General features: G+C 43.8%; 4 protein-coding genes across 7 annotated transcripts in view; 1 reads left to right on the top strand and 3 right to left on the bottom strand.

The window, feature by feature from the left end:
• Window positions 1-3138: 3138 nt before the first annotated feature.
• GP1BB (glycoprotein Ib platelet subunit beta) lies at window positions 3139-18381 on the bottom strand. Its single transcript, XM_033956440.1, has 2 exons — window positions 18256-18381; window positions 3139-4614 (listed from the first exon to the last, which is right to left on the bottom strand). The coding sequence occupies exon 2, from the start codon at window positions 4604-4606 to the stop codon at window positions 3986-3988; it is 621 nt and encodes a 206-aa protein (XP_033812331.1). The 5' UTR covers window positions 4607-4614; window positions 18256-18381; the 3' UTR covers window positions 3139-3985.
• Window positions 18382-30036: 11655 nt separating this feature from the next.
• Window positions 30037-113271, bottom strand: SEPTIN5 (septin 5). 3 transcript variants are annotated; one of them, XM_033956938.1, is made up of 13 exons: window positions 113155-113271; window positions 112986-112996; window positions 81019-81099; window positions 53000-53096; window positions 51188-51274; window positions 47863-47986; window positions 47453-47587; window positions 46128-46245; window positions 45594-45695; window positions 45409-45505; window positions 41042-41177; window positions 35295-35397; window positions 30037-31597 (listed from the first exon to the last, which is right to left on the bottom strand). In XM_033956938.1, the coding sequence occupies exons 1-13, from the start codon at window positions 113195-113197 to the stop codon at window positions 31541-31543; spliced, it is 1191 nt and encodes a 396-aa protein (XP_033812829.1). In that variant the 5' UTR covers window positions 113198-113271; the 3' UTR covers window positions 30037-31540. The 3 variants fall into 3 exon arrangements, with proteins under 3 accessions (XP_033812829.1, XP_033812831.1, XP_033812830.1); XM_033956940.1 differs by lacking the exons at window positions 81019-81099; window positions 112986-112996; window positions 113155-113271 and adding an exon at window positions 59077-59224; XM_033956939.1 differs by lacking the exons at window positions 81019-81099; window positions 112986-112996; window positions 113155-113271 and adding an exon at window positions 59074-59206.
• A 35046-nt stretch (window positions 113272-148317) lies between these two features.
• Window positions 148318-265853, bottom strand: LOC117365401 (septin-2A). 2 transcript variants are annotated; one of them, XM_033955800.1, is made up of 13 exons: window positions 265682-265853; window positions 250152-250203; window positions 249729-249828; window positions 242920-243006; window positions 241836-241959; window positions 213075-213209; window positions 207511-207628; window positions 199481-199582; window positions 188369-188514; window positions 179252-179335; window positions 177906-177963; window positions 161016-161112; window positions 148318-149473 (listed from the first exon to the last, which is right to left on the bottom strand). In XM_033955800.1, exons 2-12 carry the CDS (start codon window positions 250176-250178, stop codon window positions 161041-161043), a joined length of 1053 nt encoding a protein of 350 aa, XP_033811691.1. In that variant the 5' UTR covers window positions 250179-250203; window positions 265682-265853; the 3' UTR covers window positions 148318-149473; window positions 161016-161040. The 2 variants fall into 2 exon arrangements, with proteins under 2 accessions (XP_033811691.1, XP_033811692.1); XM_033955801.1 differs by lacking the exon at window positions 265682-265853 and adding an exon at window positions 255952-255971.
• A 21776-nt stretch (window positions 265854-287629) lies between these two features.
• CLDN5 (claudin 5) overlaps window positions 287630-288358 on the top strand; it is a 759-nt gene continuing 30 nt past the window's right edge. The window contains exon 1 of the mRNA XM_033956506.1: window positions 287630-288358. This exon is cut by the window's right edge and continues 30 nt beyond it. Coding sequence (XP_033812397.1) covers window positions 287741-288358 — 618 coding nt within the window. The 5' untranslated portion in view covers window positions 287630-287740.

Raw genomic sequence — 288358 nt, 5'->3', positions numbered from 1 at the left:
TCAGAGAGAGCCGATACCGATGCGGGCAGCAAGTTCGTGATACTGCTCACGCTGGGAAAATAAAAGGGGTATGAGGGAAGGGAAAGGGTGCATGCGCATGGTAGGAGGGGTGGGAAGGAGCGGGGGGGGGCGGAGGGGAGGAAGGGTTACAGTGCCCCCACCAAGATGGCACCCTGGGACATCAAAAACGAATGACCCGACCCTGGTTTTCTTGCAAATTGACTTTTTATTGACAAGAAAGTGAATAACAACCAGAGATTTCTATCAGTTGTCAGAATAAACTACAATATGTAAGACGCTGAGTGCTACAGCCTCGGTCAATGAGTTTTCCAAAGCTTTAGTCAAAAATGAGAGAAATGAAAAGAAAGAAACATAAACAGAAATCAACCTGAGCAGAAAGAAAAAGCCAAATGCTGCAGCTCTGCGGTCAATGCAGGCTAAATTTATGGATCATTCCTCAGTGCCTCTGGCTTTCTCACACTATCCCTTGCAGATCTTAGTTACTCATGAAGATCTGGAGGAAGGAGATAAAGTTTTCCGTCTTGCTGTTATCGCCATGCTGACACCTGATCTGGTGTCCTTATTTAAGCCCTCAGCACTTTCGGTGGTTAAAACATCACTGCTCTCTCGTATGAAGATAAAAAAGGTCCTCACAGTGGTGAGGGAGGCGGGGGGGTCCGCCCCAGGCACCATCTTGGTGAGGGCACAGGCCCCCATCCTCCTCTCTGCCCTTCCATTGCCACTTCCTTTGATGTCACTTCCTGGATCCGTGCCTAGGAGGTGACGTCAGATGAAGAGCTGGCGCAACAGCAGGATTGGAGGTTTGCTGCTCACGCCAGGAACGTTACAGAAGTATGGGGGAAGGGAAGCTACGCGTACATGTGGCAGGAGAGGGCAGGGAAGGAGTGTATGGATGGGTCCTCAAGTACCAAGAAAGCAGACTGAGGCCAGCCTTGGGTGCTGTCCTCAAATCAGCAGTATTTGCAGATAATTAGTTCAGACACAGATTAGTTTACATGAAATCTTCATGGGTCACTTCCTGGTACTTGTGATCTGGCTTGGTCACTGTTGGAATGCAGGATATTGAGCTGGATGGACCTTTAGCCTGACCCAGTATAACAGTTCATTATGTTCCTATGCATATTTTTTTTTTCCTAAAAAGCAAACCTGTTTGCTGCCCTTAATCCAGTGTATCGCAAACTGTGTGTCGCAGCACACTAGTGTGCCTCCTGAGATTTCAGGTATTCCACAAGACGCTGGGGAGGAGGAGGGGCACCGGTGCCAGCTGACTGCCTACAGGACGTACCTCTCGCAGCAAGAGGCACATCCTGTAGGCAATCAGCCGGTGCCAGCACCTCTCCTTCTCTCCACGTGACTTCCCTGCCGACACCCCCCACTGGCGGCTCAGGGCCTGTCTGGAGGGCCTTCGCGCATGCATGGACATCAATGTGATGACATCAAGCATGTGAGTGACATCCACGCACTTCCAGATGCCTCGAGCCGTGGCCACTACGTTTAGGCCCAGGCACCTAAGGCCCCTCCTATGGGAGAGGCACCTGGGCCAGTCAAAACCTTAGGCCCCTCCCCGGTGCATCCCAGGATGCACCAGAAAGGGGAAGGTCTGCCATTTTGAAGAGGCAAGCCTGCTGGCTGAAGGGAGTAGGCATCCCTCTTGCCGGCCTTCGTCTTATAGATACAGGGGGCAGGGGCTGTCTGGGGGGTTGTCAGGGGGTGTGGGGCCCTGGCAGCAGGAGGAAGTGGACATCCCTTTTGCTGGCTTTTATCTTAAAGGTGCAGGAGAGCAGGGGACCTATTGGGGGGTTGTTAGGAGGCTGTTCGGGGGGTTGATGGGGGACAGGGGATCCCAGCGGCAGGAGGAAGTAGTCATCCCTCATGACGATCTTGTACAGGGAGTGGGGGAGGCAGCGGCAGACAAGGGTAGGTGTCAGTGGGAGGGGGAACATTTCCCTCTGCTGCTTTCTCTGTTGGTCAATCAGCTGAGCTGGCAGGACTCGGGGAGACCTGCATTTCAGTTGATCGGGACAGGGAAAGCAGCCTTGACAGGAGGGAGAAGCTGTACCTAGCAATTACTCTTCCAAGTAAGAACTAGACAACTGTTCCTCCCCCCCCCCCCCAATTTACTGATGATTCTCTTCACAAATAGCATGAATATAATTTGCATGCTAATATACTGAGAATCGTCCATAAAAGTCAAATCGCTCCCACTACGGTCACTACATTGACTCGCCAGATTTTACTGGTGAGTTTTGAGAATCTGACCCTGAGTCCTTGCTAGCCATGGAGGTAAAAGTAGGTCTGAATCAGCCAGACCCCAAAAAACTGGAGCCTGTTGGTATCCCTAATACTGGAACAGGAGATCTCAATCCACTCCTCATTCAGAATATCCACAATGAATATGCATGAGATACGTTTGTAGGCATTGGCTGCATTATATGGCAATATGATGAAACCTTCCGCCCAATGTGCAGCGGCAGCCAAAAAAGCAAACAGGATGCTGGGAATTATTTAAAAAGGAATGGTTAATAAGACTAAGAATGTCATAATGCCCCTGTATCGCTCCATGTTGCGACCTTATCTGGAGTATTGCATTCAATTCTGGTCTCCTTATCTCAAGAAAGATATAGTGGTGTTATAAAAGGTTCAAAGATGGTAAAGGGGATGGAACTCCTCTCGTATGAGGAAAGACTAAAAGGGTTAAGGCTCTTCAGCTTGGAAAAGAGACGGCTGAGGGGAGATATGACTGAAGTCTACAAAATCCTGAATGGAATAGAATGGGTACAAGTGGATCGATTTTTCACTCCGTCAAAAATTACAAAGACTAGGGGACACTTGATGAAGTTACAGGAAAATACTTTTAAAACCAATAGGAGGAAATTTTTTTCACTCAGAGAATAGTTAAGCTCTGGAACGCATTCCAAGAGGATATTGTAAGAGCGGATAGCGTAGCTGGTTTTAAGAAAGGTTTGGACAAGTTCCTGGAGAAAAAGTCCATAGTCTGTTATTAAGAAAGACACGGGGGAAACCACTGCTTGCCCTGTATCGGTAGCATGGAATATTGCTACTCCTTGGGTTTTGGCCAGGTATTAGTGACCTGGATTGGCCACCGTGAGAACAGGTTATGGGCTTGATGGACCATTGGTCTGACCCAGTAAGGCTATTCTTATGTTCTTACCCAGTCCTCAGGACACACCCAGTCAGTCAGACATTTTGGGGATATCTACAATGAATATGCATGAGGTAAATTTGCATGTTTTGTCTTTATTATATGTATATTTCTTTCATGCATATTTATTGTGGATATCCTGAAAATCAGACTGAAAAACACTTTACTAGAATAATAATGGCACTCGAGAACAGGTACACAAGTTTAAGCCTACAATCAGTGGCGTAGTGAGGGTAGGAGGTACCCAGGATGATGGCACTCCCCTGTGCTCTCCACTCCATCCCCCCTCTCCTTCAGTGCCTACCTCGCTCTTTCCGCACCCCACACAACACACTCTCACCCTCCCTTACTACCCCCAATATCTCTTTAAATTTTCACCAGCTCAAGCATCTTCTCTGGCCTGCTGCTCGTGCCGGTGTTGGCTTTCCCTCTGATGTCACTTCCTGACCACGCGACCCAGAAGTGATTTCAGAGGGAGCCAGGCTGGCGTGAGCAGCAGGCCAGAGTAATTGCTCGTGCTGGCGAATTTTTAAAGAAATACAAGGAAAAGGGAGGGCACGAGCATGGTGTGGGGGTGGGTGCAGATAGTTGCTGGTGCCCCCACCAAGACGGCACCTGGGGTGGTCTGTCCCCCCTGCCCCCTCTTTAATACCCAACTGTTTATAACATCACTAACAGACCAGGATTTCAGGATATTCCTAATGAATATGCATAAGATAGATTTGTATACAGGCTCTCCTAAAACCCTGACCTGTTTGCACACTCCTGCTATAGGCAGCTTGGAGGCACACAGAGAGCAGGCTAGTTCCTGTTGTAGCGGGAGAGTGAATAACCATCGTATGTGTAGGGATCTGTGTTTTGGTAGATCTCCTTGGTCGAATTCCGAGCTTCCTTAGAGATCTTTTGAAAACGACGTAGGAAGATTATAACAAGGAGAAGTAGAATGGCCTGTAAGATGATGAAGATAAAGAGGCAGAGCTGGCAGATGAGGGCTAGGTTGCAATGCCAGTACTGGCAGGTGGCGAGCACTTCATCCTCGGTCAGGTACATGATAAGCCTCCCTCTCAAAGTGGGCGGGGAGGAGCATACCACATCTCGGTACAGCTTCCGATTCTGTTGCTTCTGGAGCCAGGAGCGCAGGTATAGGATGTTACAGTCACAGGTCCAGGGGTTATGTTGTAGGTAGACCTCCCGCAGGTCCAGCAGACCATCAAAGATCCCATTGGGAAGCGCTTTAAGGACGTTGTGGCTCAGGTGTATGACGTCAGTGGAAGGAGGGAAGGCAACTGGTAGGCTTTCCTCAGTGAGCTCCATATTGTTGCAGTAAACTGTGTTGAAGTTGCAGTGGCAGGGGGAGGGGCAGCTGCACACCACAAGTGACAGGAAACCAAAGAGAGGAAGAAGTAGAATCCAGCATTTCATCTTCAGCCCTGGAACAGAAGAAGCCATAGGACAAAGAGTTAGTTATTGGTCTCAGGCTGTTGAAAAGCTCTAGGCCAGTGGTTCTCAATCCTGTCCTGGGGGACCTCCAGACAGTCAGGTTTTCAAGATATCCCTAATGAATATGCATGAAAGAGATTTGCATATAATGGAAGTGACAGGCATGCAAATCTTTCTCATGCATATTCATTAGGGATATCTTGAAAACCCGACTGGCTGGAGGTCCCCCAGGACAGGGTTGAGAACCATTGCTCTAGGCTACTAAGAGACCAAATTAATCAGGCCTGGCTGTGTTCCAATGCTTTTATAACCTTCTAGCTCTTGAGAACAGAACCGTATACGTCATGAGGGTGAGTATAGGGTTACCAGATGTCCAGATTTACCCAGACATGACCTCTTTTTAGAGGACTGTCCAGGCGTCCAGACGGCTTTTCAAAACCCCGCACTTTGGGTTTTCAAAAGTGTTGAGATCGGGGGCCACATCTGGACGGCACCTGTGCATGTGCAGATGCAACATGGTGGCATCTGTGACCTCATTACGTCGCATCTGTGCATGCGCGGATGACCTCCAGACACAGCCCCAAAGAGATGAGGTTTGTATGAGGCCAGGGTTGGGGGGGCGGAACGAGGCAGGACTGTGGGTGGAAAGGGGTGGGGCCTGGGGCAGGGCCACACGCCCTCTTTTTTTCCTGCAAAAATCTGGTAACCAACCGAGCCTTTCTTGTATAATCTTGGTGGCAACCCTATTGCATTGACAAAGGCAGTGGGTACAGCCTGGAAAGGTCAGCACAATTTAAAGTGAATGTGTGAGAATGATGTGTTATGCGTTAGGTACATCCGGTTTTATAGACTTGGGTTTCTGCTCCAAACCCAGATACTTCGTCTACCTGACATCTTGCTTGTCTATAAGAAGAGCTGCTGGTAGGCTTAGAAACAGAGAGCATTAGGGAAATATAAAGACCATCTAGTTTCACGCATGGTGCACTGTCACTGACCCCAGCTGAGGTCTGGTTTCCTGCTAATATTCAGGGCTATTTGATTGGCCAGAAATGGCACTGGCCAATTAAATAGCACTTAACCGATTAAATATGAATATTCGGCATGAGATAACCAGTTATCTCTACTGAATATTTGCAGTTAGCGGCAAAAACATAACGGGCTATATTGCGCGATAACCAGCAATTTTCAACACTGAGCGGCTAAGTTTAGCAGCCAAATTGGACCACATAAATTGCAGTCCTATAAATTTAACCAGTCAATATTGACATAGCTAGTTAACCTTTTAGTGGCCACAAAATCATAATGATGGATATTCAATGCTGGTCACTGGAAATGGCCCAGCATTGAATATCCACAGTCAGCGCTTCCCACGGGACTTATCTGGCCTGCCTCCCACAACATGCCTCTTTGTGTTTATCCCACAGATATGCATTTGGGGGGGCATAAAACCAGGGTTTTCCAGGCCTATATTTCTGACGCCTCCCTTTGATGTGAATTGCGCCTCTATAAGTGCTTTAGGCCGCCTAAAGTCACTTCCAGCGTTAACCACACCTACAGTGGCGTTAAGCGGCCTAAAGCACCTACGGAGGTGCGATTCTGGCACTGACCTTTTAGGCGCCTTGGAACTCAATTAAAAAACGTTTCAACAATGGTTTTTTTTTTTTACTGAGGGCGTCTTCTGGCACCTAAAAAAATTAGTGCCGGTTAGAGAATCCAGGCCTTAGCAGCTAGCTACTAATTGTGGATATTCAGTGGGAGATAGCCATCCTGTTCCTGGCCGGTTAAATAATTTTGAATATCAGGGGGCAGGTGTGACATTTCCAGAGTAGGAAAAAAAACCTGAGGATGATTATATCAGATGATGAAAGCACATTTTGATAAGGCAGTAGCAGGAGGTGAACAGCATTAGGAGCAGTGGCATCTCCAGCAAAAATGTTTAGGGTGGCGATTGAGGGAGCTTGCAGCTCTACTAGGACTGGCCGTAGTATCTGCCTGCAGCTATCATAGAGAAAGATATGTACTTTTTCATGCAGGTATCTGGGGTTGTGGGAGGGGGTGTCAGTAACCACTGGGGAAGTGTGTGGGGGCCATATTTTCATCTCTCCACTGGTTATCTGGTCAGTTTGGGTACCTTTTTGGCCTTTATTCATTATAAAAACAGGTCTAGCCCAAAACGTCTAAATTCTGCCCTGGACATTTTATAAAATGTTGGATTATCGCTGTAAAACTTCCAAGTGCTAAGCCCGCCCTAATCCCACTCAAAACATGCCTCTAACATGCCCCCCTTAAGATGTAGATGCACTAGAGATAAAACAACCAGAAAGACATCTAAAAGTAGGTTTGAAAATACCTACCTGGACATTTTCACTAGTAAGTCATCCAGTCTTCTGGATGTCTATATTTTTTGAAAATGAGCCCCCGTGTCTCTTGATTCAAACTTGATCAGACAAAAGTCTGCTGTAAGACAATCACCTGAACATATATCATATCCTGCAAAATGTTCAAAAACCCCCATCTGATATTATAACATTAATATAATTTTAGTTTATTTTGATGTAATCTTAGTAAGGCCAACAGCAAAACGCTATTCACAAACTTGTGCAAAAATACACTCAGAACCTTACTATATCCTAACAGCACTATCTCCCAGGACTCAAAAAAGAACAGACTTATTCATGAAAAGGCAGCACTATAAATATTATACCAGGCCCTAAAACACCAATACACTATCTAGCGAAAAATAAAAACCCCACAAAGCAAACGGGACTGCCACAAGATCTCTACATAGACTCTACATTTTACACCTTGGTCACAAGCACAAACAGAGGTTTTGAGTATTGGCCGGGAGAAACAGTTGTTGGAATTTCCCTCTGGAATAGTTCTGGACAAAGTGGTGGTGTCTGTACTTCAGCAGTGTAGCTATTTGGGTGTCATTCTGGACTCAGCATTATCATTTAAGCCACAAATAAAATTGGTGGTGTCGCATGCATTCTTCAAGATAAGACAGCTGAGCAGATTGAGAGATTTTCTGTCTGTAGATAATTTCAGAACTACTATTGTGATGATGTTGACTCCAGTATTTCATTACTGCAATGCTTTGTATTTAGGGTTACCTAAGTATGTTGTAAAGGCTTTACAATTTGCGCAGAATGCAGCTGCGAGCGTTATTGTACACGTTTTGAGATCTGAGCATATCATCCCAGTCCCGAGCAAATTACATTGGCTACCTATCCAACTGTGTATTGAATTTCAGGTTCTCTGTGTAATTTTCAAGCTGTTGAATGATAATTGCCCTATGGTGTTGCGATCATTGTTACATTTTTATAAGCCAAGGAGGAACCTGCCATCTGTGGATAAGCTGTGCTTGGATGTGCCTCCTTTGAATGTAATGAGGTTGTCTGGGTTTCGTAAAGCTATGTTATCAGTACAGTGGCCAATTTGTTAGAGCACATTACTGTTGGGTTTAAGGCAAGCTTAAAGTGTGTTATAGTTCAAGAAGCGGTTAAAAACTATAATCTATATATGTATATATTTAGTTACCTCTATGTTCAGTTTCTAGTAGAAGATTTAAAATATTCATGATTTTTTAGGTAGCTCGGTGTCATTTTTTGCTTTTGTATGTTTTTAGTGATTGTGGTGCGTTATTTGGGAAAGAGAATGTTGCTATTGGCTCTAGTGAATTTGATGTCAATGTTTTGTTGTATTGATTTGTTTATTGTATGTTTTATGGTTTTTCTGATTTTATTTTGTGTGTTATGGATATGCAGACTATAAATTTTTAAATAAATAAAGCACAGACCCTCAACAAATATGAAAAAAAGACACCACAGATCTGTAACAGAGACATGAAAGTAAAAAGTTGAACTGGAATCCTCAAGAAGTCAGATTCTGCAAATAAAACAAACAAGAGAAGTAGAAAGTAAAATGCCAAGATATCTATAGATGTGTATTTCCAAAACATGGTAGATAGTGTCCCAAGCTTATACAAATTTTTTATATACAGATGTATCAAAATATGGGTGTTCAGGAAGGAAAGATGACCTCAGTGGGTCCCACCACACTGTCTTTGTTTTATTGTCATTAACAATGTGTTCAGTGCCTTTTCTAATGAGGCCATTTTGTAATTTTGTAATTGCTTGGTTTTAATTATTTTGAAGTATAGGTTTAAGAACATAAGAATTTGCCACTGCTGGGTCAGACCAGTGGTCCATCGTGCCCAGCAGTCCGCTCCTGCAGTGGCCCCCAAGTCAAAGACCAGCCCTACTTGCTTACATTCTAGTTCAACAGGAACCCATCCAACTTTGTCTTAAATGCCTGGAGGGTGTTTTCCCCTATAACAGCCTCCGGAAGAGCGTTCCAGTTTTCAATCACTCTCTGGATGAAGAAGAACTTCCTTACGTTTATACGAAATCTATGCCCTTTTAACTTTAGAGAGTGCCCTCTCGTTCTCCCTACCTTGGAGAGGGTAAACAACCTGTCTCTATCTACTAAGTCTATTCCCTTCAGTATCTTGAATGTTTCGATCATGTCCCTTCTCAGTCTCCTCTTTTCAAGGGAGAAGAGGCCCAGTTTCTCTAATCTCTCACTAAGGTTGTTTACTGTATGCTGTTATTTTATAATGTTCTGTTTGTTGTTGTATGTCATGTTTTGTTTTAATTATGTATGTATTCCTCACTGGAGATCCCTTACAATTGAACATGCTGCTTTGGAGCGCCGTGATTTTGTGGACATAGATTCTCCTCAGGGAAAACTTTATTCTGGCACCCTTTGACAGACTATTGAATGGTTAATCTATATATTTACTGGACAACTGGTTGTAGCGTGAGAGATGCCTTTGTTGTATTTTGGTTTGGGGAGGGGGGAACTATAGAACTGGATATTAGTTATGATGCTACAGATGTTTTTCTTAGTAAGGTTTGCTATTGAAAATGAATAAAAAATATTTAAACATAATTATGTACGTATTGTTGTTATCCACATAGATGTCTGATATGTGGGCTATAAGTGTAATAAATAAATATTCCTGAACCCTGTCAACACTGGTCAACATTGGTCAACCCTGTTAATGACAACATAAAAAAGACAGTGTGACTGACCCACTGAGGTTGTTACTCCTTCTAGTATTTCTGGAGTGGCAACTAATATTTGGGGTGGGGGGCAATTGCCCCTCATGCCTACCCTGTAGTAACCTATGATTAGGAGGAACAAAGCTAGCAGAAAAATGGAGGTGATTATGCCATCATGGACATACCAGAAGCTGTCCAGAGAAAGGATACCCAAAGGGTCTGGGGTCTGAATCAGAAGAAACTTACAAATCTAATCAAACCTATATATTCTAGAAGAGGTGAGATAGGGAAGATATGAAAGAGATATGAGATGCCTGAAAGATAATAATAATGGACCAGAAGGAAGCTTGTTTCAAAAGAAAGATCTCGAACAGGGAGTCATGAGACGAGTAAGGGCAGCATGGAATGGACGGATTCAAACAGTGACAGAGTTTTAGAGGGCCTGGAATAAGCATAGAAGTTTCTTAGGAGAAAAGTTATCAAAGTGGGCATAACTCATGCTATTTTAGTACATTTTATACAATTAAACCTTGTTACTAATAATCTGGGTTAACAGTAAAATACCCCTTCTTAATGGTAGCCCAAATTGATAACTCCTCTCACCCACCCACTCCCACCCGCTTAGTCTGTAAAAATGGAAAATAATCTAGCAACATTGAAGCATTCATAGAACTGGACTCCCCCGATTCAATAATAGGTCTAAGGACAAAAATGTATGCCAAAGAGGCTAATGTGAAATGTTAGAAGTCCCAGTGGCAACACAGGTATGCTATCCACACAACCAGGTTGTCTGACAGGCTGCAACAAAGGAATCAATCAGCAGCTGGTTCTGTCTGGCAGGCTGTGACAAGGGAATCAATCAGCAGCTTGTAGCAACTGGTTCTGTCTGGCAGGCTGTTGGTACATTTTGGAATTATTAGTTCTAGTGGAAAGAAAAACACTCAGCCAGGTCTGTTTGGCAGATTGCACAGGGGACTTAGCAGTCTGGATATTTAGGCAATCAATGGTTAATTAATTGGAGAAAGATAGGTTCTGAGGAAACATGAGAAACTATTTCTCTGGTGAGAGGATGATGGAAGCCTGGAATAACCTACCAGCAGAAGCAGTGAAAGCTAGCACTGTGACAGGATATAAGAATACCTGAAGCAGGTTCAGAGGGCAATGGCAAGAGTAGATGTAAAACATTAGGCAAAGAAATAGTGAGGTTTCTTGAGGTTTAAATCCATTTTAGGAATAGCAGATGACAAAAGGAGAAGACAGGGCCAAAGGCTCATTCTACCTGAATTGTAGCTCAGATTGTGAGCCCTCTTAAGCAGAGAAATATATACAGAACCTGAATTCAAGCTCACTGAGCTCACATTTTGGAAAAGTGAGTGATGAAATCTAAAATAATCCTGCAATACCTTCCAGTTCGATGTGGGTAGCAAGATAAGAGAACTGTACAATAATAGTGAATTACAATATCATACCACAGCAGTAAATTATAAGATACAAAGTAGAAACGGACCATAAAATCATTCCCCTAAAAATTTACAAAACAGATAGGTTTATAACATTTATCTTTAAGTGAAAAGATCTGTTTAGAGGCAACAATTCCATTTAGCAGCATGCAGCCTGATAAGAGAGTGTTAATTCCAAATACTTTTTACATAAACAGCCTCTAACTATGCAGAAAACATAAGGGCCCACAACAAGTGAGTAGGTTGACTAAATGTGTTCAACTTGATAGCTTTGAGGTAAGGAAAGCTGCCGGACTCGCAGGAGGAAAGGGGGTAAAAAAAGGAAGAAGCTGTACATGAATGGAAGGGAAGAGAGAGGAGGGAAATGCTGCACATGGATGGAAGGGAAGGGAGAGGGAAATGTGCATGGATGAAAGGGAGAAAAGAGAAACATACATAGATGGAAAGGAAGGGGAGACTTCTGCACATGGATGGAAGGGAAAGGAGAGAGAAATGTGCATAGATGAAAGGGAGAAAAGAGAAACGTGCATAGATGGAAAGGAAGGGGAGAATTCTGCACATGGATGGAAAGGAAGGGAGAAGGAAATGTGCATGGATGAAAGGGAGAAAGGAGAAACGTACATAGATGGAAAGGAAGGGGAGAATTCTGCACATGGATGGAAGGGAAGGGGAGGGAAATGTGCATGGATGAAAGGGAGAAGGGAGAAACGTACATAGATGGAAAGGAAGGGGAAAATTCTGCACATGGATGGAAGGGAAAGGAGAGGGAAATGTGCATGAATGAAAGGGAGAAGGGAGAAACGTACATAGATGGAAAGGAAGGGGAGAATTCTACACATGGATGGAAGGGAAGGGAGAGGGAAATGTGCATGGATGAAAGGGAGAAGGGAGAAATGTACATAGATAGAAAGGAAGGGGAGAATTCTGCACATGGATGGAAGGGAAAGGAGAGGGAAATGTGCATGAATGAAAGGGAGAAAGGAGAAACGTACATAGATGGAAAGGAAGGGGAGAATTCTGCACATGGATGGAAGGGAAGGGGAGGGAAATGTGCATGGATGAAAGGGAGAAGGGAGAAACGTACATAGATGGAAAGGAAGGGGAAAATTCTGCACATGGATGGAAGGGAAAGGAGAGGGAAATGTGCATGAATGAAAGGGAGAAGGGAGAAACGTACATAGATGGAAAGGAAGGGGAGAATTCTACACATGGATGGAAGGGAAGGGAGAGGGAAATGTGCATGGATGAAAGGGAGAAGGGAGAAACATACATAGATGGAAAAGAAGGGGAGAATTCTGCACATGGATGGAAGGGAAAGGAGAGAGAAATGTGCATGGAGAAAGGGAGAAGGGAGAAATATGCATAGATGGAAAGGAAGGGGAGAATTCTGCACATGGATGGAAGGGAAAGGAGAGGAAAATGAGCATGAATAAAAGGGAGAAGGGAGAAACGTACATAGATGGAAAGGAAGGGGAGAATTCTGCACATGGATGGAAGGGAAGGGAGAGGGAAATGTGCATGGATGAAAGGGAGAAGGGAGAAATGTACATAGATGGAAAGGAAGGGGAGAATTCTGCACATGGATGGAAGGGAAGGGGAGGGAAATGTGCATGGATGAAAGGGAGAAGGGAGAAACGTACATAGATGGAAAGGAAGGGGAGAATTCTGCACATGGATGGAAGGGAAAGGAGAGGGAAATGTGCATGAATGAAAGGGAGAAGGGAGAAACGTACATAGATGGAAAGGAAGGGGAGAATTCTGCACATGGATGGAAGGGAAGGGAGAGGGATATGTGCATGGATGAAAGGGAGAAAAGAGAAACGTGCATAGATGGAAAGGAAGGGGAGAATTCTGCACATGGATGGAAGGGAAGGGATAGGGAAATGTGCATGAATGAAAGGGAGAAAGGAGAAACGTACATAGATGGAAAGGAAGGGGAGAATTCTGCACATGGATGGAAGGGAAGGGAGAGGGAAATGTGCATGGATGAAAGGGAGAAGGGAGAAATGTACATAGATGGAAAGGAAGGGGAGAATTCTGCACATGGATGGAAGGGAAGGGGAGGGAAATGTGCATGGATGAAAGGGAGAAGGGAGAAACGTACATAGATGGAAAGGAAGGGGAAAATTCTGCACATGGATGGAAGGGAAAGGAGAGGGAAATGTGCATGAATGAAAGGGAGAAGGGAGAAACGTACATAGATGGAAAGGAAGGGGAGAATTCTGCACATGGATGGAAGGGAAGGGAGAGGGAAATGTGCATGGATGAAAGGGAGAAGGGAGAAACATACATAGATGGAAAGGAAAGGGAGAATTCTGCACATGGATGGAAGGGAAAGGAGAGAGAAATGTGCATGGATGAAAGGGAGAAGGGAGAAACGTGCATAGATGGAAAGGAAGGGGAGAATTCTGCACATGGATGGAAGGGAAAGGAGAGGGAAATGTGCATGAAAGAAAGGGAGAAGGGAGAAACGTACATAGATGGAAAGGAAGGGGAGAATTCTGCACATGGATGGAAGGGAAGGGAGAGGGATATGTGCATGGATGAAAGGGAGAAAAGAGAAACGTGCATAGATGGAAAGGAAGGGGAGAATTCTGCACATGGATGAAAGGGAAGGGAGAGGGAAATGTGCATGAATGAAAGGGAGAAAGGAGAAACGTACATAGATGGAAAGGAAGGGCAGAATTCTGCACATGGATGGAAGGGAAGGGAGAGGGAAATGTGCATGGATGAAAGGGAGAAGGGAGAAACGTACATAAATGGAAAGGAAGGGGAGAATGTAGGGCAGGAACTGAAGAAGAAAGGAGAGAAAAGAAATGACAAAGGGATATAAGCAATCCCTGTAAACAGAATTAAGGGCACAAACAGGAGTGGGTACAGAACCTGAGACTTGGAACAAGATGATCAGAAAAATAAAATCATAAGGTAATAAAAATATTTTTATTTTAGTGACTGAATTATGTGAGTTTGAGAATGTACATTTGCTGGAGCTATTTTGCCGAGTACAGGAGGAAATGCATTTCTTCTTATTTCCCTTGTGTTTTCAGACCCTGGCATCTCGGATTTCAGTTAAATTTGGTCTACTTTAGTACTCCGCCTTTTAGTTTGTGGTCACTTATCTTGTATTTGAATAGGGGCTGTTCAGAATGTGTAACTGAGGCCAGGAAGGGGTGCTGTGGAAGGGTTCAGGTTTATTAAAAAGTTTGCTATACCAGTCTTGAGTAAGAACTTTCTTACACTGCCCTATATTGAATGAAGTTCATTTTCTCTACCCCTCTTTCTTTTTTAATTTTTTTCTTTTTCCAAAATTTAAAATGTAAACCACTCTGAGAGACAGCAATTAGGATAATAAAAGAGAATAATGCTGAAATATGCAGGGCTCTTTGTGTCTCTAAAGACGTTGAGTGAGAGTGAAAATGGAGTTAATATGGTCAAAGACAGGCAATAGGAGATGGGGACAAAGGGAAGAGACAAGGGAAGGAAGGAGGGTAGATGAGGGCTGAGAGGTTGAGTAGTGAGTACAAAGGATGGAAATGAGGACTAGGGCATGGGAAGAAGATAGATGGGGGATGGAAGATTGAGGAAGGAGAAAGATAGATGGGGGCAATGGGATTTGTTGGGCAAGAAATGAGAGGGAGATGAGAAAAGCCGGTTGGTAGATGAAGTAAAAAGGAGACCAGAGGATGAGAGAGAATGAGGGATAAAAATCATGTATGGGTGGATAGAGAGGCAGAGAATAGAAAAGAAAGAAAGAAAAAAAAAGAAACATGAAAAAGTATGTGTCAGGCAGAACTAGAAAAAGAAGGGAAGAAGGACAAGAAGGGAGATAAGAAATGGAAAGGCAGATTGGAAAAGAATTTAGAAGATGGATACAAAAAGTGGGACAGACTGGGACCAACCCAGTTAGGAAAAGTGTTCAGAAGACAAAAAGTGAAAATGAAAAAAAATATATATTTTTTTCATGTAATACTTTTTAAGTATTGGAAAATGTCCACTTTGAGGGGAAATGTACATCATTTCTATTTTTATATTTAGCAGAGCACAGGAGAGAATGCATTTCTGCTTCTTTTGCCAGTATTTTCACTACAGCTTGTGCCAAAAGACGTATGAGTAGAGACTGGAAGCCCTGAATATGTATACACTAGAGCAGTGGTTCCCAACCGTGTCCTGGAGGGTTTTCAGTGTAGCCCTAATGCAGTGGTTCCCAACCCTGTCCTGGAGGAACATCAGGCCAATTGGGTTTTCAGGCTAGCCCTAATGAATATGCATGAAGCAAATTTGCATGCCTATCACTTCATCATATGCAAATCTCTCTCATGCATATTCATTAGGGCTAGCCTGAAAACCCGATTGGCCTGGTGTTCCTCCAGGACAGGGTTGGGAATCACTGCCCTAATGAATATGCATGAGAGAGATTTGCATATAATGGAAGTGATAGACATGCAAATCTGCTCCATGCATATTCATTAGGGTTAGCCTGAAAACCCTATTGGCCTGGTGGTCCTCCAGGACAGGGTTGGGAACCACTGCCTAGAGCAGGGGTAGGCAATTCCGGTCCTCGAAAGCCGGAGCCAGGTCAGGTTTTCAAGATATCCACAATAAATATGCATGAGATAGATTTGCATCTCAAGGAGGCAGTGCATGCAAATCTATCTCATAAATAGTCATTGTGGATATCCTGAAAACCTGACCTGACTCCGGCTCTCGAGGACTGGAATTGCCTATCTCTGCCCTACAGGAAAGGAGGGACAGGAGAGATATGATTCAGATGTTCAAATACTTGAAGGGTATTAACATAGAACAAAACCTTTTCCAGAGAAAGGAAAATGATAAAACCAGAGGACATAATTTGAGGTTGAGGGATGGTAGATTCAAGAGCAATGTTAAGAAATTCTACTTTACGGAGAGGGTGGTGAATGCCTGGAATGCGCTCCCGAGAGAGGTGGTGGAGAGGAAAACAGTGACAGAGTTCAAAGAAGCATGGGATGAACACAGAGGATCTAGAATCAGAAAATAATAGGAAATATTGAACTAAGGCCAGTGCTGGGCAGACTTGCACGGTCTGTGTCTGTATATGGCCGTTTGGGGGAGGATGGGCTGGAGAGGGCTTCAATGACTGAGAGGGTTTAGATGGGATGGAGTAGGATTTAACAGAGATTTCGACAGTTGGAACTCAAGGACAGTACCAGGTAGAGCTTTGGATTCTTGCCCAGAAATAGCTAAGAAGAAAAAGTTTAAATTTAAAAATTTAAATTGAATCAGGTTGGGCAGACTGGATGGACCATTCGGGTCTTTATCTGCCGTCATCTACTTTGTTACTATGAGTCTGACTTTCTTCGGAGCCTCCATTTCTGTTCTTGTCTGCATGGTTTTATTGTGGTTCCCTATTCTGTATCAGGCGATCTGCATGTGCGACTGAGGCGAAGGATTCGGCTAGCGTGTAATGTTTGTGTAGGAATGTGTAACACTCCAACTTGTTCCAGTTTCCCATTAGCAGATATATTGGTGCTCTAGGATCCAGTGTCATATTTATAGCATAAGTAGGTTAGGACTGTTATCGTTTGGTATTTCCCCTTTATGGGTTTTGAATGTCTTTTGACAGCATTTTGTGTTATTCTGGCCTCTTTGAAAGCAGGTGCTGGGTCAAAATTAAAATACAGTCTAAATTTAAAAACTTTCCTGTTTAACGATGCATTCGGAACATAAATGTCCTTCTAAGGACAATTGGAGGATCCATTTCTTTTTTTTCCCCCTTCCCCATGTTTCTTCCCTTTTATGTTCTTTTCTTTTGTTTATATACGTCCAAAATTTACGGTTCTCTCATACAGTTAGCACCTAGTGCCGTCTGTATCTGTTAATCGTAGCTATAATTTATGTATTTTATTTTAACGTATAACGCCTAGAAGCCTGATTAGGCAGTATTTCAAATTTTTTATAAACTTGAGTATCTTGTAGAACCACCACACAAACACCCGTTTGATCCCTGTCAGAGGAAGGATCAAGAGCTTTTCATGAGGTGATCACCAGAATGTGAGTATTTGTTTGTATGGTGAGTTGTAAGAGGGAGAGCTCCATAGTTGGGGAAAATGGAATTTGCAGCATAGAACTGGAACTTCAGGGTTTGTGTTGGGATTTTGACCAATCTTGTGGAGAATCCATACAGAAAAATTTGCTGAATGATGGTATCAATTATAATGCTAATTTAAAAGTAGGGGAAAGAGAGGTATGATGTGTGGAAATGTCGCTTTGACATGCCACCCCCCCCTGCTGCTACTCCAAATATTTCTGTTTAGAGATGCCACTGATTGCAACACAATTAAATTCACAATAGCTATAAAGTTTGTACAGCTGTGAAAAATGATAAATGCAGTGAGCCAGGAGGGATAGCTGCAGCTAAAACAGTGGCGGTGGTCATTCATATGGTCTCACCTGGGTCAAGTTAGCAGATCAGCTGATTGGCATGATCTGTACGTTAACAAAAATTTTGTATTGAACATAGTTAAGAAACTGTTGAATTTTTAATTAATTGTATTTCGCTGATTGTCCAGCCTTCTTCAGTGTAAACCGCCTAGAAATTGTTTGATTATGGCGGTATAGAAGAATAAAGTTATGTTATGTTATGTATCTCCCAATAAAAAAGAACAAAGGAAATAAGGTAATACCTTTTTTATTGGACTAACTCAATGTATTCCCCCCCCTCCCCACACACACACCTTTTACAAAACCGTAGCATGGATTTTAGCGCCGGCCACGACCGTAACAGCTCCGACGCTCAGAGAATTCCTTTGAGTATCGGAGCTGTTGCCGCTGCGGCCAGTGTTAAAAACTGCGCTATGGTTTTGTAAAAGGTGGGGTTTATGATGAGCTTTCAGAGGTAACCCTTCTTCAAATCAGAAAAAAAGCAAATGTTGGCAAACATCACCCACCCCTCCCTCTTCCTATCCCCAAAATGCTTTCATGTTTTCCTTATATATACTGATATTTGTCACCAAACTAGATAGTTAACGAACACTACAGCTGTTTAACTCACATATATTTAAACTTGGACTAGCAGAAAAAGAGTGCAATTATATAAACATGAGAGATAGGAATCGAGAATGCTTACCGTCGTGCAGGTACTGTGTTATTCTAGGACGGAGAGCAAGGAGCACATGGATTCAGTAAAAAAGAGAATGAAGAGTACGGACTGATCGGGGCAGATTTCAGCCTCTGACACTAGCAAACACTTTTCTATGTTTGGAAGTGACGTAAGGAGCTACCAAAAGACAGAAATGCTGTTTTACAGGATAAGAGGCTGTGGTATAGAGATACCAGAACCAAGATAAACATTTTCAAGAGTTTCTTAAAGGATTTCACAATCCAAAGGAGCTCTTATAAATGTATATATACCACCTCTTCTACAAAGCCACGCTAGCTGCTGCCGCGTGGTAACGGCCCTGAAGACCTATCCTCTATAATAAAACCGTGATCCCTGCCACCGTGATGTGTGCCTCCGTGCCAAATTCCATTTGCGGCGTGTGCACCGGCTTGGGGTGCTGATTGAGCGGCAGTTTGTCTCTATAATGGCAGGAGGGTGTAGTGCGGGTGCTGTGAGGTATCCCATGCTGATAAGAAGTGGAGGGGGAGAGGGAAAGGGAAAGGGGGTGGCTTTGGGGGGAGGGGTGTGCTGGGAGCAGACAGCAATCATGCTTTGCTCTGGGAGGGGGGAACAGAAGGGGGGAATTAAAGGAGATGCCAGGGCTTGGAGCATAGGAGGAAGGTATGCCAGTCTAAGGGAAAAGGAAGGGGGAGATGTGAGAGCATGGAGGGGGAACGAAAGATGGAAGAAAAGGAAAGGAGAGAGATGCCAGAGAATCAGGGAAGGGGAGATACCAGACTATGAGGAGAGGTGTGGGAGAGGGAAGGCGAGGAGAGAGATGCCAGACCAATGGGGTGAAAGGAGAGATGGAAGGGGGAGGCATACAGTTTCTGGAAGGGGCATAGAAGGAGAGAAGATGCCATATAGGGGAAGAGAGACGGCAGACAGTGAATGGAAGGAAGAGAGTTACAAGAAGATGAGGAAAGGAGAAACCACAGAAGACAAAGGTAGAAAAAAATTTCTATTTATTTATTGCTTTAGGAGACATGTGTCACTGTTTCTGTGAAGCATTGTATGCAGAGTCCAGCTTCTTGCTGGTTCAATTTAACCTTTGTCTATGTATTTTTATTTTATCCCCCCTTTTACAAAACTGTGAAGTGTTTTTAGCACCAGCCTTGGTGGTAGCAGCTCTGATGCTCAGAATTTTATGAGCATCAGAGCTGTTACCTCCGTAGCTAAAATCCACACTACAGTTTTGTAAAAGAGGGAGGGGTTAGTTTGTGATTACATATTCCTTACTAGGCGAAGGTGTTTTCTGTGTTCTGTGTGTTCGAAAGACATGGTTTTCTGTTAGGATTGACGGTGTAGGATTGATCTGTGCTGGTCTGGCTTGTTTAGTTTTACAATGGGTGTATTGATGTACTGCTCACTGCAATATGTAAGATGCTGCCTTTTCCTAGGTACTCATGTGTGACGTGTGGTTTGTTACTAAAAATCATGTTTTTCTTACAGATGGGGGGGGGTGCCAAAAAATGATGGGCCCCGGATGTTACATATGCTAGGTACGCCACTGTATGTAAAGATACCAGAAAGCTGGCGTAGCAAAAACTTCTAAGTTTTGAGTATTTAACCCTCCCACAATCTCACGGGCACTCGTTTCAAGTTTATTGAGATTTTGATTTAAACGCAATATCAAATATTTTCAATGCGTATAACAAAAATAAATTTGGGGAAATAAATAAAACCATTTGAACCAGTGTTCCCGCTAAGCTGCGCTGGCGTGCGCTGGCGCACAAAATATTACATCGCAGCGCACACGTTTCTCGTCACAGCGCACGATCGGAAGAGGCGTACGGCAGATGGCAGGGCGGCGAGAGGAGAATCGGGCGAGTTGGCTCATAACTTGCTGGCGCCCGATATTTTTGGCTCACGGTGAAAAAAGTTTGCTCACAACACCCGCCCGCTTAGAGGGAACACTGATCAGGACATATATTATATAACATATTAGATAGTCTGTTCTTATGTTCATAGTATATAATATCTTGTTCAACATGCAAAAGTACGGAAGGTCTCAAAACATTTTCAAAATGAACAGTAACTTGTATCTCACGGACCTCAGTGGTACCAACTGCATGCCACTAAACTTTAGAACATGCAGAATCAATGGCACCCCTAATCGTCATTGGTCCCCCCCACCTGCGTAGCTAAAGATAAGTAATACGCTTTTGAAATATAAATTTAAAACAAAATTATCTCTAAAAATGATAAAAATTATAAGGGACCAATGACGATTAGGGGTGCCATTGATTCTGCATGTTCTAAAGTTTAGTGGCATGCAGTTGGTACCACTGAGGTCCGTGAGATACAAGTTACTGTTCATTTTGAAAATGTTTTGAGACCTTCCGTACTTTTGCATGTTGAACAAGATATTATAAGGGAAGGCTTTAAGAGTGTTATAGCCACAGTTGAAAATTTGTATTGACATAGTATATAATATGCAGAGGTATTTTTGATATGATGTCTAAATTTGAGCTTAGACGTTTTGCTGAAAATGTCCAAAAATCCAGTAGGGAAAATAGCCATTTTTAAAACAGAAAAATTTCTCTCTTTTTGTTTTGATAATGGCCATTTCATGGAAATGCCTGTCCTTAGTGCATCTATCTTTTTGAACCATTTTCAGAAAAAAAAAAAAAAGTCCAAATGAAAAATGCACAAAAACCAGCCATTGGGACATTCTCAATAGACTGGCCACACAGACATCCCAAAACCTTTGTGGACACAGACGTAATATATCAACTATGTCAAATGTAAACGTCCTGTTCTAAGTATGGTTGGGGACACCATTCAAACGGAAAAAAAGTGAGACTTGATAAATAATAGAAGACAAAGGGCTCCTTTTATCAAGCCACGCTAGCGGTTTAACGCGCGTAATACCATACGCTAAACCGCCGGCCGCGCTAGCCGCTAATGCCTCCCTTGAGCAGGCGGTAGTTTTTAGGCCAGCACGGGGGTTAACGCGTGATGAAACGTCGCATGCGTTAACCCCGCTAGAGCGGCTTGATAAAAGGAGCCCAAAGTGGAGAAAAACAGGCCTCAATACATTGGTTCTTGGACTCACAAGGTCCTTTTGGACCCCGAATCATCATAGGTCGTTAAAAAAACCTCCACATAACAAGAAAAATAACCTAGTTCACACTAGTTCGTCTTATCTTTTTCCTCAGTACGTATTGTTTTTTATAAGGGGTCCACCACGATAAACTTGAAAAAAATGATGGCAACAAAAATGTATAGGCATAATCTGCAAATGCCAGTTTTGAAAACTTAGGGCTCCTTTTACTAAGGTGCACTAGCGTTTTTAGCACACGCAGCAGATTAGCACATGCTAACATCCCCCCCCCCCCCCGGCTACGCGGCTAAAACTAACGCCAGCTCAATGCTGGCGTTAGCATCTAGCAAGCGTGGCATTGTAGCACGCGCTATTCCGCCCATTAAAGCCCTAACGCATTTTTGTAAAAGGAGCCCTTAGTTCCACTTTTTGGTGGTGTTATGCAGATAAAAAAGTGAAAAATTTCCCCCGAGGTAGCTCATTGAAGCAGCAAAACAGGTAGACCCCTGTCGGGAGAAGGTTTAGGTGGCCTGTCCCAACGATTTTGAAGAACACTGGAAACATTTTGTGAGCTAAGTGAACTTTGCTTTCATTTTCTGGGATAATGCCTTTATGAACTGATTTGATATTTCTGTAGCGCTAACAGCATTCACAGACATATCAATACCCTTTTCTTGCCATCATTTTTTTCAAGTTTATCGTGGTGGACCCCTTATGAAAAAGAATACATACTGAGAAAAAAGATAAGAACTAGTGTGAATGGTTCTTATTCTTATTTGGAGATTTTTTATCGACCTATGATGATACGTGGTCCATAACAAGCTTGTGAATCCATGAGCCAAAGTATTGAGGTCTGTTTTTCTCCACTTTGTCTTTTATTATTTATTAAGTCTCAATTATGTCTGTTTAAATGGAGGTCCCAATCATACTTATAACAGAACGTTTACATTTGATATAGTTCACACAGGCATCCCTGCAGAACGGCGGGGCAATCTAACAGGGGCACCACCGGGAACTTCACATAAAAGATCCAAGATACACATCTCACCATAACTCCCATACATTCAGTGGCGTAATAAGAGGGGGGAGATGGTCCACCCTGGGCGCCATCATGGTGGGAGCACCAGCATCCATACTCCTCTCCACCCTTCCGCTCCTTCCTGCCCCCCTCCCCACGCATGTTCACCTTCCCTTGTACCTCTTTAATTTTCCAGGCTCTCTGGCATCACTTCTGGGTCCCATGCTTAGGAAGTGACATCAGAGGGAGAGCCAACACAACACGGGCAGCAAGCTCGTGATGCTGCTCAGGCCAAGAATATTAAAGAGGTACGGGGGAAGGGAATGGGGGCACGCGTGTGGCAGGGCGGGTCAGGAAGGAGCGGGGAGCGGAGAAGAGAGCAGGGGAGGGACACCATTGCCCCAGGTTCCACTCACCCTTGCTATACCACTGAGGTGAGCCCTCCCAAAAATCACCCAAAACCTACTCTACCCAACTGTATGCCACCCCAATAGCCCTTATGTCTACATGGGTCTCCTACAGAATATATCAGTACAGTTGGTTTTGGGTGGGTTTTGAAGGACTCACACTTTCCACCACAAGTGTACTAGTTAGAGTGGGATATGGGCCTGAGTTCCCTTCTCTGCAGTTCACTACACTGACCACTAGGCTACTCCACAGACATTCATGCTGCTCTAAGAGGACTGGCCATAACATCTGAAGATGTCGTTTAGGCTGGTAGGAACTGTTTCATTTGCTTCTTTGGATAATGGAGGGGGGGAGGCAGTGACCACTGTGCGAGTAAGAGGGCCATGCCTTCAGTGGTCATCTGGTCAGTTTGGCCACTCTTTTAACATTTGTTATTGAAACAGATCACAATTTAAATAAAATAAAAAAGAAGAAAATTACAAATTTGAACTGGACATTATAATATGGATGTTCCTCTGCTGCCACAAAGACATCCACATCAATGAGTGTTAGAATGGGGCACTGAGCCGCCAGTGGGGGGTGGGGGGGTTCCTGGAAGGGAAGAGGTTGACTGCCTACAGCAGGGTTGTCCAACCTTTTGGCTTCCCTGGGCCGCATTGGCCTAAAAAAAATTTTCTGGGGCCGCACAAACGTGCAAATACTGCAGCAAGACAGAGGAGGGAGCCGGCAAGACGGTAAACACCTGGGGGCAGCAGAGGAAAACACTGCATCACCCTCGACCAGGGCTGCACAAAATACTTCATGGGGCCGCATGCGGCCCTCGGGCCACAGGTTGGACACCCCTGGCCTACAGGATGTGCCTCTCGCTGCGAAAGGCACGTCCTGTAGGCAGTCAGCTGGCATCGGCGCCTCTCCTCCTCCCCGGCATCTCGCGGCACACCTGGAATTTTGGGTGGCACACAATTTGCGATACACTGGTGTCGAGACTGAGCAAGAGTGAAGAGACTGCCAGAAAAAGTATGAGATCAGATCACACATCTACAAAGGTGCTTTTAGCAATCTAAGGCCGGGAAGATAGTGGTTAATTCTCAGGATTTATGCTCCTCCGCGGTGCCTCAGAACAGCAGGGCCACCGACCACCATTTTGCACTTGAATTGGTGGAACAAAAAGAAAAGGTTCATTCTTAGGCAGGTTTCTCCCTGGAGACATGGAAAAAGGGATCAGCTCGGCATAGAAGTGGTGTAGCGGCTCTCACTGGTGGTGCATCAGGCATTCTCCCAGAAATCGCAGATAACTGCAATGACTTAGCATGTCCTGTCCCATGCTGCGGCCAGCTGTTTATGAGTCAGATTAACCACATCTATACAAAGCCTACAAAACCAGCCCTATTTAAAGATCCAAGCACCATGATTTACAGAGCACGGGCTAACGAGGAGCTCTAGTCTCTTCTATTCGAGCTCCTGGGTTCCCCACTGTGGATGCTGCTATGAAAGAGTCCAAGAGAGCTATAGTTCATACATGTTTATTTTCATCATCAGTCCCTGTAGCAAACTTTAAACAGTAAGAATATTATTAATGAAATGAATATGATCTTGATGAATTCATTTTGCTCATGAGGCTCAGCAAACAAGTTGTAGGTAAGACCTTTGTACTGGACTAACTTACTGTGTAGGTCATCAGTGATTAGCTGTAGAGAGTTTTGCTCTCTTCACCTATCGCAAGGGTAGGCAATTCCGGTCCTCGAGAGCCGGAGCCAGGTCAGGTTTTCAGGATATTCACAATAAATACGCATGAGATAGATTTGCATCTCAAGGAGGCAGTGCATGCAAATCCATCTCGTACATAATCATTGTGGATATCCTGAAAGCCTGACCTGGCTCCGGCTCTCGAGGACCGGAATTGCCTACCCCTGACCTATCGCAGCAAAGTAGAGACTGTGCTTTTGCTAAGAGAAAGGGATGGGAATCAGTAGCAACCATAGTACAGACATCACACTGCAGAACAACGAGGTGGGAGGGGTGAGGGCAAGAGTGACTATTCTCACTGCCAAGCCACTTCTACCCAGCTCCTAGGGCAGGGGTGTCCAATGTCGGTCCTCGAGGGCCGCAATCCAGTCGGGTTTTCAGGATTTCCCCAATGAATATGCATGAGATCTATTAGCATACAATGAAAGCAGTGCATGCAAATAGACCTCATGTATATTCATTGGGGAAATCCTGAAAATCCGACTGGACTGCGGCCCTCGAGGACCGACATTGGACACCCCTGTCCTAGGGAGATTTCAATCCAGGCCTGAATTGCTAACTCTTGGACAGGAATTAGCTCTGGGCTTTGCTAACTCTGGGCAGGAATTAGCAAGAGCACCAAGGTTTGGGAACTGGTGCATTTGCACACACACCTTGTACACAAGCATGTTGTAGCACATCTTGCACACATACAAGATTCTCATATACAGAGTTGCCAACTGGCTGCAGATTTTCAGGAGAATTTAAAATCCAGTCCTAAGTTTCCCCTTTTGCATAGAGCAGGGGTGTCAAAGTCCCTCCTCGAGGGCCGTAATCCAGTCGGGTTTTCAGGATTCACCAATGAATATGCATGAGATCTATTAGCATACAATGAAAGCAGTGCATACAAATAGATCTCATGTATATTCATTGGGGAAATCCTGAAAACCCGACTGGACTGCGACCCTCGAGGAGGGACTTTGGCACCCCTGGCATAGAAGTACTTGTTTCGATTTCCCCACTGCAGACCTTAAAAAGGCAGGACTGCCAGTGGCGCAGCGAGGGTGAGAGGCACCTGGGACAGTGGTGCCCCTCTCTCACCCTCTTCACCATCTCCACTTCCACACATTCCTTCTTCGTCCCCTCCCACCGCACGCACATCACTTCCCCTTCCTCCGTACCTCTGTGACGTTCCTGGCGTGAGCAGCAACCCTCCAATCTGTTGTCGCGCCAGCATTGGCTCTTCCTCTGATGTCATTTCCTAGGCCGGGCCAAGGAAGAGCCAACACTGGCTTCACAACAGATTGGAGGGTTGCTGTCACGCCAAGAACGTTACAGAGGTACGGAGGAAGGGAAGCAGCACATACATGCGGTGGCGGGGGGGAGGGCAGAGAGGACGGGTGCCTGTGCCCTCATCAAGATAGTGCCCAGGGCAGACCACCCTCCCCTCCCCCCTTATTACGCCACTGAGGACTACAAGTCTTTGGATGTAGCGGGGTTAGAACAGATATGGGCAACTCCAGTCCTTGAGGGCCAGAATCCAATCGGGTTTTCAGGTTTTCCCCAATGAATATGCATTGAAAGCAGCGCATGCAAATAGATCTCATGCATATTCATTGAGGAAATCCTGAAAACCCGATTGGATTCTGGCCCTCGAGGACCAGAGTTGCTCATGCCTGGGTTAGAACCAAGAAGTTCCTGCCCGGATTTACTCTTATCCACTCCTGCGTTTTTCCTGCTCGGTTCCTGAGGAAGGGACTTTGGCCCTGAAACCCCGCTGGGTTGAGCCGTGGTGAAATAGGACTGCACTTTAACTTGGGCCTTGAACTCAAAAGGACTTGGTCTACCTTTGGTACTGTGTGACTACAGGGCTGCATATTCAGCTAAGTACCTGGAGGGACAAGTGATTGTGGTTTACATATTCTGTTTGGGGTTCAGCGGGCTCAGACATTCAGGGCATTACAGGACAGTTGAGTCCCTGCCTTTTTATTGGTATCTCACATATTTAATTATTTATTGGGCACGTGTTTGCTCTGAAAATTGCACTTATTAAGCACACAGGAGCACCTAAATCAGTGGCCTCAAACCCACGGCCCAGGGGCCACATTTGGCCCGCCAGGTACTATTTTGAGGCCCTGGGTATGTTTATCATAATCACAAAAGTAAAATAAAACAGTTTCTTGATCATATGGCTCTTTAGCTATAAATGACAATATTATTATTAAGACTCAGCCATAAGGAAAGATTTATAAACTATACAGAGATTTACTTCATGCAAAATTGTCGTTTCTTTAATAAGACATTAGCTATTTTTTTCTGAGGCCCTCCAAGTACCTACAAATCCAAAATGTGGCCCTGCAAAGGGTTTGAGTTTGAGACCACTGGCCTAAATGATGGTGTGCGGGAGGCGGGAGTGGCATTGCCTGCTCTGCTTTTTTTAAACATCAGAGCAGCTCTGTTGAGCTGCTCTTAAGAGCTTTCAAACTCATGCTGAGGGTGCTCCTTAATTTATAAATTTAAATTTAAGCTCATTCTGTTTTTTAAGTGTGGAGGCTAGGGAACCATATTTCCTGTAATGCTCTAGGGCTGGGCCGGAATCTAGTCAGATTTTCAGGATTTCCCCAATAAATATGCATGAGATCTATTTGCAAGCACTGCTTTCAATGCATATTCATTGGGGAAATCCTGAAAACCTGACTAGATTCCGGCCTTCGAGAACCAAAGTTGCCCACCCCTGCTCTAGGGCATACCCTGCTTATATTACTGCAGGGGTGTCAAAGTCCCTCCTCGAGGGCCACAATCCAGTCAGGTTTTCAGGATTTTCCCAATGAATATGCATGAGATCTATTTGCTTGCACTGCTTTCATTGTATGCTAATAGATCTCATGCATATTCATTGGGGAAATCCTGAAAACCCAACTGGATTGGGGCCTTCGAGGAGGGACTTTGACACCCCTTAAGGAACATTACTTAAAACAGCATTCCTCAAGCCAGTCCTGGAAGCACACCCAGTGGCATAGGAGGGGTGCTGTCCACCCTGGGCGCTGTCTTGGTGAGGATGCCAGCACCTGTCCTCCTCTCCGCCCCCCCCCCCCCCCAACTGCTGCGCGAGCATGCCACTTCCCTTCCCCCATACCTCTGTAACGTTCCTGGCGTGAGTAGAAACCCCCAATCTGCTGTTGCACCAACGTCAGTTCTTCCTCTGATGTCACGTCCTGCACCTGCGCCCTGGGAAGTTACGTCAGAAGAAGAGCGACGCTGGTGCGCAGCAGAAGGGGGTGAGGAAGGAGCATGTGGAGGCGGGGGGGATGGAGAAGAGGGTGGGGGAGGGTTGCACCGCCCCAGGTGCCTCTCACTCTTACTACGCCCCTGAGCACACCTAAGAAGTCTGGTTTGCCACACTGAATATGCCTGAGAGAGATTTCTACAAGCAGGTAAATAAAGTCAGAAGAAAAGTGAGAAGGCTAGTTGGATGCCTAGAGAGCAGGAGAGAGGTGCATTCATTTGAAATGTCATCTGCACATTGCTCATGATGAGTGCACACCATGGAAACACATTTACAACTCTGCCCCCAAAGCAGTCCTCCTGATATTCAGACTACGGGAGATCGCCAGAGATCTCCTGCGGTCCACAGCAAACCCGGAAGTTTAATGCCAGCACCGTATCCAGCCAACAGCATTGAATTGCCGATCTATTTATGGCTAGGCCAATACATATCTGGCTAGGCCGATATTCAGCTAAATTTCAATGGTCAAAGAGAGGCCATCCTTTTAGGTGGTTCTGTCGGGCCGATGAGCCACTGAATATTGGCAGTGACTGGCTATGTCATGCAACATAGCCAGTCACCAGCTAATCCGCTAATAGCCATCTATCTCCCACCGAATATCATGGGATGCCCATTATGTGCGATTTAGCTGGCCAGGAGGTGTTTCTGCTCAGCTAAAGAGGGCTGAATATCAACCAAAATATAAACAGAACAAAAAAAAAAAGTATAGAAACGGGAACCAAAACAAAAAATTTGGGCCTGCACAAACAAGTCTCTGTGAAACCTCATTTAGAGTACCGTATACAATTCTGGAGACTGCACTTTCCAAAAGGATATAAAGAAGATGGAGCTGGTCCAGAGGGTGGCTTCTAAAACGCTCAGTGGGCTTCATCATAAAACATATGAGGACAGACTTAAAAGCTCTCACTATGGAGTCGGGAAAGGGGAGATAATAAATAAATAAATATGGCAATGACATTTCAAGGCTTCTATAGAATAAATGCACAGGAGGTGAGCTTCTTTCAATGACGGGGTAGGATGAAGCTGAAAGGGGATAGACTCAGGAACTGTTTCTGTCCAGAAAGGGTAAAATCCTGGCCAGGGAAAATCCAGACGTCTGGTAACCCTATGTGAGAACAGCCTCCAGGCATAGCTGGTGGAGAGGAAGACTGTATCTGAATTCAAGTGTGCATGGGACAAGCACAGAGGAGAGTGATAGTTGAAACTGGGCACGTAGTTTAGATGGGCCGATTGGTCTTTTTATTGCCCACCCAAGAAGAAAATGATGTGGAGCCATGAAACTTACAAGCTATTCCACACTTTTCTTGATACTTTGTGCTTCATTTCATAATCTTTTCAGTGCCCCCCCCCCCCCCTTGTACATATCATTTCTATAGTACTGGTAGATGTACGCAGCACTGTACATCAAAACATTCAAGGGACAGTCCCTGCTCCGTAGAGCTTACAATCAAACAGATAAACAGGACAAGTATGTATCCACCATGTTCTGTTTCTATACATCCCCTGAGTAAGAAATCTCTCTCCTGCATATCCATTACAGATATCCTGAAAATCAGACTGATTGGGTGCAGCCCCACGACAGGCTTGGGAAGCACTGCCTTACATGCCAGCACTGACGTGTGCAATCATGCCCATTTGGTAGCTACCCCTTGAACAAGTTTCAGCATATAAAACCAGATCACAGGGAGCAGGTGAGAGGCTTCTTGGGTCTGGGTGTGAATAGCTGCCTGTCCTGAGGCAGGCGCATAGATCCCTGAAAGTGCAAAGGCAGGGCCGATGGGCCAGGCTGGGAGCTCTCAGGAAGCAAGGGAGGCAGAATGGTACATGCACAATGCTAGAGGGAAGCTCTTTCTGCTCCTCCATTATGACAGGGTCAGGGCTCCTGCCTGCCCTAGGGAACAAGGAGGGACCAGAGCAGTGGTTTTCAACTAGAGAATGACACAGTGACAAAATTTGTCACCATTCCTGTCCCTGCAGATAACCACGGGAAACAATCTCCATGTCATTCTTTAAGGAGAGAGGGAAGAATCAGAGTATGAATGGGCTCAACCACTGACCCTCAAGCCTTACTTTGAAGAAGTGTAGTAGGACTGAGGTTGAGATAGACACTAAAAAGAATGACAGTCTCTGGTAGCCAGAGCAGATATTGTGATGTCATAATGCCTCATTCCACCATTGCCTAAGAGCCAACCTCATCAGTGATGTCACAATAGGTTCATTATCCTATACTTGGCTCATATAGGAATCAGAGTATGAATGGGCTCAACCACTGACCCTCAAACCTTGCATTGAAGAATACTGGTGTAGAAGGACTGAGGTTGAGATAGACACTAAAGAATAACATGGGATTGTTTCCCACAGTTATCCACGGGGACGGGAACGGTGATGGATTTTGTCACCATATCATTCTCTGTTTTCAACCCAATTCTCAGGGACCATCTGACTAGTCAGGTTTTCAGGATATCTACAATGAATATGCATGAGAAAGATCTGCATACTATGAAAGCAGTGCATGCAAATTTATCTCATTGTGGATTTTCTGGCCTGGTGGTTCCTGAGGATTGAGTTGAAATCCATTAGGGCAGTTACGCCCTCTTCTGATGTTCTCAACAGCTAACATTTTATGTTATGATTTGTGATTCAGCTCATGCCTTGGGAGTTCAAAGTGAGTTTACATTCAGGTACAATATGGACTTATTTTGCCACATGCAGAAATTCCAGCTCATGAGGGATAGAGTGCCAACCCTGACTTTCCATCTCTCTCTGCTAAAAAAAAGTCTGGGATTGCCTCTGCTTTTAAGTAAATACTGCAAAGTGGACCGGGTTTAGCACAGTGTACAGGGCATTCAGAAGTTGCAAAAAGGTGTCCTTTTAATTTGTTAATTGGCATCATATGACTGAGTGGCAACCTCCTGTAATGCACCATAAGCATGTCATGAGATCCCGACCAATAGGAAGGCAGTTTTTGCAGAACCTAATGACATCATAAAGTGCGCTCGGCTCAAAGACAGCTATTTTCAGGAGAAGAGAAACAAAACATTTTCTAAAGGGTGATAACACAGCAAGGGAAGGGGGTGCGCTAAAGGAGTGGCTGAGGCCTAACCAGTCCTGGATGTATCGATGGCTAGAGATGATCTCATATCTGTAGCTAAATGGTGACAACAGAGCTTTACTTCACAAGAGGAAGGCACCTCTACTGCCCAGTTCCCCTCTATCTTGTGAAGATTCATCTTCTCTTGTAAGTCACTCCACCAACATTTGGTTTTTTAAAAAAAATCACATTAGAATTATTCTGGCTTGCAAAAAAGCCCTTGATTAACCTGCTTTCCCCTCCCCTAACCCAATATGACAAGAGCAGGGTGAAGGAGCCTGCTGCAGCAGTTTGGTCCTGTTAAGGAGGGCTGGATCCTGGCTTGAGGATCACAGGCCCAGCAGAGGGTACCAGCAAGACCATATGGGAGAATTGCGGGAGATCATTAGTGCACGAAAACAAGGATTCTCATGTCCAAAGTCAATCTGTAACAGAACTTAAATAAGTGCACAGTTAAAAAAATACAATTTCTAGCAAAACTGGAAACATGAAAAAAGGTGAAGCATGGATCTTGGCAACGACAAATGATTTCGGTAAACCATTGAACTCTCCTGTTCCCTAGGCAGAGTGTGAGAGAGGCTGCCCTGATCGGCAAGCTGTGCCCCAGCTAGGGTCAGCACAGAACCAGGAGGTGGCCTGGAGGGTGAAGATCCCCGAGGAGGATCGGCCTTCAGCCTCTTACTGCTCCTGCATCTGCTCCTTCATCTTCTGAAGCATTTCCTGCATCCGCCGCAACTGAAAAAAAGAGGTTCCACATCAACTCAGGTGTCAGAAACATGGAGCACAGATACAAAAGGGAGAGAGACTTTAGCCAAGACAGCGGAATAAAAGCAAGTGTGGTCTGACCCAGCAGCGTCAATTCTTATGTTCTTATGGGCTAGTCTCGGTTAGGGTGCTGTTCTTTGACCAGAGGGCCGCCGCATGAGCAGACTGCTGGGCATGATAGACCACTGGTCTGACCCAGCAGCGGCAATTCTTAAGTTCTTATGTTCTTACTAGTCTTTAAGCCCGTTATATTAACGGGTGCTAGAATAGATTTGTGTGTCTGTCTTTCTTTCTTTCTTTCTCTCTCTCCTTGGCCGCTGTATGTCTGTCTGTCTTTGTTTTGGTGTGTCTTTTAATCTGTCTCTGTAGCCCCCTGTCCTTCTGTTTGTGTCTTTTTTTTTCTGTTTGTCTCTCTCTCCTTGTCCAAAGTTTTTTTGGGGGTTTTTTTTTTTCTTTAAATCTGTCTTTTTAGACCCCTGTTCTTCTGTGTGGTTTTTGACTGTCACCTTCTGTCTATCTCTTTGGCTGCTGTCTGTATTTCTTACTTTTGGTCTCTCTGTCTGTGTTTGTTTTGGTGTTTGTCTCTTTGGCTGCTCTATGTGGGGGGGGGGGGTTTCTGTGTCTCCTATTATTAACCAGCATTCCCTCCCCCTCCATTTCCCTCCCCCAACACTACTTCCCTGTGCAGCAGCAGCAGCATTTCCCCTACCCTACCCCCCCTTTCCCTTCCCGCAGTCTGGCCGGCTCCCTTTCCGCCCCCTTTCCTTCCCACAGTCCCAACAAACCTACGACTCCAGCAGCATCTGCAGCACTGTACACACGCTGCTTCGGGGCCTTCTAATGCCCTGATTTGCTCTGCCGCGTCTCTGATGATGTCATCAGGGACGTGCCAGAGTAAATCAGGGCAGTAGAAGGCCCCGAAGCAGCGTGTGTACGGTGCTGCAGATGCTGCTGGAGTCGCAGGTTTGTTGGGACCGCAGGAAGGGAAGTGGGAGCGAGAAAGGACTAAGTGAGCCGGTCGGATCGCGGGAAGGGAAGGGGCGTCAAGGAAGTAAGTGAGCCGGTTGGATCGTGGGAAGGGGAAGCAAAGAAGTAAGTGAGCCGGTCGGATCGTGGGAAGGGAAGGGGCGGCAAAGAAGTGAGCCGGTTGGATCGCGGGAAGGGAAGGGGCGGCAAGGAAGTAAGTGAGCTGGTCAGATCGTGGGAAGGGAAGGGGCGGCAAGGAAGTAAGTGAGCCGGTCGGATCGCGGGAAGGGAAGGGGGGCGACAAGAGAGTAAGTGAGCCGGTCGGATCGCGGGAAGGGAAGAGGGGGTTGCAAGGGATTAAGTGAGCCTGAAGCTGCGAGTGTGGGGCCGTTTCTGCAGCCACGCAAGGTGGAGAGGTGGAGAGCAGAAGGGCTTCTCTGGCGCGCATGTGCACTCTGCCGGCCAGTACTTATAACAAACACGGCCCAGCCAAAGGGAAGGAAGATACTGGGGAACCTTAAAGAGCACATCTGGAAAGGGTGGTACAAGATGGTGCACAAGGGATGCTTGTTCAAATTCACTCTATGGGGCTCTTTTACCAAGCAACGCTAAAATCTAATCTAATCTAATTCTTAGTCTTATATACCGAATCATCTCCTAAAAATAGGCGCTCAATTCGGTTTACATAATTAGATCACATAAGAAAGATCCATTAACATTCATTGGAGCTATTGCCTAAAAAGCGATGAAACATACCCCCTCCTTTACTCCCGCATAGCGCGGGTTTTAGCGCCGGCAGCGGCAATAACTGCCTTGATGCTCATAGGAATTCTGAGCGTCGGAGCAGTTACCGTTGCTGCCGATGCTAAAACCCGCGCTACGCGGGAGTAAAGGAGGGGGGATTGTGGGTTTTAAGGTTTTGCGAAAGATCTGACGAGAGAAACACGATCTAATCTGAGGAGGTCGTCCATTCCATATCGCAGCTGGTAAGTATGGAAAGGAGTGTGAAATTTTACTAATGGACTTGATTCCTCTCAATGATGGAAATGTGGCCTGTGGTAGTTCCAACATGGGCCTTTCCTGTGTGCTGAGGCCACTTTTAGTGCTGTTGGCAAAAGGCACATTTTTTTCTTTGTCCAGTAAAGGCCATGTGTTGATTTCTCCACTACATAGAAACTGACGGCAGAAAAAGACCACGGCCCATCTAGTCTGCCCATACCAATGTCCCACCCCCTAACTCCCTCCGTGAAGAGATCCCACGTGCCAATCCCATTTTTCTTAAAATCTGGCACGCTGCAAGCCTCAATTACCTCTAGTGGAAGACTATTCCAGCGATCAACCACTCTTTCGGTGATGAAATATTTTCTGGTGTCTTCACTAACTCATGAGCCCCTCCCACCACCTATTTTGTAGGCAGTAAGGGCTCACGTGCTAACCATGTTACCCCCCCCCCCTTTTTTTTAACTAAGCTGTGGTAGAGGGTTTTAATGCGGGTCAAGAGCACTAAATGCTCCAACGCTCACAGAATTCCCGTGAGCATTGGATCATTTAGCGTTCTGGGCCACGGTAGGGGGGGGTTAAATTGATTACCATGAGGCGATATAGCTGCGCTACTACTGCGCTACCTACTCTCTGCCCGTGTCCCGCCCCCAGCGCTATAAAATAAAATTTATTTTTTAGTGTGTGCAGATCCCAGTTACCGTGGGACACCTCAGCATTTTAAGGTTTGGCCACAAGAACAGCAGTGTATATGAAAGGCACTTGGGCCTGATCCAGCCCAGCACTGGGAAAGATAAGTGTTTATCATAACAGTATTAGTAACATTATATACTGGCACACAATCCGGACGCGGTCCAATTACATTAGCGGGAAGCGATTTTATGGTCGCTCCCGACACAGCTGTTCTTTAGGAGTTTAGAGTAGGGCTCCCAGCGCATGTGGATGGAAATTTATTGAAATATTTGAAAAGTATTTATTATTGAAAAAATATTTATTACTGAAGATAGGAATACTTGGAGGAAGGGGTTTTTATGCCGATGAGGTAACTCTAATAGTAGCCTGAATGCTTATAAAATTAGCAGCAGGCACGAGTCAGACTTTTTCTCCCCCTTTACAAGATTCCTGAAGCATAGTAGTGGCTTTTTGAGTTTTAAGTCCACAGTGCGTTGTTGAGCCTTAGGAAGAGGTTTAAAATTATGCTATTGTAAAGGAGTAAAAAGTGAAATCTCTTTTTTTAAGAACAGGATTTTGCACTAAGGGTATTTGAGGTTTTTGTTAATAAAAAGGACCCCTTAGTTCTACAAACAAATAAAGCATTATTGCTTTGGAAGTTAATTACATCTATCATCTCATTTGTTTGGATTTTTTTTTTTTTTTTAACCTGTTTTCTCCTACTCCTTTGAGCTTCCAGTCCATATCAGAAGCAACCTCTAGTGGGCTCCTAATTCTTGCCCCAGCCCTGCCCCCTTTCCAGCTGCACTGGGTTATTCAAACTGTTAATCCCTTTCCATTTAATCTGGGCACCCTAGTGCCAGACTCTTGTTGAGGAGCAATAACTGGTTTTTCCTAGACCAGGACAGATGAATCCCTAAGCTAACTCAGGGGTGAAACTGTTGTGCAATAGCACAGACTTTCTCTCCCACACAGCAGCCCCTCCGTGGGGTCACTCCAAAGTATGGTGTCCTGGAACCCTGCATCTCACCTCTTCATCTTTCATCTTTATGAGCTTCTCTGTCTCTGCATCAGGAGTTGGTAAGGGCAGGATGGGAATAGGACTCTCTATCCTTTTATCCTGTGTCAGCTTACTGCGGTACAAAAATACAGACATTAATTTCATTCCTCATACATTAACATTTGCCAGTAGCTACTGCTTAGTTTACCAGTTACACATTGTACTGTATTTACCAAAGCTCTGATATTCACTAATAAAGCTTTAGTGTCTGATATGGTGGCATAAATATTGTCCTTTATGATCTAGATATACAGGCAGTCCCCAGGTTAAGAGCATCCGACTTACGTTGGACTCATACTTACGAACCAGGGTCCTGCCTCTCCCTTCCTGTGTCAATGTGCCTTCCTCTTCTTCCCTTCCTATCCAAATGCAACCCTCCTGTGTCCCAATACGCCCTTTGTCGTCTTTCCCTCTGTTCTGTGTCCCAAATTCATGCCACCCTCCCTGCAGGTGTTTACCTCCTCTGGTTGGCTCCCTCCTCCCAGCCCCACTTCTCTTCACAAAGTCATGAGCAGCGGTTCCTGCATACAGCCAACCCAAAAACCTTCCCTCTGATGTCAGAAGTAAGGCTTTCAGGTCAGCTTCTGCTGCTTCATAGCTTGAGGAAGGAAGGGAGAGAGGAGGGGTTTGTGGCTCAGGACCGCTGCTATGCTGGTGCTTTGGGGTGGGAGGGAGGGGGGTTCACGGCTCAGGACTGCTGCCGCTTCTACTGCTTCGAGGCTTGAGAAAGGGAGGGGGGATTTGCGCTCAGGACTGCCGCTGCTTCTACTGCTTTGTGGCTTGAGGGAGGGGGGAAGTCACTGTTCAGGACTGCTGCCGCTGGTGCTTCAAAGGACATTTCCCCCCCCCCCCCCGGTGATTTTTTTTGTCGGTTGGGTGAGAGTGCCGGTTAACTGAATCCCGGTTAACTGAGATGTAATAACAAGACGTTTTATAAAAACAAATCAATAATTAACACTCAGAAGGAAAGCAAGATTAGGGCTCATCAGCTTAGAGAAGCAATAGCTGAGGAGAGATATGAAAGGGGTCTATAAAATCCTGAGTGGAGTGGAACAGGTAATCACAAATTGACTGTTTACTTTTCCAAAAACTACAAAGACTAGGGGGTCACTTGATGAACTTACACAGTAGCACATTTGAAATAAACAGGAGAAAATATTTTTTCACTCAATGCATAATTAAGCTCTGAAGCACATTGCCAGAGCAAGTGGTAACACAAGAAAAAAACTCCAAAAACTGCCACCAAACCTAAACAAGAAACCCAAGCAAGTGGTAAAGCAGTGAATGTAACTGGGTTTAAAAAAAGTTTGGATAAATTTCTGAGATAAAGAAAAACACAATTCAACAATGAATGTAACTGGGTTTAAAAAAAGTTTGGACAAATTCCTGAGATAAAGAAAAACACAAATCTAAAACTAAGAAAGATCTTCCTTTTAGTGAACAACAAATCTATAATTTCCTGATGTAGCCGGATAGGAATTGCTTCCTACAAAGTTAAGCCTACAGATGAAAACTAGAGTTTTGGCTGTAGGAGACATTTTTTTCCTTAAATTCCCTTGTTAACCCCATCTTCTACAAAACCGTAGTGCAGTTTTTAGTGTCGGCCAGAGCTATGAGAGTCAGAGCCAGAGCATCAGAGCCGTGGCCAGCACTATAAACCACGCTAAATACTTTGCACTGCTCCCAACACTCACCCCCTCTTCTACTAAACCACGCTAGCGGTTTTAACATGGGGAGCCATGCTGAATGGCCCGCGCTGCTCCCGACGCTCAAAGGAACTCAATGAGCATCAGGAGCAGCGCGGGTCATTCAGCGTGGCTCCCCACGCTAAAACCACTAGCACGGTTTAGTAGAAGACGCCCTCAGAGTTCCTATGAGCATCGGAACCAGCGCAGAGCATTCAGTGCACCAGCCTGCACTAGAAACCGCTTTTGCGGTTTTGTAAAAAGGGGGATATTTTTGTGGATCCTTTCCATTTAGAATCTTTTTTCGTAGATAAACCTGTGCTTCAAGGAGAAATTATTTAATATATTTTAATTTATTTATTGGGCTCAGTTGGAGGTAGAAATGTATTTAAAAACATCATTTTCCAGTCCATTGCTTATATAATATTTTCTTTCAGTTCTATATTTCTCTTGGATGTCAGTCTTTGTCAGCTTCCAAGATGTGGACTAAATGATTGATTGATTGATTTTAAAAATTTATAAATCACTTAAATCTAAGCAATGTACAACATTTAATTTTTTATTCTTTGTGAATTTGTTCCCAATATATATTTCTTCCTACCTGATTACATTTTTTTAATGTATTTGATGGGAAATTTTGGAAATGTAAATTAATTTAAAAAGTTTGAACAAGTTCTTGGAGGAAATATCTATAAACCATATTAAGGTGGACGTGAGGAAAATCTACTGCTTACTCTCAAAATAAGCAGCATGAAATCTATTTTACCCTTTTGGGATCCTGCCAGGTACTGATAACTGAATTGGTCACTTGTGACAACAGAATACTGGGCATGATTCCTCCTCCCGTTACTGAACAAGTATAGTATAGTCTGTCCCAGTATAGTAATGCTGTTCCTGGAATATTATCAATAGAATGATAGAACTAAAGAGGGACAGCTGCTAAAGATTGTTATATTACATATTATTTAAATAGTATGTGGAGATTTTCTTTTTATAACCAATGATGAAACAAGCTCCTTCATTCCACTGAGAGGTTGAAACAATAGTTGTTGTGAGGTCTTTTCCTCCACTACACCCTCTTTTTTTTTTTATTACAATTTTAGTATTGTATTTTAGTATTGCTCTCTCTTAGGTTCTAATTTTTTTTTTTTGTACTATTTTGTTAAAACTAATAAATTTCAGATATTTGCCTTTTGGTGATCTTCCTTTGGCCACTAGATGATGCTCTTTCCACATACTAAAAGGCAGATGAAATTTAATGTGAACAAATACAAACACCCCCATTCAGCATGCCGGCCTGTGCTAAAAACTGCTATCGCGGTTTTGTACAAGAGGAACGAGCTCCCAGTGCAGGTGATCGAGGCAAACAGCATGCAAGAATTTAAGAGCAAATGGGATGCCCATGAGGGATCCCTTAGAGGGTTAAGCCAAGGGAACCTGTCACCAGGAGTGGGATCCCTAGGATAGTAGACTTGGGGGTGGGTCAGTAGAGTGGGCAGACCTGATGGGCTATGGCCTTTATCTGCCGTCATCTTCTATGTTTCTATGTTCTATGGGAATAATCATCCAAATCAAAGTTACTTGATACTAGGGTCCACCTTAGGAGTTGGCATCCAAGAAAAAGATCTAGGTGTCATTGCAGACACTACACTGAAATCTTTTGCTCAGTGTGCAGCAGCAGCAGTTAAAAAGCAAACAGGATGCTAGAAATTATTGGTGGACTGCCCTGTTCCCAATCAGGTCAGTGAACCCACCATTTACAGTCACACTGCAGACTTCAGAGCATACCCTGAAAAAAGCCACAGCATGATGGCTGAAACATCGGTTTCTTCCTGACAAAGACACAGCGAGACCCGGAAACCTGTAACAAGCACAATGCCAGCTGCAGAAACCCTGAGAGAACAAGATTACAAAATATTATAGATTGACATTGTCCATAATTAGGGCCTCTTGCAGCTGTTTAGACGATAATAAGTCTTGATCAAGCTTTTGAATTGAGGATTTTGAAGCAGTCAGATCTTCTTTTAAATTCTTAAGCTCCTTAGTATGTTGAATTAATTTACCCTCTATATACTGGAAATTGGGGCTGAGTCTTATCAAAGTTTGCCACCAAATTCCATAAAGACTCCAGGGTCACTTGAGCAGGCTTTTCCCAAATTGAAACTTTTGTTGGGTCACCCTCTGAAGAAAATTCTTAGCTTTGCTCCATCTGGCTTATTCCTCCTCCCGTTGCTGAACAAGCCCCTGATTCTCCTGCATAAACTCCCTGAACAGGGAGTTCTGCCTCCATACTCTCCGTTGTAATGCTGACTACCTCAGGAGAAAGGACTTCCTCCAACTGCGGGGTTTTCTCGCCCCTTGGAGAACTGGTGATCTGAGGCAGCGGGGATAGCGCTCGCACGTCGGGGCTGAGGGTGGTATCCGGCCCAAGAGGAGCAACTCCGGTCTCGCCAAACCCCGGCGCCCTCAACGGGCTGACCTCCGACATCAACACTGCAACTCCCTGCATCCACTGCACTAACTCCTTGATGTTGCTGAAAGTCGGCACACCGGAGCGCCGCAAGGCGCCAGCAGCACTCCTGCCTCTCCTTTTCAGCATCAGGGAAGATTTCGGGCTGCAAAAGCCACCAACAGAGATAAGGAAAAAAAACCAAGAGTAGAGCGGTTCAGGTGCATACTTCTCAGCACGTCTATGCAGCAGCCATCTTGGATCTCTCATCATCCGATTACAAAATATTATAATATCTCTGTATTGCTCCATGATGTGACCTCATCTTGAGTATTGTGTGCAATTTTGGTCACCATATCCCAAAAAAGTTCTTCCAGAATTAGAAAAGGTTCAATGGAGAGCGACCAAAATGATAAAAGGGATGAACTCCACTTGTATGAGGCGGTGATATGCCCTGCCAGAGTTACATGATAAGTCTAAATCTAATTTATTATATATTAGTTAAAATATTTAAAGAAACAATTGAAAAATGAATGAAACTACTTACTTGTTAAAATAAATTATTCATAAACACGCCAACTAGCCTATGAGGAAGTGCAGCGGCCAACAAAACCCTATACTGTTTTGTGTTTGATACACAATAGAGTGCCACTTATGATAGCTTTGGTGGTTTAAGAGAAAGAACTAGGTATTAAACAAAGAATGAGAACTGTGTTGTTCATATTTATACTTCTATAACAAAATTGTGTTTAGAAGATGATAGGATTGGTCTAACACCATTATATTAAAATTTTTTAGCTCAAAGCATTACACAACTAAGTTTCATCAGCAGGAAGCTGGGATCCAGTGCCACACTCCTAATATAATCCCACCATAAAATTTACCCCTACTATCTTGGCCCTTGTGCTTTGAATTATCTCCACGTACTTTGATAAGCTGCTATAAATTGTATAAAACCACTACCCACATTACTATTCTGAGGTCCTTAGTTCTAATAAGTGGGTGGAACCGATGCACCAGTCAAATTATCCCTGCCTTTAACTGCTTCTCTATCTTTAAAAAATAAAAAAGACTATGGAATTGATGTTCTTGATGCTAGTTTAGAGTTAAGTCCTCATAAAAGTACAAATACGTCCACTTGGGAAAACAATGCCAAACCGTTTCTCCACATGGATGTATTTGTACTTTATAAGGACTTACTCTACACTAGCATCAAGGACATCAATTCCACAGTCTTTTTTGTTTGTTTGGGACTCCAGTTTTACTGTGGAATAATTGGGTTGGTTTGTTTTTATTTCTGTCTTTAAAACACAGTCAAGCCTCTCTCTCAGGCTTCTAATAGAACTTAGGGTGGCATTTCACAAACCATCCTGAGATTGATACCTAGAAGAGCAGAGCTTTCTCTACCCTTTATACCTCAATCTTCTTGGTATTCAGATTAAGGTGGATTCTTCCCCCCCAATCTGCAATAGTAGCCATACATCTATCGAACAGGTTCACTGTTGGTCTTCCATGATGGTTTCAGTGGCAAAAAAGATCTTAGACCCTAGGTCTGTAATGTGGCTTGGACTTTGGGCTCTTACTTAGTCATCTGCTGTATGCAGTGAGCTCTGTAGTTCTCATAGTGAACATCACAGGTCACATCCTTCAAGTCATGCATGTGGGTTCGGATCAGCATGTTTCTCAGCTTCACAAAGTCGCAATGGGCCTGATTTTCCACTGTGGAGAGAAAGAGCAATAACATTAAGATAGAAATCAGAGGCTATCACAGAAACCATCACCCCTCCCATAGCAGAAGATGACCCATCAAACAATACCAACTCAATCCCAAATCCACACGATCAGAGGCTGTCATGGCACTTATCACCCCTTCCACATCAGAAAAAGACCCATCAAATAGTACTAACCCAATACAAGGTCCACAAGATAAGAGACGATCATGGCACCCATCACAACTTTCACATCAGAAAAGAAACTAACCCACCAAATGAAACTAACTTTATCTCAACTTTATTTTATTTTTATTTTATTAGGTACTTATATATTGCCTATCAGGATTATCTAAACAGTTTACAATCAGTTAACTCAAACATTTTCTCTATCTGTCCCAGTGGGCTGACCGCCTGACCCATTCCCAAATCCATAAAGTCCTACCCAATTGTCCTATCCCTCATACTACCCCATCCAATTATCCCTAACCAAATTCCAAGCCACATAACATTTCACCCAGTTAGTCCTAACCCAACCCCAAATTCACAAGATTCCCCCCATTTTCTCTAGAAGCCCCTTCAGATCCATACAGTTTTACCCATTTCCCCAAACTAAATACACTGGGTTTATCAAAATAGTCACTTATTTCTACTTGACAAGAATTCTTTCCAATCCAGCCCTCCTCCCCTGCCCTACAAAATGAAATCTAGAGAGATGAATAAGATATCCCTTTCCTATTTCACTCTAAATATTATATAATCATTCCTCTTCCAAAGAAAGATCTATTCACTCATCCACAGCTATTATCACTTCATTCATAATGAGCAGATAATTAAGCCTTCTCTCTTTCCTTAAAATAGAAAATAAGGAATTCCATACAGCTCCCTCTCCACCCCAGGCAGTAAATCCCAAGTATTCTCTACCACTATGCTATGCAAGTCTGTAAACGAGGCTGTCTCTTCCCATAACACCACTCTCTCCTCTGTTCTAAACACCCTCGCTCCCCCTACCTCACACTCTGTAAGGCGCCCAAAACCCCAGCTCTGCCTAAATTCTAAAATCCGCTACCTAAACTCCTGTGTCAGGTCTGCTGAATAGCTCCAACTCAAATCCCATACTTCATTCATTTCAAATTTCTCCTGACCTCCTTCCAATCTGCTCTCTCACTTGCCAAACTAGATTACTACACCTTTCAGACTGACCCTCGGCTCCAACCCTTGTCGCCTCTTTCCCTCACTGAACTTCTTATTCAAGGTCCCCCTCCCTCACTTTCCCCCAGACTATGGCTGAGTACTTCTATGACAAGTTTCACAAAATTAACCTTGAGTTCTCAACTGAGCCACCTCCCCCAGCCCGCTCTACCAACTCCCCCTCTGCTCTTGCCCATATCTTCCTTTCCTGAAATTACTGAAGAGGAAACTGCATATTTTCTTTCCTCCTCCAAACTCACCACCTGTTCCTCTGATCCCATCCCCAGCTATCTACTTATCACTATCTCTCCTATTGTCATCCCCTCTATCTACCATATTCTCAGCTTATCACTCTCCATCGTAACTGTGCCCAACACCTTCCAACAAGCCGTTGTTACACCACTCCTCAAAAAACCTTCGCTGGACCTTATCTGCCCTTCCAACCATCATCCTATCTCCCTCCTCCCCATCTTATCCACCATTGTTGACTTTCTTTCATCTCAAACTATCCTTGACCTGCTTCAATTGGGCTTTTACCTTATTCATTCTACAGAAACTGCCCTTACAAAGGTCTCCAATGATCTGCTCCTGGCAAATTCGAAAGGCTTCTACTCCGTCCTCATCCTTCTTGATCTATCTGCAGCTTTTTGACACAGTAAATCACCACCTACTCATCGATACGCTGTCCTTGCTTGGATTTCAGGACCCTGTTATCTCATGGCTTTCTTCCTATCTTTCCCATTGCATCTTTAGCGTATGCTGTACTGGATCCTCCTTCACCAACATCCTGCTGTTCGCCAGTGTACCTCAGGGCTCTGGGATCATTTCTTTATTCTATCTACACTTCTTCCCTTGGTGCTCAAGTTTCCTCCCATGGTTTTCAGTATCACCTCTATGCTAGAGACTTGCAGATCTATCTCTCTGCACCCGAATTGGTATTTTATGTTAATCAGGTTTTCTATTCCGCTTTTTCCTTCCCTACTTTCCATTGTGTTGAATGGGTTTGTCATGTTAGTCTTTAGTCTTGCAAGATTTAGTTTTTGTCATTTGCTATACTGTTCCCTAAATTTTGTAATTTTTAGTGATATGTACATCGCTTAGAATTCTGATTAAGAGATTAATCAAATCTTTATTAAACTTGAAACTTGATTCAATCCCGGGTTTCAACCTGCTTGTCTGACATTGCTATCTAGATGTCTCACTGCCATCTAAAATTAAACAAGATCAAGACTGAGCTCCTAATCTTTCCACCTAAACCCATCTCTCCTCTTCCTCTATTCTCTATTTCTGTGAACTATGCCCTCATCCTCCCTGTCTCATCGGCTTGCAACCTCAGGGTAATCTTTGACTTATCTCTCTCCTTCTCTTCACATATCCAAGACTGCCAAAACCTGTCATTTCCTTCTCTACAATATCACTAGAATCAGACCCTTTCTGAGCGCACTTTTAAGACCCTCATCCATACCCTCATCTCTTTTCACCCAGACTACTGCAACCTGCTTCTCACTGGCCTTTTTCTAAACCATCTCTCTCCCCTTCAATCTGTTCAGAACTCTGCTGCATGCTTCATATTCTGCCAGTGTCGCTATGCCCACATTACCCCTCTCCTCCAGTCACTTCATTGGCTCCCTATCCACTTCCGCATACAGTTCAAACTCCTTTTAATGACCTACAAGTGTATTTGCTCCACAGCTCCTCAGTATCTCTCTTCTCTCATCTATCCCTACACTTCCCCCCCCCCCAGGCACTCTGCTCATTGAGTAAGTCTCTCTTATCTGTACCCTTCTCTTCTACAGCCAACTCCAGACTCCATCCCTTCTACTTTGCCTGGAACAAACTGCCTGACTCGGTACATCAAGCTCCATCTCTTGCAGTATTCAAATCCAGACTTAAAGCCAACTCCTTTCAATTCCAAACTCCAATTGCCAAGCACCAATATCTGTCTTATCATTCCTTCTGCAATTCCCCCACCCGAGCACTCTGTATAGATGCACCTTCTTGTCTAGTTTGTCTGTCTTGACTAGAGTGTAAGCTCTTTTGAGCAGGGACTGTCTCTTCTATTTAATGTACAGCGCTGCGTATGTCTAATAATGCTATAAAAATGATGAGTAGTAATAGTAGTAGTATAATATGCTCTGCACTTCTTACTATGGGAATGCCATAGGATTGTAAAACCCTTATTGGCTGCTGCTCTGTGATGTCATCCTGCAGGATACCCAAGGAAGATCAGGGATGGAGATACTGGAGATGCAGTGCCCATCCATTCTGGGAAATCCCTTACGATGACACTTCCACTGCAGTCACGCTAATAGCTACCATACTGGCAGAAAAGGGGAGGTATCACCAGCTGGCATGGAGACATTACTTGTGAGCCCTCTTGACTCCGACATCTCTCACTGTGCTTATTGCCTGAGCAGCAGTTTGGTCTTTGAGATCTGCACAAGATCTCATCTGGTCCCTTTCGTCTAACCAGGAGATAAGATTTGCAAATCCTTGACTGGACTCAGCCTTTGTAATTATATTGCAAAGGAAATTACGTTTACAAAAGACCATTTGACATTTTGAAAATCATCAAAAACTTGGTCCTTTGGAAAGGTTTTCAGTTCACTGATTGACAACGATACTGTATTTTGGTTTCTTTTTGTTGTAATTAAATTATGAGGGTTTTTGTATGCATTTTTGTGTTATGTGGTTTTAAATGTGCCGTTTTGGAATATTTTTATGGGATAAGGATCTGACTTTCTTAATCATATTGACTGACTCTTATCTTCAATTTCAACGTACCTTAAAAACATCTTTTTACTGAATAATTTGATAATTAAGCATGCTCTGCCATTCTTCTCATCTTTTGTATGCATAATCTTTTGTGAACTGCATAGTTAGCAGTATTTGCAGTATAAAAGTGAGTTTATGTTATGTTATATTTTATCTTATGTTGCTCAGAGTTCTCTGCTGACTGTATGACCAATAAAGAAATTAGAAAGCCAAGTCGTACACTTGCATTGACATTCAGTGACTGTCTAGAGAACCTCATGAAGCGATGTGCTTACCTTCCACGATACCCCACGGGTACAAGCGACCCCGAACCCTCTGACCTTTGGCTTCCACCACTGTATTACTGCCAATGACTGCAAATGGTGCACTTTCCTGAAAGCAGAAGTGAAGTGCCCTAAATCCTGGGGAAGATCACCAGAGGTATCCATGTTGGAACAACATTAGCACAGCATCTCCTTACCTTCAGCTCCCGATCCTGCTGTTTGAACTCATCATCCTCATCAGAGTCACACTCGGGGAACTGATAGACTTTGATTCCAAACTTGTCAATTTCTTCTCTAATCTGTCCCCCAAAGGGAAAAGAAGAACAGAGCAAAATTCACAAAGTTTATTTATGTGATTCTCCTCAAGCCCAGTGATATGAAACATAGAAATAGACGGCAGATAAGGGCCACAGCCCATCTAGTCTGCCCACCCTAATGTCCCTCCCCTACCTTTGCCCTGTGAATAGATCCCATGTGCCGATCCCATTTGGCCTTAAAATCAGGCACGCTGCTGGCCTCAATCACCTGTAGTGGAAGACTATATGCTACATACTGATTTAATTTCAGGGATCTCATCAGCTCTAATCTACAAGGAATTTCATGGAGCCCTCGGAGACCTTCTTTACTATCTGTGAGGTCCTGGAAGGTCATCTGAAACCAGAGGTTCTTGGGTCTTGAGGGGTAGTATGGAGATAATGCAACAGGATTAGCAAGTCAAGGTCACATCTCACCCTCTCTTTGAGTTTGCGGATCTCATTTGGGATCAAGCAGTCAGCTTTTGCAATGAGTGGTACAATGTTCACTTTCTCGTGTGTGGCCTTCATAAATGCCACATCCACCGGCCGGAGCCTATAGGGAAGGGGGAGAAAAGCAGAATGAGAAGGTCTCAATATAACACCGCAAAGGTACTAAAATGGTTAACAGTCATTGTCATAAAGAATATGGGAACAGAAAGCACCTGCATATAATATATAAGACAACCACGTAGATGGTTTCACAGAAAGGCAGTATACCTGATCCATGACCCTTTACTTAACGATCTAAACATATATCCTGGAGGAAAGGTGAGAGAGGGGGAGCTATGACAGATAAATTTAAATATCTCCAGGATATAAATGTACATGAGGCAGGGCTCCTTCAACAGAAAAGAGGTTCTGGAATGAGGGAGTCATAGGATGAGGATGAAAAGGGATAAATTCAGGAAGTAATCAAAGGAAATATTTATTTTTAAAAAGCACGGTGAATGTGTGGAATGGCCTTCCATTGCACGTTAGAGACAAAGATGGTATCTAATTCAAGATAGCATAGGACAAGCACAAAGTATCTCTGAGGGAGAAAGGGGGATTGTAGAGTTGAGCAGTGGCTTTGGGTGGGCAGAGTGAATGGTTGTATGGTCATCTACCTTCGAGTACTGTGTGTAATGTTTCTTTGTCAACGAGGTCCCACTGCTTCCTTACATGCAGTGTTACTCACTTCAAGCGATGTCATTTCCTGGACCCATGCCTAGGAAGTGACATCAGAGGAAGAGCAAATGCAGGTGCGAGCAGCAGGCTGGGGTTGCTGCTTGCGCCCCCAAATGTTAAAGAGGTACAGGGAAGGGAAAGGGTGCGTGCACGCTTGGCAGGAGTAGAAGGAGCAGATGGGGGTGGAGGGCATAGAAGAGGGCAGGGGAGGGCCGTCACCACCCCTGGCGCCTCTCACCTTCACTACGCCACTGCACAGGATGAAGAACTGTGTAGGGCAGGGGTGTCAAAGTCCCTCCTCGAGGGCCGTAATCCAGTCGGGTTTTCAGGATTTCCCCAATGAATATGCATTGAAAGCAGTGCATGCACATAGATCTCATGCATATTCATTGGGGAAATCCTGAAAACCCGACTGGATTCCGGCCCTCGAGGACCGACTTTGACACCTGTGGTGTAGGGCAATAGCAAAAATACCCCCCATTCCTCTAAATGACAGAGGACAATCACTATCAGCAAGCCACTCACTACATCAACTGGATTAGCCAAGCCCCCGTATACTGCCATGAAAGAAAATGATCCTTAACATGCCCTACCCATGTCCAAAGGGTGAGATAAAGTACAAACAGCAGTGTACACGATTGTCCTGGATGTTCTTGCGATTCAGGCCACTCTCATCCCGGAAGTACTGCTCAAACTGCTGGTCTATATAATCTGTGATTGGTTTCCAGCTGCAAGGGAGAAACAAGGCAAAGAGGAAGTAAGGTGAGGTGTCCCCCTAAACTCCCACCCCCTTTGAGCCACAATAATCTCTTTCAGCTAGAAACAGTGGTAGCCCCCTTCCCAAGCTACATTTCAGTCCACTAAAGTCAAAAGAAGGCAATCCCTCTCCCCAATGAGGAAAGGATAACAAGTCATGCCAAATACAAAGAACACCTAATGAAGGAGCCCCTATCTCAAGATACAAGGATTCACGGCAAAAGCAGGCCCTGGAAATCCTACGTACCACTCAGTGTTATTTACAGCATCTCCAAAGCCAGGGGTGTCCACAATGGTCAGTTTCAGCTTCACCCCCTTCTCCTCAATGTCCACAGTATGTTTCACGATCTCCACAGTCTGGTTAATTCTCTCTATGATAAGAGCAATCACAGGATGAATCAGGTGGGCGAGGAAGGGTCTGTCTATGACATAGGACAGTTTGAACGGAAAGGGATGGTCAAGATATTGCAGGGCTAGCTCCAGGCTGTCCTCCCCTAATCCGGGCTGGCTTTACCATTAGGAGGTTAGGTGCTTCCTAGAATGGCAAGTTCTGGCAAACAACACTAGGCTATGACAGGCACATAACCTCAAAGAATCATCAGCTCCTCCTTTTACCTGCAGGGAGGGTGGGCAATGTTCAAACAGCTTATTTAACCAGTGAATAATTTTTGGAAAGTACCCTCATGAAGGGTAACAAGTCATCTAGCTCGGGAGGGAAAGTAGGCACTTATTTTACACCTATTTTTAAGGTGCCTATGAGTCTATAAAACTGCTACACACAATAAAGGTGATAAGTGGGACCCACTGGAACAACTCCAAAATAACAAATAGATCCCACTGTTCAAAAGCATAAGGTGTGAAAAAGGGGAGGAAAAGGATCTCAGAAACCTGTTTGGTGACAGAGAAAATAAACCTCAGCCAAGTCTGACAAGGCTCCACGTTTCATTCCTTGATCCTGAAAAACCTCCCCTTTCCTTTTTTTTTTTAATTCTATTTCTTATGATTCTTTCTTCCTTTTAATTTAAAATCTTCTCCACCGAGTCTTCTCTTAAAACTATATTCGTTTGAATTACTGTTCAATGTATCTTCAAAATTTACTTATCTTATCTCAAATGGAGAAGATTTTATATTAAAAGGAAGAAAGAATCATAAGAAATAGGAATTTTTTTTAAATAAAAAAGGAAAGGGGAGGTTTTTCAGGATCAATGAATGAAATGTGGAACCTTGTCAGACTCGGCTGAGGTTTATTTTCCCTGTCACCAAACAGATTTCCGAGATCCTTTTCCTCCCCTTTTTTACACCTTATGCTTTGAACAGTGGGATCTTTTTGTTATTTTGGTGTCTTTATAAAACTGCCTCAAGTAATCAAGCTTGATTTGACAGGATTGCAGGTTCCTGGTTTTCCCGCTCTGTTTGGGCCCAAGCGTGGAGTACAAGTATTTAGTAGAACATATGAGCATTTATATGATTATATTTTTGTTTTTATAAGGAATGTGAGTATTTTTGACATTTGCTTTTCATTCATTTTTTTGTTTTCTGGTTTCTAGTTATTACTCCTCCTGAGGAAGCCTTTGTCGACGAAACTCAGATCTGAAGTAGGGGAATTTGGAAATGTAATATGGAAGAGTATTGGAGTTATTAATTAGAGCACTTTGAAGAATCCTGCTGAGCCACATTGAATTGAAGTGGAAGAAAACACCCTGTTAGAAGAACAGATAAGTGCTGCTTTAATACTTGCGTATGCAGGTGTTATGTATGGCACAAGTTAATCTATTTAATGGGGTGAAACAAGGGACAGAAAAGTGTTATGATGGTCCCAAATTTGTTCTCTAAGCGGCTCTGTTGCAGGAGACATGGACACTGAGCACTTTTCAAAGATCACACATTTTTCACAACGGTTTTTGTATTATCATTTTTTTTTTTACATTTTATTGAGCATGAACTATGTCATTGATGATAATTTGGTCATAGGGCATAGAAATGAAGAGAAATTGATTTACTCCTTGATATATTTAGTTTATAAAACTGTCCCATAAAAGGAACCAAACTGCAACTAAAATTAAGTCACGGATTTTGGGCATACCCAGACATCCAATTTTGGGTGGGCTGAGCACATGCACCCCCTCGCTGCGCCATGCCCCCCCTCGCACTCTTCCCCATCACGAGCATTCCAACCCACGTACCTCTTCAAAATCTTCAGCAGCAGCAAGCAGCGCCTTCTAGCTGCTCCTTGCGCCAGCCTCAGCTCTCCCTCTGACATCACCTCCTGGTCTCACAACCAGGAAGTGATGTCAGAAGTAGAGCTAAGGCTGGCACAAGTAGCAACAAGAAGATGTTATTTGCTGCTGCTGCAGATTTTGAAAAGGGGAGAGGCTGGAGAGGAGGAGAGGGGTCAGTGCCCATGCAAAGACAGCGCCCGGAGCAGTCCACTCCCTTCGCCCCCCCTTGCTATACCACTGGCTGAGCATGAGAACCCTGCCCCCACCCAGCATCTTTCTCTCCTTTCCCTCAAGTGATTAGGAGTCTCTTAACTCTATTCTCCCAACCCCTGGTACCTTTTAGTTCGTTGCCAGCAGCAACTCATACCTGCTGATTGCACCGGCCTTCCTTATGATGCAACTTCCTGGTTCCACAAACAGGAAGTCGCATCAGAGAGAAAGCTCAGTGAAGCTGCATGCAGTGGGTATGAGTCGCTGCTTAGAGGACTGGGGAAGTGGAATTAAGATACCTCCAATCACCTGGGCGGGGAGAGAGATTTCAGGAGTCTTCAGATGATAAAGGTTGGCTGTGCCACTGCTGGGTGAGACTGTGTCTGCCCAGACCCACCCATGGCTATGCCACTATCATGGACATTTACACCTACTCAGGCACAGGAAGCACAACGAGCTATGTATATGGACTTCTATACCGGGGGGGAGGGGTAATTTTATAAGCAACATTTTAAACACATGTATGAAAACGCCTTTAGAAAATTACCCCATAATGTTTATATATGTAGATGAAACAGACTTTAAATATTAAAGTCTGATGTCTAAAGATGATCTTTCTGGGACAGATGGTATTAAGTGATTATGATCATTGAGTTTAGTTATCAAAATCTCAGGGGCTTTCTAGAGGTGGGGGAGGGAGAATGCAAGGTTGAAAGTTTTCTCTACCCCAGCCCTGCCCCCAGTCAGGGCAGGATTAACCAATAGGCCAAGTAGGCACGTGCCTAGGGCCCGAAATGGTCATGGGGGGCCGATGAAGGAGGGCATCAACATAGTTTTTTCCAAAAGGTGATGGGCCCCTCCAGCATCGATTGGCAATGCCCCCCCCCCCCCCCAATCGATGGAAAGTAAGACAAGCAAGCAATGTGGGTAAGAAAAGCAACAGGAACTGTAATTGTGCAAGCGGTGCTGCTTGCCCAAAGCTTCCCTCTGACACAGCTTCCTGTTTCCGCCTGGGCACATGGTGGGGTGGGGTGGGGTAGGGGGCCCAGTGTACTTGTGTGCCTTGGGGCCCTCGACGAATTAATCCTGCCCTACCCCCAGTGGTCATCATACCCTTGTTACCATCCCCAGTGCTCCACCTACCCTCAGCGTTAAGAAGTTTCCTATCTTTGTAAAGGTCTGTGAGGAAGAGACTGTTCACTAGAGTAGATTTTCCCAGACCCGATTCTCCTAAAAGATAAAACATTGAATGAAAGCATTTTTTCCAAAGTGATGAAATACAGTAGGACATTGATGATGCTTTGAGGACAAAACAGTATCTCAGGCCCTCATACTACTTCATGTGGTAGTATGTATCCATGATACCTATTTAGAAAGAAACATCCCCTAATCGTACGTTTATCTTAGTATAGAGAAATGCCAGCAAGCAAAACAGAAGAGCCCCTCATCTAGGGATATAGGCAAAAACAACAAGGAAAGACAAGGGGGATGTCTTAAACAATCAAAATAAGTCTTTATTCAAAACTGTAAATCCCTTATTCAAAACAATAAGTCCCAACAAGGATCCTAGTTTCAGTGTTTAGAAGACGCCTTCGTCAGGGGACACTATTGGAGAACAGTAACATAGAAAAGAACATATTAAAACCATAAAATCTTACATAAAAACAAAAAATGAATGGTATTAGTGGAAAATGTAATTGTACTCATAGCACCAATAAAAAGCCAAAAACAAAAGATCAAACGGAAGCATATTTCAAAATGTCTTATGCTTCCGTTTGGTTTTCAAGTTGAAGTTTATTATGGATTTGATTAATCGCTTATTCAAAATTCTAAGCGATGTACACAAACAGTAAAATTACAAGTTTCTGGGGGAAACAAACCAAATAAATACGACTAACCTGACAAGACATATAATACAAAAGGAAAAACTGGGGAAAAATCAATTTACTGTTTTGAATAAAGACTTATTTTGGTTCTTTAAGACATCCCCTTGTCTTTCGTTATAGAGAAATGCCACCCTCTCTACTGAACTCAATCCAGCAAAATGTCACCTCTACATAAAAGCTTGTGGACTCACAAGAAGGCACAGAGAGACAAGACTGGATTGGAAAGGAATAGAAAGCCATTCCCACAACCTTCCCATGAAGGGAGAACACAGGCAAAATATACAAAAATTCTCTGGTGCTCTGGGATTTTTTTGTAAATGTATTTTTATTATCGAAAATATCAACAAATAATGCATAATGCTCAATTCAGCAGGTGCAAGGGTTTCTTCAATACACCTGCCCATCACAGTTCAACAAGAACAAAACAGTGAGGACTACACCCCCCCCCCTCCCTTCCCTTCCCCACTTTAACATCAAGAGAAAGAGATCACAACAGCATATCCCCCTTATCAATTGCAGGAATGTCGCCACTCCTGAAAGCACTGCCAGGTACTAATGTAATAAAGGATCCTATAGAATGGTGCTGCCTGGCAGTTATCCTATAGATCTCATACCAAGCATCCAATTTTTCAATTACCACGTTCCAGTCAGACACACTATCCTGCTTCCACATGGATGCTAAGACTAATGTAGCAGCAGTAAAGTTTAACCTACTCCATTGGTCCCCTCCTTCATCCAAGCCTGCAACGGGCCTGTTCAATAATGCCACGCCTATCGTGGGCTCCACCCGTTTTCCCAGATTGGCTCTGGGATTTTTTAAATAAATTTCCACAGGCTGCCCTGAGGCCTTACACTATGCCAGAGTGGCCCAAACTGGAAGCCGAGACCCCAGATTGGATGACTAAAACCACATTTGGGGCATGACCTTGATGGACTCTCTTATCTCATTATTCTGTACTTCCAAGGGAAGGGGAGGTCACATAATTTTATTTGCACTTTATCATGGGGGTCATAGCCACACAGATTGACAACCACTGCTCAAACCAAAGGAAGGGCTTAAGGGTCTTACCAGCCACCATCAAGGTAAAGTCAAACCCCTTCTTGACTGATTTTCGATGCACCTGATTGGGCAGGGTAGCAAAGCCCACGTACTGCTTCTCATGATCCTGGGGACAGAAAATACGGAGAAGTGTTAGAAGACAAAAAAAAACAAAAATGTGGAAACCAACAATGTTAAAAAAAAACCTTTATTTTTCTTTTTCGAAAAGGCTTACAAACGCTATCCATAATTTGTGTTCCACGGACCCAACACGGGCCGTGTTTCAGTGAAATACCTTCCTCAGGGGTCCTAAAATAATAAACAAGTAATACACAATAAATAATAAACAAATAAACAAAGAGCAAATAAATGGTGTCAAAGAATATAAGGAGAAAGGTATAAAGGAAAACATGCATAGACAGAGAGAAAAATAGATAGATGAGAAAGACAAATAAATAGAGAATGTGCATGCCATTGAAGAAGAGGAGAATGTGGCAGAGCAGTAGTGAAAAGAAAGACATGTGTGTGTTTTTTCATGGGGTCAGTGGCAGTCCGCCCCAGGTGCTGTCTTACTAGGGGCACTGGATCCTCCCTTCTGCCCTCCTCCTCCCCTCCCCCACTACACACATGCGCTCCTTGCCTTTCCCCGTACCTTTTTTACTTCTCTAGCATGAGCAACGATGCTGTCAGCCTCGACACTCTCTCTGACATCCCACACCTAGGAAGTGACATCAAAGAGCAAGCCTACATGGACATGGGCAAGCTGCTCACGTCGGAGAAGTTAAAAAGGTACGGGGAACGAGAAGGTTTGCACGCGACAGGGGGGCAGGGAAGGGGTGCCACCGCCCCAGGGTGCCTCTCACCCTCACTATGCCACTACTTGGGGTGTATTCTCCAAATGGTTAGCTTTGCACAAACCATAACAGGAATGGGCCTCAATACTAATCCAGAGTAGTGAAGACACAGGGAGATTGCGAAGATCTGCAACGTAACGACATGGCAGATGAGGTTCAACGTGGATAAGTGCAAAGTGATGCATGTCGGGAACAAAAATCTCATGCACGAATACAGGATGTCTGGGGCGGTACTTGGAGAGACCTCCCAGGAAAGAGACTTGGGAGTTCTGATCGATAAGTCGATGAAGCTATCTGCGCAATGCGCAGCGGCGGCGAAAAGGGCAAAAAGAATGCTAGGAATGATCAAGAGAGGGTTATCATGCCTCTGTACCGGGCCATGGTGCGCCTTCACCTGGAGTACTGCGTCCAGCACTGGTCGCCGTACATGAAGAAGGACACGGTACTACTCGAAAGGGTCCAGAGAAGAGTGACTAAAATGGTTAAGGGGATGGAGGAGTTGCCATACAGTGAGAGATTGGAGAAACTGGGCCTCTTCTCCCTTGAAAAGAGAGACTGAGAGGAGACATGATCGAAACATTCAAAATACTGAAGGGAATAGATTTAGTAGAGAAAGACAGACTGTTCACCCTCTCCAAGGTAGGGAGAACGAGAGGGCACTCTCTAAAGTTGAAAGGGGATAAATTCCGTAAAAACGTAAGGAAATTCTTCTTCACCCAGAGAGTGGTGGAGAGCTGGAACGCTCTTCCGGAGTCTGTTGTAGGGGAAAACACCCTCCAGGGTTTCAAGACAAAGTTGGACAAGTTCATGCTAAACTGGTGAGACTGGACTCATTTGGAGCATTGGTCTTGACCTTGGGGCTGCCACGTGAGTGGACTGCTGGGCAGAATGGACCATTGGTCTGACCCAGCAGTGGCAATTCTTATGTTCTTATGCATGTGGAGTATGATCTCAATCATGAGGGCAACACTATGACTCCTGGCCCAAATAAAAAATAATAATAAATAAAAATTAGTGGATTTCATCACCATGGCCTCAAATGAGTCAACCATGAGGTGACAGCCCTGTGCCTTCGGGCTCCGTTTTCACCCCAGAGTATTCTGGAACTTGTGCTTATACTTTTTTTTTTTCCTATTGAACCCAGAGTGGCGCTGAACAAATGTCTCACCTACTTGTTCAATAACTGTGCTCTGGGGTAAATGCTGCTCTGCCATTTTGCATATCGAAGGCAGGAAATGAAAAAGAAAATGCGCTGAAGGAATCTCTGGGGCTGAGAGTCTGATCTTGATGCCACATAATGTATATATAAAGGCCTGCAAGAACGTGCTGGGTGCAGGCGAAAGTGATGGCACAGAAACCCCTCACCCCCATTGCTGGGATGAAGGCAACTCGAGTGAGGGCTCTGGCACACGTTCCTGCATGGAAGGGACATCTCAGCCCTATTACTGGAAGTTTCTCGGCGCACACAATTTGACTAATCATTCTCAGCTCATGAGCTCCTGCTCACAAATTCCTAGCTTGTATACCACTACAAATAGTGTTCCTCCCACACACAGGAAACTGGAACTGGAGTGACTGGGATGTGCTTACAATCAGATTTTGCACTACCAGAGATGAATAACTTTGAAGTCAGAAACCATCATATCATAGTGAGTGGGCTACAGGTCCTTCAGATTTTATCCATAAGAAGCGGAACGGAGCTCTTATCTAGGGTTACCATTTGGCTCCCGAAAAAGTAGAACGGATTGAGATATCCGAGTTTTACTTCCATTGCCTTCAATGGAAGTAAAACTTGGATGTCTCAATCCGTCCTCCTTTTTTCTGGAGCCATATGGTAATCCTATCCATACTCAGGACCCAGATGTCCCTTAAAACGGAGAAGGGGGTGGGATTTGATATACCACCTTTCTGTGGTTAGAATCAAAGCAGTTTCCATGCTATAAACAGATACTTATTTTCTACCTGGGCAATAGAGGGTTAAGTGACTTGCCCAGGGTCACAAGGAGCTGCTGTGGGAATCTGGTTCCCCAGGTTCTTGGGCTGCCACACTAACCACTAGGCTATTCCTCCACTCTAGATGCCAGCACTTGCAAAAAAGATATTCAGTGCATAGGCAGCAAAGAGTAGCAAAAGCATTAGAATTTGGCCTCATCTTTAAACCCCCCAATAACAATGTAATCATCCTCTTTTCTTGATCACTCCTCCATTAATATCCTGATTCACTCCCTAGTAATTTCAACCATAGATTACTGTAATGCCCTTTATCAAGGCATAACCCAGAAAGAAATTCGCCGTCTACAACTTTTGCAAAACACAGCTGTTAAATTAATCTATCACGCAAAAAAAATTTGACCACGTCACCCCTCTCCTCCGTAAAGCACATTGGCTACCTGTTACTCATCGTCTTTCCTATAAAATACTCCTCCTCACTTTTAAAACAGAAAACACTAACCAACCGGCGTTCATAGATAAACTTTTGATCCCTTACTCATCATCAAGGGCCCTCCGAAAGTCATAATACCGCTTTATAGAGCAATGGTCAGACCACACTTGGAATACTGTGTCCAACATTGGTCTCCCAACCTAAAGAAGGATATAAAACTGTTAGAGAGGGTGCAGAGACGAGCAACGAAGTTAATAAGAGGTATGGAGAACTTGGAATATGAGGAACGACTCAAGAAACTAGGACTGTTCTCCCTTGAGAAGAGAAGGCTGCGAGGGGACATGATCGAGACGTTCAAAATGCTGAAAGGCATCGATAAAATAGAGCAGGAAAATAAATTATTTACATTGTCCAACACGACACGGACAAGAGGACATGGTTTGAAGCTAAGGGGGGACAAGTCCAGGACAAATGTCAGGAAGTTCTGTTTTACGCAGCGAGTGGTAGACGCCTGGAATGCTCTCCCAAAGGAGGTTATCAAGGAATCCACTGTGCTGGGATTCAAAGGCAAATTAGATGCACATCTCCTTATGAGAGGCATAGAGGGATATGGGTGACTAAAACTACATCAGGTGTATACCTGACTGGGCCTCCGCGTGTGCGGATCGCCGGACTTGATGGACCATGGGTCTGATCCGGAGATGGCAGTTCTTATGTTCTTATGTTCTTATGTACTATCTATACCGTCAATACGGGAATTGTTTTACGACACTACTCGCAAATCCATCTTTTCAGTTACCGCTCCTTCTCTGTGGAATGCCCTTCCACTAGACATTCGATTAGCAAACTCACTCGGAAAATTTAAAACCAAACTTAAAACTTTCCTCTTTAAAGATGCTTTTACTCTTTAGCATCAGCCTCTGCCTTTTAATTCCTTGACTCATGTGTAGCTTTGAAACATCTAATACTTCTTTTGAAGTGATTCCCCCCCTAATGTCTTTACCACTCCTCACTTACCGTCCTTTTTTATTAATTTTACTTCGATGTATTTTAAACAACCTATCCCTCCTCTTCTTTCCTTCTGTTTCATGTATGTTAATCTGAATTTGTCCAGTATTTTTAATATTTGATAAATTATTGTTTTTATTTACTTATTTTAACTCTTTCCTATAATTTTTTTATAATGTACACCGTCTAGACATGTATTTTGATAGACGGTATATCAAAAATAAATAAACTTGATCTATTTACAGGGAAACTGCTAACAAAATACAGAGAGCCATTGCTCCAACAGTGCCTATCAATAGAAGCCAGGCCACACCCCTCAGGAGCCCCCACCCACCCTGCAAAGCCCCTCCTACTGCCATTCTCTCAACATGAATGACTCCACCCCTAGGGTTACCAGACGTCCAGATTTCCCCAGACATGTTCTCCTTTTCGAGGAAATGTCCGGGGGTTCCAGACAGCTTTTCAAAACCCGGCACTTTGTCTGGGTTTTGAAAAGCTTTCCAGGTAAGGACAACATCTGCGCATGCACGGATGCAATGCGGTGACGTCTAATCTAATCTAATATTTGTGAGTCGTTCAAACCTAAACAGGCTCTAGGCGACATCATCGCATCACACCATCACATGCGCATATGCCCTCCCGACAAGCAACCAGGTTGAGGGGGCGGGGCTGGGGCGGAGCAGGGCGTGACTTGGGCAGAATGGGGCATGGCTTACTTGGGTGGAATGGGGCGGGGCCATGGATCTAGATTTTCATTCCTGAAAATCTGGTAACCCTTCCCCCCTCTATATAGCCAGCCCCTCCCAACCTGTAAACTGTATATTATGTATAGGGGCGGGAAACTACGAGGTGACACCAGGAAATTCTTTTTCACTGAAAGAGTGGTTGATCGCTGGAATAGTCTTCCACTACAGGTGATTGAGGCCAGCAGCGTGCCTGATTTTAAGGCCAAATGGGATCGGCACATGGGATCTATTCACAGGGCAAAGGTAGGGGAGGGACATTAAGGTGGGCAGACTAGATGGGCCATGGCCCTTATCTGCCGTCTATTTCTATGTTTCTATGTTTCTTATATTGGAATTAAATCCCTACTATGTGTCGAGTTAGGATAAAAACTTGTACTGGAAAAAACTTGTACTATAACTATGGCAAATTGTAACCTGTTAACTGTATATTATATGTTAGCCTGAAACCCGTTCTGAGCTCTTTGGGGAGGACGAGATAGAAAATGAAAGAAAGAAATAAATGAATCCCTTACAGACATTCCTCTAAACCTCAGGACCAGTTAGCCAGTCTCACCCTCCCAGCCTGTGCTTCCCCCAACACACTTCCCTATGTCTAGCATGAGATCTGAGAGCTTAGCCTTAGGATGTCCTGTGGGTGTCTGGCTTACATGGTTCTGATAGACCTGTCACCGTTTACCATCAAACACTAGCCACTCACAGTGCAAAGCACTTGTTGAAACAGACTGCGATGTCAGGAAACATATTGCAATGGGGAAACATCTGTACTGGGCATAACATCATCAGGGTCATATGCTCTAAAGCCACTCAAAATCAGTCTGTGTACTGAGGACAGAAACGTCCAAGCCAAACACTGGGTTTAAACCATACGTAAAAGATACCAGAGGCAGAGACTTTACTGCCCCACTACAGCTTTTCTGGGCAGCCGAATCTGACAGCTGCTCTGAGCAGGATGGAAAGTTAAACTAGAATAGAAAGCGAGAGTCAATATTCCTGCAGAATGAACTCCTGCTTCTTTCAGATTCCATCTCGCCCTGTCTCCCAGCTCTCTCGCTTTCGCCTCCCCTTGCAGCCTCGGTGCTGCCTGGCCCTCCGCCTCTCCCCCACCTCTACCACTACCTTGATTTTGCTGGCATGGTTTCTCTGAGACAGGGTCCGGGGTGAGAGGAGCCGCTCCACTAATCGGGTCTGAATAATGATGGAATCCATGGCCAGGATGGGTAGGGGCCGTGTGCAAGGGGAACCGCCTCAAGCCAAAAAAAAAAAAAAAATGTCTGAAAGCCAATCCCTAATGTTCACGGGGCTGTGCTGAGTGAAGCCATATGTGCCGGGCCTCCCCCTCCTCCCCCCTTCTAAGGAAGGAGTTCACAGAAGGAATCATTCTAGCTGCAACTTCCTTAGGGAAGGGAAGGGAGGAACAAAGAGCAGGAACTGCTGAGCAAAGTGTCAGGGCCTCCCAGAGTTCCTTGTCTAACATCCATCCCAGTGCATTGTGGTATTTGCAGTCCTGCTTCCACTAAAGTTGGAAAAACTGTGTGAATTGACGTTTTTCCCATGAATTTGATTGCGCTCGATCAGAAAATATTTTTGTAATTTTTTTTTTAAGCCCATTCTGGGGTCCCTCAAAGCCACTGATTACATAAAGCTCAATTTTTCTTAACATTTAGTAATAGTTTTGCTCAATGGAGCAAATTTCTTGGCATTATAGCTATGGGCTCCTTTTACAAAGCCGCGCTAGCGGGTTTAACGCGTGCAACTTTTAATCAGGCATTAACCCCCCCGCGCTGGCCGAAAAACTACCGCCTGCTCAAGAGGAGGCGGTAGTGGCTATTACGCGCGTTAAACCGCCAGCGCGCCTTTGTAAAAGGAGCCCCGTAACTTGAGTTTTCACAATCAGCAATGGTTCATTGATAAAAAGACATTATATGTCAAAGTCTGTGGTATTGAAAATGAACAATAAATCGGTACAGAAATAACATGTCTCCAATATGCTTTTTATAACAAGTGGGGTCGGATTCCTTAGAAGCCACTAATACAGTTACAACCACAAAATAGGAAAACATTCTCCAGTCATCAAATGATGATAAAAAGACATTTCATGCAATAATCCCCCTCTTTTACTAAGGCGCGTTAAATCAGCTAGTGCGCCTTAGTAAAATGACCCCTAAATTTGGCGGTATTTTATTAAACGAACCTTCAATTTCTGCATTGTATTGTGGAAAATAACAGAAACTTAACTTACTTCTCCAATAGCTAAACACATACACTGTGGTGTAGTCATCTATCAATGGTGTTCCAAAAACTCAAGCATTCAATGCCTTCTTGGAACATCCCTCCTCTTCAGGATCACCGAGCTGTGGAACAGCTTCTCTGCCCATCTTCGGAGTTCGACCTCCCTCCAACACTTCAGAAAACATCTGAAAACCTGGCTTTTCTCCAAAATGTAACCACCCCCCCCACCTCCATTATTCAAAGCCCCCTCTTTCCTTCCTGTTTAGCAGCCCTTCTTCCTTCCATTGGAGTTCCTTTCTCTGTTTTAATTCCTGTAAACCGTGTCGAGCTCCACTTCCGTGGAGATGACGCGGTATATAAACTTAAGGTTTAGTTTAGTTTAGTTTAGTTCTTGAGATAGGATTAAGCCTGCGATGCTGTTTAATTCGTTGCCACAAGTTTCAGATTTCAAGTTTATTTAAAATTTGACGAATCGCTTAATCTTAGTACATAGCGATGAACAAAGCTAAAAATAATATATTACAGCGTTCGTGGAAACAGTACAAATAACACGCAGGACACACAGTACATACAGGACCACGCTGCATGAATATACCGCGTATGAGTTGAGCTACTAGCGAATTATCCCCCTCCTTTACAAAGCCACGCTAGCGTTTTTAGCGCCGGCTGTGGCAGTAGCAGCTTGGACGCTCATAGGAATTCTGTGAGCGTCGGGGTTGTTACCGCAGCGGCCAGCGCTAAAAACGCTAGTACGGCTTTGTAAAGGAGAGGTTGTGTTAAATTTCCACAATAAAGTGCAGATATCGATGGTCCATTTAATAAAATACTGCTAGATTTTTTTGCATAAAATGCCTTTTTATTATTATTTGATGGTAAGAAACATGTTTTTTTTAGTCTCCATCTGTTGAGAAAAATGAGATCCTGTTTCAATCAACATTTTGCTGTCCTTGTTCAATCAATCATTCATTCGGGGCTGGACTACTGTAATTCGGTCTATTTAAGCTTGACCAAGAAAAAGCTTTCAAAGACTTCAACTGATCCAGAATACTGCTGCTAGGCTGATCTGTGCCCCGAAGCCCATAGAAATTGAAAGGGCTTCGGGGCTGTTGCTATGCGGCTTTGTAAAACAGGCCCATAGTGGCGCTAGAAGGTAAAAGGGATGAAACTCTTCTCGTATGAGGAAAGACTAAAATGGTTAGAGCTCTTCAGCTTGTAAAAGAGACAGCTGAGGGGAGATATGATTGAAGTCTACAAAATCCTGAATGGAGTAGAATGGGTACAAGTGGATCGATTTTTCACTCCATCAAAAATTACAAAGACTAGGGGACACTCGATGAAGTTACAGGGAAATACTCTTAAAACCAATAGGAGGAAATTTTTTTTTCACTCAGAGAATAGTTAAGCTCTGGAACGCATTGTCAGAGGATGTGGTAAGAACAGATAGTGTAGCTGGTTTTAAGAAAAGTTTGGACAAGTTCCTGGAGGAAAAGTTCATAGTCTGTTATTGAGAAAGACATGGGTGAAGCCACTACTTGCCCTGTATTGGTAGCATGAAATATTGCTACTCTTTGGGTGTTGGTCAGGTACTAGTGACCTGGATTTGTCACCGTGAGAACGGGCTACTAGGCTTGATGGATCATTGGTCTGACCCAGTAAGGCTATTCTTATGTTCTTAGGATGAGCATTAGCAGTAAATATGAGAGGCTGAGCTCATACTCTGGCTTTGGAGAGAGATTCATTACTGTCTAGGTACATGCAACACTAACCCATTTGGAGACATTGCCCTGAAGAAATGGTTGAGTCAGGCCCAAGATTTATGAATGTCTCAGAGCTAAAGCAGAGAGAGAGAGAGAGGACAAAAGCCCTGGGTCTTTTATACCGTAATGACTAGACTGTATCTAGAAAAGTTGTAGCCGTTAAAGACTTTCATGCAGTGTATTTTATGTGTATATCTAAATTCATATGACTTTATATACATGTCAGTACATTCTATATAGTTCACCCTGATGGATCCATGTGCAAATTAATAATTGGCACTAACAATTAGTTCCATGAATAGGCACTTATTAGTATTAGAGGTTGTGCACAGGCTTCTCTAACAACCGTGTCCAACCGCTCTCGCTTGCATCTAAAAAGGGGGAATACTAATGAGAGATGGCATAGGCACATCAGGAGTCATCCAAGCTATGTTTAAATCCTAACCCTAACTCCCCTTTTGTCCTGTGTGTCCATCATAATTAGATTATATGCTCTTCTGAGTAGGGACCGTCTCTTACATGTACAATGTGCATCTCTGCGTGCACCTGGTAGCAATATAGAGATAATAAATTGTGCTATTGTTGAATTCAGGCCCGGTGTTAGAAAATAATGGCCATCTGTCCCACGCCCACAGTTAGGCATGACTTGTCAGCTGAGCTCCTATTCTGTAAAGGTAGAGCACCCTTTATAGAATAGGGACGTCTTTCAGTGACTAACATTTTGCGCTATATATAGAATTCCTTCTGGAAAGGCAGTAGACACATATAGAAACATAGAAAGATGACGGCAGAAAAGGGCTACAGCCCATCAAGTCTGCCTACTCTACTGACCCACTTCATTAAGTCTGAGTGCTAATGACCCAGTTCCTTAACTCGACCCTCGTAGGGATCCCACGTGAATGTCCCACTTATTCTTAAAGTCGAGCACGCTGGTGGCCTCGATCACCTGCACCGGAAGTTTGTTCCAGTGATCCACCACCCTTTCTGTGAAGAAATACTTCCTGGTGTCACCACTAAATTTCCCTCCTTTGAGTTTGAGCAGGTGCCCCCTTGTGACCGAGGGTCCCTTGGGAAAGAATATGTCGTTTTCCACCTCGACATGACCTGTGACGTACTTGAATGTCTCAATCGTGTCACCCCTTTCCCTGCGCTCCTCTAGAGAATAGAGCTGCAATTTGCCCAGTCTTTCTTCGTATGAGAGATCCTTGAGTCCGGAGACCATCCTAGTGGCCATCCGCTGGACCGACTCAGCTCAGTATACTAAATGCAATAAACAAACCATAAACTATATCTTTGACCCAACCCATACTAGCTATGGCTGATTTAACAAACAAGTCATTCATGTCACATGACTTTTTTCTAGCCCAGAACTTTCCAAGGTGAAAGGTACAGACAACAGTTATAAATATTCACCTCAACTCTGAGGAAGAATTCTCCTCATCTCCCTCAACCTTTCCTTGGTATTTGATCCAGTGGATCATAGTCAATTACTTAACAAATACAGATAGGTCCTGCCTTACACAGAGGTCGTACGTGGTCTCTTGGCAGGACACAGCTCCTTCTGCATACTCATTTACCTGTGATGTCCCTCGAGTCAATTTTGAGTCCAATCTTATTCAATACTTTCCATACCATACATTTTCTTCTATACCGCAAGTTTCGACAAGGACTCAATGCGGTTTTCAACAAGATTTCTAATCAGTGGTCATGAACAGTGAATTACAGGTTTGAAGAAGAAGAAATGTCTTTGCATTTTGAATTATAGGTTTGAAGAGAAGAGATGAGTCTTGGGCCCTTTTGGCAGTACTCCTACAAATCTTGGCTCTAGCGTCATTTATCTACACAGATGATATTCAGATTAGAGCATGAGCCGGGGACAAATTTGTTTCCATCCCTGCGGGATCTATCTCCATCCCTGTCCCATCCCCACGAGTTGTCACTGTCCTTGCACCATCCCTGCCAGCTCTGTCCTCATCTGCACAAGCCTTGAATACTTTAAGAGGCTTGGGCAGATGATGACAGAGCTGGCAAGGATGGGGCAGGATCCCAATATAAACGACTGGGTTAGGTCAAAAAAGCCTAGTTCCAAAAAACGGAATCACAAATAAACAGATAGAGGAACCAGTTCAAAAAATACTTTCCACTTTCAACGGTGCTCAGAATCCAAGATGGAATGTAAGAACTCAGAGTGGGGGATTAACCCCTACCAGAACTCTTGTGGTATCTATCATTGCACCATGACTGCTGTGAAAAGTTGTTTTGAAACATTGAATAAAATAAGTGATACTTTGTAACTTGCACACTTTCAAATTGCTTATAATGTATGAATGATTCAAAGGTTAAGTAACTTAGCTGAAGATTGCTGCTAGCGTTAGTTTGGCTGGGTCCTAACTAACGCTAGCAGCAATCTTCAGCTAAGTTACTTAACCTTTGAATCATTCATACATTATAAGCAATTTGAAAGTGTGCAAGTTACAAAGTATCACTTATTTTATTCAATGTTTCAAAACAACTTTTCACAGCAGTCATGGTGCAATGATAGATACCACAAGAGTTCTGGTAGGGGTTAATCCCCCACTCTGAGTTCTTACATTCCATCTTGGATTCTGAGCACCGTTGAAAGTGGAAAGTATTTTTTGAACTGGTTCCTCTATCTGTTTATTTGTTGTTAAGGATGGGGCAGGGACAGAACTTGTGGGGATGGGATGGCGATGGAGATAGATCCCAAGGGGACAGGGACAAATATGTCCTTGTGTCATTCTCTAACCAGAAGTTAGCACCTAAAGAGCCATTAAACCCAGATGATATTCTTGCCCTGTACTCTTATGATAACCTCAGTTACAGGATGGCTACAATCGCATAAGATGAAGTTAAATCCCAAAACTCCAAGTCTATGTTCTTCTCATGAAACTTGTTTCTTTGTTCTGTGCTTTTTACTATGTCAGGTACAGCTATTCCCTGAAACCACTTGGTCAAAATTTGTCAGTCTAGGAGTTGTCATTGATAACAGCCTGACCTTTCAATTCAATATTTGTTCAGGGGTTAAGAAATACTTTTTTAGGCTGAGGAAAATTTGTTCGATCCAGCTTCTCCTGGACATTGTGATCCTCAGAACCCTCATTCATGCTTTTGTTCATACTAATTTAGGCTACAGTAATACATTATTTCATGATCTATGGGGGTAGATATATTACAGATGCAAATAATACAGAGTACAGTTGTTAAACTCATCACTTGAGCTTGTAGGTCTGATCAAGTAATGCATTTACTCCTTAAAATTTTGGCATTAGAGCACAAAATGTATTTTTCAGGGTTTCCACTATTCTTGTTCCACATTTGCTCCCCTGTTCCCCATCCAGAACCTCCCTTAGGTCCACATAACAGTGTCTCTCAAACTGTGGTGTTCCCCAAAGAGATTCCAGGTGTGCCACAAGAGATTCCAGAATTTTACTTTTATTTTAAAAAATTCCCTTCATAAGTATACACTAGATGACATGTACATCACATATGAAAAAGTTTGTCAATGTTATGTCTGTTTGTGTAAGGATACAACCGTGACTGGTCCTTGAAAACTAAAGGCAAGTAATTTTAATTTTATGTTTTTTTATGCAGTAGTTATCCTAACTTGAGCAACAAAGCAATCAAGGTTTTTTTACTGTTTGGCTCGTCTTATCTTTGCAAACTTGAATTTTCAGCTTTGACAGAAATTAAATTGAAAAAAAAAAAAGAGAATGACTGCAGATGGTGGATGATGAAATGTGTGTTTGCTTGTCAACTATCGAGCTGCATTTTGAGTTAATTTGCACTCAAAAATAAGCACATCTATCGCATTATTAGCAATTTTATTTATATACTTTAGTTTCACCATTGTTACAATTACCTATACATATTTTTTGTTGGTTTTGCAATTTTATCATTTCAATTTTAATGTGCTGTGAAAAACATTTGCTCCGTTTAGTGGTCTGACCCAGTAAGGCTATTCTTATGTTCGTATGCGTCTCCATAGGCGCAAGACAGATGCCTTAAATGTAGACCTGTAAAAAGCTGGCCTACTTTTAAGGCATCTGTTAGAAAAAGAAAGTTGTGATTCTGTAAAGGATGCCGTTGCATGACTGACAGATCGGCGGCTGCCAAGATCAGCGGCCTTTAGAGAATCAGACTGAAAATGGTTTGTTTTTTTTATCAATAAATTAATGCAGTGTGAAAACAGAAAAGTTATAGCTATAATACCAAGAAATTTACCCCCTCCTTTACAAAGTTGCGCTAGCGTTTTTAACGCCAGCCGCGGCAGTAAAAGCGCAGATGCTCCTAGGAATTCTAGCGTGGCTTTGGAAAGGAGGGGGTTACTCCATTAAGCAAAAATAATAGGAAACTTTAAGAAAAAAAAGGAGCTGTATGTAATCAATGGCTTTGAGGATCCCAAGGATGGGCTTTAAAATAATTTTTAAAAATAATTTTCTGATCAAGGACAATCAAATTCATGGGAAAAACTTCAATTTGCACAATTTTTCCAACTTTAGGTTTTTCTGGACACCCACCAGGATTGCAGACTTGTAGTTTTGCTTTCCCATTTTAGGGCTAGATTCACTAAGCAAACCGATCATGTACCAATCGGTTTGCGACCCCTTTGGGACCCGATTTCCCTCCGACCTGATTCACTAACCTCTGTCCCGATCATCCTCCAATCCTGGGGGAATGGCATTCAAATGTAGGCAAGCAGCGATTCATTAAACAAAATGAGGGACACTGACTGGGCTGACCAATCCAAAAATAAGTAGAGAAAGAGAGATTGTTCACCCTCTCCAAGGTGGAGAGAATGAGAGGGCACTCGCTAAAGTTAAAAGGGGATAGATTCCGTAAAAACGTAAGGAAGTTCTTCTTCACCCAGAGAGTGGTAGAAATCTGGAACGCTCTTCCAGAGGCTGTCATAGGAGAAAGCACCCTTCAGGGATTCAAGAAAAGGTTAGATAAGTTCCTGCTGGACCAGAACATACATAGGTAAGGCTAGACTTAAATAAGGCACTGGTCTTGGACCCAAGGGCCGCCGCGTGAGCAGACTGCTGGGCACGATGGACCACTGGTCTGACCCAGCAGCGGCAAATCTTATGCTCTTATGACTGCTGAGGACCAGTCGCTCAGGTCCTTTCTGACTGCCCTGCCTTCTGCCGCCCTGCTCTCTGCCCTGCTTCTCTGCTCTTTGCCCCGATCTCCTGCTCTCAGCCCCCGACTTTCCAGCTCTGTCTGCCCCGATCTCCTGCTCTCAGTCCCCAACTTTCCAGCTCTGTCTGCCCCGATCGCCGCCCTACTTCTGCCCCAATTTCCTGCTCTCAGCCCCTGACTTTCTAGCTCTGTCTGCCCCAACTCTCCTGCTCTCTTCCCCCCCTCCCCCTCCCTGACTTTCCAGAGCTCTGCCCAGATCACCTTCCCCACAGTGCAAGCCTGTGGTTTTAACCCACGGGTTTAAAACGGTGTTAAAACCACGGACTCGCTGGGCTTGGAAAAGTTAGAAAAGTTAACAGTAAAAAAAAAAAAAAGGTCGCTGCTGCATTAAGCATGCGCAGACCATCTACAGATGGTCTGCGCATGTGTCAGGATTGCTACAGAGCGATCCGGGCATTTGGTTGGGGGCGTGATTCCGATCCCCCTCATTTGCATGAAGGCAATTCATGAATCAGCCCCCCCCGGACACGGATCAGATTCCTCATGGATCGGATCCAATCCATGCTCTTAGTGAATCTAGCCCTTAGTCCAGACATGAGCAATTCCGGTCCTCAAGTCCAGTCGGGTTTTCAGGATTTCCCCAATGAATATGCATGAGATCTATTTGCATGCACTGCTTTCAATGCATATTCATTGAGGAAATCCTGAAAACCCAATTGGATTCAAGCCCTCAAGGACCGGAGTTGCCCATGCCTGCCTTAGTCCCTACAGAAAGCAAGGCTACAAGTCCCTGCATGCAATGGGGGTAAAGTCAAGAATGGATGAAAATTTGGAGTCAATTAGCAACTCTGAAGGAGCTACAATTTAGCAGGATAAGAACATAAGAATCGCTATACCAGGACAGACCAAAGGATGAGGTATTAACCTCAAAAGTGAAAAAATTCACTTCCAGTCTATATATTAGCTGTCTCCTCACCCCCTCCCATCTGCTTTAGCTGATATAGAAAGTAAGTTCAATAAAGGACAACTTTCAGATGGGCCAGCCAGGCAACCCCTCTGTTTTAGCTAATACACCAAAAATGGTAGATAAATAATACCCAAGACCATAGAAAGTAATAGAGGAAGTGAGAAGTGAAGTTAAAACCAAAGGAACAAGGAGATAAGAACAGACAAGGGGGGTGGGGGGTAAGAAGGGAGGGATTTCCTGAGGCTTTTTCTTTTCACTGATGCTCACAACTCAACCTTTACTATGATAGATAGGGAACACCTCTATGTTTCAGCTGGGGGACTTGTTAAAGTGGGGTGCAGACTTCCATATTACTGCAGAGATGCCTGAGATTTTTAGGTTCTGTTATTCAGCTGAATGCAGTCTGGGGGTGGGGCACTATAAAGAACATTAAAATAAACAGGACAGGAAGATTCTGAAGAAGCTGTCCCATGACCCACAAATCCCCCTCCAAGCCACAGCACCAATGTCTGCTTCACATTCCTGCAGAGAAGAGTCTGCACTGCCCTTTTGGCTCCCAAAATACAGATTTCTGCTACTGACTAAAAATAAGTTCCCAGAAACAGGAAATAGGGGAGGGGGGTCTGAGATCCTTGTGATGCAGAGAGCGAGTCTCCACCCCTGTGGAGTGAGGCTCACTTCATTCTCCACATCTTCTAAACTGCAAAGCTTGCCGGTATTACTCCTAAAGATAACACTTACATGTGGAAATGGGTGCAAAGCACAAGTGATGTAAGCAGACACCTGATTTTGGGTGGGTCTGGTTCCAAACTGGGTGGGCACAGAATTAGGGTTACCATATGGCTCCAGAGAAAGGAGAACAGATTGAGACATCTGGGCTTTACTTCCTTTGAAAGCAATGAAAGTAAGGAGGATACAGTGAGACATCTGTGGGGATAAATGGACAATACTCGGACTGGAAGAGAGTCACCAGTGGGGTGCCTCAGGGCTCGGTGCTTGGACCCGTGCTCTTCAACATCTTTATAAATGATCTGGACATTGGTACGACGAGTGAGGTGATTAAATTTGTGGACGATACAAAGTTATTCAGAGTAGTGAAGACACAGGGGGATTGTGAAGATCTGCAACGTGACATAATCAGGTTCGAGGAATGGGCATCGACATGGCAGATGAGGTTCAACTTGAATAAGTGTAAAGTGATACATGGAGGTAACAAAAATCTCATGCACGACTACAGCATGCCCAGGAAAGAGACTTGGGAGTTCTGATCGACAAGTTGATGAAGCCGTCCATGCAATGTGCGGCGGCAGCGAAAAGGGCAAACAGAATGCTAGGAATGATAAAGGGGATCATGAACAGATCGGAAAAGGTTATCATGCCGCTGTACCGGGCTATGCTGTGCCCTCACCTGGAGTACTGCGTCCAGCACTGGTCGCCGTACATGAAGAAGCACAGGGTACTACTCAAAAAGGTCCAGAGAAGAGTGACGAAAGGGTAGTTAAAGGGCTGGAGTTGCCGTACAGCAAAAGATTAGAGAAACTGGGCTTCTTCTCCCTTGAACAGAGGAGATTGAAAGGGGACATGATCAAAACATTCAAGGTACTGAAGGGAATAGACTTAGTAGATAAGGGCAGGTTGTTCACCCTCTCCAAGGTAGGGAGAACGAGAGGGCACTCTCTAAAGTTAAAAGGGGATAGATTCCATACAAACGTAAGGAAATTCTTTTTCACCCAGAGAGTGGTAGAAAACTGGAACGCTCTTCTGGAGTCTGTCATAGGGGAGAACACCCTCCAGGGATACAAGAAAAAGTTAGACAAGTTCCTGCTGAACCAGTACGTATGCAGGTAGGGCTAGTCTGAGGGCGCTGGTCTTCGACCAGAGGGCCGCCGTGTGAGCAGACTGCTGGGCACGATGGACCACCGGTCTGACCCAGCAGCGGCAATTCTTATGTTCTTATGTTCTGTGTTTTACTTCTATCAAAAGCAATAGAAGTAAAACCCAGATGTCTCAATGCATCCTCCTTTTCCTGGAGCCACATGGTAAGGCAGCCTCTACCTCCTGCTCTCTGTCTAGTATCTCTCCTTTCCCCACCCTCTCATGCAAGCAATCCAGGCTTTCAAAACCCTCCCCCCATGTACCTTCTTCACCAGCAGAGAGCAGCGCTGCTCAGCACCAGCACACAGCCCTCCCTCTGAACACCTTCCTGTTTTTACATAGGTGGGCCTACATCAGAGGGAAGGCTGTGAGCCAGCACTGAGCAGCATACATTAGTTACTGCTCACTGCTGACGAAGAAGTGGCATTTCAAAGGTCCTCGGGGGAAGGAATGCTGGGAGTTCTCAGCTGATTGGGCTTAGGAATCCCCAGGAGCTCTTAGGTCTACAGCAATTGGGAGGGCCCAAGGTGACACCACAGGCACACAGGTTCCTTAAACATCTTTCTGCTCACATCACACTCATCCTCTCTCCTTTGAGTTCAAGTGGTGAAAGAGGCATAGGCAGCAGAATGGGATGAGCCACAAGAGCCCCGGACCACATCAATATTTTCCTCAAAGACAGCATCAGTAATGAGAGATCTGGGAACAGAATTCAGAGGTTGGTTTGTTTGGCTCCTCCAGCCAAAAACATGCTCCACTGCCTCCAGTAAGTAGAGTTTCCATCTCTCAATCAATTATGGATAAAATTGCTTCCAGTTCGAGACATCCAAAACAAAAAATAACCAAACAGGGAACCCATCAAACTCAGTGTACAGAATTGGTATACCGGGCAACAATATTAAAATAACACTAAATAAACTCACATACAAAGATTTTTTTGTAAATGCTCTTCGAATAAGGAGTTTAAATACCAAGCTAAGAGTCTGATCTAGTAGTTTCGAGAGAGGAACTATCCCGAGAGGGCTATACAGCAGGCATACTTGAGGGCATTATATGATAATCCAGGTCTCCTTCTTCAACCACAACAAAAATAACTTATGGATAAACAAATTTGTGTACTGACGTATTCAGATAAAGAATCTCAAATAGCTAAGATCATATGCAAGCTTTTGCACATATTGGCCATGCATGCAGTGTTTAGAGAAGGTCCATGTATGGTCTACGCTAAACCTAAAAATTTAGCCAATCATCTAGCAATTGCACGAGATGTTGAATCTACTGGGAGTTGTCAACAGGCTGGGGGTCATAACCCTTGCAAACAATGTACTATATGTGCAACATCTTTGAGTTGTGATAGTTTGATTCACCCTAACAACAGAATATACAGATATCATCGAACTACCTGTAAATCTTTGTGGATAGTGTATGCTATACTCTGTCCATGCAACTTAAAAATGGGTTGCACTACAAGTCAAGTGAAGACAAGATTGCTGGAATATAAGAGCAGAATACACAAAGCCGTGATTTACAGCTCCAATGGTATCATACTGCAGGGCCCATACATTTGATGACCTTAGGTGGTTCATTATTGAACAAATTCCAGAAACATATGTAGGAGACAGGAAGGCTTGAGTCCAATTAAGGGAGCAATATTGGATATTTGAGCTGAATACAGTCATTCCCAATAGTTTAAATGAAAGTACTGAATGGAATACTATAATTTAGACATTGGGTCTACATGCTGTGTGAATTAGATTTGGGGACTTGCCTTATATGTCATCTTTTGTAATTCTCAGGGTCCCTAGGTTCTCCAGTGGACGGACATTAAACTAAGAGTATGTTTTTTTCACCTGACTCCTTTTGGCTGATTGAATTTAATTACTATTGGTAAATGTTCTTTTAGGAACAAAAAAGTTTGTTGAAAATGATGTCACTGCAACGTATTTGAAGCAGTCCACGGCACCCTCTCATCTCAGGCTGCACAGCGCTAACAACTACTCCAGAACTGTGTCCTCAGGGTGAACTTATGATTGTGGAAGTCTGCTCCGACTAATTGCAACAAGGGTTCCTGAAGAAGGGAGGACAATCCCGAAACTAAGCTTCATTGAACCTTAGGAGCACTATGATAGACAAATAATGATAGTGAGAGAGTTATTCATTAGTTTGGCTGTTCGGAGTGCCGTCCACAGAGGAGCAAATTGGAAAAGCTGGAGATTAGTACACACTTTGTGCAAACTGTTTCAGCATTAGCATATTGGGAACATATAAAAATATATATTCACTGATAAGCTAATTGAATTCGCATTATATCACTATTTAAAAATAAAAAGCATATGGTATACGCCCATGATGGTGTGTAACTGAGGACTGGGATAAAGCCTCGGTAGAATCTTGACATGTAAGCCTTTGAACTCTGATTTTTCCGGCGTTCTCATAGCTTTTGTTAGCACATTTACAAAAAATTCTGTACATGTGGGGGATTACAGTATGAGACAGGCACTGGTCAGTCAGTATGCAGCTCACAGGTTTAGTGGGAAGGAAGCAGTAAGTGGAATGGGGCAATATTCCACTAGCAGGAGAAGGATATAGACTGTTTGTGACCTGTAGGCACCCATAGGGGAGAATGGAAGGAGAGGGACATAGATTCCAGATATCAACAACAACAACAATTTATTATTTCTATAGCGCTTCCAGATGCATGCAGCGCTGCACTTTGTACATGCAAAGGTGGTCCCTGCTCAGAAGAGCTTACAATCTAATTATGGCAGACACACTGGACAAAAGGGGATTCAGAACAATGCTCTTGCAGGGAATTAGAGGGGGGGCTGGAGAAGGGTATGGTTTGCTTATGATCTATTGATATCCATGGCCGTGGGGGGAGAGAATAGAAGGGGAGGGGCTTAGATCCCAGATATGTCCCAATCATGTGATGTCAGGGATGTACGATGCACTATACCCCTCAAGTCTGAAGAGTGACTTACTTACTTGAGGGAACCAGATAATGTTCATATGATTGATTGTATCATTACGCTATCTCAGATGATGCCAAGGGGTCAAAACACTGTGAGAGGTGCACACCACAGGAAGCAATAGTGGCGTGTTATTGATTGTCACTCCTTTCCACTTCAATACACTTATTGTTCTAATCATTCAGTGTACACATATTGGAACACAGAATTCACAATTGAAGACAGAATAGCCAGACAAACATTATTTCGTCATACATTCAGACTCCTGAGGTAGGCCTGCTTAGGGCCGAAACACGATCGTGTCGAGTCTTTTAATTCAATAAACGAGATTGAACACCAATCAGTCACCTTCGTTGTTTTTCTTCTGCCAAGGGGTTAAAACCCATGAACCTGTCACATCATCATGGATATATAATACCACAATTGCTACCTACACAGGTGACTTCAGATGCTACCAGGGTAACTTCAGATGCTACTGTTGCGCAAAGTGGTATGGTAGCTGTGTTAGTCCACTTTTAATGGTAATAGATAAAAATAAAACAAAACAAAGAAATGAAGAGGTTACTTTTTTATTAGACTAAATCCATTTTTTGATTAGCTTTTGTACGTAAGAAGGTATTGTCTTCAAAAACTAATCAAAAAATGTATTGTTAGTCCAATAAAAAGGTATCATATTATTTTATTTGCTTTGTTTTATTAGTATTTATTACCCTCTATAGTTCTAAGTAACATCCCAGCATATCCAGGTAGTCTTTTCTCAAAATCCTAGTAAGAAGGGAACAGAAGGTTAAGGAGTCACACTACCACACCCCACATAAACACCCCCAACTGCATCCCAACACACATGCACAACACCACACATTCCCACAGTGGTTAAAGCTACAGCCTCAGCACCCTGAGGTTGTGGGCTCAAACCCATGCTGCTCCTTGTGACCCTGGGCAAGTCACTTAATCCCCCCAATGCCCCAGGTACATTAGATAGATTGTGAGCCCACCGGGACAGGCAGGGAAAAATGTTTGAGTACCTGAATAAATTCATGCAAACCGTTCTGAGCTCCCTTGGGAGAATGGCATGGAAAATTGAATAAATAAAGTATGTCAGATTTAAAATACTTCCTTCTAGAAATTACACTGAACTGCTGGCATAAAGCGCAAACCTCATCTGAGCAAAAAATCCAGTAAACAAGGAAATATAATCAGACTGAATCATCAAGGTTCTGAACCACAAGACCAAGAGACCTAACCCTCCAGGAATGTAAAAAAAAAAAGTAAAACAGCAGCAAGTAACCTTTGTTGTTAGTTTATGGCAAATGCCCAGTACCATAAACTCCCTGCTGTCATAGTCTAGTCCCAACTGGCTCATGCCCTTTGCTGGTACCTAATTCTGCCACAAGAGGGAGCCAGTGGTGAGAACAATGGACAACTGTAAAAACTGAAAAGTACTGCACTGCTCTAACCCATGGCACTTTTAATTATATTAGGTTATAACATTCCAATCCCAAGCAATTTATAGGGCAAAAAAAATAAATGTTTCATTTCTAATGTATGAGAGCACAATCTCAAAGCCATTTACATGGTAAATTGTGATTTAGGGACATGACTTGTGGCATAAAACTACTTTCCCTCTAAAAATCTACCTGCACTAGAAGCGAGTGCAAATCTCGTATTATCTCTGTTCTTTATATAGTGAGTTAAAAAGTAGAGATGGACAATGAAAAATTAGACCCATTACTACAATGGTTCCCTGATTACCTCCTACTTTAGGGCCTCTTTTACAAAGCTGTGGTAGCGATGCTTGCTGTGGTAAATGCACCAAAGCCCACAGGAATTGAATGGGCCTCGGTACATTTACCGAGGCAGCATCGCCACTGCAGCTTTGTAAGAGTGGCCCTAAAGTAGGAGGTAATCAGGGATCCATTGTAGTAGTTGCATTGCATGCCACCAATCCAGGGAAAGCAGTGGCTTCTCCCATGTCTGTCTCAACAGCAGCTTATGGACTTTTCCTCCCGGAACTTGTCCAAACCAGCTATATTAACCGCTCTTACCACATCCTCTGGCAACGCATTCCAGAGCTTAACTATTCTCTGAGTGAAAAATATTTCCTCCTATTGATTTTAAAAGTACACTTCACCCTCCGTATTCACAGTGATTGGGAATGAACAGACCCGCGAATACGGAAAAACCGCGAATAACTTTCTCATATGTTATTCACGGTTTTATCATATTCTCGAGGGTTTTTAACAGAAAACCGCAAATAACATAGGAGAAAACCTCTGGAATCCATACAACAATGTCCAAGTTTGCACTTATACCCACAGAAATTGGCCATGGATGACCCAACTGCCCCCGAATAGAGGGAGGACCGGCGTGTGACCCTTTGCCATTCTATGCCTCAGTTGCCTCCCCGCACCCCCGTACAGGCTTAAATGGACCTCGTCCGATGGAAGGACTGAAGGTTTAGGGCACCGCTCAGCTTATGATCGATCCTTTCCCCGCCTGCTGGTGGCCACCCGTCGTCTCCCCTAGCTCCTGCATAACATGGTATGGTCGGGCGGAATGTTCTGTTCTGCCGTTTTGGGTGTTTCGAGACGTCATTGCTGAGTTCTTTGCATCCAGGCTGGTGCGAGGCTGTGGCGGCGGCAGGGCAGAATCGTTGAAGTCCAACATATGATGTGTCTTCCATTTTAACTTCAATTCAGTCTCTTCTGGATGAACCAAATCCAAATAGTCCTGCAAACAGCCAAGCAGCACAGCTGTACCAGGAAAATAAGCTTGAATATGAACAAAGCTAGAACGATTCCTAATAGATAATATAATCTGGGGGGAGGAACCAGCAAATTAAAAACTGCGAATAATCAAAATCGCGAGTGCAGATACTGCAAATACGGAGGAAGAAGTGTATCACTCTATAACTTCATCAAGTGTCCCCTGGTCTTTGTAAATCTTGATGCAGTAAAAATTGTTTAAACATAATTGCTTTTTTTTTTTTTAAGATATCTCTGTATGCTTTGTTTTTGTCTTTAAGGACAACGATCATATACATTTGATATGATGTTTGCACATTGGAGATTATGGTGCAAAAAGATTACAATAATGGAGATCTCTCTAAAATTTGGCACTGCTGTTTGACGAGTGCTTTAGTGTGATTGATTGTGTGATAGCGGCTGCTGTTGTGGCCTTTCACGGATTTGATTTTAGTGGGAAAATGAACCTTTAAAGACTTCAGTCAGGTGCCCTCTTAGCTGCTTTGGTGAATTTTTCACAATGCTGTGGTTTTTCATGTCACAGGAGTCCTTTTACTAAAGTGCAGTAATGGATTTAAAGCGAGATTCCATATTTATGTATTCGATTTTTTTAGCTCATCCTCCCAAAGGAGCTCAGAATGGGTTACAAATCAGGTAAACATGGAAACATAGAAACATAGAAATAGACGGCAGATAAGGGCCCACGGCCCATCTAGTCTGTCCACCCTAATGTCCCTCCCCTACCTTTGCCCTGTGAATAGATCCCATGTGCCAATCCCATTTGGCCTTAAAATCAGGCACGCTGCTGGCCTCAATCACCTGTAGTGGAAGACTATTCCAGCGATCAACCACTCTTTCAGTAAAAAAGAATTTCCTGGTGTCACCTCGTAGTTTCCCGCCCCTGATTTTCGACAGATGCCCTCTTGTTGTCGTGGGACCCTTGAAAAAGAAGATATCTTCCTCCGCCTCGATGCAGCCCGTAAGATACTTGAACGTCTCGATCATGTCTCCCCTCTCTCTGCGCTCCTCGAGCGAGTATAGCTGTAATTTGTCAAGCCGTTCTTCGTATGGAAGATCCTTGAGTCCCGAGACCATCCGGGTGGCCATTCTCTGCACCGACTCCAGTCTCAGCACATCCTTGCGATAATGCGGCCTCCAGAATTGCACACAGTATTCCAGGTGGGGCCTCACCATGGATCTATACAATGGCATAATGACTTCCGCCTTACGACTGACGAAACCCCTTCGTATGCAGCCCATGATTTGTCTTGCCTTGGACGAAGCCTGCTCCACTTGATTGGCAGACTTCATGTCCTCACTGACGATTACTCCCAAGTCTCGTTCTGCTACCGTTTTTGCTAGGATCTCGCCATTAAGGGTATAAGACTTGCATGGATTTTGGCTGCCCAGGTGCATAACTTTGCATTTTTTGGCATTGAAGTTGAGTTGCCATGTCCTAGACCATCGCTCCAGTAGGAGTAGGTCGTGCATCATGTTGTCGGGCATTGAATCTTCGTCTGTTGAGCATTTGCCCACTACATTACTCAGTTTGGCGTCATCGGCAAATAATGTTATTTTACCTCGAAGCCCTTCTGCCAAGTCTCTTATAAAGATGTTGAATAGGATTGGGCCCAAGACTGAGCCCTGTGGTACTCAAGCATTTTCCCTCTCTGTCCCGGTGGGCTCATAAGCTATCTAATTAGAGTCGCCAGATTTCCTCTTTAAAAAAAAAAAAGGACACCTAGCCCTGCCGCATTCCGCCCCCAGCCCCACTGTTCCACCTCCAGTTCCACCCAATTCTACCCCCAGCCCTGACCCCAGCCGAACCTCCTGTCTCCTTCCAGAGGCCTGGAGGGCCTCTGCGCATGCACGGATGTCAAAACAATGATGTCCTGTGTATGCCTGCGCAGGTAGGACATCATCACATCGACGTCCACCCACGTGCAGAGAGCCTCCAGATGCAGCCCCGAACTCGAGTACTTACAAATCCCAAACAAACTGCGGGATTTGGGAGATCTCTCTGGACACCCAGACAGTCCTCTAAAAAGAGGACATGTCCGGGTTTTTCTCGGATATCTGGTACTACTACTACTGCTAATAATAATAATCATTTCTATAGTGCTACTAGACATAACACAGCGCTATACATCAAAACTTTGAAGAGACAGTCCCTGCTCAAAAGAGCTTACAGTCTAGTCAAAACAGACAAACTAAACAAGAAGATGCATCAATACACAGTGATCAGGTGGTTCGGAATTTGGAATTGAAAGCAGCTTCAAAGAAGTGGGCTTTGAGTCTGGCTTTGAATACTGCCAGAGACAGAGTTCCGGGCATATGGAGCAACACAATAGAAGGGGCACAGTCTGGATTTGGCTGTAGAGGAGAAGGGTATAGATAAGAGAAACTTATCTGATGAGTAGCACTGATAAAAGAAAACATCGATGAACATTTTGAAAGAAACGAACTTCTGATAACCAGCCAACATGGTTTCTGCAAGGGGAGATCGTGCCTAACGAACTTATTGCACTTCTTCAAAGGAATTAACAAACGGATGGACAAAGGAGACCCCATAGACATCATATATCTAGATTTTCAAAAAGCCTTTGACAAGGTGCCCCATGAACGCCTACTTCGGAAACTGAAGAACCATGGGGTGGAAGGAGACGTACATAGATGTATCAGAAACTGGTTGGCGGGTAGGAAACAGAGGGTAGAAGGGAAGGGCCACTACTCGGACTGGAGGAGGGTCACGAGTGGGGTCCCGCAGGGCTCGGTGCTCGGGCCGCTGCTATTTAATATATTCATAAATGATCTAGAAACAGGGACGAAGTGTGAGATAATAAAATTTGCGGACGACACCAAACTATTTAGTGGAGCTCGGACTAAAGAGGACTGCGAAGAATTGCAAAGGGACTTGAACAAACTAGGGGAATGGGCGACGAGATGGCAGATGAAGATCAACATTGAGAAATGTAAAGTATTACATGTGGGAAACAGAAACCCGAGGTACAACTATACGATGGGAGGGATGTTATTAAATGAGAGTATCCAAGAAAGGGACTTGGGGGTAATGGTGGACATGACAATGAAGCCGACGGCACAGTGCGCAGCGGCCGCTAAGAGAGTGAATAGAATGCTAGGTATAATCAAGAAGGGTATTACAACTAGAACGAAAGAAATTATCCTGCCATTGTATCGGGCGATGATGCATCCGCATCTGGAGTACTGCGTCCATACCTTAAGAAGGACATGGCGTTACTCGAGAGGGTTCAGAGGAGAGCGACGCATCTGATAAAGGGGATGGAAAACCTTTCATATGCTGAGAGATTGGATAAACTGGGTATCTTTTCCCTGGAGAAGAGGAGACTTAGAGGGAATATGATAGAGACATAGAGGGGCATAGAGAGAGTAGAGAAGGAAAGATTCTTCAAACTTTCAAATAATAAAAGAATAAGAGGGCATTCAGAAAAGTTGAAAGGGGACAGATTCAAAACGAATGCTAGGAAGTTCTTCTTTATCCAACATGTGGTGGACACTTGGAATGCGCTTCCAGAGAGCGTAATAGGACAGAGTACGGTACTGGGATTCAAGAAAGGATTGGACAATTTCCTGCTGGAAAAGGGGATAGAGGGGTATAGATAGAGGATTACTGCACAGGTCCTGGACCTGTTGGGCCGCCGCGTGAGTGGATTACTGGGCACGATGGACCTCAGGTCTGACCCGGCAGAGGCATTGCTTATGTTCTTATGTGGTGGGGGGGGAGAGAGAAGTATGGAGATGAGAGAGCAGAGATACTGAGGAGCTGTGGAGTGAATACACTTGTAGGTCATTAAGAGGAGTTTGAACTGTATGCGGAAACAGATAGGGAGCCAATGAAGTGACTTGAGGAGAGGGGTAATGTGAGCATAGTGACTTTGATGGAATATGAGGAGTGCAGCAGAGTTCTGAACCAACTGAAGAGGAGAGAGATGGTTTTAACGGAAGGCCAGTGAGAAACAGTTTGCAGTAATCTAGGTAAGAGGTGATGAGGGTCTTGGCAGTGTGCTCAGAAAGGGTGGGTCCAAATTTTAGCAATATTGTAGAGAAAGAATGACAGGTTTTGGCAGTCCCATTAGATATGTGAAGAGATGGAAAGAGATGTGTCCAAAAATTACCCCAAGGTTGCAAGATAGGGAGGATAAAGGCATTGTTCACAGAAATAGAGAATGGGGGAAGAGGAGAGACAGGTGTAGTAAAGGGGGGGGCAGGGGTATGGACCGTCCCAGATGCCGGCACCTTTCCACCCCCATCACGTTCGTGCCCTCCCTTCCCCTCCCCATACCTCTTTAAATCTACACCAGCGCAAGCAACTTCCCCGGCCTGCTGCTTGCACTGGCCTGGCTCCCCCCTGAAATCACTTCCTGGTCGCGGGGCCAGGAGGAGTCGTCAGAGGGAAAACCAATGCCAGCGCAAGCAACAGGCCAGAGACGCTGCTCGCGCTGGCGATTTAAAGAGGTACAGGGAGAGGGACGGCATGAGTGTTGCTGGGGGGTGGGGAAGGAGCGGGAGGGTGGAGAGGAGGGGGCGGAGGGGGCACCACTACCCCAGATGCCTCCTTACCCTCGCTACACCACAGTTTCTATGGCAAATTAAACTATTTTAAAATTTCCAAATTCAAGCTCAAGTCCAAGAGGATTTATAATCTGAGTGAAGTACCTGATGCAGTGCAGGGTTAAGTAATTTTACCAAGGTCTCAAGGAGTGCCACTGGGAGAAGTGGGATTTCCCAGAGTACTCAACTGTAAAGAAATTGACCAATATTGGTAAACCCCAATTTTCCACATCTTTCAAAAAGATTCCAGATGTAAAGACTAATTCCTAGCTGAATGGTACAAACTGAGAGAATGTTTTTTTGGCTTAGCAATCTTCTTCCAAGGGCATCCCATGTCTAGGGTTTTGGTGAGTTTGCGGGACACTGGCCTAAATTCTGGCGCCTAAGTCCATTTTAGGTGCCTACACGGAAAACACGCCCAAGATCCGTCCTTAACCACATCCACTTTCTGATAGCTGCCTCAGGCTAGGCACCTATCTGAAATCGGAAGGTGTCTACCGAGCTAGGCGTGCACCACCCAATTAATTTTAATTTAAGCTAATTACCAAGCCAATTAGGCTTGTTATTGGTGCCATGTAAGCCTTTTAAATAATTAAGTTTGCCGCCAAAATCGGCTAGGTGCGCCAAACTAGGCGCCTAACGTCAAATGCTGTTTATAAAATCTGGGCCAATGTGTCTAACATATGTAAAGTGCAGAACTGAGAGACTGAGAACTGGGGAGGTCCATGACATACAGAATGAAGAGCAGAAGAGAAAAAGAATCTTACCATGGCTGAGGGTAGCGAAGGGGGCAGACTCTCGGAGGAGCCCAGTGAAAAGTTGCTTCGGACACTGTCATATCCCACGATCTACAAGAGAGAGAGAGTCAGACAAGTCAGTGGCAGGATGGTTACAGATTGGGCAGAGTGCCAAGGAACACTCAGCCCCTTGCTTCAAAACGTCTCTTACTTTTCAGACTCCTTAGTGCAGGGGTGTCCAATGTCGGTCCTCGAGGGCTGCAATCCAGTCGGGTTTTCAGGATTTCCCCAATGAATATGCATTGAAAGCAGTGCATGCAAATAGATCTCATGCATATTCATTGGGGAAATCCTGAAAACCCGACTGGATTGCGGCCCTCGAGGACCGACATTGGACACCCCTGCCTTAGTGGATCTTTATAAAATGATCCACCGAGTGTCCAAAATTTAAAAATAAATGGACTTTCTTGAGTACATTGGGGCAGTTAAATGTAATATTCAGAACTTAACCGGCTATGATGAACTTTATAAATACTGTACTGTGTTGTATGTGGTCATCGCAGCCGGTCAAGAGCTGACTCCGCTTCTTGGATAGGGTTACCAGATGCTGCATTTACCAGATAGGGTTACACTTTGTCCAGGTTTTGAAAAGTTTCCAGCTTGGGACGGCATCAGGAGGGCATTTGCGCATGCAACGCGCTGTCAAACCCGCATGTGCGCAGATGCACTCCCGACGTGGCTCCAAGCGCGAGAACAGATTGAGGGGGTGGGACGGAGGTGGAACAGGGTGTGGCTTGGGCAGAATGGGGTGGGGCAGAGCTGGGCTGGGTGGAACTGGGAGGTCCTGGGGGTGGGGCCAAGGGTCTGGATTTTGTAATAGCGCAATCTGGTAACCTTATTCTTGGAATGCCCACAGAGTAGCTGGTTTCAGCTTGGGTGCTAACTGGACATTTTCAACAGCACTATCTGGTAAAGTGCCTCTGAATATACCCAGTTAGCTGCAGATGAATGATCTTAAAAGCAAGGAGCTATTTCTGGCCATTTACTGCAAATTGCTTGGAATACTCCCACCACCACCACCACCCACAGTTTGTAGAGCATGTTTGATAAGAATCTCTTTCTACAAACTCAAATGTTAGGCTCTGGTAAGTAAATCTGGGTGAACCTGTTTTGTAGACACTATTTCAGCAGCTCCATCTGTTTCAAGAGTACATTTCACATGGATAGGGTTGCTAGATTTTTACATGAGTAAAATCTGGACCCCTAGGCCCACCTCCAGGCCCGCCCAGTTTCACCCATCCCAGCCCTGTTACGCCCCAGCTCTGCCCCCCAGCCCCGCTGCTTGTTTGTCGGGCAGGAAGGCACCCGCACATGCGTGGATACGACCTGATGACATCCCCGCATTGCCATAAGCGCCGCATAAGTGGATGCCCCCTCCCGACGCAATTTATTTTCAAAACCTGGACAACGTACCAGGTTTTTAAATGCCATTCAGACCCCTGGACATGTCCGGGGAAATCCAGACGTCTGGTAACCCTACACGTGGACCATTAGCAGAAGGCCCTCACATTTTCAGCTTCTTAAAGTCATTCAATATTTCTCACTGATCTCACTAGCACAACTCCTACTTATATGCCACCACCTAATTCAAAGAGAAACCAATTATGTGTTATGAGGGCACCCAAACATAAGATGATTTTCATGAGGCATTTGAAAAATATATATTGAATCTTTAACGAATGTTTATAAACATTTTGCCATTATAAGAAGCCATAGTTTGAAACCAAAAAACTTTGTACAGTTTCTATACTCCCCGTATTGAGAGAATCACATGTAAGGACACGATTGCTGTCCCCAGAAAGGGATACACTCTTTATATCAGTGTTCTTCAATGCAAGGCCCAGACTCCAGTGGTGGCCCCTGGAGACCTCTGAGGCAGCCCACATAACTTCCAGAGTGTGTGTGTGTGTGGGGGGGGGGGGGGGGTCTGATACTATCTGCCTCTGTAAGCTCACGACAGAAAGGAGGAAAGGGATGGGAGAAGAGCTGTATAGATGAAGGACAAGACATTTCTCAGTAGACAAAGGGGATTAAAAATTTGATGGATGTCATGGACACATGCTCGTCAAGTGTTGCGCCCTCACATGGGAAGATATTTGGAGGCTCTTAGTGCTGAGGCAGCAGCTCTAACCACTAGTCCATGCCCTCCTTCTAAAACCTGGCCATTAGAAGGGTGGTCCAGGGGCAGAGTCAGGGAGGAGCCAGCAGGTATGCAAGTAAGGGCAATATTCGGTGCTGGCAGACAGGACTGCACAAAAAGTGCTCCTAAATTTGCCCACTTGGCTATGTATTATGTGGGTAAAATATTGACTAGATTTCATCCCCCAGGACAAGAGGCAACCCTTCTCTGCCCCCCCCCCCCTTATTTATTTATTTATTCAATTTTCTATACTGTTCTCCCAGAGGAGCTCAGAACAGTTTTACATGAATTTATACAGGTACTCAAGCATTTTTTTTCCTGTCTAATGTAATGTACCTGGGGCAATGGGGGGATTAAGTGATTTGCCCAAGGTCACAAGGAGCAGTGTGGGTTTAAACCCACAACCTCAGGGTGTTGAGGCTGTAGCTTTAACCACTGCACCACACTCTCCCCTCCTGGGTAATAATTCCATGACAGTGCAGCTAGAGGTCACAGCAGAATTCATGATCCCACCCCATCTCGTCTAACCTTCATTTGCTCTTCTGTCTAAAACACTAATCTCACTAGCACAACAACAAATCATCAGGTCTCTCACACACGCATCTTCCAGCGCTTCTCTCACGCCAATGTATTCTGACCAATAGGCATCTCTCTCATGTATGGGCACTCTCTCACACTCACAGCTCACAAATAAGTTTTCTATGCATGCAGCTACCAGAACCACAATTTAGAGAACGACACGTGCCAAAATTCATCACCCATCCCACGGATAACCGCAGGAAATGATCCCTTGTCATTCTTTAGAGTCCATCTCAACCTCAGTCCTACACCAGCATTCTTCAATGCAAGGCTTGAGGGTCATTGGTTGTGCCCATTCATACTCTGATTCTTATGTGAGCCAAGTATAGGATAATGAACCCATTGTAACATCACTGATAAGGTTGGCTCTTCGGCATTGGTGGAATGAGGCATTATGATGTCACAATATCTGCTCTGGATACCAGAGACTGTCATTCTTTAGTGTCTATTTCAACCTCAGTCCTTCTACACCAGCATTCTTCAATGCAAGGCTTGAGGGTCAATGGTTGTGATTCTACCCTCCTTAAAGAATGACATGGAGATGGTTTCCACAGGGATGGGAATTGTGATGAATTCTGTCACTGTGTCATTCTCTACTTTAGACCATAAATCAATACATCAAACTTCTCCGTCTATCAGAGACCCAAATAGAACAAACATGTAAAGACTCTCAGTCTCTCTCCAGCTGCAGACCTCTGCATGCTAGCATCTGCCTCTGGCTTTCTCTGCCAATATGCAATTAGTTTAAGATTCAGAAACTTGCAGAACCACGGAGCTAGTAGCAGGTGTAGGCACCTGAGTTACATGCCCAGGCGGTTCAGTATGCTTTTTCTTCATGTATACTAGTCTGCCATGGACTGGGGATTAAACGGCGGTGACTCACTGTACAGGATGAGTGAAAAACTTTTATTATACATATCAAAGCAGCAAGCCCAAGGTTTCCAAAGAACATCAGGAGAAGAAACGGTGAGAACCATGCAAAGCCTATACCAGCAACTGTCAAAAATTCCCCCCTCCCCCCTCCAAAAAAAAAAGTGTTAGATCCACATAAGTCTCTTTTGCAATCAGTCAAGTGGACATGGTTAAATATTCAATTTTACATACTGAAAATTGTTTTGTGGCATGAATGCTCATCCCATCCCAATGTGACCTCAGAGTAACTGACAACCCCTCCTTCAGAACTGCTCTTCCTCCTCCCCTGGACTGGGTTTTACAGTGTCCCCCTGTGATGAGCTCCCTCTAATGGTGGGACATACTTAGTACCACTCAGAAAAAGAGAGCAAATGTTCCACATTGTGACTGCCAGGAGGCACTCTTCCCTTTAGGATGATGGCTAGAGTGGCTGCTTCTACTGCCAGAGGGGGAGGGGGCCTTTTCTCACAGCTTCAGGAGAATTATAGCACAGGGATTCATGAAGAAGAATGCTAGCTCTGGCAGGATGCTTTTAGATATGTGTCGGTGCTGTCAAATGTAATCCACATTGCCAGAAGATCTGGCTCTAACCCTGACTTCCTGACTCCCATCCTAAAGCATTCTGGGATTTGTTATTCAATGAACTCTTTACAGCCATGTAAAATCTGTAATCGTTAATATATGGTTTAGCTTCTCCCTTTCCAGTGTTAATTCAAGGGGAGTTACATTCAGATACAGTAGGTATTTCCCTTTTCTTCAGAAGGCTCACAGAATCTACATTTATGCTTACGGCAATAGAGGGTTAAGTGACTTGCCCAATATCACAAGTGGCATCAATGGGATTTGAAGCCTGGTTCTCGGACTACTGCTCTAACTCTAGGTTACTCCTCCACTGCAAGTGCGTAAGGACTGTTAGTTTGCTGTTTATAATAACAGCAGACACCTAGGGTCAGTGTGCTCACTTGCAGCAGACGTGTAAATTCTGGCTAAGAGATGCCCAAGTGTAACTTTTTTCCCAAGTACTCATGGCTAAAACTGAGCAATGGGGCAGGGCAAGATTTGTTATGGTATCAGGCAGGAAACTGGAAATATTTTGGTATGTTCCAGATTTGTGACTATTTCTAATTCCCTCATGAAGAAACAGAGCACAGAATATTCAACCTGGTTTTCTGAAGTTCACACAAATTCTCTTCTTATGACGTTAAAGCCTTAAACAAATAGAGCAGCACTTATGCTCTGCACAGGCTAAGTAGAGAGGATAGTTCTGTATTGCAGAGGTCATTGCATTAACATGCCACTGGGGACATAATTTGAGGTTGAGGGGTGGTAGATTCAAAAGCAATGATAGGAAATTCTACTTTACAGAGAGGGTGGTGGATGCCTGGAATGCGTTCCCGAAAGAGTTCAAAGAAGCGTGGGATGAACAAACACAGAGGATCTAGAATCAGAAAATAATAGTAAATATTGAAGATCTAAGGCCAGTGCTGGGCAGACTTGCATGGTCTGTGTATGTATATGGCCATTTGGTGGAGGATAGACAACGGCGCGAAAGACAAAAGTGCGCGCCGACAATTGAGCGCAGTGCGGAGGCACGCGCCGCACAAAATTACCGTTTTTAGGGGCTCTGACGGGGGGTTTTGTTGGGGAAACCCCCCCCCCAGTTTACTTAATAGACATCGTGCCGGCATTATGGGGGGTTTGGGGGGTTGCAACCCTCCACATTTTACTGTAAACTGAACATTTTCCCTATTAAGTAAAGTGGGGGGGTTCCCCCCACGCCCCCCGGTCAGAGCCCTAAAAACAGTAATTTAGAGCGGCACGCGCCTCTGCACTGCGCTCAATTGTCTGGGTGCGCCTTTGTCCCGGCGCGCTTTTGACCTGACACCCCTAGCTCAGATCAACTTGCTGCACAGTGGTTCATTGCTTGTTCAGAACTGGAACGTTGCAAGTTCAATCCTAGTTGGAAAAAAGGGCCATGAGAGTGTAGTGGACTGGAGCAAACGTGGAATTTAACAATCTAACATAAAGATTATAGCCTCTTTGGCATCTCTCAGGCCTCAGTATTGTGCTGCTGGAACACAGATGCAGGTTCTCGGCTGTCCCAAAAAGACATGCACTGCACAAATGTGTCCAATCCCCAGAGCCCAACAGAAAGAGCAAAGCATACCAGGCACCAGTACTGACATCACCCAGGCCTGGCACCATGTGAATGCCAGGAGCAGCTGGAGAGGGCTGGCCTGCAGCGAGGAACAGGGAAGGCTTTTCACATACAGTAATAACGGCCTACTAAAAATAATACAGGCAGCAAGAAAAGCTCCTCTATTGCTCTGAGTGTGAAAGTCCAGGCCAAGAAACAAAGGAGAAGAGAACAGCTTCTGGTGTCTCTCCAGGGGGTCTCAATGCACTAAACAAACAGATATTTGTAATGTTCTGCGTTCAGTCCTGTCACTAAATCTGTCATCCATGGGCTGGAATCAGCTACAGAGCTCCATTCATCCTGTCTCACCAGGTGGAGAGATGTGAGGAAATACTGAGAACATTTAACAGTACAGATGAGTTTGCCAATATATTCTCATCATGATCCTTCTTTCTCTGTTTTAGTTGGTGAGGCTGGTTAAGGAAGACAGCTACAATTAAGAGAGATGTCCTGTTAGCTCAGGCTCTGATCCTACAATCAATGGTTCTAATGAGAAACTGTGGCTGGTGCAGAGGAGCCCTCAGCTTGGTTGTACTGATGGTAGAACCAGGAGTCGGTATTACTGGAGACAGCTGAGCTTGAGGGGCAGTGAATTTAAGATCCCTGATGCTGTCACATGTGTACTGGACTCAAGAGCCTGAACTAATAGGAAGGACTTGTGTTTGAAGCACTCATGGAGCCACAGTACTGGGCAGTGGCCACCCTGCACCAGTGGAAGTTTGGATTATCCCAACAATTAAAGTAATAGTGGTTTTCTTTTAAGCTCAGTCATACTCGCTGTGATAGCTGCCTTCAAAAGGTCATCGACTATGTGTCAGGAGTTCCTGGATCTAGATATGGTATACTAGATATGGTATACTAGATATGGTATACTAGATATGGTATAAGATATGGTATACTAGATATGGTATACTTCAATTTTTAGAAATCCTTTGTCACAATTTCACATGAGCAATGGATAAATAAACAGTGCCCGTGACATGGGCCCTGAAGTGATTGACTGAGATGAGAGGGTGCTTACTCCAAGAACATAAGAATAGCCATATTGGGTCAGACCAATGGTCCATCTAGTTCAGTATGCTGCTTCCAACAGGGACCAATCTGGGTCACAAGTACCTTGCATATACCCAAATAGTAGAATATTCCATGCTACTGATCCCCCATGTCTGTCTCAATATCAGACTATGGACTGCTCCTCCAGAAAGATACTCGTATAAACAACAGATGGAGTTACTAAATTGGTCAGTAGTCTTAACATAAATCAAATGGGAACAGATTTAAAGAACTCAGGCCTAGATTCTCAAAAAAAAAAAAAAAACCGCTTTAAAAAGCGACAGTCTGATATTGCAGCCATTCTTATAGTGAATTTAAAAAAGCAAGTCATTCTCCCAAAAACGCTCATGTAAATCAGGTTGGCGGAGAGTAGAGAAGATTTGCTAAATTTGCATGTGCTCATCGCTGGTGATAGCGATGGGCACATGCGCAAAAAAAAAAAAAATCCCCCCACAACAGCAGGAGAGATGTTCAGTCTCTCCCACTGCCAACCAACAACCCCCCCCCCCCAGAAGCAGGAGAGACACGAAGTGACAGCGACCCCCCCCCCCTTGCAGCAGGAGAGATGTCGATTCTCTCCTGCCGCAAACAACCCCCCCCCTGCAGTGGGAAAGATATCCACTCTCTCCCACCACACACACATCACCTGCAACGGCAGCGACCCCCCCCCCCCCATGCAGCGGGAGAGATGCCTACTCTCTCCCGCCACCAAGCGACCCTCTGCCCCCCAGCAGCGGGAGAGATGCCAACTCTCTCCTACTGCCATACAACACCCCCCTGCCTCAGATGCCCCTTACTTCTATGTAGATGTCTGACGTGAGGGACACAGATTCCCTCCAGCTGGCCCGCCGCTTCAAAATGGGCATTCCCCTAGGGACCTAAAGCTCTGATTGGCCCGGACGTCCTATAGGAGAGGCCTTAGGCATCCAGGCCAATCAGAGCCTTCGGCCTCATGAGCAGGGCCTTAAACAACTTGGGCCAGTCAGAGCCTCAGGCCCCTCCCTAGTGTATCCAAGGAGGCCCATTTTGAAGCGGCAGGCCAGCTGGCTGGAGGGAATCTGCGTCCCTCCAGTCAGACAGCTACATGGAGGTAAGGGGGAGGATGTCAGAGGCAGGGGGGCATTGGAGGCAAAGGGTGTTGTATGGCATCTCTCCAGCTATAAGGGGGGGGTGGCGGCTGTGGTAGTTTCGCTTGGCAGCAGAAGAGAGTGGGCATCTCTCCTGCTGCTGAGGGGGGAGGGTCGCTTGGTGGTGGGAAAGAGTGGGCATCTCTCCCGCTGTAAGGATGGGTGGGCGTGCAGTGGTTTCCCTTGGCAGCGGGAGAAAGTGGGCATCTCTCCCGCTGCTGGGGGAGGAGGTCGTCATCACCGCTTTTCTAGCAGTCTCTAACACTGCAATGCTGGGGTTTAAAACAGTGCAGTCACTGTACCGGCACCCCTGGACCAGTCGCTTATTTTTGTCGCCAAAAGCCAACGCCACTTATAGAAAATGGCTCGGCAATTTTTAAGAATCCAACAGAGGGCTCATTTCAATGTTGAAGAGCCCATTTGCATGTCAGTGTCGGAGATTGCTAGAAATGTCGCAAAAGACAGAGATAGTCCATTTTGACCATCCGCAGCTAAAATGCGTGCAGGCTAAACCGTCGGAAAACAGTTTAGCGATGGCGTTAAAATTTTGAGAATCTGCACCTCAATATCTATACTTCAGTGAAAAGGCATTGTAAAGGAGATAAGACAGAGACATTCAAATACTTCTGTGGCATAAATGCACGGGACGCAAGTTTCTTTCAAATGAAGGGAATCTCTGAATGAGGGGGCACAGGAAGAAGGTAAAAGAGGCCAGACAGGGGCAATATAAGGAAACATTTCTATACAGAAACGGTGATAGGTGTGTGGAATGGCCTCCTGCTGGAGGTGGTGGAGGCAAAGATTGCTGGAGACAAGAAAGCTTGAGAGAAGCACATAAGATCTCTAAGAAAACACAGAAAAACATCACAAATGAAGGCAGATAAAGACCATATGGCCTATCTAGTCTGCCTAATCACGCCAACTACTATTCCCTCCTCTCCCTTAAAAATCCAATATATTTGTCCCGAGCTTTCTTGACTTCAGATACACTTTTGGACTCCACCAGGAGGCCATTCCAAGCTTTCCTCTCCTCATTCCAGGAAGATATAGTAGATGGCATGCTGTCACTTTCTAGGTTTCTTCCTTACCTTCCTCAACTTGTCCTTCCCTCACTCTCTTTCATATTTCAGTGATGACGTTCCATGCCCCTCAGCTTCTGATTTCCATCAGAGGCTCTTTAAACTTGTGTTAACGAGCAATGTCTTAACTTTGTGGGACATAGTTTTAGAACTCAGGCGGTAATGGATTCCTTTCACTTTTTATCCTACCATTACTTTTTAGCACCATTCACATTTATAAAACCAAATAAGGGCTGAATCAGTCCATCAGGAAGACTTCTCCCCAAATGCACCAAATGGACTCGTACTTGGGAGGTAAATGCCATTGTGACTGAAAATGACCAGAACTTGCTGAGGAATAAGTCATTTCCTGGCATCAATCGACAAAAAATACATATATAAAAAAAAAAAAAAAATCCTAATTCACCCTACCGAAACCGATTGCCTACCAACGTATGGAAACAGAATATTTGATATGTATAGTAATGTAACCTGATTTATCTTCCATTGTTATTATGTCTACACACTCTCTCTGTCATTAGTCTATACCATCAATCTGTATTCTCCAATGTCATGTACCCTCCTGGAAATGTCCAGCTCTCTTCTTATGTAATCCGCTTTGAACCGCAAGGCACAAGCGGAATAAAAATCACTAATGTAATGTAATGTAATGTAATTTCCAATAATGTACTAGGGACAAACGCTAGAAGATCCATCCAAATGCAGAGGTTTCTCTTCCTTTCTTATAGTACAAGCTAAATGAATAAGCATCAGAAGTTACAAATACAAATAAAATACCGTATTTGCCGGCGTATAAGACGACTTTTCAGTACCTTAAAATCCTCCCCAAAGTCGGGGGTCGTCTTATACGCAGGGTACTGTTTACATGCCCTTACTTTACATGCCCTAACATCTCCTTCCTTACCTCCTTACGGTGCTTACGGTACTAGTAAACCTGCCGGGACATCAGCGGGGCCATGGCGGGACATCAGTGTGACAAGGGTGCCAGCTCCTTCATCCTGCGCAGCGGGAAGCAGCGGCGCTCTGGCCCCACCCCTTTTCTCTTTACTACGTCTCTCGCACATGCGGCCGTGTGTGGAGTCTAGCCCTTAAGGAAGTTGCGGGGGCGAACAGGAGGCTTTTGAAGGCTTTTAAAGGGAAACTGTCATGCCAGCAAACTTGTAGGGACTTGCCCGGCACTTGCTCTCTCCCTCTATGTGTTATCTTCCTTCTATCATTGACAGTTTCAGTTTGGTTAACAGTTTAGAAAACAAATAGCATGGCAGCTCCCATGGGTTTATTGTTCTATTCAGCTTTAGTGAATTAATTAAAATTGTTGAAATAAATTCTGATGTTCTTTTAAGTTTTATTTGTTGTGCAGAAGGTGTGCGGAAGAAGGGGTAGTCTTATATGGCGAGTATATAACAAACTCTATATTTTAACTGTAAAAGTTGGGGGGTCGTCTTATACGCCCAGTCGTCTTATACGCCGGCAAATACGGTATATAGTTCCCTTGAATTTGAAAAAAGAAGAAAAAAAAATAGGATTCCTTTTACAAAGCTGGGGTAGAGGTTTCTACCGCGAGTCGGCGAGGTAAATGCTCCAATGTTCATAGGAGTTCTATGAGCGTCGGAGCATTTACCTCACCAGCTTGCAGTAGAAACCTCTACCCCAGCTTTGTACAAGCCAGTGATAATAATAGACGCATACCCCTCCCCCCTTTTATAAAACCATAGCGCAATTTTTAGCACCGGTCACGGCGCCAATGCTCATAGAATTTCTAAGAGCATCAGAGCTGCTACCGCATAGCAGCCACTGTATAAGGTTCTTACCATTTAAATTATGGTAATTTTATGAAAGTTTAAATAAAAACATAAGAGATTATTTGTAATTCCAAAGGCCAAGTGAAGTAAACTTTTCCAGTTCAAATAAATCCAAAAGCACTGTGCACAGTTACAACATGGAAACACACTGCTTTGTGTTCCAAATAACTACTATCTATCCACATGTGATGACAGGAATTGGTAACAAATAAAATGAATGTTACAATGCCACATCTCTTCTTGGATGTATATTTCCCAGGCCTTATCCCACAAGTAAATATTCTTCAATACAACTCATTAGTGATTTTGCCGAGTCTTCAGAAGTGTCTCCTGCCGGTCAATCCAATATTTTCCACGGCTAAGTAATGCTTTTTGGAACACACATCATCATCAAATCTGCTTATACAAAAGCGCTTCAGGTTCATAGTGATTTTTAGTGATGTTCAAATAAACTATTATAAATAAAAACCTCTAAGGGGTCCTTTTACAAAGGCGCGGTAGCGGTTTAATACACGGAATACCGCGCGTTAAAATGCCTGCCGCGCTAGTACTCAATGCCTCCATTGATGACGCGTTAGGATTTTAGGCTGCCGTGGGATGAAATGTCCGACGCGCTAACCCACGTAGCACGCCTTGATAAAAGGAGCCCTAAATTAATTAAGGGGTCCTTTTATTAAGGTGCACTGACCGATTTAGCGTACACTAAATGCTAAAGCGCCCATAGAATACAATGGATGCCTTAGCATTTAGCGCGCATTAAATCGGTTATCCCGCCTTAATAAAAAGTTTCAAGTTTCAGTTTATTTTAATTTGATGAGTCGCTTAATTTAATTTTTACTAAGCGAGTTATAACATTGAAATAAAATATAACATTTATTTTAACTTAACTTTTAAAAATTTTAAAACAATAGTTAAGACCAGCAGACTTACAGACCAACCGAGACACTAGGTAAAAAAAGGGCAGAACTACAATTCAATATTTTTATAGTGCAGGAGAGAACCATAAATGGAAAAACATTAGGGGGGGAGAGGTGTAAACCTGGAAGAAGGTAATGTAAAATTTTTGAACGAAATTTAAAGATTAAAAGCATCTTTTAAAAAAAAAACTTTTTAAGTTACTTTTAAAAAGACTCAAATTATTTTCCTCTCTCAATTGCTGAGGTAAAGTGTTCCAAAGTTGTGGAGCCATCACCGAGAACATATCTTGACCCCTAAATAACTTAGCTCTTTTTCCTATAAGCTTTTTGTCTGCGTCGGGAAGGGGCCTGTCAATTCGACATGTTTCGCCACACAAGTGGTAAATTCAAGTCGGATGGTGCATAACAAGGTTAAAGTGGGGGGGGGACTTTTCTTGAAGAAGCCGAGTGGCAAAACATGTTGACAGGTCCCTAACCGACGCAGACAAAAAGCTTGTAGGGAAAAAAAAACACCCCCCCCCCCTCCTTGACTAACTGAGCATCAGAGCAGTTACCGCCACTGCCGGCGCTAAAACCCGCATTAGTAAAGGAGGGGGTAAGTTATTTAATTAATTTAGAAGTTTTTATTTATAAAAGTTTATTTAAACATCACTAAAAATCACTCTGAATATGACGCACTGTTGCAATAAGCAGATCTGATGATGATGTGTGTGCCACATAGTATTGGTGGAAAATATTAGATTGGCTGGCAGGAGGCACTTCTGAAGACTCTGCAAAATCACTAATGAGTTATGTTGAAGAATATTTACTGTCTTTATTTGTGGGATACAATCTGAATAGACAGCATTAGATAATATTTGGCTACACTGAATATTATATTTCCCAGGTCTTGGCATCTCTGCAACCCTCAGCCCTGGTGCGCTACTGCATGTTGGGCTCTTTCAGAAATGTAATCTAGTGGCAGGGTGTGAAACTATGGATTTATATTTCAATGTACAGCATTGTGTATGTCTAGTAGTGCTATAGGAATGATTAGCAGTAGTAGAAGCACAGTATATGAACCAGTCAGTTCAAACATACCTTATCTGGCCTTTCTCTGGGAACTGAGGGCTTTATGGGTACTCACTACAGGTCTGCACGGGAACGGGGATCGCGGGAATCCCCCCTAACCCATGGGACTCCCACGGAGACCCCCCTCTGGCCCACGGGACTCCCACAGGGGATAGAAGGCTTTGGAAGCAGGGTTCGTCCATATAATATAATGGCCACATCAGCCTTGGTAAAAGACGGTGTTTATAAGTTAATTACCTGAACAGAAAACAAAAAAAGGGTTCCACCAAAGAGATTCCACAAGGAAAACAGCAGCACAAACACAAAAGAAACTGTGGAATTGATGATCCTGTCAGAAGTAATTGCTGCTTTTTATGGGGAACGGGTGGGGATGGAGGTAATTCCTTGCGGGGATGGGTAGGGACGGAGAGTATCCTGACGGGGATGGGTGGGATCAGTGGTGTACCTAGCATATGTGACACCCGGGGCCCATCATTTTTTGACACCCCCCCCCCCATCTGTATGAAAAATATGATTTTTAGTAACAATCTACATATCGCACAAGAGTGTACCTAGGAAAAGGCAGCATCTTAAACACGGCAATGAGCACTAAAACACCAACACATACATTGTAAAACTAAACAAGCCAGATCCTGCACAGTCAATTGATCCTGTACAGTCGATGCTATCAGAAAGCCATGTCCCTTTCATACACACAGACAGATACACCCTCGCCCAATATGGAATAATCACAAACTAAAAATAGAAATATGTAGACAAAAGTTAAACTGAACTGCTAAGAAACCAGACTCTGCATACAACGCAACACCACAACACCACAAAAACAGTAATACATGTCCTCTAATACTGTGCAAAATATAAAAACAGTTGATGTAAATTTGAAAAAACTGATACATAACAATCACCACTTTACAAATTAACAAATAAAAATAAAACAAATAATGAGAAATAAGAAAATACCATTTTATTGGACTAATCCCCATAAGCTCGGTCCTCATCCCCACAAACCACCTGATTCCATCCACACAAGTCCTGAATTGTTTTATATAGAACTTATTATATTAAAGTATAAAAAGAAACAATATTCTGTACAATTGTCAATTTATAAATCAGCGTCTTCTCCACACTCTCTCTTCCCCATTTCCCTTCAGCGTCCTCAGCCCACACTCTCTCCACTTTCCTTCAGCGCACGCACATAAAAACAAGCAAGTAATTTTATATCATTTTCATTCTATTCATTCATAGAAATTAAAATCTAAATAATGCCAGTCACATAACAAAACATGATTTTACAAAAATATTTTCCTGCACAGTCAAGCCTGCAAGGGTTACTAGATGTCTTTCAGCAGCTCCCCTCCCTCCCTCCCACTTACCTTCGTGGCCAAGTCAAAATGATCTACCAACAATAAAATTTTAAAAACACAAAGCACACTGTACGCAGAGAAAATGTTAATCATCATTTATATTCAGGTTTTCTTTTCAAAGAGGTCAAGACAGATGATTTTAAAATATGCAATGTCACCTCAGTAACAACTATACAAAAATAGACAAATATACTCCCTCCCTTTTTACTAAACCGCGATAGCATTTTGTAGCACAGAGAGCTGTGTGGAATGCCCCTTGCTGCTCTCGACGCTCATAGGCTCCCTGCACTATAAACCGCTATTGCGGTTTAGTAAAAGGGGGCCATAGTGCAAAATATAGACAGTATATATAAATTCTCAAAACGGACACATTTTGATCACTAAATTGAAAATAAAATCATTTTTCCTACCTTTGTTTGGTAATTTCATCAGTCTCTGGTTGCACTTTATTCTTCTGACTGTGCATCCAATATTTCTTCCCTTCTTTTAGCCTCCTGTATGCTTCCTCTCTTCCAGACCTCATTCACTCCCACAACTTTTTCTTTGTTTCATCCTGTCCCCTTCTTTCTTTCTCTCTCCATGCCCCCTTTCTTTCTTTCTTTCACCCTGCCCCCTTCTTTCTTTCTCTCTCCCCATGCCCCCTTTCTTTCTATATGTTTGTCTTTCTCTCTCTCCGTGCCCCATTTCTTTCTTTCACCCTGCCCCCTTCTTTCTCTCTCCATGCCCCCTTTCTTTCTCTGTCTGTCTTTCTCTCTTTCTCCGTGCCCCATTTCTTTCTTTCTTTCACCCTACCCCCTTCTTTCTTTCTCTCTCTCCATGCCCTCTTTCTTACTCTATATCTGTCTTTCTCTCCCCCCCATGCCACCTTTTTTTTTCTTTCACCCTGCCCCCTTTCTTTCTGGATCCCTGTCCCCCCCCTTTTCTTTCTTTATCCCTGCCCTCCCCCATGCCACCACCATTGGGAAACATGCTGCTGCTGCTACCACCGCCACCGGGGAAAGGCTGCCACTGGCCATCGGGAACAGGCTGGCGCCAAGTTTGCCCTGCTTCTCTTCCCTGCGGGCCGACCAACTCTCGCTGCCCGACGTCAATTCTAACGTCGGAGAGGACATTCCGGGCCAGCCAGGCAGCGATTGGCTGGCCCAGAACATCCTCTCCAACATCAGAATTGACGACGGAAAGCTAGAGTTGATCGGCTCGCGGGGAAGAGAAGCAGGGAGGGAGAACTCGGTGCCGGCTTGTTCCTGATGGCGGCAATGACAGCCTTTCCCCGGTGGCAGCCTATTCCCCGGTGAGTGGCCAGCTGTGCACCCCCTTGGGCCGTGCACTCATGGCGGACCGCCCCCCCCCCCCTTTGGTATGCCACTGGGTGGGATTTCTGTCCCCGCGCAACTCTCTAGTGCTCACTCCTGTGAGAAAATGGTTCAACCAGTCAAGTCTTAATCCATTACATGACAATATCTATAGTTCCAAGTTCCCTAAGGGAAACAGGGTAAAAAGCCCAAGAAATTCACAGAATAAGAGCTGCTCAGCCTGCCTATGATGAACTAAAACCTGGTATGACTAGTGATGAGTTGCTATGGCAGCCGTGCATTCATTAATGGACTCTATTCTCCACATTACAATTACTTAGGAGCCAAATTTACATATGTGCCTAACCCCCCCCCCCCCCCCTTTCACAAATTTGTAGTGCAGTTTTTAGGAATTCGAAGCTGTTACCACCATGGCTGGCGCTAAAAACCGTGCTACGCTTTTGTAAAAAGTGTGTGTATGTGTGTGTGTGGGGGGTGCATATGTTAAATTTAGAAATGTGCATTAGATTCTAAGATGATGACCACATAGAACTTCCACAGGGGCCACATGTTTGATACACCTGAACTAAGCCATCTAGCAATCCAAGACAATCCACTTAATTTTTTTTAAAAAAACAACAACATAGTAAATCTTCTAACTGCTATTTTCCAGAAATCCTCTTCATAGCATAGACCTCCAATCTAGATTTTAAAGTGAAATCAAAACTGGAGTGCCTGTTAAATCTAAATGTCTGTCATTTTCAACCGCCCGCTCCCAACGGAGAAGGAGTTCTAGAATTTGTTCCAGGGAAAATCGGAACTGCAAGTCCCTGCATGCAGTGGGGCAAAGCCAGGAGTGGATTATACCTTCCCTAATGACTTGGCATCGCCTGTAAGGCCAAGTTCTCTCCCTGAGGCAGGGTGTGTCAAGGAGGGTTCTCCTTAGAATCAGACCAGTCAGGTTGATCATGTTTAATTTTAAAAAAAGAAAACACCTGCTGCATTTAGGTGTTGAATTTGGCAAGGATGAGGCAAGAAACAAGCAGAAAACAATAGCAAAAAAAGCAGGGAGTGTGCCAAGCAGAGGTATTTTCCAGGGATCCTTTGTAAGGTAGCAAAAAAAAAATAAATAAATGATAATAATAATTCTCCAACATCTGACACCAGTCCAGAGCCACTGAGACAGAAATGGTTATTACACAAGGAAACAAGAAAATAAAGTGTCAAGAGAAAAGCAGACACAGAGGGGTCCGAGTGCCCCCTTGTACTTGTGGTTCCCCTTAATTTGAAAAATCTGTCCCTGTCTACTTTCTCTATGCCTTTCAGGATCTTGAAGGTTTCTATCATGTCTCCCCTGGAGAAGCGGAGACTTAGGGGAGACATGATAGAAACCTTCAAGATCCTGAAAGGCATAGAGAAAGTAGACAGGGACAGATTTTTCAAATTAAGGGGAACCACAAGTACAAGGGGGCACTCGGAGAAATTGAAAGGGGACAGGTTTAGAACAAACGCTAGGAAGTTCTTTTTCACCCAGAGGGTGGTGGATACATGGAATGTGCTTCCAGAGGCTGTGGTAGACAGGAGCACTGTACAGGGTTTCAAAGAAGGTTTGGATAGGTTCCTAGAGGACAAAGGGATTGAGGGGTATAGATAGGTGAAGAGATGGGTTATAGGGATAGGCGTAGAGGTAAGTTATAGGAATAGGAGTAGAGATAGGCTATAGAGCTAGTCAGGGACCACTGCTCAGGCAATGGGCCTGATGGGCCGCCGCGGGAGCGGACCGCTAAGCGAGATAGACCTCTGGTCTGCCTCAGCGGAGGCAACTTCTTATGTTCTTATGTTTTACTAAGGCGCGCTAGTGCATCTTAGTGCGCATTAAATATGAGCACGCACTAAATGCTAATGCGTCCATTATATCCTAAGGACACGTTGCCATACGTTAGCATTTAGCGCACGCTAAGACGCATTAGTGCGCCTTAGTAAAAGGACCCCAGAGTCTTACTCTTTGACCACTATTTTCCATCCATCAAGTGTGATAAAGAATCACATGTTACACTTTCTCCATCAGGCCTGCTCAGTAAAAGGGACTTTCACTCTTCAAACACAACAGAAGTAGAAATATTTAGACAGGTGTAAGCGGGGCTGGCGTTAAACATGCAGGGTCCAGGCAGAAATTTGCAAGGAGGCTCCAAATTCTGTTAGATGGCTGAGATACCTTCATTTTTAGGCAGGTTTGGAGCTCCTTCTTGGCATGGGAGCCCAGGGCAAGAACCCTGTTTGCATCCCCTTAACACCAGCCCTGGATGCAAGGCAGGACAAGGAAAGATTGGACCTACAATGTCATAAGCACATAAGACTAGCCTTACTGGGTCAGACCAATGGTCCACCAAGCCCAGTAGCCCGTTCTCACAGTGGCCAATCCAGGTCACTAGTTCCTGGCTAAAATCCAAAGAGTAGCAACATTCCATTATCTCAGAGTAAGCAAGATTCCAGAACCCCAAATAGTAGCAACATTCCATGCAGAATTCCGAAAGAGTAGCAACATTCCGTGCTACCAATCCAGGTCAAGCTGTGGCTTCTCCCATGTCTTTCTCAATAACAGACTATGGACTTTTCCTCCAGGAAATTGTCCAAACCTTTCTTAAAAACAGCTACACTATCTGCTCTTACCACAACCTCTGGCAATGAGTGAAAAAAAAAAAAAAAAAATTCCTCCTATTAGTTTTAGAAGTATTTCCCTGTAATTTCATCGAGTGTCCCCTAGTCTGTTTTCCAACAGGAGAAATTAAGGCTGTTCACTAGATAGAAGAATTATCCTGTGGTCTAGCAGCAGCTCAGCTTCCTGAAGAACAGGTGGGAGTGTGTGGTGCAATGCTACAGCCCCAGCATCCTGGGGTTGTGGGTTCAAATCCCACACTGCTCCTTTTGACCCTGGGCAAGTCACTTAATCCCCCAGTACCCCAGGTACATTAGATAGAGTGTGAGCCCACCGGGATAGAGAAAAATGCTTGAGTACCTGAATAATTTGTAATACACATAGAATTATAGGATATGCGGAATATAAATAAATAAATAAGAGCAGTCTTTACTCTACAGGGGACAGATACAGGCACCAGACCAAGGTCATGTCCCAGCATCAGCACTGGGAAATTCTTTGGTTCCTCCAATAAAAAGGATCACAGGAAATCTTGGCCAGTCTCTCTTAGTGGGCATGCTGGAGTGGGTGATCCAAGCCAGAAATAAAAGAACCTCAATAAGACTTTCAACAAACAGAGGCAGTGTGAGAATTCTCACAAGCAAACAAGCAAACAGGTTTTACATGTGCACAAGGAGACATGGCGTCTGTGCCTGGAATTTATACAAATGCTGTCAGGTTATGCCTTCCAAACAACACAAAATCTGTTTTCCCTCCCTCTCCACCTGCCTGGGTTGCTGCGAAACTCAGAAATGCCACTCCCCACATGCAAAAAGCAGCAGAGGAATCCCTGGGGAGAATCTCTGGCTTCTCCAGAGGCGGAAGAGAGAGGGTGGATCTGCCTGCCACTTCCAGCCTAACTAGCATCTCTGGCACACCCCACCCTCAGTGAGGCTGCAGGCTCCACCTCTGAGCTCTAGCCAGCATCTGCCATGAAATATTCATTCTAGCACAGCTCAGCTAAAACCACCGGTTGAGAGATGCATTCAGTATAGCACGGGCTGGAATACCACTACCACTTTTAGAATATTAAGGCAATAATTCCACAGGGAAAATAAAGCTTTGCAAGTGGAAAAGCACTCACTAAATTGTGCAGGGGTACACATGTGTACAGTATAATCTCGTTATAATGGACTCGCTTATAACGGAATATCATTTATAGCGGACAAGGTCCGCTGGTCCCGGCCGTGCGCCTTTATGAACATTCCAGAAAATCAATGCATATAGTGGATTCACATATAACGGACTTTTGCATATAATGGACAAACAGAGCCGCTTTTAGCTGTAGTTTTGTTCGGCTATAACGGACATGCAGGTTCCGCCTACAAGGCGCGTGGCGTGCCAGTGATATAGCATCAAAATGCAGCCCAGAAGGAAATTATAGATTATTTTTCTTTCCAGTACAGTACGACATAATGCTTTAGAGCATCTTCTAGTGTTCTGGTTTTGCAATCATTTCGTGCCATACCAATGTTTTGCTGAATTTTGTTATTGATGTTGCTGATATGGTTGTGCAGTGACTGTTGTTCATTGGTTGTATGTTGTTTCAAGTTGACCTAAATAAAGTTTTTAAAAAAAATGCAACTCTGGATATAATGGACTCTGGATATAGCGGACTGTTTTTCCAGGTCCCTCGAAGTACGTTATAACGAGATTATACTGTAAATCAGAGGTACCCAGAAAGAGTGCATTATTTTATGCTCCCTTGCACATTGATGTTGCCAGGTGTACAGCTTCTATGTACAATGCCCAAACACTGGTGTAGTAAGGGGGGGGGGGGTGCAGGGGACGGTTCGCCCCGGAAGTGGTATTTGTAAAGGGTGCAGGTGCTCATCCTCCTCTCCACCCCCTCCTTCCTGATTCCCCCCCCCCCCCGCCGCATGCATGCACCCCTTTCCCTTCCCTTGTACCTCTTTCATTTTTTTCCTGCGCGGGCAGCATTACGAACTTGCTGCCCGCGTCAGTGCTGCCTCTCTTGGACATCACTTCCGGGCCCCACGCCTTGGAAGTGACGTCAGAAGGATTGCCGACACAATGCGGGCAGCAAGTTCGTACTGCTGCAAGCACAGGAAAAATTAAAGAGGTACGAGGGAAGGGAAAAGGGCGTGTACGTGGCAGGGGAGGGGTTGTGAAGGAACGGGGGGTGAAGGGGCACCACTGCTCCAGGCATCACATACCCTTACTACACCACTGGGCCAAAATGCCCATTATAATCCTCTTTCTATACATAGAGAGCACAATTATCATCTGTTCAATTCCATCAGCATATTATCCCTTCAGCGCACCTACAGATCTTTCACTGCCTCTATAAATGTCCCATCTTCCATTTGTTTTCTGGAAGCTTAAATTATTGCTAGGGAGATATGGCATTAATCCATTCCAGTTTTATGGACATCCCGGACGCGGTCTTTCTCTCTGCCCCCCTCCCTCACTCCTCTACTTGCCATGCGCACGCCCGCCTTCCCCACAGTACCTTTTTTACTTCCCCAGCACGAGCTTTCTGCCCAAGTCAGCATCGGCACTCTCTCGGATGTCACTTCTGGGACCTGTGCTGGCGAAGTGACATTAATAATAATAATAATAATAACTTTATTCTTCTATACCGCCACAATCTTGTGACTTCTAGGCGGTTTACAATCAAGAGTGCTGGACATTAAGTGAAATACAATAAATAGATATTCAGAGGAAATACAGAGATCAGAGACCTCAGGAGGCAATAGTATAGAAATACAATTTGCTGAGCGAAAATGTAATATGTACATTTTAGTAGGTAATGTCCGACAGGACCTGTTGGGGATAAATAGCAACGTAAAGTTATGATAAGATGAAGATAACAGATTATATTTATAACAGTGCTGTAAGTTCAGGTGGAATAGGGAGGGGGGAGGGAGAGGGAGAGCGGGTCAATTGTTTTGGTATTTCTGGAACAGGTATGTTTTTAGGCGTTTCCTGAATTCCCCGTATGTAGTGGTCTAGGTCTTTGCCCCATAGGACTGCTTGGTGAGAGAGAAGGTGTTCGTGGTGTTTTTTCATTTTGCAGCCTCTAACTGGAGGGGAAATGAGTTTTGGGGGGGGGTGTTTCTCTTGAGTTTGTTATTGTATTGTTATCAAAGAGCGAGCCGACACCGACGTGGGCTTGCTGCTCACGCTGGAGAAATTTTAAAGGGGTGGGGAAAGGGGCACGCACATGGCGGGGGGGGGAAGAGGGCGAGGGAGGGGTGCCAACGCCCCGGGTGCTGCTCACCCTTACTGTGCCTGCCCCGAGGAGATGGTTGAAAACCACTGGTCTAGCATTCTCTTTAAATATCCATAGATCACCCTCGGTGCCATATTTTGTATCGCTTTCAGCCATTAGATAACTTCGTGGTAAGCCAAGGCATAAGCTGTTAAAATAGTCCATGAAGGGGCGAATGCATGCCTGCGCTGCCCCCTACAAATGGCTTTATTTCTCACCTTCCTAAACTTCAGGAAGGTATTGTGCATTACCAGCAAAACCTGAGAGCAAAGGTCAAAGGGCCTATCGAGAAGAACTCCTAAGAATTTCACCAGTTCAGCCTCACAGTCTATCATAACTTACACTGTTAGAGATAATTATATACCATCGTTTTACATACATACTGTAATGTACTTTATTTAAGCTTTTTGTCAATACAGCACAAAGCCTTGCAAGTCATTCAAAATGCGGCCGCAGGTTTGATGTGCGGCGGAAGTAGGTTCGAACATGTTGCACTAAGTTTGAGAAAACCCCACTGGTTGCCTATTAAATTTTGCATTGTCTTCAAGGTCGTGGTTCTGACATTCAAAGTTATTCACTGTAACGTCCCTTGACACAATTGATGAAGCTTTACCAGCCTCTTAGATCCTTAAGATCAGAGGGAATGTTTTGATTATCAGCAGAGGAGTTAGCTAAAGTACATTATGCTAATATGAGAGCATCTGTAATATCGGCTGGGGCGCATTATCATGGAATAAGTTGATGGGACAGTTGAGGCTGCTTTCTGACACTCAAAAATGTAAGAAACTGATGAGAACAACTCTGGTTGTGGAAGCATTCTCTTGACTGAATTACGATTCTGATTGTAAATGTTCAGATGTGTCTATTTATCTGTCTCCCTCCCCCTCCCCACCTTTGCAGGCCAAGGCAATACCCTGTTTCCCCGATGGTAAGACACTGTCTTATTTTTTTTGGAAGGCCAAAATATGCTCTAGGGCTTATTTTCGGGGGGATGCCTTATTTACCCATGAAGAAGACTACAGTACACAGTTATTGTTGAAAAAAAACAGAATTTTATTACCTGTATTGGATGTTCTGGCCGTGAACAAACTCCTGCAGTCTCCGTTAGGGAGGGATGAGGGAAGCTGCCTGTGTTTCCTTGCGCGGAGTCACGTGCGCGCGCTGCAGTCCTGTCACTTCCTCCTCTTCACTTCATGACGAGGCGCGGCACGCAGCCATGGAGGCAAATACGATAGACGGAGGGACCACACGGAGTCACCCACCGTACCACCTGATTCGAGTAAGCGCAGGTATCGGTGGGTGGCTTATTTGCGGGGGGGGGTGCCTTATTTTACATTTTTTTCCAAAAAGGGGGGCTGTCTTATTTGATGGCCCTGCCTTATCATCGGGGAAACACGGTAACAGCTTCGATGCTCAAAGGAGAAGATGTGGTCACAGTATTTGGCGGCAGGGATTAGGGGTTAAGCCTTGAAAAAGCGAAACATGTCGGCACTGTTCATCCCTGGCGGCATTGATATCCCTAGCAGAGACCACTTGACCATAAGCTAAGTATTGGCTTATTAATACTTTAAAGCATTGAAAGATTAGAAATAAATTGAAATTAAACGTTAAGCTCTTTATAAAGAGACAGAGTAATGACAGATCCAATGATGAAGAGACACGTAAAGCTCAGAACAATGAGAAATATTGAGTTCTGAGTGGTGGCGCTGAGGGTGTAAGGAAAATGTTTTGTAAAGGTTGCTAGATTGGCTAGAAAAAAACAATTCTAGCTAACATTGTGGGTTCAAAGGAATTCTATGAGCATTGGAGCTGTTATTACCGCGGCTGGCGCTAAAAACCACGCTACAGTTTTGTGTTAGTTACATGCCGCATACGTTTGTTTTTACATAAACCGCTTAGGTTTAAGCGGGTTGGAAATGTTTTAAATAAATAAATATTGGCATAGGGCCTGATTCTATATATCACACCTGTAAAATTGGCACCAACTAATGCAACTGTGCAATTTCGTAAAAGTTATATGCAACTTGTAGAATCACGCTTAGTGCCACTTAGGCATGGTAACTTTAAGGGGCGCCCATTCAGGTCAGCGAAAGCCAGGCCCAAATGCCTGCGCCTAAGTTGGGCGTACATTAGCGCATATTCTATAAACTTGCATTTAACTTAAAAACCATGCCCATGACCCGCAACTAACCACGCCACCTTTTCAGCATTGCGCACTTGAACCGGCACATGACTTTTACGGAACTGTGCTTGCCGAGTTATGCACGTAACTTCCCAACTGATGTCAATTAACGTCAATTATGAGGTGTTCATTTTCAATTAGGTGCACCGATTAGGCCTATTATTCAATTATGTTATGCACAAACATCAGCTACATGTGCTGATTTACAATGCACAACTTTAAGCACCATTTATAGAATTGGGGGGGATAGTAAATGAGGCAAGAAAAAAAAGTCAAATTGGCCCCTCCAGTCTACCTTGCAGCAATTCCTCCATCAGGTGCTGATCAGCAGTTCTTGTTTTCAGCTTACAGGTTGCCAGAACTTGTCACTTTAATGCTGAACTTCTCCGCTGATTTTGTAGCAGTTGATTCTTGGCTCCTGTACTCCCTGCCTGTGAAAATTCCTTGCTCGGCGCCTTGTATCCTGCCTGTCTGCAAGTCCTGCCGGCTGCTGGCATCTACAGGGCCAACCTGAGTGGAAGGCATTCCTTCCAAACAGATGCTCTCAGCATAGAAGTTGCCACACTTCTGTTTGGACGCCATGACACCTTCCATTTTGGGCAGATGAGCATATAAATTCGGTGATTGGTCAAAAGCGCGGGAGGGCAAAGGCGCGCCGACAACCAAGCACGGACAACTGAGCGCAGGGCTTAATTGCACCGAAGAAAACCCGTATTTTAAAGGGCTCTGACGGGGGGTGTGGGAGGAAACTCTACTTAATAGGGATTGCGCTGCCTCACGCTGCCATGAGGGGGGTGTGGGGGATGTAACCCCCCACATTATACTGAAAACTTAACTTTTCCCCTAAAAAACAGGGAAAAAGTTAAGTTTCCAGTATAATGAGGGGGGTTACAACCCCCCTAACCCATCACAATTCCAGCACGATCTCTATTAAGTAAAGTGGGGGGGGGGGGTTCCCTACCAACACCCCCGTCAGAGCCCTTTAAAATACGGTTTTTCTTCGGCGTGATGAAGTCCTGCGCTCAGTTTTCCGCGCTCGGTTGTCGATGCGCCTTTGTCCTCGCGCACTTTAGACTCTCATTCTAAATCCAGCACTAGCTTCCTACCCCAGTGTCTTTAACCTAAGTTGTCAGCCTCTTTCTTACCGCTGCCCCCATAACATTCCCAGACATAGCCAAACTGTGTTTGAATAATAATAATAATAATTTTATTTCTTATATCGAATACTGATCCCGACCACCTCTACAGGTAGAACATCCCAGCTTTTGTTACCTTCCTCTGTGTTGTTGGATTGTTTTGTGGGTTATTTTTTTTTTTTTACAAAATCATGGAATAGTTTATAGTTTATTCATTTGTATCCCACTTTGTACAAAGCGAGTCACAACAAATGCAGACACAATAATAAAAACACCAATACATGCACAACAGACTAAGCCAGGAGTAGGCAATTCCGGTCCTCGAGAACCACAGGCAGGTCAGGTTTTCAGGATATCCACAATAAATATGCATGAGATAGATCTGCATCTCAAGGAGGCAGTGCATGCAAATCCATCTCATACGTATTCATTGTGGATATCCTGAAAACCTGACCTGCCTGTGGCTCTCGAGGACCGGAATTGCCTACCCCTGGACTAAACACAAATTTAAAAAAAAACATATCTGCAGCCAGCGTTCAAATATACCACAGAGGGCTCAATTCTCATACTTCATCTTACAAAATAAATAGCTCTTCCATAATCTCTTAAAATTATGCAGATTTTCCTGTTGGCGTACGTATGTACATTGGAATCTCATTCCATTCTCGAGAGCCTATACAGGAAAGCATACATGTCCTAGAACTTTCAACCTCAATTGCTTGGCCAGGGAAATATGCAGATCAGCACGATTCACAGAACGCCATTTTTGAAGCGCTACATATGGCAGAATGCTATCTACTAAACACTTCGGCGCTAATCCATGCACACAGAGATAAACCATCAACAACAGTTTAATACTTTAGCAGCACTCAGGTCCACATCCTTGTCTTATTACTAAGTGTTCTAAAAATCCCCACAACCTCCAAAATGATCAAAGCAATTATGACAATAATCCAGCCTCCCTGTTCTCTTTGAAGTCTGAGGTTCAATCGAGGTCACTCCATGCAGGTCGTGTCAATGCCTTTTTGAAAGCCCGATTTCTTTGTCTCTCTTGATCTTGCTTGTACGTTGGGCTCTCATCTTTTTGAGCTGTGCGTCTTACTGTTTTTACACTTCGTTGTTGTCCTGATACTTAGCCCTTTTTTTTCTTTTCCCTGTCTATTTTGATTTTATAATATTGAATACTGCTTTAATGTGTTGAATGAAAGAGAAACAGAGTAAATAACTAAATGTTGAGGAGTGGCCTAGTGGTTACAGCAGTTCCCTCAGCACTCTGAGGTTGTGAGTTTGATCCCACTACAGCTTCTTGAGACTGTGTGGCCACATCACTTAACACTTCATTGTCCCAGGTTCAAAATAAGTACCTGTCTAAAATATGTAAACATTTTTGATTGTGCAAACCACCCAGAAAAAGTACCATAATAGTCCCAACCCCTTTGCCCTTTAAAAAGCGGTATACAAAGTGTTTAAAAAGTATCTTATTGAGGTTTTGACATTTTCCCCTGAATGTATATCACCTATAAATCGAATTTATTATGCACCATTAAAAAATGAGGTAGGAATAAACCCAGGGATGGAACCAGCTAATCCAAATGCTGATGGAGCTTTAAATGTTACAGATTCGCTCGAGACAAGAGTATCTGAGTCTTCAGAAAGAGCTACGTCGTTAATGTCTCTAGTTTTTCAACAAGATGTTAATGCTACGTTTCGATTATACTTTCGTACTTCACAAATATTATTATATGGGGAAAAAAAGTATATATGTTCCCAGATGTAACCAGACAAACGCAGGAGCGTAGAAAATTGTTTCTTGCAATGAGAACTGAAACAGTGACTTTGGGTGGTACATTTCTTTTGGCCTACCCCTGCAAATGTCTGGTCAAATATTTGGGGGTTAAATGTGGGATCCTTTTACTAAGGCGCACTAAATGCTAACGTATCCATTATATCTATGGACGCGTTAGCGTTTAACGCACGCTAAGACGGCTAGCGCGCCTTAGTAAAAGGACCCCTATGTGTTCTACTCACCCGAACAGTTGCGAGCTTTTTTTGTAGACCTGAAGAAACTAGCAATAGGGAACGTTTAGTTAGTTTTTCGAGAACAGCACTTAGAATATAAAAGCTGTAAAGCCAATTCTTGAATTATCACATGAAAATTAAGGGGGTCTTTTACTAAGGCGCGCTAGCCAAATTAGCGCGCGCTAAATCGACCAGCGTACCTTAATAAAAGGACCTCTAAGCTTCTCTTCACTCTTCGGGAATTCCTCCTCCTGAGATAGTGGTCCAAGGAGGTTAAAATGTGTTTTCTTCTTTAATATTGTACTACAATTCTTTTGTTTGTTTCCTGCTGTATTACTGGCACAAGACTTAATTCTTGTAATATAATTTGAAATTGGATAGATAAAATTTTTTAAAAAGTGGTATAACCTACAATCTAAGTCATTGAGAACAACAATGATGCAGTCCGTCAAACACTGCCAACAAAATGTCAATAAAGATGATTGAACAAAAAAAAAAAAAAAAAAGTGGTATATAAGTCCAATCCATTCCCTTTACACTGCAACCTGCCATTAAACTGCACAGAGGAAAGGGAGAGGGTTCCAGTACACACCTATATACCAGAACTCTCTTAAATGTCCAGTAAAGTCACAAATTCAAGGTATTATGACATATATACTGTATACACACCCACACTTACATGTGTGTAGGTGCCAAAGATTATTTGCAGACTCCGATTAATTTCTAATGTTGATTCGACAAAAGAGATTGAAGAGTTAATGCCTGAGATTTCAAGATCATAGATCCTCCTTCAGACGTGGCCCTATAACCTCAGGTACATTTGAGAAAGGGCCCTAAGCGGTTTGAAAATTTCCCATGCCTCAAATCTGGCTAACTCGTGTTTTGGACCAGTACAATTTTTTTTTGTTGTTGCCAGGGCCAATACAGCTGTAAGGATCTGGAGAAACATTACTGAGCTCTGCATGTGAAAATAACCAATTCAAGCCCAACCCACACAGACTCATGAAAGAGTCCTTTTCATGACTGTAAAATGACACTGGATGGGATGTCCTAAATAGCAACATTCAAAAATTATGGGTACACAAAGAAAATGCAAAAAAACAAAAAGTTATTTACCTGCTGCAGGTGGATAGGGAGCTCCTGCATTATTCTTTGGAGTGGAGTGAAGGAGTGCTCTAATGGTTAGCACAGCAGCCTGAGAACCTAGGGAATTTGGGGTCAGTTCCCACTACAGCCACTTGTGACTCTGGGCAAGTCACTTAAACATCCATTGGCCCAGGTACAAATCAAGTACCTAGATATGCAGGGTTACCATAAGGCTCCAGAAAAAGGAGGACGGATTGAGACATCCGGGTTTTACTTCCATTGAAAGCAATGAAAGTAAGCAGGACTGATGGAGACATCCGGGTTTTACTTCCAATGAGAGCAATGGAAGTAAAACCCAGATGTCTCCATCCGTCCTCTTTTTTTTTCTGGCACCATATGGTAACCCCGTATATATGTAAACCACTTTGATTATAACCAGAGAAAGGTGGCATATTAAATCCCTTTGTAACTCTTAGGGGCTACTTTCATAACAGGGCGTCTATGTGAAAAAAGCACAAAGGCATCAATTTTATCAAGTCAACACGGACACCCATATGCATTTAAAAATAGACTCCTACAATGATAGGCAGTGGCATGCAAACATGCTCTCACAAATTTAAGTCTGCACCAAAGAAGGTATGCATAAATATTTGGATGCCCCAGCGCATTTTATAAAAACATTGCAACTCTTGTCCCTGATACACACCTGAGAACACCTACAAGCAGTGTACAGTACACACAATCTTGTCAGCACCTGTCCCTATACACACACACACATTCAGCCTCACAATGTTAGAAGCTTTGCACTCAGAAGATATAATCAGTGTCACCTCAAGACAGAAATATTTGGGATGGCAACGGGGGGGGGGGGGGGAGGGAGGGAGGAGAGCAAGCCGAAGCTACATTTCTGCAAATCATATCCTCCACATCATATCCCCTTCCCTTTTCACTCCCATTTTAAAATTAGCAAAATAGGACACAGTCAGTGGCAAAGCGAGGGCGAGAGGCACCCGGGGTGATGGCACCTCTCCCAACACTCATCTCCGTCCCCGCCCCGCTTCTTCCCCAATCCCGCCTGCCAGGTGCATGCACCCCTTCCCCCATACCTCTAGTTGAAGTTGTTGCAAGTGGCAGTCAACAAACTGCTCTTCGCAGTCCTGTTGGCTCTCCCTCTGATGTCACTTCCTATGTACGGCACCTGGAAGTGACATCAGCAGGAGAGCCAATGGGGTTGCAAAGAGCACATTGCCGACTGCTGCAAACAACTTCAACTAGAGGTATGGGGGAAGGGGGGGCGCGCGCTTGGAGGGGAGGAATGGGAAGAGGCTGAGAGGAGGAAGAGTGCTGGTGCCCCCACCAACATGACGCCCAAGGTGGACCATCCCCTTCATCTCCCCCTTACTATGCCACTGGACACCATAGCCTTCCATGCATAAAGAAACTCTCCTTCCAGCTAGTTTCAGGAACCAGGTAAAACCACCATTATACAGCAATTGATAGCATTAACAGAGAAACATGGCGGTAGATAAAGGCCAAATGGTCCATCTAGTTTGCCCATCCGCAGTAACCATTATCTCTTTCTCTCTCCGAGAGATCCCACATGCCTATCCCAGGCTTTCTTGAATTCAGACACAGTCTCTGTCTGCACCACCTCTTCCGGGAGACTGTTCCAAGCATTTACCACCCTCTCTGTAAAAAAGTATTTCCTTGGATTACTCTGGAGCCTATCACCTCTTAACTTCATTCCAGAATCCTACCAGGATTTCCCATCTTCCACTCAACCCTTCCCAGTACTCCCATTGCCCCATCTCTCCCTCTCCTTCCCCAGATTCCTATCCACCCCCTCCCCTCCTTTTCACCTATTCCTTAGTCCTTCATTTCCATCCTCGGTACTCCCTCTCTCAACCCTCACCTACCCTCCACTGCTTCTCAACCCCACCAATTCAGTTCCATCCCGACTCTTTCCTTCCTTCTTCTCTCTCTTACCCTCCCCTCCACTCCATCTCCTATTGCCTCTTTCACCATCATTATAACCCCTATTTCTCCTCTCATTCAACTCCTTCAGAGATCCGCCCCCTTCATCTCATACTCCTAATGCCTTTCGTTCTCTCTCCTGACTTTCAGGTCATCCACATTACATCTCAACCTTTCCCCCCACTTCACTCATTTTCCTGACCTATCAACACACTCATATCTGCTGATTGTCAAGTCTTCCCTATCCCCTCCCCATCTTTCCCATCCATAATTCCCTACTCTTCTCTGCCTCCTCCATAAAAAAATCCTCCCACACCAGTAACAAAGCCAGACCTCAATTTTTTAGCGGGCCTGGGGGTGGACTGGGTAATCATGACCCACACATGTTCTCTCTGCCCCCTTACGATGCGTAGAACATCCCAGCTTCATCAATTACTTAGATTTTGGTTCAGTTGTGTAACATGAATAAAGCTTGCCCTTGTGAAATTCAAATCCCCTGTGGGCAACAGAAGGCAGCCTCATTAATACAAAGTGTACATGGGGCCTACTACACAGCAGGCTGCTCTACAGGAGGACCATAAGTCAGAAGTCCAGGGTTACTAGGCTGGATTCCCTTCAGAACAGGGTTATCATATGACTCCAGAAAAAGGTGGGACGGATCGAGACGTCCGCATTTTACTTCCATTGCTTTCAATCTCAATCTGTCCTCCTCAGTTCCATTAGCTCATGTGGATGATTTACTTTTATGTGGATGGAATTATTTTGTGTGGATGATTTCTGTGTACCTTTGGAACTTTGACACTTTCAAATAAAGTCCATTTAGGAACATCGTCACGCCACAGAGATTTTTTGGGTTTTCTCTGGATTTTCTTCTTTGTGGAAATTTTGGGGTCAATTCCTTTTGTTTTTTTCAATCCATCCTGAGCCATATGGTAATCCTCACTTTTGGGCTACTAAACAGTTCTTGCGTTTGCCCATGCTAACTGCACCTGTGTATAATAATCCAATCCTGCCTCCCTCGCCCGTGTGTACCTGCAAGACTGTGGTGGTTTACCTTTCTGTTTTCTAAAGGGCTGTGCCGGTAAAACTAGCTGGGATTTGGTCTAAATCAAAAGCTCCGTTGTGTTCTATACCAAATTATTGTTAATAATAACCAGAGGTGGTGCCAGCCTGCTTCTTCCCCCCTGAAGCTCACAGCGGGGAACAGGGTAGGGGGGAAGGATGCGTCTGGAGAGAGAGGAGAGAAAACGTGCGTCCGCTCGGCATCTTTCTTCCACAACGTAAACAAACGACACAAAACGAACGAAAATAGCTCTCTCTGCTCAATTCAAGCGCGGATGGAGAGCAGAAGCGCCAAATTACCTCTCCCTGGGCAGCTCGCTCAAAAGCCCAGCACCCCCTGGCACCTACAGACAAGGGGGGGGGAGGGTAGGCGAAAAACAATCAGCCTCTCCCTGCTAGTACCTATACGCTCCACACTGAAACGTAATGATCAAACAGGGGGGGGAACCCAGCAGCCCACCTCCCCCCCTCCATTTCCAGGCGCAAGCACAGTTGGATCAGGTATTTCAGGCAGCCCCCTGAACCCCTTTATTTTTTATTTTGTTTGCTGTACAATTGTCATTTTATAAACACAAATAATACAGAGCAAGGATCAAGAAAACCCCTCTCTCCCCTCCCTTTCACAAATATCCCTTCCACTATTGTGAAAACTGAACAGACCAAATTACTACAGAGTGCTACAGAGAAAAATCAAGCCCTTTAAATGCGAAGCTTTGTAATCCGTTGCTCCCTGCCCCTCTCCCCTCTTCCCTCTCCATGTGCACCGCAAAGGGTTAATCCGAGACCCTCTCCCTGCGCGGCCCCGCCCCAGCCACCCGTCTCTGGAAGGTGCAGATGAACCGGAATAGCCAGGCAGGATGGCTCCGTGCTCCCCATACAGAGATGCGTCGCCTTGCGGGGAGCCAGGAGATCGGTTTCCCGGTTCCCCCCCCCGGGGGGGGGCAGCATTGCACCGGAAGCCCGAAGGGGGCTGGATCCCCTCCGACCTTCCCTTTGCAAGGGGAACAGCACCTACCTCTCTATCATCTGCAGGAGGCCGTTTCCCGGGAAGGCGCCAGGGTGCGGGATCCGAGCATCGGCGGCGATGAAAGAAAGAGAGAGAGAGAGAGAGGAGGTGAACACTGAGCTCTGACCCGGCCCGGTCCAGACAGTAACCCGCCTCTCCCCTCCCGCCCGGGACTCACCTGGCTTCGGCAGTTTGCTTTTGTACCTGATGCTGGTGCTCATGATGCAGCCGTACACGGTTCCGGTGCCGGTTCTGCAGAGCCCGCCGCGCGCCCACACCTTACAATGGAGCTCTGGGGGACCGGCTGCACTCTCTCCCCCCCCCCCCGCACCGGCGGCAACCAGGCCCGGCCCCCACGGTTCGGCCAATGAGAACGCAGATGAGCAGCTAGGCTCCGCCCCCCTCACCCCCCCTCCCTTCCCCGCTGTCAGTATCAGCTGCAAAATAACGCGGGACAGGTTTTGGGGGGGCTACGTTCAGTAGAGCCCCTCCCCCAAACCGATGAGAAATAACCCGCGGGGGGGGGGGAGAAACAGATTGCACGCACTGCTGTCTCCACCTTACTCAGATGGAATATACTAAACAGCGGAGATAACCCCAAGATTACACTCCCCCCCCAAAAAAAAAAAAAACAACAACTAATGGGAATGTCACTGTGGACATAGGCCAGACTACACCGCCTATGCACCCCCTTACCCTCTCAAACCGATGGAGAATATACCAGGGACAGAGCCAAGATTACACTTAATTCAAGCATCTTATTTATTTAAAAATGTATATACCCCATATAACTATGCGGTTTCCATATCACATACATAAAATCTTGTTTCCCTACGATTGTCACATAACATAGACATATCTAAACAACATCATTAATCGTCTGCTATAAACGGGGATAGAGTGCAAATTCAACCAATTCAGAAATACAAGCAGGCTTTAAATCAGGGGTGTCCAACCTTTTGGCTTCCCTGGGCCACATTGGCCGAAAAAAATGTTTCTGGGGCAGGGCAAACGCTGCAGCAAGACAGAGGAGGGAGCGGACAAGACGGTAAACACCGGGGGGGGGGGGGGACAGCAGAGAAAAACACTGCATTGCCCTTAACCGGAGCCACACAAAATACTTCAGGGGGCCGCATACAGCCCTCGGGCCGCAGGTTGGACACCCCTGCTTTAAATCATAGATTGGTGTCAAACAAATTTTTTTTTTTTTTTTTTTTACATTCTTTATTTATAATTTTAATAATTGACAATAATTACAAGTCAATAAGCAAGCATACAATGTACATTGAAATTAAATCAAATTTCCAAACTGCTTAGAGGATATCAACCTATACAACGCATTATTAGTCCACAATTTCGGAGACGAAGCTGAAGAAAAAACTGAAATAAGGCAACCAAGACACTAAATATAAGGCAAACTAAAGAGGCGAGCTGACTGCTCTTGAACAAATCTTTTAGAGCTAAAACAAAATTCTTAAAGGCGATTATCAACTGAACTATACCTTAGCATAAGAAGGCATTGGCAAATAATTGAGTTCCTTCCCACGTCCCCCTCTGCCAAAAATCCTGCAAAATATTCTTCGGAGAGAGATTCCAGTTCTTCCCCTATAATAATGAAAGCTAGAACAGAAATAGATCCCTGAGGTCAACTCAGTTCCTCCACAAAATATTTTAGGAAAAATTGCATTGTCCCAGCCCCCAAACCCAAGCAGCAGGGTTTTTTTGGTTGTTTTTTTTTAAAGCATTTGAACAAATTCCCCTCCCCCTTGCTTTTTCCTTCTTAACTGCTAGAAAGTAGTTTATTGCTGCTCTAAATCCAATATTGTTACAAGAGTATGGAGCATTATAGAATAGTGATAAATGTGCAAATTGGATATGTCCCTCTCCCACACCACATACAGTCTTGGATGGAGCACCTGAGACGAATAGAAGATAAAAAGTGGCTTGTTCAAGGTGTAAAGCAAAGTCCTGAAATGGGCAGGATATGAACTCCAGTTTCCAACTCATTGCACTAACACTAGACCCTCCTCTGTAGAGGGAGGGTGTGTTTTCTGTTATCAAAGAAGCAAAAACTCTGGAGTCCACAACATCCAAACGGTGATGGGACTAAATCGCGCGAGACAACGGCGCGCAGACAACTGAGCGCAAGGTTGACGGCGCGCCGAAGAAAAGCACTATTTTAAAGGGCTCCGATGGGGTGTGTGTGGGGGGGAACCCCCCCCCCACTTTACTTAACAGACATTGTGCTGGCGTTGTGGGGGATTTGGGGGGTTGTAACCAGTGTTCCCTCTAAGCGGGCGGGTGTTGTGAGCAAACTTTTTTCACTGTGAGCTAAAAATATCGGGCGCCAGCAAGTTATGAGCCAAATAAATATGTTGCTTTCTACCACAGAACTTCCTTACGTTTGTATGGAATCTATCCCCTTTCAACTTTAGAGAGTGCCCTCTCGTTCTCCCTGCCTTAGCTACTAAGTCTATTCCCTTCAGTACCTTGAATGTTTCTATCATGTCCCCTCTCAATCTCCTCTGCTCAAGGGAGAAGAGGCCCAGTTTCTCTAATCTTTCGCTGTACGGCAACTCCTCCAGCCCCTTAACCATACGTGACAAAAAATCAATTCATGTAGCAAATGCTACATTTATCTTTTGGCATGGCCCATCATGTAGCAAATGCTATAACTGATGGGCCATGCCAAAAGATAAATATATATATACTAAAAAATAAAAATAAATATATACTAGGAGTAAAGGGGCATGCAATAAAGCTTTTAAGTAGTAGATTTAAAACAAACCTGGGAAAATATTTTTCATTCAACATGTAATTAAAAAAAGATTTGGATAATTTCCTTAAAAAATCTGCATGACATTATTAAGATGGACTTAGGAAAGCCCACTGCTTATTCCTAGAATAAACAGCATAAAATCTGTTTTACTCTTTTGCACTGTTGTGCTTTCAGCAAAATGTTTTAAACACAAAAACAGAAAATCACATGCACAGGCATTAGGTCACCCAGGCATCTAGAATTAGCAATCTTGCACAGCCAGCCTATGATTGACAGGAGCTGCCAAATCACATTGAAAAGGATGATAAGGAAGGCAGATAAGAGATGGTGGAAGCAGTGGCGTACCTAGGGTATGTGGCACCCGGGGCCCATCATTTTTTGACACCCCCCCCCCCTCATGTAAAATTTTTTTTTTTGCAATAACCATGAAATGGAATAAATGGTCAGAATAGAAACAGGCAGTGAAAATTTTCTTTTTTTTTTTTTTTTTTTTTTTCCAAAGTATTTTTATTGAGAATGGCAAAAGGTCCAGACAAGCAACCATGGTCTGTACAGAAACTTATACATTATCAAAAAGAACACAGAATGAGAGTAACAGCAACAACAAGCATGAACAAGCCTCTCCCAAGAGAAAATTGCCAATGAGAGGCATAGCAATACACAACAAAAGGCCAAAACTTGGGGCAAGCAAACAAATCCCACCCCAGAACCCACAAGAATAATAAGCCGGACTAGACCCTCAGCCATATTTTATAATGAAAAAACCCCCACAAGCAACAACACCCAGACCGCTCACCAGACACACCAATCCGCACAACAAGCACCCAAGAAACACCCAGCCACCACCCAGACAAAACTACCAGACACACCTACCCCACCAAGCCCAGACCCAACCCCCCCTCCCCAGAGAGTGCAAGCGCAAAGTGGACCGTGAAAAGGGCAGCTGCAGAAGTGGAAAGCCCCAGATAAGTAGGTTAGCTAAAGAAAGCCCACAGATAGAAGAAATCAGGATAACAGAAGTTCCAACAAATGCTCCCACAGAAAATTTTCTTTTATTGAACCTCATTTATGTAACCATTATTCCAAACATAACATAACATAAATTATGTCTGAATTGTCATGACATCAGAAGTACATATGGAGTAGTTGCAGGTGATGCTTGGGACAGTTCTGATTATGTTAGTTTGGTTTTATGTGTTTTTTTAATAGAAGGGTTTTTATTTCTTTTTTTAAGGTTTTGTAGTTTGTGGTCGAGGTCAATAGGTTGTAGAGTTGGGGGTCAAGTGTTGCAGCTCGAATGGCTAGGAGGTTGTCGAACAGTTTTTTTCTTTTGACGTTTTTGGTTGGAGGGTGTGTGAATGGTGCGTGAGTTCTCCTATGTCTGTTTGAAGTGGATTGAATTATTTAGCTGAAGAAATTAGTTACCCCCCCCCCATTCCACACACATTAATTCTCTTCCATTTTTGTTCCCATTATAAAAAAACACTGATAAGTTCCCAGGAAAAAAATACATTAAAATAAGAAGTGAAAACAAAGGCCCCTACAGATGAGAACATAACATAAGAATAGCCTAACTGGGTCACACCAATGGTCCATCATGCCCAGTAGCCCATTCTCATGGTAGCCAATAGTGCTGCCCGATTCAGAGAAAAATATTTCATTCGATCCGATTCACCCTGTTGAATCGATTTTTTCGATTAGATTCACTGTTAATGACACCGCTTTTTAAGTTTAAACAAAGTATAACAATAAATTTCACAACAACAATAAATTTCACAAAGTACTTAAAAAAAAAAAATCACATTTTTCCATTAAAGCAGTTCTGGAGACATTTGCTTGAACAGTCTTTTTTCCCAGTCCATAAGCAAGCAATATGAAAAAGATTTCCTTAATTATCTACTCAAACATTTTTGCTATTTACTTTCATTGTACCTATACTATTATTCAGTAGAAAAAATGGACTTAACTGTGCAGGAAATGAATCTCCTCATACACCCACCATATAGTGCAAAAATGTGCAAAGGTCTGTTTTTTTCTTTCGATCACTACATAGCCTAATGCCACACAAGCAGCGCTGTTACAAACATATTCTGAAGGTCAATGCTAAGGTTGACAAAGTTTCCTTCCTTGGACCAGAAGGAGATACTGACAAACCACTGGAAGAGATTCTAAAACAACTACCCAGAAATAACACCCAAAGACCCACTCAGTGTGTGAACCAGTTGAGTGGAGTGGACTAACTGGGGGTGGAAATGGGCCCAGAGTTTGCTCAGCAGAATTTCCCAGACTACCTCTTCCTCTCAACACACTGACATGCTACCACCACCACCAACACTAGGAACACCTCACCGAGTATGCCAGCAATGCTTATAAACTTTATAAAACACATTATTATATTTTCTTATAAAGCATATATTTTAACTGAACTCAGCCTTGCCATTCACAAAAATAGAAAAGTTCCCATTTCAAGCTGTCTCATGTACACTTTTCAAATCTAACATATTGTAATCACAAAACAGAAAATAAAATTATTTTTTTCTACCTTTTGTTCTCTGATCAATATTCAAATCTTGTTGGTCCCAGGCTCTTGTTGTCTTGCTTGCCAGGGTCTCCTTTCTCCGTGCTAACCATCCGTCTGCCATCTCTGTTCTCCCCTTCCGTTTCCCTTCCCTCTCCCGGAGATCTGGCATCTTTCCTTTTTTTTGTCTCCATCCACAGATTCACCTTTTCTCAACTCCCCACCACCCCAGGATCCACCATCTCTCCCTTTCTGTTCCCAACTATCCTCCTATCCAGTATCTCTATCCCCCCTCCACACCATCCCCTGTTTCCAAGTTCTCTCCCTTTCTGTTCCTTCCCTCCCTAAATCCCATTATGCACCATCTCTCTCCCACTCCTCTGTTTTTAGACCCATTATTTCTAACCCCCAAAGTCTGGCATATGCATGTATCTTTGAACCCCCCCCTTCCCTCTCTCCCTCTGTGTACTTTTACACCAGGACCCCCCTCCCCCGAAGGTCTGTCCCCCCTCCGAAGGGCTACACCCCACCCCTGAAGACCTGCACCCCCCGAAGGACTTTACCTCCCACCCGAAGGTCTGTCCCCCTCTGAAGGCCTAAACCCCACCCCTGAAGGTCTGCACCCCCCCGAAGGCCTGTCCCCCCCTTGAAGGCCTGTCCCACCCCCTTGTAGGCCTGTCCCCCCTTTAAGGCCTGCCTGCCTTTCCCCCCTTGAAGGCCTGCACCCCCTTGAAGGTCTGCACCCCCCCAAAGGCCTACACCCCCCCCCCGAAGGTCTGCACCCCCCTGAAGGCCTGCCTGCCCCCCTTGAAGGCCTGCACCCCTTGAATGTCTGCACCCCCCCCCGAAGGCCTGTCCCCCCTTGAAGGCCTGCCTGCCTGCCTGTCACCCCCTCCCCCTTGAAAGCCTGCTTGCCTGCCCGCCCGACCCACCCCGAAGGACCGCTCGCCCCCCTGGCCTCCCCGCACCACCTATGAACAGCCGCAGCAGGATCGCGAAGTCAGCGTCGGGTACCAGCCCTAAGGGGGTGTTCCCGGCCTTGCCGTTCAGTCCCCCGCCACCCCCGAAGGACCGCTCGCCCCCCTGGCCTCCCCGCACCACCTATGAACAGCCGCAGCAGGATCGCGAAGTCAGCGTCAGCGATCCCTGCTGCTTCCTGCGCCACGGTCCCGCCCCTCCTCTGACGTCAGAGGAGGGGCGGGATCGCGTCGTAGGAAGCAGCGCAGGGATGCTGACGCTGACTTCGCGATCCTGCTGCGGCTGTTCATAGGTGGTGCGGGGAGGCCAGGGGGGCGAGCGGTCCTTCGGGGGTGGCGGGGGACTGAACGGCAAGGCCGGGAACACCCCCTTAGGGCTGGTACCCGGGGCGGCCCGCCCCCCCGCCCCCCCCCCTAGGTACGCCACTGGGTGGAAGGAAGACAAAACGAAAAGGCAAGAACAAAACTGAAGTAGAAACGAGCCAAACATACAGTATAGCATACAAAAAATGTATGTTTTCCTTTGGCTTCCAAAAACTGATTGGCATCCAAGTTCCCTAAAGTTTCACACAGTCATCTTCTAATAATGTCACCATATACAGTTGGCTTGCCAGAAATATGTTTAGGATGCCACTGCAACTCTACCAACAGCATATTAACTTAACAGTGTAGCTTCAAAATAACTGCATCTCTATCCTTCCCTCCCCCCTGTGGTTTTTAGCATATCTCTCTTCTCATTTCCTCCACTCAGATCTGATCATTCTCTGCTCTCTCTTCCCTTTTCTTCTCTGGTCTTCCTTCTCTATTTTCTGCCTCCATCTAAATTAAATTCTTTCTTACTATTTAGTCCCGTTTCCCTCTTTTCACTGTGTCTACACACAGCTTGTCACCCCTTTCCCTCACCCCTCCATTATCTTACTATTTTCTTCCCCCTTTATTTATCTCCTCCTTCCATCCAGTATGTGTTCTTTCCCCACTTCCATTCAGCATCTGCTCTCCCTTCTCAACTGACATCCATCTGCCTTCTGCTCTCTCTCCCTTCTTCTCACTTCCATCATCTGTCCCCTTCTCTCTCTCTCTCATCTCCTCCATTCCATCATCTGCCCCTTCTCTCTCTCTCTCTCTCTCTCCCCCCCCCAACTTCCATCATCTGCCCCCCTTCCCCTCACCTTTGTGGGTCACTTTCTTTCCCCTGAGGGTGGCTCATGTCACAGGGGAAGCTTTGGCCGAGCAGAACCGCTTGATTGACAGTGGAACTTACTTGATTGATGTCGATGCTGGGGCCCGTTGCCGTTTGAAGGAAAAAAAAAAAGGTGGAAAAAAGGAACCTGTAAAGGCGACAGGAAGGGAAACCTCCAGGACAGCTGCTTTTTGCCCTCCTTCAGCGGCCCAAGAGTTCAGACCAGCAGCGGCAGCTGTGTATGCTTTTAACTTCGGCACAGAGCTGCCCCTAATCAATAGTTTAGCGCGGTTTCATGAGGCAGCCTCGGGGCCTTTGATAGCCGGCCCGCTTCGATGATGCGATGTGGGCCGGCCTAGCAAAGGCCCCGAGGCTGCCTTATGAAACCGCGCTAAACTATTGATTAGGGGCAGCTCTGTGCCGAAGTTAAAAGCATACACAGCTGCCGCTGCTGGTCTGGAGGTGCGGAGACAAGGCAGGAGGCAAACGCGGTGGAAGGCAGGAGTCCCGGCGAAGGCAGGAGTCCCGGCACAGCGACTACAACAGGAAGTTGCAAGTCAGCTGACGCCGGCCTTTCGTTGCGGCGGGGACCGAATCCTTCGCGGACCGGCAAGATTTTGTTTGCGGACCGGCGGTTGAAGAACTGTGCTCTACACTGTGTGCGCTGTGACGAGAAACTTGTGCGCTGCGAGGTAATATTTTGTGCGCCAGCGCACCCCAGCGCAGCTTAGCGGGAACACTGCGGCCCGGGGCGGTTAACCCCCCACATTATACTTAAAACTGAACTTTTTCCCTAAAAAACAGGCAAAAAGTTCGGTTTCAAGTATAATGAGGGGGGTTACAACCCCTCAAACCCCCCACAATGCCAGGCGATGTCTGTTAAGTAAAATAGGGGGGTTCCCCACCAACACCCCCCGTCGGAACCCTTTAAAATAGTGCTTTGGTTCGGCACGCCATCAACTTTGCGCGCAGTTGTCTGCACTCAGTTGTCGGCGCGCCATTGTCTCGCGCGATTTTGTCTATGAACCCATCCAAACTGGAGAGCTATTTTGCTATAAAATTATTTTCTATAAAAGATATCTTACGTTCTTTAGATCAGTGGTTCCCAAATCTGATTCAGAATATCTACAATGAATAAGCATAAAAAAATTGCATACACTGTTTCTCCAGTGTATGCATGCTTATATCATAAATATTCATTGTGAAAATCCTTAAAAAAAAAACCAACCAAAAGAGGCTGTAATTCTGATGAAGCATACTTGTGCATACCTGAGCCATATCAATAGGAATACATTAGTTAGAAGGTAGCTTTTTCAAACGACAATCACAAATCAGTAACTCCTTGATATACGGGAAGGGGTAAAACGCGGACCTCGCGGATCTAAACCGCACGTCCTTAACAATCTGAGGTCCATGCCGCTTGTAGTTAGTTTCTGGGTCTGACAGACCTCGGTGACAATTTAGCGCCGACAGATCCGTCTCAACATAGGGAGGGAAAAGTATTAGGATCCGTCAGCGCTAAAATGTCACCGAGGTCTGTCAGAGCCAGAGACTAGTGCTGGAGCGGCTGTCAAACAAATCCTTTAAACTGGTTTCCTGCAGCCCCAGTAAATCAGCTCTGACAGACCATGATGACATTGTAGCACTGACAGATCCTAATACTTTTCCCTCCCTATGCTGAGACGGATCCGTCAGCGCTAAATTGTCACCGAGGTCCGTCAGACCCAGAAACTAACTACAAGAGGCACGGGCCTCAGATTTTTAAGGACATGCGGGTTTAGATCCGCGAGGTCCATCAAGTCCGCGTTTTACCCCTTCCCTTGATATACTCATATGTTCTAACCAATTAAAGTTTTTTCTCCCTTTACCAGTCCAACCAGATTTATTTCTCAACTTCCACCTCCAATCTCATTGGTCGCATGTGGTCATCATGCCAGCTACATTTTCTGGGATGTGGAACATAAGAATTGCCGCTGCTGGGTCAGACCAATGGTCCATCGTGCCCAGCAGTCCGCTCACGTGGCGGCCCTCTAGTCAAAGACCAGCGCCCTAACTGAGACTAGCCCTACCTGCATACTTCGTCTTGCAGTGTTTTGTATTACTTAAATTCACACTATACCTGGTATTAGATTTTGGATTTAGATTATATCTTTCTCAGTAATAGCTCTAGGCAAGTTACATTCAAGTACATTTAGTATTTTTCATATCTCTGGAGGGTTTATAATTTTTAGGGTTAGGGTTAGCCTTGGTCCTAGCCTTCAAGACCTTCCATAAGCTGACACCGAACTACATGACATCAAAACTATATATTTATGTCCCAAACAGATCACTGAGATCTCAACCCCAACCCTTCACTTACACTTGCTGGAATATGGAGAAGCTTAACCCTAACTCTAACCTTCACCCTCATCAAGCCAGCTGTACTTTCTGGGATGTGGAGACGTCTAACCCTAACCCAAACTCTTAACTTTCTGGGATGTGCAGAATCCTCACCTCCTAACTCACTGGACTAATGTGGGAAAGAGGCCAGATAAATTTTCCAGGATATGGAAAATCCTAACCCTCACCCCTAACCCTTAACCCTCTAGTCCAGTGTCTCTCAAACTGGGTGCCATGGCACAGAGGTGTACCCCAAAGAGATTCTGGGTGTGTCACGAGAGATTGCAGAATTTTACTTTATTTTTAGAAATTCCCTTCATAGTGGCATTGACGTACGACACCGTGCTGTTTGGCACGTTAATCTTCCCATCATAATAAACTTCTCTTTATTATGACAGGGGTTGCCATACAACTTATTTTGAGGAATTGGAAAAACTGGGATCGGTTAAATTATACTTTCTGGTGGGAATCTATATGCAAACAACTAGTAAAGGAACAGGCTACTTTAAATACCTTTTTAAACGAGTAAAGGTGCTCAGAATCCAAGATGGAAAAAAACTTCAATTTGGGGTACAAACCCCTAAAAAGCGTTTTTTGTAGAATCAATCATTGCACCATTTTGAGTAAAAAGGTAATAGAGAGTGCTTGTTGAGAAACACTCGAGTTAAATGTCCTTAAATGTCCAATAAAGTGAATATTCTCCAACTACTATATGAATTCTATGAGTTTGAGTTCAAAAAATATATAATAATGAGAACTTATCTAAGTGGGTTCAGATAGCGTTGACCCGGTGAGGTTCTTGGATTCTGAGCACATTTACTCGTTTAAAAAGGTATTTAAAGTAGCCTGTTCCTTTACTAGTTGTTTGCCTATTCAGATATTTTGGGAACAAATCTTTTTTTGAAATTTTTCCCCAGTTGTATATATTGGATATCCGGGAATCTATATGCCACACTTTTAAAATGGAACACATGATGGCCATACAACAGGGAGATTATAGGAAATTTATGGATGTTTGGGACCCATTGACAAAATTCTGTAAGAAGTGATTGTTGATTTTGTCCTTTGATCATACACGTCTAGGGTGGGTGGGTAGGTAAGGGGGTGGGAAGATACTTTTAATTTGAGTACAATTGTTGGATATTTAGAAAGGGTGGATGATATATGTATTTGTTATAAAATATAATTTGATAGAATTTAAGTGCTGTTAAAGTGTAAAACATCTGTATAATATGCTGCACTTATTTTTGGCTTTAAAATGAATAAAGATATTAAAAAAAAAAAAATTCCCTTCATATGTATATACATTAGAATAGATGACATGTATGTCACATATGGAAGAGTCTGTCAATGTTATGAGCGTCTGTGTGCATAAAGATAGAACCACCCATAAGAACATAAGAACTGCCATCTCTGGATCAGACCTTCGGTCCATCAAGTCCAGCGATCCACACACGTGGAGGCCCAGCCAGGTGTACACCTTGCATAATTTTAGTCACCCATATCCCTATATGCCTCTTTAAGGAGATGTGCATCTAGTTTGCTTTTAAATCCTAGAACAGTGGATTCCGCAATAACCTCCTCTGGGAGAGCATTCCAGGTGTCCACCACTCGTTGCGTGAAGCAGAACTTCCTGATATTTGTCCTGGACTTGTCCCCCCTTAGCTTCAGTCCATGTCCTCTTGTCCGTGTCCCATTGGACATTGTAAATAATTTTTTTTCCTGCTCTATTTTGTCGATTCCTTTCAGTATTTTGAAAGTCTTGATCATTTCCCCTCGCAGTCTCCTTTTCTCAAGGGAGAACAATCCCAGTCTCTTAAGTCGTTCCTCATATTCCAAGTTCTCCATACCTTTTATTAGCTTCGTTGCTCGTCTCTGCACCCTCTCCAGCAGTTTTATATCCTTCTTTAGGATGGGAGACCAATGTTGGACACAGTATTCCAAGTGTGGTCTGACCATTGGTCTATAAAGCAGCATTAAAACTTTCTCCGATCTACTCATGATTCCTTTCTTTATCATGCCTAACATTCTATTTGCTTTCTTTGCCGCTGCCACGCATTGTGCCAACAGTTTCAGGGTCCTATTTATCAGAACACCCAGTTCCTTTTCTTGTTCGCTGTTACCCAGAGTTGCATCTGACATTCTTTGCTCCTGTTCTTTGTTCTTTCTTCCTAAATGCATTACTTTGCACTTTTCCACATTAAACTTCATCTGCCCTCCACCCATTTCTCTAACTGACACAAGTCACTCTGGAGTTCCTCGCTATCCTTCTGCGATCTGATTGCCCGGCATAGCTTAGTGTCATCTGCAAACTTGATGATCTCACTGGATGTTCCTTCTTCTAGGTCATTGATGAAAATATTAAATAAGATGGGCCCAAGTACCGAGCTCTGGGGCACACCACTAGTCACTTTCTCCCAGTCTGAGAACTTCCCATTTATGCCCACTCTCTGCTTTCTGTTCTCCAGCCATTTGCCTATCCATCTTAGTATATCTCCCTCTATTCCATGGCTTTGTAGTTTCCTGAGAAGTCTTTCATGTGGAACCTTGTCGAATGCTTTCTGGAAGTCCAAGTATATTATGTCCACCGGTTCTCCACTATCAATTTGTTTGTTCACGGTCTCAAAAAATTGAAGTAAATTCATCAAACATGATTTCCCTTTCCTGAAGCCATGTTGACTGGCTCTCATCAGGTCGTGTGTATCCAAGTGCCAGACTATGCTATCTTTAATCAGTGCTTCAACCATCTTTCCAGGGACAAACGTAAGACTCACAGGTCTGTAGTTGCCTGGTTCTCCTCTTGATCCTTTTTTGAAAATTGGCGTGATGTTCGCTATCTTCCAATCATCCGGTATCTGTCCAGTTCTAATTGACAGGTTGGCAAGTTTTTGCAAAAGCTCTCCAATTTCAACCTTCAGTTCTTTTAAGACTCTCGGGTGAATTCCATCAAGTCCAGGGGATTTGTCGCTTTTAAGATTGTCGATCTGGTAGTATATCTGGTCAAAGTCCACTTCTACTCTGGTGAGACTGTTCTCTATTACTCCTTTGAACACTTTCACTGCTTCTGGCCTGGAACTTCCTCTCTGACATTAGAATTGATGTCGGGTGGCGAAAGTTGGTTGGCCCAGCGCTTCAGCGTCCTCTTTATGGGGAAGGGAAGCAGGGAGAGCTCAGAACTCGGCGGTGGCCTGTTCCCCGATGGTGGCACGGCAGCCTATTCCCTGACGGCGGTGGCAGCCTGTTCACCAGAGGCAGTGGCGGCCTGTTCCCCAGTGGCAGTGGCTTGGGGGAGGGCATGGAGAAAGAAAGAAAGGGGGGGCAGGGAGACAGAAAGAAAGAAGGGAGTCAGGAGACAGAAAGACAGGAGACAGACAGAAAGAGGGCATGGAGAGAGAAAGACAGACAGAAAGAAAGGGGTCATGGAGAAAGAAAGATAAAAAGGGGGCATGGAGAGAGAGAGAGAAAGAGAGAAAGAAAGAAGGGGGCAGGGTGAAAGAAAGAAAAAGTTGGGGGAAGGAATGAGGTCTGGAGAAGAGGAAGCATACAGGAGGCTGAGAAAAGGGAAGAATTATTGGATGCACAGTCAGAAGAATAAAGTGCAACCAGAGACTGATGAAATTACCAGACAACAAAAGAACTTCTTTTCAACAGGCCAAGGGCCCACTCATAATTTGACCCTAGGAGTAGACACAGAAACTTTTGCCTCCTTCTTCCAAGAGAAGATTGAAAAGATTAGAAACAACCTCAACATGTCTCCATTAACTCCACACCATGCGCTAAACCAACAAAACCCATCAGCAACCCTCAATTACTTCACCGGCAGAACTCGAAGCAACACTAGACTCATTTCACACATGTACACCTTTTTCGTGGTGTATTCTGCGCACGTGCCGATCACTATCACCGGCGACTCATCTCATGGAAATTTAGCAAACCTTCGCTACTCTCCGCCAACCTCATTTGCATGCGTGTTTTTTTGTGAATGTCTCACCTTTTTGAAATCACTACAATAACGGTTGCGACAGCGGCCCGTTGGTTTGTACCGCGATGTTATGAGAATCTAGCTAAAAATACGGTGGTGGAGGCGGGAGCAGGTTGCAAGGCTGGCTTAATCATTAGGTAAACTAAGATTTCCTATGGTAGCTGGGGAGAGCAGAGGCTCCAAAAAGCGGTTGCTGTCAAAACAAATTAAATCCCAACAACCACAAAACCTCAGAGAACCATGAACCTGTTTTCCTTTAACATGTTTTGCCCATTGTTTCCTTCATCTGTTTAATGGCCTTTCTGATTTTTGTCTCCATTTTTTCATCTGTTGTTCTCCCCCCTCTCCCCCTCCCCCCGCCCCCTTAGCTGTTCCTGTCAAGGTGTTCTTTGCAGTTTCTATACTACTCCAGTGCGCACACTGTTGCTGTTTGAGAATGGCAATATGTCAAATGTTGCAAAACAAAATCAATAAAACCTGTGTTTTTCACTGTCAAATATTTAAAGGCATGGAGAGGCATAATCGAAAGGAACATCTAAGTCCATTTTTGTCCAAGTAGCAAGTCGTCCAAAGTAAAAAATAGCTTAGGACACATTTTTGAAAAATACGTCCAAATTTTTTTTCATTTCGAAAATCGTCTAACTATACGTCCTGCCAATCTGATCGTCCAAGCCACTAAATCGTTCATCTTTATACCACATTTTCATCCAACTTTTCGTCCAAGTCAAAAATGCCTAGAACAAGCCCTGTTGGACGTGGGAGGGGTCTGCAAAGTGATGGACTGAACACCCAGACATGGCACCTAAATAGTGGGATACCTTACAGGGCACTGCTGTGAACTTCACAAAAAGAGTGCCATGTCATCATCTCACTACAGCTTCCTTATAGGTCATGGTGAGCCCCCCAAACCACCTAGACCCACTTATCTACCACCCCAATAGCCCTTATGGTTGTAGGAGTCACTTATATACTAGTAAAAAAGGGTTTTGGGGGTGTATAGGGGAGTCCACATGTTTCAATATCAATGCAGTGATTACAGGGGCTTATGGGCATGGGTCCTACTCTCCATGGGTCTCTAACCCACCCCCAAGATGGCTTAAGATGCCTCTGTGCAGCAAAACTAGGCTTTCCTATGCCAGGTGATGATGTTCTGTAGGCACAATTTTCAAGTTGTGATTAATATTTTTATGGGGATGGGGGAGGGTCGGTGATCACTGGGGAAGTGTGTGGGGATCTGTATTATGTGTTTTTTGCAGGGCTTATCTGATCACTTTAGGTGGGTTTTAGTGACTTAGGCCATGTTTTAAATGATCTAAGTCACAATGTCCAAGTTCCGTCTATCCTGTGCTGTATAACTTTTGGTTATACATGCTGTACAACTAAGTCTAAGTCTGCCCGGGTCCCACCCAAATCCCGCCCTCGACACTCCTCCTGAAATGCCCCGTTTAGCTATGGTCATTCAGTGGCACTATGAAGGCCTAGATCATTTAGAAATACATCCAAAACTCGGTTTGATTATCGGCACTGGGACGTCTTTCGTTTATGATCATCCAAGTGCTGACAGGCTGGTTTTTGGATGTTTTTCTCTTTCGATTATGAGCCCCATGATGTCCAATGATGTGTTTTTTTATAGGATCATTCTGGGAGGAATATTGTGTACAATTCTGGAGGCCACACCTTCAAAAAGATATAAAAAGAATGGAGTCAGTCCTACTAAAATGGCTACTAAAATGGTGCATGCTGGTCTTCGTCATAAAGCATCTAGGGACAGACTTAAAGGTTTCAATATGTATGCTTTGGAGGAAAGGTGGAAGAGGGGAGATATGATAGAGACGTTTAAATACCTGCGTGGTGTAAATGCGCATGAGTCGAATCTCTGGAATGATAGGACATAGGAAGCTCTGGAATGATAGGACATAGGATGAAGTTTAGAGGTGATAGGCTCAGGAGTAATCTAAGGAAATACTTTTTTACAGAAAGAGTGGTAGATGTGTGGAACAGTCTCCCGGACGAGGTGGTGGAGAGAGGGACTGTGTCCGAATTCAAGAAAGCATGGGATAGGCATATGGGTAAGGTTACCAGATTTTCTGTTCAGAAAATCCAAACCCCTTAGACCCGCCCCACCACGCCTTCTGCTGCCTAAACTAAACTAAACCTTAAGTTTGTATACCGCATCATCTCCATAAAGATAGAGCTCAACATGGTTTACAGGTAATTCAATAAATGAGGGAAGGACAATAAGAAATTAGAGGTTATGAAGAGGATAGCAAGCTTTACATTTTAAATAGATAGCTTTACGTTTTGGAGAAAAGCCAGGTTTTCAGATGCTTTCGGAATAATTGGAAGGAGCCTAGGTTCTGCAGCGGGGCAGGGAGGTTATTCCAAAGCTCAGTGAATTTGAAGAAAAGAGATTTCCCTAATTTATCTGCATAGATGATACCTTTTAACGAGGGGAAAGATAGTTTGAGTATGTGGGCGGATCTGGTAGTGTGAGGTCTCGAAGAATTTCAGGATAGTGGGATTAGGGGAGGAAGAATGCCATATAGGATCTTGAAAATTCCTGGTCGGGCAGGAAGGCATGCAATCTGATGACATCATCGTGTTGCCCTCCTGCCCGACAGTGATTTCGAGGGAGGCTTTTCAAAACCCAGACAAAGTGCCGGGTTTTGAAAAGCCGTCCGGATCCCTGGACATGTCCTGAAAAGGAGGATATATCCAGGGAAATCCAGACATCTGGTAACCCTACATATGGGATATGGGCAGACAGGATGGGCCATCATGTTTCTATGTCTATGTTTCTATGTTAAGCTTAATTATTAAATTGTTGTGAGGGGAATTTAGGAGCATGAAAGGCAACTGGCAGAGGGACCGTGCAAGGCTGAAGATTTGCCTAGGGTTCTTGACGTCCTTGCACTGAGAAGGTAGTTCATTATCCTGGCTCTTAACACTACTGGTAATGACACCAATCTGAGAAGAAGGAGGTACAGAGTACTGCCCCTTACAGCCTCACTGGGAAGATATACTGTCCATTTCTCCCACTAGCACAGAACTAAACAGAGCAGCAAAGAAAGCTAAAGGATGCAACTTTAGTAGGGTTTTAGGGAGAAAGGACCGTTTGCACCATATGGAGAAAATAAATCAATGGATCAAAAATTCATTTACAGTCTTTGATGCATCACTTTTGATTCTTGCCTACAGCTAATTGCTTCCACATTTCTTAGTTAAATACAGGCCACCCTTCTGACCACAAACTGTCAGAGGAACCATGACCAGGCAAAGGCAGTGGCAGTCTACCTGACAGTTTCATATCTTCTACAGTCTGTTACAGCATTGCAAATCTGCCCCCCACTGAATTCATTTTGAATCACTTCCTTGAAAAAAGATCAGCTCGTAATACAACCCAACATTTGTACTGTTTGTGCCTAAAAATCATCAGCCTATTACAGCTTAGAAAATGACTTATGCCTGTGGTTGAGCAGAGAGTTAGGAAGCCTCCAGGTTCAGGTTCAGGTTCAAATCCCACCCCCATTTGTCAGTATGTGTCACTTTTGCTCTATGTAATCAGCAGTAGGGTAACAACTCAGCATTTAAAATGCCACAAGCAGTGCTTTATCTGATCATTCTTCCATACCATACAACTGTAACAAGGTAAAGGTCAGTAAGCAATATATTTGCTAAATTATAAAGAACAGCACCGTTGAGGTTACATTACATTACATACAGAATAATTAATGCTAGTCAACTCTAAATAAAAGTATAGAAGGGGTAACTTATGTGGAGTGACTGGAACAACCTTACACAGAGGCATAGAAGGAGGTAACCTGAACAGAGTGCCAGGTACAACCAGTGTCGTAGTAAGGGTAGGAGGCGCCTGGGGCAGTGGCATCCCCTGGGCCCTCCTCTCTGTGCCCCCACTCCTTCTGTCCCCCTCCTGCTCCTTACCATCCCACCCTTGTGCTCTCCCTCCCATCCCCCCTCCCTCTAAATCTTCATCAGCGTGAGTGGCTTTGGCAGCATGCTCCTTGTGCCAGCGTTGGATTTCCCTCTGATGTCACTTCTTGGCCCCCGTGACCTGGAAGAGATTCAGAGGGGACCCAGGCTGGCGCGAGCAACAGTCAGAAGTTGCTCGCACTAGTGAAGATGATACCAAGGTACAAGGAAGGGGGAGAGATGGCGCGAGTGGGGATGGCAGGACAGAGAGGTGCCAGTGCCCCCACCAACTTGGCACCCAGGGCAGTTCTCCCCCCTTACTATGCCACTGGGTACAACCTAAACAAAAGCATTGAAAGGGGATAACCTCTAAGAAGTGGCAAGTATAAACCTAGTAATCTTCTTGGACAGATTTCAAGCTGGTAGGCAACAATCTTGGTTAGGTAAATGTATATTATCCTATTGCTGTTTTCGGAAATTAATTAAGACCACTTTGTTCGATAAGTTTATTACTTAATGAGAGTTTTATTATTGAAATTCTATTTTACAATTTTTTTATTTTTTGACTATATTATTGTATTTCACTGATTGTCCAGCTCTTTTTAGTGTAAACCGCCTAGAACTTTTGGTTATGGCGGTATAAAAGAATAAAGTTATTATTATGTTAAGCAATATCACAATAAAATGGACACAATTTTAAATAGGTCACATATTATAGCAGGTAGGAAATGTCACAGCTGCCAGAGCTACTTTTAAGGAGTTTCCTAGAGTCTAGAGCAGTATGCTAAAAATCAGGGAATCCTGAATTCAGTGGCATAGTAAGGGGGGGCAAGGGGGACGGTCCGCCTTAGGTGCCATGTTGGTGGGGGGCACTGGCACTCCTCCTCCTGTCTGCCCCCACCTCTTCCCATTCTTCCCCTCCACACATGCGCCCCCTTTCCCTTCCCCATATCTCTTCTTGAAGTTGTTTGCGGCGGTCAAGAACATGATATTTGCGACCCCATCGGCTCTCCCACTGACGTCATTTCTCAGTGTCATTCCTAGGAAGTGACTTCAGAGAAAGAGCTGACGGGGTCATGAGAAGCACGTTGTTGACTGCTGCGAGCAACATCAACTAGAGGTATGGAGGAAGGGAAGGAGGGACGCACACGGCAGGCAGGATCGGGGAAGGAGCTGGGGGCTGAGACGAGAGCACGGGAGGGGCAGCACCGCCCTGGGTGCCTCTCACTCTTGCTATCTCATTGCCTGACTTCTAATCCTACTGTCACTCCTTGTGACTTTGGGTAAGTCATCTAACCCTCCATTCCCTCGATATTAACAAGGATTGATATTCATTCCTCAGTGGTCAGTGGTTTTTAAGTGCCTGAGAGCTGCAGGCTGAATTAAGGCCAGATGTTCAGTGCTGAGCCATGTCTGGCTTCCAGCATTGAATACCTGATGGATCAATGCGACCACCAGAAAGGTAACTGGCACTTGCCAATATTCAGACCAGTATCTGGTTAGCTCAGACGATAAAATAAGAACAACTTTTTTGTTGTCCTAATTTTATGTGCTTACTTAACTGGTTAACCCTTTCAGGACCATAAGGATCGTAGGCCAATTTTTGTGGTTATGACGACATTTTTATGGTAAAAAGGGCTTGCAGATGCCAAAAAATTGATTTTTTTTGTGAAATATCATTATTTTTATTTTAAAAATCACACTTCTGGCTTATGGACAGTGTGGCAAGTGAATCTTCTCGTCAATCTGGCAATGACGCTAATGAATGAATGTCGGAACCAGTTTGTTTACATAAAGGCAGTATCATATGGAATCCGTACATATCAAATTTAGAACTGTAGACTATCCCAATCAAAATTTATAGGATTTTAAAGTTATGGGACAAATATGTCCCTTGGTCCTGAAAGGGTTAACAGATTTATTGCTGCTAACTGGTTAAGGATTGACTCTGCCTAAGCTCCGCCCCCTAAGCTGCCTGGCACTACTCAGATGGTCAGAGCCAATATTCAGCCGTACCACCTGGTTTAGTGCTACTGAACATTGGCAGTTGGCCCTCTCAGTGCCATTAGCATAGCAAGGTTTAAAAAAAAAGTTTGGATAATTTCCTAAATGAGAAGTCCACAGGCCATTATTGAGATGGCTTGGGGAAATCCATTGCTTCTTCCTAGGATAAGTAGCATAAAGTCTGTTTAACTACTTAGGATCTAGCTAGGTACTTGGGACCTGGGGTGGCTGCTGTTGTAAACAGGATGCTGGGCTTGATGGACCTTCGGTATGTCCCAGTATGGTAATTATTATGTTCTTACATGAGCCAAGTATAGGACAATCAAGCCATTGTGAGATTCTACATACTGTAATTTCACTATCTGCATATTGTAACTCACTGATTGTCCAGCTCTCTTCAAATGTAAACTGCCTAGAAGTTGGTATAGAAGAATATTGGCAGTATAGAAGAATAAAGTTATTATTATTATTATTATTTATTATTGTGATATCATTGATGAGTTTGACTCGTAGGCATTGGTGGAATGAGGCATTATGACATCACAATCTCAGCTCTGGAATGTAGCTGCTCTTTGGGTTTCTGCCAGGTACTTGGGACCTGGGTTGGCCACTGTTGGAAACAGGGCTTGATGGACCTTTGGTCTGTCCTAGTATGGCAATTTATATGTTATTAAACTTCTCTTGCCAGTTTAAACCATACTAAATATCAATCCTCTCAGACTGCAAGCCTTCTAGGGACAGGAAAACACCTATTGTACCTGAATGTAACATGCCTTGAGCTACATGAAGGAAAAGGCATCAGCAATTTTTTTTTTTTTTTTTTAATCACAAACTGAAGTACAGAGATTTACAGTTTCACCAGCTGAAACATCCAGAAGATATTAGTTCAATGTATATTAATTGCAGCTTGATCAAGAAAATAATGCATTGACATGACACAGTGCCCTGTTTCAGCAGCTACCCGCCAACATCAGGAGTCACAATATCTTATGGCATGTTGAAAACCAACTCTATGTTAATCAGGTTTTCTATTCCGCCTTTACCAATTCAGTTTAAAGTCAGATTACATTACAAGAGATTGGGTCAGTTACCCAGGAAGTCACAATGGACAGTTTGACAAACATTCAATCAAGTTGCTAGTATAGGTAGATCAGTACAGTTAGGTCATAAGTTACAAGTTCATGATTGGCTCATCATTAAGTTCCAGGAACTGCATTAGACAGTTTAGAAACGAGCTTTTTACAATTACCATTTCAGTTACTTCAGGGTTGGCTCGCTGTCTTGGTACAGAAATGCTTTTAAAAAGTTTTCTGAACCTGAGATAGTGATCATAGGATCGTAGGGTAAGTGATGGTTCCAGCATTTTGCTAATTGATATTGGATGGATAAGGTAATTTGCCTGGTAGACTTTATATTGTTATACGTATGCTGGAAAATCAAAATGGAAAAGATTTCTGGTGGAATATCTATTGGAGGCATCCTGGAGTAGGATGGCCATCTCTGTTAGGCAGTCAGGGGCATGCCCACTCAGGATCTTAAAGGAAGTGATTCCTAATTTAAACTTGATCCTTGCAGTTATGGGTAGCCAATGTAGTTTTTCATATAGTAGGACTGTAGGTGTTCTGATTTACATAGTCTGTATATGTGTCTTACAGCTGCATTTTGAACTAGTTGTAGATGTGATAGCAATGTTTTAGAGCAGAAGTCTCCAAAGTACGGCCTGCGATATGATTTTATCCAGCCCGCAGAATTGTGCGGAAATGCCCCAATTGGACTAATTTTCCAATAAGAATCTGCCAAAAAAAACCCCAAAACAACCCACCACAGGGTGTTGATGGATTTCAAATGCATTAATTAAAACTATGTTAAAAATATATTGATATACCTTATTATGTTAATATGATTCACAATTTTATTTAATACTGAATCATAATTGTATACTTCGCAGCATTTCTTCGTACTTGTTTGGCCTTGATAGACTGTCAATTCGCGGCATTGTAGGTAGCTCTGGCGCTGTGACTAATCTTTAAATTGAATCTGGAAGTTTGTTACTAGTCATTATGGTTAATTGTCCATTGCAGTGGTGCAATGTGATACTCAATTTGTAATTGCATAAATTTATATTTAAAGGTACATTACTCACTTATTCACATATTTGCTTGTACAGAGTTCTTGTGATTTTAATAATTTCATAATTATTTATAAATTTATTGTGTTTTACACTTTTAACATGGATGGGAAAAAGAAAAGTTGATCATGAATGTCGTGTGTTTAATGAAATATATCAAGTCAAAATATAGGGCAAATTTATCTGATGAACATTTCAAGTCGCAACTTGTAGTTAGCATTTCAAAATTTGAACCTCAATTTAATAAGATTTTAAAAACATAAAAACAGCACCATCATTCACATTAATGGTTTTATTATCATTTGTGATGAAAAAGCACAGTTTCTTACCCTAGCCTGAACTGTGCACACGCAAGTGCCTTCCCGCCCAACGCAGGGCACAGTTTTCTAGTTTACGCGGAGCTAGTAAGACACACTTCAGCTGCTGTTGAAGGTTTTTTCTTCGCTTGCCTTCCTGCTCTCGCGAATTGTGACTTTTTTGTCATAATTTGCTTCCTTTTATCGCGTTCTTTTAAATAAATAAAAATAGAACAGTCTACTGTACTGTAATCCTTGGAGTGTCAGTTGAGGTCTTAGCCAAAGGAATTTGTTTTTGTTCTTAGTTTTGAGGCAGTGGGTTGTGGTCCAGTTTTCTATGATATGGACACATTTTTTTGACAATGGTGAGGGTGTTGGCTAATGCAGCCAATACAGGTAGCATGATCATTTTGTCATCTGTATAGGTGAAATGTTTTACTTGTGCAAGATTTAGGTTGGTTGTTAAGGATTTCATTAGAATGTTAAACATTGACGGTGAAAGTGGGGATTCTTGGGGTGATGGCAAACAGGAGGATCCCACTGGGAGGGTGCCAGCTGTCAAAAAGTTCACCATCCTTTTGTACAGCATTGTGCTGAGTTGTTTGGAAGGCTTAGAACCAGGAGAGGACTGCACCGCTGAATCCAAAAATCACTTAAGCTCTTGGACATTTGTTTGAAGTTAACTTGGTCAAATTGGATTATGACTGTGCTGTGACCCTTGCTTAGTAGTTCTTTGCTATATGTTACTAGAGATCAAGCAAAGATGCAATCCCAATAAAATTCAAATGTCCAGACCAAGGTCCTCCTTATATATTTAATGAAAAACATCTTTCAAAGTAAACATCTTCCCAAAATAAAATGCTCTGCATGCGCTGGAACTAGGCACAACAGGTGTCAGCTCCATGACAAGAAGCAATTATAAAACTTGGTGCCCAAAGTCACACACTGAGTACTAATGCTATAACTGCATATGGGTGCATGCGCCTATATCTGTGCAAGTGCACTAATGCTATAACTCCACTGCTCATGCACCCATATGCAGTTATAGCATTAGTGCAGTGCAAGTGCAGTGGTACTTGGGACCTGGGTTGGCCACTGTTGGAAACAGGATAGTGGGCTTGATGGACCGTTGGGTGCGCATGCCTATGGGTGCATGTGCCTATATCAGTGCACTTGCACTGCACTAATACTATAACTGCATATGGGTGCATGCACCTATATCAGTGCAAGTCAGCACTGGCGCACTTTATCAATGGCAGGTGTAAAAGGTCACACCTAGTACACCAAAGGACCCATGTAACAAATAGCATGCTATACGTTATGCACTTTACTTGACACCATGCCCACAGTTCACCACTCTTGGAGTTATGCACTATAGCACTTAGACACTACTTAACTGAATAGCACTTGGTTCATCTTGCACTCAAAACTGATAATTAAAGGTGCGTTTGATACACTCAAGTGGCATGTAACTCTAGGTGCAAGTTAACTGATCCATCTCATCCTGTTTGTCTTGTCTGTTTAGATTGTAAGCTCTTTTGTGCAGGGACTGTCTTCTTTGTGACTCTGTACAACACTGTGTATGTTCTGGTAGTGATAAAGAAATAATTAATAATAGAACTGCTTTCAAAGTGGCGATATTTGTGTTATAGAAAGATGACAAGGTACATACATTTTGCTGCATAGTACTTGAGCTATTTGTGCTGTGTTTGAGAATGGTCCTGGTATGTAAAGTTAGAAACATCTTGTATAAAGCCTGAAGCACTTCTCTGTATTCTTGAACCTATGAACACACAGCCAATGTCACACATATTTTGTGTAAGTTTATCCTGGCATGCATTAAAGGTGGAGTCAAAGAGTCCATGGACAGCCAATATAAGCAGCCACAGACTACTACAAACATTTCAAATGAGTGGGAGGCTCAGGACAGAATGCAGTGTAAAAATATTTTTTCTGTTCTGATATTTAAATTCAGTGTTCCAGTGAAATAGTTAACCAGGGTCTCAGAAAACACTAGCAATAGCTGTTGGTGACTTTCTGTGAGATGACATGACTGCTACGTTTCATCAAGTGCTCTGGGCTTTACAGTGTTAAAATGAGAAAACAGCAGCCTCAACAAATGAACCTGTCTACAATGTTAATCCAACCAAGTTCAAGTGTGAACCTTCTATTACAAGAACAGATTGCAAAGTGGGAACACTCATAACTATCACCTGGAATGGCTTAAAATTGGCTCACTACTTGAATGAATACCTCATTATAACACTAAAGCAATCTCTGACAGAGGGCACAAGTTCAGAAAATAAACCCAAAATGTGAGCTCATAATATAATATCTACAAACTGGTCAGTACTAAATGGGAACCAATGCATTCACACAAGTCAGCTAGGTTGACTTTATCTGACAGCACAAAGATCAGTTCCATTAAGCTCCATTTTAGAAGAGGGCACTTTTTGACAATCTTCTTCTGATGATGGATAGGGGAAATTGGGGTGCCACAATGCAGCTGGATATGCCAGCAGCTTCTGATGCAGTGGACCATAGCTGCTGAAAAGATTGAAGGGCTTGATAGCAAAGTTGCTTAGGTGTTCTCCTTAGACAGCAGGGGCATGCAGGCACACTTGGTGAAGTCCTCTGACATGCTGAGTGCCAGTGCTCTCCCCTTAGCTATGTAAGCTTTTGAGCTTACTGGGCATGTGCCGGAGTTCCTACACCTAGAGCCCGTCCGCTCAGCTTGTCAGTTTTGTCTATAGCATTTAAAAGAATTGAGACAAGAGGATAGTGGGCGGGCAGGCAAATATAACTGCATTTCACTGCTGTCTACGGAGAATACCTGTTACAGGTAAGCAACTTTGCTTTCTCCGGAGACAAGCAGAGGATATGTAAGCACACTTGTCTGTGAGTCCCAAGCTTAAAGGAGATGGGTGGTGGTAAAAACAAGCTCTGTAAGACTGAATGACCAAAATGTACATCTTGCACTAAGCTTTGAGCCAGGTAATAGTGCCAGGGTGCAGTCCTGCAGATATCTTGAATTGTACTTTTTTAGGAAAAAATTGGAGATATGAATAATACGCGACTAGTGCTTGAAGTTCACTAACTCTTAAGGCTGAAGTTAAAGCTATGAGAAAAACTTTCTTCCATTTAAGGAACATAAGAGAAGCAGATACTAGAGAATGGCACAGAGACAAATATTTCCCTGTCCCCACGGACATTTTCCCGTTCCATCCCTGTGAGTTCTTTTCCTCTCCCCTGCCCCATTCCTGCAAGCTCCGTCCTCATCTGCACAAGCCTCAATCACTTTAAAATCATAAGTGTTTGAGGCTTGTGTGGTTAAAATAGTTTACAGGAATGGGACAGGGACAGCAAGAAAAGTCATGGGGACGAGGAAATTGAGCTCCTGCTGGGACGGGGACAAATTTGTCTCAGTGTCATTCTCTAGCAGATACCAATGGCTCAAAAGGGGCCTTCATTAATTTATCTAAAACTAAACTGAAGTCCCACTCTGGAGGAGGGTCTTGAAGTGGATGCCTAAGATTAGTGAGAGATCTCATGAAACGAGACATGAGAGGGTGATGTGAAATTGGTTTGCTTTCCACAAAAGTATGGTAGGCCGAGATGGCTGCTAGATAAAATCTGATAGTTTGATTTGAGACCAGAATTTGACAAATGTAGAAGATATTATAAAATATAGTCAATTGGACAATGAATAGGATCTTGTGTGCCCAGATGGAAAATCACTTCTATTTAAATTGATAAGATTTTCTAGTGGAAGGGTGCACTCCTGCAAGAACAACCGTTTCCACAGGTTGAGAAAGTGGGAGGTTAGGAGCGAACTTTCAATTTCCAAGCCATCAAACTGAGACTGCTGAGATTGGGATGCAGTAATTGACTGTTCTGCTGAGAGAGAGGAGATGGACGGTCTCCCTAAGGGAATTGGGGGAGCATCCAGAAGGTCCAGCAGAAGCAGATACCAGATTTGTCTGAGCCAACAAGGAACGAGTGTGATGTGAACATTGTCACTGGTAACTTTTTGAAGTACTCTGAAAGTGAGAGGAAATGGCAGGATGGCCTAGAAAAGGTTGTGCCCCCCCAATGAATGGAGAAAGCACCCCTTGCTATGGCATGAGGAGCTGGACGAAGAGAGCAAAATGTGCTGCATTGGGCATTTTCTGGCAAAGCAAAGAGATCCAGCATGGGTACTCCCCACTGTAGGAATATTTGCTGTAGGATGGAAGGGCTGAGAGTCACTCTTGAAGAGTCAAGTTTCCTGCTGAGGGGGTCTGCAAGAATATTGTGCTCTCCTGGAATATATACCGCTTGTAGATGGACCCGAAATGTCACAGCATAGGTCCACAAGTGATAGGCTTCTCTGTAGAGTGGAAGAGATCCCAAACTTCCCTGCTTGTTGATGTAGAAAGCAAAGTTGCTTACCTGTAACAGATGTTCTCTGTAGACAGCACGGGAATGCAGCCACACTTGAAGGTGAAGTCCTCCGACTGAGCCTGCATGCCAGTGCTCTCCTATAGCTTGTGGTAAACTTTGAAGCTTACTGGGCATGTGCTGGGACCCTATTCCTAGAGCCCCTCCTCTCACTCTGACAGTTTTGTCCCTAGCAATTAAGATATTAGTTTTGAGGGGATGGTGGGTGGGTATGTGTGGCTGCATTCCCCTGCTATGGAGAAGGTAAAATTATGGTCTTACCTGTTAATTTTCTTTCCTTTACAAGCAGCAGATGAATCCAGAGACTAGTGGTATAGCTCACATCGACCAGCAGGTGGAGATAGAGAACTGATTAACAGTTGGCCTTAAAGCCTGGTGTTCCTCCTGTTGATTCAGTTATGCACTTTGCCCAAGCATCCCGAAAGGAGAATGAGCATTCACAAAACTTCATTCCAGTAGAACATGTGCCACTTAAACCTGAATTAATACAATTGCCAACCATACCCCAACCGAAACAAACAAACACCCAACAGACAGACCGTGCACTTGGGGAGGGGCTCTGGATTCATCTGCTGCTCCTTAAGGAAAGAAAATTAACAGGTAAGACCATAATTTTACCTTCCTTAGCAAAGCAGCAGATGAATCCAGAGACTAGTGGGATGTAGCAAAGCAAACTCAAACTGGGTGGGACGCCAACGCCGCCTCCGCCAGCACTGCAGTGCCAAAACATGCCTCCGTACGGGCCGCTACGTCTAAACGGTAATGCTTCGAAAAGGTATTCCCAGACGACCACGTTGCCGCCCGGCAAATTTCCTCCAAAGACATACCACCGGACTCCGCCCAAGACGTAGCCAATGCTCGAGTGGAATGAGGTGCTCCGGTACTTTCTTCCCCGTCAACAAATAAGCCGAAGCAATAGTTTCTTTGACCCAACGAGCAATGGATGCTTTAGATGCCGCCATCCCCTTATTTTTGCCCGCGAATAACACGAAGAGATGGTCCGACCGACGAAAATCGTTCATCACCCCCAAATAATGGAGAATCATTCGACGTACATCCAGTAGACGTAAGGACGAAAATCGTTTTCCCCAATCCTCCTTCCGGAAGGATGGGAGGAACAAACTCTGGTTCACATGGAATGAAGAAATAACCTTAGGCAGGAAGGACGGCACCGTTCGCACCGACACCCCAGTTTCCGAAAAACGTAAAAAGGGTTCCCTGCAAGAAAGCGCCTGCAGTTCCGACACTCACCTTGCCGAAGCCATTGCCACCAGAAACACTGTTTTCAACGTGACATCCTTCAATGTTGCCGCTGACAGAGGCTCAAAAGGTGCCCCCTGCAACCTCCCAAGGACGAGTTTAAGATTCCATGTTGGACAAATTCGCTTTACCGGAGGGCGGATATGGTGAACCCCCTTGAGGAAACGGACCACGTCCGGCTGAGACGCGAGCGCCGAGCGAGCCACCCGGCCCCTGTAACAGGAAATGGCCGCCACCTGAACCTTTAAAGAGTTATAGGCTAACCCTTTCGCTACGCCCTCCTGCAGAAAAGCAAGAATAGCCGGCAGAGATGCCTGGAAGGGCGCAATCCCCTGCCATCCACACCATGAATCAAAAATTTTCCAGACTCTCACATAGGAGGCTGAAGTCGAAAGTTTCTTAGCTTGAAATAGCGTGGCAATAACCTGTTCTGAATAGCCCTTTTTTCTCAGCCTCGACCGCTCAATAGCCAGGCCGTAAGACCAAAGCGGGCCGGATCTTCCATCAAGATCGGACCCTGAGTTAGCAAGTCCGACGTTACCGGGAACGTTATCCGATCTCCTACTGAAAGCTGAATCAGATCCGCGTACCACGGCCGACGCGGCCAATCCGGAGCCACCAGGATCACTCTGCCCTGAAAGAGAGAGATGCGTTGTAACACCCGACCAATCATGGGCCAAGGCGGGAACACATACAGAAGGGAATTTGGAGGCCATGGGAGAGCTAACGCGTCCACCCCCTCCGAGCCCCTCTCCTTGCGTCTGCTGAAGAACCGAGGCAACTTCGCATTGCGGGATGAGGCCATGAGATCCATCTCTGGCAGCCCCCAACGAAGGACTAGCAGGTTGAAAGCTCGAGCCGACAACTCCCATTCGCCTGGATCTAGAAGATTTCTGCTGAGGAAGTCCGCTTGCACGTTTTCGTGACCGGCAATGTGTGCCGCCGACAGAAGCGGAACATGCACCTCTGCCCACCGAAACAGCCTCCTTGCCTCTTCGGCCAACAGCGGACTCCGGGTGCCCCCCTGACGATTGATATATGCCACCGCCGTGACACTGTCTGAAAAGATCCTGGTTGGCCTGTCCCGAATCAGGGACTGAAAAGCCCGCGCCAGTCTGATCGCCTTTAACTCCAGCAAATTGATGGACCACTGGGCCTCCTCCCCGGACCACACCCCCTGCACTGAAGCCTGCAGGCACTGGGCCCCCCAGCCCAGCAGACTGGCATCCGTTGTCACCACCACCCAGTCCGGCGTAGCCAACGGCATGCCCCGCCAAAGATGCAACTCGTGTAGCCACCACTGCATACTGCGAGCCGCCCGAGGACACCATTGGAGACGCACATTGTAGTCCAGAGATGCTGGGGACCAACGAGAGAGTAGAGACTGTTGTAAGGGCCTCATGTGGCACCGAGCCCAGGGGACCACCTCCAGAGTCGCCACCAGAACCTGTACATAATCTCAAACCCGAGGTCTGGGCGACCCGAGAAGTAGGCGAATCTGAGCCTGCAATTTCTCTCCCCGGTCTCGGGGTAGAAACACTTTCCCCAGAGACGTGTCGAACCTGACCCCCAGGTGCACCAAAGACTGCGATGGGGACAGAAAGCTCTTGGGAAAGTTGACAATCCACCCCAACGACTGAAGGAGAGAGATTACTCTCTGAGTTACCGAAAAACTCTCCTGTCTGGACGAGGCGCGGATCAACCAGTTGTCTAAGTAAGGGTGTACCCGAATCCCTTCCTTGCGTAGAAAGGCTGCTACCACCACCATTACTTTGGAAAAGGTGCGGGGAGCCGTTGCCAGACCAAAGGGCATTGCCCAAAATTGAAAATGCTGGCCGAGAATCGCAAACCGCAGATACCGCTGATGCGGAGGCCAGATCGGGATATGGAGGTACGCCTCTTTGAGATCGAGGGACGTGAGGAACTCTCCCGGTCTTACAGCCGCAATAACCGAGCGAACCGTCTCCATCCGGAAATGGCGAACACTGAGAAATCTGTTGACCCCTTTGAGATCCAGCACCGGTCTGAATGACCCCCCCTTCTTTGGTACAATGAAGTAAAGGGAATATATCCCGCGGCCTACCTCTTCCGGGGGCACCGGTACCACCGCCCCCAGATCTAGCAGCCCCTGCAAAGTTCTGCGGACCGAGTCTCTCTTGGCCGCCCCACTGCACGGCAGTGGGGACACCAACAAAGAATCTACGACGGGAGAGGCGAACTCCAACTTGTACCCTTCTTGAATAATGTCTAAAACCCACTGATTTGACGTGATCTTGGCCCACTCCGCCCAGAACGCCGACAGCCGTCCCCCTAAGGGAAAGGCGGAGGGGGCCAAGACCCCGTCATTGTGGAGCGCGACTTGTTGCGGCACACGCTGGCTGACCTGAAGAGGGTTTCGTCGTACAAAAGGAATTTCTCTGCTGAAACCTAGGTCTCGAGGAAGAGAATGAACCAGAAGCAGCTCTGAAGAATGGTTTACCGGACCTGTATCTCCTAACATCCCTGAATCGCGGTCTAGACGATGAGGACTTCACAGGGGGCCTAGCCCTATCTTCCGGTAAACGCTGTGTTTTGGTATCACCAAAATCCTTCACCAATCTATCCAAATCTTCCCCAAACAATAAACCCCCTTTAAAAGGGAGTTTCACAAGCCGCAGCTTGGATGCAGTATCTGCCGCCCAATGACGGAGCCATAATGATCTGCGAGACACCACCGAAAGAGACATCTGCTTCGCAGAAGCCCGAATAATATCATATAAGGAGTCTGCTAAATAAGCCAAACCAGACTCCAAATCAGCGAGTTCCGAAGGGACAGAACCCCCGGACTCCATTAAATTATCCGCCATCCCCTGCGACCACTGCAGACAAGCTCGCGCAGCATAAGAGCTGCAAATTGCGGCCTGCAAGGTAACCGCAGCTACTTCAAAGGACATTTTCAATGAAGATTCAATCTTTCTATCCTGTGCATCCTTCAGTGTAACACCCCCTTCCACCGGTAAGGTAGTCTTTTTTGTTACCGCTGCCACCAATGCGTCCACCCTGGGCAACCTAAACTTCTCGAGTTCGGTCGGGTCAAACGGATACAAGAGCCACATGGCCTTTGCCACTCTTAGACTGGATTCCGGCGTATCCCATTGCGCCGAGATCAGCTCCTGCATGGCTTCATGCACCGGAAAGGATTTAGGCGGCCTACGCGTACCTGCCATCAAGGGGTTACCCGACACCTTAGGATCTTCCTGAGAGATATTCAAACCGTGCAATGCCTTTGAAATTAAGGAAGAAAGTTCTTCTCTATGAAACAGACGGAGAGCGGACGGGTCATCCACTTCTCTACCCGGGGGATCCTCTGCTTCCCAATCTAAGACCTCACCTTCCTCCAAAGATTCAGGAAGAGAAAAAGGGGACATTGGCAGATTATCCTCCGCGTCCGCGAGTCTGCGTTTCTTCGCTACCTGCGACCGCCCTGGCGACCCCACCGTACCCGCAGACGGTCTGACAGTATCACTATTCAAAACAGCAGACGCAGAGGGCACAGGAAGGTACATACCGGCCACCGGCACCGGCAGGGCAGGCTGCGAGCCCTGTAACATAAATGCCCGGTGCAACAGCATAATAAATTCAGGCGAAAATGAGCCAAACTGAAGGGCCGCTGAACCGCCCTGATCCGTGCCGGGGAGCGGGGCCGCGACCTCTTCTGGCGCTCCAGACTCCCCCACCGCTGCCGAACTCCCCTCAGCCATGGAAGAGCCCTGCAGCAACCCCGAGTCGACCTCGAGCACCGGGGACATCGATCGTGCCTCCCTTACATCACATGCTACAGAAATGGCTACATCACATGCCTGCAGAAAAGCATCGTCTGCCGGTGCGTTCGAACACCCGGCAGAGCAAAGGCCCGACGGTGTTCTGCGCTTCCCACAGCGCGAACACCGCTGACCAGCCTCCGTTGCCATCCTGCGTTCCGGCACGCCAAAAACAAACTTCTCTTTTTTTTTTTTTTTCACACACGCGGAGAACGCCGCCGACCGCCGACTCCGCCCACCAACCAACCCTGCACTCGGGAACGCGACACACAATCAACGAGTAAGTAAACTCACTCACCTAATTTTGCGCCCGCTCTACCAGAAGCCAGGATACAGCTGGTAAGTATACTGGAAGCCGATTCAAAACACGGCTCGGCTCAGCACAAGGCAGGAAGTCGCCTTTTTTTTTTTTTTTTTGTATACTGGAATGAAGAAAGAAAACTCCTGCAGCGTCTAAAGAAACCCCTCAATCAATCGGAGGGGAGGGTGGAGAAGGGACCTGGGAGGGCCCAGGTGTAACTCCTAAAGCCGGCACCGCTCAGCCAGGCACCCCTGTCCTACTGAAGAGAGCTAGTCTCAACAGAGGAATTCAACAGAACACCAATTTATCCGGCACCAGCCAGAATCCAGGAGCTAGAGAGCTAGCTCAATCCCTGCTGGGAGATAGAGCAAAACTGAATCAACAGGAGGAACACCAGGCTTTAAGGCCAACTGTTAATCAGTTCTCTATCTCCACCTGCTGGTCGATGTGAGCTATACCACTAGTCTCTGGATTCATCTGCTGCTTTGCTAAGGAACACCTGTTACAGATAAACAACTTTGCTTTCTCCAGAGACAAGCAGGGGATATGCAGGCACACTTGAAGGTGAGTACCAAGCTGAAGGAATTACATGGGTGTGGGCTAGCCATTACAGTGCAAATAAGTTTTGTAGAATCGATTGTCCAAAACGAACATCTTGTGACTAGCCTTGGATTAAATAATAGTGCTTTGTAAAAGTATGTATTGAAGACTAGGTTGCAACTTTACATATATCCTGAATGGTTATCGATTTTAAGTTTGCTATGGAGGAAGCTGTAGCTCACAGTTTATGCGCTCCAATAGGACCAGGAGACTGAACGTGAGCTTATGAATAACAAAAAATTGATGCAATGTGCAATCCATGAAGATATAGCCCTTTTAGTTGCTGGCTGGCTGAATTGAAGGAAACAAAAAGCTGGCTGGTTTTCTTTGTTATTTCTGGGCCATAGACCTTAGAAGTCTACCTGGTATTGTCCTTAGGTTCCAATTACTGGTGTTGCTGTTGAAGCTCACTCCAGCCTATCCAAACCATCTTCTTTGTGGGATTCAGACCATTAAAGATTGCCTATTCCTATTCTAATTAGAGATCCTCTGTGTTCATCCCACACTTTTTAAAATTCCATCAGTTTTTCTCTCCACTACCTCCCTTGTGAGGGCATTCCAGGCATCTACCACCTCTCCATGCAAAATAATTTCCTATCATTACTCTTAAGTCTAATGCCCCTCAACCTCAATTTGTGTCCTCTAGTTTACCAATTTCCATTCTCTGTAAAAGATTTGGTCCTTTATTAATTCCTTTTCAAATTTTTAAATATCTGTATCAAATTGCCCCTTAACCTCCTCTTCTTTAGAGTATACATGTTGAGTTCTTCTAGTCTCTTCTCATACTTCTTTTGGTGCAAATCCCCTACCATTTTCATCACCTTCCTCTGAATCGCTTCAAGTCTTCGTATATCCTTGGCCAGATACGGCTTCCAACCCTGAACATAATATTCCAAGTGGGGTCTCACCAATTACCTGTATATGTAGGGGCATCAAAACTTCCTTTCTTCTGCTGGTTATGCCTCTCTCTTTACAGCCCAGTCTCCTCCTGGCTACAGCCACCACCTTGTCAAACTGCTTTGTCGCCTTCAGATCCTCAGACACTATCACCTCCTCTCCCTGTCTATGCATATCAGCCTCTTGCCTCTCAGCACATACATCTCCCCTCAGATTTCTACTCCCCAAATGCATCACTCTGCACTTCTTTGAATTTAATTTTAATTATCATACATCAGATAATTCTTCCCACTTTTGCAGATCCGTTTTCATGTTTTCCACTCCCTCCAGGGAATCCATTCCGTTACCATTCTTGGTATCATCTGCAAAAAGTACCCTCTACTTGCAGGGGTGTCAAAATCCCTCCTCGAGGGCCACAATCCAGTCGGGTTTTCAGGATTTCCCCAATGAATATGCATGAGATCTATTTGCATGCACTGCTTTCATTGTATGCTAATAGATCTCATGCATATTCATTGGGGAAATCCTGAAAACCCAACTGGATTGTGGCCCTCGAGGAGGGACTTTGACACCCTTGCTCTACTAGGAAGGCTTTAAGCATAGTAACCAACCATGCAAGAGCCTGTTACTACAAAGCTATCACTGATCTAACATGTAATAAGCATGAACGGGCTTCATTTTTCTGGAAAGCAGCACCATTTAACACACTTGTTTTCTTGAACATACAGTATATCAAACTATTCCTTAAAAAATGTATTGCTCTTTTAAATGAATCAATTTTGGTTGTAAAATTGCTACATCATTTAAAGATTTCATCATTCTGCTACATTTTGGGCCAACTGTCATCATTCAAATACTTCACAGCTGCTCTGTGATGTCCAACATGTTGCATTTTGAATTAACATTTATAACAATCAGGAAGCAAAAGCCTGCCAGTGTTGACAGTCTGAGCTGATCATTCTAGAAATTATTTCACATATGTAATAGCTGCTGATTACTAATCATCTGCAAATGCTTCCATATACTATTATCAAACTTAGATTTGTGTGTGGACATTGGATGGCAGATGCTGCTGTTGTAGGAAAAAAATCTGAAGTATTCAATTAAAAGCATGGCACACAGATTTGTTAAAAAGTAAAGTTGCTTACCTGCAACAGGTGTCCATAGACAGCAGGAGAATGCAGTTACACTTCTTGGTGAAGTCTCTGACTGAGCCCAACAAGTGTGCCTGTATATCCCCTGTTTGTTTTCGGAGAAATATTGTTAGAGGAAAGTGATCCAAATTGGATGCTTTAAGATCCAAAAGGGAGAGGAAGGGTTGGTTACATTCAACTTAAGAAAGCAGCAACTTCTCTTACCAGGAAGGCAATCAGGAATCCCCTGGTACCCAATACATTGCTTTCTTCATAGATTTACTGCCCTGTTCTCTGCTCCTAATTACAATAAGCCTTTCTGTCAAGCTCTGTTACCCTACAAGTCAACTGCAAGTAGCAGGTTATGCATTTTAGAAGTAAATTTCATGGATTGCTAATATACAGATTGCTCAAAAATGCACTGCAGGTGAGAACATATTCATTTATCCTATCTTATTACATTATATACCTGGAAGTACACTTAAAATAGATTTAGAAACAAGATAAATCATCTTCACTACTGGATATTTTAGAATTGCTGATTGTCTGATTCTTTAATTGGGCCTTTAGGGTTTCATCTGGGAAAAATTAACGTAGAGCCTCGGAAACAAAATTATTATAGACAAAGGCTGGGATATCCCCTTTTCTGTTCCTCAGGGCAAGTAACACACAGAACAAACATTCCAATTCTTTGAACATGTTATTTACTGTACACTTTTACAAAGGTGATTCAAAAGGAAAAAGGTAACTAATTTTTATTATAATATCCGTTTACTTAAAAAATTCAACCCTTGTAACAAATCTTAGTGTTACTTTATATATAAAAGCTTTTGGCATAATCCAAGCTGTACTTGGCAGTAGGATGAAATGATACATGAATTATAGTCCAGCAACACTGAGTAATGACAGGAAAAGCAAGCTTCTAGAGTGTCTGTGAAAAACATTTCAGGACATAAGGCATGACTAGTTATAGAAAAGAGGCACTTATTTCCAATCAGTCAGAAGTTTCATGTGCATACCCTAAATTTCATAGTGTCTCTTTCACAGACAGCAAAGTGCCTGCCACAGAAGTAAAGGAAGGATTTGCCCCAGGTCTTTTAAGTAGCCTTTCAGCCCAGCCACAGGCTCTGAGGTAAACAGAGCTTTCCAACCTTGGCAGGAAAATCTTATAAAGCTACAGTTCACCCCTCCCCCACCCCAAAATGATTGGTGGGTTAGGTTGTTCCCCATTCACTACTGTACTGCCCCTACCCCCCGGCCTCAAGCAATATACATCAGCAGGAAGGGGCGAAGACCTGGCCTGGGCTTATCCCAAATTCTAGGAAAATTTTAATTAGAAAGCATTTTTGTTTCAAAGAGTGTTACTGCTTAAAGAAAGTACAGCAGGCCTGACTGACCACTACACAGTTGAGGGAGGAGGCTCTGCTAGGAACGTTTCATGATTTACACTAAAAGAAAGGGGTTATTATTGCTGTTTTCTAGTAAAAACAACCAACCCTGTGTGCACAGTGTACCAAGAAAAACTACTGTTGAGGTCAAAACGTGGCCAAGAGCCCAATGAAAACACTAATAAAATTGTGACATCGTAATAATCCTACAAAAAAAGGCTAGTACAAAATGCTGAATAATGATGATTCTGTGTACATGCATAGTTATATGTGTATTAAGAGAGATACATGGAGAGGAATTTGCTGTGTATAAGAACATGATTAACAGGAAGACAAGGGAGTGCAGAGGAAAATCCATTCTAAACTAAATTATTTCAAAACATGGTCCTGGAACAATGGTGCTTGCTAGTGATGATCTTTGCCCTGGAGTGCGTCTGTTCTTGAATCTGTTGCCAAATACAGGGCGGAAAGCAAAGATCTTCTGAAAGAGAATATCACACTGCCGCTGAAAGAAAACACAGACACATTATCCTTTGCTTATCTTCGAGCTTTATTTTATGCTAAACCCCTGACATAATCTTCACTCTGCTTCTGTGAATAGGACCCTGCCCCTATTTGCTTCACTTGATTTTCTTTTCCCTTTAAACTAAGTAAACTTTAAATTTACACAGACATTAAGTTTTATAAATTTCCTCCTTGGAGTTTCCTACCTTGTTCTAAGCAGCAGAGGAGCAACCTACAGGTTAGATAAGTAAGATGCAAATCAGTGACGCCAGGGTTCAAATTCCACTTCACCTGTTTTTTATAACCTTAGGCAAATCACTATAGGGTGATGTAGACAGCAACTGCTGGCTAAAATGCATCCTTAACAAACAGTGCATCTTCTTGTTAATGGTTGCTAAATGTTAAAGGTTTCTGTGCAGAGGTTTATTCCTGCAGTAGACAGCAACACACAGCATATTAAAATGCAGCCTAAAGAGAATATTAGCTAGCCTGCAGCAATGCAGGGCTATGTGCTGTCATCTACCTCGGGGGCTCAATGCCAGAAACCTAACCTACTGCTAGGTCAGCCCCATCTCTCTTTCCTTTGCCACATTCCACCACCCTCCAAAACCCTAGCATCACTGGCACATCTCCTTCCTCACCTGATCTAAATTAAAAAAAAAGAAAAAGAAAAAAACATCAATCCCTGATGGTCAGTTGGATTCCCTATTCCAGTCCAGCCCAGAAAGGAAAAAACCCTCCCTCATGTCTAAGGGCACTCACTCACTCAACCACCCACCCACCCGACCCCTCACAGAGGCAACCCATACCCCTTCAACCTCAAAAGAGACTGCAGCAATGTCCACTTACTCCTGTCTCTGGCACTGCTATCACCAAAGGACAAAGCACCACAATTTTGTAGTTGACAGCACCAGAAGCAGGAGTGAGTGGGCCTCTTTTTGGGTATGGAGTTCTGGGAGGTGAGTGTCACTAGATACCAGTGAGTGTATTTTGTTCTGCTAGGGGCAGGATGGAGGAAGGGAAAGGAAGAGGATCCACTATATCACAAGGACAAATTTTTAAAAATTCAGGTTGGGTCAGGTAGGGGAGGGGTGTAACAGTGATGTCAGAACCAGGGACTTGGGAGGGGTGGAACAAGGGAAGTTCTATTTTAGCAAGGGAGTCTGAGTGTGATTAAGTGAGGGGTGCATCGGGTTAGGTTACTCTATTTTATTATTTTTTTTTAATGTAACCCTACCTGTCAATGCATGAGCCAATCACTGCTCAAGCACTGACAGGGAGGATAACTTTTTCCAGAATAATATACAATTAAAAAAAACCAGTGAAACACATTAACTACATCAGTGGAACAAAATCATAATACATAAACATTATGATATATGACTTGAAAAGACTAGATCATGCAGTGTAAGAAGCAGTGATATATAGATAGTATTTGAGGACATTTTTCAATGAGCTGCAGATTACTGCTACGATTTTAATATGGCAATAATTTGCATTCTTAATGAATAATGCATCCTGCAGCTATCTTTTAGCAGAAAACTCAAGGTAGAAGCTGTATGGTCTACTGCAAGGTTTTCTGCATCATCTCCTTTATTCTTTGATTGTAAGCCTTCTTAGGTAGCAAACCATCTACTGTACCCAACTGTTACTTGCCTCAGGTTCAGATTCAAAAGAATGAGTCATTAAATCTAAAATACTAATAAGAACGTAAGACTTGCCATACTAGTCGGGACAAAAGGACAATCAAGTCCAGTATCCTGGTCACAAATACCAGGCAGGATCACAAAAAGTAGAAAGTTTCCATGCTACTTATCCCCCAGGGATAAAAAGTGACTTTCTCTAGGCCTACTTTAATAACAGTTTATGGACTGCTGCTGCACCAGCTGCTTTTACCACATAATCCAGTTCTAGGGATCAACAATTATTTTCCTCTGTTTCTTTAAAATGTCTACTTACTAATAGCATATGCATTAGTCTTTGCAAAAGTGCAAAGGGTAAACAAATTAATCTTTACCTATTCTACTCCACTTTACAAATATAAATGTTGGGTGGAAAATAGTACAGAAGGACCAAAGTTTTACTTCAAAGCAGCTAAAGAGAGAATCTTCAAATCTTCCCATGGCAGGGAGTCTTGAGCTACATGCTTCTAATCTCTTCATACTTAATGCTAAAGCTAACCTCTCTTGAGGATTTGCTACTTATAAGGCTCCACCACTCCCCCCAACAACATAAAACTTCCGAGAACACAGAGCAGAATGATGGGTGATAATCCCTGAAAAAATGCCTCTTTCCTGAGAGAGTTGTATTTATGAGGCAATCTACCAGCACCATAAAATAAATTTTGTAAGACTGCTTGGCCAAAATGCCCTAATCATCTGGAATATGATTCCTGACAATAAAGAGACATGAACGTGTGAACTGAGGAACAAGTATCTGCTTTGCAGATTTCATCAATGGGAGTGGATCGCAAGAATGCAACTGAAACTGCCATAGCTCGGACTTTATGTGCTGTTACATGACCCTGGAGCTGCACCCCAGCCTGACTATAGCAGAAGTTAACACAGGCTGCAAGCCATGTGGAAATAGTTTTCTTGGTTACTGGGCGGCCCAATCTGTTGGAATCAAAGAAGATGAACAGTTGAGGACAGGTTTTGCGAGACTGAGTCCTTTATAAGTAATAAGCCAAAGCTTGTTTGCAGTCCACGGTATGAAGAGCTGCTTCTCCAGGGTGAGCATGAGGTTTGGAAAGAAAACTGGAAGCACAATAGATTGATTTAAATGAAATTCCGTGACCACGTTTGGCAAGAATTTAGGATGGGTGCGAAGAACTACTTTATCATGATGGAAAACTGTAAAAGGTGGGTCTGACAATAATGCTTGAAGCTCACTCACTCGATGAGCAGAAGTGATGAAGATTAAAAATACCACTTTCCATCTGAGATATTTAAGATGAGAAGAAGACATTGGTTCAATTGAAGGTTTCATAAGTCTGGTGAGAACAACATTAAGATCCCAAACCACTGCATGTGGTTTGATGTTGAAAAAACCCTTCAAAAATCTGGAAACAAGAGGATGAACTGCAAGAGATTTTTTTGTTGACTTGAACATGGAAAGCACTGATAGCACTAAGGTGAAGCACTGATAGCACTAAGGTGAACTCTGACTGAAGTGGTTTTAAAACCTGAGTTGGATAAGTGTAGATTAGAAGATATTCCAACAATGAAGGTATGGAGGAGGATAAAACATGTTAATGATGAAGATCACACCATGCTGAAAACCATGTCCATTTCTGTTGGTAGTACTGCTGTGTAGGTGGTATTCTGGATGCTTCTAAAATGACTCTGACTGGATCAGAAAGATCAGTGTCTGTCGAGATCAGACTGAGAGGTACCAGGCTGTCAGGTGTAACGACTGCAGATTGGGATATAAGTGACACAGTGAGAAGAGATGGAAAGATCTGGAGGGTTATTGGGTCTTTGACCTTGAGCTGAAGTAGAAGGGAGAACCACGGTTGTCTGGGCCACCGAGGTGCTATGAGGATCATGATGGCCAATTCTTGTTTGAGCTTGACCAACATCTTGAGAATGAGAGGAATTGGAGGGAACACATAAAGGAACTTGTCCCTCCAATCCAAGAGGAAGGCATCTGCCTCCAGACGAGGAGGAGAGTATTGCCTGGAACAGAATTGAGGTAGTTTGTGATTGCTGGTGGATGCAAATAGGTCTATCTGAGGAGTCCCCCAATGAGAAAATATCAGATGCAACACTTTGGAATGAAGCGTCCACTTGTGCGGTCAAAGATATCTGTTGAGTTTGTCGGCAAGTGTATTTTGTGCTCCTTGAACATAGACAGCTTTGAGGAATATGTTTCGAGCAATTGCCCAGGTCCAAATCTTCTCAGCTTCCTGGCAGAGAATCAGAGAACCCATCTCTCCTTGCTTGTTTATGTTATACATTGCAACTTGATTGTCCGTGTGGCCCAGGAGGAAGTGAATGGATATAGTGTGCTGAAAAGTTTTGAGAGAATTGTGAACCGCTCTGAATTCCGAGAGGTTTATGTGGAACTTCTGTTCTTGCACAGACCAATGACCTTGCGTCTGGAGACTGTCCAGGTGAGCTCCCCAAGTATACATGGACAAGTCTGTGATCAGGACCTTCTGATGTGGAGGTGTTTCAAACAACAGCCTTTTGGAAGGATTTGATGAATTCATCCACCACTGAAGAGATTGACGAAGCGATGTGACTGTAATTTTCTGTGAAAAAGGATCTAAAGCGTGAGACCATTGAAATGCCAGGGACCACTGAGCTGTTCTGAGATAAAGCCTCGCGAAAGGGGTAACGTGGACTGTAGACACCATATGACCTAATAGTCTCATCATTTGTCTGGATGAGAAGGACGGAAGATGGTATACTTGACTGCAAAGTTGAATCAGGATGCCCTGTCTTTGTTGAGGCAGGAATGTCCTGAGTTGCATGGCATCGAGCAGGGCTCCAATGAACTGTAGAGTTTGAGAGGGTCGAAGTTGAGATTTTGGAAAGTTGCTGAAGGAACAGGATTGTTGACTGTGTTGCTGAGCACAACCCCCGAGGAGAGGCATCTTTTATGAGCCAGTCGTCGAATTAGGGGAAAACTTGAAAACCTTGATCTCTTAATGCTGCTGCCAGTACTACATGGATTTTGGTGAACACTCTTGGAGAGGAGGCCAAGCCGAAGGGCAGAACTTTGTATTGAAAGTGTTGATGGGAAATACAAAATTGAAGAAACTGTGAGCAGGATGAATTGGAATATGGGTATAAGCTTCTTTTAGATCTAGAGAGCATAGCCAATCGTTTTGATCCAATAATGGGTATAGAGTTCCTTGGATCTTGTTGATATCTCGGAGGTCGAGAATTGGATGTAGACCTCCCGTCTTCTTCGGGATGAGAAAATACTTGGAGTAGAACCCCTGATTTCTCCGAGAGGGGGCACTACCTCTACGGCATTTAATTGAAGCAGAGCCTCTATTTCCTGAAGAAGGGACGTCTGCTGCAGGTTGAAAGAGGACTCTTTTGGAGGATGATTTGGAGGTATGGTGACAGAATGAAGAGAGTAATCTTCCTTGATGACTTTTAAAACACACAGGTCAGCTGTTATCAGAGTCCAATGTTGATGGTAGATTTGTAGACAACCTCAAATTGGATGAGGAAGAGGTTGAGAGAGGGGGGAACAGCAGCTATACTCTCGAGAAGTGTGTGAAAAAGACTGAGAAGGCTTTTGAGGGGCTGCTGCCTGAGCTTTCTGAGACCTTTGTTGCTTCTGCTTCTTTTGTGGTGGTGGTCTAAAAACAGAAGGCTTAGTATTATATTGTCTTTGATATGAATAAGAAGGTTTGGCCGCCTGTCTTGAAATCGAAGGCTTAGTCTATGTTCTAACCAAAGAATTCCAACTCGTTTCATGCAGTCAATTTTTGCATAGCTGCCTTGATGGAATCACCAAAAAGCTCATCTCCCAAAAATGGAATATTGGCTAATCTGTCTTGAAGATTGATATCCATATCAGAAACTCTTAGCCAAGGTCGAAGGCACTGCTCAAGTCGAACTGCAATACCAGTGCGCTTCTAAGTTGAAAAACAAGATATATTAAGATACCAGCCTGTTGAATAGTTGTGTCTTTATCTGTTTTCTAAAATCAAGACAAGAGGAAGCTTCTAATATACCGTAATTTTTGCAAGCCTGAAGGACCTGGGTGTACTGATAGATAGGACCCTGAAGCCGTCGGCACAATGCGCGGCAGCGGCAAAGAAGGCAAATAGAATGTTGGGCATGATAAAGAAAGGAATCTCGAGTAGATCGGAGAAAGTTATAATGCCGCTTTATAGGGCAATGGTCAGACCACACTTGGAATACTGCGTCCAACATTGGTCTCCCTACCTAAAGAAGGATATAAAACTGCTGGAGAGGGTGCAGAGACGAGCAACAAAACTGGTGAAGGGTATGGAAAAACTGGAATACGAGGACAGACTTATAACACTAGGATTATTCTCCCTTGAGAAAAGGAGACTGCGTGGGGATATGATCGAGACCTTCAAAATACTGAAAGGAATCGACAAAATAGAGCAGAGAAGATTATTTACATTGTCCAATTTGACATGGACTAGAGGACATGTAATGAAGCTAAGGGGGGACAGGTTCAGGACTAATGTCAGGAAGTTCTGCTTCACTCAGAGAGTGGTTGACACCTGGAATGCCCTCCCAGAGGAGATTATGGCGGAATCGACCGTCCTAGGCTTCAAGAGCAAACTAGATGCATATCTCCTTAAGAGAGGCATATAAAGATATGGTGGACTATAAATTACGCCAGGTGTACACCTGGCAGGGCCTCCGCGTGTGCGGATCGCCGGACTTGATGGACCGAAGGTCTGATCCGGAGATGGCATTTCTTATGTTCTTATGTTATGTTCTGAAATGAGAAGGTTCTCTCAAGGAACTTCTTGTAATGACAAGATTTTATAGAGGGATATGCAAACAGATGTACTCTTCGTGTACTCTTATTAGTGTAACTCAGGGTAAAATGAGGCGTAAGATAACCTGGTAACATACCAAAAACTACTTTATAACAAATGCATGAAAATTTAAATAAGACTCTGGATTCCAACGGCAACCAATGGAGTTTTTGATAGAAAGGGGTAATGTGCTCCCATTTTTTAGACCAAAAATGAGGCAAACAGCAGTATTCTGAACCACTCTCAATTTTTTAAGAATTTTCTTATAAGCACCCAAATATATAATGTTACAGTAGTCAGAATACTTAAAATAGAGGATAGAACTAGCAAGCAAAAAGAGCTTTCATCAAAATACTTCTTGATGCTTCTTGAAGCTTCCAAAGCACCAACATACTGTACTTTTCTTGAATATTAAATCAGTATGTTTTTCCAATGTAAGATGTTTGTCCAAAGTTACTCCCAATATTTTTATGGATTGTTTGATATTGTAGTCCAGCCCATTCACATGTATTATTGTTTCTTTAATCTTGTTGTTGGGGATTGCTAAGAAAAATTTAGTTTTTTCCATATTTAATTTCAATTTGAAAGCAGCCATCCAAGGTTCAATCTGGTTTAAAATAGTTGATAATGAATTTATAAACTGATTAGTTAACATATTGACCTACAAAGATTTCTGAGATAGAAAAGTGCTTCCTTTGTTTTATACCAGAAACAGTTTGGAAACTGGGGAGGCATGGTGGGTGCTAAGCAGAACTATGGGTAGGCCTCTCCTATATAATAAACAAAATATGTCAAGAAACCATCACCAAGATGGATTCCCTTACTGTTTTCTTTATCCTGGAATATGTGCTGGCAAAGCTTCCACAATCTAGGACATTTAGCTCCATGCATCACCTGTGTCTAGCCGTCCTCCTGCAATTCGACCTTTCTGCTGTTTTCAACGTTGTCCACCACGATATTCTAATTTATCAACTCTCCGAGATAGGCATCACCTCTACAGTCCTTGAATGGTTCTCAAAATTCCTTCGTTCCCGATCCTACATTGTCAACATGCATAGCACCTCATCCTCCCCCTGGAAACCAATTTGTGGAGTCCCACAAGATTCACCTCTATCGCTTATCCTTTTCAACATCTATATGTCCTCTCTAAAACTCCTCCATATATCCCCCCTTGAAACAATTTACACTTATGCTGATGACATCCTTGTCTTCCTCAAGACCGACACAAACCTTTCTAACCTTTCAGAGAACATATCTTCTTGTATTGCGAACCTCCAAATCTTGGGCCCACACCGTCCAAATGAAATTGAATGAGTCCAAGACAAAACTACTTTGGCTCGGCCCAAAAATTAGTTCAGCTACCCACCTCAATCCTACTGTCCTCCGGCTCCACTCTGCAGCTCGAATTCTCCAGCAAGGTCCTGGGCATCATAATTGATTCTACATTGTCCTTCAATGACCACCTCAACTCCCTGGTAAAAAAATGCTTTTTCAGCCTACACATGCTGAGGAAAGTAAGATCCTGTTTCCATCAAAAGCATTTTGCCGTCCTCGTCCAATCCATCATCCTCTTCTGACTGGATTATTGCAATTCTATCTTCATAAGCCTAATGAAGAAAAACCTTCACACTCCAACGGATTCAGAATGCTACGACTAAGCTTATCTTTGCAAAAAGTAAATTTGATCAAGTCTCACCGCTCCTGTCCAAGCTTCACTGGCTTCCGATAATTTCCAGAGTCTACTTCAAATGCATCTGCCTAACTTTCAAGATCCTTCACGGCATCCTTCCTCCCTTTATTCCACTTTTTTGGAACTCCTCAAATCGTAATACCACCAGACCTACCCAAAAATTGAAACTATCCTTCCCCTCATTAAAAGGCATTTCCCATCCAGGAAAGCTAGGGACTTCCCTCCCCTTCAGATTCACCGAGCTCTGGAACAACCTTACCTCCCCTCTTCGGAACCTGAGTTCTCTCCAACTTTTCAGTAAACATCTGAAAACCTGGCTTTTCTCAAAAATGTAACACTCCCTCCTCCTTTGATATCCTAGTCCTCTAAACATTCTTCTTTCCTCCGATCTTCATCCTTTCCTTGGAGTTCCTTTCTCATCCCAATTCCTGTAAACCAGGGGTGCCCAACACGTCGATCGCGATCGACCAGTAGCTCAGGAAGGCAATGCGAGTCGATCGCGGAGCCCATCCCGGGCTCCGTGATAGACTCGTGTTGCCGTCCTGATCTACCGGGCCGATCAGCTTTCCTCTCCAGTGTTCTCCCTAGGGCCTTTTAGCTGCTGCCGCCGCTGCTGAACATTTAAAAAAAAACCCGGCTTGGAGATTTCAGCTCGTAGCAAACTTATGCTCCGTGGCTCTAACGTGTGCGTGCCGGCTTCCCTTCTCTTCCCTCCGAAACCGGAAGTTATGTCCGGGGGGAGCGGGGGGAGAAGGGAAGCCGGCACGCACATGTTGAGAGCTCTGAAGCAAGCGTTCGCTATGGGCTAAGGCGGGAGACAGGTTAGTGAAGCATTTGCTCTTCTTGCTGACGGGTCCTGCCTACTTTCTGTTTCCGCGAAGGCAGGACCCGGCAGCATTTCCCCCAATAGGTCGATCGCGATCTTGGGCCAATCAGCCTTCCTCTCCCCGACAGCAGAATTGACATCGGGAAAGGAATGCTGGTCGGCCGAAGCAGGGAGAGCTTGGGGCGGCGTCGGCTTTCGGGCCTGTTATTGGTGGCGTTTGGGTCCTGGTCCCCGATGGCAATGGCAGTGGCTTGGGGGAGGGAAGGCAGGGAGACAGAAGGAAAGAAAAGAAACAGAAAAAAAAGAAAGGGAGGCAGAGAGAAAGAAAGGGCAGGGAAGAGGAAGGAAAAGTTGGGGGAAGGAATGAGGTCTGGAGGAGAGGAAGCATACAGGCTAAAAGAAGGGAAGAAAGATTGTATGCACAGTCAGAAGAAGAAAGTGCAACCAGAGACTCATGAAATCACCAGACAAGGTAGGAAAAATTATTTTATTTTAAATTTAGTGATCAAAATGTGTCTGAATTTATATCTGCTGTCTATATTTTACACTAAGGTCCCCTTTTACTAAACCGCAATAGAGTTTTTTTAGCGCAGGGAGCCTATGAGCGTTGAGAGCTGGGCATTCAAAGCAGCTCCCTGCACTCTAAAAACTGCTATCGTGGTTTAGTAAAAAGGGAGGGGGGTATATTTGTCTATTTTTGTATGGTTGTTACTGAGGTGATAGTGCATAGAGTCATCTGCTTTGACCTCTTTGAAAAACCCTGGAATAGGAATGATAATTAACATTTTCTATGTGTACAGTGTGCTTTGTGTTTTTTTAAAATTTTATTGTTGGTAGATCATTTTGACTTGGTCATTTTAAAAGTAGCTCACAAGCCCAAAAAGTGTGGGCACCCCTGCTGTAAACCGTGCCGAGCTCTACGATTGTGGAGATGGTGCGGTATACAAACCTAAGGTTTAGTTTAGTTTAGATTAGAAAAAGCACTAAAAGTCTTGTAGCAAATTAGAAAATGCTATAGAAAATGCATTTCTTCACACCATGGAAGCTAGCTCCTTTGTGAAGCTGCCTTCTACTTAATGAGAGGAGATTTAGCTGCAGTGAAGGAGGTGGGCAGGCTTTTATGCAGGAAGGATGGGCACGTGAAGAGCTACAGGCAGGGAGGGCCTTGCTGGCAAATATACAAAGACTAGCAAACCCTGGCAAGGGTGCATTAAAAAAAATAAAGTGTGTATTCTTATGATACGATTTTGTTTATAAGAATGTTTTTACCCCTTGGATTTTAATAACATATTTGATAGCTTACCACAGAGAGTATCTTTACCATGTTTTTGTGAGTTTGGATTTGCACATACTGACCGTGTATACCACTTTTCAACCAAATGCACTCCAACATCTGCACCATTCTGTAAATCTTAAGGAAATTTTTGAAAATTCGCAGGCAGCTTGCTAATTCCAAACAAACTCCCTATCAGGCATTCTTTTGAAAGTCCAGGGTCAATGGGATCATAATAGATCCACTCAAAAATTAAAACTATCCCACCCCTCCTTAAAAGGCATCTCCCTTGTTGGTAAACTTGGCTCTTCCCTCCCTTTCAGAATCACTCAGCTCTGGAACAGTCTCCCTTCCCCTCTCCGCAATTTGAGCCCCCTTCTACCATTCCGTAAGCATCTGAAGACCTGGCTCTTCTCCAGAACGTAACCCCGTCCCGCTCCTGGCACTCTCACACCAACCTCTCTTCTCTCATACTTATATAATTCCACTGGAGTTCCGTTCCTTCCCTAACCATGTAAACCGTGTCGAGCTCCATCTGCGGAGATGATGCGGTATATAAACCCAAGATTTAGATTAGATTAGATTAGATTAAATTAAAGAGCATCCACAGATTTTCCACCTGCTATATAACACATGGAAAATGTATGTAATAAAGCTCATACTGACCCCACATGCTCTTAGTCCTAGCCAGATTTTTTCCCTACACGATCAAAGCTACCTCACCTCACCCGTACTCATTGATTCCTCTCCATTAGGAACCCCATTTTCTCTGTATATTACTATGTCTTCCTCACAATCGTATCCAGCTTTCTGCTGATGCGCAATGTTTTTCAATGCAATATGAAAATTAAGTTAATACTTTTCAACAACCTATATACATCATTCTCCTAACCATTTGGCACCTGCTCACTGACCGCTGAATGTTCTCATTTCTATCTATACTCTGTAATTTGCTGATTGTACAGCTTGTCTTCACTGTGAACTGCCTAGAAGTCGCAAGATTATGGCGGTATAGAAAAATAAAGTTATTATTATTATTTTAAGCCATGACACTCAGTTACTAAAGGAAAGAATTTTTAGCCCATTAAATTTTCCCATGTAACTCCTTTGTAAACTATCGTCCTCATCTGAGTAAAGCTAGATGGAATTAAAAACCAATGTCTAGAAAAAGTCTAATGGTAGAGATCAGTTTTCAGCATATCTGGAGTAGAAATTAAATTCAGTGAGAAATACTAGCACATGGCAGGATAAGCTTTCAGATGTAATATACCTTGTGTGTTTGGGACAATAGCAATTCACTCGTCTCCTGAGGGTTTCATCCTCATCTGTGCCTGCATGTGTGCAATCATCTCCTGCATTCTGCGCAGCTGCAGGGAGAAAAGACACCATTGGTTACAGCACAAGATGTGTCAATCAACAGCCATATAAGGCCAGAAACCTGTGCTAGTAACACTCTGGATCACAAACCTCTACTTGTTAGTGTGATTAAAAGTCAGTAAAATATCCAAACATCTGTAATGAGCATTGACATCCAAAATGCAAACTCCATTTTAACTTTCTGGGTATTTTTATTTATATATGAATTGTTACCATGTTACAAATAAGCAATAACAACACTTGTACAGAAATCTAGAAATTAAGTAAATTAAGTAAAGTAAATTAACGTTGAACAAAATCTTTTCCAGAGAAAAGAAAATGGTTAAACCAGAGGATATAATTTGAGGTTGAAGGGTGGTAGATTCAGGGGCAATATTAGGAAATTCTACTTTACGGAGAGAGTAGTAGATGCCTGGAATGCGCTCCCGAGAGAGGTGGTGGAGAGTAAAACTGTGACTGAGTTCAAAGAAGCGTGGGATGAACACAGAGGATTTAGAATCAGAAAATAATATTAAATATTGAACTAAGGCCAAAACTGGGAGACTTGCACGGTCTGTGTTTGTATATGGCCGTTTGGTGGAGGATGGGCTTTAATGACTGGGAGGGTGTAGATGGGCTGGAGTAAGTCTTAACAGAGATTTCGGCAGTTGGAACCCAAGCACAGTACAGGGTAAAGCTTTGGATTCTTGCCAAGAAATAGCTAAGAAGAAAAAATTAAAAATTTAAATTGAATCAGGTTGGGCAGACTGGATGGACCATTCGGGTCTTTATCTGCCTTCATCTACTATGTTACTATGTAAATGCAGTACATTAGTATTACATCTCTTTATAATTATTTTTCCTTAAGTATACTTCTGGGTATGAATTATTTTGAGAGGGAATAATTACAATGTCCTTTATTTTTACATCTAGTTTTTAGCCAGTATATCATGAAAGAAGCCACAGTTAGCAGCAACACTTCCATTCCTTGTCTTACTATGTGCTATTAGGGCCAGCATTTATTTGCAATGAGAGAAGCCACCAAGATAGTTCAGGTGCAGGAGAGCCTAGACAGCATCCCCAGGAAAATATGCATAAAGTTAACATGCTAAGAATAACTATTTTGCTCCTTTTCGTGCCAGGATGGCCAAGAAGGATAAGAGTAGACATCCATTTGAAAATGATCCAAGCAGTTTTCCATTCCCATCTAAACATTCCCTTAGAAACATCTCCTCACAATCTTGGCAAAAGCACACACACTGGATGATGACCTTATCTACTTTCAGTTACCAATAAAGGAACATCATTATAATTTAACATAGCTATATTACTTTGAAAGTTTTCATAAGAGAGAATTATGTATATTAATCAGCTGAAAAAGCAATTGTAAATACTAGCCAGCATGAAACCCATGTTATGAGAAGAGACATAAGCATGTGTTGGCCTAGCAGAGGACAGAAAACTACAGACATATGCCTCATAGGGCAGGTAAGTCAGTTGTAATTAAATAGTAATTTCTAGTCAGAAAGGTTCTTTATCAGAGGCTATTTGAGTGCCCTACAGATCAGCTATAATTTTAAACCATAAACACCTAAGGAAGCAGGCAACAGTGACAGCACTCATTCTCCCCAGTGAAGTACCCCTCATACTACCAATGTTCAACTATCTACCCTCAGATTGTGTCACTTAGGCAATATCAGTATCATTCAAAGGCACAGAGATCCAAAGACTGCATCTGAGCATAGTAAGAGTATGTGTGCCAGTAAGAACAGGCACATATTTTATACAAGCATGGATGGCAATTCTATGCCTGCTCTGCTTCATCTCTGCCTCAGGAATGTGTACATCAAATAATAGCAGGCTTCTGGGTGCCTACTTTCTACATGGGTATACCACTGAGCAATTTATTTTTTAAAGCCTACCTGAACTGCCCCCTGCATGCCTAGTTATATGTAATAGAAAATCCTGTAATCAGGTTACACTCAAGAACCCTTCTCCTACAAAGGCTGCATGATCAGTGATTCTACAGTCCATTCTCTCAGGGGAATGGAAGATGGGGAGAGGGTCACTACTTCCCAGGGCCTAGTTCAGACACATGCTGCCCAGCTAAAGAAATCTGTCTTTCATTTAGTCTCCAGAAAAAGACATGACATTTCAGCCAAAAGAAACAAATCATTCCATGGGCAGGGCTCTCTAGTAACTGCAGGGGAAGAAACATATTTATTGATATAGAAATATAGCATAAGAGGGTACCAAGCAGCATGCTTAAGTTGGACATTCACTTAGTACCCCTCACCTGTCTTTTACAGATTGCCAGGAGACCTTTGAGTGCAATAAAGAAACTGAACAACATACTAGAAAATAAAGGGCGCCTAGAACCTGTTGCCAGAGACACATTCACTACTCTTAGCTGAATGGAGAATGGCAACAAGTAACTTCGTTTTCTATAACGCATTTCATCCAATGTGCTTTATAAAGTATCTCACACCTGGACCAGATGGTTTACCAGCATCGTTTTACCTGGAACTACATAAATGAATTTATGAAGATTGGGAAGAGCCAGGATATGTTCTATACCTTAACTGGGCCACAACTCCACCCTAGAAAAAATGTTGACATGAAGTAATATAGCCAAAGAGAGCAGGATATCCTTAGCCAACAGACCAGCCCCAAACTAGACTCTGTGCTGTCATTTACTAGAACACTTCCACTAGCCACAAGTCATGTAATTTCAACAAAGTCTACTGGTTAGAGAATGGTATCCTTTCCAGAGATATGAGACTTTTACCTTAATTTAGATTTCAAATAAAGTAAATGAATAATAGAAACTATTTGCCGTTGTAAGTGATCAGTAGTCTCACTGTAAGATCATCACTAAGGGGTCCTTTTATCAAGATGCGGTAGGAGATTTACGCGCGGAATACCACACGTTAAACCGCCTGCTGCGTTAGTCGCTAACACCTCCATTGACGAGGTGTTAGTTTTTTGGCTTGCCGCGGGGGTTAGTGCGTGATGAAATGTCCGACGCGCTAACCCTGCTAGTGCACTTTGATAAAAGGAGCCCTAAATGATGGTTTATGGATGCTTCACTGCTTTGTCTGAAGTGATTCGTGGAGCCTGGGACATTCAGAAGAAGAAGCAAGTCACATTCCATGTCCTTTCCTGAGAAGATTTAGCTTCTAAAGACTCCCATGATAAGACTATTCTGCTTTACGGATTTGTAAATAAAAAACCTAAAACTGGTCTTAGGGATATTTGGAGCATTGAGATTAAGTATCAAATTTCTGTGTCTCAATGGCCACAAATTTGGTCTTGGAGGATGAGATGTACAGTGTCTGCATCTATGAGACAAACTTGGTTTTTTCTTTTACATAGAGCATTTTGGACCCCAGTTAGATTACAAAAGTTAGATAGCTCTAAGTCTAACAGATGCTGGTATTGTCATCTCGAAGCAGGGACTCTAGATCATTTATTATTCTATTGCCCATTTATCTTGACCTTTTGGAAATCAATATGGGACCAAATAAATTGTTTATTGGAAAATCTTGTGGCATTATTTTATGATACAGTTCTATTTGGTATGTCAATGAGAGCAAAGAGCCAAATTTCATCTTAAATAACAGGCTTTTATTGATTATGACAGGGGTCGCCATACAACATATCACAAGTAATTGGAAAAATTGGAGTAGACTCAATTACAGTTTTTGGTGGAATTCGCTAAGTCACATCTATAAAATGGAAAGAACAATAGCTATACAAAAAGGGAATTATAATAAATGTAAAGAGATCTGGGGGCCATTGACAAATTACTGTAATGAATAGATACCATTTTTCTATTATAAGTACATTGCAAATGAGGGGGTGGGAGGGGGGAGTTCTGAATTTTTATTAACTGTTTAGTTTAAAAGGAAAGAAAATTTTATAGGATTTATGTGAATGTATAGGATATGGTAGGGATGGGAGGGAGGGATTAAATATAATTTATTATTAATGTTTAATATGATGGAAATTCAAGTGTTGTATTCAATTTCAAATGTCATTTATTGATACACTTGTTGTAAGTTGGAAAAATGAATAAAGATTTTTTTTTTTTTTTAGAGACTATTCTGCTTCTAAAAAATATATGCAGAGTCTCACCCTGTTCTTACAATGGAAGCAATTCCTGTTATAATATTTCTCTTGATCTATGAGTGCTTTAAAATAGTGCTTCTATATAAAAGACAACCACTTTGTAGAACTGGCTCAGATGTTTATCCTTTTTACTATGTGAAGAACTTCCTCAATCAAATATGTATACAGTATAATATGTCACAATGATAAATTTCTTATCTTAATTCATAATATTTTTTCTCTCTCCAATAACTCCTCATATAAATTCTTAAAGACATAAATAATCAGGTATATCGTAGCTAGCCTCCTCACTGATCAGTCCTCCACTGTCAACCATAATTATTTTATTTTTATAATTAATTTTATTTTACTTCTTAGAGAAAATCACTTATCATTATATGCAAAGCTGATTTGGGCTATATATGAGACAATTGACACCATCTACAGTAAGTATTTCTTCACCGAAAGGGTGGTTGATCGTTGGAATGATCTTCCACTTCAGGTAGTAGAGGCCAACAACATGCTCAATTTTAAGAATAAATGGGATAAACATGTGGGTTCACTTAGAGGAAGTACTTAGGGGGGTGGGTTATTCGAGTGGGCAGACGGCCCTTTTCTGCCATCATACTCTATGTTTCTATATTTTTTTTTCATTTGAGCAGTCATATGTTACTGAATGGTAAAGTACAGAAATGCACCAGTGACTTTTATTTAAGTGGAAAAACAGAGGACAAATGTAGACAAAAGGAAAGGCCTTCTATCAATTCCTAGTAGAAAACAGTATGACACTGGGGAGGGAATGGTCTTGAAACTTAAGGTATGCTTGTCTCCCAAGGACTCAAAAACATACAAGTACTGCAGTCATACAACTCCAGTGCTGAGTCAGAAAGACACACGGGACCCAATTATATAAATGGCACCTAACTTGTAGACATCACTCCACGTAGTTGTCAATCAATCACTAGGCATCCTTTATAGCAGTGTTTGTCAACTCAGTCCTGGAGTACCCCCTTGTCAGTCAGGTTTTCAGGATATCCACAATGAATATGCATGAAAGACATTTGCATACACTGCCTCCATTATATGCAAATGTCCCTCATGCATATTCATTGTGGATAACCTGAAAATCTGACTGGCAAGGGGGTACTCCAGGACTGAGTTGAGAAACACAGCTTTATAGAATCATGCCTAGTGGCACCTACGTGCACTTAAGCATTGCTAGGCAACCTCATGGTAGGCGCCGGTATATTAGGCCAGGTATTTTTTTGGGCCTAATTTACCGGTACCTAATTATAACACCTAGAGACTCCTAAATCAATTATGCCTATTTTCCACTTCTAACCTTATCTATTTTTCAAGTAGGCATTGCTATCTGTCATGCCAATATCTGTACACAACCAAAATTGACAATTAAAATAATGATTGCAAATTGGTTTTTAATAGCAGGGTCAATTACCACACCAGTTAAACCAATTACAAACAATTTACTGTATTTCCCCGAAAATAAGAGTGTCATATTCATTTGGGGCCCCAAAAAGGTACTAGGTCTTATTTTCAGGTAGGGCTTATTTTTTTCATGTACATGATCATCTCTCCCTTCCTCTCCTTCACCCCAATTCTTCCTCTTTGCTTTCACTTACAGGTGCAATATCTTTCCTCCCTTCTCACCCATCCCCTTGTCTTCCCTCTGCAGCATCTTTCTATCCCTCCATTCCCCTGTGCAGCAGAACCCTTGCCCAGATTCCATCCCTCCCTCCCATCCGATACGTGGAATACATCTTGTCTGGGCTTCCACGATGGTATTTTTAAATAACATCCACACTTGGTTTACAATCCTAACCTTTGCAACCGATCCATTTAGCTTCTTTTTAACCATTTTCCTCATTTTATCAGAGTCGCCTTTTCGAAAATTAAACGCCCCTACAGTAGATTTCTTTTGCAGCGTTACTCCCGGTATCAGCTCAAATTTGATCATATAATCCCAGCGGACCCAACACAGTTAACCCCTGCACGCACCAATATGGCGATTCTAAGGCCAGGGCAGATCACACTGTTACTGTTGAAGCCAAGTACCTTGGGGGAGAGAGAATTTGCACAATGAGTGGGATTAAAGCAGAGAGAGAGAGTAAGAGAGAGAGAAGCCAGAGAAGTAACTTCATGGTGAAAATTAACAGAAATCACAAAGTCCAGTCTAACAGCTAATGGGTGGAGAGAATTATAGAACTGACTGAGCTAAAAAAGCTTGGCGCTGCACGTAAAAGACAGGGCTCCCATGCCGAAGTGTGTAGTACCTGAAGATTGGAGGGTGAGCAATGTTATGCTGATTTTTAAAAAGGGCTCCAGGGGAGTTCTGGGAAATTACAGACCGGTAAGCCTCACTTCGGTGCCGGGCAAAATGGTAGAAACGATTATATAAAATAAAATTGTGTAACACGTAAACAAACATGATTTAATGAGACGGAATCAGCATGGGTTCAGCAGAAGGAGATCTTGTCTCACAAGCCGAGGGAGATCTTGCTTGACTTCTTTGAAGGTGGATAATGGTGAGCTGGTTGATATAGTGTATCTAGGTTTTCAGAAAGCTTTTGATAAAGTTCCTCATGAGAGGCTCCTGAGAAAAGTAAAGTATCATGGGATAGGTGGCAAAGTTAAGTTGGGGATTAGGAATTGGTTATCGGATAGAAAACATAGTATAGGGTTAAATGGTCATTTTTCTCAATGGAGAAGAGTAAACAGTAGAGTGCCACAGGGGTCTGTACTGGGACCAGTGCTATTTAACTTATTTATAAATGATCTGGAAATTGGAACGAGTGAGGTGATTAAATTTGCAGATGACACTACACTGTTCAAAGTTGTTAAAACACATGTGGATTGTGAAAAATTGCAGGCAGACCTTAAGAAATTAGAAGACTGGGCATCCAAATGGCAGATGAAATTTAATGTGGCCTGTGAACAGCGGCCCACACGCAGTAGGCTCTCTCTGGCTGTCCTGTGAGCGAAGTTAGGAAGAAATCCGACAGGGTTCTATAAAACTCCAATCTGAGGCCTTCTCTGAGAATGTCCAGGACCCATTGGTCTGATGTCACCCACAGCCACTCTGGCAGGTAGGCAGAAAGTCTCCCCCCCCCCCCCGACCTGAGGAAGAGGCGCCAGAGGCCTGGCATCAGAACTGCTTTTTAGAGGGGGGCAGGAGGACGTTTGTTGGAAGAATGCTGTCGGGCCGGACCACCAAAACAAGGTCTGGACGAGGCTCCAAATCTTTGGCTCGCAGCGAGGGGTTCGGCATACTGGTGAGGGCACTGGTAAGGATGAAAATTCGGCCGTCTCAAGCCCCGGGCAGAGTAAGGCTTAGAATACAGGAGGACCTTTGGCTTATGATCCTGTACACTGGCCATGAGGTCATCCAGACCCTGGCTAAACAAAAGTTACCCTTTAAAAGGCAATCTGCTCAGCTTGGCTTTGGAAGCAGAATCTCCGGACCATTGATGAATCCAAAGAATGTGTCTGGCTGACACTGAATAAGCTCCCAGCTTAGCAAAGACCTTCATCATGTCATAGAGGGCATCCGTGAGGTAATTCACCCCTGAGACCAGAAAAACTATGTCCCGGATGTTGTTTGAGCTTGAAGTGACATGCGCTGACGACAAAGAAAGTGGTATCCCGCACCCCTGCCGCCACGGAATTGAAAAGGCGCTTGAGGACGAAGTTCACTCGCCTGTCCTGAACATCCTTCAGGACTACCCCACCATCAGAATGCAGGGAAGTGCACTTAGTCACCTGCGCCACAGCCGAAACAACTTTCGGCGGACTTAGACATTTGGTAAACTCCTGAACCATGGGATAAAATTGCACCATGGCCCTAGTGCATTTGAGGGAACCATCCAGGGACTCCCAGATTTCTGAAAGAATCCTAGCTAAAGCCGGATTGTCCAGAAATGAAGCAGACAGCGGTCGCTGATCACTCATAATGGAGCATTCCGTCTGTTCTTGGAGGTTGAGTTCAGATTCAACTCTCTGAGCGACTCAGAAATAATATCCGCCAGGTGGCTAACTTGAATAGCCTGTGCACTGCCGGGTCCTCCCCAAGATCGTGTGATCCACTCTTGACAGGATCACGAAGATCTGACAGATTAGCCACATTGACTGATGCTGCCGAGGAAACCTGTGACAGCAAAGGGACAGAGACCGAGGCAGAAGCGATGGCTGGGACAGCCCGTCTGCTCTCTGGGGTCCTAGAGACAGAACATAGAGACAAGCTGAAATCCAGAGGATGGGAAGCCCCCATCTGCTGAGTTGGATTCCGAATAGAAGGACCAAGCATGGCCTTTTTAACCAGAAATGCCCGATATATCATATTCACAAATTCCAGGGGGGGGAATCACAAGCGGCAAGGGCTGCCTTGCGCACATTGTTTTAGAGTGCTTAGAGGATTTATGAGACTTTTCCCCGGAGCTGCTAAGTGCCTTCCGCACCCTTTTTAGGGGCCCCGGACTTGCCATTCGTGTCTCCGGTAGAAGTAGAGGTAAGGGGAGCCTCTCCGGAGGAGAGAAGCACTGAATCCACGTACACTTCGCCCTCCTCATGGGCCGTAGTGCATGTAATACACAGCTGTGAATCCGTCAGCCATCTGACGCAATTAAGGCATGAATTCATGCCATCCTGTCTTGAGAAGGCCATCTGAGAAGTTTGGAGCGAAAACGGAGCTCCTAAGTCCAAAAAGTATACTTTTGAAAGTTTTAATGGAAATCCAAGATGGCCACCGCGAGTGCCGATTTTGGTCTAAAACGGCACAGGAAAAATACAGGCAACCCAGGAAAACAGCAATTTTGCAATTTTACAGGTGGGGTGAGGTAGGACATGCAGGGAAAACACCCAAAAACCCCTTTTTAGGACCCCCCAAAATCATCAAACCAGCATGCACACAGATACTCACAGTGGCATGTACTGCAATAGAAAGTAATGGCAGGCAAGGTGAACACAGAGCATGCAAGGAGCTGAGAAAACTGGATTTCAGGTCTTCTGACCGCCTCACCTTCCCTGTCACCTCAATCAGTGACTACCAGGACCTCTCAGTATAATCAGGGAAGATACGCAGTCCGGTCCTGATTCCGGGCGCACCTTCACAGAACCGTGCAGCCTACGCTCTACCCCTTATCAGACGAACCCAGGGTGAGTTAGCTCCCAAACCTGGAGCCCTGATCTGACCTGCAGGGGATTTACTGCAGCAGCAGGGAACCCCCAAGAAGCAGACAATTTGAGAAAAGTCTGTAATCACCCGCCGAAGGATGTCCCCGCAGGGTGAATCCGCAGCACTAGGGCCAAGTCCCATGCCAAATATCAAATTAAGATACTAGAATTTAGGAAAATAAAACACGAGCAGAAAAGATGAGCCCTTATAGCAAGGTCTGTAGGGAACGAAACTGAGATTCCAGGGGAGTGTCAAGGAGATGATCACAGAAGGAGGGGTAAAACAATGGTTTTGAGTTCCCTACAGATCAGGGCTGGAAAGGATTGACAACCTTACCGTGCAGACTCCAGAGTAATTGTACAAGAATGTGTATTAACAGAAAGAAGATTATCCAGGTAAGAACTTAAATCTTCCCTTCTGTTACATAAACATAGCAAGTCTGTTCGATAGGGCGACATACCAAAGCAGTGTCGGACGTCTAGGGTGGGACAGATGAGCTTGCCCACAAAACTGAAGACTCAAAAGTGGCATCCTCCTGAGCCGCCACTTCTACTATGTAAATTCTTGTAAAGTTATGAAGAGTAGACCAAGTAGCTGCTCTTCAAATCTCTTCAAGAGGAACTGCCCAGGTCTCTGACCACAAAGACACCACAATTCTAGTCACATGAGCTTTAAGAAAAATTGGTGGTTGTTTACCACAGCCAAACGTACGTATGTTGACAAAACTGCCATGCAAATCCAACTGGCAATAGATGCCTCAGAAGCTGGTCTGACTTGCCTTTACTGACTGGTTAGAACAAAAAGATGATCGGAAAGGCAAAAGTCACTGGTTCTTTCCAGAGAGTGGAGTAAAAAAAACTCTGTCCAGACTCTAATCTCTTATCCTGCTTAGCTGAATCCATAGAATGAAAAGCGGTAAATGAACTTTAATGTGCAAAGCTGAAACAACCTTCGGTAGAAAGGAAGGTACCAAGAATTTTCTCGCCGAGACAACTGCCACCAGACAGACCATCTTTACTTTGAGATCCAGAATGGATGCCTCTTGAAGATGCTCTTACAGAGCTTTATGGAGGCCTTCATAACAATGTTAAGATTCCACAATGGAATAAGCTGACGTATCGGAGGGCATAACCTGAGAGCTCCCTTTAAAAATCTGGTCATGTCTGGATGAGATGACAGCAATATGTTTACTCAAGCTCAAAAGCAGGAGAAACTGCCACCTGTACCTTGAGAAATGCTACTGCCAGGCTCTTTTCTAATCCAGCCTGGAGAAATGATAGACCACAGGAATTGGAGCTTTGGAAGGTTCTATATGATCCTTGGTGCACCAGAGTTGAAAGGTTTTCTAGGGCTTAGCATAGACTGTGACAGTCACAGACTTCTTAGCTGAAGTAAAAATGACTACTCCCGAATATCCTTTTTGTGTTAAGATTGCGTGTTAAAGAACCAAGCTACAAAACCAAAATGATCTGGGTTCTCCATGGGCACTGGCTCCTGACCGAGGAGACCCATATGAACTGCAAACTTGATGCTTCTGTCCTGTTGAAAACATACTAGATCCACGTACCATGGTCGGTGAGGTCAATCTGAGGCTACTAGAACCACTAGTCCCAGGTGAGTCGCAATGCAGCAAATGGCTCGGCCCACCATGGGCCACAGTTGAACCAACACATCCAAACCTGCACTTCCAGGCTTGGCCTTGCGGCTGTAGAATTGCTCCATTCAAGGTGGTCATACAGGTTAAAAAAGCAATAGTGAAAGCTAAAAGGATGCTAGAGTGCGTAGGGAGAAGTATAGCCAGTAAGAATAAAGGAGGTACTGATGCCCCTGTATAAGACTCTGGTGAGACATCATTTAGAATAGTATGTACAATTCTAGAGACCACACCTTCAAAAATATATAAACAAAATGGAGTTGGTCCAGAGGAAGACTTCTAAAATGGTTGGTGGTCTTCGTCATAAGGCGTATGGGGGGGACACAAAGATTTAAATAGGTATACTTTGGAGGAAAGGCATGTTAGTCCTTGTTCAATTTTGTTATGTTTTTAATCTGTAATATTGTATCCTTGTTTTTATAATGTACATCGCTTTGAAGTATTATTAGTGATATTATCAAATTTTAAATAAACCTGAAACCTGATATAATAGAGATGTTTAAATACCTATGTATAACATTCACTTAGTTATAGCAACACATTCAAAAACTTAAAATAAAATAATGATGAAATTGGATGAAGTAAAACTGCAATATTAAATAGGAAAAAAGTATAAGGAATACGTTTAGTTAGTAAATAGAGGAGAGGTGGCAACAGGGACCAATGAGGATTACAACCATCCTGAGTTATGCTACCTGGGTAGTAATCTGATGTTCCCTATGCCTCCTGCAGTTGAATGTGTTGTGATAACTAAGTGAATGTTATTATTAGTTTGAATGAGTGGACAGAAGCCAGAACGCCAATTTTAAATACCTATGTGGCATAAATAGGCATGAGGCCGGTCTCGTTCAACTGAAAGGAAACTCTGGGGTGAGAGGGCACATCATCAAGACCCTTACTGGAAGTGCCCAGTCTCCTCTCCAGATCCACAACAATGCTGACTAAATCTAATCTTCTCCTTTCAAGTCCAAGAGCTGAAAAAGCAGCAGTGGGAGTTCCTTGATTACAGGGATCAGCTGTACAAATTCCAGCATCGCCAGGACTGGCTGCCTCTCACCTCTGCACACACTTCCAGGTCATGGCACTAAACTCACAAGCCTTGATGATACATCAACTTTCTCCTCAGCTATAGACTATTTGGATTCTCGCCCAGAAATAGCTAAGAAGAAAAAAAAAAAAAAAAAAAAAAAAAATTTTTAAATTGAATCAGGTTGGGCAGACTGGATGGACCATTCGGGTCTTTATCTGCCGTCATCTACTATGTTACTATGTTACTATGAAGGCCTCTAGAGTAGGTTGAAATTCTTAGAAGATTCCAAACTTCTCTCTAATCTAAGCCAAAGCACGTGGAAAGCCAATGAGTTAAACAGGAAAAAGAAAATAAGAGTTTACTACAGAACATCTATCTGAGATGCTATCTTAATCTCAGTTCTAAATGAATAGATGAAGGTTAAGTGACTTGCTCAAGTACACAGGAAGTGGAAACAGATTCTGAACTCTAAGTAGTAAATTAATAGCATTACTATAGTTCTTTTTTTAACTTTTCTGGCACGTGCCTTCAGCTGAAGGGGATCATGTTGAATTCCTGCTGGAAGCTAGCATCCCACCATTCTCTCCACATCCTTCTTTCCAGAATGAAATGGTTTCATGTATTTTCAAAATTAAAATATGCAAGCCAGGACAAAAATAACTATGTCAAGAGATTTATGGTTTTCCTCTGGTCAGAGAAGGAGAAAGGCCAGTGTTTCAGGGTGAGCCATCCACTTTGTATGTTCCCACGATACTTTCAGGCTTTGTTGAAAAATACCTTTGATACCAAACATTACAAAGAAGGCAGCTAGTCTTCTTCATCAGAGCCAAGAAAAATACATTTAGGTCAGGCTGATTAGCTTGCTATTGAGCAGGGGATAGAAGGGGTAACATGCACTGCTCCTTAAGCGAGTTCCCTGGCTGCAGAAGTTATACAAAGTTGCTCAGTGAAGACTGTACTTTTAATGCATGAAAGGGTGAGGGGCTGACACTGCTAACCCTCCAAAACAATGAAAGAAAAATGCTATCAGCCTGATCAGATTGCATGCTTTTGCTGAAGTCAATATATACCGCAAATAGAGAAAAAAATAAGATGAAAAAAAGGTTTTCCTCTGCATTTTCAAGTTAATCACTGGCTTCAGGTTAAAGGCACCACTAATTAGGCAAAAATTCTTGATGTTTCATTTTGTGTACTAAAGCAAAGATTTACTTATTTAACATGCTGCATGTCTAGAAAACATCTCAATGGCTGCAATCATACTCTTAAGTACAAAAGACAGACAAAATACAGGTATAAACCCTAAAATACTTTACACACATCCATCAGTTCCACAGTCTTATACAACTAATCATAGAGTAACCCCTACCCCCCTACCCCCGCACATGTTAAACATAAAACATGTGTTTTTAACACTCTTTGAAACTGCAAATAAATTGGCTTGATTCTTTGTTATTTCCTAGAATTTTCTTCTAAAATTGATAGTGCCGATATAGAAGTTTCTGATAAAATGACTTTTCCCTCATCAAAATAAATGAGACTTATTTTAAGCAGGAGAGTTCTGAGGAATCTCTAAAAGATAAGCACCTTAGTAAGATTCTTAATCTGCCACCTCAATCCCACTGACAGTCAATGTGCATCCATTAAATAAGGTGGAAATTACAGGATGGTGGCAGAATAGGACATGGGCTTGAGCACTCTCCTTGTTTTATTTTAACATTTTTAAACTTTTGTTTCATTTTCCTTTTCTCAGTTTTCTTTGTCTTATTGGCTGTTTTGGAAGTGATACAGACTTATCCATCTGTTACTCTTTCTCTTGTTTCCGCTGGCTGTAATATCTTTTTAGATATTGGCCGTTACAGAACATCAGAATGACAGCATTCTGGTCTAGTTATAACTAACTAAAGCTGAAAAGACACCTACCCCTCCTTTTCCCTGGAAGGCTGCCATTGAGGGACCCTTGGATGATAATGGTGTATATCTGTCGCTGCACCTGGGGGTGTTTTCTTTGCCGATTTGGTTGCTTTCTATGGCTCATGATGACTCTTGTAGAGTGCAGATGGTTTGATGTGGTGACGACTTTGCAACATTCAGGAACAGTTGAAATGAGATGCTGAGGAGATTGTGACGGAGGTAGCGAGTTCCAATGTGAGACTTTTTGTCAGCGATGGCAGCTTCGTACAGCTATTTTGGAGGAGGTTTACAACAGAGTAGTTGTGAGGAGGTGGCCGATTTTCCCAGCGCTGAGGAATGGAGGTGGAGGAGCGGCATTGTTGGAGCAGGTCAAGACTGGCCCAGCCTGCTTGGACAGGTGGAAGTGGAGGCAGCTAGAAATTGGGAAAAAAATGGGAGAGACTGGGGCTGTACTTTGTTCTTCTACTGTTCCCTAAGATTTAGAAACCCAATTTGGATATGTTCAAGCCTATCTCCCTCACCTGCCTGACCTGCCCCCTTTCCTCATCCCACTTGCACATCTTGGACCTTGAGTCACAACCATCTTCTAGTCTGTCTGATCCATCTGGCTCTGTCTCTCGGGTCCTTCGGTGTTGTGGGTTTCTATTTTTTGTGCATTATTTACAATGAGGACCCTTATTATTTTCCATCTTTAAACTTCTCATTTTGGAATATTTCATTCAGTTGATGATTGTTCTACCTTTTGACAAATTTGGAAGTATGTATTGAACTTTGAATCCTCATGTTTGCTCTACTGTGTATATTCTCTTGTAATCCACCAAGAACGAATACAGGATGTCCGGGGCGGTACTTGGAGAGACCTCCCAGGAAAGGGACTTGGGAGTTCTGATCGACAAGTCGATGAAGCCGTCCACGCAATGTGCGGCGGCAGCAAAAAGGGCAAACAGAATGCTAGGAATGATAAAGAAGGGGATCATGAATAGATCAGAGAATGTTTATCATGCTGTTGTACCAGGCCATGGTGCACACTCACCTGGAGTACTGCGTCCAGCACTGGTCGCTGTACATGAAGAAGGACACGGTTCTACTCGAAAGGGTCCAGAAAAGAGTGACTAAGATGGTTAAGGGGTTGGAGGAGCTGCCGTACAACGAAAGATTAGAGAAACTGGGCCTCTTCTCCCTTGAACAGAGGAGATTGAGAGGGGACATGATAGAAACATTCAAGGTACTGAAGGGGATAGACTTAGTAGATAAGGACAGGTTGTTTGCCCTCTCCAAGGTAGGGAGAACAAGAGGGCACTCTCTAAAGTTGAAAGGGGATAGATTCCGTACAAACAGAAGGAAGTTCTTCTTCACTCAGAGAGTGGTAGAAAGCTGGAACGCTCTTCCGGAGGTTGTTATAGGGGAAAACGCCCTCCAGAGATTCAAGACAAAGTTAGACAAGTTCCTGCTGAACAAGAACGTGTGCTGTTAGGGCTAGTCTCAGTTAGGGTGCTGGTCTTTGACCAGAGGGCCACCGCGTGAGCGGACTGCTGGGCATGATGGACTACTGGTCTGACCCAGCAGCGGCAATTCTTATGTTCTTATGATTGTGTGATATATATGTGTAAAAAAATAAATAAATATATTCTTCTCCCTGCATCTAGCCAAAATCTAGATGTCTACATTTTGGACAACTGATGAATGATTTCACTAAAAACAGGAACATGCCATGTGGAAAGAGAAGGAAATAGCTGTGTTCAAAACACACAGTGTACACAGTATCTTTCATCATATGCGCTTCCTGTTATATGGCTGGGATCCTTCATACCTTTAAGTCTCTATTGTCCAAAATTTAACTGCAAAACCCATGGCAAGAGAGAACTAAAAAAATTCTGCTCTTCTGTCTCCTATTTCCAAGAGTCTCTCCATTTTGGTGGTGGCAGGTCTTTGTACTACCCTCCTCTAGAATTATGGATCTGCACAATTGAGCGGGAAGACAATTAAGCAATGCATCACAGCAGTTTTCTAATGCTTCTCTTGTTAGTATTACATGAATACAAACAATACAGGAGGAGAGGGAGAAAGCTGCCACAGTGCAGGTCTCTGAACTAGGAAATCGAATGACAGCGCAGCTACTGCTACTAGGCACAGGCAAAGCCTGCCTTAAACTACCCATTTATAAAATTATTCAGAAAAATCATCATTTAGTAGGGCTGGTGCTCCTCCCTTTCAATGGGAAAGACTTGCCTTTATTTTTAGGAGTGTATTTATGCATTCTGCATTTACTGAATGGTTTCCCTGCTCCTTGCTACAATTCGATATAAAGGAAGTTTTCATTCAAAAATTATATATCCAACATTCTTATAAATGTGGCAAGGATATTTTATTTTTATGATAGCAAGTTTATTCTACTCACCTTTGAGCTACAAATAGAATTTTCAAACATGATTTTGCTTTAGGAATCTTTTTCAAGTGATACCATTGGAAAATGACCAAATATTTATATATGTAGTGTGCAGCACACAGTATCACCTTGTTATTCTGCATCACCATTTTTACCCATGGAGCACAGCACCATCTTCTGGTGATTGACCTTTTCTGCATATTTATTTATGTATTTATATACCACCTATCAAGGTTATCTAAACTGTTTACAATCAGGAACTCAAGCATTTTCCTTATCTGTCCTAGTAGGCTCACAATCTATCTATCTAACGTACCTGGAGCAATGGAGGATTGAGGGAGTTAGCCAGGGTCACAAGGAGCAGCGCAGGATTTGAACCCACAACCTCAGGGTGCTGAGGTTGTAGCTCTAACCACTAGGCCACTCTTTACTACCTCTCATGACATTCCTCAGCAAGTTACAACAATAATGTTTAATTCCATGAGGATATGTGAATGAAGTTAAAAAAAAAAAATCCATCCTTACTTCAGCTTCCTTCTGCTGTAGGATCCTATCCTTGTCTACCACTTCTTCTTCTACAGGCCTGCAGACAAAGGGGAGAACATCATTAGGTCTTGGAAAGGCTGGAAGAAACATTTTATGAGACAGTCATACATTATATATTCTCAGACAAAAACATTGGCCACAGAGGTTGACCTAAACCATTCCCAAAATGGTGGCCACAACCTCACACAGCAGTCTTAAGAGACTGTCCCAACTGCCATTTTGAACACAAAACCACCAAGATAGAAAGAATGTGGGATGCTCCTGCCCCAAAGAAGCTAACAGATCATCAGGGCCTTTAGAAGGCAGGCTCAGGGAGGGCCTACAGGGAGGAAGAGGGTGAGAGAAGCTAGTGGGCACTAGAGTCAGAGGGGGGGGGGCCTTGGTCTTGAGATAGCAGGGGCAGGACTACGTTTTTGGTTCTAGCCTAAAATACCTCTAATTGACCAGAAAAGAAAAAAGGCATTCATTCTACTTAGTACATGTCAAGGAGCATTCAGGTTGTTAGCGCAGTGAACTAAGAACCAGAGAAACCATGGTTCAAATCACAGAAACAAAATGAAGCAAATATAAGTCACATGGCCTATCCAGTATGCCCTTTTCTGAGAGAGTTGAAGGGATTGTAGAGATCCTTCAAGATTTTACACAGTACTCCAATTGAGATCTCAACAGAGACTTACCCAAAGGCATTATATCACCTCCTTTTCCGTTCTGGCTTTTACCATTATTTTTTCTACATGTTTAGAAAAGTGAAAGCAAAAACCAGAAGGATGCTTGTGTGCATATTGAGAAGAATGGTCAGCAGGAAAAAGGAGGCAATACTGTCTCTGCATAGGTCTCTGGTAGGACCTCATTTGGAATACTGTATATAATTCAGGAGATTGCATCTTCAAAAGGATATAAAAACAGGACAGAATCGGTGCAACGTATCTTACTGGTGCTCTTAACTTTGTCAAAATCACCACCTATTGCCTCATTTACAGAGAGATTGCAAGCCTTTTGGGGAAAAGGAAATATCTACTATACTTGAATGTAACTTATCTAAATGCAAGCTAAATCCAAATAAAATAAATGCAAGCCCATCATTATGCTAGAAATAGTTCTGCTGAGGATAGGATCCCCAGAAATCAGGCACCACAATGCTTGCTAGTTTGGCAAAACACTCGTCTCTAACGATCAATAAGAACTCGATTCTCGCCTGTACAGAACGGCATTAAAATATTCCAAGACTAAGATCCCATTTCTGAAGGAAAAGGCAGCAAGAGGAAAATGAAAAAGTTGAAGAAAAATAAGATAACACAAAGCCAATCAAAATGCCTATGACTTACTTGCCAGTCCGCTTCAGTCGTTCGGAACGGAAATTCTCATAGTGCAAATCCTGGGTCACTTCCTGCAAGTCCTGCATGTGGGTCCTGGAAACATTAAAACACAACACATATTCAATTATGGTACCAGATATAAAAAAACTCCTGTATGCGTTGACGAGCAGATAGGTTTAATTTGTTTAATTTATTTAAATGAGCATAAGAGCCCTATCTAGAGAGTTCTCTGCCTTATGCCATTACTTGGCACCAGCAAGCTTTAGTGTATACTGGAGAAGAATAGAGGGACCTATAAAAGGAAGTACTTTTATATTCAGAAGTAACAGGTGGCTCTAATGAAAGTCATACGCCATGAGAAATGTCTTACTAAGTCCGAACTAAAGTCCATGTAGCCCAACATCCTGTTTCCAACAATGTTTATGTTGAATCTTTTTTTAATTAAATAACATATTAAACAATTCAAAATTATACCAACATCATGTGAATCTCATGTATATATTTGAAAGCAATAATAGATAACCATATACCGCCCACCCCTTCCCATCCCCCCACTCCAGTAAACAATTATACGTAGTCTAGGAAGCCTCTGTATTTATAGCATCCCAATCAGCACTTGATCTCCTTTATCCCCCTAGATCCTGCCTTCCCTCACCACAAAACCCCAGTGAAGTACCCAATGATAACAATCACATTATGTGTGCACATTTAGTAAACTATTAAGCACTAGGCTTCTTTCCCTTGAGGAAAAAGTATTAATATACCTTCCCCAAACTTGCAAAAATATTTTTTGTCTTTTTGGGCAACACCTTACACCATAAGATTCTGTGAATGTAACTTATTGTGTCAATACCAAAACAGGTGACTGTTCTTGAAGCTATATTTCAAGATACATTTTTTTCCCACCAAAGATACTTTAACTAGAAATTTGGTCTCCCCACTTCCCGTAGCTCCCAAAAAGGAAGAGTTGAGAAAACCAATGAATGCCCCAAGACCCATTGAAAAATTGCTACCCAGAAAGCTTGGATCCTCCTGCATTGCCATTTACTGGGATAAAGAGTTCTTGCCTGAATTATATTTATTACAATTAAGGGGGGGGGGGGCACAGCATGAGAAAAGAGCCCTTTTATGTGAGAAGTAGGCCCTATGAGCAGTGCATACCAAGGGGGGGGCAGGGGGGCGGTCCACCACGGGTGCACGCCCCAAGAGGGTGCACAGCTGGCCACCCACTGGGGAATAGGCTGCCGCCGGGGAAAGGCTGCTACTGCCGCCATCGGGAACAGGCCAGCACCGAGTTCTCCCTCCCTGCTTCTCTTCCCCGTGGGCCGACCAACTCTCGCCGCCCGACGTCAATTTTGACGTCGGAGAGGACATTCTGTGCCAGCCAATCGCTGCCTGGCTGGCCCAGAACGTACTCTCCGACGTTAGAATTGACGTCAGGCGGCGAGAGTTGGTTGGCCCCACGGGGAAGAGAAGCAAGGCGAACTCGGCACCGGTCTGTTCCCGATGGCCAGTGGCAGCCTTTCCCCGGCGGCGGTGGCAGCAGCATGTTTCCCAATGGCGGTGGCATGGGGGAGAAAGAAAGAAAGGGGGGGAGAGGGATCCAGAAAGAGAGAAAGGGGGGAAACAGGAAGCCAGAAAGAAAGGGGGCAGGGTGAAACAAAGAAAGAAAGAAAAAAATGGGGCATGGGGAGAGAGAGAGAGAGAAAGACAGACAGAGAAAGAAGGGGGCAAGGTGAAAGAAAGAAATGGGGCATGGAGAGAGAGAGAGAGAGAGAGAGAAAGAGAAACAGAGAAATAAAGGGGGCATGGGGAGAGAGAAAGAAAGAAGGGGGTAGGGTGAAAGAAAGAAATGGGGCATGGAGAGAGAGAGAGAGAAAGACAAACAGAGAAATAAAGAGGGCATGGGGAGAGAGAGAGAGAAAGAAAGAAGGGGGTAGGGTGAAAGAAAGAAAGAAATGGGGCACGGAGAGAGAGAGAGAGAGAGAGACAGACAGAGAAAGAAGGGGGCAGGGTGAAAGAAAGAAATGGGGCACGGAGAGAGAGAGAAAGACAAACAGAGAAATAAAGAGGGCATGGGGAGAGAGAGAGAAAGAAAGAAGGGGGTAGGGTGAAAGAAAGAAATGGGGCATGGAGAGAGAGAGAGAGAAAGACAGAGAAAGAAAGGGGGCATGGAGAGAGAAAGAAGGGGCAGGGTGAAAGAAAGAAAGAAATGGGGCACGGAGAGAGAGAGAGAGAGAAAGACAGAGAAAGAAAGGGGGCATGGAGAGAGAAAGAAGGGGCAGGGTGAAAGAAAGAAAGAAATGGGGCACGTAGAGAGAGAGAGAAAGACAAACAGAGAAAGAAAGGGGACATGGGGAGAGAGAAAGAAAGAAGGGGGTAGGGTGAAAGAAAGAAATGGGGCACGGAGAGAAAGAGAAAGACAAACAGAGAAATAAAGGGGGCATGGGGAGAGAGAAAGAAAGAAGGGGCAGGGTGAAAGAAAGAAAGAAAGAAATGGGGCACGGAGCGAGAGAGAGAGAAAGACAGACATACAGCAAGAAAGGGGGCATGGAGAGAGAAAGAAAGAAGGGGGCAGGCAGGATGAAACAAAGAAAAAGTTGGGGGAGGTAATGAGGTCTGGAGGAGAGGAAGCATACAGGAGGCTGAAAGAAGGGAAGAAATATTGGATGCACAGTCAGAAGAATAAAGTGCAACCAGAGATTGATGAAATTACCAAACAAAGGTAGGAAAATGATTTTATTTTCAATTTAGTGATCAAAATGTGTCCGTTTTGAGAATTTATATATGCTGTCTTTATTTTGCACTATGGCCCCCTTTTACTAAACCGCAATAGCGTTTTTTAGCACAGGAAGCCTATGAGCGTCAAGAGCAGCGTGGGACATTCAGCGCAGCTCCCTGCGCTAAAAAAACGCTATCGCAGTTTAGTAAAAAGGGAGGGGGTATATTTGTCTATTTTTGTATAGTTGTTACTGAGGTGACATTGTATAAAGTCATCTGCCTTGACCTTTTTGAAAACCCGTGGAATATAAATGATAATTAACATTTTCTCTGCATACAGTGTGTTTTTAAAATTTTATTATTGGTAGATCATTTTGACTTGGCCATGAAGGCGGGATCTCACTATCCCTGTCCTCACAAGTTTTGCCCCATTCCTATAAGCTATTCTTTAACCGCACAAGCCTTGAATACTTATGATTTTAAAGTGTTCGAGGTTTGTGCAGATGAGGACAGAGCTTGCAGGAATGGGGTAGACAGGGACAGAGTTCACGGGAACGGGGCATGGATGGGAAAAAAATCTGGACCTCTGAAGCAAGAAATGTGGTTTACTGACTACAAAGACAATCATCTGTACTAGACAGCTCTGATAGGCCATAAACTTTCAAACACCAGAACATAATTTACAAGCTGCAGAATTGTCTTAAAGATAAACACTAGAGGGCAGCAAGACCAAGGACTGCTATTCAGAAATAAAATCAGCAAGATCGTTCAGGGTAAGAGATAATGGAATGAGTTACTCCTGCAACCATTTTCTGAAACTTGGAGCTAAGCAACAGAAAACAGAAGGAAGAGTTTCAGAGACGAAGCATAAAGTTTGTCACAATTTTCATTACTAAAGAGCTAAAAATGGACAAAAATGTGCAGCAAGGACACTCCCTGTCCCCAATCAAGAGCTCTAGCTACGTACGATGAGCATAGAATTACAAAGAACTGAGTACATTGAGGGAAGACAGCTTAACCCCAATCACTCTGGAGTCAGCTGAACCAGTGACAAAAAAGTCAGATGGTCACCAGACCTGTAGCATGAAGTCTTCATGCAGGAGAGTAGCCTCATACTCAGCTAGTACCGTATTTTCACATATATAACGCGCACCCGTGTAAAACGCGCACACGGGTATAGCGCGCAAAAAACACACATTTATGTACAGAAATTTTTATATACCGCGCACACCCGTATACCGCGCATGCTGCCCGACTCTCCCGTCGCCGCCTGACTCTCCTTTCGCCCGCCCCGACTCTCCTCTGGCCACCCCGACTCTCCTTTCGCCCGCCCGACTCTCCTCTCCCCCTTCACCCCCCCAGGACCGCTCGCACCCCCACCCCGAAGGACCGCTCGCAGGCACCCGCACCCCCACCCCGAAGGACCACTCGCACGCACTCCCACCCGCACCAGCACCCCCACCCTGAAGGACCGCTCGCACCCCCACAGCCTCCTGACCCCCCCATCATGTAGAAGCTCCTACCGGTGTCCTGCTGCTTCCTCTTAGCGGTCCCGACTCCCCGACACGATCGGGGCAAGAGGGAGCTCAAGCCCTCTTGCCCCAGCCAACCGCGGCACCCCTGACACGATCGGGGCAAGAGGGAGCTCAAGCCCTCTTGCCCCAGCCAACCGCGGCACCCCCGACACGAGCGGGGCAAGAGGGAGCTCAAGCCCTCTTGCCCCAGCCAACCGCGGCACCCCCGACACGATCGGGGCAAGAGGGAGCTCAAGCCCTCTTGCCCCCCCGACTCCCCGACAATATCGGGCCAGGAGGGAGCCCAAGTCCTCCTGGCTCTTGCGAACCACCCCCCCCCCCGCTAGTTGTTCGGGCCAGGAGGGAGCCCAAACCCTCCTGGCCACGGCGACCCCCTACCCCCACCCCGCACTACATTACGGGCAGGAGGGATCCCAGGCCCTCCTGCCCTCGACGCAAACCCCCCTCCCCCCAACGACCGCCCCCCCCAAGAACCTCCGACCGCCCCCCCCAGCCGACCCGCGACCCCCCTGGCCGACCCCCACGACCCCCCCCACCCCCCTTCCCCGTACCTTTGGTAGTTGGCCGGACAGACGGGAGCCAAACCCGCCTGTCCGGCAGGCAGCCAACGAAGGAATGAGGCCGGATTGGCCCATCCGTCCTAAAGCTCCGCCTACTGGTGGGGCCTAAGGCGCGTGGGCCAATCAGAATAGGCCCTGGAGCCTTAGGTCCCACCTGGGAGCGCGGCCTGAGGCACATGGTCGGGTTGGGCTCCCTCTTGCTCCGATCGTGGATGCGGGTGCGGGTGGGAGCACGTGCGAGCGGTCGTTCGGGGTGGGGGTGCGAGCGGTCCTGCTGGGGGGGTGAATCGGGCGTCGGGCGGGGTGGGAACTATGTTTAAAAACTTTTGTATACCGCGCTCACGCATATAACGCGCGAGGGGTATGCGCGGTAGGTAAAAACGCGTATAACGCGCGCGTTATATGCGTGAAAATACGGTAATTGTGCAGATCACAGATGGCAATCACAAGAACACTATGCAATCAAGCTTCCCAGTTTCAAGATTTCATGCAGCATCTTTGAGACGATCTGGCTAACATGGGAAAAGTAAGCACAGAGCCCCATCCTTGCAAGAGTACTTTTCATTCTTACTTGGGCTGTGGAAATATCAAGTTTCATGTTCTCATACTTATTTGATATATTGACTATAGAGAACACCATCTATCCTGTGTTTTTCCTGTCCCTTCTTTCTGAAGCATCCCATCCTTTGTGAAATCTGCCTGCTGGAATACCCCTCTTCACCAAGAACCACTATTTGAACCCAGTTTTCCTCTAACAAGAACTGAAATTTGGACTTCATTGCTATGCTTTTGATGGCGCTGGTTAATCAGTTTGAATGATACCACAGTTGCAGGAATCCCAGAAATTTATACTTCTCGCCATGTAGTGAAGCTTAATGCTGACTGGCTGTAAAAATATCACTTCTGATTTGCTGCAAATGCTACACTGTTGACTGGTGAATTTTGATAACGCTTATGCCTGTTATCAAAATCATTCTGATCAATCTGATGTAACTGAAGAGTCACAGTTATCAAGGAATTACCAGAAATTTCATGAAGTTACACTTTTCAGACAAAATTATGTTCAGTTAGTAGCTTAAATTATGTTAACTGAATCTCAAATGACTAAATACTCAAATTTCACCATGAGGCAGGATTTTTCCACACCACTGTATGTAATGATCTAAAGGTGGCCAAACAGGTTGAAAAGGTGAAGGCAAAAGCTAGAAGGATGCTAGGGTGCATAGAGAGAGGAGGTATAGCCAAAAGGAAAAAGGAGATATTGATACCCCTGGTGAGACCTCATTTTGAATACTGTGTAAAATTCTAGAGATCACACTTTTAAAAAGATAATAAATAGGATACAGCTGGTCCAGAGGAAAGCTACTAAAATGGTCGGTGGGTTTTGTCATAAGGCGTATGGAGACAGATTTGAAGATCTCAATATGCCAAGTTTCCAAGTTTATTAAAAAGTTTGTTATACCGCTTATATAAATTTCTAGGCGGTGTACAATAATAGTAAAAATTGGGGAAATCATTAAAAGTTACAACAAATCATTAAAAGTTACAACAAACGAAAAAACACTGAAGACAAGAGAAAGTAAACTCCATACAAAAGGGGAAAAGGGAAGAACTACAATATTTAAAATAAGATAAAGTACATTTAAAAGGGAAAAAACAATAGGAAGGGAAAGACTAACGATTGTTTAGTCCTAAAAAGGACAGTTTTATTCAAAAGCATCATCAAACAAAAAAGTTTTGAGTTTAGCTTTAAATTGTTTAATAGAAAGCTCCGTCCGCAAATAGGAAGGCAATGAGTTCCAAAGGGTAGGAGCAGTAACAGCAAAATTATTGGATCTCAAAGTGTTGATTGATTTGAGTGATGGGACAACTAAAAGATTCTGCGATGTAGAGCAAAGAGATCTAGTTGGGTGATAAGGAGTAAGAAGTTGATCGATAAATGCTGGTTGATTGAATGATTTGGTAGTAAAAGTTAATAGCAAGATTTTATAGTTAATTCGATGTTCAACCGGTAACCAATGAGCATCAATCAGAAGAGGTGTATACTTTGGAGGAAAAAAGGGAGAGGGGAGATATGATAGAGATGTTTAAATCAAAAATTACCAAAATACTACCAGCCAGGGGTGGACTGGCCCGAAAAGATATTAATTAACATAAATGGGTGGAGAAAAAGCTTCAAATATCATGTATAGGGACAGCAGTCCAAAATAACTTCAAGTTGCCACACTGCTTGTCATTGGCATAAAAAAACTCCATCAGGTTAAATATTCATCTCAAACTGGGCAACCGCCCACCACTGTGCACAAATGGAAAAACAAAAAAAAACTTTCACTTAGCTGAAGAAGAATGCTCACCCTGTCCACCAGCATTCTAGTTGTCCAAGATAAACATGAACCTCACTGCTCGTGTTCTTCAGACATTCTTCTTACACCTCCAACAAGAGCCTTGTTTCACCATTAACCAGCTGCCTCAGGGATTGTATAACAGCTAACTTTTCTTCATCATGGTAGTATTTTTGGTGATTTTTGAATTAGTTTGCTACCACTACGATTGTTATTGAGAGATGTTTAAATACCTACGTGGCATAAATGCACATGAGTTACGTCTCTTTCATTTGAAAGGAAGCTCCGGAATGAAAGGGCATAGGATGAAGTTAAGAGGCGATAGGCTCAGGAGTAATATAAGAAAATACTTTTTCACAGAAAGGGAGGTAGATGTGTGGAATAGTCTCCTGATAGATGTGGTGGAGACAAAAGACTATTAGAATTCAAGAAAGAGTGCGACAGGCAGGTAGGATCTCTTAGAGCAGGGGTGCCCACACTTTTTGGGCTTGCGAGCTACTTTTAAAATGACCAAGTCAAAATGATCTACCAACAATAAAATTTTAAAAAAACACAAAGCACACTTTACGCATAGAAAATGTTAATTATCATTCCTATTCCAGGGTTTTTCAAAGAGGTCAAAGTAGATGACTCTATGCACTATCACCTCAGTAACAACCATACAAAAATAGTCAAATATACCCCCTCCCTTTTTACTAAACCACGATAGCAGTTTTTACCGTAAGGAGCTGCGCTGAATGCCCAGCGCTGCTCTCGACGCTCATAGGCTCCCTGTGCTAAAAACCGCTATTGCGGTTTAGTAAAAGGGGACCACAGTGTAAAATATAGACAGCAGATATAAATTCAGACACATTTTGATCACTAAATTTAAAATCAAATCATTTTTCCTACCTTGTTGACTGGTGATTTCATGAGTCTTTGGTTGCACTTTCTTCTTATGACTGTACATCCAATCTTTCTTCCCTTCTTTCAGCCTGTATGCTTTCTCTCCTCCAGACCTCATTCCCTCCCCCAACTTTTTCTTCCTCTCTCCCTACCCTTTCTTTCTCTCTGCCTCCCTTTCTTTTTTTTCTGTTTCTCTTCTTTGCTTCTGTCTCCCTGCCTGCCCTTTTTCTTTCTTTCTCCCTGCCCTCCCCCAAGCCACTGCCATCGGGGACCAGGACCCAAACCGCCACCAATAACAGGCCCGAAAGCCGATGCCAATAACAGGCCTGAAAGCCAACGCCGCCCCAACCTCTCCCTGCTTCGGCCGACCAGCATCGCGATCGAGCTGTTGGGAGAAATGCTGCCGGGTCCTGCCTTCGCGAAAACATAAAGTAGGCAGGACCCGGCAGCAAGAAGAGGAAATGCTTCACTAACATGTCTCCCGCCTTAGCCCGTAGCGAACGCTTGCTTCAGGGCTCTCAACATGTGCGTGCCGGCTTCCCTTCTCCCCACCCCCCCCCCGGACATAACTTCCGGTTTCGGAGGGAAGAGAAGAGAAGCCGGCACGCACACTTTAGAGCCCAGAGCATAAGTTCGCTACGGGCTGAAATCTCTAAGCCGGGTTTTTTAAAAAAAATGTTCAGCAGCGGCGGCAGCAGCTAAAAGGCCCTAGGGAGAACACCGAGGAAGGCTGATCGGCCCGGTAGATCAGGACGGCAACACTAGTCAATCACAGAGCCCGGGATGGGCTCCGCGATCGACTCACGTTGCCTTCCTGAGCTACTGGTCGATCACGATCGACGTATTGGGCACCCCTGTCTTAGAGTGTAGAGGATATAGTGGATGGGCAGATTGGATGGGCCATTTTGGCCTTTATCTGCCATCATATTTCTATGTAGCCCTGAATAGAACATCAAACACCTTAAAATATCCATACTCCCTTTTTAGCCGTTAGTATGCATTTAATTTAAAGAGAAAATACTGGCCTGGTCTGGTATGGAAGCTGAAAAATCACAGCCTCTGATTACAGAGTGCTCAACTTACACTAGCATGGTACGCAGTTTCAGGAAATCATTGTGTTCAGGATTCTCCACTTCAACCACACCCCAGGGGTACAGGCGGCCACGTATCTTTTTTCCCTTCACTTCAATTAGTTGGTTGGAACCAATAACAGCAAAAGGGATGCTTGCCTGTAACGAAACAGCAGGGCATATAATTCGGAGACAGGTTTTGAGCAGATGTGGTAATAGGATATCTGTACTCCAATTAGTACCACACATACTTAAATCTACCTTAAAAGCTTAAAAAAAAACTTCAGTCACCTTGGTAATAAGTTACCAGTTTAAAAGCATTCATGTCATTCAAACTATTCTAACACACTGGTGAAGAACATTTGCAGTAACTCAGAGAATGAGATCATGCCCAACATACCCTGGCTTAGAAACAAGGTTCATTTGCCATACTATTCACAAAACTAACCCATTTAAAGACCATAACAAGACTAACACAAAGATTGGATATGGCTGGCTTGTTTCTTTCATTATATGACCGGATATGTTCTATGCACACACTATACATGTTTGACAGCTAGTGTCCTAAGAATATTTATGCTTGTTCCAAAATTAGATAAACTGCCCTTTACTGTGACTTCAGAGTGGTTTAGTGGATCCTGTAGGTTGCAAATGGGACTGGATTTCAGAAGACAATAGAACATCCAATCACACATCAATGTCTATTTCTTAGAGAGGACTGCGTACAAGAGGACAGATATATATACTAGGATAAGCAGCATGCAAACTAACATCCTATAAACCAGAAGCATTTGTGGGTACTTAACAACCAGTCTGCAGTCCTAGCAATTTTTAAATGCATTATTTATTTTTAAAATTTCTAGCCCACCTATAACCTAGATGGATTACAAATCACATATCAGGAGACAAATCACATACCAGACATCACCCAGAGTAATGCTAAACCATTTTAAGTTCCAACCAGAAACATGAAATGTCACAGCCCAAGGACTTTGAATTAGATAATAAAGCAAATTTCAGCTTGGTGAGCCTATGACTGATGATCTCTACACTCCAAGTATACTCACAGCAGCAGTGCAAGCCTGTGAGAACCTTTATAGCCAGCCTGAGCAAGGGAAACTTGGGATAACATAGGCTATCAATGTGTTATTCTTGCACCGCCAATGGTTGTCAGCACATCTGGCTTACATCACACATCAAAAATAGTGTGGTGGCTTCAGCTAAATAGCACAGTTTCTTACCGTAACAGTTGTTATCCAGGGACAGCAGGCAGATATTCTCAACATGTGGGAGACGTCACCGACAGAGCCCCTCAGCGGACAGCCTCACAAGCAGACTTGCTTGAAGATCTTTTAAGAGCTTACGAGTGCTGCACCGTGCATACACGAGTGCCTTCCCGCCCGAGTTAGGACCTGCATCTCCTGTGAGGTACCTCAGTTCAGATAACTAGCTAAGAAGCCAACCAGGGGAGGTAGGTGGGTTGTGAGAATATCTGCCTGCTGTCCCTGGATAACAACTGTTACGGTAAGTAACTGTGCTTTATCCCAGGACAAGCAGGCAGCATATTCTCAACATGTGAGTGACCTCCAAGCTAAGCATAATGGGATGGAAGGAGAGTTGGCAATTTAAGAAAACAAATTTTGTAAAACGGACTAGCCAAAATGGCCGTCCCTTCTGGAGAAAGTATCCAGACAATGATGAGAGGTGAAAGTATGAACCGAGGACCAAGTAGCAGCCTTGCAGATTTCCTCAATAGGAGTTGATCTGAGGAAAGCTACAGACGCCGCCATTGCTCTAACTTTGTGGCCCGTTACTCAACCCTGCAGAGGGAGATCAGCCTGAGCATAGCAGGAGATGCAAGCAGCTATTCAGTTGGATATGGTTCGCTTAGAGACATGATGCCCCAACTTATTTGGATTGAAGGAGATGAAAAGTTGTGGGGCTGTTCTGTGAGGTTGAGTAGAAAGCAAGTAGAAAGCCAAGGCACATTTACAGTCCAAAGTATGAAGCACAACTTCTCCAGGGTGAGAATGAGGCTTTGGAAAAAATACTGGAAGGACAATAGCTTGATTAATATGAAATTCTGAGACAACTTTAGGCAAGAATTTTGGATGAGTGCGGAGGACCACCTTGTCATGGTGGAAAACTGTGAAAGGTGGATCTGCAACCAAGGCTTGTAACTCACTGACTCTTCGAGCAGACGTGAGGGCAATGAACAAGATGACTTTCCAAGTGAGATACTTGAGATGAGCCTTATCAATTGGTTCAAATGGAGACTTCATCAACTGAGCAAGGACAACATTGAGATCCCAAAGCACTGAAGGTGGTATGAGTGGTGGGTTAACATTGAAAAGTCCTTTCATGAAGCGGGAAACAACGGGATGTGCAGACAGGGGTTTCCCATCAAGAGGCTGATGGAAAGCAGCAATCGCACTGAGATAGACTCGGATAGATGTGGATTTGAGGCCAGAGTGCGACAAGTGAAGCAAATAGTCCAAAACAGAAGACAAGGAGGTAGACATTGGCTCCATGTGTCGAGTACTACACCAAGCAGAAAATCTAGTCCATTTTTGGTCATAACACTGCCGAGTGGATGGCTTTCTAGAAGCCTTTAAAATGTCATGTGCAGACTGAGAAAACTGTAGAGAGGCAGTTAGGTTGAAAGGTACCAAGCTGTTAAGTATAGAGACTGCAGGTTGGGATGAAGCAAAGATCCCTGATTCTGCGTAAGCAGAGAGGGAAAAACTGGTAGAAGCAGAGGCTCCCTGGTGCTGAGTTGAAGTAGAAGGGAGTATCACGGTTGACTGGGCCACAGAGGAGCTATCAGAATCATGGTGGCATGTTCTGTCTTGAGTTTGACAAGAGTCTTGAGAATCAGAGGGAATGGAGGGACGGCATAGAGAAACCAGTCTGTCCATTTCAAAAGGAACACATCTGCCTCGAGGCGATGAGGAGAATATATCCTGGAGCAGCTTGTTGTTGAGGGGAGACGCAAAGAGGTCTATCTGAGTGGATCCCCACTGAACAAACACCTGACGTAGAGGCGAGGAATTGAGTGTCCATTCGTGAGGTTGCAGAAGCCGACTCAATTTGTCCGCCAGACAGTTGTGCTGACCTTGAATGTATACAGCTCTGAGAAAGATGTTGCAATGAATTGCCCAATCCCACAGCTTCAGAGATTCCTGACAAAGGGAGTGAGATCCCGTGCCTCCCTGTTTGTTGACATAGTACTTGGCGACTTGGTTGTCCGTCTGGACAAGAACTACTTTGTCGTGAAGAAGATGTTGAAAAGCTTTGAGAGCATTGAAAATCGCTCTAAGTTCCAACAGATTGATGTGACAGAGACGGTCTGCGGGGGACCAATGGCCTTGAGTACAGAGACCGTCAAGATGGGCTCCCCATGCGTAGGTTGACGAGTCTGTGGTGAGAACCTTCTGATGAGGAAGAGTGTGAAAAAGCAAACCTCTGGAAAGATTGGAAGAGAGCATCCACCAGCAGAGAGATTGTCTCAACAAAGGAGTTACTGTAATGTGTTGAGATAGTGGGTTGGTGGCTTGTTGCCACTGAGATGCCAGGGTCCACTAAGGTATTCGAAGGCGAAGTCTGGCAAAAGGAGTCACGTAAACTGTAGAGGCCATGTGACCGAGCAGAATCACCATGTGTCTCGCTGAAATTGATGTGAGAGGAGACACTTGTTGGCAAAGGCAAATGAGAGCTTCTTTGCGTGGTTGAGGAAGGAACGCTCTGAGTCGGACAGTGTCCAGTACGGCCCCAATGAACTGAAGAGTTTCAGAGGGGTGCAACTGGGATTTTGGAAAACTGACTTCGAACCCCAGACATTGGAGGAACATAATAGTCTGTCGGGTTGCTGTAATAACCCCCTGTTGAGAAGGGGCTTTGATGAGACAGTCATCCAGGTATGGAAAAACTTGAAGACCCTGGGTACGGAGGGCTACAGCCACCACCACCAGACACTTCGTGAAAACTCTGGGGGATGAGGCGAGTCCAAAAGGAAGAACTTGGTATTGAAGATGAAGATTCCCCACCCGAAATCTTAAGTATCTGCGAGAGGCTGGATGAACTGGGATATGAGTGTAAGCCTCTTTGAGATCCAGAGAGCATAACCAATCCCCCTGATCCATCAGGGGATACAAAGTTGGTAAAGAAAGCATCCGAAACTTCTCTTTGACTAGAAAGTTGTTGAGGGCTCTGAGGTCCAGAATGGGTCGCAAATCCCGTCTTCTTTGGGACTAGAAAATAACGGGAGTAAAATCCCGTGTCCCATTGGTTCAAGGGAACTTTCTCGACCGCTCGAAGGTGAAGAGCCTGAGCTTCCTGAAGAAGAAAGGGAAGTTACATTACATTAGAGATTTCTATTCCGCCATTACCTTGCAGTTCAAAGCGGATTACAAAAGAGATAAAAAAAACCGAAGGGTTACAATGGAAGAACAGAAGTTACGATGAACTGGAAGGAAACTCTCTTGGAGGGAGATCTGGAGGTACTTGAAGAAAGTGAAGTGAGTATCCCTCCTGGAGAATGTTGAGAACCCAGAGATCTGAGGTGATCAGCTCCCACCGGTGATAAAAATGGTAAAGTCGACCTCCAATGGGCAGAAGAGAAGTCTGATGGAGGGAGACTGGTATGCTCAGACTGAGAATGTAAAAAAGACTGATCTGGTTTAGCCGCAGCAGGAGTCTAAGGTTTCTGCTGCCTTTGCTGCTGTGGCGGATGTCTAGGCGGGGGCCTGGAGAAAACTGGCGTCGTTTTTTTGAGGATAACGACGTGGTGGAGTGTAGGGACACCATTCTGCCATTCTGAAACAGGGCGAGATCGGCATACTGATTTCACCGCCCCTGTGAAAGAATTATGAATTATTCCCATTCCCTCTCCCCCTCATTAAGGAAGGAAAGTGTTAGCACTTTGTGACAGAATGCTGAGGCATTCTCCCCTCCTTTCTTGTCACAAGACTCCTGTCACATATTAACCCTTATCTTAATCAAGCAGTCCTTATTTGAAAAGGACATCAGCTGACAGGCATTGAGGACATGCAAAGACTCAGATGCTGTCCACATGTTAATCAGGCCCTTGTATAAGTGCTGATTTGGAGGATGATCACGAGGTAAAAGCACGAGGTAAAGGGAGGGTGATCACAATGTATAAGCATGTATCTTTCTTTCTATCCACCAATGTAAAAGCATGTACCTTTGTACCCACCAATCATGAGATGTGTAAACGAGGGAGTTACTATGATGTCATTAGCTTAGAAGCATAATAAAAAGGGACCTAGCCCCTGGCAGTGCCTCCTCCCGATTCTAAGACTGTGTGTGTGTGTTTCCTTTGTGTCATTCCTACAGTGGAGGCTTGTAAGGCCGAGCAGGAGTCTTAGGCTTCGGCCGAATCAAGGAGGCAAAAGAGCGCTCATGTTCAGAGAGACGCTTTGTAGCAGCCTCGATAGAATTATCAAAAAGTTCAGTCCCTTGGCAAGGCAAGTTGGCTAGACGATCCTGTAAATTAGGGTCCATGTTCACAATGCAGAGCCAAGCGAGGCGACGCATAGCCACCGCAAAGGCAGAAACTCTGGATGAGAGCTCAAAGGCGTTGTACGTGGCTTGTAGCATGAAGAGTCGAAGTTGTGACAGAGTACGAATGATCTGTTTGAACTAGAGAGCTGCACGGGAACGGGGACGACGGGAATCCCGCGGGACCCGCGGGCATCCCGCGGGTTCCCCCTTTGGGTCACGGGGATCCCGTGGGGACGCCCCCTAGGGTCGCGGGGATCCCGTGGGGACGCCTCCGAGGGTCGCGGGGTTCCTGCGGGGCTGGATGTACTCAGTCGCGCGGCTCTTCTCCCTACCTTCTCTGCTTGCAGCACAGAGCCGAACGGAAGTCTTCCCGACGTCAGCGCTGACGTCGGGAAGACTTCCGTTTGGCTCTGTGCTGCAGGCAGTGCAGGTAAGGAGGAGAGTAGCCTCGCGGTTCGAGTGGCTACCAAGGGAGGGGGCGGTCCGCCCCGCCACACCCCGCCCCGGTTGCAGCACAGCCGGCTAGGTCCCCTTACTTTTGTGGCACTTCCCCGACCGACCGACCGACAACAGCCCCGGTCCGACAATCCTCCCTGCCCTGTAGCCGCGAATCTAAATTATCTTCTTACAGCAGCTGTAATAAGGTAATTTAGATTCGCAGTTAAGGGCAGGGAGGTTTGTCGGACCGGGGCTGTTGTCAGTCGGTCGGGGAAGTGCCACAAAAGTAAGGGGACCTGGCCGGCTGTGCTGCACCCGGGGCGGTAGAGAAGGAGGGGGGAGAAGGACGCTGAAAGGCCATGGGGAAGACGGGAGGAGAGGAGGAAGGACTCTGAAAGCACTTGAAGACAGAGGAGGGAGAAGGACGCTGAAAGCACATGGGGAATACAAAGGGGTGGAGAAGGACGCTGAAAGGCCATGGGAAGGGCGGGGGGGAAGGACTCTGAAAGCACTTGTGGAAGACAGAGGGGGGAGAAGGATGCTGAAAGCACATGGGGGAAGACAAAGGGGTGGAGAAGGACGCTGAAAGGACATGGGGAAGACAAAGGGGTGGAGAAGGACGCTGAAAGGCCATGGGAAGGGCGGGGGGGTAAGGACTCTGAAAGCACTTGTGGAAGACAGAGGGGGGAGAAGGATGCTGAAAGCACATGGGGAAGACAAAGGGGTGGAGAAGGACGCTGAAAGGACATGGGGAAGACGGGGGGGGGTGGAGAAGGACGCTGAAAGGCCATGGGGAAGACAGAGAGGGAGAAGGATGCTGAAAGGACATGGGGAAGCAGAGGGGGGAGAAGGACACTGAAAGCACATGTGGAAGACAGAGGGGGGAGAAGGACGCTGACAGGACATGGGGAAGATGGGGGGGAGAAGGACGCTGAAAGGAAATGGGGAAGAGAGAGTAGGGAGAAGACGCTGGCAGGGAAGAAGACAGATGCCAGACTATGGGGGGAGCGGAGAGTAGAAGATGGGTGCCAGACCAATTTGGAAGGGGGAAGAAAGGGAGAGGCACAGTAACAGAGCAAATGGAAGATGCAGAAGGAAGAGAGACAGTGGATGGAAGGAATTGAATGAGAACATGAGGAAAGCAGAAACCAGGCAACAAAGGTAGGAAAAGAATTATATTTCTTTTTTTTATTTTGCTTCAGGATAAAGTAGTATATTAGTTGTGTTGATAAAAATTTATAAACATTAGAGGCTCTGGTAGAAACCCATTTGCAAAGTATGTATTCTTCCAAATTAATATTTTCAAATTAATAAAGTCTTTTTGCTTATTTGTAAATGGGTTTCTACCAGAGCCTTTAATTCAGTAGCATAATTAAATGAAATAACTATTTCTGAAGTTTATATGGACGGGCGGGGACGGAGGGGATTCCTCGCGGGGACGGGTGGGGACGGAGGGCTTCCTCACGGGGACGGGTGGGGACGGGTGGGATTCCTCACGGGGACGGGTGGGGACGGGTGGGACTTTGGCGGGGACGGGTGGGGACGGGTGGGATTTCTGTCCCCGCGCAACTCTCTAGTTTGAACTCAGGAAGACACTGCTCCTCAAGAGCCGAGAAAAACTTAAGGCATTATTTTGAGGAAGTGATTAAAATAAGCAGTGAAAATGTAATTGTAGTTGAGAATTCTATTGGCCATCATGGAATTCTGATATAGCCTACGGCCAAACTTGTCCATGGTACGGCCCTCCCTGCCTGGAGGGACTGCAGCGTAGATCTTAGATAGTTGAGCTTTCTTTAAGGAAGATTTCACAACTAAGGACTAGTGAGATAATTGGGATTTCTCAAACCCCTTACAAGGGACAGTGCGATACCTGAACTCCAGTTTAGAAGGTATAGCTGTAATAGAGTAAGGAGTTTCCATATTCCTAAGGAAAATTTGTTTTAAGACAGGAGTCATGGGAAGCTTCAATGTCTCCTTGGATGGATGAGGTAACTCCATGTCGGCTAAGTACTCAGGAGTGTACTTAGAGACAGAATGGAGATCCAGCTGAAGAGCTTTCCCCATGTCAAAGATAAATCTCGCAAATGAGGCAGACTTGGAGGTAGACAGTTCCTCAGGAGAAGGAGAACGAGACCTAGGAGCACAGAATAGGATGGAGAAGTTTCTCTGGAATATTGAGAAGGTGGCTCAGAGTCCAGCACCATGGTCACCGAGGAAGCTCCACTACCTGTGATAGGAGGAGTCAGAGAGTGTTTGCGCTTGAGAAGCCTCGATGGTGAAGTCCCTGGGGTTCGAGGAACAGAGTGGGTCGAGGCAGGAGGAGAAATCTCCCTTGGAGGCGGTCTCGATGGAGGAGTCTTCGATCTGGACGAGCTTAGAGGCGAAGCAGCTGGTGTAGAAGCTCTGCGAGACCGAGACTTATGTTTAGTTTTTGAAGGAGTCTCGACGGCCTTTGATAAACGAGGTATAGAAGACTCAGTACTGGGAGGAGGAAAGCCCTTTTGCTTGAATGAAGACTCCTGACTCCGCTTGGAAGCAAGATGCCTCAAATGCCTCGATCGAGGTTCAGGAGACTCTGTCCTGAACCTCAATCGAGTTGAAGGATTAGAAGGAAAAGTGTGCCTTTTATAGATGATACCAAGATTTGTAACAGAGTAGACACCAAAGAGGGAGTGGAAAATATGAAAAAGGATCTGCAAAAGTTAGAGGAATGGTCTAATGCCTGGCAACTAAAATTCAATGCAAAGAAATGCAGAGTAATGCATTTTGGGATTAATAATCGGAAGGAACCGTATATGCTGGAAGGAGAGAAGCTGATATGCACGGATGGGGAGAGGGACCTTGGGGTGATAGTGTCCAAAGATCTAAAGGCGAAAAATCAGTGTGACAAGGCAGTGGCTGCTGCCAGAAGGATGCTGGGCTGTATAAAGAGAGGCATAGTCAGTAGAAGGAAGAAGGTGTTGATGCCCCTGTACAGGTCATTGGTAAGTAAGGCCCCACTTGGAGTATTGTGTTCAGTTTTGGAGACCATACCTGGCAAAGGACGTAAGAAGACTTGAAGCAGTCCAGAGGAGGGCGACGAAAATGATAAGAGGCTTGCGCCAGAAGACATATGAGGAGAGACTGGAAGCCCTGAATATGTATACCCTAAAGGAAAGGAGATTCAGGGGAAATATGATTCAGACGTTCAAATACTTGAAGGATATTAATGTAGAACATAATCTTTTCCAGAGAAAGGAAAATGGTAAAACCAGAGGACATAATTTGAGGTTGAGGGGTGGTAAATTCAAAGGCAATGTTAGGAAATTCTACTTTACGGAGAGGGTGGTGGATGCCTGGAATGCGCTCCCCAGAGAGGTGGTGGAGAGTAAAACTGTGACTGAGTTCAAAGAAGCGTGGGATGAACACAGAGGATCTAGAATCAGAAAATAATATTAAAAATTGAACTAAGGCCAGTACTGGGCAGACTTGCACAGTCTGTGTCTGTATATGGCCATTTGGTGGAAGATGGGCTGGGGAGAGCTTCAATGGCTGGGAGGGTGTAGATGGGCTGGAGTAGGTTTTAACAGAGATTTCGGCAATAGGAACCCAAGCACAGTACTGGGTAGAGCTTTGTATTCTTGCCCAGAAATAGCAAAGAAGAAAAATTAAAAAAAATAAATTTAAATTGAATCAGGTTGGGCAGACTGGATGGACCATTTGGGTCTTTATCTGCCGTCATCTACTATGTTACTATGTCCCAGGAAGCAGTGAAGAGTCACTGGATGATAAGCGACGAGACTTTTGAGGCTTGCCTCGAGGTGTTTCAACAGGAGGCTCAGGCTGGCTCATAGGAAGCAGGGTCGAGGACGGGAGAAGTTGAGCTATGACCGAGGAAATCTGAGTGGTCAGAATGGCTTTCAACATGTCCTTGAACATAGGCACTGAGACAAAAGGATCAGGTCTTGAAGATGCAGCAGTGCGCTCCAAAGAGGGTGACCTCGATGATGAGTATTCCCTATGTTTGGAGGCACGCTTAGCTGGAGGTCTCGTAGAGGCTGGCAGGACCGTAGGCACAGCCTGGGATGCCTGAGACTCTGGAGGCTTCTTAGGAAGGGTACCTGAAGGAGAAACAGGAGACTTACCCACAGATGAAGACTTAGAAGAGACTGCAGCCGAGGCCTTCGAGGCCGAAGTTGTCGAGGCTGAGGCCTTGGTCAAGGCAACCACGGGTGTTGGGGGTCGAGGTCTTGGAAGTCGTAGGCCGTCCCTGAAGCCGAGGTCGAGACCCTCTCAGCAGACTGTTCCATAGTGCCAAAAAGTTGAAGAATTTTAGCATGGTGTCTGCGAAGATTGAAGGGTAGCACAGCGCGAACAAGTGTCGGGACAATGTTCAGGACCTAGGCAAACAATACACCAACGATGAAGGTCGGTGATTGAAATTACTCTGCCGCACTGGCTACACTTTTTTAACCCGGTAAGGGGCCGGGACATAGAAAGAGAGAGACCAGCGAAGGAAAGAGGTTCAGTGGCCTGGCCTAGGCCCAAGGGCCACCGGCTGAAAAAATACAAAATAAAAACTTTTCTTTTTTTAAGAAAAAAAGTGAGAAGACACGCGGGCACAGCGACTAAGAGAAAATAACAAAGCCGCGATGCAAGAAGGCAACGAAGAGCTGCAGAGCTGAAGTAAAGAAGACTTCTCGGCTCTGCGGAAAACGTTGAACTGAGGTACCTCACAAGGAGACGCGCGCCCTAACTCGGGCGGGAAGGCACTCGCGCATGTGCGGTGCAGCACTCGTAAGCTCTTAAAAGATCTTCAAGCAAGTCTGCTTGCGAGGCTGTTCACTGTGGGGCTCTGTCGGTGACGTCACCCACATGTTGAGAATATGCTGCCTGTTTGTCCTGGGATAACCTATGTTTTCAGCAACAAATTATTGTTAAGATGTTTTCAGTTTAGGCAACTGAGTGAATGGCAGAGGACAATGAAGTGGGCATAAAACCAAGTTAAGGCATCTCCATTACACACTGGACTGTGCAACTGAGTGAAAGAAGTAAAAAGCTCGGCAACCCCTACAGTCTGGTAAACAGATTCTCCAGCACAATGCATGTTAATTATGCACAGTGCACACTGAACCAAACATCGCTGACCTTCTTCCACCAGTTCTGTGAAGGCTGAGTTCTTTACCTTTAGCACTCGAGTCTGCTCTTTGAACTCTTCATCTTCATCAGAATCGGCATCTGGAAGCTGATAAATCCGAATGCCATGTTCTGCGATCTCATCCAGGATCTGCGGGAGACAAGCAGTAAGAAATAAAACCAGAAAGAGCAACAACACATAAAAGCGAAGGAAAAGTAGAGCTCAGCAGTGGTCTATGACTCTTTTTCTTTAAAGGACCCACAGCAACAAGAGGGCATCCATTGAAAATCAGGGGTGGGAAATTTCATGGCAACACCAGAAAATATTTCTTCACCGAAAGGGTGGTTGACCGCTGGAATAATCTTCCACAACAGGTAATTGAGGCCAGCAGCGTGCCAGATTTTAAGAAAAGATGGGATTGGCATGTGGGATCTCTTCATGGAGGTAGTTAGGGGGTGGGCCATTAGTGTGGGCAGACTAGATGGGCCGTGGCCCTTTTCTGCCGTCATTTTCTATGTTTCTATGCATGAAAATGGGCAAACTAGGCTGGTACTTATCTACTACAACTATACTGTATGTGCATGTAAAAAAAAAAAAAAAAGAGATTGTGAAACAACAAAAATTAAAGGACACCAAATCCCAGGAGGGAGAGTGTGAGGGGATAAAAATATTAAAATAGTATTTGATGTTCACCTTTTGAGTAATAAGCAAGAAATACATTTCAGTGGCATTTCTGAAGAAAAGACAGATGAGATGCTTTCTATGAAAACTGAATTTTTCTTATTTTTTATCAGATCCATGCCTGTCCTGCTTTAAATAATGGTTGGCATAAGTAGCCTGAATATCGCAAGAGGTTATCAGAACACAAACCCTCTAATGTTAGAGGATATGTATGTTTTGTTTCTTGGGAAGGGAGGGTTAGGAAAGGAAAGGGGTAAGATTAGGATGGGAAAAATACCAACGCTGAGAACCATACAATATCATAAACAGTGTACATTTGGTAGCTTGTGTGTTTTAAGGGAAGGAGATAAAGAAATAGTGGTGGGAGATTTCATTTCAGATGCTTAATTGATAGTATAACTATTTGTTTAATATATGGTATAAGTTATCATCATTATGGTGCCGAGCATGGGGGCAGGAAGTGGAAGGAAAGGGATGACATTGTAAAATACTGAACTTGAATGTACCTTAGATTTAAATGATTTTATTGAACAATCAAAGTGAATGTCGACAATATATCTCTAGGCAGTCCTGTGGAGTTACAATACATGTCATGCTATTTCTGAAGAACCTCTAGGAACCTGTAAAGTCTCTCATAACCTGACTCACTGCTGTGAAAAAGGGAGCAGCTAGGGCAGGAATTTCAGGCTGTTTTTAGGAAAATAAATACTGTTTCTGATACAGCAGTTTTGTTGTGGATCTTTGTGTGCAACCAACCCCAAAACCAATAACCTCAGGACCCTAATTTCAGATGAAATGTAGGCTGGTGTAAGAAGCGCACTGATCTCCAGCCAGGGGCTTGGCAGGTTCCAGGGCAGGGATGTTTAATTTTTCTTAGAACAACAATCAGGGAACAATATGTTTTCCCCTATGCAGTGAAGCATGTGAGTCTTTGATAGATGTGCACGTCTTCCTCCCATGAAGAGAATGTTTATCGTTATAGAATACCCAACCAGATGTGACCAAATGCTAAATGAAAAGAAGAGGAGCACTTTAGCTCCAAGAACAGCAGCAGTGGAAAGCACACCATGCTTCTCCTCAAGTTTGTGCTGATGGGTGAAAACTAGAAAGCAACAAAACCCTACAGATGTCAGGCAGCAAAGATTTATAAAATTCTTTACTGGAATTCAGAAAGCAGCAAGTCAGAACTGCTCCCTGTGGTTACTTTTACCAGGCAGAAAGAGAAGCTGAATTTCAGAATGAATCAAAGGCCATGTCTAGAAAACCACTGTATATGCAGGACTATTTCCCAAAGTTTATTTTATCTATTTTAATTTTTTTTTCTTTTTATTTCCCTTATCTCCTTTCTTTTTTTTCTATTCTTGATTTTGAATTATTTTGCTGTTTTTTTATTTCTTTTACTATGGGCTCCTTTTACAAAGGTGTGTTAGGGCCTTAATGCGCGGAATAGCGCACGCTAAAATGCCGTGCGCACTAGCCGCTACCGCCTCCTCTTCAGCAGATTAGCAGATTCAGCGGATTAGCACGTGCTAATCCGTTGCGTGCGCTAAAAACGCTAGCGCACCTTTGTAAAAGGAGCCCTATATTTATTATATAAATTTTTTTATATCTTTTCATTTCAGTCAGGCACCTTAGCTAGATTGTGAGCCTTCAGGGCAGATAGGAAAGTTTTTCAAGTACTACTACTACTATTTATTATTTCTATAGTGCTGAAAAGGCATACGCAGCGCTGTACATTTTAACATACAATAGACAATACCTGCTCAGAAGAGCTTACACTCTAATTTAGGAAGGACATTACAGGGTTTGGGGAGATTATGGTAGAGGAAATGGGTATGGGTATCTGACAGCAGTGAGTGGGAGAGTTGAAAGCAATTTTTTAAAAGTGGGCCTTTAGCTTGGATTTGAACAATGCCAGAGATGGAGCGCAACGTACCTAATTGCTTTTTAAATTTGTAAAGCCGCTTTGACCTTTTGCATTAAGCAGGATATCAAATGTACAATTAAAAAACAAAAACTGGTTAAGATTTGCATTTTACATTTAATTTCTTGACTTTCCCAATCTGAGCCCAAGACCTGTTACAATCAAGATATTTCCCTTACAGCTTACACTCTAGGTTTTGCATCTAAGGCAACAGAAGTGAAATTACTTGCCCAAAAATGTATAGAATGTTTCACATCAGTAAGGCAATCACCTAAAGCAATGAAAAAGGGGGAATATAAAATAAATGCACAATTAAAATAAAAAGAAAACTGTAATCGCCACAAGTTCACTCCTTCTCTAACCAACACACTTGCATATTATAAGGCTAATAAATGCTTATGGATGCAGAGTCATAGGACTCCTAAAGTCAATGTCCCCTTCTATAGGATCTCAACACACTATTATTGTCAACTTGAACAGACCACCGATGAACACAATCTGCCACGAAAGCCACTAAATTAAAGAAAAGAAAATATATATATATGACTGGTGAGAGGAAGAGGTAAGGAAAAGAGCAATTATATAACTTATTCAAGTGGTTAAGTAGAAAGGGACAATCAGATCTCTGAAGTGCCCTTTTTCTTCAAGCTGAGGATCTAGGGTACATACCAGCTTCTAACTACACTACAGTCATTTCCTGCAAACACAATCTTTAAGGAAACAGATTAACTAGTAGACTGCCAACTTTGTGATCTTAAGGCTCCATATAATGCAATTAAGAGGAGGAGGAATCCCTAAGCAACAAAAATACACACAGCAACAAAGTACTACAAGGTGCCTACACGGATGGTGTGCAGGACCTTATCTTAGCCTTCATATGTGCTATCTCAGACAGCTGTACTATAGTTAGAGAGAGCTGTAATAGATGAAATGTACTGGAAATCTTTCTAACACACTAGAAGAGGCAACAAGGACCAGAAACACAAAAGACCAATCAGGAATATGGCTGCTATTCTGCTTATATCATCCTCAGCTGCTACTACTCAGGAAATGGTTTTGGAGGTTCAGAATGCACCTCCCCTAGGTGAGATCATGAGCAGGATTATTGCTGGATGTTGTCAGCTCAGGAAGAGCTAAGTCACAGCAGTCATGTCTCATGATCATTAACACACAAGCAACAATCAAGTAACTATAGAAGTGAGCAGATATGATGTGGAAGTCAGAGCCAGGTCACATAAGGAAAAGCAAAAACCTTATTACTGCAGAATAGGGATGGTGAAAACACCAAAAAACATGGCAAAATCCTGCCACAAACTGTATCAAGATTAAACAAATTCAAAAGAAACTCTTGGATGAAATCATTCTTTTGCTAAAAGAAGCTAGCTACACCTGTTTTTTTCTTCAACAGCTCAATTGGAACCTGTTTTTTCCCCTCAACAGATCAGTTGGAACCAGGCCTTTTTTTAATACTAATTGCAGACAAGTTAATTTCAGGTACAGAAAGTAGATGTCTCATACCTCACAGGCTCAGAATCATAAATCTGTACCTGAGATCTGGTGTCATGAGCTTTCATTCATAGAACCTGAACATATTTTCTCTTATTTTATACTTCCCTACACATACATGGATCACTGCAGCAACCATCCTTTCAGAACATTACAACCCATGAGAACAGAAAGTACCATATTTTTCGCTCCATAAGACGCACCTGACCATAAGACGCACCCTAGATTTAGAGGAGGAAAACAAGAAAACACACATTCCGAACCAAGTTCTCCCTGCCAGACTCTGTACCCTGTCCCCCTTCTGGTGGTCTAGTGATAGGCCAGGACAGGGCAGGTAGGGCCCCCCATCCCGAGGCAAGCAGCTACAAAGCATTCATTTTTTTCAACCCAAGGCTAAAAAACAAAAACACAGTCCTGCAACCCTTTTAAAAAAATATTTGCATTACCCTACAAGAAAAATAAAAGCATTTTGCTTAGCCAAACATTATCAATAACAAATTAAAGTGTCTTAACACTTGCAAATTCTTTTCTTTCATTAATAACTATAGGAAAGAACACTGAAATATATTATTTAAATGCCATGCTTACCGAACATACGAATGTACAATGCAGTTTGATCAGAGCTGCCATAAGAAATTGCTCCATGTCTCTGGTAGAGCTGCCTAGGATTGGAGCAGCCGAAGAGCGCGGATATGAAGCTAAAGCTCATGGCTCCTCTGTGGCTGAAGACATGCTGGGGCAACAGCCTGTCCAGGCCAGGGGCAGCACCGGCAGCTGGTAACATACTTTGAAAAAGTAAAAATCCAGACTGCACTAATGAATGAAAGCTCTGCCGGGACCTGCCCCGCCCCCTCTCTCAGTTCCGGGCCGGCTTTATTAGTCAATTGGTGGACAGATGGGAGTTTGGTGCTGTGCGTGCATGCGTGCAAGAGGAAGATCTGGCTCCTCGTCTTAGAGACATGATGCTTCTTCGCTGCTGTCCCAAACTCGGCTTCTCCAGCCCCTGTTGCTCACCTCATGGGCTGGGTGGGGAGTGGAGCCGATCAGCAGCATGGCGAGAAGGGTGAGCTCCAGCGGCGGTGGGACAGCTTCTCTTCCTTCGTTCATGGAGTAGCGCGGAACAAGGCAGGAAGCGATAAGTTCACGCCTGCCTTCTGAGCTGCTCGGGAGTCAGCCAGAGGGAAAGGCAAGAGGCTGAAAGCTCTGTTATTTGGGCAGATGGGAGTTTGGCATATGTAAGGGGAAGGAACAAGGCAGCGCTGGCGGCAGTAGGACGGCTATATAATGGTGGATTCTCCTTCCTTCACGGAGCAGCGCAGAACAAGACAGGAAGCGAAAAGTTTGACAGAAACAAAAGGTAGACAAAATAATTTTCTTTCTATCTTGTGATTAGAATATATCAGATTTGAAATATGTATCCTGCTAGAGCTGGTGTTTGACATAACTGTGGACTGCAAAGCCCAGGCAGTCCTTCTTTAGCTTCCAGCTGATAGTAGAGGGGATATATGTGAAGGTGAGGGGAGACAGGGGTTTTATTGATCCTTGCTCTGTATTATTTGTATTTATAAAATGACAATTGTACAGAATAGTGTTTCTTTTTATACTTTAATAAAATACGTTCAATATAAAATCATAACTATTTGAGACTTGTGCAGATGGGATCAGATGGTTTGCGGGACTGAGATTGCAGGGACAGGGCAGAGATGGGATTTTTTTATTTCAGTCTTAGTAGTTTGCCGGTCCACAAAATAATTATTTTATTTCCGCCGGTCCACAGGTGTAAAAAGGTTGAAGAACACTGCTCTACATTACTACATCCTGTTCTACTTTGTTATGTTTCTGAGGATGGGATATATATATATACTAGTGTTTAAGCCCGTTACATTAACGGGTGCTAGAATATATGGCTGTCTGTCTTTCTTTCTTTATGTCTCTCTCCCTGCTCCTGTTTCTTTCTTCCTTTCTTTCTGTCTTTCTCCCTCCTGCAATTTTTTTCTCTCTCTCCCTGGCACCCTTTGCCTGTCTGTCTTTATTTATGTGTCTCTCTGGTCCCCTGTCTGTCTTTATTTCTGTCTGTCTCTCTCCCTAGCCTCCTTTGTCTGTCTGTATTTCTTTCTGTGTCTCCCCCCCCCCCCCACTTTCCTTTGCAGAAGCAGCAGTGCTATTTCCCTTCCCCTCCAGATCCCTGTGAAGTAGTAGCAGCATTTCCCCCACCCACCCCCCATTCCCTTCTCTCCCCCCCCCACTTTCCTTTGCAGAAGCAGCAGCGGTATTTCTCTTTCCCTCCAGGTCCTTGCTGAAGCAGTAGCAGCATTTTCCCCCACCCCCCATTCCCTTCTCTCCCCCCCACTTTATTTTGCAGAAGCAGCTGTGATATTTCCCTTCCCCTCCAGATCTCTGAGAAGTAGTAGCAGCATTTCCCCCCACCCACCCCCCATTCCCTTCTCTCCCCCCCCCCACTTTCCTTTGCAGAAGCAGCAGCGGTATTTCTCTTTCCCTCCAGGTCCTTGCTGAAGCAGTAGCAGCATTTTCCCCCACCCACCCCCCATTCCCTTCTCTCCCCTACCACCACTTTCCTTTGCAGAAGCAGCAGCGGTTTTCCCTTCCCCTCCAGGTCCCTGCTGAGTAGTTGAAACATTTTCCCCCACCCCCCATTCCCTTCTTACCTTGAGCTGCCCTGCTCCGTTCGGCCCCTCCCCCTTCCCTTCCCGTGTGCTGGCCTGCTGCGGCTGAAGGTTTTTTTCGGCGACTCCTCCTGTTAAAACTCCCCCCCCCCCTCCCGCAACCGCTCCTGTTCAAAGCGGCCTGCTGAGGTTCGCGGCCGCTGTAACGAACCTCGCAGGCCGCTCTCCAACTCGGTAGCATGTTCCCTCTGACGCGATTGCGTCAGAGGGAACGTGCTACCATGTGGAGAGCGGCCTGCGAGGTTCGTTACAGCGGCCGCGAACCTCAGCAGGCCGCTTTGAACAGGAGCGGTTGCGGGAGGGGGGGGGAGTTTTAACAGGAGGAGTCGCCGAAAAAAAACCTTCAGCCGCAGCAGGCCAGCACACGGGAAGGGAAGGGGGAGGGGCCGAACGGAGCAGGGCAGCTCAAGGTAAGAAGGGAATGGGGGGTGGGGGAAAATGTTTCAACTACTCAGCAGGGACCTGGAGGGGAAGGGAAAACCGCTGCTGCTTCTGCTGTTGCAGGAGGATTTGGGGGGGGGATTCTTGAGCGGCGGCAGGACCATGAGGCGGGATTGAGTTTTTCGGCTTCCCCTATCTGGGGAAACCGCCGTGCCGAACTGAGCTGCGGTGGGGCCGTAGTAAGCGCGGGGCATGCTGCAGTCTTGGCGGCCACGGACATACGGATCATGGAAGCACGCTGATAAGACTGCGCATGCGCCGCCTACGGTTTTATTATATAGATATCCTATCCTCCCAAATTAAATATATATATATATATATATCCCATCCTCCCAACTTAAATTAAATTAGGTAACAGGGAGGAAATAATGAAAAATGAGCTGTACTTCCAGGAGCTGCTCTATACATAAAATTTTTCACATTGCCAACACTTCAGCAAGGAAAACTGACAACTATACTTTTTCTCAGCATGCATATGCTTTCCAGTTATATGTGCAGAAAACAGAATTGCTAACATCAGACTTAATGAGCTCCTTTCAGGGCATAATTATATTAAAGACAGCAGCTTCCTTTGGCATACACAATTTCATTCTCATACTATACAAGTGAACTGTTCATGAATAAAGCCACATTTGATACACATTAGTGCTTGAACATGCTTGATACCATCTATAATTCCTTACAGAGAGTGCATCTATCACCTGCTGGTGCTCATCTGCTCTTACATATTTCTGATCAACAAAATTACAAATTTTTCCATTGTACCCGCAGTACCTTTGTAGTGCACTATGCTCCTAAATGCTCAGAGTAAAAAGTACAGTACAGAAGCCAGTAATACCTACCCGCCTCTTCAGTCTCTCTCTCTCTCTCAGTGTGAGCGTATCTGCTTTGGCAATCACTGGAACAATATTCACTTTTCCATGCAGAGCCTTCATAAATTCCACATCCAGTGGCTTTAGTCTAGAACATCCCAAAACACAGCCAACAGTTAAGAAAGGAAGAGGAGAGTGAAGGGATTTTGGATTTTGCTCACATCAGCTGTAGCTTAAAGCACATTACATTCAGGAACAGTAGGTATTTTCCTGTCAGAGCGCTCATAGTCTACATTTGTACCTGAGGCAAAGGATGGTTAAGCGACTTACCCAAGATCACAAGGAGTTGCAGCATCCCTGGTTCTCAGTCCACTACTCTAACCAGAGAAATCATTCTGGGATCATGTTTTAGCAGGCCTTAGTACTCTGGCAGAAGACAGCATTTAGTCAAAGGCACTGAAGCCACCCTCCTGTGTGAGACACCCATGGAGTCTCCCAAAATGGAAGTCACCATTCACTGTCTTTGTTGCCTATCATGTAAAAACTTTACAGCAAAAGTGAGAGAAAATACAAAGCTCTGCTATCTCAGCAAGGATTCAGTGAGGGTTTGTCACACAGGGGCTTCACAGATCATTTCTCATCAGACCAGGGTCAAGGACAGCATAAGCTGTATGCTCAGACCTCATGCACACAATTTAATTAACTCTTCCCTCTAAACGCCACAAGAAAACAGCAGGAACTCAACTTGCAGCACATTCAGTATTCCCAATGTCCTTAAAACCAGCAAGTGTGAGGAGGAAGTGACATCATCGGTCCAAATAGCAGCTTGGGCCCATGGCTCCTCTCCAACCGGAGGGAATCTGTTAACATCTGGTGCTAAAGCATCATTAATTTGCTTGTTTCCAACATCTCTGTGAGTACTAGTTATGTTCAATATGAGTAAGAAGAAAGCTGCAGATCTTAAGGATTTTGCTTATTCTGGCAGCAGACAGGCACGCTGCGAAGTTGGCAATAAGGCGCCTGAAGCTTCAATACACTCCAACAGTAATTTGATGGACACTGATATGCAAGCTGTATTGTGTGTGACTGTAGTATTCTGTTAGCAAGATATTTCTGTGTAGCATTCTGTAATAATTTGGCGCATTCAGTTTTCTTGATAGTGGAGGGGATATATGTGAAGGGGAGGAGAGACAGAGGTTTTGTTGATCCTTGCTCTGCATTATTTGTATTTAGGAATTTGGAAGACTGGGTGTCCAAATTACATTACATTAGTGATTTCTATTCCACCGTTACCTTACAGTTCAAGGTGGATTACATAAGAATTGTTATGATGCTATGAAATACATTTGATGATTACATGAGAATTGTCAAGATACTAATAAATGCCTAATGAGTGATTTGAATATTTTTTGATTTGCAATGTAGATAGTGTTTTGGGTGCAGCTTGGGGCGGGTCTGGTTCTGTTATAGAGGTTTAATGTATTTTTTGAAGAGTAGGGTTTTTGTTTCTTTTTTGAACGTTTTGTAGTCTGTGGTCGAGGATAGCAGATTTGTGAGTTGTCTATCCAGCTTTGCTGCTCTGGTGGCTAGTTGTTGTACATTTTTCTTCATATGACATTTTTGGTAGGTGGGTGTGTGAATAGTGTGTGGGTTCTCCTGTGTCTGGTTGAGGTAGATTGAGTTAGTCGGTTGTTCCAGTAGGTTGGGCTATCTCCATTTATATAGTAGGCAGTGGAATTTGTAGTGTATTCTTGCTTGTATTGGGAGCCAGTGTGATTCGTGATATGCTTCTGTGATATGGTCATATTTTTTTAGCGAGTAGATGAGTCTTAGGGCTCTATTTTGTATAGTTTTATCATGGTTGCTGGGCAGGGGAGATATAGTTTGTTGCAGTAGTCTATTAAGCCTAAGATTAGAGATTATATCAAAAGTTGGAATTGTTTTCTGTCGAAAAATTTTCGAACTTGTCTTAGGTTTCTCATAGTTGCAAATGATGTTTTTATTATTTTGTTGATTTGTGGTTGCATAGTCTCCACCCCATCCTGATGAACTTGTTCCCGTCCCGTCGAGCTCAATCCCCGTCCCCGTCAACCATCTGATCCCATCTGCACAAACTATCTCCCTTCTGTGTCCCCAGAATTAACGGGAGCCATTAAGGAAGCCGCTCAGCACTGAGCAGCAGTGCCTAAATCACACGCCTGCTCGTGTTTCTCAGCATGGCCGAAGACACTCATGGAAGCCTGTTAACAGCAGGGCAAGAACTTGGAAAGTTTGCTCCTGCCTGCTGCACCTCCACTGGAGATCAGCGGTAGAGGTATGAGGTTAGGACAGGGAGGGTGGCAGGGTGCAGAGCCTTGCAGTGGCATCGGCCTGCAATAATTTCGGAATATAAACCGGGCCCCCCATTTTTGGTCCAATTTTTTGGCCCAAAAATCCCAGTTTATATTCGAGTATATATGGTATATCTATTTGCAAGCGAGACTAATTATTTTCCCATCCTCTTAAGGCTTGGCTACAGTGACCACTCACCCCTTGGGAAAAACTGTTATTGGGTGGTCCTGGTAAAAAAAAAAAAAAAGCTCATCACCAAGGGGGTGTTAAAGGGAAATATCTATATAAACTGAAGTGGGAACAAGATTTGGGTGCACCTTTGCTTGATCAGGATTTGCACAAGATACATGCTAACACATATACAATATCTATTTCTGCAAATTTGATTGAGCAGGGGTTCAAGGTACTTTATAGATGGTATTTATATCCTTCACATATATCTAAGTATAACCCTGCTATATCTGATAGCTGTTGGAGAGGTTGTGGACTTCCAGGGACTTTTATTCATATGTGGTGGCACTATCCCTCAGTTCAAACGCCCACTTATTTTCCGATATGTTTCAAATTTGTATACCGTGTGATATTAAACTTTGTCTTTTATAATAACAACCTCCAGAGATGGATGATCATCATTTTAAGGTAATTTATATTTGTATGATGGTTGCCCGTAGGGAGCTGGCTAAATTGTGGTCTTCACCAAATGTACCTTCTTTATCTCAGTTTATTCACAGTATACAAAACCTTCAGAAAATAAATAAAAACCCTGCTATTCAAGAAATCCTTAAAGACAAACTAACACAGCAAGAATCATCTCAATCCCCAATAGCAACACGCTCCACTCTGTAAAACCATGAGAAATGCCTAGATAACTCCTTATGTATTCCTAAATGTCCAAATAAACTCCTTATGTAATCTGCCTTGAACCGCAAGGTAATGGCGGAATAGAAATCACTAATGTAATGTAATGTAAGTAAGCTGAGAGTTATGCATTGGAATCAGTTAGCTGCCTTCCAGAAGAAGTGGCATTCTTTTGAATCTTGGTATCAACAATATAAGTCTCTGTGAATTTGTGATTGACTATTTATGCTGGACATTAGACGTTGTTGCTCTCATTCTTTTACATTATTGTCTTATCTCACCAATAGATCTCGATTTTGTATTAGTGGTGCTGTTATCTAAAGACTCTGTATGATGCTATGTTATGTTTATTTGTTGTATGGAGTTTGTTTTGTATACTGTTGAAAAAAAATTTTCAATAAAGGTAAAAAAATTTTTAAAAACCCAGCCAAGTGTTACTTTCCTCTAACACAGCTAACATCGTTCCTCTGCACAAAAAGGGTTGCAGGACAGAGGCTGCAAATTACAGACAGGTGAGTCTGACATCGATAGTATGCAAACTTATGGAAACACTGATCAAACGCCAATTGGACACGGTCTTGGACGAAGGGAATCTACGGGACCCCAATCAACATGGATTCACCAAGGGTAGGTCCTGCCAATGAAACCTCATCAGCTTCTTTGACTGGGTAACAAAAAGACTGGACGAAGGAGATTCACTGGACATAGTGTACCTAGATTTCAGTAAAGCTTTTGACAGCGTCCCACATCGCAGACTGTTAAACAAGATGAAATCGATGGGGTTAGGAGAGACTCTAACGGCATGGGTCAATGATTGGCTGAGTGGCAGACTTCAGAGGGTGATGGTTAACGGTACTTTCTCTGAGACATCGGTGGTGACTAGCGGGGTGCCTCAGGGCTCGGTCTTGGGTCCGCTCCTCTTCAACATATTAATAGGAGATCTGACTCAAGGGCTTCAAGGTAAAGTAACATTATTCGCCGACGACGCCAAACTATGTAACATGGTAAGCGAGAGCAATTTACAAGATAGTATGGCGCAGGACCTGCGTACATTGGAATGCTGGTCCTCAACCTGGCAGCTGGGCTTCAATGCTGGGAAGTGTAAGGTCATGCACCTAGGTAGCAGAAACCCGTGCAGAACTTATACCTTGAACGGGGAGACCTTGACCAGGACTTCAGCGGAACGAGATTTAGGAGTAATCATTAGTGCAGACATGAAATCTGCCAATCAGGTGGAGAAGGCTTCCTCAAGGGCAAGGCAGATGCTGGGTTGCATCCGTAGAAGTTTCGTCAGCAGAAAGCCTGCTGTCATAATGCCACTGTACAGGACCATGGTGAGACCTCATCTGGAATACTGCGTGCAATTTTGGAAGCCACATTACCGCAAAGACGTGCAGAGGGTTGAGTCGGTCCAAAGGATGGCCACCAGAATGGTCTCAGGGCTTAAAGGTCTCTCGTACGAAGCAAGACTAAACAATTTGCAGCTCTACACTCTCGAGGAACGCAGGGAGAGGGGAGACATGATTGAGACGTTTAAATACGTCACCGGACGTATAGAAGTGGAAGATAACATTTTCCTTCTCAGAGGCCCCTCAACCACAAGGGGGCACCCGCTCAAACTCAAGGGCGGGAAATTTCACGGCGACACCAGGAAGTATTTCTTCACGGAGCGAGTGATTGATCAATGGAACAAGCTTCCAGTACAGGTAATTGAGGCCAGCAGCGTGCCAGATTTTAAGAATAAATGGGACGCCCATGTGGGATCCCTACGTGGGTCAGGGCAAAACATTGGCTAATCTTAAGGGGAGGGTCTATAGAGTGGGCAGACTTGATGGGCCTTGGCCCTTTTCTGCCGTCATCTTTCTATGTTTCTATGCATTCCACTAAGGCCTAAGTTAACCAGCAGGGACCACTAATTCCAAAGCATATTAAATGGAAAAAGTTGACCAGATTATAATTTTGTACCAAGCAATTAGTAACATGAGAGCTAAAACTACATCCCTCCACTAGAATGTGTAGATTATGCTACTAAACACCAAGCAAGCACAGAGGAGGATGAAAGGAAAATGAGAAAACACACATCTCTCCATCTATACCCATATGATTGAAACAGCTAATCAGAACAGCTCAAGTTTCATCTGCTCCCAAGCTAAATTGCTGCTTTCCAGAAGCAAAGAACAGAAGATCTCAGACAAATTTATTTGGCCTCAACACCTGATAATGTTAAAGCATACAGCAATATTTAGTGGTCCCACATATACCTGTATCAGATATCTCTAGTCCAATAAATATTTACTTAAGAATGGTAGCCTTAATTTGCCTGAAGAGGATGAACATATTACATACTTTCTTTTTTTTAAATCACATGCTATCAGCTTCCCCCACCCCCACCCCTATGTTCTTACCCATGACCAAAGGGGGAGATGAAATAGAAGCAGCAATGAACCCGATTGTCCACAATATGACGTCTGTTCAGTCCACTCTCATCATGAAGGTAACGTTCAAACTGATTGTCAATATAATGAATAATAGTTTTGAAACTGTAAAACATGAAAAAAAAAAAGAATTGTTGCTTACTCACATGATATTTACTTGCTTGAGGAACACAGAGGCTGGAAATGAGCAAGAGAAGGTCTTTCTTTTAGAGGACTCTCATCATTCACTATGATTACCAGCCTCCACTATGCCTTTAAAAACAAATATTGTTATTGATTGATACTGTTCAGTTTTGTATCATCTTAGGTAATCTTGCAATGCATACAATGGAAACAAGGAAACTGGTCAGACTCCCTCTGGTCCGACCACCGCCTATGTACCTTCTCCATCGGATGCCAAAACAAACCCCAAAAAAGCGGCAAAACAAGATCAATCAAAACCCACACTACTAGAGGAAAGATTGACCCAACAGAATTCTGGTCCCACTTCGAAATTAACACCATTCCTACCGAACAAACGGAACAACTCATGACATCCTGGATCCAGACCAGTACCAACATACTAAACGAGATTGCCCCCCCAAAAACCCGCAAAATTAGAACCCCCAACCAAGAAGGCTGGTTCGACCATGATCTGCTGCTATACAAGAAAGACCTTAGGAAAGCGGAAAGATTATGGCAAAAAACGGGATCCCCTGAACACAAATCGGCCTGGAGACAAAAAGTAAAAAATTACAAAACCCTCACAAATGAAAAAAGAAAAAACTTCTACTCCATCAAGATCGGAAACATAAAAACCAACAGCAGCAATCTCTTCAAACTGGTCAATGACCTATATAACTTAGAGACCCACACAAACACACACGAAGAATCCACCTTAACTCCTGACTCCCTCGCTGACTTCTTCAACACTAAGATTCAAAAACTAAGATTAACACTACCCCCCAGCCCCAACCCCCTCGAGCGGTTCCCCATTCTCCCAGACAACTACTTATCAAACCCAGACCTAGGAGCCAGAGCTGACCTCAGTTGGAAACAATTCGCAGTAATCGACTGGCAAACCTTTAACTCTTACTACAACAAATATACGCACTCCCATTGCAAATTAGACACATGCCCACCAAATATCATGAAAACGGCACCCCCCTGCTTCAAAGCAAAAATGACGACATGGGTTAACTTTCTACTATCCTCAGGAAACTTCCCGTCTGAGCAAGGCCACATTATGATCACCCCTATTATAAAAAATGCGAATGAACCACCCAATTCCCCATCTAACTATAGACCGATTGCCAGTATCCCCTTATTCACCAAAATTGCGGAGGGGCTGGTAAAGGCGGAACTCTCTACATACCTAGACAAATTTAACATACTCAGCGACTGTCAATCAGGCTTTCGCACTGACCACAGCACGGAAACCATCTTAGCTTCCCTTCTCGACCACCTCCACACGCTCTTCACTCAGGGCTCAAGTGCCTTAATCATACAACTTGACCTGAGCAGCGCTTTTGACCTGGTAGACCACACCATCCTCCTAGAATGCCTGGCACACATTGGCATCTCAGACCAGGTCCTTAACTGGTTTCAGGGGTTCCTAAGAAATAGATCCTACAAAGTATGCAAGAACAACTCTTTCTCTTACAGCTGGGACAACACCTGCGGGGTCCCGCAGGGCTCCCCCTTATCCCCCTCCCTTTTCAACATCTACCTGGCCTCCCTAGGCAACCTTCTTCATAACCTCAAGCTCAAATTCTTTATTTATGCAGACGACATCACAATATCCATCCCACTCACTAACTTGTCACATGAAATACTCGACCACACTACAAACATTCTCAACCAAATCGAACTCTGGATGCTAGCATTCAGACTGAAATTAAACCCCGATAAATCTAAATTCTTCCTAGCCACCCCCAATGACAAAATCAAAGAAACCACAATTCAACTGAAAGGTACGACCTTCCCCCTCGAACCAACCTTAAAAATCCTGGGAGTCACGCTGGACAAAAACCTTTCCTTAGAAAAGCACACCGACCTCGTCGTCAGAAAAAGCTTCTCTGCACTTTGGAAACTTCGCACCATAAAAAAATACTTCAATGACACTTCCTTCCGCCTTCTTGTACAATCCTCCATCCTCAGTATTCTAGATTATTGCAACATCATTTACCTTAACGCCACAAAGAAAACAACCAGGAGACTAAAAATAATCCAGAATACCGCCGTGCGCCTCATCTTTGGCCTAAAGAAATGGGAACATGTCACCCCATTCTACCACCAACTCCACTGGCTGCCTTTCGAGTCTAGAGTCCTTTACAAATTCGCATGCTTCTGTTACAGGGCGGTAAATGGGTCCTCACCAAGTTACATCAATCCTCACTTCAACCTCTACCGCACCAACAACAAATCCCGTCGTATTCAGCTGTTCGCCTTCCCCTCACCCAAACATTGTCTCTTCAAAAGATTCCTTGACAGAACTTTCGCCTTCCAAGCAGCCAAGCTGAACCCATGGCTAGCACAAATGATACTAGAGGCCCCCAATTACCTCGGGTTCAGAAAATCACTTAAAACTTACCTATTCCACAAACAAGACCCGAAAGGTTCCCCCCCCCTGACAATACCTCCCCCCCTCCCCAATCTGGCCCCCTCATGAGGCCTGCTCCTTTTTCTTCCCCTCTTTCCGCATCCTCTGTCTAGTTCAAATTAAGCTGATAAATAATTGAAACTATGTTACTCTGTAATTCTAATAACAAATCTGTAATTCTAATAACAAATCTGTAATTCTAATAACAACTCTGTAATTCTGACAAATAATTGTAAATCTGCCTGTCTATGCAGATCCTAATGTAACTCAATGTAAACCGCCTTGAACTCACATGGGTATGGCGGTATATAAAAATAAACTATTATTATTATTATTATTATTATTATTACATATGTGCTGCTTTACCAATTCTCAATATCCATTTCTAGTCTACTATCTTTCTCAATTACCAAGTTAGTCTACTTCAATGTATCGAAGCAAAAGATCAATAACAATTCCAATATGGTGTATGTACATGATTGTAAACAGGGTATAAATGATCAAAATAAATTTAATTAATTCACAGCAGGCAATACATTTCTTTTCAGTTCAAAAGATTTTTATTAGATGGCAATACATTTCTTAACCAACGTTCAAGAGCTACAGTTATCATTGTCATCAAATGTATCAAGTTAGTCCAATTAAAAAAAGTATTATCTTATGTTAAATTGTTGTTTACTTCTATAACTGTAGCTAGAACTCATTCTGAGTTCTGGGCACTTTAACCCACATAATGCAAGTTTAGGCTTGTGGCAACTACTCCCAAGCCAGCAAATAGCACAGTTATTTACCGTAACAGGTGTTATCCAGGGACAGCAAGCAGATATTCTCACATATGGGTGACATCACCGACGGAGCCCCAGTACGGACACTTGAAAAGTGATTCGCAACTTTAAGTTTTAGAAAGTTTGCAATCAGCCCACACCACACATGCGCGAGTGTCTTCCTGCCCGATGTAGGCGCGCGGTCCATCAGTTAAGAAAAACCAGCTAAGAGGCCAACCAGGGGAGGTGGGTGGGTTGTGAGAATATCTGCCTTCTGTCCCTGGATAACACCTGTTACGGTAAGTAACTGTGCTTTATCCCAGGACAAGCAGGAAGCATATTCTCACATATGGGCGACCTCCAAGCTAACCAGAATGGGATGGTAGGAGAGTTGGCCTTTAAGAAAATAAATTTTGTAATACTGACCGGCCGAAGTAACCATCCCATCTAGAGAAAGACTCCAGACAATAATGCGAGGTGAATGTATGAACTGAGGACCAGGTGGAAGCTTTACAGATTTCCTCAATAGGAGTAGATCTAAGGAAAGCTACAGAGGCTTCCATAGCTTGGACTTTGTGAGCTGTGACATAACTCTCCAGGCGTAGTCCTGTCTGAGCATAGCAGAACGAGATAGAGGCAGCTACCCAGTTGGAAATCGTTCTCTTGGAAACAGGATGCCCCAACTTATTAGGATCAAATGAGATGAAAAGTTGGGGCGATGTTCTATGTGGCTTTGTCCTGTCTATGTAATAGGCCAAAGCACGTTTTCAGTCCAGAGTGTTTAATTTCCTTTCTCCTGCATGAGAATGAGGCTTAGAGAAAAAAACTGGGATATCAATCAACTGATTGAAATGAAACTCCATAACAACTTTCGGTAGAAACTTTGGATGGGTGCGCAGAACCACTTTACCATGGTGAAAAAAACTGTGAAGGTTGGATCTGCCACCAACGCTTGTAACTCACTGACCCTCCTGGCAGAAGTGAGCGAGATAAGAAAGACAACTTTCCAGGTAAGAAACTTGAGATGAGCCTTGGCCATTGGTTCAAATGATGGCCTCATTAAACTGGAAATAACTACATTAAGGTCCCAGACTACAGGAGGAGGTTTGAGAGGTGGTTTCACATTGAAAGGTCCTTTCATGAATCTGGAGACCAAAGGATGAACAGTAAGAGGTGTTCCCTCAACTGGCATGTGAAAAGCTGTAATAGCACTGAGATGGGCTCTAATAGATGTGGATTTGAGTCCAGAGTCTGTAGAAAGATTTATGATCCACTAATCAGTTACATAAACAAATACGTACCTGTTAGTTTGTAGGGAAGATTATAATATCTCATCCAGGTTCAACTTTCTTTGCCTACTTACATGACACAAGACCCAGGCTAATGAGAAATACTTTTATTATGAAAATAGAAAAATATAATTCACAAGCCAGCAGCAATATCTAAATATTGTTCACAAAATATCTGATTACATATATGAAACTCAGTACATAATTATTACAACACACTTGTTAGATAAATAAGTAAAACTAATTCTTAAACACACTACACAATTCCTTATAATAACAATTTCTGATTAGCAGCAATCTATTACAGTTATCACCAAGAGTAGGTTTACAAGCCTTATCCTATATCACAATAGGATTCTCTATCTAACCCCAGCTGATAAGATAATAAGTTTCTTATCTCACCATTCAATTAGGCCTTAGCACAGAATCAGGTGAAATGGAAGATGTCTCTCCTCAGCTTAGCAGATATAGAAATCCTTCTGTTACAGGAACAAGAGTTCATCAGCCACTGATGCAGCTATAATTTAGGTTGGCAGCAAAGGTTTCCTTGATGTGATGGAATTCAGATCTGTTTAAAGTCCCATTCGCTTTCTCTCAGGCAGAAAGTCACACGAGGTAACTGTTCAGGTCTTAATTATTATAAAAGAGGTGCGTGGAGAACAGCTGTGATGAGATGCGAGTTCACCCACATCCTAACACAGACTAAATTATAATTAGCACCTTTTCACTTGGATCTCGTCAGATGACCTCTTCGGACCAATCCAGAAACAGAACTTAGATGAATAGCCTTTCTGTATAAAGTCTCATACAGTCTGGGAGACACAGGCAACTTCGATAGATAAGCACAGCATAGGAGTATGCCTCCCCCAAGATTCACATGGGAAGATCACATAGGCATAACTGGATGTCCTTGACTAGAATACAGTTCTGGTACATACCCAGAATGCATCAGGCAGAAACAGCAAAGATGTTTTCTTTCTAATCTAATCTAATCTAATCTAAACCTTAAGTTTATATACCGCATCATCTCCATGAGAATGGAGTTTGACTCTTCTTGCAAGGTTCATGCTGGAAAGATTTTTTGCAGACAATGGATCAGGCTTAAATGATGGTTCAGGCTTGATGATGTCAGAGAGGCCTAACCTTCAGGTGCAAATAAGGAAACACCCCTACAAGTCAGACAGATGAAGCAGCTAATCCAACACCAGTTCCACTGATAAGGAAAGGGAAAAAACCCGCAAAAGAGGCGGTGGGACCCCTGGACAACCAGGGAAGAAAAGGGTACATCATGGAAGATAAACAAATTGCAGACAAACTAAATTCCTTCTTTGCGTCCGTCTTTACGGAGGAGGATACCGCAAAAATACCAGAAGCAGTGAAAGTGTTTAGTGGAGTAATAGAAGACAGCCTCACCACAGTTGAAGTGGAGTTGGACCAGATATACTATCAGATCGACAAACTTAAAAGTGACAAATCCCCTGGACCGGATGGAATTCACCCGAGAGTCTTAAAGGAATTGAAGGTTGAAATCGGAGAGTTATTGCAAAAACTTGCCAACCTGACAATCAGAACTGGACAGATACCAGATGACTGGAAGATAGCCAATCTTCAAAAAAGGATCGAGAGGGGAACCGGGCAACTACAGACCTGTGAGCCTTACGTCTGTCCCTGGAAAGATGGTTGAAGCACTGATCAAGGATAGCATAGTCAGGCACCTAGATACACACGACTTGTTGAAACCCAGTCAACATGGATTCAGGAAAGGGAAATCATATTTAATGAATTTACTTCAATTTTTTGAGACCGTGAACAAGCAAATTGATAGTGGAATGCCGGTAGACATAATATATTTGGACTTCCAGAAAGCATTCGACAAAGTTCCACATGAAAGACTTCTCAGGAAACTACAAAGCCATGGAATAGAGGGAGATATACAAAGGTGGATAGGCAAATGGCTGGAAAACAGAAAGCAGAGAGTGGGCATAAATGGGAAGTTCTCAGACGGGGAGAAAGTGACTAGTGGTGTGCCCCAGGGCTCGGTACTTGGGCCGATCCTATTTAATATTTATATCAATGACCTGGAAGACAGAATATCCAGTGAGATCATTAAGTTTGCAGACGACACAAAGCTATGCCGAGCAATCAGATCACAGGAGGATAGCGAGGAACTCCAGAGCGACTTGTATCAGTTAAAGAAATGGGCAGAGCAATGGCAGATGAAGTTCAACGTGGAGAAATGCAAAGTAATGCATTTAGGTAGTAAGAATAAGGAACATGAGTATAGAATGTCAGGCGCAACTCTGGGTAAGAGTGAACAAGAAAAGGACCTGGGTGTACTGATAGATAGGACCCTGAAGCCATCGGCACAATGCGCGGCAGCGGCAAAGAAAGCAAACAGAATGTTAGGCATAATAAAGAAAGGAATCACGAGTAGATCGAAGAAAGTCATAATGCCGCTTTATAGAGCAATGATCAGACCACACTTGGAATACTGTGTCCAACATTGGTCTCCCAACCTAAAGAAGGATATAAAACTGCTGGAGAGGGTGCAGAGATGAGCAACGAAGCTAATAAGAGGTATGGAGAACTTGGAATATGAGGAACGACTCAAGAAACTGGGACTGTTCTCCCTTGAGAAGAGGAGGCTGCGAGGGGATATGATCGAGACGTTCAAAATGCTGAAAGGCATGGATAAAACAGAGCAGGAAAATAAATTATTTACATTGTCCAATGTGACACGGACAAGAGGACATGGTTTGAAGCTAAGGGGGGACAAGTCCAGGACAAATGTCAGGAAGTTCTGCTTCACGCAGCGAGTGGTAGACGCCTGGAATGCTCTCCCAAAGGAGGTTATTAAGGAATCCACTGTGCTAGGATTCAAAGGCAAATTAGATGCACATCTCCTTACGAGAGGCATAGAGGGATATGGGTGACTAAAACTACATCAGGTGTATACCTGACTGGGCCTCCGCGTGTGCGGATCGCCGGACTCGATGGACCATGGGTCTGATCCGGAGATGGCAGTTCTTATGTTCTTAAGACACCAGGAAGAAAACCTAGTCCACTTTTGTTGATAACATTGTTGCATGGTTGGTTTCCTGGAGGTGTCAATAATATTGCGGACAGGCTGAGAGCGATGTAATTCTTATGGGTTCAGCCCGAGAGAAACCAAGCTGTCAGGTGTAACGATTTCAGGTTGGGATATAGAAGCGATCCTTGTTTCTGAGTAAGCAGAGTAGGAAAGATTGGTAGAGGAGTTGGCTCCCTGGTGCTGAGCTGAAGTAGAAGGGAGAACCAATGCTGCCTGGTGCCACCGAGGAGCAATGAGAATCATGGTGGCTGACTCTTGTTTGAGTTTGAACAGAGTCTTTAACAGGAAAATGTACGGTTAGACCCCTCAAAAAGTCAGATTTGGAGAGGTAATGTGAGGCAGCCTTACAGTCCGCCAGGTCCCGAGTTCAATACCCTCACAGAAGATTCATTAGGAAGTAAAATCAAATGACAAGCACAGCCAGAAGTGATTGCATAAAGAATATAATATAGAAATACAGAAAAGCAAGATTCTTAAAGATTACAATTAATTATTACAATTAAGGAGAGAGCAAAGCCGTTTCCCTGCCTTACAGAGTCCAGAGGAAAAGAGAGACAGAGAAGCGTGATGTTCCATGGAGAGCCAGAGAGAGAGAAAGGGGGGTGGGGGGTGATGGTCTAAGCTTCAGGTTTCAGAGACAGAGCGAGGGGTGTTGCAGAGAGGAGGCTTTCATAGTTTGGAATCTTATTCTAAAAATAGAAACTATTGTATGTCCCAGTATCTTTCCGTTTATAATTTGTAAACTGTTTTGAAACAATGGTTGGTTTAATTGATAAGGAAGGTGTGACACTTGCATGCATGGTTCTTTGTCCCACTCAAGTAGCCTATCTTCTTGATAAACAATCCAGTCTGGCTGGATGCTTAATGTATGTGAATTCTGTGCAGGAGCATTTAGGATCTATCTGCATCAACATTCCAGAGTCAGATTGATATAATGTCCCATAGGCCTTTGCTGACATTGGTTAGGCCAACCAAAAATGCTGACTGCTAGCAATGTTAGGCTGACAGAGAGGAGTTGGAGGGAATGCATATAGAAACAGGCCCATCCAATCCAGGAGAAACGCATCTGCTTTCAGACGGTGAGGAGAGTAAAGGCAGGAGCAAAACTGGGACAACTTGTGATTGTGATGGGTCGCAAATAAGTCCCTACCAGGAATCGGTAAAAGATGGAGCAGTGAGATCTTCAGAGTACACCTCAAACATATGTGTAATCCCACTATAAGGTATCTAGAATGGATAAGGCGGTAAGGGTCTCAGAAACCCACTTGGACTTAAGAACTTTCTCTTTATACCAAGCTTATCAGGTTACAAGTGTTTAATCATCGACCAATTTTTCCTCCTCCTCCTTACAATCAATGCTTATTAACTGCCAATTACTTCAATCATTTTTTATGAGGCAGAAAGATTTCACTTCGCTTTTAAATTTGCAGTCCACCTGAGGAGTGCCCCATTGAGTAAAGATGAGATGGAGAGTCGCAGAGTTGAGAGTCCATTCGTGAGGCTGAAGAATTCTGCTGAGTTTGTCTGCCAGGGAATTCTTCTCCCCTTGAACGTAAACAGCTTTTAAGAAAATGCTGTGAGCCGTTGCCCAAAGCCAGATTTTCTGAGCTTCCTGACATAACAGAAGAGAACCCTTGCCTCCTTGCTTGTTTATGTAGTACATAGCTACTTGATTGTGCGAAGGAGGTGGACTCAAAAGGTTCTGGAAAGCTTTGAGAGCATAAAATATTGCTTGGAGCTCAAAGAAATTGATGTGAAATTTCTGCTCCCTGGCAGACAAGTGACCTTGTGTTTGAAGGGCGTTCAGGTGTGGCCCTCCCCCCCCCAAGCATAAGTAGATGCACCCATCATCACCTTTTGGTGGGGGGGTAAGTGAAAAAGAGTCCTTTGGATAGACTGGAGGAGGTCATCCACCATTGAAGCGACTGCTGAAGATATGATGTGAAAGAAATATGTTGAGAGACAATCCATCGCTTGAGACCACTGAGAAGCAAGGGTCCACTGAGGAAAGCGAAGACGTACCCTTGCTAGTGGAGTTACATGAACTGTGGAAGTCATGTGACCCAGGAGAACCATCATGCGCTTCACAGAGATGGTGTGCACCTTCAACATCTGTTGACAGATGATGAGAAGATTGTTCAGGCACTCTGGAAGGAGAAACACCCTCATTAGAGTAGTATCGAGGATAGCCCCAATGAACTGAAGATGTTGAATCAGAATTAGATGAGATTTGGGGAAATTAACTTCGAAGCCCAAAACTTGTAGGAAGGCAATGGTCTGAGATGTTGCCAGATCCATCTCCCGAGAAGACACAACTTTGATCAACCAGTCGTCCAGGTAAGGAAAGACTTGAAGACCATGGGATCGGAGAAATGCGGCCACAACAATCAGGCACTTTGTGAAGACTCTGGGAGAAGATGCCAGGCCGAAAGAAAGAATCTTGTATTGGTAATGACGTCCATTCATTTGAAAACAAAGGTACTTGCAGAAAGCCTGGTGAATTGGTATATGCGTGTAGGCTTTTTTAAGATCCAGAGAGCATAGCCAGTCATTCTGATCCAGAAGTGGATAAAGAAGGGCAAGGGAGAGCATCCAGAATTTCTCTTTGACTAGAAATTTGTTAAGATCTCTGAGATCCAGAATGGGTCGTATACTTTCGGTCTTTTTCGGGATTAAAAAATACCGGGAGTAGAATCCGATTTTTTTATTTTTTTTTTAATCTTTATTAATTTTCAAACTTTGACAGTGCCATACAATTAATTTAGACATAAGCACTACAAAGAAGGCACTTTAAATACACAATTAATACATAAAACAATCATTTTTTACCCCCCTCCCCATAGCTAATAAATGAAGACATATTATGGAATTACAATATTATAATTAAGTAATTTTAGTAATCAGAATACATTTCCCTCCCCCCACCCATTTGTAAGGAAATCTAATACAAAGAGAGATACACGACAGTTAGTGCGATTCAACAAATGCAGTCAATGGGCACCACACCCTATTAAATGTATTACTAAACCCCAAACACTCCGCATTCATTCTCTCTTTTTTATAAGTGGTACAAACATTTGCTCACCAAAATGTGTAATTAAGTCTGTTGTAATTCTTCCAGTTTCGTGTAATCATTTGGATAGCTATTCCCGTCATAATCAAGAAAAGATGGCTTTTATATTTATCCAAAGAAGGCTTAAGATATAATATCGTACCACAAATTATGGCTTCATAAGTTAACGGAATTGTTGATTCAAGAATAAGATTAATTTGTCCCCAAATTGACTTCAAGAAATTAAGTATCAATGGACAAAAATATTAACAGATGATCCAAAGTCCCTATATCACTATGACAATGCCAGCAACTATTAGACTTAGAACTATCTAGTTTTTGTACACGAACTGGGGTCCAAAAATTTCTATGTAATAAAAATAGCCAAGTTTGTCTCATAGATGTTGATGCTGTACATTTCAACCTCCAAGTCCAAATTCGTGGCCAACGAGATACAGACATATACTGTTTTATCTTGCTGCTCCAAATGTCTCTAAGATTATTTTTGGGCTTCTTATTCAAAAATTCAGAAATTAATTTGTACCACTGGGCGGCCTGATGTCCTACTAAATCTGTCTGGTAGCAAAGGATCTGCACGCTATAATAAAGGTTTAAAGTTTTTCCATTCAGGAAACCCACTCTGTATAGCCTGCTTCAACTGCAACCACCTAATGCTGAGATTTTAAAATATCAAACGATTGTTGCAGCCGTGAAAAATCAAGCAGTTTCCCAATAGATATAACATCATCCAATGTCCGAATACCTGCCTGCATCCAATTCTTCCAGGAGATCCCAGCACCGTCTACTTGAATCTTAGAGTTTAACCATAAGGACTGAAATTTTATTATAGGAAAATCTGTTAATTTATCAATAAATTTAATTGTTTTCGCAAAGGAACTTCTTCGATAGCATTTAAAAGAAAGAGGGATTGAATCTCTTGAATGAGAAAAGAAAACTGAACAGGGTCCGAAATAGACTCTCTTGGAGGATGATGCAGAGTAGGGTATGAAAGTGGAGCGCATACCCCTGATGAATGATGTCTAGACCCCAGAGATCTGTAGTAATGAGCTCCCATCAGCTGATGAAATGTTGAAGACATCTTCCAATCTGTTGAGGCAGAGATGTGAGAATGGGAACTATGGGGTAGAGAGTTGCGCGGGGACAGAAATCCCACCCGTCCCCACCCGTCCCCGCCAAAGTCCCACCCATCCCCACCCATCCCCGTGAGGACTCCCACCCGTCACCGCGAGGAATCCCTCCGTCCCCACCCATCCCCGCGAGGAATCCCCTCCGTCCCCGCCCATCCCCGCGAGGAATCCCCTACGTCCCCGCCCGTCCCCGCGAGGAATCCCCTACGTCCCCGCGAGGAATCCCCTACGTCCCCGCCCGTCCCTATAAACTACAGAAATAGTTATTTCATTTAATTATGCTACTGAATTAAAGGCTCTGGTAGAAACCCATTTAAAAATAAGCAAAAAGACTTTATTAATTTGGAAATATTAATTGGGAAGAATACATACTTTGTAAACGGGTTTCTACCAGAGCCTCTAATGTTTATAAATTTTTATCAACACAACTAATATACTACTTAAGCAAAAAAAAAAAAAAAAGAATTTTTTTCCTACCTTTATTGCCTGGTTTCTGCTTTCTTCATGTTCTCATTCAACTCCTTCCATCCACTGCCTCTCTTCTCTCTGTGTCTTCCATTTGCTCTGTTACTGTGCCTCTCCCTTTCTCCCCCTCCCAAATTGGTCTGGCACCCATCTTTTTCCCTCCGCTCCCCCCATAATCTGGCACCTCTGTCTTCTTCCCTGCCAGCGTCTTCTTCCCATTCCCTCTTCCCCATTTCCTTTCAGTGTCCTTCTCCCCCACCATCTTCCCCATGTCCTTTCAGCGTCCTTCTCCCCCCTCTGCCTTCCCCATGTCCTTTCAGCGTCCTTCTCCCCCCTCTGTCTTCCCCGTGTCCTTTCAGCGGCCTTCTCCCCCCTCTGTCTTCCCCATGTCCTTTCAGCGGCCTTCTCCACCCCTGTTTTCCCCATGTCCTTTCAGTGGCATTCTCCACCCCTTTGTCTTCCCCAGTGCTTTCAGGGTCCTTCCCCCCCCCCCCTCCTCCCGTTTACCCCATGTCCTTTCAGCGTTTTTTTCCACCCCTTTGTCTTCCCCAGTGCTTTCAGCGGCCTTCTCCCCCCTTAAGCGTCTTTTCTTCTCCACTCCACCTTTCCTCCCTCCCTGCCTCCACCTTTGTGGCGCTTTTGCACCCGACCGACAACAGAACAGGCCCGGTCGGACAAATCTCCCTGTCCTGTAGCCGCAAATCTAAATTACCTTCTTACAGCAGCTGGAGTAGTGAAGCTGCTGTAAGAGGTAATTTAGATTCGCGGCTACAGGGCAGGGAGATTTGTCGGCCGGGCCTGTTGTCGGTCGATCGGGGGACCTGACCGGCTGTGCACATTCTCTGGGGCGGACCGCCCCCTCCCCCCTCTTTCGTACGCCATTGCCTTCTCCCTACCTACCCTGCCGCACACAGCCGACCGGAAGTCTTCCTGATGTCAGCGCTGACGTCGGAGGAAGGGAGGGCTTTGCTTAAGCCCTCCCTCCGACGTCAGCGCTGACATCGGGAAGATTTCCGTTCGGCTGTGTGCTGCGACAGGGCAGGTAAGGAGAAAGAGACTACCCTCACGGCTTGAGTGCACTGCGATCCAACCCCGCAGGAACCCCGCGACCCTCGGAGGCGTCCCCACGGGATCCCCGCGACCCTAGGGGGCGTCCCCATGGGATCCCCGTGACCCAAAGGGGGAACCCGCGGGATCCCCGCGGGTCCCGCAGGATTCCCATCATCCCCGTTCCCGTGCAGCTCTCTACTATGGGGGCTATGCTTCTGAGGAACATGTCAAAAAAGGATGTGTGAGCTTTTGTTGAGCTGACGTGGTTGCTGCTTTCATTTCCTAGGTTGAGAAGGAGCAGGCTTAACCAAAAATTTGAGCTGGTATGAAGCGGGCTTTGGTTTAATCAAAGTGTCCCAACATGTCTCATGAGCAGATAGTGATTGAGTAGTTGTATCCATGGATGGCCAAAATAGCTCATCCCGCCGACAGGGAGCATTGGCCAATAGGTCCTGATGATTTACATCAAGTTCAGAGACACAAAGCCAGGCAAGATGCCTTATGGCCACTGACATGGCCACAGCTCATAATGTAAGTTTAAAAGTATTATAGGTAGTTGAAGCCATTAGTTGTTGGAAGCTCAGCTGCCTACGGGATGGAATATACTTTTGAAAAGATGTCAGTTGTTTGACCAAATACTTTAGTTAAAACAAAAATTGGAAATTATAATTACAAGCTCTGTTGGCCAACAATGCATTCTGGTAAAGACGCTTACCAAACTTGTCCATTGCCCTACCTTCTCTCCCAAGAGGTACAGTTGCATAGACACTAGCTCCAGATGATTTCTTTAGAGTGGATTTAACCAATAAAAATTCATGAAAGAGCTGCGGTTTAGCAAAAACTGGAATAGGAACCGCCCTATACAAAGAGTCCAGTTTTTTAGGAGCCACCAGGTTCTTGTAGAAGTCTCTCATAAAATGTCATGGAGCGGGAGCTTCAGCAGGTCTTTATTCAAAGCCTCCAAGAACTCCTTGCTATGCTTGGAATCTGCTTCTAGCGGGATGGAAAGATTCTCAGACATCTGACAGAAAAATTTAGAAAAAGAGGACCGCTCAGAAAAAGCAGAAAGTCTTTGAGGCGGTCGCTGAGGTGAATCTGAACCAGAATAGTCCTCATCTGCATTAGAGAGTGGTTCCTGTTAACAGTCTCCAAATAAATCCAAATCCTGTATGGAATGAGGATGGTATCGAAGACTTGGTGTCGAAGCCTCAAGATGTTTGGTTTTATGAGAGTGCTTTCAGGACCGCACCGGAATAACCTCTCTCGATGTTTGTGTCGAGGACTGGTGCCATGGAGGGGGATCAATTGACTCCCGTGTTGATGGTCTCCGCACCGGTGGAGTATCAGATTGAGGTGTAGTCAGTGTCGTCATTTTCTCAGACTGAACCATCACCTGAAGAGTCAGTGTCAATATGGCCTGGAGAGTTGGTGTCGACACGGCCATAAGTTGAGTTGGCACCAATATTTGAAAATGCTCACCCAATTCCTCCTGAAGCAAATTGTCAATCTTTTGCTTGAGGGAGAGCACTGGTACCGCTGGCTTTTTCACCGGTACTGCTGGCACAGCAGTCTGGTCCAGTGATGAGAAGGCCGATGTCGAGGCACTTACCGAGATTGGGACCGGGCGCTTACGGGACTTTTTCGAGGTCAGTATGACTCGACTCAATACCATTTTGACCTAAGTCCCAGATGGGGTAGAGGAAGGCTTCTTAGCTGACTTACCCACTGGATGTTGCAACACCGGAGATGTTTCTGCCGGTGTCAATGAGTGCAGTGTCATCTTGGTTGGCGCCGTCATGTCGGCTTCCCTTCCATAGAGACACCAAACAGTCATCATCGTTGAAGAATGTGAGGAATGAGTACAGGTTTCCGGACTATGCTCGGGCCCTAGACACTGGAGACACCAGCGATGTGGGTCAGTCACAGAGATGGGCCAAGCACAGTGACCACACTTCTTGAATTCCGTCTGCAGGCGGGACATCGACAGGAAGACCACCTCGGCGAAATTGTAAACCAAGGTGATACAACAGGCCCCACCAGGAGGAATAAAAGAGAGTTTTTTTTGGGGGGGGTTTAACTGAAGTAACTCAAACTAAGAGAAAATAAGAAAATAAAAGGAAAATAACTAAAAAGTCACTGACGGCGAGAACAGGAAGGCAAAAAGTTTTCAACGGCCGTTGAAATGCATCTTCTTAGCTCTGCAGAAACTAATTAACTGAGGGATCGCGCGCCTACGTTGGATGGGAAGGCACTACGCGCATGCGCAGTGTGGGCTGATCGTGAACTTTCTAAAACTTAAAGTTGCGATTCACTTTTCAAGTGTCCGTACCAGGGCTCCGTCGGTGACGTCACCCATGTGTGAGAATATGCTACTTGCTTATCCTAGGATAACAATGCTTATTAGCTTTAGGAACTTTACTACAAAAGGAGTCGGTGGCGTACCAAGGGGGGGGCATTCCGCTCCGGCTGCACACCTTAGGGGGGGTGCACAGCCGGCCAGGTCCGGGTCATCCGGTGCCGGTCCGCAGAAAATTCCTGCCGGTCCTTGCAGGGTCGGCAAGATCGGAATGGGACCATCGGCAGAGTCTGGGCTGCATCGGCACCCCCTCCCCCCCCGCCCGTGATGCAATTTAAGATCGGCAATGGGTTCCCCCCCTCCCATGACGGCACTCAAGTTCAGCAACGGACCTTCTTCTCCCCCCGGCATCAACAGCACTTCAGATTGGCAACGCGGTGCTCAGTCCAAAGCTTCCTTCTGACTCAGCTTCCTGTTTCCGCCCAGGCAGTTCGAGTCAGAGGGAAGCTTTGGTCTGAGCACAGCAGTTGCTGATCTGAAGCACTGTTGATGCTGGGGGGGGGGGGAGAAGGAGGCCCATTGCCGAACTTGAGTGTCATCGCGGGGGGGGAGGGCTCTTGCCGATCTTGTTGCCAAAATCGGAAAGGTGAGAGATGGGCCTGTGGTGGATGGAGAGATTGAGAGAAGGGGCAGAAGATGCAAGTGGGGGGAAAGAGAGAGAATAGGGCAGATGATGGAAATGGGGAGAGAGAATAGGGCAGATGATGGAAATGGGGAGAGAGAATAGGGCAGATGATGGAAGTGGGGAGAAGGGAGAGCAAATGCTTAATGGAAGTGGAGAAAGAGAACACATACTGGATGGAAGGAGGGATAAAGAAAAAGGACATATGCTGGATGGGGGAAGAAGATAAAGTTAGTGAGATAGTGGAGGGGTGAAGGAAAGGGGTGGCATGCTGTGGGTAGACACAGTGAAAAGAGGGAAACTGAGGACTGCATAGTAAGAAAGAATTTAATTTAGACGGAGGCAGAAAATAAAGAAGGAAGACCAGAGAACAGGGAAGAGAGAGAGATACCAGAGAACGGGGAAGGAGACAAAGATATCAGATCTGAGTGGAAGAAATGAGAAGAGAGAGATGATAAAAACCACATGGGGGAGGGAAAGAGAGATGAAAGATGCCAGACCATGAGGGAACAGAGGGAAGATGATGGATGCCAGACCAAAGGGGGGGGGGGTCTAGAGGAGAGATGTCAGGGAGAGACAGACAGTCAGTTTCTGGAAGGGGCAGATGCTGGATTGAAGAGACAGAGCAGACGCTGGAAGGAAAAGAGTGAAAAGAAGATAAAATCAGAAACCAGAGACAACAAAAAGTAGAAAAAATCATTTTATTTCTATTTTGTCATTAGAATATATCAGATTTGAAATATATATCCTGCTAGAGACATAACTGGGAACTGCAAAGCCCAGGCAGTGCTTCTTTTGCTTCCAGCTGGCTTAGGGCTCTCTCTGACCAGGGGGCACTCCCCTAACACTATTCCTGTCATGTGTGACTGCAGTATTCTGTTAGCATGATATTTCTGTGTAGCATTCAGTAATAATTTGGCTTGTTCAGTTTTCTTGATAGTAGAGGGGATATATGTGAAGGGGAGGGGAGAAAGGGTTTTGTTGGTCCTTGCTCTGTATATTTATAAAATGACAATTGTACAGAAAATTGTTTCTTTTTATACTTTAATAAAACACGCTCAATATAAAATCATAACTGAGGCTTGTGCGGATGGGATCAGATGTTTTGCGGGGACCGAGCTTGCGGAGACAGGGCGGAAATGTGTTTTTTAATTTCAGTCTTAGTAGTTTGCCAGTCCACAAAATAATTCTTTTATTTCTGCCAGTCCACAGGTGTAAAAAGGTTGAAAAACACTGCTCTAGAGCAGAGTCGGCAGCTACACTGAGGTGCAGGAAGGTCCCCCGATGACTCATCTGCCAGCTTTGTTCCGGAAGAAGTAAGTTACGTCAGAGGTGGTGGACCCGGCAGACGCAATCATCGCGGGACTTTGCCGCAGCTCCTTGCGTCTGCCGGGTCAACCCCCTCCGACGTAACTTACTTCTACCGGAGCAAAGCCTGCAGACAAGTCATCACGCGGCTGCCGACTCTACTCCAAAGCAACTTACTTCTACCGGAGCAAAGCCTGCAGACGAGTCATCACGCGGCTGCCGACTCTGCTCCAGAGCTAATACGTCTGAGTGGGGTGGACCGGCAGCTTGAAGCTACAGTCATCGCGGGAAAGGTGCAGGACTGCTGGAATGAAAGAGTGGTGCAGGGAGAGAAAGGGGGCAGGGTGGTACGGAAGGGTGGTGCTGATGGAATTGATGTACAGGGAAAGGGGAGAGAGACATAAGGGGGAAGGACACTGGATGGAAATGGATTGGAGGGAAAGAAAGAGGGCAGATGCTGATTGAAGAGAGTTGGATGGAGAGAGAAAGGGCAGACATTGGATGGTAGTGTGGCGGGTGGAAGGGGAGTCTATGCTGGATGGAAGTGCGGATGGGAGAGATAAGGGAGCAAATGCAGGAAGGAAATGGGAGGAAAGAAAGAGGGGAGCAGACGATGGAAGTAGACAGAGAGGAGAAGGTACTAGATGGAAGGGGCAGAGAAAGAGGGCACATGATGGAAGGAAGGGATAAATAAAAGAAGGGCACATGATGAGGGGAAAAGGATTGAGTTAGGGAAATACTGGAGGGGGTTAGGGAAAGAGGTGGCGAGCTGTAGGTAGACAGTAAAAAAGGAAATTGATGAGAGGGTAGTAAGAATGTAATCTAGATGGATGCAGAAAATAAATTGAAAAGGAAAATGAGGGAAGAAAGGGATTGCAGAAGAGAGGTGTGGGAGAGGGAAGGAGAGGAGAAAGATGCCAGACCAATGGGGGTGAAAGGAGATATGGAAGGGGGAGGCATACAGTTTCTGTAAGGGACATAGAAGGAGAGAGGATGCCATATAGGCGCAGAGAGACGGCAGACAGTGGATGGAAGGAAGAGAGTAACAAGAAGATGAGGAAAGCAGAAACCAGAGAAAACAAAGGTAGAAAAAAAATTTATATTTATTTATTGCTTTAGGAGACATGTGTCACTGTTTCTGTGGTGTTGCACAGTAGCAACCAGCTTCTTGCTGGTTCAATTTAACCTTTGTCTATGTATTTCTATTTTATCCTCCCTTTTACAAAACTGTAGAGCGTTTTTTAGCGCCAGCCGTGGTGGTAGTAGCTCTGATGCTCAGAATTCTGTGTGTTCGAAAGACATGGTTTTCTGTTAGGATTGATCTGTACTAGTCTGGCTTGTTTAGTTTTACAATGGGTGTATTGATGTTGTACTGCTCACTGCAGTATGTAAGATGCTGCCTTTTCCTAGGTACTCATGTGTGACGTGTGAATTGTTACTAAAAATCATGTTTTTCGTACAGATGGGGGGGGGAGTCAAAAAATGATGGGCCCCGGCTGTCACAAACTGCATGTATAAAGAGCACCAGGGAAGTCTTCCTGTGCTCTGGTGAGAAGGGAAATGACACCAATTTGATCACAGCTGACTTATCTCAAGAGGTGTTACTGTGGCCAGTGCATATCAACAGCATCAAGTGAGGAGTCTACTAGAATCCACATTCTGAATTGACAGCCATTTTTAAGTCAGACAGCGTAACTCTGCAGTTTGACAAAAAATGTTCCATGTTTTCAAACTAATTTGTACAAACAGGAGGTTTAAGATATTCAGACATATAACTTGAAAAGCAAAGGCATTTCTAAACCAATAATTCAAAATGCAAGACATTCTGTTTCATCAAACCTGCAATTCATTGTTCGTGCCCACTGATTAGAAATATTGTTGTAAACTGCATTAAATCCTTAACAAAACTTGCAGTATACAAGAAAATGTATGGCATGCTATGGTAAAATGTAATTAAAAGGTTGTCTTCAAAAAAATTATGCCTTATCTATAATAATAAAATGCAAGCGCGCATGCACACTCGCGCCACGTGTTCCCTGATCCGTTGCGATGTGGCAGCACGAGTGGGGCCGGGACTTAGGGGAAGGAGAACAGGCCCGGAATTTGGCTGGGCCCGGCCAGGCAAGACCCCCCTTCCTCGCCGCACCCAGGCCCCGGCGGTCCCTGCCGGCAGAGGCAGAAAGACAGCAGTCGCTGGCTGTGCAGACGTGTTTCCTTAAATCCCGATCCTTTCCGTCGTCGTCGCACCCTTCCCACCCGGCGCACCCGAACTCCCGTCCGACACACTGCTTGAAAGGAGCCTGGTGAGGATCGCGGCTGTGTCTCTGGAGCTTCCCCCCCACCAACCACTGCCGACGCTGCGAGTCCAGAGCCACTTGCGATCACCACAGCGGCCACTCCCGCTCTCTATCTCTCTGCTGAAAAAAACCAATCGCTGGCACGTAGGGGGAAAGAGGCACTTCCGGTTGCGGCAGGGAAGGGCAGGGCTTCTCTCTCCCCCCAAGCAGCAAAAAAAACTCCCGATGTCCGCGGCTGTGACCCCCCCTCCCCCAAAGTGGTAACCCACAGAAGAAAATTATGAAAATCTTTGCAGACTTAATAACAGAATATAACTAGAATACCGAGTTTAGTCTGCTGAATCCTGGAGGCTGTGGTGTTGGACATTTAAAAAGGGTCCAAACAATGTGGCCAGTTTTTGTCTTCAACCTTCAACCGTCCACCAATACCAACATCATCTACCATCATGTCCCATCCTTAGAAATAAAAGGCAGATCGATTGTATGAGACTGCCACAGCACTTCCCCCTGACAAAGAGGAGAATGATATTTGGGTGGGGGAGTTGGGATTGAGTTGGGGCCTGGGTTGGTAAGGAGAAGAAAAACATGAGATAGCCACTAGAGAGAGAGACTTTGGGTGGGTGAGAGAAGCAGGCATTTGGAGGGTAGGTAGGAGAGAGAGAATACATGGATGGGGTGGGACGCCAGCACCTCGGCAAGCGAGGGCTAAAGGAGCCCTCCCCCCCTGCCACCGAGAAAGTGAAAGCACGGAGGAGTGCCGAAGTGCGCGCTGGGGCTCGGTTTGGCTCGCCATGGCCCAGCAGTTCACGAGCTTCCTGCGGAGCAGCATCAGGCGATGATCCAGCAAGGTAAGTGTATCATAGGGATAAGAAGGAGGAGGGGGGGAGAAAAAGGAAGGGAGGCCTACTTGCTGGACAGGGGGAGCAGGAAAGAGGTGCTGATGGACAGGGGGGGGTGAAGAAAAAGGAAGAAGGACAGACCGCGGGAAAAGAAGGGGGTGGGGGGAAATGCTGCTGCTGCTGCACAGGGGGCAGGGAAAGAGAAAGACAGACATAGAAAGGGGGCCAGGGAGAGAGAAAGACAGAGAGAGAGACAGAAAGAAAGAAAGAAAGACAGACAGACATATATTCTAGCACCCGTTAATGTAACAGGCTAAAAGACTAGTATACAAAATATATTTTCTGTCAACTCTGGCATTAAAAAGATTAATTATTGTGCAATTTCTGCCAATTACAGAAATGCAATGTTTGTCCCTAAAAAAAAAAAAAAAAAAAACACACAAAAAAAAATCTGGATCAACTCAAGACAAAAAAAAAAAATGGTGTCCTCTTATTCACATGACATTCATTGTTCAGTGCTTCTCAACACAATCCTTGGGACACATCCACCATGAAAATGCATAAAATAGAGTGCATGCAGATCTCTCTTGGGCATATTCATAAGAGATTCTTGAAAACCCAACTGGCTAGGGTTTTCAAAGATATCTAGCGCTGAACAAGTGTCCGGTGACCCCTGCTGGCCATCTTAATATTGGCACAAGATTCTGCACACTGATCAGCCACAGGATCTCAAATTGGTATTAGTTTTACACACTAAGCCTGAAGTACAAAAATGCTGAGTGCTTGAAAACAGCCAAATGTGGAAAGCATAAGACAGGAAGCTCAGAATGGGAAAGGCAGACGCATTATTTTAAAAGTGTTTTCTTACCAGACTAAGATCTGTAGCAGGCACACCCTCAGCTTCTGCATGCCAAACTGCCACACTCAAAGAAAGGAAAGGCCTATCCTGAATGTGTGTTAACATTACCTCCAGACCCTTGATTATGGAATTGCTTTTATACATCATCATCCACTGGATTAACAACAGAATCAACCAACTGAATGAGAGAAGGGAGCATGAGGGAGTAAAAGCAAAGCAGGAAATGCAAGAGATGCAGATGCAAAAAAGGTCTCAAACAGGCTATTATCTCAGATTTATAGTCTGAAAGGTCTGACCTTATAACCATGTTTCTATAGTTCCCTGCAATAATTGGCTGGCATTTTCAACCAGTCTGTTACACTTCAGGTTCAAAAGATTCAGAAATGCTACTGGAAAACTCCTGAGATTTATGAAAGTGTTCTCCTCCCATGCTACTCTGTTGCCAAAAGAATCAATTTTGTTTTTAGGCCAAGTCCATGAAGGCATAAATTTAACACAGGAAACACTGGTTGAAAAGAAAGAATGGAGATTACATTTACCTTCCTAGGTTAGAATATCGGTGTATCCCATTTTCATGCACACCTACCAATTAGAGCATCTAACAGAAGGGCACGCCCAATAGCTGCACTACCATCCACAGCCTCCTCCCCAGAGCTCTTGTTAAATACACAAATCCCCAACGAGCAGGCACAATGCACCAACCCCAATATTAGGACTGTCCAGAAAAAACTAAAATTGGAAAAACTGCGTAAATTGAATTTTTTCCCATGAATTTGATTGTTTGATCAGAAAATAATTATTTAAACATTTTTAAAGCCCATCTTGGTGTGCTCAAAGCCACTGATTACATAAAGCTTTGATTTTCTTAAAATTTGCTGTTATTTTTGCTTAATGTAGCAAATTTGTTGGTATTATAGCTATTACTTATGTTTTCGCACTCAGCAATGATACATTGAGGTTTCTTTTTATCAAACACTGCTTTGAATAAAAGCGAATGTACACTTATCTGATATTGGGTTTATATAGGTGCTGGTAGGGTTGTCCAGGAAAACCTAAAGTTGGAGAAACTTTATTAACCCCCCCCCTTTTTTTTTTTTTTTTTTTTTAACAAAACCATAGCATAGTTTTTAGCGCTGGCCTTGGCGATAACAGCTCCAATGCTCTTAGAATTCCTATGAGCGTCGGAACTGTTACCACCATGGCCGGCGCTAAAAACCATGCTACAGCTTTGTAAAAAGGGGGATGGGTAAAAGTTTTTTCCCATGAATTTGTATGTGCTTGATCACAAAATACTTCTTGTACAATTTTTAGGCCCATCCTGGGGTCGCTCAAAGCCAATGAATATAAGCACCACCAAAATCCATTTTCCCCCTTAAAATCGGCTGATAATTTTGACTAAACAGGTGATAATGCTATCATTATGCTATGGACATAGATTAAATATGTAAATATAAGCAAATCTGACACACATATGTGAAAGAATTTCTGGATTACAACGCCATACAGAAATCAAACAAATTCACATAGCTGATTGGGCTTGTCTGGGCAAGTATGACAACAGCAGCTGATCTGCTGCCTGAGAAATGCTTGTAAGCACCCCTACCTTTACTCAATCATCAGTTAGTTCTAGGCATGTTCTGAGCTTGTGTGGGAAAAAATGACTTGCTGCATATAATGCCAGCACCTATATAAATCCAATATCAGATAAGTGCAAGTTCACTTTTATTCAAAGCAATGTTTGAGGTTTGCTGTGGTCTTTTTATCAATGTATCATTACTCAGTGTGAAAACAAAGTTATAGCTATAATAACAAGAAATTTGCTCCATTAAGCAAAAATAATAGCAAATTTTAAGAAAAATAAGCTTCAGAAAAAGTTTTTTTTAATTATTTAATCAAGCACAATCAAATTAATGAGAAAAACTTTAATTCGCACAGTTTTTCCAACTTTGGCTTTTTTTTTTTTTTTTTTTTTTGGGACAACCCTAGACAATATCCAAAGAAAGCTCTGGGACCTTTTCTCAGTCCTTAAATCTGCCAAAAACTGAATGGTGTAAAACAAAGGTTTGAAGTCTCCCTGCTCAGTGCTGGTAACAGTTTAATGCAGATAAGTATTGTTTTGGACCCAGACTGCTACCAGCTTTCCCATCACTGTTGCTGAGCAATGGCCTGTACCTTCCAGTTTCCGGGAAACACCTGTCCCTGCATCATTCTACCATCTTTATTTAAATGGAAGATGCCATATCCTGTTCTGCTCTGACAATAAAAAGCAAGCCTCTAACTACATTAACATTTAAATTGTTCTCTTGGGAGAAATATAAAAACAAGATCTAATAGTAATAAAAAGGCAACATAGCGCCAAAGAATACACCTGACATAACAAAAAACAACAGGCATAATTGCTGTCAGCTCACAGGAAAGCAGTTCTATGGTAACTTTAAAAGCAGCCCTTAAGTAACAGGCCTTAACTGGCCAACAGCTACAGCTCCTATTTTCTTGTACAATAAAAACTGGATCCTGAACAAACTCAAAGGCTACTTTAGGAGCAATTTAGAATTAAATGCATCTAGAAGAAGACCCTTCCAGCTAGACTTAGGACACTAAAATTTCTAAGAGGCAATTTCAACCAAATGACAATATGAATATAGTCCTCTGTATAATAGCTGACAAAAGTTCCTCTATTAGAGGTGGATAGAAAAACACCCTAACCATTTCCATGAGCTCTGTTGCACTGAAATACCCTGTTTCATACATTGGAATTCTTATTTGTATTAGTCTTTTTATCATTCTACATAAGAATTATGCTGGGTTTTCATTTTTTATGGTTTAATATTTGTTTTAACCAGTTCTAACATTACTGGTAGCATTAACATATTACATTGAAGTTTACTTCTATCAAACTTTTAAGGCATTAAGTATTATGTTGTGTTTATTTTTATTCTTATGACTTACCACCAACTAATTTTTGGTTCATTGCTTTCTTTCAAGGAGACTACATTTATCAGAAACAAAAAATGAGGTTTTAATGAATTTTATTAGGGCAACCAATTTGTAATACAACCATCCAATCCCCATCTTTTTTGTGGGGAAAAAAAAAAAAAGTTACAGAAGTTCAAACATAACTTTTTCAGACTGCTTATGGACCCATGACAAGAAAAATGTTTTTGAGTAGAACTGGATTTGGTGCCTCTGACATAGTTGTAGTGTGGATGTATTCAGTAAGGAGTGATTGGTCTTGCATGGTTGTTAATAGGTCTTTACTATCATGAAATGGAGTTCTTATGTGACTTTGTATTTTATGTATTTTATTATTGTGAACTGCTTGGATTCATTAAATGTTAAGCAGTATATCAAGTTTTTTAAACATTAAAACTACGCCATTCTCAAAATTTGAATCTACCACTTTTAATTATCTATTCTGAGATGGTGCTAGACCATGTGACACCTTATTATCATAAACTACACTGGCTTCCAGTTGAGGCAAAAGTGATATTTAAATTTGGATACATATGTTATAAGGTGTCACATGGACTAGCACCTAGTTATCTTGTGGATCATTTCATATTTGTTAATTCTAGATGCTCACAGCGCGCTCTTGCTTTATGTTTCCATTTGCTAAAGGCTGTTCATATAAAAGATATTTTCAACGACTATTGTCGTTTCATGCTGCTACTTTGGATAAAGATTTCAGTCATCTGATAGCCAGTTTTGCTTCTTATCAGGATTTTAGGAAATTGTTAAAAACTTATTTGCTAAATTTCTAGAAGTTTGATGTTTTTTATTTTGCTATGATTTTTCAGTCCTCTTTTATCCTGTAAATCACATAGAACTTTATATGTCAGTCTCTCTCAAACTGTTTTAGCTCTGGCATACTAAACAGAATAAATGTTTTTCGCAGCACACTAAAATGGAGCAAATGTTTTTCGCAGCACCTTATAATTGAAATTATAAAACTGCAAAACCAACAAAAATTTAAATTTGAGAGTTATTTATTTAAAGTTCTTTAAGCTATGTATGTATGGGTAATTGTAACAAAATGAAACTAAAGTAAATAGAATAGAATTGCTAATCAATGCGATAGATGTGCTTGTTTTTGAGTGCAAATTAACTCAAAACAGGGCTCAATAGTCAACAAGCAAACATGTATTTCATCATCCACCATCTGCAGTCGCTCCCTTTTTTTCTTTTATTTAATTTCTGTCAGAGCTGAAAATCCAAGTTCGCAAAGATAAGATCCAAACATTAATAAAGCTTTGATTGCTTTGTTGCTCGTTAGGATAACTACTGCATAAAAAATAAAATTACTTGCCATCAGTTTTCAAGGAACAATCATGTCAAAGAATGATGCTTGTCTGGGCGGTTGTATCCTTATGCACACAGACGCTTGTAACATCGACAGACGCTTGCAACATACACATCTATTCTAGTGTATACTTATGAAGGGAATTTTAAAAAATAAAAAAAAATTCTGGAATCTCTTGTGGCACACCCAGAATCTTTTCGGGGCACACCACTGTGCTGTAAGACACTGTTATAGTTCTACTGCTCTCTCAAATCCAATACATTAGTACTGTATGTCCAAACAGTCCATAGGCTCCATCATACAGTGATGCCCAGACCATTCCCCACAGAGTAGTATGTGTCCTGTCAACTCCCAAGGTCATCCTGGATCACCAGCAAGGCAATGCACAGTGAAGCACAGTGGAGTCACCACACCTCCATGCCAGACACAAGCCATTGAATTAAATTTGTTTCACTGAAAAAAGGTAATGCTACTCACACATGCTAATTATTCAGTCACATATTTATAAGCAAGAGTTACTAACACATGCTAATGTTAATATTTAAATCTCTCATTAATTTTTCAAAAAAGTATTTTACAAACATTCAAATGAGTTTTTGTTGTGTACAAACTTAAAAGCCCACAAAAACTTCCTCCCCGGCCCTACACATTACGTTCCCAATTTGCCTCCAAGCAGAACTAATAAAGATATGAAACCTAGTTTATTGGAGAGCAAAAATGTCTACCCAGCAAGTCATTCACAGATGGGAGACATGGACTCTTATGATCCCCGCATACTCTCAGAGAAAAAACCCCCCAAAAAACTTTAGAACCATAAAACATCTATACTCCATAACCTCCCCTCCTTCCTTTTAAAAGTTCTTACAAAGATGATGTGGATGGGAAAAAAAAAAAATCCAACTGACCTCTGGGTGTTGTTCAAAGCACATTCAACACTTGACTATGTTATTTGTGGGAAAGTGACTGTAAAGTAAGGGTCCCATATTAGCATGAAATTTTTCTCCCATTTATAAATGACTCTAGCATCCCCGGCCTCCCAACCCATCAATTTGTGAACACTTGCCCTCCACGTCAAATAGGAGGGAGGCAGTGTGGTTGTCCACACCTTCAGTATAGTTTTCTATCCTAGTAAACGCGGCTTCTGCACCCAGATTTTTTATCCCTTCCCTGCAATCCCATAAGATCCCAGTAGATCTAGTAGCAGAGCCTCAGGAGAAAAAGTCTATGATTGTCCCAATAACCTCCTCATATATGTACATGTCTTCTACCAAAAAGGTTTGGTTTTTGGGCATGTCCAGAATGCATGTAGAAAAGAGGCACTCTCTAAACTGCATTTTAGGCAGACGTGTGTCTGTAAATACCCCATTTTATGCAACTAGCAGGAAGTCATATACACTCTAAGAAATACTCAAACTGCATTCTCACAAATAAGCATTCTGGACTACTGTGGAAATTTTCTTAATACTTGCCCTATATCCCAGTTTGACACTGACAGTCCTAGATCTTGCTCCCAGCGCTGTTATCACAACATCAGATCTATTGAGGGAACGATTCAGGAGAAAGAAGTGGAATCGCTTAATAAAAGGTTGAAGATTTGGTAGTAAGAAAACTCAAGAAATAGTACATTATCTTATATTAAAAAACGCTCTACTGAAAGAGAGGAGAGGCCAAAACCAAAATATTACTCTCCCAGCCATAAACACTGCTCCAGGATTAACAAGGGAGAGATACTTTGGCCACAAAAAAGTTTAACCCAATTGAGCAATGCAGAATCAAACCAGGGGAAACTAGAATTTTAAACTCATCGATTCAATGTGAAGTACTATTCCACAACACAGCAAAATCTGAGTGTCACCAGGCGCTCTACCACTCCTCTGAACACCCCCCACCATCCTATAGCTACAGCCAGGAAAAAATAATAATTCAAAAAAATTCACGTAGGCCTGTAACAAAGATCTTAACAGAATAAACAAATTGATTCAGCACACAATCAACAGGAAAGCCTCTTTATAACACAATGCTGCAGCCCAAGAGCTCTTGCTGTGACTAGACTGAAGAAGGAAGCTGAAACCAGCATGAAGCAGTAAGCAGGCACAATTATAACTTCATGTACACATGCAGAGAGCACTCTGCCAATATACACCCTTAACCATACTTCTTTGGACAACACAATCCTGCTGGGCCCTTTTTTCTGGTCTCCCAACATATTTTCACCTTAAGCATGGTACTAAAGCAGCACTTTATCAAGGGAGGATCAAGGTGCTTGTTTTTCCTTAGGTTTGCTCTGGGTGCTACGATCTCAACTGCTCACATACCCACTGCTGAGTTCCATAAAGTAGCAGCTCAATAAAAAAAGAGGAGGGAGAAGAAAAAAAAAATAAAAAAATAGAGCATTAGGGCAAGGCAAGGAAATGAACATTTCAGACGCATTTTGAATCACACAATCCCTCGCAGTCAGGGTGAACTGCTGCTTTAGGACATAACTGGGTACTGTGATTTAAAGACCTCACCACTAACTTTGAACTTGTTTTGCTAAGTTTAGTACCACATTTTGAGAACTACAACAAAGATATAACCACACATACATAACCAATTCCAGAGTCCCTAAGAACAATCCAAGGTACAAAGTCCAAATAGAATTCCCTTTCACATTCAAAGTTTGGAACCAGCAATGCAGCAATTTATTCTGCTCCTTTTCATATCAACTTACCAGTCCTGGCTGTTGATGGCATCACCATAGCCTGGTGTATCAACCACAGTTAATCGGAGCTTGACACCCCGTTCTTCTATCTCCACTGTAGATGCTTCAATCTGTACCGTTCTCTCTATTTTTTCTATTTAGAGAAAAAGGGATTCAAGAAATGTAAAGCTCAACCCCTCTATCAACACCAAACACACATCTACTTATAAACAACAGAAAGCCTGTTAGCAACTACTTCATGGCCCTTGGAATCCAAACCCATTAATAAGGAAGAATGTTCCTCTCTCCTCAAGCTTCAAGCAACTAATACTAAACAAGTGAACACCAATTGTACTTAAAGCGTTATTTCCAAATGGAAGGATCTTATAATTTTAGATTTGTTTTTTTTAAAAAGTGATAAATAACAAAGTTATCCAGAACTTCTTATCTCTATTTCTGTTGGTTGTATCTTTGTTTTCCTAAGATTTTATGTTTATTATGACCAACTTTAATATTAATCCTCTCACCTTAGATCAATCTTTAGATCAGTCCTTCACAAACTTTTTCTTTTGCCTGTGACCCCATTTTACAGTATGAAACAATCCCATGACACCAGCTCTTTCTCTCACTTCATGACAACCCCTAACATTAGTAATAATGCCCTGCAAGCCTCACATCTCATCAAGCCTATATAGGTCAAGTTATAGCACCCTCTTGGCCTGCATGGGACAATGATGCCAGTCTCCTGGGGATATTTTGCCACTATACTCACAACCCATTTGGGATCACAGCTCACAGTTTAAGAACTACTGTCCCTTTGTGTAGGAATGCAGGATAGTGGAGGCAATAGAGGTAGGTGGCAATTGGCATAGCAAAAACCCATGTTTACTAAAATTAATAATGATGGAAGGAGATAGCAGTTTCAACATCAAAAAAACATTTCTTGACAGAACCACCAAAGAGAAAATAAAATGCTGACCCTTTCACTGTTTTTGACAGGATATTGGCATTGGTATTAATCTTCAGGTGCGACTAACAGTATCACAGACCATCACATCCTAACATTATAAAGAAAGAAGCTACTCAAAGCTAGCAGTGATTATGCTGTACTTACCAGCAGCCCCTGGAATGTAGCGCTCCGGGTAAAGATCAGTCAGAAAGAGACTATTAATTAAGGTTGATTTCCCGAGACCAGACTCACCTAAGGGAAAGGGGGGAGAATAAAGTAAAATTAGAAATATGAAGAACACATTTTTATATCTCCTTCCACATGCCAGAGATAAGTTTACTTGTATATTTGAAAAAAAAAGAGAAATAGCACAGTTACTTACTGTAACAGGTGTTATCCAGGAACAGAAAGCAGATATTCTCACATGTGGGTGAAGTCATCCACAGAGCCCCGGTACGGACACTTTAGAAGTGTATTGCCACTAAGATTTTTAGAAAGTTTGCGAGTGTCTTCCCACTAGACGTAGGCTCGCGGTACCTCAGTTCTGTAAGCAAGCTAAGAAGCCAACCAGGGAAGGAGGGTGGGTTGTGAGAATATCTTCCTGCTGTCCCAGGATAACACCTGTTACAGTAAGTAACGCTGCTTTATCCCAGGACAAGCAGGTAGTATATTCTCACATGCGAGACTCCCTACCTTACTAGAATGGGATGGAGGGAGTGTTGGCCATTAAGAAAATTAATTTTGCACAAAGTGACAGTCCCATCTGGAAAAAGATTCCAGACAGTAGTGAGATGTGAAAGTATAAGCTGAGGACCAAGTAGCAGCTTTATAGATTTCATCAATAGGAGTGGAACAAAGGAAAGCAACCAAAGCTGCCATAGGTCGGACTTTATGTGCTGTGACACGACTCCCCAGTTGCAGCTCAGCCTGAGCATAACAGAAGGCACTACAAGCTGACAACCAGTTAGAAATAGTTCTCTTGGCCTGACTTGTTAGGGTCAAAAAAGAAGAACAATTGAGGAGACATTCTGTGAGACTGAGTCCTTTGCAAATAGTAAGCCAAAGCTCATTTGCAGTCCGAAGTATGAAGAGCCGTTTCTTCAGGATGAGAGTGAGGCTTGGGAAAGAACACTGGTAGTACAATTGATTGGGATGAAATTTAGTGACTACTTTTGGAAGAAACTTTGGATGTGTACGGAGTACTACTTTGTCATGGTGGAAGACTATGAACGGTGAGTCCGCCACCAATGCTTGGAGCTCGCTCACTCAATGAGCAGAGGTAAGCGAAATAAGAAAAAACACTTTCCAAGTGAGACATTTAAGATAAGCTGAAGACATTGGTTCAAAAGGCGGCTTCATGAGTTTGGAGAGAACCACATTCAGATCCCAAACCACTGGAGGCAGTTTGAGAGGTGGTTTGATATTGAAAAGTCCTTTCATAAGTGAGCAGCGAGAGGGTTACCCTCTACTGGTCTGTGAAAAGTATTAATAGCATCAAGATGAACTGTAATAGAAGTGGCCTTAAGGCCTGAGTTGGATAAATGTAGAAAGTAATCCAGTACCGAAGACATAGAGGTGAATGAAGGATCATGATGATGAAGAGTACACCAGGTGGAAAACCGTGTCCATTTTTGTTGGTAGCACTGCTGAGTGGATGGTTTTCTTGACGCTTCCAAGATAAGTCTGACAGGTACCAATCTGTCAGGTGTAAAGACTGAAGATGCAGAAGAGATCCTTGACTTTGCATGAGAAGAGGGATTGGTTCCCTGATACTGAGCTGAAGTAGAAGGGAGTACCAGGGTTGCCTGGGACACCGAGAAGCTATGAGGATCATGGTGGCCAACTCTTGTTTGAGTTTAACAAACATCTTGAGAATGAGAGGAATTGGATGAAATGCATAGAGGAACTTGTATATCCAGTCCAGGAGAAAAGCATCTGCCTCCAGACTTTGAAGAGAGTACTGTCTGGAGCAAAATTGAGGCAGCTTGTGATTGAGAGGAGACACAACAGGTCTATCTGAGGAGTCCCCCAGAGAGAGAATTTTTGATGTAAAATTGCAGAGCTGAGCATTCACTCATGAGGCTGGAGAAACCCGCTGAGCTTGTCTGCAAGTGTGTGCTTTTCTCCTTGAATTGAAATCATTTTGAGAAATATGTTGCGAGCATTGCCCAGTGCCAAATCTTCTGACAGAGAATGAGAGAACCTGTTAATCCTTGCTTGTTTATGTAATGCATTGCCACCTGATTGTCTGTACATATCAGGAGAACATGATTGGTTACAATGTGCTGAAAAGTCTTGAGAGCATTGCGTATGGCTCTGAGCTCCAAGAGATTGATATGGAGCTGCTGTTCCTGAGGAGACCAGTGACCCTGCATAGAAAGATCATCCAGATGAGCTCCCCAAGCATAGTTGGATGAGTCTGTGGTTAGAATTTTCTGATGTGGAGGAGTATGAAACAACTCTCTGGAGAAATTTGACGAATTCATCCACCATGCAGAGATTGATGAAAAGAAGATGAGAGTGTAATCTGCTGAGACAATGGGTCGAAAGCTTGAGACCATTGGGATGTGAGAGACCATAGAGGAGTCCTGAGATGAAGTCTCGCAAAAGGAGTAACGTGAACCGTGGAGGCAATGTGGCCCAGTAGCACCATCATCCATCTGGCCATGATTGATGGAAGGTGACAAACCTGGGTGCAAAGGTGAATCAAATTGTCTTGTCTTTGCTGAGGGAGAAACGCTCGAGATGAACGGTGTCGAGCAGAGTTCCTATAAACTGCAGAGTCTGAAAGGGCTGAAGTTGAGATTTGGGAAAATTGACTTCAAACCCCAACTGCTGAAGCAAGAGAATTGTGTATTGTGTGGCTGCAAACACTCCTTGAGACTTAGCGTCTTATCAACCAATCATCAAGATAAGGAAACACTTGAAGACTTTGGGCTTGTAATGCCACTGCTACTACTACCAAGCACTTGGTGAATACTCTTAGAGGATGCAAGGCCGAATGGTAGAACTTTGTAATGAAAATGGCGCTGCGCCACTTTAAACCTGAGATACTACCTGTAGGCCGGATAAACTGGAATGCGAGTATAGGTTTCTTTTAGATCCAGAGAGCATAGCCAGTCGTTCCAATTTAAGAGGGGATATAGAGTCACTAAAGACAACATGCAAAACTTCCTTTACCAGAAATTTGTTCAGGCTCCTGAGGTCTAAAATTGGATGTAGACCTCCCGTCTTCTTCGGGATAAGAAAATACCGGGAGTAAAACCCTGGATTCCTCTGAGAAGGTGGAATTTTTTCTATTGCATTCAGAAGCAGTAAAGATTCTATCTCCTGAAGCAGGAAGGACATCTGTTGATGGTTGAAAGAGGACTCTCTTGGAGGATGATCTGGAAATAAAGTATCGAAATGATCCCTCTCAAATTACTTTTAGAACCCAGGTCTGTTATTATTAATTCCCAGCGTGGATAATAAAACTGGAGTTGGCCTCCAATTGGCTGGGGAAGAGGCTGAGAAAGAGAAACAGCGGCTATGCTCTCCATGAATCAGTCAAAAAGACTGAGCAGGTTACTGAGAAACTGTTGAGACTTTTATGGACGCTGTTGCTTTTGCTTCTTCTGCCAAGGTATACGAGGTGCGGTAGGTTTTATTGGGTAATGCCTCTGGTAAGAGGAAGAAGGCTTGAAAGGTCTAGAGAGTGATGGAGGTTTAGACTTGGTTTTAACCAAAGCATCCCAATGTTTTGCATGGTCCGTGAGTTTTGTGTAGCATTTTCAATAGAGTCACCAAAAACCTCATCTTCCAAACAGGGAATATTAGCCAATCTGTCCTGAAGATTGATATCCATATCCGAGACTCTCAGCCATGTTAGACATCTCATCGCCAATGACATAGCCGAAGCTCTAAATGATAATTCAAAATCATCATAAGCAGATCTTGCTATATATCGTCTAGCAAGGGATAGCGTAAGGGAGATATCATGAAATTCCTGCAGATGTTGAGAAGGAATATATTTATCAAAATAAAGCAATTTTTTATTTTTTGTAACAAGGTGCTTTACATACATGCGATATAAAAATTGTAATTGAGGTCCCTGTTTGACAACATGGAATTCTGGTAAAGGTGATGTCCAAATTTGTCCATAGTGCGCCCTTCATGTCCTGGCGAGACTGAGGCGCAGACCTTTGATGGAAAAGATTTTTTTCAGAGTTGACTCCACAACCAGGGATTGGTGTTGAAGTTGTGGCTTAACAAAACCTGGAGAAGACAATTTTATACAGCGAATCAAGTTTTCTGGGAGCCACAGTAATGGTCAAGGGTATTTCCCAATTCTTGTGAAGAGTCTCTTTGAGAATATCATGCAATGGTATTTTGAGAAGTTCCTTAGGAGGCTCTTCATAATCTAAGGCCTCTAGATATTCAGTGCTGTAGGCAGAATCAGCTTCAAGTTTGACAGGCAAATCTTTGCCTGTCTTATAAATTTTGTAGAGATCCTTTCAGTAGGGGATCTTGTTTTAGGCGGGGATTTCTGAGGAGACTTGTCTGAAAGAGTATCATAATCCTCAGTTGCAGAAAGAGAAAAGTCACCATCCAAATCAGACTAAGTCAAAGTCATAATTAGTCTTTGATGAAGGTATGTGTCGAGAGGATCGATGCTTTCAACAACTCCGATACCAATCTGAAGACGAGGAAGATGAATGACGCGAAGCCCTCTTCTGTTTAGAAGTACATGATGAAGACCGGTGCTTTCTGGACTTCGAGTGTCGAGCTGAAGAAGAGGAGCATTGATGTCTCAATGTAGAGCTGGACCTCCAAAGAGATGATCGATGTTGAGGCATAGAGAAGCGCAACGGTGACCAGAGGAATATTCCTGTCGGTGTTGCACCGGAGAACCAGTTGCGGTACCACAGGACCTGGTGGCTGTATGCTCAAGCTGGACAGGTACCGAGGGAGTTGATGCTGGTGGATGTAGTTTGAAAATATCACCCAGCTCCCTTCTGAAAAATTCATTGAGCGTTTTACGGAAAGAAAGCACCGGCATCTGTGGCTTGTCTGCCGGTACCATTGGTGTCGCAGCTTGCCTCGGAGAGGGTGACCTCGATGAGATTGCACACCTCAAAGGAGACGCAAGCCACAAGAGAGAGCATTGCTGCTTGGTCGGCATCAAGGGACTCGATGCAAGAGTGACCTGTGACGTTGTTTGAGAAGCTGGCAGGTTCTTAGCTGGCATACCGGACATTGCAAGGTCTCCTGATTACCAATGCTGAAGTCTTCGACGTCAATGGTTGTGAAGTTTTATCAGAGTCCATGCCGGTCCCGAACAGTTTCTCCTGTTGAAGTTTACAGCTTTTTATTGAACGCTTCTGCAGTGTAGAACACCGAGCATAGGATTCCACACAGTGTTCAGGTCCAAGGTACTGTAAGCACCAACTATGCGGGTTGGTGACAGAATTAACCTTTGGCACCTGCAGCACTTTTTGAAGACTGTTAACAGTTAAACTCAATGGCTGAAGAAAAAAAAAACAAAACCTTGACAGGCAAAGCCCACAAGAGAAAAGGAGAAAAATAATTCTCACTTTTTTTTTTTTTTTTTTTTTTTTAAAAAGGAGAAAATATGAAAAAAATGTTAAAACTACAAAACGAAGCAGGAAGGCAGCACAAAATTTGAACAGAATTCAAAAAAAACAAGACTTCGCTCCACAGAAAAATAAGAACTGAGGTACTACAAGTCTACTTTGGGCAGGAAGGCACTGGACAATTGCAAACTTTCTAAAAATTTTAAAGTGGCAATGCAGTTTTAACATGTCCATACCAGGGCTCCATGAATGATGCTACCCACATGTGAGAATATGCTGCCTGCTTGTCCTGGGATAATAGATCTTACCTGCTAATTTTCTTTCCTTTAGCCCCAACAGATTAGTCCAGAAATTGCAGGTAATGCCCACCTACCAGCAAGTGGAGATGGAGCTCTGCCATAAAGGACCCTGTGCAACTGCTCCAAATGACTATTTCAATAACAAAGCAGTGGAACTTACAGGAAACATGAATGAACATCCCCTGCCTCCTTTATGAAGCATAGAAAATAGCATCAAACCAGACATATGTCTTTTAAGATCATCAAATAATCAAGGTTGCACCTCTGAATAGAGATGTGTTAAAAACAAATCATGGAAAACGTACAGTATGGAGTAAACAGAAAGGTACATTAGCACGTAGGATCTAATTTCTCCTATCTTGATGTCACCAACAGTCCAGAACTTGCAGGATGCAAAAAAGTCCTCAAATTGGGAGGGAGATAAACTCCTGCTAAAGAAACTGAAGTTTCAAAGGAAACTTCATTCCTAGCAGAAACATCTAATTAGAACGGTAGACTAGCTATGTAAGGTTTATTTTCCATTGCCAGTCATAGAATAGCTAGCAACTTTAGTCTTGCAGCTGGTTTATTGTGCAGACAGAGATCAGAGTGGAGAAACTTGTTATATTTATATTTATTAGGAATATTTGGCTGTAAGGGGGGAAATTAGATTCCAGCAAAATGTGTGTTGCGAGGGCTTGCCTCTCTTCCAGTTCTGTTTGGTAGGGAATTTAACTGACTCATTGAGAGACAAATCACTTCTCAGCAGAAGATGGGCTGGTCTCTTAACAGTAAAACAGCCTACCTGCAGTCCTCCATCCATGTACTCTTCTTGAAAGACCTAATCTTATTTTTAATTTTTTTAACTGGTTTTGCTGCATGATATGTAAACTGTAATTACTTAAACTGTGCCAACTCTACATCTGTATCACATATCAAAAGTCCTAGTTCCCATAATTTTATTGCGGTATTTTGAACTATTTAAAAAACTTCTGATAACAAAATCGTCTCCAACCTGGAAACGGAACATTACGGTAGTTCAGCTGATTTAAAAATATCTATTGATTAATCAGTTATTTTAAAACAACCTATCAGAAGGTATTCCAGAAAGAACAGTACCTACCCACTACCATGAGTGTAAATTCAAAGCCTTTTTTCACAGACTTCCTGTGCACCTGATTAGGCAGGTTAGCAAAGCCCACGTAGCCGGCTGAGTCAGAGAACTGGAAAGGAAAGCAAAAGAGTTCACAAATGAATAAGCTCAGCAGCAGGCATGAAATGGCCCTCCTTAGCATGTTCTTGTGTTTGATAATGACATGTAACTCAATCTATGAAGTGAACATCAGAAAAGCACATCAGTATACCACACAACCAGTACTGAATTACGTACAAGTACAGCATGATCCACTTACCACCCAAAGAGTTTCCAAAACCTTCAAAATTTCTTAAAAGGCTATAAACAATTATTCCCAAAAATTATTTCTTGTTCAAAGCTCAGAAATTCTTATTATTTAGATTTTGCAAAAGAATTTGTTTTTCTGCTTACCTTAACTTTTTCACCAGACTGAGACATAATGAGCCGATTTAAGCTTCAAACCCTGCAAAAACAAACCAACAAATAGAAATGTAAGCACAAAAATAAAAATCAAGGAAAGCGACAGAAGACAAGAAAGCAGAAAAGCAGAATTTTAAAAACTGGAAAAAAAGCAACGATTCAGTGAGAACTGCACCAAGTACAAAGGCCTGCAACAGGAGTTCTTATCCTGCACCCATTTAACTGATCAATGAAACCATCCACCTCCATTCTAAACCATGTGTCCACTAGTGACTACTGACAGCTACATACCGTATGTCAGTGTTCTTCAACCTTTTGACACCTATGGACCGGTGGAAATAAAATTATTTTGTGGACCGTCACCGGTCCGCGGACTGGCAGTTGAACACTGGGCTAAGTCGTGCCCATCTCCACTCATCTCCGCCCCATAAGAGAACTAATTGTAACACCATTTTTTCCATATATACACACAATATAATTGTATTAACATAATGGTTAACCACAAAATTAAAATACACAAAGCACACTGTATGCTTTTTAACATTCATTCCTACCAGAAAACAGATAATCCCATGCAAATGCAGGACCAAAAACTAAAAGTACTAATATTTACAAACAAACCCTAAAATGCAAGACTCTGCAAGCAGTACAATCCCAGAGGAAAAGAAACAAATGCATTTCTTCCTGAACAGACAAATCACACTAAATAAAAAAAATAAAAGCATTTCCCCTACCGTTGTTGTCTCTCTCCCTCCATGTGCCTTGCTTTCTGGCCTGCCCCCCGGTGTTATCTTTGTGCTGGTCTACTGTGCGATCAACGCAGCATCTTCGGGCCAGCTCCCTGAGTGCTGCATTGCACAAAGCTGTGGGCAGCGGCTCCTTGCGTGCGTCCCATGCCTTATCTGGAAGCCTTCCCTCTGACATTGCGATGTCAGAGAGAAGGCTTCCGGTTCAGGCGCAGGCCACGCATAGGAGTCTTTTCGTACGGCTTTGTGTATTGCAGCACTCAGGGAGCTGGCCCGAAGACGTCACGTTGATCGCACCATGAACCGGCGGCTGAAGAACGCTGTCTTGGGCCCGATGGATGTGCCGGCCCTGTGGACCGGCAGAAAATTTCTGCAGACTAGAACCATTCCATGGACCAGCGGTTGAAGAACACTGCCGTATGTCACCGTTATTCTCTAACAGTGCTAACATGTTACTAAAATTACAGTGACACAATTATACTACCAAGTCACACTTCAAAGCTACAATGCAACATAAATTGTACATAACTAAGAGTTTTAAGATTGTTTGAGCTTGGTCATTCCGGCTCTAATTGGCTCTAATTATTACATGCACATTAAAAAGGAAGTACACTTAATTCTTAGCCTGCTCTTTTTCCCCCAGAGCATGTCCTCCAGAGATAAAATAAAAGGAGGCATATGTGCTGTACTAGGGTGTTTGCTCTGCTCTCCCAGTTACAGAGATTAAAAAAAAAAATCCTCTCTCTCTATAAGTAGCTACAGCCCAGTCCAGACATTTAAAAACAGCTTCAGTTCTGTATAGCATCTGCACTGAAGCACAAGAATTATGAACAGCTAACCTAAGCATATGGCCACTGACAAAGACCCAGATCACCAAAGTATATCCGAATGATAAAACCATAAAGCAATACTGAAATGCATCAAGTTAACACTAAGGTTCAATTTTCACATAGTCAGCAGAATTTTACATAGAGCATGATCTGCTGAACACTGTTGGCAATCTCAATAATACTCCCTACAACCCTTAAACTCTAGCACTCAACTGACTCATTATAATATAGTCTAGAAAATGTTTCTAACAGGATTGACAACAGTGACTTTATAGAAAGTAGGTATAACGCAGTCAGAGCATGGTAAGCAGGAACTCAAGAGATGTCAAGTTACCCAGTTCCAAGCCAGAGATTTTGGAACAGTTCTTGATTTCTAACCATCCCATCCTGGTACATCACGAGTCTTAGTGCACTAATTTCAATGGGCAGGATCAGGCACCACAAATACCATATTGCTTTGAGACTCAAGTTCAAAACCAGAACTGGTTGACATCTTCAGCCTAGACCCAGATACTGTGAAATCTCCGGATACTGTATCCTGTTGTGATAACTCATATGCACCAGTATATTGCCTTGCAATGGCAGAAGGAAATAAATCCATTTATGCTAAAAAAAAAAAATAATAATAATAAAATAATAAAGTAAGTACCTATCTGTATTCAAAAATCTATGGCTCATTTATAATGTATATTGGACTTCTGCATAGCCCCTTCAGGATGCCCAATATTTCAGCAGCAAAAGGTAATAAGTTCCCTGCAGAGCTACCAAAACATGTTTTCCATGTTCCCACAAATCAGCCATAATGGATTTACTTCCTTCTGCCAATGCAGGGCAGGATAGGAGCCAATACATTGCTGCTCAGTCATTATGATACTATAGGTCTTACAACTATAATGGTCTGTTCATGAGTGTAATTAAGAATTTCTACATCCTTTATACCTGTCGGCTCAAAATTCCCTGTGACAGCTCCTCAAAGAGCCTTTTCTGAAATGAATTCCACAAGCAGCAGGAGAGCTGTGTACCATGCTGCAGAATGCCACTTCCTGCCATATTTCTCAGTAGGATGTTGTCAAATAAGACTGGAATTTAATTCTTTTCTTTATTGAAATCTTAAACCCTGTAAGAAAGTTATTAAAACCTATAAAGAGTAAAAGAAAAACAAAACACTTGCACACACTCGGAGGGATCAGCAGAAAATCTGTGAAAATCCATTGTGCCTGAACATTCATGTCTCTACAAAGTATTACCGTAACTGCTGACTGAGGCAGATGCTTGGGATGTTTTATACAGCAACTGGACTGCGGGTTGTAAAAAAATAAACTCATTCCCTTAACTAAAGGCACTCCTTCACAGCAGAAACTTACAGGGCATAAGTTCTAGAAGTCCTAAGAATTTAATGAGATTCCTAGAATAAATATTCTAAAAATATACTGCTAGTGTAGCTTTAATACTAAAACAAACAATTCATCAACCAGGTTAAAACATTCAGTAATAAAAGGACTAAAAAAGTACCCTTAAAAATAACATTTGTTCAAAGAAAATCACTAGCTGGTTAGAGATAATACACATGGAAGGCCATTTTCAATACGATGTCTAAGTCCGACTTTGGACATTTTGAGAAAAAAGTCCAAATATCAGGTAAAGAGGTCCGTTTTTGAAACTACAAGACATCTACCTATTTTTTTCGAAATGACCTATCTAGATGTTTTGGTCCTTAGTGTGCTTTTTGGGCCATTTTCAAATATGAAAACATCCAAATGCAAACCATCCAAAACCAAGCCATTTGGAGGTAGTTAGGGCCACCATCTATACTGGACTGGCCACACAAACAACATGCCAGCAGAGCAGTGGGGCACTGTTGTGAACTTCATATAAAGGGTGTCAGGTACACATCAGAACCCAGTTATATTATATGCTGTGCTCTCCAAAACACCCCCAAAACCTACTGACCCACCTGTCTACCACCCCAGTAGCCCTTATGGATCTAGGAGTTACCTATATGTAAGTACAATACATTTTTTGTGGGCTCACACTTTCTCCCACAAATGTGCAAGTTAGGATGGGTTATGGGACTGGGTCCCCTTCTCTGGAGTCAGTAACTGAACAAATTGCTGCTCCAACATGGTCTGGAGAGAAGCCTGCAATTGTGGATCCGAGTCTGAAACTGGACCACTTGCTAAGGCTAAAGGCTCCGAGGTGGCAGTAGAAGCATGCTTAGACTTGTGCTTGGATAACTTGGGGACCACCGCAGGAACCTTCTGCTTAGGTATCTGACCTGTGGGAAGCTCAGGAGAAGATAAGGTAGGTATACTCGAGGTCAATGATGATCCGAACGAAGAAGGTCTGATAAGACTCGATGTCGGAGTAGTGGAAATAGTAGGAACTCCAGCTGAAGCCTGAACCGAGTCAGAGATCGAGGTCGAGGGTGTAGCTGAAGAGCCCATCTTGAACAGCTTTTCCACTTGAACCCAACAACATTTAAGGGTTCAAGGTTGAAGAGTAGCACAGTGCGGGCACGACTTTGGATTATGGTCTGGCCTAAGACAGCGAAGACAATAGCGGTGTAGGTCTGTGAGGGGAATTGAACACTGGCACTAGCTACACTTCTTGAAGCCCGTGACTGGCCGGGACATAGGAGGAAAAATAACCGCTGTGAAGTCGAAGACTGCGGGCACGTGACCCGGCCCACCAGTCAGTCGAGGAAAAAATATTTTTTTTTTTTTTAAGTAACAGAAAATAAAGAAATAAGCACAGCAATTCGCGAAAATAACTAACACAAACCGTGGTGAATAGAAGGCACAAAGCAATGAAGTTTAGTGAAGAGCGTCAAAGACAGACTTCTCGGCTCCGCAGAAAACTGAGAATTGAGGTGACTCGCCCTGTGCTGGGCGGGAAGGCACTTGCGCATGCGCGGTGCAGCAGACTCGAAACTTCTAAGTTTTCTACAAGCAAGTCTGCTTATGAGGCTGTCCGCATCCGGGCTCCGTGGATGACATCACCCATATGTGAGAATAGGCTGCCTGCTTGTCCTGGGATAACTGTTTTTACAACAGGTCTAGCCCCAAACATCCAAACTGTGCTCTGGACATTTTGTAAAATGTTTATCGCTGCAAAACATCCAAATGTTAAGTCTGCTCAAATCTCACCCATAACATGTCTCCAACACACACCCTGGAGATTTAGACGCTCTGCAGATAAAAAGCTTAGCAAAAACGTCTACAAAGTTTAAATAGTTATGAATGTTTTTTCAGCAGCTCCTTTGCAATTCCAAGCAGCCACCATGTTTAGAGATGAGACAAATTAAATCCTCAAGTACATTAGGTTGATCCGTAATGCTTGTGGGATCACAGCTGACATTTTATGTGTGCTGATTTTGCTTAAGAAAAGGACCTTAACAATCCAAGACCACTTGTGTCTTAAAATGTTCATTAGCCTAATAAGGGGCTCATTTTTAAAACAGAAAGACATCCAAAAAATGGCATAAAGCAGCACTTGGATGTTGTCCTAGCCAAAATGTCCAAGTCGCCATTTTCAGAGTAGCTTCTCTATGAAGCTACTCCAGAAAATCAAAGCTTTACAGTGCAGATTAATGCTGTTTTAGATATCGATACAGGCAAAATGTTGTTTTGTTTTTTAATTTAATTCTGCAACAAAACAAGGATTTGAAATACACCAGAAAAGGGGAAGGTGTGTCCTATTACAGTGCAGACTTGTTGACAAGAGCAGTTCTCAACTTGGCAAGGGAGAAGTGACAGTCACACCTGCACCTTCCTGTTGCTGTCTGGATCATCTAATCAGCATCTGTACTGCAGCTTACAGATGGGAAGTTGGATTACAACATGTTTGTGTGGGAATTCATCTATCCATTTCACAGCTCTGGTAGTTTTCAATTCAGTTGAATATGATGCATATAATAAAGAGGGGCATTCTCGATTTAGATGTTCTGCGGATCACACACAAAAAGCCAGTAGTGAACATGACCATTTTCAAAACAAGAAATCGTCCCATCTGTTTCAAAAATGGTCATATCTCAGAGAGACCCCCCCCCAGGAAAGAGACTTGGGAGTACTGGTCGACAAGTCGATGAAGCTGTCCGCACTATGCGCAGAAGCGGCAAAAAGGGCGAACAGAATGCTAGGAATGATTAAGAAGGGGATCACAAACAGATCGGAGAAGGTTATCACATCGCTGCACTGGGCCATGGTACGCCCTCACCTGGAATACTGCGTCCAGCGCTGGTCACCGTACATGAAGAGGGACATGGTACTACTCAAAAGGATCCAGAGAAGAGCGACTAAGATGGTCAAGGGGCTGGAGGAGTTGCCGTACAGCGAAAGATTAGAGAAACTGGGCCTCTTCTCCCTTGAAAAGAGGAGACAGAGGGAACATGATCAAAACATTCAAGATAATGAAGGGAATAGACTTAGTAGATAAAGACAGGTTGTTCACCCTCTCCAAGTTAGGGAGAACAAGGGCACTCTCTAAAATTAAAAGGGGATAGATTCCGTACAAACGTAAGGAAGTTCTTCACCCAAAGAGTGGTGGAAAATTGGAACACTCTTCCGGAGGCTGTTATAGGGGAAAACACCCTCCAGGGATTCAAGGACAAAGTTAGACAAGTTCCTGCTGAACCGGAACATACGCAGGTAGGGCTGGTCTCAGTTAGGGCACTGGTCTTTGACCTAGGGGCCGCCACAAGAGCTGACTGCTGGGCACAATGGACCACTGGTCTGATCCAGCAGCGTCAATTCTTATGTTCTCAATTCATCTATCTATTTGAACCATTTTTGAAAAAAAAAAAATGTCCCAAAGGAAATCACACAAAACAAGCCATTGGGATGTAGGAAGGGCCAGCATTTTTGGTAGACTGGTCACACATATATCCCAGCACAGAATCTTAGGGGGCACTGCAGTGAACTTCACATAAAAGGTCTCAGGTACACATCTCACCATAACCCCCTTAAAGTGTATAGTGAGCCCTCCAAAACCCACCCAAAAAAACTTACCGCACCCAAATGTACACCACACCAATAACCCTTATACCTGCAGGTGTTACCTATATGTAGATTCAGAAGGATAAGGGTAGGGTTTGGAAGACTCATATTCTACCAAAAAAGTAGTTAAAATGGGATATATGGGTCTGAATCCGCATCTCTATAATTCACTACACTGACTACCAGGCTACAATAGGAACCTGCTTGCTGCTCTAACAGGACTGGCCATAACATCTAAAGCTATTATACAAGCAGGTACATACTGTTTCATTCACATCTTTAGGGAGTGGGAGGGGGGGTCAGTGTTCACTGGAGTAAGGTATGGTCATGCCTTTATCCCTCCAGTGGTCATCTGGTCAGTTTGGGTACTTTTTGGCACTTGTTATGAAAAAAAGGTTTAGCCTCAAACATCCAAACCGTGCCCTTGGCGTACTCTGGATGTTTTTCTGCAATAATGGAACACTGTACGTTATAGGCCTGCCCTAATTCCACCCAAAACATGTCTCCAGCCTGTCCCCTTGAGATTTAGATGCACTATAAACAAACAGCATAGAAATCAGTCTACAAAATGGGTTTTGAAAATAGCAGTTTGGAAGGTTTGGTGAGAAAAGTGTCCATCTGCCCCTTTATGCCACTTTTTCTTTTTTGAAAATGAGCCCCAAAGTCAGTACCAGAGAAAGAGCTACAGTCTTTAATGAAAGAGATAGGGTAGTTACATCAAAGGATGCTTCAATCCTGAACCAAAAACAGCTTGAATATTTGTTCTTGGTTAAGTTTTGGGAATCAAGTTACACTGTGTCAAATACAAAGTTAAACTTAGTACTCCGGGGACAGGGAAATTCCTAATGTACCTCAATGTAACTCAGCTTGAGCTACTATGGAAAAGGGTAGGCGCTAAATCCAATTAAATATAATTTTTCAAAAAACAAATTTATATCTTGTAGAATCTTATTTAAATATATCCATAGCCTGCCTAAGTAGGGGGCAGATTAAAACAGCAGTTAAATAAACAGAAGTTAAACAACAATATGCTTCAGATTATAAAACAATCAAACCCTAGCACAAAAATTAATTGAATGGCATCTCCTTAAACCTTTTTGCAAAATTTATGTACATGTATCTCAAACTGAACAGATACTGTTAAAATTCTCCACTTTAAGGGACCGACAACCTGTAAGATTTCTGCATCACTTTTATATAAAATAGTAGATAGCAGCAGAAAGACCAAAATGACCCATGTGTCATTGCCACTCTGTCTGTGCAGGCTGCCTCTCTACACCCATTTCCTGATGTAGAAGTAATCTAGAGTTTAATGTAATCCTTCTGGGATCGAGTTACAGAGTACCGAATGGCAAGGGAACAAAATACCGAATGGCAAGGGAACAAATTTTTCCCCTTCTCTGCAGGAACTCATTTTCCCATCCCATCTCGGAGTTCTTTTCCTGTCCCTGTCCCATTCCTGCAAGCTCTGTCCTCATCCACACAAGCCTCAAACACTTTAAAATCATACATATTCGAGGCTTGTGCAGTTAACCCTTTCAGGACCAAGGGACATATTTGTCCCATAACTTTAAAATCCTATAAATTTTGATTGGGATAGTCTACAGTTCTAAATTTGATATGTACAGATTCCATATGATACTGCCTTTATGTAAACAAACTGGTTCCGACATTCATTCATTAGCGTCGTTGCCAGATTGACGAGAAGATTCACTTGCCACACTGTCCATAAGCCAGAAGTGTGATTTTTTAAATAAAAATAATGATATTTCACAAAAAAAATCAATTTTTTGGCATCTGCAAGCCCTTTTTACCATAAAAATGTCATCAAAACCACAAAAATTGGCCTACGATCCTTATGGTCCTGAAAGGGTTAAGGCAGAGCTTACAAGAATGGGGCAGGGACAGTGACAAAACTCACAGGGACGGGGCAGGGAAATTGAGTTCCTGCAGGGATGGGGATAAATTTGTCTCCGTGTCATTCTCTATTCCAGTTAACTGCGAGGCGAGGGACAAAACTACCGGTATGTCCCTGTGTCATTCTCTAAAAGCTTGAGATTAGCCTTAAACAGGATATTCCAACTAAAAGAACAGCATCTATAAAATATGCAAAAACTTAAAACATATCTTAGACAACTGGCAAACTGAATTCAATGATTAATAAAACTGCAGGAACTGCTTTTTGATTTAAATGAACTACTGTTAAATTAACAACTACTACTGTTAAATGAACTATTACTACTGTTAAATTACTGGCCAGATATCCTGCAAACAACGGGATGGTTGGATAGGCTGGAATAAACTTATATGGCAACTTCAGCAGCTGGAACCTAGGACAATAGTGTACTTTAGTCTATGGCCCAGAAATATCAAAGAAGACAGAAGTTAATTTAATCATGTATTTTTTAATGAGAATAACTCATTGACAGACTGATGGACTGTCCGGGTCTTTTTATTTGCCATCATTTACTATGTTACTATTACATCATTTTTGTCTTGTCTGTCTTTGATGTGACAAGTTTAAGTTTCAAGTTTATTAGGTTTTTTATATACCGCCTATCAAGGTTGTCTAAGCGGTTTTACAATCAGGTACTCAAGTATTTTTCCCTCTCTGTCCCGGTGGGCTCACAATCTATCTAACGTACCTGGGGCTATGGAGGACTGAGTGACTTGCCCAGGGTCACAAGGAGCAGCACGGGGTTTGAACCCACAACCCCAGGGTGCTGAAGCTGTAGCTCCAACCACTGTGCCACACACTCCTCCTTTTGTCTGTTGATCAGATTCCTACCACCTGCAACATCCTTCCATCACATTCCCAGTTACTTAAGCATCTTACGGCTACTGAAACAGACTCATCCATTGTTGCTGGCATGAAGGAATATTTCCAAAATTTAATAGGCATTTATCTTCTATTTCAGCCTTCTCACCTTCAAAATCACCGTCATATAATTTGGCCCCAATTATATATTTGTTGCCTAAAATAAAAATCAGTGCCGACTAGTGCAGTGCTAAGTATGGTTCTCTAAAAGTTAGGTACGTTGTATAGAATCGCATTTAGTGATGCCTAAGCAGGCTCAGGCATTGCTAGGCATTCTAATTTTTAGGCGCACTGTATTTATGCCAGGGTTTTCTTGGCCTAAATGCTGGTACCCAAGTTAGGCACACAGCAGTGCCTAAGTCAAAAACAGGCGTCTAATTCGAAAACATGCCTATGATCTGCCTCTAACCACACCCACTTTTTAATTATGCACTTTGGACTAGGCACCTACTTTTTATAGAATTGAACTTGAGTTGAGCACCTATCTCAATTAAGTACAACGCCAATTAACAGTGCCAATAAAGCCTATTAATCAATTAAGTTAGGTGCACTGATGTAGGCGCCTATCTTTAGGCAGACTAGAATTTGGGAGATGCATTTCTACCTTTCGCATAAATTATTAACAACCCATAATACTTCAACCCATAGGAATGAAGAAAACATTTTAGTTAATGCAATTTCTGGTATTTCACTACATTTACATTCTAGACTAGTTAAATTTATATCTTTACTTTGCTTTTCTCTGATGTTGCACCATATAGGAAGATGTGAATACCAAGTCAGCCAGACTAAACACAAAACATGAATAAAAACCCAAGAATTATCAAAGTTAAGAATCCCGTGAATTCAAAACAGTTATAATTGGATGCCTTTGCTTAAATTTCTTGTTCTATTTTTTCCCTGTGCTATTATAACAAAGATAAAAAATAATTGAAACATGACTACCCCTTATCAATGGGCCATGCCAGTATTTATGTTTGACCATCACTCCTCATAGCTTCCTTACAATGAGCTGACCATGAACTGGATGTACTGTGCTATGGCACATCCTCATTTATTGAAAATTCTAAGAGTGGAACCTGCCACCTCTCCTGTGCTCCTCAAAGAAAGTGAACAGTAAACCTGGTTAATGGAAAGCAAATTGGGATTTTCTCAGTATTAACCAAGAGGAGCTACCATAGAAAATGTTCTGTTCCACTTATTTTGCTAAAAGAAAATATAGTGGACAAAAAAAAAAGGGTACCTGGATTGATACAGGAAGAATGGAAAAAAAAAAAAAAAAGGATCGTTGAAAAAGAGGCGTTTATTGAAACAATATAAAACTCATATGATACAGACTTTGTATTGCTTTCAATAACTCACCCCCCCCCCCATTTACAAAACCATAGCGCAGTTTTTAGCACCAGCCGCAGCAGTAAGTGGAGAAGGTTACCACCACTAAAAACCATGCTACAGTTTTGTAAAAAAAAGGGGGGGGGGGAATGCCTCTTTTTCAACTATCCTTTTTGGGATTTTTTTTTCATCCCTCATTTTCCATCTCTGTGGACAACACACTCATCCTTCCTGTTTGCCTGCTTGTAATCTTGGGGTCATCTTTGACTCCTATCTCTCCCTTCACCGCCCAGATAACATATCGCTAAAACCTGCCGCTCCTTCTTCTATATTACCAAAATCCAACCCTTCCTCTCTGAGCACACTACCAAAACTTATCCACGCCCTCATCAACTCATGCTTAGACTACTACAACTCACTACTCTCAGGCCTTCCACTTAGCCATCTAGCTCCCCTCCAATCCATACAGAATTCAGCTGTATGACTCATATTCAGGAGAACCACTATACTCACGTTACCCCTCTCCTAAAGTCACTTCATTGACTTCCCATTCATTTCCAAATACAATTCAAACTCCTCTTACTGATCTACAAATGCACTCACACAGCTACCCTTCACTTGTCTCCCCCCCCCCCCCACACACACACACTGGTGAGCTCCACTCAGTTGGTAGGTTCCACCTATTTGTGCCCTTTTCTTCAACTATCAACTCTAGACTCCATCCCTTCTACCTTGCTGCATCTTATGCTTGGAACAAGCTGCCTGAATCCCTAAAGCGGGCTCTGTCTCTGGTAGTGTTCAAGGCCCAGTTAAAAGCCCACCTCTTCAAGAGTGTTTTCGACTCCTAACTCCTCTCACCTTAGGTTGGGCATCCCCAACCCTATATGTCATATTTGGCTGTCCAAGTTAGATTGTAAGCTCTTCTGAGCAGGGACCGTCTATAAATGTAAAAATGTACAGTGTTATTCTCGCCTTTCAGCGCTATATAAGTGATTAGTAGTAGTAGTGGTTAATACTGAGAAAATCCCAACTTTTTCAACTATACTTTTTTTGGATTTTTTTTTATCCTTCCTGTATCAGTCCAGGTAACCAATTGCTTTTTGTCCACTGTTTTTTACAATTTTTATATTGTGGTTTCTTTTCCTCTTTTCTTCGATCACTGACTTGCTAGGCATTATTTTGGCAGTGAATGATAAGCAATTTTTTTTTTTTTTGAGGGGGAGGGTTGGCTAATTAGTTTCCCCTGTCTCTTTTCTTCCAATACAGACAATGTTGGCATATGGAAAGCCTGGGGTAACAGGATCCCACAACTACACAGGAATGCTTCCGCTATTTCTAACAGGCTCTCCATCACACTGTTCTGGTCACTGCAATAATGGTACTGAGGAAGGTTTGTTTGTTTGTTTTTAGAACTCCATATTATAGGCTGTAAATCCAGCTGCTAGGTGTCTCTTATTAATGAAAAATTCAGCCATGTGATCTTGGAATCAACCCAGCACTTAATACTGCTAGGATCTGGACCACATGGAATAAGCTAAGTCAGTGTTTCTCAAACTTTTCAAGCCAAGTACCCCCTAAGCCTAACAAATACTGCCCCAGACCCACCCCCATAATAAAAGTACTAATTGTAATGCAATTTCTTCCATCCATTTTTCATATACACACAATATAATCTTATTAATACACTAGTCTTTAAGCCCGTTACATTAACGGGTGCTAGAATATATATGTCTGTCTTTCTTTCTGTCTCTCTCCCTACCCCTGTCTTTTTCTTTCTGTCTCTCTCCCTCCCGCTGTCTTTCTTTCTGTCTGTCTCACTCCCTGGCCCCCTTTGTCTGTCTTTCTGTCTCTCTCCCTGCCCCTGTGTCTTTCTTCCTGTCTCCCTCCCTACTTCCCTGTGCAGCAGCCGCAGCATTCCCTCTCCCTCCATTTCCCTGTGCAGCAGCATTTTTTTCCTTCCCCTCATTTCCCTGTGCAAAAGCCGAAGCAGCATTCCCTCCCACTCTATTTCCTTGTGCAGCAGCATTGCAAACCACCAGCCCACAAGCCTTCCTCCCGATGTCAATACTGATGTTGGAAAGAAGATCCGGGCCAGCCAAGCAGTTTTTTGTTTTAATATTTGAGTGGGAACACTTCATTTGTTTATTTCTCATTGAGTCTAATCTACTGGTTATCAAAGGTAGGTCATGCCAACAAGCCTGATGAGATTTTTTTTCTTTTTGACTGGATGACAAAAAGAACTGATCGAGGACATCCATTAAATGTGATCCACTTAGAAACAGTATCAGACTTTGCTGAAATCTCACTGAATGCTGGAGTGCCTTAGGGATCCATCCTGGGGCCAATTCTGTTCAAATTATTTGTAAGCAATATACTGTAGCTGAAGGGTTATAAGGATTTTATGGATGACAACAATTATCAAAAGAGTGGACACCGCCGAGGAAGTGGAAAGCATGAGAAGTGATCTACAAAAATTCAAAGCTTGGTCTAATGCTTGAGAATTAAACTTTAATATGAAGAAAAGTAGACCAATACATTTCAGGATGCACAAATCCAAAGAAGATGTATGTGATAGGAGTGAAAAGCTGATGAACATGAACTGGGAAAATAGATCTTAAGAGTGATAAAATCTAAGGGTCTCAAGGTTGCAAAGCCAGAAGGATACGTGGCTACACAGCAAGTAGCATAACCAGCAAAAATGTGGTGATAATGCCTCTGTAAAATAATTGGTGAAATATGACTTGAAATATTTTGTTCAGTTTTAGAGACCATATCTTACAAAGAATGTATATAGACGCAAAGCTGTTCAAACAAATTCCATGAAGACATAAGAGACTTGACAACTTTAAATATATATATCCTGGAAAGAAGGGACAGGGGAGATATGATACAGACTTTTAAATACTTGAAAGATATTAATGAACAAACAAGTCTTCCAAAAATAGGAATGCTACAGAACTAAAGTACACAAAATGAAGCTGCAAGGAGAAAAGTTTAAAACCACCACCAGTAAATACTTTTTCACAGAAAGAGTGATGAATGTCTGGAATGCTCTTCTAAGTGAATTAATAGGGATAAAAACAGCAAATTCAAAATGTTGATTCCATTCAAAGCAAAACATAAATGACTTTTCACACTTTTACAGAAAGGCATGGAGGAAGGGGTAACCTGTAAAAAGTGGTAGTTACAACCTGAGGAACAAAAAATGAGGGATAGGTTAGGTACAACCTGTCCACCTTTATGGATAGGCGAGATGGACCTTGCTGATATTTGACTGCCATCATTTATTAAGTAACAGTCAACAAAAAGCCAGTTCTTCAATTCTTCAATCTAAGCCAAAGATTTTTACTTGCAAAAGGTGAAGAACAGCAAAACATTAATGGCACCACAGGCCTTGGGGGTAGCCTAGAATGTAACCTGTATAAAGAAATTATTATAACTCTACCAGCAACCTTACAGAGTAACCTTCATGACGAGACCATGATTTAAACCCCAGATCCAATGAGCATGGATGTTTTGGAAAGTGGTTTTGGCAGTTTGAATTGGACAGATTGTTAAAATGCCTTGGTGTTAGGACTTGGGTGTTGATTTGATATTGGTCTTATTTTTTTAAATCATAAGGAAGATAAGGCCTTAAATTGCATATTAGTTGGGGTAGTGGAGACTAGCACTTGAACTTATGCCAGGTAGCCTTGGGATGAACATGAAGGACAGCAGAAGATGAGAGGTCAAATGAATAAAATTGGGGGCAGGATGCCGGGTTACAGAGAAATATACAGTATATGTTACTCTAACTAGAGTGGAAGAATCTGAACATGGATAGACTGGTGGTTCAAGCTGGTATTTTTCTACCATTATTTACTATGTTACTTATGCTATAAAAGGAAAACACCTCAAGGTTTTCCCTAAAGTCTCAGAAAAACATAGAAATGTGGCACCAAGTTATCCTGCAGTGGTGATGTACATCACCACTGCAGTTTTTGCCTTTGTTTTTTCACTCCATACTTCACTGCAGTTCTGTTGGATTTTTTGTTTGTTGTTTGCACCAAGTTATCCTGTATAAAATCAGCAGTTGCTTACCCCCTAGACTAGAGAGAGCCTGGAACAAAAAGTATGTCCTGTTATAGAGGTCAGTGCAGAATTTCAGGGATCATCTTTTCCCACCCTTTCTATTTAAATCCACATATCAGCATCAAGGATGACTATCATATCCGGGTGGGGTGGTTGAAAACGGCCGAGACTCAACAGGCTTATTCTTCCGCATCTTGCAGAACGGGCTCGTGATTTTAGTCAAAATATTTTAAAAGATGTTGGCATGAGTGGTTTTTTTAGTACACATATAATTTTATCTGAAGACGGGATCCTAAATGGTCTCCAAAGCTAATGCATTATTGCAACTAGGTTTTTGTTAGTCCTTAGAAGATATCAGAACCTACACATTCCAGGTTTCTCAGAAACGAGTATGGCTACTAGATCTAGACAACCAATCCACCACCTTCGTGCTGAGGAAGAAAGGCTCCACTCAGAGCAAGCTACACAAAGACAATGGAAGGATGGGGGGGGGGACCTATTGGGCCACTAACAAGCTAAATAGACTGCTAGCTCGTAGCTCCCAACTTCACATTTCTTTTACTTTCCAACTCCCGCTGTGCAAACTGCAGGCTCCGGCTGAGGAGGAGGGAGGAGCCCGATTTGATATTTCGGGTAGCGGGAGAACAATGCGGCCTGGGACTTCCGGCTCTACACAGTCAGAATAATTCCAGGTAGCCCCGACCCCAGACACACTGCAGCCGCCGCTTACCTGGCGCTGAAATGCTGTTGCAAAGGGCCCCCGGGCCGCTGGGCGGGAAGCTCGTCTCTACCCTCCAGAATCCCAGAAAGCAACGCGGCGAGACGCAAGTCAGACAGCTGAGGCCCCGGTACGTGACGCTAATTAGTGCTCCCTCTCCAAACTCCTCCTCGAGCGTGCGCTGAAAGCAGCTGCTCGCGCTGGTGACGTAAGTAGCATAAGGATGATGCCAACGCGGCAAGATGAAGAGAGCCGGCCTAACCATTAGGCAAGAGGCAAGATTAGGATGTGGCCCTGGGGCAGTAGCTATAGTCAAAGCAGTTAGCTCCACCCAGCCGCACAGATTCAAAAAGAGCCATCAGACAATTTTAACCTGCGTTTTAGATTTTTGTGTAATGATCATAAATATTGAATTTAATTATTAAAATATTAGGCGCATTGGATGCAGTGTTGGGAAGTACTGTATATTAAACAGTTAGCCAAGTATTTAACTAGTAATTAATATATATCGGAAATATTTTTGCTTGAATAGTATTTGTAATACTGTTCTGCTTGAGTACTTGAATTTTAATTACTATTTTAAATCTTTGTATTTCTGTTATATTTATATTTAAAATACAGCACTGATGGGAAGGCTGTAAGGGACAGGGAGTTAAGGCTGAAGGTTTGCCAAGGGCATCCACCACCCTTCCACCAGCTCTGCCTGTGAGCAACATTTGAGCGGCCTTTCCCCACTTCATTATATACAGTATGGGGTTTATAATAATAATTTTTTAAAAAGTCTAAAAAGTGTCCTATTTGGCTACTTAGACGATCAAAAAACCTGATCGTTCAAGTACCCATAACCAATGCTGGTTTTTAGATGTATCTATAAACAGCTTAGGCCTTTCCCCTGCCTCTAGACGCACAGAGAGAAAAGAGGTGTGTTTAGAGGAGTGGAAAGGGCGGGCAGTGGGCGGGAGGTGGACCAACCTACACCTAGGCGTACAACAGGTATAACCAAAACATTTGACAGGTTGCATAGTCGGCACTTAGAACTTTTTGACTTAGACGAAGTCAAACCAGGTCTAAGTGCCGAAAAAGGGGCCGCTAAGCTGATGGCTGCTGGCGCGATCAGTTTAGCAGCCCGGCAACCTACCCACTGCAACCATCGTGGCAGGGGAGATGGCCAATCTCTCCTGCCGTGATACATCCCCCCCCCCCCCCCCCCCGACGATATCGGGGCAAGAGGGAGCTCAAGCCTCCTGCCCCACGGCAGCCATGGCACCCCCAACGATATCGGGGCAAGAGGGAGCTCAAGCCCTCTTGCCCCAGTGATCGTGCCCCCCCCCTGCTGAGTACGAGCAGGCCAGGAGGGAGCCCAAGCCCTCCTGGCCCCGGTGACCCCCCCCCCAACATGAAGGGGCCAGGAGGGAGCCCAAGCCCTCCTAGCCCCGGCGACCCCCCCTCTGGTTTGGGCCAGGAGAGAGCCCAAGCCCTCTTGGCCCTGGCGACCCCCTACCCCCCTCTAAAATACAGGCAGGAGGGATCCCAGGCCCTCCTGCCCTCGACACAACCCCCCTCCCCCCAACGACCGCCCCCCCAGAACCCCCGATCGCCCCCCCCCCCCGCCGACCCGCGACCCCCCCCCACCCCCCTTTCTCGTACCTGTTTAGTTGGCCAGACAGACGGGTGCCAAGCCTGCCCGTCCAGCAGGCCAGCCGGGTCCAGAATGGAGCCGGATTGGCCCAGGTGGCAGAAACCCCGCCCACAGGTGGGGCCTGTGGCACCTGGGCAAATCAGAATAGGCCCGGGAGCCTTAGGCCCCCCTCCTGTGGGCGGGGCCTTAGGCACATGGGCCCAACCTGGCTCCTCCTTCACCTAAAAGCCCTTCTGTTGGACGTTTGGGGCTTAGGCGTTTTTTTGGTTCATTATGGCCAAAAAGTGTAGACGTCGTGGGGGTGTACTTGTAGACATAGTGGTGATCTGGGTGTTTAGTAGAGGCAGGCCATAATCAAAACAAGGACGTTTGTTTTGGTTATGGACACTTTTCCTGCTTCTGCTTTGAACATTTAAGGACTTAGGCCAAAAAGGGACTTAGACGTTTTTTTTTTTATTATGCCCCTGCACGCTTTTTTCAGAAAATGAATGAAAGACAGTAAAGGGGAAAAGAGAAGCAAAAAAGTAAACTAAGGAAAGTAAGCAGTAGAATGTAAAACTATCTTCTACAATTATACAGTAGTTTTGCATGTTAAGGAATGATGTGCTGCTGTACTGTGGAAAGTCTGGTCTAGTACTCTTTTCTCCATCCACTCCTCTAAAACATAGCTTTGAAAATAAGGACCTCAGACACTGCTTCTAATGTTGTTACTTTAGGATTAACTCAGGAATAATTAAGTCAGGGGAGGGCAGCCACAACCCAGTAAGGTTTTCAAGATTTCTATAATGAATACGCCCGAGATCTATTTGTATACAATGTAAGCAGTACATGCAAATCAATCTCGGATATATTCATTGTGGAAATCTTGTAATCTGGCCTGGGTTGTGGCCTTGAGGACTGTGGTTACCCACCCCTGGGTTAGATTGTCTAAAACTCAGTCCTTGGGACACACCTAGGCAGTCAGGTTTTCAGAATGTCCTCAATGAATATGCATTATCATAAATCAAGTTATTATATATTTTTTAAATGTATTATTATTTCAAATTTATTAATTTTATAATATAAGAAAAACAATTTATCACACACTTTTTTAACAATAAAATTTCATTACCATCTATGAACACTCCCTGTGACATGCTTACTCCTTCATATTGTTATTTACTTCATTCAAAAAATAGTCCATAAAAAGCTTGCTTTTTTTTTTCAAATTATTTCCCAAGTCTCTGTTATGATACAATGTATCTTTGCTTTATTTCATATTAAATACAAAGTTAATTTTTCAATTGAAATCCTTGATAATGTGTGACTGCCTGTCTGGTCCCTTGTTGTTATTAGTTCAGCTCTACATCAGCTGTTGTTAACCTCACGGCATCCTCAGAGTTGTTCAGATTAGAGATTTGCGCTGGGACAGAAATCCCACCCGTCCCCACCTGCCCTGCCAAAATCCCACCCGTCCCTGCAAGGAATCCCCTCCATCCCCACCCGTCCTCATAAAAGTTACCTGCCCCCATAAAAGCAGCATAGAGTAAAAAAGGCCTAATATATGGATCAAGGGGAACAAGTCAAGCAAAAACCTAGAACACAACTTAAATAAGTATTGTAAAAAAGACTGGATTCTATAGTTTAAAAAACACACAGCAAAATCCCATATAAAAGCCATCATCAGGTATAAAACCAAGAAATGGATATTTTCAGCTAAAGAACAGATAAAATAATGTATATACAATCATTCTAAAATAATAATGTAAAATTAAATAAGCCAGACAAAATGATGATGAAGCATAGAAAAGCCAATTGAGAAAATAAAAACATGTGCAATTGTATATAAACCAGACTAAAATGTAATGAGAAACCAAAGTAAAGCCACGGGGTAACACTCAAAATGAAAGTGTGAAATATGCACTAAACAGAAGGAAAGGCAATGAAACCAGCTACAGTAGTGAATAAGACAGAATAGACGATGATGCCAGTACTGAAAAAAATGAAAACTAGACACTGGGACAAACCAAAATAACTGAAGCAACAAATATGACCAAAATAGAGAAGTGCCGGTAGCAAATGGAAAGAGAAGAGTTAACCAGAGCAGAGAGTAAAACAAGATATCGGGGCAAAATAAAAAGGATATACCTGATTAAACAACACTCCATTCAATGTGAAGCTAAAAAGAAAAACAAGATGCCAAGATGGAAATTGAAAGCTAGAGGACCGGTGGAAACTAAGATATAGAGGTACTGGTAATCTGAAATAGGACGTGGGCGGCTCACTAAATATAAGCTGACTTCCTGCTCTAGCCTTGCACGTGACACCGCCCGTCCAATCAGCAGCAACGCAGTGAGCTCAGCATGTAGGCACATTGAAAGCCTATGTGCTGAGCTCACTGCTCAGCATGGCTGTTCCTGCCACGGCGCCAGACCTGGACCGCTCTCATCTTGAAAATTTCAACTGGATCAACATTAGGCAGGCCTCGGAATGGGAACCCCAGTTCCAGCCCCATGGGAGTCACGTGAGCCTTGGAGGGGGTCCCTGTGGGAGTCCCATAGGCCTGGGAGGGTCCCCATGGGAGTCCCGTTGATTTCAGGGGGATCCCAAGTGGGGGACCTGCAGGATTCCCATGATCCCTATTCTCATGCAGACCTCTAGTATCAACAGTTAGTCAAGATAGGTAATCCGTTCACCCGGAAGACTAACTGTCGATATGCATGTGATAAGAAAACAAGGCATTTAGCCAAGTCTGAGCAACCCACAATTTAGCTCAGCTCCTGAGGATGACGAGAGGTGAACAACAGCTGAAGTAGAGCTGAATTAATAATAACAAGAGACTGGACAGGCAGTCACGCATTATCAAGGATTTCAGTTGAAGAGTGAACTTTGTATTTTATATGAAATACAGCAAAGATATATTGTATCATAACTTGGGAAATAATTTGAAGAAAAAAAAAGCTTTTTATGGACTATTTTTTGAATGAAGTAAATAACAATGGGGTCCTTTTACTAAGGCGCGCTAGCTGATTTAGCACACGATAAATGCTAATGTATCCATGATATTCTATGGACACATTAGCGTTTAGCATGCACTAAATCAGCTAGTGCACCTTAGTAAAAGAGGGGGAATATGAAGGAGTAAGCATGTCACAGGGGGTGTTCATAGATGGTAATGAAATTTTATTGTAAAGGAAGTGTATGATAAATTGTTTTTCTTATAAAATTAATAAATTTGAAATAATACATTAAAAAAATATAGTAACTTCATTTATGATACTGTATTTATTACTTAAAGTGAAATAAGATTATATTTACCCTAAACTACATTTATAATTGGTATACCAATGAATATGCATGAGATAATCTGCTTCCATTCTATGCAAATCCATTTCACGCATATTCACTGTGCACTATAAAGTCAGCAATCATCTTAACGATCATTGCTCTCTCTCTGACTGGTGGGTCCTTTCCTCTGCCACATCCTGCCACTCTGATGCAACATCCTGTGGATGGGACATGACAGAAGAAAGGCCCCACCAGCCAGAGATGCAGCTGCAAGGGTTGGGAGGTTTGATACTTACTTAGTTCTGTGGTGTGGTAATCAGGTTAGTTCATTTGTAAAGGTAATAAATAGAAATAAAACAAAACAGAAAAGAAAAGAAAAAAAGAAGATAAGATGGTACCTTTTATTGGACTAATTTAATACAGTTTTGATTAACGACGAGTCATGTGATGTGCTGAGCCGAGCAAGACGTGCTTTGCTCGTGCTCCGGGGCCCGAGTCCCTCTGCACCTAACCTACCTTTGAATCTGATTTTCCCGTCGGACTTTTGCATTGCTGCTGCATGGACCGCTTTCCTCCTTCTGCTAGCCCGGTTATGAGTGGGAAGGGGAGTCGTGCTTCTAAGGATCGGGAGGTGAGAACTTCACGGGCTGATGCCAAGATGGTGGCGGCGTCCGAGGCAGGTTCCCTGCTCCCCTTATCGGCAGCACACATATAAGCGCTGTCGGCTTCAGTGGTGCGAGCTCTAGATGATCACTTTGATCAGCTTTCTGCCCAGCTCTCCTCCTTTGAATCTCTCTTAACGGACACGACCCGTCGTACAGGAGAGCTGGAGACCCGTGTTACCCACGTGGAGGAGGCCCACACTGTTTCAGCTGCGGATCTTGCCTCCCTTACTGATCAACTTCGGCGCCAAGAAGCAAAAATTGAAGACCTGGAGAACCGCTCCAGACGCGATAATTTGCGTCTGATAGGATTGCCTGAGGCGGTTGCTGACTCCCGCTTGCTCCCTGTACTGGAGTCCTGGCTTCAGGCAGCATTGCCTCTCCCTGCTGGGATGGGACCCCTACGGCTGGAATGTGCTCACCGCCTGGGCAGGCGAACTGAGGACTATACACAAGCACGGGTCACTATCTTTAAGGTCCTCAATTCCGCGCATAAGGCGGAATTGATGCGCACCTATAGGAAAAATCGTAACACGCTCACCTATGAGGGAACGCCAGTCCACCTGTTCCAGGACTATTCCCCAGCTTTACAGGAGAAGGAGGACCCAGGGGTGGGAATGGGGGGGAGGGGGTGTTTTGGTTGGGGTTGGGGGGGTTCTTGTGGGGGATATTTCAAACCTTTGAGCTGGTTTTGTACTTTTTGTGTTCCTCTGTTGTTTTCTTGATTGCTCAATAAAATATATTTGACCATACAGTTTTGATTAGCTTTCAAAGGTAATGCTTTCTTCAGATAAGAAATAAACAAATGTTGACAAATATCAGAATATATAAATGAAACATAAAAGCATTCCAATGACAGTCTTACATCGCCATGACCCCCTGTACTTCTTTACTGGAGGGTGGAGGTGGGTAAGTTGAGAAGCAGGGAGAACTGAAGTGGGGGAGAGACAGCGAGAGACAGGTGAATGATAAGATGACAACAAAAAAGTATAATTTTATGGTTTATAATGTGATAGAAAACCCAGATCTTTGTTAAGTCCTGTCTGGTGAGTGTCAAAATATTTCCTACCAGACAACAAAGATCTAGGTTTTCTATCACATTATGAACCATAAAATTATACTACTTTGTCACCCCTCTTATCACCCATCCATCTCTCTCTGTTTCTCACAACCCACCCCTTCCTTCTTCCAGTGAAACTGTTGCTTTTTTATATCTATATCTATCTAGAGGTTCAAAATAAGTATGCTTTGGAGTGTGTTTCCTCCTCTTGGAGACCAGAATTGAACGCAATACTCCAGATGAGGTCGCACCATGGAGCGACACAGCATCAGCAACTAGGCACCTTAGGGGTGAGGCCAACCAAAAAGGTGTTTTTGCTCCCCCTGGAGTGGAGGAGTTGCATAAGGGTAGAGCAGTGGGCTAAAATCAGGAAAGCTCACTATTACCTCAGATATTAACTCACATTGTAAGCTAATCAAAACTGTATTAAATTAGTCCAATAAAAGGTACCATCTTATCTTCTTTTTTTTCTTTTCTTTTCTGTTTTGTTTTATTTCTATTTATTACCTTTACAAATGAACTAACCTGATTACCACACCACAGAACTAAGTAGGTATCAAACCTCCCAACCCTTGCAGCTGCATCTCTGGCTGGTGGGGCCTTTCTTCTGTATTGTCCCATTCATAGGATGTTGCATCAGAGTGGCAGGATGTGGCAGAGGAAAGGACCCACCAGTCAGAGAGCGAGCAATGATCGTTAAGATGATCGCTGGCTTTATAGTGAAAGATATAGCGGAGTTATAAAAAGGTTCAAAGAAGAGCGACCAAGATGGTAAAGGGGATGGAACTCCTCTCGTATGAGGAAAGATTAAAACAGTTAGGGCTCTTCAGCTTGGAAAAGAGACAGCTGAGGGGAGATATGATTGAAGTCTACAAAATCCTGAGTGGAGTAGAACGGGTACAAGTGGATCGATTTTTCACTCCATCAAAAATTACAAAGACTAGGGGATACTCGATGAAGTTACAGGGAAATACATTTAAAACCAATTGGAGGAAAAAAAATTTCCCTCATAGAATAGTTAAGCTCTGGAACACATTGTCAGAGGATGTGGTAAGAGCAGATAGCTTAGTTGGTTTTAAGAAAGGTTTGGACAAGTTCCTGGAGGAAAAGTGCATGGTCTGTATTGAGAAAGACACAGGGGAAGCCACTGCTTGCCCTGTATCAATAGCATGAAATATTGCTACTCCTTGGGTTTTGGTCAGATACTAGTGACCTGAATTGGCCACCGTGAAAATGGGCTACTGGGCTTGATGGACCATTGGTCTGACTCAGTAAGGCTATTCTTATGTTCTTATGAGTGAAATATCGGGCAGACCCTGGTTCCAATGGTTCACTCTGTTCTGCTCTCTATGTGTAGTATAGCCTGCTCTAGCAAGACTGGAAGCAGGATCAAGCTCCCATAGGAATTTTTATTGCTATTAAATGTTTATGATTATTGTACAGTATACCCCTGCGAATTTGCGGTTCCGAATTCGCAGGTTCAAGTCATTTGCGGATTTTTCCCATGGGTGTTTTTAGACTACAATGACTCCAGAGAAAGTCCCGAAAGCACAAGACGGCAGGAGGCAGAGCAGATCGGCAGCCAGCTGCTGACGGGCAGAAGTCCTCGGCACCTCCGGCGAGATCCAAGTTTAAAAAAAAAAAAGCAGCAAAGTGACGAGCCGCCGCCCCTGCTGTCCTCTTCCGCCTCTGATCCCCGCATCCAATAGTCACGGTTTTAGAAGTTCACGGGTGCTCCTGGAATGTAACCCCCGCGAATTTCGGGGGAGTATTGTATTATGTTCTTTTGTGATGTCTGATACAGTTATATTCTTTGCGATATAGACTTTTGAGTGTGATTTTGCCCACAGAAAGGCATGAGTGAACTGACATGTTACATTATTTTCAACTTTTGACCTTGTTGCAGTCTGTATATGCCCTGCGTATAGCATACAGCAATTAAAACAATTTATGGGATACATTCCTGTTTCAAGAACAGAAAATCTTTGTGGTGTGTAGGGTGAGGAAGGTTCTCAGTGAAGAAATTATCATTAGCATGATAAAAGGAAGGATTCCTGTGTCACTCTTGATTCATGGGACATTAAGTAATGTGAGAGCTTTTTAGCTGTTGCAAGACAACCCTCTTATAAGGAATCCATTTGGTGGTCTCATATACTTGATCCATTGACCTGTATTATATTTACTGAAAGCTGAATAGATTGGGTTGAATGGACTCTTCTCATTCCTTACATTTTTGGGCTTTTTTTGAAATTTACACTTTTTGAAGACTAGGTCATTGCTAAAGTGATGCATTTCCTGAAAGCATTTCTCCATACCTACAGAATAACTAATATTTTTCAACATTTTTATTATATATTTAGAATTTTACAAATAATGAGATAAAAAAAATCTTGTACGAAAAAGGACACAATCAATTGACAAAAAGAAAAAGGAAAAAAATAGTGATCTAAAGAAAAATGTTCACCATCTAGTGCTTGCAAAGTCCACTATGTTGGAAGTGAGGCTGACCAATACCCAGGAAGAAAACTGAAGAGCAAAATAAAGCATCAGGCAAATTTATCCCACCATAACCAAACAAAAGAGAGAATAACCAAACCCCAGAAAAAAAGAAAAGAAAAAGAAGATAAAACATCAGGGAAATTTACCCCAACATATTCAAACAGGAAACAAAATAACCAAAACCCCAAATTGACCCCAGCATAATGATCAAACAGGAGAAAGAGTAATCAATCCCAGGAAACAAAGCAGGGGGAACGTTTACTACAAAATAATCAAAAAGGAGTAAGAATAACCAATCCCTAAAAATACCCATCTGACACTAGAATAACATCGTTGTGAAGATACTGTGGGGTAGATTTAATAAATGGCATCCAAAGTTAGGTGCTAGGATGATCTGTGCTAAGCTGTATTTTGTAAATGGTGCTCTGCACTGAATATAAGGGTAGTGAGCCATATTTACTCATAATGTGTATTAAAAGCCTACTAGCATGGTAGAGCACTTTGGTAAATCTAGACTTGCTTTAGCAAGACTTCTGACATTTAACACTAAGGGCTCCTTTTACTAAGCTGCATTAACAGTTTTAGCGCACGCAGCATTTTAGGGCACGCTACACCCGTGCTACGTGGCTAGAACTAACGCCAGCATGGGCATGGCAATTTAGCGCGCGCTATTCCGCACGTTAAAGCCCTAACACGGCTTAGTAAAAGGAGCTCTAACATTTGTAATAATGGTCAACAAAGTAATAATTTGCATGAATTTAAATAACTTATGTAGATATCATTTAAGACAGTGTTTCTCAACTCAGTCCTGGAGTACCCCCTTGCCAGTCAGATTTTCACAATATCCACATTGAATTTGCATAAACTTGATTTGCATACACTGCCTCCATTATATGCAAATTTCTTTCATGCATATTCATTGTGAATAGCTTGAAAACCTGACTGGCAAGGGAGTACTCCAGGACCGAGTTGAGAAACACTGATGTAAGATACCAAGCAGCCTTAAAACCTGTGCACACACAGTCAGACACACTTGAAAGTACAACAAACTTTTTATTGGTTCACAAACCTTAGTCTTGTTATTTTACAGGCTCAGGGAAGGGCAAAATCTTTTCTTTGTTCAAAGGCAAAGTCTTACAGTATAATGCAACAGTCTTTCTCCAGTCCTGCTTCCCCGGGCTTCTCCTCAATTTACAGCTAGGGAAGATCCAGCTGTACACACAGGCTTACCTTCAGCCTTTCATACTTAAATCAAGCCTTTAAATAAATAACAGACTTCTCACATTTCCAGTCTTTCTCATAATTACTTGAAGGTCACTCTGCTTCCCAGGGTTTTTCTCAGCCCACAGCTAAGGAAGAACTCTCCTTCTGGAGACCTCTTGTCTTTGGCCTTTCTCTGGAAAGTCTCTTGCTTTGGGACTTCTCTGACTGACTCCACTTTAGGACATATGAGCCCCTCCATTCCTGAGTCCCACCCCCTGACTCAGCAGGATTATTCTACCTCTCCTAAGGTAGCTTACACTTAAGCTAGCACCCTCTGCTGTCCAGTTGTATAATTGTAGTAGTGTCAGTGAGGGAGTATAACCCATTGAGAGGAATAGATATAATAATAATAAAATTTATTCTTATATACCGCTCTGCCATAAGTTCTGAGCGGTTTACATAAAAAGAACACTGAACATTCAGTGATGTATACAGACAATTGAAAAACCCGGCAAATTTACATAAGAATGAATGCAGTACATTCAGTGAAGGATACAAATAGTTAAAAAGTTCATCAAGTTTCACATTTTTTCAAATAATTTAGTTTTTAATATCTTCCTAAAAGAGTAATAAGATTCGGCTAAAGGAATAAGAGAGCTCTCAACCAAGCGTTCATTTTCCCTGCCTAGAAGCAAACGTTCATTCATGAAATCTCTTATATCGAACAGATTTTAAAGATGGATACATAAACATGTTGTTATTTCAAGTATTCCTGTTAGAATTGTATACTTTAAACTGAGAGGAAAGATATTCAGGTGCTAAGCCAAATAATGTCTTGAAACAGATACATCCAAATTTAAACAGAATTCTTGCCTCAAAAGGCAACCAATGTTTGTTCAAGAGCCTCCTATGAGGAACCATGTCAAAGGCTTTGCTGAAATCTAAGTAAATGACATCTAGCATATGTCCTTGATCCAGTTCTCTGGTCACCCAATCAAAAAATTAAATCAGGTTTGTTTGGCATGATTTACCTTTAGTAAAGCCATGGTGCCTTGGATCCTGTAACCCATTAGATTCTATGAAGTTCACTATCCTTTCTTTCAGCAACACTTCCATTATTTTTCCAACAACCGAAGTGGGGCTTACCGGCCTGTAGGTTCCCGCTTCATCTCTGTGACCACTTTGGTGAATAGGGACCACATCCACTCTTCTCCAATCCCCAGGAACCACTGGGGATTTGTTGAACAAGTCTTTAATAGGACCCACCAGAATCTCTCTGAGCTCCCTCAATATCCTGGGATGGATCCCGTCCGGTCCCATCGCTTTGTCCACCTTCAGTTTTTCAAGTTGTTCATAAATACTTTCCTCTGTGAACAGTGCAGAATCTACTCCATTTTCTCGTGTAACTTTGCCAGAGAAACTCGGTCCTTCTTTGGGATTTTCTTCTGTGAACACAGAGCAGACGTATTTGTTTAACATGCTTGCTTTTTCCTCATCACTCTCCACATATTTGTTCCCAGCATCTTTTAGTTTAGCAATTCCATTTTTTATCTTCCTCCTTTCACTAATATATCTTAAAAAATTTTTGTCTCCCTTTTTTACATTTGTAGCCATTTGCTCTTCCACCTGCGCTTTCGCCAGATGTATCTCTCTCTTGGCTTCTTTCAATTTCACCTGGTAGTCCTTTCTATACTCCGCTTCTTGGGGGTTTTTTATATTTCAGGAACGCCGACTCTTTTGCCTTTATTTTTTCCACCACTATTTTGGAGAACCATATTGGTTTCTTTTTTCTCTTGTTTTTATTTATTTTCCTCACATAAAGGTCCGTAGCCATTTTTATTGCTCCTTTCAGCTTAGACCACTGTTTTTCCACTTCTCTTATGTCCTCCCATCCTAACAGCTCTTTCTTCAGGTACTCTCCCATTTTATTAAAGTACGTACATTTGAAATATAGGACTTTTAAGTATTGCGTGGCCGCTCTCCACTTTAGCCATTATATCAAACCAAACCATTTGATGATCACTACTTCCCAGGTGAGCACCCACTCGAACATTACAGATACTCTCCTCATTTGTGAGGACCAAATCCAATATCGCTTTTTCCCTCATGGGTTCCATCACCATATGTCTGAGCAGAGCCTCATGAAAGGCATCCACAATCTCCCTACTTCTTTCTGTTTCCACAGACGGAACTTTCCAGTCCACATCCAGCAGGTTGAAATCTCCCAACAGCAGCACCTCCTCTTTCTTTCCAAACTTTTGGATATCCACAATCAGATCTTTATCAGTTTGCTGCAATTGAGTTGGAGGTCTGTAGACTACACCCACGTAGATAGAAGTTCCATCTTCTCTTTTCAGAGCGATCCATATCGCTTCTTCCCATAATAGGCTGAACTTACTGGGAAAGTGATAGTATAGGGCACTGTTCTTCAACCGCCGGTCCGCAGAAAATTCCTGCCGGTCCGCACAGGGCCGGCGAGATCGACGCGGTTAAATTTCCTGCCCCGGTGGTGTTGGTGGAAATCTGCTGGTCCTCCCAGCCTCGGGCGATCAAGACAGGCTGCCGACGTTGGGCATTCCCTCTGTGAGTTTCGTCTATGAGGAAACAGGAAGTTGAAACAAAATAGGCAGGACTCAGAGAGGGAAGGTCCCAACGTCGGCAACCTGTCTTGATTTCTGCCCCTGCCAAGTCGCCGAAGAGGGCCGCGGGGAAGGTGCAGATGGAAGGGAGAGAGCTGCAGGTGCAGGTAGAAGGGAGATGGTCAGCGTGCATGGGGTGGGTCAGCGTGTGAATTGGGGCCATCGGCAGCGTCTGTGCTGAGAGTCTGCCCATGTGCGGGATATGGCAGGTAGGGGCCTCTGGCTCATCTTGGGTGGCAGGGCCTGCGGTGCAACACTGGCTGGGGGGGGGCCGTGAATGTGCAGGGCATGTGGGAACAAGATCATGAGGAGGCTTCGACAGTGGCTGTCTCCCCTCCCAGCAACTCTCGTACTTGCCAGGGCAGTGATTCACTTAGGCAACTTCCCCTTTCCTCAGAGGTGGCAACGGACCCAAGGCTGCCTAAGTAAATCACTGCTGCAGGCAAGTACTGAGAGCTGCTGGAAGGAGAGGAAGCCAATGTTGGAGGCTGGGAAGCTGCTGGATAAAGGGAGAGCTGCTATTGGACCTGGAGGGAGTTAGAAGGAGAAATGCTACTGGGAGGGGAGGAGGGAAAGGGATAGGAAGAGAGTTAATGTTGGACAGGGGGGAGGAGGGAAGGGAGAAGGAAAAAAGGAAGGAAACAGCTGGCAGGGAGATTACAGGAGGGGAAGGGGGTCAGGGATCAAAGTGAAATGGAGAGATCAGATGAGGGAAAGGGGAGAGACAGAGGAATAAGAAAGTAGAGAGAGATTGATGTTGGAAAGGGGGTCAGCAGAGAAATGAGAGAGGGATAAAGATGCTAGATCTGGTGTAGGAGAGATAAAAATGAAGAAAGCAGTGAAGCTGGAATGAATGATGTAAAAAGGAGAGAGGAGGCACAGGCTGGATGGAAAGGGGAGAAGGGCATAGAAAGAAGTCAGATACATATGGAAGGGGGAGAGGGCAGACAGTGGATGGAATGGGCAGATGCTGGATTGAAGAAACAGGGCAGACGCTGGAAAGAAAAGAGTGAAAAGAAGATGAAAGCAGAGACCACAAAAGGTAGAAAAAAATAATTTTATTTCTATTTTGTTATTAGAATATATCAGATTTGAAATATATATCCTGCTAGAGACATAACTGGGGACTGCAAAGCCCAGGCAGTGCTTCTTTAGCTTCTAGTTGGCTTAGGGCTCTCTCTGACCAGGGGGCACTCCCCTAACGCTATTCATGTCATGTGTGACTGCAGTATTCTGTTAGCATGATATTTCTGTGTAGCATTCTGTAATAACTTGGCTTGTTCAGTTTTCTTAATAGCAGAGGGGATATATGTGGGAAGGGGTAAAACGCGGACCTCACAGACCTTGCGGATCTAGACCCACACGTCCTTAAAAATCTGAGGTCTCTGCCACTTGTAGTTAGTTTCTGGCTCTGACAGGCCTCGGTGACAATTTAGCTCTGACGGATCCGTCTCAGCATAGGGAGGGTAAAGTATTAGGATCTGTCAGAGCTAAATTGTCATCAAGGTCTGTCAGAGCCAGAGACTACCGTTGTGGGGATGGGACATTGGCAGGAATGAATTAGCCCAAACAGTTCTGCGGCTTTTAATTGAAATATCCTCAGACATTGTAGCAGATACACCTATTTCTGGTGATCTGTCTTCCCATCCCTGAATAACTTACACTGACTGATTACTTATTCTGGCAAGCCTCTGGTTCCTCGAGCGCAGGAAAGACATTTTAGCTCTGACGGATCCTAATACTTTTCCCTCCCTATGCTGAGATGGATCTGTCAGAGCTAAATTGTCATCGAGGTCTGTCAGAGTCAGAAACTAACTACAAGTGGCACGGACCTCAGATTTTTAAGAATGTGCGGGTTTAGATCCGTGAGGTCCGCGTTTTACCCCTTCCTGATATATGTGAAGGGGAGGGGAGACAGGGGTTTTGTTGGTCCTTGCTCTGCATATTTTTATTTATAAAATGACAATTGTACAAAATATTGTTTCTTTTTATACTTTAATAAAATACGTTCAATATAAAATCATAACTGAGGCTTGTGTGGATGGGATCAGATAGTTTGTGGGGACTGAGCTTGCGGAGACAGGGCAAAAATGTGTTTTTTTAATTTCAGTCTTAGTAGTTTGTCGGTCCACAAAATAATTATTTTATTTCTGCCGGTCCACGGGTGTAAAAAGGTTGAAAAACACTGGTATAGGGAATATAAAAATTCTAACTCAAATGTACTCCAAGAATAGAAATGAAGGCAGTTATTATATCAAAGACATCAAGTCAATTTCTTCGTTGAGGCCCTCCTAGGCTAATGAATTGAAATAAAAAAATCAATTTTTGTTCTTTTATATTTAACGCTTTGTTTATAATTGCCGCCCTCCCTCCCAATTTGTATTGTTTCAATGATTCTCCACTTATTGTGTGACCCATCTTTTTCCAATGGTTCACAATTAGTGCGGTATCGGTGCTAGTATTTACCCTAGACCAGTGGTCTCAAACTCGTGGACCAGGGGCCACATGCGGCCCGCCAGGTATTATTTTGCGGCCCGCAGTCTATACTAGTGCTGTCTGTACTAGTGCTGCCCGCTCTTTGCAGTGTCTTCCAGCTTCCCCCCTGGCCTCCCGCTCTTACCTTCAGATAATTACCGCAGCCTGCAGAGAGGATCGCCGGTGCTGTAGCGATCTTTGTAGGCTGCTGTCGTCCCCAGCAGCATATTCCCCCTGCCGCGATCCTTCCCCTGACATCAGAGGAGGGGCGGGACCGCGGCAGAGGGAATGTGCTGCAGAGGCCGATGCCAGCCTGCAAGGAACACTACAGCATCGGTGATCCTCTCTGCAGGCTGCAGTAAATAGCTGAAACTAAGACCGGGAGGCCAGGGGAGAAGCTGGAGGATGCTGCAAAGAAGGGGGGAACATGCAGGCCTTCAGGGGAGGGGGGAAGATTTATAAACAATAAAGAGTTTTATCTCATGCAAAATTGTCATTTCTTTAATAAGACATTAACTTTTTTTCTGCGGCCCTCCAAGTACCTACAAAGCCCAAATGTGGCCCTGCAAAGGTCTATTAAGGTGTGGCTTACAGAGCATAAGTTCGCCTTACATAGATCTTCTCGCAGGAACATTGGATTATATGCACTACATTAGTCATGGTGCATGACGTATCTCTTTTGCGTCATCGCTCCCACCATCCTTTCGTCCTCACTTTTTTTCTGCTTGAACATTAGCACATGGTCATCAATACAGAAAACAGAATAAGGCCATTTGTGCTGCTGCAGTAAAAATGGCCTTAGCTTTTGGGGGAAAACAGATGCAAGAGCACGCTAAGGCCACTTGTTGCTGCAGCTTAATAAAAGGGGTCCTTAATGTGAAGGGGGATTTATAACAAAAACTTTTTTACATGCAAATATTGGCAAATCCAAATAAATACTGTATTTGCTCGAAATAATCCTTTATAAAATCACCCCAAGTTCTTCCTGAAGGTACAATGAATGGCTGTGTGAAAAACCATCAGACTCATGCTGCTCTTTGTCACTGACTCCAGCACCAGACACTGACAGAGGGACACATGAAAGTGCTCTCAATGTGTGTCAAGGTGACTGTATGCATGTGACATTTAAAGCTGGCAATACTTCTACTACTACTACTACCATTATATACCCAACAAATCACAAACAAAACAAATATTTTAGATCATAAAGCAAACTGGGCATTTGTTTGGCTATTAATAACATTTTTGTTTGCCCAGCATTTAGAAGTGTTCTCATTATTTGTATACAAAACAGATAAGGAAGAACTTTGGGTAAATATAATAAATATAGGGGGAATAATGAAAGAATTTAGCTTTGGAAAGCCAGTGTCTCTATTTAATGATGATTTAAACACCCCCCCCCCTTTTACTAAAGCGCAATAGCAGTTAGTGCAGGGAGCTGAATGCTCCGCGCTGGTCCCGACACTCAAAGAGTTCCTATGAGCATTGGGAGCAGCGCAGAGCATTCAGCGCAGTTCCCTGCGCTAAAAAACGCTATCGCGGTTTAGTAAAATGGGGGGTAGTGTTCATGGAGCCCAGTACAGGAAAAAATCATTTGAAACTTTTCAAAATAGCTATATCGTGTATGTATGTATATATATATATTTTTTTTTTTATTTTTTTTTTTTGCCAAGAAAATTGCATTCCTTTATCATATAGGCAAAAAAAACCAGAGTGCTGCAATTTAATGTGATTGATGACTTCAGAAGTCTCTCTCTTTCTTTATTTTCATCAAAAGTACACCTCATTCTATGTTACAAACCTACTTTAGGAAAATAAGACAAAATCCCTGAAAGACTGAACACTCTGGGGCTTTCTAAGAGTCACTTTCCACAGCTGTCTCAGCTTACAGTAATTTGTAATATATTTAATAATTGTGAATTAAAATAAGAGAGAAAAGATGATGCAATTAGAAATTCAGCTACAAGAACATTTAGGAAGTGTTTTAGGGTTTGTCCTGGTATTCTCCTGAAGTTAGTGGTGGTGGAAATACTTTATATCCACAGCCTCTTCTCTCTATTGGAGCTGAAACTTTCTTTCCAAGATTTAAAGGAGCATCAAAAACTTACATTCTAAAAGGCTGTCCTCCATCGCTGCCATGACTTTTCATTTAGATGATTCTTGATCCTCTGTAGTCTAGCTTTCGCCCCCTACACTCCACAGAGACCGCCCTTACCAAAGTCTGCAGTGACCTGTTCCTAGCCAGATCAAAGGGCCTTTACTTAATCTTCATTCTTTTTACTCTGTCTGCTTACTTTTGATACTGCTATCACTGCTTACTCCATGAATCTGTCCTCTCCTGGTCTGCCTCCTACCACTGGTGGATCCTGCTCTGCTATCATCCCGCTAGCAGTTGGTGTACCCCAGGATTCTGTCTTAGGAATGCTTCTCTTCTCTTTCTGCACCTCATCCCTCATTGCCCTGATTTCCTCCCATGGCAGACTGGATGGACCAGTTGGCCTTTATCTGCCATCATGTATCTACATGCTGATGATTCCCAGATCTACCTCTCTACACCTGAGGTTTCACCGAAAACCCAAGAAAAAGTCTCCTCTTGTTTGTCTGGCTGTGCTGCCTCGATGTCCTGTCACCACCTGAAACTAATATATACAACTGGGGAAAAATTTCAAAAAAAGATTTGTTCCCAAAATATCTGAATAGGCAAACAACTAGTAAAGGAACAGGCTACTTTAAATACCTTTTTAAACGAGTAAAGGTGCTCAGAATCCAAGATGGAAAAAAAACTTCAATTTGGGGTACAAACCCCTAAAAAGCGTTTTTTGTAGAATCAATCATTGCACCATTTTGAGTAAAAAGGTAATAGAGAGTGCTTGTTGAGAAACACTCGAGTTAAATGTCCTTAAATGTCCAATAAAGTGAATATTCTCCAACTACTATATGAATTCTATGAGTTTGAGTTCAAAAAATATATAATAATGAGAACTTATCTAAGTGGGTTCAGATAGCGTTGACCCGGCGAGGTTCTGACGCGTTTCGCCAATCCTGGCTGCTTCAGAGAACCTGCTACGCTGCTAGTGAACTGTTGCTTAAATAGTCCAAAGTTAAAGGTGCTTCTTATATCTGGTTCAGAAGAACTTTTTTACGTTTCCTGTGACTTTGGACTATTTAAGCAACAGTTCACTAGCAGCGTAGCAGGTTCTCTGAAGCAGCCAGGATTGGCGAAACGCGTCAGAACCTCGCCGGGTCAACGCTATCTGAACCCACTTAGATAAGTTCTCATTATTATATATTTTTTGAACTCAAACTCATAGAATTCATATAGTAGTTGGAGAATATTCACTTTATTGGACATTTAAGGACATTTAACTCGAGTGTTTCTCAACAAGCACTCTCTATTACCTTTTTACTCAAAATGGTGCAATGATTGATTCTACAAAAAACGCTTTTTAGGGGTTTGTACCCCAAATTGAAGTTTTTTTTCCATCTTGGATTCTGAGCACCTTTACTCGTTTAAAAAGGTATTTAAAGTAGCCTGTTCCTTTATTAGTTGTTTACCACCTGAAACTAAGCATGTCCAAGACTGAGCTGGTCCTCTTTCCTCCCAAACTCTCCACTCCGCTCCCTCCATTCTCCGTTTCTGTAGCTACTACTGTTATCGTTCCCATCTCCTCTCCTCATAATCTTGGAGTCATCTTCGACCTCTCATTTTCTGCGCACATCCAAACAGACTGCAAAAGCCTGTCGTTTCTATCTCTTCATCTCCAAAATTTGCCCCTTCCTATTGGAGCACACGACCTGGACCCTTGTCCACACCTTTGTAACCTTACATTTAGACTATTACAGTTTATTTCTAACAGGTCTCCCATGCTATAATCTGTGCAAAACTCTTCCAACCTCGCTACGTTCATGCTATCCTTCTTCTTAAATCACTTCACTGGCTCCCTATCCGCCTTCGCAAACAATTCAAACTCCTATTACTAAACTACAAATGTGTTCTTTCTGCAGCCCCTCGGTATCTCTTCTCTCATGTCTCTCCTTACACACTCCTTATCCTGAGAAACTCATTTCTCGGATAAGTTGCTTTTATCTGTACCCTTCTCCTCCACTGCCAGTTCCAGTGTGTTCCTTTTATCTCACTGCACCGTCTGCCTGGAACAAGCTACCCGAGTCTGTGCATCATGCCTCTTCCCTTGTTCAAAATTAGACCGAACCCCCACCTTTTCGAGAGAGCCTTCGACTCTTAACCCTGCTCTCCGCTGCCCTCTGCTCAGCATCCTAGCCAGTAATTTAACCATCCTTGCTAACTGAAACCCCTACCCTGCCATCCTGTTTTCTTTTTCTGTTTTGATTGATTAGATTGTGAGCTCATTCAAGCATGGACGGTCTCTTTCCTGACTCTGTACAGCGCCCTGTGTGTCCAGTAGCTCTCTAGAAATAATTAGTAGTATTATTTGAACAAGCGACTTCAAATCTTTTCGTAAAGAAATCAAAACCCAACTATTCCAAATATTTATCTAGATGTCTTAACTCTAACCCTGGATTCCCCTCCTTGTAATTCCCTCAACCTCTCCCCCTCTCCAGTTATCCTTACTCTTCAAAGCCTCAAGCATGTCAACTGCTTCCCAAACTGTATATATACTGGAACGGCACTATTCCCAATTTGTACATCTCCCCAAATTGTAAATCTACTGGACTAGCCCAATCTTCCTTGCTGTATCCCATTCCCAAAACTGTAATTCACCAATCTTCTTGTAATTTCTCCTGGAAATGTCCAGATGTCTCTTTTGTAATCCGCCCAGAACTGCAAGGTACGGGCGGAATAGAAGTCAGTAATGTAATGTAATGTAATGTAAAGTACTTTGGATTGTTAAAGTTTAATCAGAATCTCAGGGGAGGGGAGACTTGGGCTCAAGGCTAAAAGTTCACCTTGAGTCTCCCTACAATATATGCTTGCACAAACCCTGGACTCACCTGGGCATATCTTCTTAACAGAATAACAGATAACCTTGGTTTAAAATGCAGCCTTTTACTGAAAAATTACCACCTGCTTAAAAGGAGGCAGTAGCGGCTAGCGCACGTGGCATTTTAGCGTGTGCTATTCCGTGCGTTAAGGCCTTAACGCACCTATGTAAAAGGAGCCCATAGATACGAGTAGGTGGGATAATGTACAGATAAGCATCGACTGCTTTTAAAGTTGGAGAGTGACATTGGGGCGAGGTCCACCTCTATTAAAAAAAAAAAGGGAAGGGGTAAAACGCGGACCTCGTGGATCTAAAACCGCACGTCCTTAAAAATCTGAGGCCCGTGCCACTTGTAGTTTCTGGCTCTGACAGACCTCTATGACACTTTAGCTCTGACGGATCCTAATGCTTTTCCCTCCCTCTGCTGAGACTAGCGGCAAACTTTTGCCCTGAGGTCTGTGCCACTTTTAGTCTCAGGAAAGGGAGGGAAAAGCATTAGGATCCATCAGCGACTAAAATGTCATAGAGGTCTGTCAGAGCCAGAGACTAAAAGTGGCACGGACTTCAGATTTTTAAGGATGTGCAGTTCAGATCCGTGAGGTCCGCAAGGTCAGAAGCACTGCAGACCTTTGCACACATTTTTTACCCCCCCCCCCAACCCCAGCTATTTGCCATCCGCAGGGGGCTCTCAGAATCAGTGCGGAGGGAGAGATCTGGAGCAAGGGACGATCGGGCTAATTAGCAAAAGCCACGGTGCGCCTTCTCCCTCCTTAGCCATTAGGGAAGGCAGAGCCGGGGGGCTGAGCTGCAGGGAAAGTGGTGGAATAAGGGTCTGGGTAAAACAAGCTAAAAGGTGGGCTTGTCAATGCACGGACCTCAGATTTTTAAGGATTTGTGGTTTTAGATCTGCGAGGTCCATGTTTTACCTCTTCTCCGAAAAAAATTAATTACATGTGGACAGGGTCCTTAACACAATAGTTATACTATTCCAATCCACTCGTCCCTATTTGGTCAAAACTAGCTTAATACAAAAAACAAGTGTTAATCTTGAGTAGAGACTCCTGTGGTCCATTGGAATTGTTTTCATATGATTAAATAATAAGATCAACAAGGAATAAGAACAAAAAAAAAGGCATTGTAGTGGATGGAATGATGCCTCGCCCTTCTGGGCTCGATTTGTTATTCTACTCCCTGGGGATCAAAATGTCCAACACAGTCTGTCCGGAGACACGTCTGGCAATTGTTGTAGGTAACGGTTCTTAACGAGGTGGTTGGGCTGACAAACCCCGTGCTCCCCCCCCCCCCAAGAGCTTATCATAACAAGAAATGTTCTGAAATCAGGGCACAGACACCCTTCAGAAACGCATAATCGTTTGGGGGGGTTGTTACTTCTCTCTCTTCCCTGCTCCATCAGGCGCTCCTCTCCCTCCCTCCCTTTTCTGCTCCACTTCCCAGTCCCTCCTTTTGGTGGGTTTCCTTTCATCTGCCAGCTCCCGAGCTCCCATTGGTCGCAGATGGCTGGCTTGTCCTCTCGGACTGGTCAGCGCCCCGGCCCCTCGCTGCTCGGAAAGCCCTGCCCAGTGGCTTTTTAACGAGGAGCCCCCCGGACTAGAGAGCCCAGGCTGCCGAACTTTGCCGCTCCCCTCGGCTCGACTTGGGACGCGCCATGGCCTCCGCAGCCCTGGAGATCCTGGGACTGGGGCTCTGCGTCCTGGGCTGGGTGGGGGCCATCCTGGCTTCCATTTTGCCCATGTGGAAAGTGACGGCTTTCATGGACCACAACATCGTGGTGGCCCAGATCACCTGGGAGGGGCTCTGGATGACCTGCGTGGTGCAGAGCACCGGGCAGATGCAGTGCAAAGTCTTCGAGTCGCTGCTGGCCCTCAACAAGGAGCTGCAGACTGGCCGAGCCTTCGCCGTCCTGGCTTGCCTCCTGGGGCTCATCGGGCTCATGGTGGCCGTGATCGGAGCCCAGTGCACCAACTGCGTCCGGGAAGGCAAAGCCAAGTCCTGGCTCGTGGTGATCGGAGGGGCCGCCTTCATCCTCTGCGGGCTGCTGCTGCTCATCCCCGTCTGCTGGTTCGCCAACGTCATCATCAGGGACTTCTACGACCCCACGGTGGACCTTTCCAAGAAGAGGGAGATGGGGGCGTCTCTGTACATCGGCTGGGCGGCCACGGCCCTGCTGCTGCTGGGGGGGGCGCTGCTCTGCTGCTCGTGCAACCCCCGCGAAGAAAACGCCTTCCCGGTCAAGTACTCGGCCCCCAGGAGACCCGCTTCCAAC

This window comes from Geotrypetes seraphini, chromosome 8, assembly GCF_902459505.1.
Source record: "Geotrypetes seraphini chromosome 8, aGeoSer1.1, whole genome shotgun sequence".
NCBI lineage: Eukaryota > Metazoa > Chordata > Amphibia > Gymnophiona > Dermophiidae > Geotrypetes > Geotrypetes seraphini.
The sequence above is the reverse complement of the archived record's forward strand: the minus strand, read 5'-3'. Positions and strand labels throughout refer to the sequence as shown.

Coding starts and splice junctions, on each gene's coding strand:
- SEPTIN5 (XM_033956938.1), bottom strand. CDS start 113,197: ATGAGCACCAGCATCAGGTACAAAAGCAAACTGCCGAAGCCAG. Junction 51,275..52,999: donor CTTTACCTTGATGGTGGCTG/GTAAGACCCTTA, acceptor TTTATCTTTTAG/GAGAATCGGGTCTGGGAAAA. Junction 31,598..35,294: donor TAAAGATGAAAGATGAAGAG/GTGAGATGCAGG, acceptor TCTTTTTTTCAG/TTGCGGCGGATGCAGGAAAT.
- GP1BB (XM_033956440.1), bottom strand. CDS start 4,606: ATGAAATGCTGGATTCTACTTCTTCCTCTCTTTGGTTTCCTGTCACTT.
- LOC117365401 (XM_033955800.1), bottom strand. CDS start 250,178: ATGTCTCAGTCTGGTGAAAAAGTTAAG. Junction 199,583..207,510: donor GAGAGAGACTGAAGAGGCGG/GTAGGTATTACT, acceptor TGTCTCCCGCAG/ATCCTGGATGAGATCGCAGA. Junction 177,964..179,251: donor CGACTGAAGCGGACTGGCAA/GTAAGTCATAGG, acceptor CTTTGTCTGCAG/GCCTGTAGAAGAAGAAGTGG.